This window comes from Oryctolagus cuniculus, chromosome 15, assembly GCF_964237555.1.
Source record: "Oryctolagus cuniculus chromosome 15, mOryCun1.1, whole genome shotgun sequence".
Classification (NCBI taxonomy): Eukaryota; Metazoa; Chordata; class Mammalia; order Lagomorpha; family Leporidae; genus Oryctolagus; species Oryctolagus cuniculus.
The window spans coordinates 3,779,748-4,060,634 of record NC_091446.1 but is presented as its reverse complement, the minus strand read 5'-3'; the positions used below and the strand labels follow the sequence as shown (position 1 = coordinate 4,060,634).

General features: G+C 55.1%; 3 protein-coding genes and 2 long non-coding RNA genes across 14 annotated transcripts; 1 reads left to right on the top strand and 4 right to left on the bottom strand.

Moving 5' to 3' along the window:
- Positions 1-13,422: 13,422 nt before the first annotated feature.
- Positions 13,423-29,782, bottom strand: CLRN3 (clarin 3). 2 transcript variants are annotated; one of them, XM_008274846.4, is made up of 4 exons: positions 29,430-29,782; positions 22,685-22,864; positions 15,515-15,823; positions 13,423-14,393 (listed from the first exon to the last, which is right to left on the bottom strand). In XM_008274846.4, the coding sequence occupies exons 1-3, from the start codon at positions 29,656-29,658 to the stop codon at positions 15,552-15,554; spliced, it is 681 nt and encodes a 226-aa protein (XP_008273068.2). In that variant the 5' UTR covers positions 29,659-29,782; the 3' UTR covers positions 13,423-14,393; positions 15,515-15,551. The 2 variants fall into 2 exon arrangements, with proteins under 2 accessions (XP_008273068.2, XP_002721295.2); XM_002721249.5 differs by having other exon boundaries at positions 13,423-14,957; positions 29,430-29,780.
- An 11,637-nt stretch (positions 29,783-41,419) lies between these two features.
- Positions 41,420-201,316, top strand: PTPRE (protein tyrosine phosphatase receptor type E). Of its 9 annotated transcripts, none has more exons than XM_070058282.1 (22): positions 41,500-41,638; positions 91,627-91,858; positions 101,689-101,711; positions 158,042-158,160; positions 163,703-163,799; positions 164,033-164,106; positions 165,529-165,665; positions 170,970-171,060; positions 175,012-175,088; positions 175,807-175,843; positions 177,319-177,416; positions 179,301-179,420; positions 180,954-181,117; positions 182,256-182,391; positions 182,789-182,938; positions 183,142-183,235; positions 185,924-186,000; positions 187,018-187,152; positions 191,864-191,989; positions 192,652-192,818; positions 194,644-194,779; positions 198,436-201,316. In XM_070058282.1, the coding sequence occupies exons 4-22, from the start codon at positions 158,049-158,051 to the stop codon at positions 198,508-198,510; spliced, it is 2,103 nt and encodes a 700-aa protein (XP_069914383.1). In that variant the 5' UTR covers positions 41,500-41,638; positions 91,627-91,858; positions 101,689-101,711; positions 158,042-158,048; the 3' UTR covers positions 198,511-201,316. The 9 variants fall into 9 exon arrangements, with proteins under 9 accessions (XP_051689477.1, XP_069914383.1, XP_051689474.1 ...); XM_051833514.2 differs by lacking the exon at positions 41,500-41,638 and adding an exon at positions 90,794-90,973 and having other exon boundaries at positions 91,627-91,846; XM_070058280.1 differs by lacking the exon at positions 41,500-41,638 and adding an exon at positions 90,794-90,973.
- LOC138845462 (uncharacterized) lies at positions 42,943-46,381 on the bottom strand. The gene is made up of 2 exons (XR_011382744.1): positions 43,353-46,381; positions 42,943-43,270 (listed from the first exon to the last, which is right to left on the bottom strand). It is a non-coding gene; the product is annotated as an uncharacterized lncRNA (long non-coding RNA).
- LOC127487570 (uncharacterized) lies at positions 158,796-165,018 on the bottom strand. The gene is made up of 2 exons (XR_007914511.2): positions 163,957-165,018; positions 158,796-161,287 (listed from the first exon to the last, which is right to left on the bottom strand). It is a non-coding gene; the product is annotated as an uncharacterized lncRNA (long non-coding RNA).
- A 22,019-nt stretch (positions 201,317-223,335) lies between the features above and the next one.
- On the bottom strand, positions 223,336-241,941 carry MKI67 (marker of proliferation Ki-67). The gene is made up of 13 exons (XM_051833522.2): positions 241,739-241,941; positions 241,466-241,618; positions 238,529-238,607; positions 238,318-238,433; positions 235,887-235,953; positions 231,931-231,976; positions 230,036-231,091; positions 228,601-228,776; positions 227,057-227,363; positions 226,848-226,966; positions 226,571-226,745; positions 223,801-223,957; positions 223,336-223,354 (listed from the first exon to the last, which is right to left on the bottom strand). The coding sequence occupies exons 2-13, from the start codon at positions 241,555-241,557 to the stop codon at positions 223,336-223,338; spliced, it is 2,409 nt and encodes an 802-aa protein (XP_051689482.2). The 5' UTR covers positions 241,558-241,618; positions 241,739-241,941.
- Between the last annotated feature and the right edge of the window lie 38,946 nt (positions 241,942-280,887).

The window sequence follows — 280,887 nt, the reverse complement described above, 5'->3', positions numbered from 1 at the left end:
GTCAGCCGCAGTGCGCCGGCCACGGCAGCCATTGGAGGGTGAACCAATGGCAAAAGGAAGACCTTTCTCTCTCTCTCTCTCTCTCACTGTCCACTCTGCCTGTCAAAAAAATAAAATAAAATAAAATAAAATAAAATAAAATAAAATAAAGGGACCGGCACTGTGGTGTAGCAGGTAAAGCTGCTGCCTGCAGGTCCAGCATCCCATATGGGTGCCGGTTCAAGTCCTGACTGCTCCACTTCCCATCCAACTCTCTGCTATGGCCTGGGAAAGCAGTAGAAGGTGGCCCAAGTGCTTGGGACCCTGCACCCACGTGGGAGACCTGGAAGAAGCTCCTGGCTCCTGGCTTAGGATCAGTGCAGCTCCAGCCGTTGCGGCCATCTGGGGAGTGAACCAGCGGATGGAAGACCTCTCTCTCTCTTTTTTTCTCTGTCTCTCTCTGTCTCTCTGCCTCTCTGTGTAACTCTGATTTTCAAATAAATAAATAATCTTTAAAATAAAATAAAATAAAAATGCCCACAAACTGTCTGACTATCAAGGAGCTCTATGGTTACTCCAGGAAAACCACAGGTTTGTCTGAATTCTCGGGGAAGCTGATTTTCTTTTCTTTTCTTTTTCTTTTCTTTTTTTTTTTTTTTTTGACAGGCAGAGTGGACAGTAAGAGAGAGAGACAGAGAGAAAGGTCTTCCTTTGCCGTTGGTTCACCCTCCAATGGCCGCCACGGCTGGCGCGCTGCGCTGATCTGAAGCCAGGAGCCAGGTACTTATCCTGGTCTCCCATGGGGTGCAGGGCCCAAGCACTTGGGCCATCCTCCACTGCACTCCCTGGCCACAGCAGAGAGCTGGCCTGGAAGAGAGGCAACCGGGACAGAATCCGGCGCCCTGACTGGGACTAGAACCCGGTATGCCGGTGCTGCAGGCAGAGGATTAGCCTAGTGAGCTGCGGTGCCGGCCAGGGGAAGCTAATTTTCTTATGAATCCCGGTCTACCTTTAAATATTAACTGACAAGTTATGATTTTTTTCAATCTTGAGTATCTAGCAACATTTTCTCAAAAATTATTCAAATGAGTCTGATGATTCAAGCAAAACAACTGGTGGTATTTGCTGTCAATGATAAAATTCCAGTTTTTGTGCAAAAAATAGGATTTTGGAAAACCCGTTTTTTGTCATTGGTTACCAGATTTCTAGTAAGTGTGCACGTCTCTGATGGAGGTGATTTGATGTTAGCAAGCGTGAGTTTTCTGTGTCTGTGAAGAACATGCCAGCGTTTGCAAGATCTGCATCAGTCAGTGACCCCACAGTGCAAGATCTGCATCAGTCAGTGACCCCACAGTGGCCAAAGGATCCGGCTGAATGCAGGAAATCGTGAGTGGGTGGAAGCCGTATGTCAGCATGAACGCGACCAACGATTCTACTGTGACAGAGGAGGAAAAGTCAGCAGTACAAGGGAACTTGAAAAGGCTCCCGAAAATGGAGCTGGAAGGTAAGCTTGTCTTAGAAAGTGTTGAAATCCATTCATAATTTTTGCATACATGGGCTTACTCAAGATTCCTTTATTTATTTATTTGACAGATAGACAGTGAGAGAGAGAGACAGAGAGAAAGGTCTTCCGTCCATTGGTCCACCCCTAAATGGCTGCAACAGCCAGAGCTACGCTGATCTGAAGCCAGGAGCCAGGTGCTTCCTCCTGGTCACCCATGCGGGTGCAGGGCCCAAGCACCTGGGCCATCCTCCACTATCCTCCCAGGCTACAGCAAAGAGCTGGAGTGGAAGAGGAGCAACTGGGACTAGAACCCGGTGCCCGTATGGGATGCCGGTGCCGCAGGTGGAGGATTCACCATATAAGCCACAGCACCGGCCCCACCCCAAGATTCCTTTTTTTTTTTTTTTTTTTTTTTTTAAAGATCAATTTAGGCCGGTGCCGCGGCTCACTAGGCTAATCATCCGCCTTGCGGTGACGGCACACCGGGTTCTACTCCCGGTCGGGGCACTGGATTCTGTCCCGGTTGCCCCTCTTCCAGGCCAGCTCTCTGCTGTGGCCAGGGAGTGCAGTGGAGGATGGCCTAAGTACTTGGGCCCTGCACCCCATGGGAGACCAGGATAAGTACCTGGCTCCTGCCTTCGGATCAGTGCAGTGCGCTGGCTGCGGTGGCCATTGGAGGGTGAACCAATGGCAAAAAGAAGACCTTTCTCTCTGTCTCTCTCTCTCACTGTCCACTCTGACTGTCAAAAAAAAAAAAAAAAAGATCAATTTATTCTTTGAAAGACAGAGTTACAGAAAGAAAGAGGTGAGAGAGAGAGAGAGATCATCCATGTGCTGGTGCACTCCCCAAATGGCCACAACAGCTGGGGCTGGCCACAGCTGGAACCAGCAGCTTCTGGTTTTCTTTTGCTGCTTTCCCTGGCCATTAGCAGGGCGCTGGAAGGGAAGAGGAGCAGCCGAGACTTGAGCCAGTGCCCATTTGGGATGCCGGCACTGCAGGCGGCTGCTTAACTCACTGTGCCACAGCACTGGCTCCCCTCAGGAGCTCCTGAGTCCACACGGAAACTGCCCTTCAAGCCACCACTGTGGTGGAATGAGAAGGTGAAAAGGTTGTGCCAAGATGGCCGCTGACAACAGAAACTGCCTGGCAACAGGCCGTGATTGGATGGCTTCGGAAACCACATGAAAACAGAGCCTGACTGACAACAGGCTGTGACTGGATGGCTTTGGAAGCTGCCTGGCAACAGGCTGTGATTGGTTAGGGCATAGACCGCCCCTTGACCAGATTGGCTGCCTTGGCTATATAAGCAGCTGTACCAACTGAAATAAATGAGTCTGCGGGCTGCTTGCCTATGGCCCACTTTCACCTGACTCCCGGGGTCTGTGTGGTCACTCTGTGCCTCTTGCCCCCACCACGCTCCTCCTCTCAGAACAAATCCTCTCAGAAGAAATCCACTTCAACACACCACTGCTTGTCACGTTTGGTGTGATAGCAAAGAAGAGCATCGCAGTCATCCTCAAACCTATGGATATTCTCTTCCCCGCCCTAAGTACATCTCTGTGTGGGGTCAGATTTTCTTGGACCTAAATGACTCAGGACAGATTAAAAACAGGCCAGTGTGAGCACCCACTTGTGTTCTGTTGCCAGGGGTTCACAGAAGAGTCACAAAATGTGAAAGGAAGTATGACACCAGTCTTCTTCTTCTTTTATTTTTTTACTGATTTTTCCCCAAAGAAACCTTTTATTCAATGAGCACAAATTTCATAAGTACAACTTTAGGAATATAGTGATTCTTGCCACTATAACCGCCCTCCCACCCCACCTCCTCTTCCCTCTCCCATTCCCAGTCCCATTCTCCATTAAGATTTATTTTCAATTAACTTTATACACAGAAGACCAACTCTATACTAAATAAATAGATCAACAATTTACACACACACACACACAAACTGTTTGAGAACAAGTTTTACAGTTAATTCTCATAATACAACTCATTGAAGACTGAATGGTAAGACTGCATGGGAAGTAAGTGAACAGTGACTCCTGTTGTTAATTTAACAAGTAACACTCTTACATATGACATCAGTGATCACCCGAGGCTCTTGACATGAGCTACCAAGGCTATGGAAGCCTTTTGAGTCCACAATCTCCGTCAGTGTTTAGACAAAACCATAAGCAAAGTGGAAGTTCTCTCCTCCCTTCAGAGAAAAGTACATCCTTCTTTGATGGCCACTTCTTTCCACTGGGGTATCTTCCACAGAGATCCTTCATGTAGGATTTTTTTTTTTTGCCACAATGTCTTGGCTTTTCATGCCTAAAATGCTCTCATGGGCTTTTCAGCCAAACCAGGGTGCCTTAAGGGCTGATTCTGAGGCCAGACTGCTGTTTAAAGCAATTGTCATTCAATCAGTCTGCTGTGTGAACTACTTCCCATGTTGGAACATTCTCTTCTTTTTAGTTCTGTTATCATTACCAGCATTTGATCTTATTTATATGATCCCTTTAACACTTAATCCTATCTATATGATCACTTTAACAATATGGTCATGTTAACGCTTACGATGGCATTTTTACCACCCAGCTTAATGGGGTTTGGGGTCCCATGGCAAGTTCTTAAACTGTACCCTTAGAAGTAAGTCCATAGGAATGTACACAGAGATATAAAGCTTACGGTTATAAACTTCCTCCTCCCTCTCTTATTCCCACTCTTATTTTTTACTGAGGTCTATTTTCTTTTTTTTTTTTTTTAAGATTTGTTTATTTATTTGAAAGAGTTACACAGAGAGAAGAGAGGCAGAGAGAGAGAGAGAGAGAGAGAGAGAGGACTTCCATCTGATGGTTCATTCCCCAGATGGCTGCAATGGCCAGAGCTGTGCTGATCCGAAGCCAGGAGCCAGGAGCTTCTTCCAGGTCTCCCACGTGGGTGCAGGGGCCCACGATCTTGGACCATCTTCTATTGCTTTTCCTGGGCCATAGCAGAGAGCTGGACAGGAAGTGGAGCAGCTAGGTCTCGAACCGGCACCCATATGGGATGCCAGCACTTCAGGTCAGGGTGTCAACCTGCTGCGCCACAGTGCCGGCCCCCCCAAGATCTATTTTCAATTGACTTTATACACTTATGATTAACTGTCTGTTAAGTAAAGAGTTCAACAAATAGTATGAAGAAGAGAAAAAAATTGTTCCTTGATAGTCAAGTTAGGGGCTGTTCAAGTCTTTGCTTCTCAAAGTGTCAATTTCATTTCTACAGATTTCTTTTTAGATGCTCTATTAGTTATCACAGGTTAGGGAGAACATGATATTTGTCCCTTTGGGACTGGCTTATTTCACTTAGTATGATGTTTTTCAGATTCATCCATTTTGTTGAAAATAACCGGATTTCATTTTTAACTTCTATCTAGTATTCCATACAGTATATATCCCATAATTTCTTTATCCAGTGTTCAGTTGACAGGCATTTAGGCTGATTCCATGTCTTAGCTATTGTGAACTGAGCTGAAATAAACACAGGGGTGCAGATAACTTTTATTTGCTGATTTCATTTTCCTTGAGTAAATTCCCAGGAGTGGGATGGCTGGGTCATATGGTAGGTCTATATTAAGATTTCTAAGGTATCTCCACACTGTCTTCCATAGTGGCTTTACCAGTGTACATTCCCACCAACAGTGGATTAGGGTACTTTTTCCCCCACATCCTCGCCAGCATTTGTTGTTTGTTGATTTCTGTATGAAAATCATTCTAACTGAGGTGAGGTGAAACCTCATTGTGGTTTTGATTTGCATTTCCCTGATGGCTAGTGATCCTGAACATTTTTTAATGTGTCTGTTAGCCAATTAGATTTCCTCTTTTGAAAAATGTGTTTAAGTTCTTTGCCCATCTCTTAAGTGGGTTGTCTATCGCTCCCCCATTCGTGGAGGAACGACACTGAACCCTGCGCTGTTCTTTTGTCTGCTCGGCCCTTCCCGGGTTTGCTGCTGGTCCTTCCCGGGTTGGCTGGCAACCCCTCCACCTCCGTGGAGGGGCGGTTCCCCCTGCCACTTTCCCCACTTCCGCAGGGGAGCAGCACACCGCCGGCCGGCTCTCTCGGGGGCTGCTCAGATGTTATCCAGATGTTCCTGGTGCATGTTGTCTCTCTCCTCCTTTATAGTCCTCTTCCTCCAATCCCAACTCTGCTACCCACACGCCGAGCACGCTGCTCTCCTCCAATCAGGAGCAGCTCCTGCAGCTTGTCAAGTTGATGAGAGGCAGCTGTGTAGAAGCTGTTTCCTCCTCTCCCAGCGCCATATTGTGGGAGAGCAGATGCATAGAATAAGTCTTAATTCCAGTAACAGTCTAGTCCGAGTTGTTCCCCACAGTTGTCTGTTTTCTTGTTGTGGAGTTTCTTGATCTCTTTATATATTCTGGTTATTAATCCTTTATCAGTTACATAGTTTGCAAATAATTTCTCACATTCTGTCAATCGCCTCTTCACTTTCCTGAGTGTTTCTTTTGCAGTACAGAAGTTTCTCAATTTGATATAATCTCATTTGTTAATTTTGGCTTTGATTGCCTGTGCCTGTGGGGTCTTTCCCAAGAACTCTTTGCCTATGCCAATATCTTGCAGGGTGTCCCCAGTGTTCTCTAATAATTTGATGGTATCAGGTCATAGATTTAGGTCTTTGATCCATGTTGAGTGGATATTTCTGTAAGGTGTGAGGTAGGGGTCCTGCTTCATACTTCTACATGTGGAAATCCAGTTTTCCCAGCACCGTTTGTTGAAGAGACTGTCCTTGCTCCAGGGGTTGGTTTTAGCTCCTTCGTCAAATATAAGTTGGTTGTAGATGCTTGGATTGATTTCTGGTGTTTCTATTCCATCCCATTTATCTATCTGTTTTTTTAAAAGACTTTCTTTTTTTAAGATTTATTTATTTATTTGAAAGTCAGAGTTACACAGAGAGAGGAGAAGGAGAGAGAGAGAGAGAGAGTCAGTCTTCCATCTACTGGTTCACTCCCCAAATGACTGCAATGGCCAGAGCTGTGCCCATCCAAAGCCAGGAGCCAGGAGCTTCTTCTGAGTCTCCCACGTGGGTGCAGGACCCGAGGACTTGGGCCATCTTCTACTGCTTTCCCAGGCCACAGCAGGGAGCTTATCCATCTGTTTTTGTACCAGGCTGTTTTGTTTATAACTGCCCGGTAGTATGTCTTGAAATCTGGTATTGTGATGCCTCCAGCTTCGTTTCTGTTGTTGGCCACATGTAAAAGTGCAAAGAATGGAGCAAGCGTTGTGGCACAGTGATCCACCGCCTGTGACACCTGTATCAATTCGAGTCCTGTCTGCAGCACTCAAGATCCAGCTGTACGCTAACACAACTGGGAAGGCAGTGGAGGATGGTGCGAGGACTTGAGTGCCCCTCCACCCCCCACCAATGTGGGAGACTCGGCTGCACTTCCGGGCTCCTGGCTTCAGCCTAGCCCAGCCCTGGCCATCTGGGGAATGAACCCGCAAATGACAGATGTTTCTCCTTCTGTGTGGTGTGCGTATGTGTGTGTGTGTGTGTGTGTGTGAACTCCACCTTTCAAATAAATAAGTAAATCTCTAAAAAGAAGAGAGATCCTGAGACCGTGACATTTGAGAGCTTCTACCCTGCATCTCTGGAGAACCTTAGTGCAATCAGTCCCTTTAAGACCCTCTGAAAAAATGATGCATCAGCCTTAAAGTGACTCCTGGGCTGTAAGAGTGACCATGCGTGACCGAGGTTCATCAGCTGCCACCAGTGCACACGCTGGGGAGGCCGGGCACGCGTGGGAGTCTGTGTGACATTGCTATCTTCTCGACTTCGCTGAGAATCTGAGACTTCACAGAAGTCTTGTTACGCCAACCTGTTTTCTGTTGCTATAACAACATGCCCGAGACTAACGTATGCAGAAAAGAGACTTAGCTCACAGTGTGGGAGGCTGGAAGTTCAAGATCGGAGGCTCTCTCCGCTCAGCTTCCGGCCAGGGCCTCCTTGGCTGTGTCACCTCGTGGAAGATGGCACACAGTGGCAGGGCGTAAGTGGGAGGGAGAAGTCATGTGCCACAGCAGGAAGCCAACAGCTTGCTGTTTTGTGACAATCTGCCCTGGTGGGAACCAACGGGTTCCGTGAGAACTACCTTAATCCCTCCTGAGAGCTTCGTCCCCAGGGCATACCCACCCCCCATTAAGCACCACCTCTTGGAGTTCCCAGCCCTTCTTTGAAGATCCCACCCACTGCCACCTTGGGGACCAAGCGTCCAACACAGGACCCTTGGGAGACAAACCTTAGCGCTTGCCATCAAAATTCTCTGCAAGTGTTGAATTAGGTGAATGAGTTCACGGCTGCAGAATTTTCATGCAGGCCTCCAGCCAGACAATTTCACGGCAGGAGAAAATTCTCTAAGCAGGACCCTGAGGTGGTGATCTGTCGCTTGGCGTGCGCCGACTTGGACGTTTCCAGAGACACCGCGTGCACGGCACAGCCTGAACCATCAGCGTGTGGGGACTCTGGGCACAGAGCCATGAGCTCCCAGATCCTGGAATCGCTGCCAGGTACCCCGGGCACTCTGGTGCCGTGGTGCAGAGCGTTAGTGTACACAGATGGAGGGCCTGAAACAACCATGGTTCATTTTCTCAGAGTTCTGGGGCCTGGGCACTCAAGGTCAAGGCGTTGGCAGAGGGTGGGTTTCAGGTGAGGCCTCTCTGTGTGGCTTGCCCACGGCCGTGTTCTCACCATCTCCCGACGTCGCCTTGCGTGTGGGCACCCACGTCTCTTCCTCTTCCTCTCAGGACCCCAGTCACCCCGAGCCAGTGTCCCCCTCTCTGACCTCCCTGGGTCGTCAGGCACCTCTGACACCCTGCCTGCAGGTGCAGCCACATTGGCCGTGAGGCCCTGGGCGTGAGGGTTGTGGGGAGGCCCAGTTGAGCCCACGGGAGTGAGTGAAAGATTCGAGAGGAGTCTGGAGTCCTAACACTGGGCGTTCAAGCGATCCTCATTCTGGAACACAAAACCACATTTTATGGAGTGTGCCTGGTTCTCAGCGTTGACTTTTGCGGGAGCAAAACCTCCGGAGAACACTCAGCATCACTCACAGCACACTGCTCCCTGGACGCCAGCTCCTGTGTCCCCAGGGAATCAAAGCGGTCACCCAACGAGTTCTCCCCCCAGAAAACACTTCTTCCGTGCAACCTGACTACTTGGGATGCTGATGTTTTCCGCTGGTGCTGACGGAAATGTTTCCTTAAAAAATAAGCTCAATGAAATCAAAAGGAAAGACAACCTTAGAGATTGTTAAATCTTCTACCCTTTGATTCAGTTTTTCAAATGAGGAAGGGGGCCGGAGAAGGCTGGGCCTTCGCTCCCTGTGTCTGGGCCTCCTCTTGTCCGCCACACGGTGAGCACCGCGTCAGAGCAGCTGGAAGGTCCTGTCTGCCTTCCGGGGTCAGAGTTCGTGGGGGGGTGGTCTTCTCCATTGTTTAGGTTCCCCTTGGAGGTGCTCCTGGTCGTTCTGCTCCCTACACTGCCTTGTCACGTGACTTCCACATCCCTGTCCACCTGCTCCGTAAGCTCCATGCCTGTCCTGTGCATCGTGGAACCCAGCTCCTGCCTGTGTCCCACACGCACTAGAAGTGCTCAATAACACTTGACCTTGAGTAGCACCAAACCTAAGTTGTGGCACATGAGCGTGTGCCCTTTGCCCTGTGCCAGCTGCCGTCAGCGTGGCAGTTCCTGACAAGGAAGATGGTGCTGTCGTCAGGTAGGGTTGGTCCAACAGAAGTCATGAGTCAGAGGAAGACGAGGAAGATGGCGTGCAGGGCGGTGTCTGCTGACAATACCTACCTTTTTTAATCAAAAAGCCAAAGTTCATCCATTTGAACAGTGCAGGGATCCTGCACACTCAGTTTCTCAAAACGGCAAGTGCTCTGGACAGCTGGTGGAGGTCAAGGTCCAGCACTCGGACGTGTGCTTTGGACTTTGCAACACTCTTAGGCTCACACCGGCGCCCGTCAGGTTGCTGGCCCAGCCACACGCCTCTCAGGACGCCTTGGCAGGTAGATCTGCATAGGAATCTCTGCGTGGCCTCTCCATGCTGTGGGCGGAGCCTCAGCGGCTTGTCTCCAGAACGGGCTCATTGTAAACCAACATGTGCTCGCTCCGGAGGACTCACAGGGGTCTCAGGAGCGCAGCACTCAGGGCAGGAACACACCGAGGCCTGCACCTGGGAGACGGGAACCTTCTGTGGCTGTCGTCACTGCTGCTGGCAGAACTGGGATTCACGCTCTACCCTGGAAGACCCTTGGTGCCCCCGGGGGTCTCTGCATAGACCGAGGACTGGAGAGGCCCCACCCCCCAGGATCAGTGATTGACATGAGCTGAGCACTTGTTCCTGTGGTGGGCTTGAAGACAACCAGGTGAGTGGATCACTCCGCTAGGGACCAGGTTAACATAAAAATTGACCCTTCTGGTGGGAGGGGCTAGGACTGAAAGGTAGATGAGTTTTTCATTATTAAAACAGTTTGTTTAAAGTGAGTGATCGTAAAACACAATGCATTTCACCTGAAGTTTTCTTTTTTAAAAAATTATTTATTTATTCACTTGAAACTCAGTTACAGAGAGAAGGAGAGACAAGAGCAAGAGAGAGAGAGGTGTCTTCCATTTCCATCACTCCATGATGGCCAGAGCTGGGCCAGGCCAAAGCCCGCAGCCAGAAGCTGCATCCCGGTCTCCCATGGTGCCCATATGGGATGCCAGCAGCTCAGGCAGCAGCTTTGCCTGCTATGCCAACAATGCCAACCCCCAATTTTCTTTTTTGCTAAACATTTAAGCATTTTGAAAACAAAATTTTCATAATTTGAAGCCTGACATGAATATAATTTTTTTCTGCTAAGCTAGGATATTGTCTGGAATTCTAACAGTTATTGTAGCTATGAGAGTGAATTTTAAAATGCATGCATGATTTCTTTTTAAAAAAAAATGTTTACTTACTTAATTTGAAAGGCAGAGTTATGGGGGGCAGGAGGGAGGGAGAGAGAGAAAGAGAGGGAGATGGAGAGGGAGAGAGAGAGAGACAGAGAGACAGAGAGACAGAGAGAGAATTCCATCCACTGGTTCGCTCTCCAGATGGCCGCAATAGCCAGGGCTGGGCCAGACCAAAGCCAGGAGCCAGGAGCTTCATCTGGGTCTCCCAAGCGGGTGAGAGGGGTCCAAACACTTGGACCATATTCTGCCACTTTTCCCAGGCCATTAGCAGAAAGCTGGATCAGAAGAGGAGCAGCTGGGACAGGAACCAGCTTCCATATGGGCTGCTGGCATCACAGGCAGAGGCTTAATCTGCTACACCACTACACCAGCCCCTAAGCATGATTTTCTGATAATCACATTTTTCAGAATCTTTTTGAAGACCCTTCTTATGTATGGGTTGCAAAATTTTCTGCACCAAAATCATCTTTTAATTCCATTTTCCATGAGCTTTCTGAAATGCCCTTGTGTTGGGAGTCATGAGCAGCTTGGTGACACCCAGTAGGAGGTGCATGCAAAGCAGGGTGGGGGCTCTCACACCTGCACCCCAGGGCCTCCCATGCCACCTGCATAGGGTGCTGGCGTTTCATGGAATCTCCTGTGTCTCAATGCACCCTCCAGAGCCAGAGTGAGTCCCGGTCACTAAGGTCCAGAGGCCTCCTCTGTGTGTGCTGTCGAGGGAGGACCCCGGGTGAGGTCCCTGCCCACCTCTGCTTGCACCGTGTTCACTCTCCTGGGGACAGGGGTGCTGGGAAGAACTTGGGCCCCATGCCCAAGCAAGCTGCCCCTTTCCATCCTGGACGAACGAGAGCACAGCAGGCCGAGATGGGCCCGCAGTCCCATGGGACCCACCTGCGAGCCACGCTTCCTTCCTGGGACGAGCCCGGGAGCAGGGCCCCCCTGTCTCCCACCCCGCTCCTGGCGTGTTCCGTCACCTGCTGCTCACAGACCCGTCACTTGGTGCAACTGAGCCAAATGCTGGTCAGAAGCACAGGACCCAGAGGCCCGGTTTCAGTTCCGCTTTGCCACCTGCCCGTTTGGGTGCCTGCGAAAGTCCGTGAACCTCTCTAGGCTTAAGGGTTTTGTTTGTTTGTTTATTTGTTTGTTTGTTTTGCTGCTTGCTTGTAGAACAAAAGGATTGCAGCAGCAAGGGTGTGGCAGCATCGGTCTCACAGGCCCAGTCTCTGCTACACTCCCCAGACCGACCGTTCCGGGAAGAGCGGGGTGGCCGCCAGCCAGCCGTGGCACGAACCTCACACTCCCCACAGCCTGAGGGCTAAGCCTGCTGTTGCTGTCCCATCTCGCAGATGATTCCAATGGGGCTTTGGGATGATGTTACTCCCCTGTGTCGTGAGCCACAGAACCCAGGCAGGCTGATTCCAGAACACTCCTGCTTAACCCTACCAGGGGATCTTTTCTCTGGTTTATTCTTTACTTTCCAGCTCTGAGGAAAGAGGAACCCACCGGTCCTCGCAGCTGCTGGGAGATGCCGGAGCAGCGTAGGCGCGGAGCCTCCCAGCTGTGCCGAGTCCTGGGAGGTGAGGGCACCTTCCGCGTGAGGCCGGGGACAGGGACGAGAGCAGGCACACGCCCGGGTGCCAGGCAGCACCGGCTGGATGAACGTGTCTGTCCAAGCTGCCAGGGGTTCTGCATGCCGGGTCTGAAGAGCCCAGAGGGGCTCAGGAGCCCAATTCTCTCCACGCTGGAATTTAAGTCTCAGCAGGGGCCCTCTCGGAGCCACTCCTGCCCTGCACACCACACCCGTGTCCCTGTCCAGGCTGTAGAGACAAAGGATTAGGCAACTGGAACCTGGCTTCAGGTGCGCCCGATCCTGTCTAAGGGGAGCAGGTGTCACGTGGGCCGGGGGCAGGCGAAGCAGGGCCTTCTGGGACACTGCCTGGAACCTGCCTGCGTCTGCAGAGTCTGCGAGTGCCCAGGGGCTCCAAGAGGCTGAGCAGCCCAAGAAGGCACGAGGCGCTGATGTGGGTACCTGCACCTCTGAGGGTGAGGCCGCCTCAGGCAGGCTGAGAAGTGTCACACGCAGAGAGACAGCAGTCCCTGCCTGTCCGATCCACAGTGGATGACCAACAAAACCCTAGCGGGGGCCTGTGTTGTGCGCAGCTGGTGAAGCTACCGCCTGCGACACCAGCATCCCGAACGAGCTGCGATTTGAGTCCCGGCGGCTCCACTTCTGCTCCGGCTCCCTGCCAATGCACCTGCGAAAGCAGAGGAAGACGGCCCAAGTGTCTGGGACCCTGCCACTCGTGTGAAGATTCAGATCGGGTCCCAGGCTCCTGGTTTTGGTCTGGCACAGCCCGGGCCATTACAGCAATTTGGGGAGTAAACCGCCAATGGAAGAGCTCTCTTGCGGTTTGTAACTCTGCCTTTCAAATAAACAAATAAGAAATTTTAAAAATGCTAATGATGATGGCAAAGTTCACTTGCAGGTTACCTTTGCCTGCCTGGAGGTTAACTTTATTTCCCACTGTGTTTTGCAAATACCCACTTATGGGAGAGCCCAATCATTCTGACATTAATGTAAAGCTCTTTGTTAAAAATGGATTTATTTATTTGAAAGGGAGGGGGGAGAAAGAGAGAATCTTCCATCCCGTGGTTCACTACCCACATGGCCGCAAAGGTGTGGGCTCAGCCAGGCTGAAGCCAGGAGCCAGGAGCTTCTTCCTAGTCTCCCATGTGGGTGCAGGATCCCAAGTATTTGGGCATCTTTCACTGATTTCCCAGGTGCGTGAGCAGGGGATGGATCTGAAGTGGAGCAGCTGGGACTCGAACTGGCGCCCGTAGCAGATGCCAGCACTACAAGCTGAGGCTTAACCTACTACGTCACTGCGTCAGCCCCTAATGTAAAATATTGACTTCTGCAAAACTATCATCATAGACTACTTGCTTTTATAAAATTGAAGAGTGTGTCATTTTATATAATTTATTTATTTTGCAATGAACCTTATAACCCAGCTCATCGTGCTAAGACCACATGCAGTAGCAGGGGGCCATATCACGGGCCCTGAAACATTCTAATCCTGGAGACGGATTCAGATGCATTCCATCGAGTGTGAGAACACATGTCGATCGTGTTGTTTCAGACCAACAGGTCTTCATTCTTGAGCTGAGCCTGCCTTGCTGTGCCGTGAGCAGGCACTGAAAGACCCAGGTCGTAGGCTGGGACGGGGAGCTGTGTCCTGGACAACTTCCGCGCTGCCCACGCCTGCTGGGAGTGTCCAAGCCTGCTTTTGCTTCCTAAGCTTTCTACTGGATACCCACATGTCATTTTAACACCTTCTCGACACATTAGGGAGCCATGGTCTTCATCTCCTGAACTGTACAGCATGGGTCGGTCCATGGACCCGATTCCCAAATTTTAAAGGGCTCCTTTGAGGCCACCTGTGAGTTACGGATGGGGACAAGGTTCCTCCAGGGAGACCCAGCCCTGCTCGAGCGCTCAGTGAGAAGAGCAGGCTCTCATCACTCTGTGATGCTTCCTTGTGCGCGTGTCTGTCTAGCACCCGTTTGTGTGCTTTCTTACCCCTGTCTGTTTCCTCTTCCTTACTTGACCACGCTGTCACAATGAGTTACAAAAGTCAAAACTTCCAGCAACATAAACACTTATGGATTCAAAGAATTTTGAAAATCTGTTGATTAGATTTTTCAGAGAAGTCTAAGTTCCATAGTAAGGTCGTAGACTAGAATAAGTGGGTTAGCGCGGCTTTCGGATGGGAGGTGACAGAACTGACCTTTTGAACGTGAGCAGGATTTTGCACTTACGTCCTGCTTGAAGTGATTGCTTTCCGAAGGTCTGTCTCGACCTCTGACCTCTGACAGTGCGCTCCATTGGGGAGAACTCAGGTCTGGTCCTGTCACGTCATCCCTCTAAGAAAGATTGCTAAAAAAATAAGAACGGGGAAGGGCATTCGTCCATGATGGCTTCATAAACGCTATTTTCTCTGTCTGAAGAGTTGTTGCCTTGCAAATTATGCCCAGGGAGTTCTGCTGCTTCTGGCGCTCGTTCCTTCAAGATGTGCCAGACGACGACTCTTAGCCGCGCTCAGCGTGGTAAGCTGCGGGGTAGCCAAGATCTAGAGATTCTCCGAGTGAATTCCTGGAAACACACACCACTGGCAAAGTAGGTCAGACCCATGCTGATGCCTCTGCGGCCACTTTCCTGGTGTGCACTGTGTTTTCATGAAGCCAGGAGCTTGTCCTTCGAGGGCTACCCCACGCCTCTGTCCCGGCCCTGAGCTGGGGGCGGGGATGAGGGCCTGAGAGTTGTCATTCACCTCTGCCCCAGCCTCTGGCCGGGGCAGGGGCAGGGGCAGGTGTCTGCTGCTGGGGGAAACGCTTGCACCTGACAAACTCCACCCCCAGCCACAGCACAGGAAGCAGGCACTGGGCGGCAGCTGAACTTGAACAACGTTTCACTTCCATTTTGACTGAGTTCACCGCGATGCTACAAAACCGAAAATACAGATTCAGCCTCCTTAGCACTCGGGCCCCAGGGCTATCATTCTTAGCTTTCCCTGATCTTCTCACTCCCAATCTCTTCCCTCCAAAAACCACACCTGGGAACCTCAAAAACAGGTGCGAGGACCACACGTCGGCTCTTTTATCTCCACTGGGTTAGAATGTGTCAGCAACTGGGGACGGAGGACGGAGGTCATTTCCTCTGTGTCTCGAATGCCTGGTCCTGCGAAGCCGTGTTCTGAACCCTGAGTACCTAGGAGTCGCCCCCACAGAGCACGATCAAGCGCGCGGTCCTTCCTGCAGAGCCTGGGTCACCGGCGCTAACGCGCTTGGGGTTGCTCAGAGAAGGGCACAGAGCACAGACCGCGATGACTTCACACGGCGAGGCCGGGTCAGAGAGTCCAGCAGCTTTGTCCATGCCGCTTTGAACGCTGCATGGACCCGAGCGCTTTCCCCTTCATCTCCCCACCTTTGTGGGAAAAGCCCTTTTCAAGGGGACCGCGGCTATAAAGAGCATCGTGGCTGATGGTCCCAGAAACTCACCTGGAGCCGGCACACAGAGAGAGATGAGAGGCCAGCATCAGAACAAAATCCCATCCCGCGGAGCGAACTCCAGCGGCTTTTTCTGCTCCTGCCTCCGCTGGTATCTGGCCTTCTGGTAGAAAATGATGATGACCACAGTGGCGACATTGAGAAGAATGACAAGCAGGATGAGCCAGAACGAGTGGCCGTAACTGTGGGTGGAGCTGGTCGTGGTGACTGTTGGGTAAAGCAGCCGGGACAGCTCTTCCGAGAGATGATGGGACTGCGTGTTTCCCACAAACAGCATCATGGCCACGAAGACGAAGGATGCTGGGAAGAAGGTGGAGTTTCGTAAGTGACACAGCCATCCATGTTTCAACATCACTCACCTTCTGACATTTGCTGGGCATCCACACTGAGGACTGCATTCTTGAAAGCACTAGGGAGGACGTCAAGGTCACACACCCCCTCAATTCCAGGCACAAAATGCTGGCAGCTGTGCAGGGCAACGTGCGACCAAGAGCAAACAGGCAGGCTCCAGCCCTCTGAGAAGCAGCTGGTCTACAGCTCAACCCTAGCTGGTCCACAGCTGGTTGCCTAGCTGGTCCACTTTCCAGGGCAGCACATGTAGCAGGTGTGCTGAGTAGGGGTGGATGTGTGAATGGGAGTCAGTAGGGAAACTGCAGGTGTTGGACGGATGGACAGGACGTGGAACGTGGAAGAGGAACAGCCAGATGGCAGATGGGTGTGCCAGCCTCCACAAGATCCGGTGGGCGGTGGGTGCAGAGCATGGGGGCACAGTGAGAGATGGGGAGACACCACAAGGTTGGAAGCACCAGATACTGAGCCAGGACAGCCCTGCAGAGCTGCGTGTCATTGTCCACGACGCCATGGCACAGAACATCGACCAAGGACGGATCTCCGCGCCCACCTCATTCTAGAAAATATGTGCTTTCTCTTTTTATCTTTCCTTTTTTTGTCTTCACTAGAGAGCATTTCCTAGGCCTCAGAGTGTCACCTTGAGCCTACCAGGTAGGCTGGAGGGAGCAGGGCTCAGGGTGCCCAGCCATACGCTAGTGGACAAGTGGCCTCCCTTCCCTCAGCCTCACTCCTCCGCTTCCCAAGGGGCTCAGATAGACAAGAAAGCAGGTTGCGGGTTCTTAGCGCTGCAGGTGGGATGGGGGTGGAGGCAGGTGCTGGGCGTGGGGCTTTGTTGGCAATGATGAAAATCTTCCAACACTGACTGTGAGGGGCCGGCCTTGTGATACAGCAGGTCGAGGCGACACCTGCGATGCCAGCATCCCACATGGGCAGCGGTTCCAGTCCAGGTTGCTCCATTTCCAGTCCAGCTCTCTGCTAAGTTGCCTGGGAAGGCAGCAGAAAATGACCCAAGAGCTTGGGCCCCTGCACCCACTGGGAACACCGCATAGAGTTCCAGGCTCTTGGCTTTGGCCTGGCTCAGCCCTGGCCACTGTGACCATTTGGAGTGTGAACCAGCAGATGGTAAATCTCTCTATCTCTCCTTCTCTCTCTCTCTCTGTAACTTCGTTTTTCAAATAAATAACTCTTTAATAAGTAAAAAATAAAACTGCCCGCCTCCGAGACCGTGCCAGCAAGTGCTGCCCTGTGCCCTTGAAATGGGAGCAGTGTGTGATGTGTGTGACTCACACCCCATGGACCCTTGGTGGTCAGGGTCTGGCCCTGCGAATGTGGTCTCCAGGGAGTCGAAAGGGCAGAATTCCCTTAGGCCCCACCCCGAGAGCCTCTTCTGCTGACATGCACACAGGATGTGCAGAAGTGCCCGGATGTGTGGGTGTCAGGGGTGCCGGCTGAACCCCACGTCCGGGCAGCGTTTCCCCACGGCGTCCACAGCCCTGATCAGAGGGTGCTGGCCGGGGGAGATGTTTCAACAGCCCTTGGTGCCAGACCTTCGTCTGCAGCCTCGTGGCTTTGAGTCTGAATTCTCCCCGGCGCCTCACACACCTTAATTACACTCATTTTCCTCTTGTGAAGCTCCGTGTAAAAGCTGACTCATCAAAGAGCAGGACAGACAGGGCGAAACGCTGCTTCCGCGTGGGCGGCCCTGCAAGGCCACCCTGAGGCCCCCTTGGGACGAGATTTCCGGGGTCCTGGACTCCAGGCCGCCTCGGGTGACCGGGCTTCTGCAGCTTTCTAGGACAGAGACTTGACCCAGAGCTGAGGGGGCCTGGGGGGTTGATGAGGAGCCCCCAAAGGCTAGGTGCACCTGCTGGGGCCAGGCTTCCTGTAGGTCACGTGCTTTGCTCTCTGGGTTCCTCAGGAACCCAAAGGCACAGGAGGCAGGAAGTCCACGAAGTTCCTTCTGGGCTGACTCCTCACACTAGGGTTTCCGAAGCAAAGGCGTTATGACGTCACCTATTTTAACACCTCCCATCCTCCTGCGGTCCCCAGCGGCCTCCTCTGCGGCCAGTGTCCAGCGGCAGCAGGCCTGTGAGGACAGCAGGCATGCGGCCCAGGGAGGTGGAGCCGCTGTTCTTCTCCAGCAGGGCCCACTCCTGCTGTGTCAGAAAGGAGCCAGGAACCCGCTCCCTCCCCTGCCCCGCTGGGCCCTCCAGCCTCTGCCAGCCCAGGAGAGTTTGTCCAACCCAGAGCTGGTGGGGTCCGCCACACTTGGCCCTGGCCCCAGGACCTTCCGCAGTCGGCCTGACCCTGCCTTCCTGCTGCCAGGAAGGGCGATCTCAGCCCTCACCGCCGTGAAGACAGGGAGGTGCCCCAGGACAAACAGGGGGCAAAGGTCAGAGTTCCGAGCTTTAGGGTCCCAGGGCGGCAGGGCTTGGGAAGGCTCCCCCCACACCAGCTGCTCCCAGTTCATCTGCCTTGCAGTTTCTCACCCACCCCACAGCCTCTCGCGGGGCAGAACTGACCCTGGGCGGAAGGAAGGTCGGGACCCTGCCTGTCCATCACACAATTCTTTGTGGACAGAAGTAGCCATCGGCCGGGGCCAAGGCTTCTGGCGCCCTTCTGCTGGGCTCTCCTTGACAAACGTGCATCTCGCCTCCACGTGCCACGTCAGTCTGCTCCTGACCCCGAAGGGAAAGGGGCGCAGGAGCCACAGCCAGTGGGACCTGATTCCCTTCCGGTCAGCTCTGACCCTGCGGGCTCCACACCCCACCCCTCTGGCCCCACCCCAGCCTCACTCTGGCATTAGCGCCTGTGTCTGTCTCCTCCAGGAAGCCTCTCGTCCTCCCTCACTGCCCCACAGCTGGGGAAGGGCAGACCCCAACCCCAGCTCCAAGGCGGGCAGCAGTCCTTGGTCAGGGAGCGGATTGCTGGTGAATTCAAAGCTGCCGGTCACAGAGACTGGCAGAGGGATAAGGGGGAGATTCTAGTGAGAGCCGGGCCAGGACTCTCTTGACTGCTGGGAAACAAGTACCCCCCCAACCCCGAGCTGCTGCCATTGGCAATGACCCTGGGGGCTGGCCACCACCCGAGCTTTATTGGGGAGCAGCTGCTTAGGGGCCGAGGAAATCAAGAGAGGGAGTAGGACGAGGGGGCAGTTCCGGGGACCCTGGCTGAAACCCTGAACCCAGCCACGCCTGGGGCCGCTGCTTCCCTGACTGCACAAATCAAAATAAAAGCCATCAATTCTGATTCTTTTCCTTGTCAGCCTCAGATTGGTTTGCCTATGGTTTGGTTACCCTGGGGCAAACTGTAGTCACAGGAATCCCTGGGACAGGGAACCCAGCGCCTGGTGAGCCGGTCTGAGCCTGAAACCAAGTCCCTGGGCTGGGAATCAGGGACCCTCGCTCCAGGAACCTCACAAGGTGGGGGCCCCCTCAGGGGCTTGTTTGCTCTCACCAGCAGGGTAGCAAAGACACAGAGGAAAAGGGGCAGCCGCTCAGGCGAGGGGATTCCAAGTAGTGAAAGACAGAATTAAAAGGTCGGTTGTTTCGGGGTAAGGAATTTTTGACGCCCACGTGTAGGGTTTTCACAATATGCGTGTCCTGTGAAGCTTCGGGAAACCCCTCATACGTGAATGTGGCTGGCTCCAAACTCAGAGCCGAAGCGTGAGTGTGTAATGTGACCACAGTCCCAGTTTGCACTGGCAGCCTGGCTTGGGGCTCCTGTCCCCTCCTTGCACTTCCAAATGCTGCCTTCGTCCTCCAGCCAGTGCTAGGCTGCGGCTGCTTGCACATCTCAGCTCCACATTTGGGAACCTTGCACTGGGAACAGGAGAGAGAGTGGTGCAGTGGGCGTGGCTATGCTGGCCAGATCGGCTGAGTCAGTCCGGACTTCTTCCTCTCCTTCCCCCTTCCCCACCCACAGAGAGCCAGTTGTTCACCCGACTCCAGCTCATTGCAGCCGATCACCGTGGCGTGGGGCATAGGTCTCCTCTGGCCACTGCATCAACCTAGCAGAAGCATGGCCTCCCACCAGGGACAGGAGGAGGCTTCCGCCGGTCCTCCTCGAGGCTTCCTGTCACTCTGATATCGAGAGCATCTTTCCTGTGCTTGACCATTTGAAGCTGTGTCAAGATGCGTCGTGGAAACTTCCACAAAGCCCCCTGGAATCCTCCCCAAGGTCAGGTTTCCGTGGTGGAGAGGGAGTGCGAACAGGAGAACCCTGGCTGCCTGGAAGGTGCAGGGGTCATGGCCAACAAGGCAGGAGGGTTGGGGCTGAGAGGCCCTGGCCCCGCCTCTGGGCAGAGGTGGCTGCTACACAGCCAGGGAAAAACCCAGTGAGGGTCAAACACCCCACGAGTCAGAGTGGGGTCACGGTCCTGCACCCCAACACCCTATGAGTCAGAGTGGGGTCACGGTCCTGCACCCCAACACCCTGCCCTTGAAAGAGACAGCCTGAGTACTTGGGAGATTGATGTTTTCACACTGGTGTTGATGGAGCAACACCCTGAGCTCACGGAGAACCCACAAGTAGGGTGCTGACCAGAGAGCCCCCTAAATGACATAAAGTGTGTCCCCTTGGGAGCCCAAGACAACTCTTGTTGTGTGGAGGTGAAAACAAAAATACACAAGCGTGTGCATTGTGTGCCTGTGTGTGTGCTGCGTGTGCCCATGGGTATGTGTGTGCCTGTGTGTGCTGTGTGTGCCCATGTGTGCATGCGTAGTGTGTGCCCCTGTGTGTACTGCATGTGCATGTGTGTGCATGTGTGTCTGTGTGTGCCCGTGTGTGTATATGTGTGCCCAAGTATGTACTGTATGTGTCCATGAGTGTGCTGCATGTGTACTATGTGTGCTGAGTGTGACTGTGTGTATACTGCATGTGCCCTTGTGTGTATGTGTGTGCCCATGTATGTGCTGCATGTGCCCATGTGTTCATGTGTACTGTGTGTGCCCATGTGTGTACTGCATGTGCATGTGTGTCTGTGTGTGCCCGTGTGTGTATATGTGTGCCCATGCATGTACTGTATGTGTCCATGTGTGTACTGCATGTGTACTATGTGTGCTGAGTGTGCCTGTGTGTATACTGCGTGTGCCCTTGTGTGTATGTGTGTGCCCATGTATGTGCTGCGTGTATATGCGTGTGTATGCGTGTGCCTGTGTATCATGTGCCTGTGTGTGTATGCGTGCCTGTGGGTGTACTGTGCATGCCTGTGAGTGTGCTGTGCGTGCCTGTGGGTGCACTGTGCGTGCCTGTGAGTGTACTGTGTGCCTGTGAGTGTACTGTGCGTGCCTGTGGGTGCACTGTGCGTGCCTGTGGGTGCACTGTGTGTGCCTGTGGGTGTACTGTGCATGCTTGTGAGTGTACTGTGTGTGCCTGTGGGTGTACTGTGTGTGCCTGTGAGTGTACTGTGTGTGCCTGTGGGTGTACTGTGTGTGCCTGTGGGTGTACTGTGCGTGCCGGTGAGTGTGCTGTGTGCCTGTGAGTGTACTGTGTGTGCCTGTGGGTACACTGTGTGTGCCTGTGGGTGTACTGTGTGTGCCTGTGAGTGTGCTGTGCGTGCCTGTGGGTGTACTGTGTGTGCCTGTGAGTGTACTGTGCGTGCCTGTGGGTGTACTGTGTGTGCCTGTGAGTGTACTGTGCGTGCCTGTGAGTGTACTGTGCATGCCTGTGAGTGTACTGTGTGTGCCTGTGGGTGTACTGTGCGTGCCTGTGGGTGTACTGTGCATGCCTGTGAGTGTACTGTGTGTGCCTGTGGGTGTACTGTGTGTGCCTGTGGGTGCACTGTGTGTGCCTGTGGGTGTACTGTGCATGCCTGTGAGTGTACTGTGTGTGCCTGTGGGTGTACTGTGTGTGCCTGTGAGTGTACCGTGCATGCCTGTGGGTGCACTGTGTGTGCCTGTGGGTGTACTGTGCATGCCTGTGAGTGTACTGTGCATGCCTGTGGGTGTACTGTGTGTGCCTGTGGGTGTACTGTGCGTGCCTGTGAGTGTACTGTGTGTGCCTGTGAGTGTGCTGTGCGTGCCTGTGAGTGTACTGTGTGTGCCTGTGGGTGTGCTGTGCGTGCCTGTGAGTGTACTGTGTGTGCCTGTGAGTGTGCTGTGCGTGCCTGTGAGTGCGCTGTGTGTGCCTGTGAGTGTACTGTGCGTGCCTGTGAGTGTACTGTGTGTGCCTGTGGGTGTACTGTGCGTGCCTGTGAGTGTACTGTGTGTGCCTGTGAGTGTACTGTGTGTGCCTGTGGGTGTGCTGTGCGTGCCTGTGAGTGTACTGTGTGTGCCTGTGAGTGTACTGTGTGTGCCTGTGGGTGTGCTGTGCATGCCCGTGTGTGTATGCGTTCCTGTGGGTGTACTGTGTGTGCCTGTGGGTGTACTGTGCGTGCCTGTGTGTGTATGTGTGCTTGTGAGTGTACTGTGTGTGCCTGTGAGTGTACTGTGCGTGCCTGTGGGTGTACTGTGCATGCCCGTGTGTGTATGCGTGCCTGTGAGTGCACTGTGTGTGCCAGTGTGTGCCTGCCGTCCCTCCTAGGAGGCCCAGCTACAGCCCAGGAGGAGGCCTGTGCATGTTGTGATGGTTTATGTGTGTTTCATTCAACTCCTCACACGAGGGTTTCAGAAGCGAGGGCATTACGATGTCACCTATTTTAACACCTCCGCCTCCCCCACTCTGCACATTTGAAGCAGATTTTGCTTCCAGAGACACTGACGAAACGCTGTCGACTGACAAGAGCACACCCCAGCAGCCAGCATAAGACCCGGCACGTCATGGGCCCCGGGACACGGAGGCTGGGAGCCAGGGTTCTCGGGACACACTCACCGCTGAGTCCGTTCCAGGTGTACACCCCCACGGGGCCCAGGAAGGTCTGGTAGGGGTTGCTGACGCTGTTGTAGAACGTGAACCCGCAGCTCAGCAGCGAGGCGCACAGGCTGAGGGCCAGGAACAGGATGGTCACCACATGCAGGGCTTTTTGAGAAGAGTTGTTCAAGACTCCTAAGACTAAAACAGTGTGTGGTAAGTGCGGAGCCCCACACGCAAGTCCCAGCTGTAGTCTGGCGTTCCTCCACACCCAGCCTCCACGGGTGCTGGGCTCAGTGCTGTCGCACGCCAGGGAGAGAAGCTGTGAGCCCCTAACCGGCCCAGGAGCAGCACCCGCCCTCCTCACTGCGTCCAGCAGCCGGGCCTGTGGGTCGGTGAGCGCGACCACCTGCTTCCCATAACTGGACACGCACCCCAAGCTGGAGCTCCCGAGGGCGGTGTGCCTCTCAGAGGGCCCTCACCGCTCCCATTGGTAAGTGCAGGCCCGGGTGCTTCACCACAGTTTTGCCGTAGAGAGTATCCCATGAACTCTGCTTCCAGCCGGACACAGGTAGAGGGTGGGCCGCCCTGAGAACCTGTGCACAGGGAGGACCCCATAGCACCACGCTGCCGAGGGAAACCAGGGAGCCTGGGGCAGTGAACAGCAAAGACGGGAGGGAAAGGGCTGACGGAGGGGACCAGGGGGGTTCAGCCCAAGGCTGCAATGCAGTAGGATAATGGCTCCTGCAGGTGCAAACCTGGGTGCCAGGCGCTCCTTCCCTGGGGGCAGAGAGCACCCTGGGCCCAAGGCTCCAACACCGGCGGTGATCTTGGCTGAGCTTTCAGAATTGTTTCCAAGCTAAACTCACCAGAATTCCAACAGCGTTTTACCACATCGGCCTTTTCCGTAAACGCAGAGGAGCTGCGGAGGCGCCTACCTCCATGTAAAATGCAACAGTGGTACCCTGGGTCGCTGGTGAGCCACCAGTTCCTGTTTTTGATCTTCTCCGGCTTCTGGCCGCCTCCTCCATCTTCCCTGTGCACCTGCCTCCTCTGCCTGCTTCCTGGCCACAACCCCTGCGGGTGCCTACCAGCTCCCAGTGAGCTCTGTCATGCTGGCCCGCGTGTGCACAGAGCTGGTCTCCGGAAGCCACAAGGAGGAAGGATCTCAGAGAGGATGACACTGAGACTATCGCTGGGCACCCCGAGGCGCAATGCCCGCAGCCGCTGGCTGCGTAAGAACACGCAGGAAGGAGCTGTTTCTGTCCCTGTTTCTCAGGTCCCCAGTGGGAGCACCATGGAGCCTCTCCCACCCCTATCCCAGAGCAGCTCTCAAAACAGAAACCAGACAGCTCAGGTAAGACTGGGCAGGTAGGACTTCCTGTTTCAGGACAAGGCACGGAGCTCCTTGGATGATTTGCCCAGGAGCCCAGACCTTTCCTCCCGGGCCCCGGAGTCTCACTGCACAGGGCGTGGCAGCTTGGAGACCCGGATGGGGCGCTGTCCTCCCCCTAACACAGGTCCCAGCAGCAAGAGATTCTTGGTGAGGCTCCCGTTTGCTCCCCGGCTCTCCTCCAGTGTTTGGGAGTCCCTCATTGTGTGGAGCCCAACCCTGCAGCTGCATAACTTGTTCCCAGCCCTGGCCCCGCTCTGGAACCCCATAAAACCCACGGCCTGCTCCTGCCAGGCACAGTGCCCCTGGTGCATCACCGGCCACATCCCCGAGCGACCTTTGTCAAGTGGGAACCGGGGCCCCAGCCGGCCTGCACCCGGGTGAGCCCGCTCCACACCTCCCGACCTGAACGGACACAGACCCCGAGGAGATGTGACAACCTCTCGGTGCATTTCTGAGCATGTGCACTCCACTTGTTCACTTTGCTTGTGTTTGCTTTCTAGTCGGCAGTCGTCTAACACAGGGTGGGCGTGAGCCAGACGTGGTCAGCAAGCACGTGGGCCAGGTCCTCACAGGTGGGGGGCAGAAGGGCCTCCTGGTCAGTACCCTCACCCACAGGGAGCGGTGCTTCCTGGCTGAGCCCAGAACTGTAGACACCCCCAGGACAGGCGCGGGGAGAGACCCAGGGAAGCACAAGGCCCACAGGCCACCTGAGAGGGAGGGGGAGGGGAGGGGAGGCCAGAGATCAGGGCAGGGGGAGGGAACGACTCCTTGAAATGCCCAGAAGAATGAGGAGCAGAGCGGAAGCGGGGCCCTTATCAGCCCAGGGACCTGCAGACAATGACATCACGGGCCTGGCTGGAGAGCGTTCTACTCCTCAGGGGAGGCTGGGAGCAAAGTTCAGCTCACAGGGACACAGGGACACAGGGACTGCCGCCTGGTGCCTGCAGGGGCCAGGGCTCTGTCGCAATCCGGTTAAGCAGAGCCCGGTTCTGTCTCGGCAGAGCCCCTCGCAGCTGTGCATGACAGAGAACGCATCATCCTGTGAGCTCTCACTTGCTGCTGGCCGGCTGGGGAGGGTGGGAGCCGATGGACCTGGCCCTCTGCGAGAATGGGCTTGAGACCACCACCGACCAGGACGGCTCCCTCCCTGACCTCAGGCCGGGCCTCCCCTCTCCTTCCCGCTCGCTCGTTGTTGGGGGATTTGTGTGGCTCCGAGTTAGCCCAAGGTGAAAGCAGAGAATGGTAGGAGGAAACCACAGCGGGCCCTGGGACACACCTGGCCAGAGGTGAGGCCAGCATTGCACATGCCTCCCTGCTGAGTCACTGAGGCTGGACCCCTTCCCGCCCCACCCCCAGACTCTCCTGTGCTCAGGGGGACAACGCGCTCACCTGGCCACTAAAGGAACTCTGGCCTTCGCAGGTGTGGCAGTGCCCAGGAAATAGTGGGATGCCTAACTAGAAAATAGAGAGCTCAGAGTGAGAAACGGGGCAGGTGCTCAGCCCAGGAGTTAGGAAGCACCGGGGACACTCGTGTCCTGCAGCGGAGTGCCTGGGTGCAAGTTTGAGCTCAGCTGCCAACTCCAGCTTCCTAGTCACGTGCCCCGCGAGGCACCAGGTGACGGCTCAAGTAGTTGGGTCCCTGCCACATAAGTGCAAGACCCAGCTGAGTTGCTGGCTCCTGGCTTCTGGCAGCCCTGGTTATTGTGGGCATTTGGAGGTGTGGACCAGCTGATGGGACATTGATATCTATCTCTTTTGAATAAATAAAATAAGTAAATGGATTTTTTAAAATGGCCAACATTCTGACTTCCTCACAGTGCAATAGAGTTTCACTGCGGTCCGGCCTTGTCCTGGATATTTGTTAAAGCTGCAGTAGGCATCGTGGTTTCCAAGAGGAGGTCAAGCTCGAATCTGTCCTCGCCTGCTTGGCAGTGCATGAAGGGGACAATTTATCTTACTGCTGCCTCGTAAGAATGAAAGGTCCAGCCTTCCAAATTCCCTGCCACCAGGTATGACAGCTGCCATCTCCCTTCTAGCCCCTGCCGCCGGGTACAGAGAATGAGAGCTGCACATTTGGTCGGAGTTAGCAAGAGTGGAACAATAAACCTCACAGCATCTGACAGCTGCTCTCTGCCCACAAAATTAGCACGCGCATGCTGTCCTTGTTCTTCCTCTCCACGGCCAAGCGTCTGCATCGAGAGCACCTCCCAACGGGAGCTGATTGCCCTGATTCTGGGGGTCCCGGGAAAGAGGAAGGGCAATGTGGCCACAGAGGGGCCCACGGGGCCAGCTGACCTGCAGCTGGGAGGCAGCACTGTGCTTCTGGGTGGGGCAGGATGTGTAGACATGAGCAGCATCCCAACAGCCAGGCTCCCCACATGCAGGGAAACTTGACCTTTCAGACCTGCTGGCCATTGGCCCTGCAAGGTCACGGTCTCGGTAAGTTCTTGGACCCTGAAGGAGAGCCAATGGCTCTGGAGTGCGTGGGAACTGCTTTTGCTCCCTCCCTCATCAGCACCTGGTCACCAGGGAACCTGATTGGGTTCAGTTCATTGGAGGCCACAGGATCCCCCTGAAGAAGCTCGTGATGTCGGCAGACCCCAGAGCGTGAAGTGGGAGCTCTCTCGGGAATCCCAGCTGTGCCCCAGCCTCTGGGAGAGCTGCTAGAGTTCTGACCCCTGGGCGGGGGGCACCTGTTTCCCTCTGTTCTCTCGTCCTCCAGGGGTGGTCACAGGAAAAGCATCTCCGCCTATGCGATGGGGCGGGGTGTGCACAGAAGTCAGTGGGCAGGGGCTCTACGCATTCTGGAACAATGAACTGCATTTGTTCTTCCTTTTGCAATGAACTCCTTTTTTTGCAGCAGGGCTATCCTCCTTGGTACTAGCTTGGGCCCATAGTGCAATGTCAAGTTCATGAGAACAAACAGGATGGGTGCAGAAAAGGGACTGGAGGCAGGAGGAGGAGCCCCTGCCCAGTGACTGGGTCATTGATTCAAGCACTTCGGCTTCTGGGCCTTTCTCTCAGCCTCCGCTGGAACCTTATACAAGGCTCATGTACAAGGCTGCTCCAGAGCTGCCCCCAGCAAGCTAATTTCATTTCAAGATTCCACATGCGAGGAACTTAAAGGTGATGCCCAGCACAGCAACGCCCACCAGTGGACCTGGCGGCTGGCTGGAGTAGAGCCAGCGGTTCTCAAGCCCGAGTCAGCCTCCCCTGTACTGGTGCCGCCTAGAAGATGTTGAATAACAAGGAGTTCAGGGCCTCATCCGCTGTGAGTCTCACCGGGGCAGGCAGGGATTCGGTCGCAGCCTGCGGGTGCCCAGACATCTCCAACAAGGGCATTGTGGTCGTGCACAGTGCCCCATGCTCACAACTCAAGTTGGGTCCTAGAGCCAAGAGACCCCCCTGTCACACGAAGAGGGAGTTTCCTAAGTACTTTTCTTGTCAAAATGACCCTGGACAAGGATCTGCTCTGGCCAGCGTGAAGGTGATTGGAGACAGGGTTCCCAGGAACCCCTTATCCTAAGCATGCGTAATTCCTTTTGTCACTCTTCCCGGTGGGAGGAAATATTACACATTATGCTCCTTTGGACCCCAGTTGTATTTGCAAGAAAATGAAGGTAAGGGAGTGACTTCCTTTTAAGGGTCCCATTTACCTGACGCCCCAGATCCCAAGCCAAGGAGGCAGTGAGCTCTCACAGCTGTGAGCTGACGTCTTCCTGCCCACTCAGTTTTCAGGCTCCCGTCCTCAAGGAGTCTGTGCAGACGCGTGCCCCCTCCTCACCCTTTGCTTCCTGGAGAACTTCACACTGGGTGGGGCGGTTTCTCCCTGGCACCAGGCAGCAGGAGTTTCAGGCGGCTCCTCTCAGGACCCGTGCCCCCCACTCACATAGGTGCTCAGAAAGGTTCTGAACTGAAGCCAGATAGCCACGACTTTTGGAGTTACAAGATGTTCTCATGGTGGGCACGCAGGAACAGGCCCTTGTCACTTGGCCGTGGACAACCAAGACTCCTCTGGGGAGCCTGAACAGCCCCGGCACTGCAGGTCCACCCCCAGAGTTTCCTCACCAGGAAGAAACTGTCGCCTGTTGCCTTCCCCACCACAGAGCTGTTGCTGGCTGCATTGTTTTGGTACTGTGAAATCTGCCATTGCCGTTTCATTCTGCTTGCTCATTTCAGAATCTACGGCCTGAACTGGCCCTTGCTGGGCCTCCCCCAGCCACGGAAGCCATGGATCTCAAATTGGTCTCAAAGCCAACAGGCTCCAGACACGGTATGAAAATCCAAACATTTGTAGGCTCTGTTTCTTAGTTTCAATTTTTAAAGCACATCAGGAACTAGTGCACTTCTCAGTTTTAAAAATTCTGCTCACGTAACCATGTGTATGACTGAGCGTTCGAAAGTCTTAGTTTCCAGTGTCTGTGTGGCAAATGTCCCTGCTCCCGGTGGGAAGCTGAGACGGGGCTGTGTGTCCAGGGGAGGAGTGCCTTTTGCTGACAACTAAATGACCAATTTATAGCTTGGAAGCATAACCATGTTGCTTTGGATTCAAGGGGATCATTTCAGAAACCTGAGCTAAAACCTTGAGTGAGGGTCTCGAGCTTGAGCGCCTAGGTTTATGCATTATTCAAGAACCAAATATTACATTTTTATAGGTAGAAAATAAAGCATGTTTATCAGAAATAATGACTTTATAATACTTGATAATGCCCGTATACAACCTGTGTACGAAACTGTTCAGAACAAAGTTCATTTACATCAAATTTTCAGACATCAAGTTTCAGAAGTCAGGTAATAGCTAGATCAACTTATCCTTCTCAATAGAGTTTTACCTTCCATTCATTTAGAAGAGGGTAGTTTTACAAAAAATCTGAAAAAATTAGGAATTCCTGTAAAGTATACATTAATAAACAAAAATCTAATATCATTTCCAACAATTTGTGATAATTTGATGAGAATGTAAGTTCCAACTGGTTAAAGTAATGAACTTGAGAAATATGAGTAAAACGTTGATCATGTGTTTCATTTTTTTTCTCCTAGATAAATGTTACTTACAAAGCTCTGGACAGAGATTATTGCTCCAATTAAAAATTATAGCATTGCTATTGGCTATTGAGTACTGTGTTACCACTATATGTGTTTACCTTATTATTCACTTGTCAATATCCTTGACAGTTACTGTTTAAACTTAGTCACTCCAGATGATTTAGCCCAGAACCAAGGAAGTTAAAAGAACAAAATGGTGAATTTAGCTCATGTCAGAATTGTGAGTTCAACCTGACTTCTGAGTGTTTACTTGGCCCCCAAACAGAAATGACGTTCGTCTCAACTCAACCCTACCCTAGTCATTCAAATTCGCATATCGTTTACCTTCAAAATATTTTGTTGGTTCTTCAAGTCCGAGGTTCAGTTGCTGAATGCTCTCCCCACGAGACAGCCCATAGGTGATGATAACGTTGCCGTCAGAAACAGAGTCCCTAATGCCCACCGTGCTGGTGACCCACTCCTGTGTCCCAAGGACGGAGCAGATGACGGCAGAGGCCCCGAGGCTGGTGAGGAAGCCCGACAAGAACATCAAGGTTTTCGTCGTCGTGGGCATTTTTCAGGAAAACAAGTTCCTTAGGGTAGAGAAACACAGATGGTCTTGAAGTATTTTTGGACCTTATCATTCGGAGTGCAGTATTTAGAAGTGGAGTTTGACACTTGGCTGTGGAATATAAAACCTTGCTCTTCATGGGAAGGGCTATGCTAATGAACACTGAGCCATGAACGTGGCCATAAAGGTTTACAGCAGCTGAACTTTGGCCTGGAGTAAGAAGTTGCTATGGTTACCACCAACCAGCAGGACCAAGGGACCAAGGGTAGGCACAGTCTTGCGAGGACTTCCTCAATCACATGATTAATTTGTAATCCTCTGTCAGGTGCTGCGGGAGCAGGTGCAGCCTACCATGTCGGGACCAGACTAGAATTCCTCGGTAACAAGGGGGTAGAGGGTCCGCACTCCCGAAGTGTCACAGCTTCTAGCTGCCAGCAACAGAGGAGCAAAGGCCCCTGGCCTTCAAGAGCCACCCCCCTGGATAGTGATCTGACCCTGACCTTGGTCCTAAAAGGAAACCCTCCAGAGGTTGGCCTGGGCCAAAGGCAGCTGCGGAATGGAAAGAGAAAGCTTCACTCCCACTGTGTCTCAGGCCTCCTGTTTCAGACCTTGTCGGAAACGTGTGCCTTTCAAATGTCCTCGTCCACACTGTGTGCATGCGCGTTGTTTGCACTGCGGTGACTGGAGAGGCCACCATCTCTCTCCCTCTTCAGTTGTCTGATTGCTACAGCTCTTTGTGCCTGTATCTTCACTGTGACATGGCTAATAGCTTATAGACGGTCATTTCTTTCTTTTGGAAAAAAGATTTGTTGTAAAAGCAGTGTCGGGGCTGGGCGCTGTGGCGAAGTAGGTTAATCCTCCACCTGTGGCGCTGGCATCCCATATGGACACCGGTTCTTGTCCCGGCTGCTCCTCTTCCAATCCAGCTCTCTACTATGGCCTGGGAAAGCAGTAGAAGATGGCCCAAGTATTTGGGCCTCTGTACCTGTGTGGGAGACTGGAAAAAGCTCCTGGCTCCTGACTTTGGATCGGCACAGCTCTGGCCGTTGCGGCCATTTGGGGAGTGAACCAGCAGATGGAAGACCTTTCTCTCTGTCTCTCCCTCTCACTGTCTGTAACTCTACCTCTTAAATGAATAAATAAAAATCTTTAAAAAATAAAAGTAGTGTGATGGTGAGAGAGGGAGAGAAGGAGAGGGAGAGAGAGAGAGATCCTCCAACCCCTGCTGGTTCACTCCCCAGATGACCATAATGGCCAGGGCTGGGCTATCGTGCAGCCAGGAGCCTGGAACTCCATCCTGGTCACCCATGTAGGTGGCAGGTACTTGGGCCATCTTCCATTGCCTTTCCGGGCCATTAGCAGGGAAGTGGATTGGATGCAGAACAGCTGGGACTGGGACCAGTGCTCTGATACGGGATGCTAACATTGCAGGCAGTGACTTACTTGGCTGCAGTACAACATGGCCTCAAATGGTCATTTCTGCTCTCAGAGAACCTCCCCCACCTGGCTAACACGTCACTTCTCCAGTGATGAGCACAACACGCCTTGTAGTCCTCTTTCTGCTGTGTCCTGTGATTCTGAAGTGATACTGAATCCACATCAGCGTCCTATATTCTCCTTGGTAGCACCTAGCTAAGTTGCAGAATGAATTGAGAAGGTCTTTCCCAATACAGTAACTGGACAGAGGGCTCCAGGAGGTGGGTGTGTATGTTCTGGGTGCTGCCGGGTCCCAATGTCTGTCATAGAGCTCCCACAAAAATTTGTTCAATGAGTTATTGTAGGCAAGTACACGCATACCCCACTGTTATGGGTGTTTGTGTTGTTTCGATCTTTAGATTATGATTGAAAAAGAACAATGCCTGGGTGTGTTTGCGAAGGAAGCTTTGCCCATGTCTGCTCTTTCCCCTCCTTAGGTTTTGAAATGAATTGAAGGCCGTATGTGAACTTTGAACTGCTCCTGTGCACGGCTCAGTTGCTCATTAGGAAAAGTTGTGATATGCGCACCCTACCCTTGGTGCAGTGAGTGTGTTGGCATGGCATATTATTGGGAAGACTGATCTTTCTCCCATTTAGATCTATTTTTAAGGCATGGGACAAACTTTCAGCAATTATTTTCTTCTATCCCCTTTGCAGTATGAAAATGATTTTGTACCATGAGGGGCGAATGCTTAGCCTAGCGGTTCTCATGCCAGTTAAGACTCCTGCATCCCACATTAGAGTATCTGAGTTGACGCTGGCTCCAGCTTCCTGCTACTGCAGACCCCAGAAGACAGTGAAGCATGGCTCATACGGCTGCATTCCTGCGACCCATGTGGGAGACCTCGACTGAGCTCCAAGCTTCCAGCTTCAGCCCCAGCTGGCCTGTCCATGGCTGGCATTTGGGAGTGAACCAGCAATTGAGTGTTTCTCGCTCTCGCTCTCTCTCTCTTTCCTTCTCTCTGTCTCTCAAATTAAAAATAATAAAAATTCTGTGGCAGGCATATGTTGCATAGCAGAGTACCTGGTTTGAATCTAGACTGTTCTGCACTTTCAATTCAGCTCCCTGCTGATGTACCTGGGAGGCAACAGATGATGGTTCAGGTACTTGGTTCCTGTGATGCACATGGGAGACCCAGACGGAATTCCTGACTCCTGACTTCGGCCTGACCTAGCCCTGGTTTTTGCAAGCATTTGGAGATAAACTGCCTCTCTGTGCCACTCGCCTTTCAAATAAATAAATAGATCTTTAAAAAAGTTGTATCATGACACAAACATTACATGTGCTCATTCAGAAAGGTATTCCAGGGGCCGACACTGTGGCGTGACAGGTTAAGGCACTGCCTGAAGCTCCACCATCCCCCACACAAGCTGGTTCAAGTCCCGGCTGCTCCACTTCCAATTCAGCTCGCCACTGATGCACCTGGAAAGGCAGCAGAGAATGGCCAAGTGCTCCAGCCCCTGCACCCACGTGGGAGGCCGGATAAAGCTCTGGCTCCTGGCTCTGGCCTGGTCCAGCCCTGGCTGCCGTGGCCATTTGGGAAGTGACCCAGTGGATGGAAGATTCTCTCTCTCTCTCTTTCTTTCTCTCTCTGTCTCTCTCTCTCTCTGTCTCCCTCTCTGCCTTATAATTTTCCCTAGAAGTAACTCTGTTCACAGTTAGAGAACAGATATATATACACACACACATTTACTCACACTGTTGTTTTAAAATCAAATCTTAGTCTCTGTTCCACTTTGTAAAATGCTGATAAACATCCCAACGGCTTGCCATGGCTCTCTCTTCATGCCAACCACTCGTGCGTAGCCCTGTGCAAAGCACCTGGCTTGTTTACACAAGCCCTGCCTGGAGGACCACAGGGGCGCTCAGTTTTTCTCTGCTGCTCCACGGTGGGGTGATGCTCTTCACTCGTCCAGCTCCTGTACCTTTGCGTTGGGAAGCTTGTCACCGCATGTCAACAACACTTAGAGAGGTCACGTGACGAAGGGATGTGGCTTCCTGCGGCTCACGGTTCAGAGGTTCCCAGTCCAAGACCAAGTGCACCCCATTGGCTTGGCCTCGGGTGATGGTGTTCCTGTTGGCAGAGCCCCAGGGCGGTGCAGGACACGGCAGGGGGCAACAGGAGTCTGTGTGTCTGTCTGTCTGTGGTCTCTCTCTCTCTTTATAGGCCACCTGGATCACTCAGACCACACTATCTTAGCCTAATAAACCTAATCACTCCCCATAGGCCCCGCCTCCAAATGTCATAATTGGATGAATTTCCCACCCTCTCAGTACACTACACAAGGCTTCAAGGACTAAGCTCCTCGGTTTGCAGAAACAAGCGTGCTTTCTCGGTATTTCCTGGGATAATTCTTCCTTCCTAGAAGGAGAACTGCTGAGTCAGCAAATACGTGCCCAGGGTAAACTCCCAGCAGTGGCACCTTGCAACAAGCCCTGACTTTCCACAGGGTCACCGCCACATGGCACTGCTAGTATCCTTGATCTTTAGAGGCTGAGAGATGACAGCTATGCTGTTGGCATTATTGTTCTAAAGCAGAGAGGGAGAACATATCTTAATATGTCTATTTACTCATATAAGGTCATTGTTTATAGTACAGCTTCATTTGTTATATAGAGGTGGTCTTTCTGTGCTGTAAATTGGCAATACTGAACATTGCAGACACACATGTACATGTGTGTGTACTTTGAATGACATGCCAATAATATTTTTCTTTTAAATATTTTTTTAAAAAAATTTAGAGGCATAGTGAGAGAGAAAGAGAGAGAAAGAGAGAGAGAGAGTGAGCAAGCATGCTTCCATCCATGTTTTGCTCCATAAATTCCAACAACGGCTGGGGCTGGGCCAGGCTGAAGCCCGGAGCCAGGAATCTAACCCAGGCGTCCCATGCGGATGACGGGGACCCAACTACTTGAGCCGTCACTACTGCCTCCCAGGGTGAGCATTAGCAGGAAGTTTTCTTACTTACAATTTCTAACTTACAAGTTACTTACAATGCTGAATGAAACATCTGAAAAATGAATTTCTATTGTACTTCAATAACCGCTAAGAGTTTTCCTAGCGTCAAGTGCTGCATTCCATTTAATTATCAGCTTCTCCTCGATTCCTAGAGGTGGCTGAGAATGTACACTGGGTGAGTTGTAAGCCATCCCACAGGGGTGAGGTCCTGTGGTTGTGGCCATGGATGCTCTCATGACAAATGAAGAATTCCTGTTATCCACTCAGATATCTGTCCAAGATCCGGCATTCTTTCAAACAAGCTGGGGGAGGGGCCGGGGCGTGGCTCACTTGGTTAATCCTCCACCTGCAGTGCCGGCATCCCATAGAGGCGCCGGATTCTGTCCTGGCTGCTCCTCTTCCAGGCCAGCTCTCTGCTGTGGCCAGGGAGTGCAGTGGAGGATGGCCCAAGTGCTTGGGCCCTGCACCCCATGGGAGACCAGGAGGAAGCACCTGGCTCCTGGCTTCGGATCAGCACAGTTCCGGCTGTAGTGGCCATTTGGGGGGTGAACCAATGGAAGGAAGACTTTTCTCTCTGTCTCTCTCTCACTGTCTATAACTCTACCTGTTAAAAAAAAAAAAACTGGCCAAACAAGCTGGGGGAAATACGCTTTGCAAAAATGTAAATATTTCTGCCAGACCTTTGATTTCTGAGTTAGGATAGCAGTGTACTCCATGCATTACGAAATCCCCAAGGCAGATCTTGGAAGGTGCCGATGGCTTCATTACTTTGACCTTCCAATGATATCAGCTCCATTTCTAGACATCAGTTTATTTTTTTCTTAATCATCTAAGAAGAAAGGTAATGAATAGAATTTGTCCCTGGGACTAAAATGGTCACCTGCTTTCCTGCTTTCACGTGTGATACTGTGTTGATGGCTCTCAAGGAAGTGCACACCCACATACACACACGTGTACATATACAGATAAACTCATGCACATACACACACATACACATGTACACACATGCACACCCCCCACACACATATACAGATATACACACATACACATGTATGCACACACATGCACACCCACATACACAATACATATACAGATGTACACACATATGTATTACACACATGCACACCCTCATACACACATGCACATATACAGATAAACTCATGCACATACACACACATACACATGTACACACCTGCACACCCACATACACACACATGCACATATACAGATATACTCACACACATATGCACACAGGCACATATACACATGCACACCCACGTATACACATGTGTACACATACAGATATACTCATAGACACAGGCACATAGGCACATGTACACACATCCATATACACACATGTACACATATAGATACACTCACATACATGTGGACATACATACACATACACACATGCATGCGTGTATGCACACATATACAGATATACACATGTACACACACAATCCACACATAAACATGCGTAATTCACCTGCACCAGGTGACCAGGAATTCTGGGTTGCTCTATATTGTGAATTTACACGTGAACTGGGCTGTTCCTCACAGCGCTGCCGTCGGGAAGAGCCCACGTGGCCCCAGCACCAGCAGTTACATACATTCTGGTGCATTCACACATGGACTTCAGTGGCTAACAAGTGAGGTGTCCCTGTCTGGATGAGCATGAAAAACATATGTTACAAGGTAGGCACCGGGGAGTTCATATGTACACATGTCTGAGATGCCTAAGAATCTTCTGGAAATACGGAGAAGAAATCGGTACTGCCTTTGAGGAGAGATCAAACTGGTTGTTTGCAGAACATGGAAGGAATCCAGACTTGAGTTGGTGGTTCCTTTGCTGAACACCTACCGGTGTTCCCTACTTAAGAAAAAAAAGTATAATTTGATTGCCATCCAAATAACACACCACGTGACTTTGCAAGACACATCCATTATAGTCCTGAACACCATGCAACACAGAACTCAGCCAGCCACTTCCTAGTGTAATGAATAATATTCATTCATTCACTCAACAACCAATTTTCCAGGCTCTATTTATTGTGCTGAAGATGCAAAAAATGAACACTCCTGGGGGAAGCGATGCATACGGAAATCACAAAACAAGGAAAATAAATCTTCAAAACAAGCGGGAAATCCAGTGACGACCGTGACTGTTCGCCAGTCACAAAATAATACAGAAAACTGGAAAAGACACAGGAAGTGAAGGTTTCGTTTATCAGCTTTTTCTCACTGGTTTGTTGATTGATTGGTCTTTGCTCTTCCTTTGTCGGTGGAGGGCTGTGACCGCCGGGCACCAGAAGCTCCCTGAACCGCAGCCCGGAGAAGCAGCGTCCGCACAAGGCTGCTTTGTTTCCCAGAAACCCAAGCTGGCTGCTGCTAGCGGTGGGGACAGCGTGTGTCATCCGGATACCAAAGCAGAACAAGGCAGTGCAGGAAAGGAGCCTGCCCAGGTCCCAGGCTAGCACTCGACCACGCGGGCGAGGGACGAGCTCTCTGGGGCCTGAAGCGAAGCATCTGCTGAGGGCCAGGAGCGTCCGAGGCCGTGCTGTGCCGGGAGAGAGGAAATCCCAGCAGCAGGGGTGGAAAGACTGTGGCGAGCGCCGGGCGCCGGAGGCACTCAGTGCAGACTTCAGCGAGCCAGTGCCTGGGGCCTGGGAGCAAGAGTTTCTGCGACAAAACCAAACCCAGCTGACACTGGTCTAGACGCTCAGGAACCTTGCTTGTTCTCAGCGTAGCAAATGACAAGCAGTGCTTAAAAAGACATTCCAAGGACCAAGAAAACAACCAGGGCAAAAAATCAGCTATGGCAGGGAAGTTGGATCAGGCATTTAACCTGGGATTGAGATACCTGAGTTCAATTCCTGAACTCCAGCTTCCTCTCACGCAGACCCTGGGGGGCAGTGGTGGGGCCTCCAGTCGTTGGGTTTGCACTGACCACGTGGGAGACCTGGATGGAGGTCACAGCTCCTCACTCTGGCCCTGGCTCAGCTCAAGCCATTGCATGCATCTGGAGAGTGAACCAGCAGATGGAAGAGAGCTCTCTCTCTCTTTCCTCTCTCTCTCTCTCTCTCCTCTCTTCCCTTCAAATAAATAAATTCATACATTTTAAAGGGATGACATAGAAGTGTAAATCAGTAGATAAAGAATCTAGAGGTGCTATTATAGATATGTTCCAAGATTTAAGGGAAAAGAGGAACACAATGAATAAACATATGAGAAATTTAAATTGTTTTTAAAATAATCAAATGAAAATTCTATGACCCAAAAAATAGTTTCTGAAATGAAAAATTCATTACAGACTTAACAGAAGATTAAGCTGTGCAGGAAAAAAGAGATTAGTACATTTAAATGCATAGCCGTAGAAAGTATCCAGATTGAAACAATGACAAGAAAAAAACACTTTAAAAACCTGAAAGCCTCTGTGACCTGTGAGACAATATTGGAAGACATAATATACATAAAGTTGGAGTCCCAGAAGAGGAGAAGAGGTAAATATTTTTCAAGAAATTATAGCTGAAGATTTTCCAAGTGAAAACTATAAACTTGAAAGCAAGAAGTTCAAATAATCCCGAATAGGACAGATAGAAAGAAAACCACATCTAGAGACATTTTAATCAAACTTTTTTTTAAAAAAAGTGATAAGGGGAAAATTTTACAAAGCAGCTAGGGGAAAAGCATTAAACTATTGATAGAGGTGATAAAGGATGAATCTCAAAAAGATGTTGGTGTAGAACCTAGAAATAACATACTATACGATTCCTCTTGTGTGAAGACCTATGTGTAGTGATCATGGTTTTCTTTCTTTTTTTTTTTTTTTTTTTTGACAGGCAGAGTTAGACAGTGAGAGAGAGACAGAGAGAAAGTTCTTCCTTTTTCCATTGGTTCACCCCCAAAGTGGCCACTACGGCCGGCACGTTGCGCCGATCCGAAGCCAGGAGTCAGGTGCTTCCTCCTGGTCTCCCATGGGGTGCAGGGCCCAAGCACTTGGGCCATCCTCCACTGCACTCCCGGGCCACAGCAGAGAGCTGGACTGGAAGAGGGGCAACAAGGACAGAATCCGGCGCCCCGACCAGGACTAGAACCCGGGGTGCTGGCGCCGCAGGTGGAGGATTAGCCTAGTGAGCCACGGCACTGGCCAGAGCACGGTTTTCTCTGGTGAGAATGGGGTGGTTTCCTGGGAAGGGACGTGAGGGTGTTGGAAATGTCTAGCATTTGAAAGGGGCGTGCATTTCACTAACTCACCCACTTGTCTGTATTCAGTGACCCTTATGACGTGCACAATACATGAACATGGTTCATCAGTGAAAGTCGTTGAGGAAAAACAATTACTAAAACAGTCTGAGGACCTAGAGGAGGGTCCAACCATACCTTTTTCTCTGGGCAAAGAGAGAAATCTTTCAGCAAAGGCCTGGCCTCTTGATTTCAGGGAGTAACAGCTGCGAATACTTGGGCATAATTTGGGAAAAGAGGGAGAGGGGGAAGAAAAGTTGGATAATGTAAATATGGAAAGTTCTAGATCGATCAGCGTTCATTTTCCTGCCAGGTCAGAATCGCCGTCTTGGGTTACCTGTCTATGAGGACAGGTCTTGAACAGAACCAGGAGGGACTCTGGTGCTGTACTTGCCCTTACCCTAACTGGCCAATCACCAAGACCTGGTTTTTCTCCCCACGTTGGGTGGTTTTACACCAATGTTTCTGTGTACCGTTTAAAAGCAAATTCGTATTTGCTTCTCACACATTGATTTTTGCCTTTCTTGCTTCTCCCATTGGGGAGCATTTCTGGCCTCAGCATTTTAATTTTAGTTGACTTCCACTGAGCTGGTTAAGCACAACGACCCGTATGTGAGTTACCATGATGGAATCACAGACCGCAGTCTTCAAGGAAAATGGAAGCCAAGACACAATGACAGCTAACACTCCGATCACGGGCACGCTGCCTCCAGCGTGTGTTAAAGAAAGCAGCTGCACTCCACTGGCTCGGTGCACAGGAGGAGACGTAGAGAGCAGGCAGGCGGGGGCTCCATCAGGAGGCCCCTGGGGGCTTGGACAAGGCAGTGCAATGGAGGGAGGCGGAAGCTGGGGGGCTTTGTCTTGTGGTTCCAAAAGGGGAGGGTGGCTAGGAGCTGGGGGTGGCAAGAGGTGAAAGGGGTCCTTGAAACCTAGGGCAAGGGCAGGGGAGCCGACTCTGATGTCCGCAGAGGCCGTGAGCCCAAGAGTCAGAGTGAGGGAGGATAAGGAGCCGAAGAGGCCTCCACACAGGGGTCAGCACAGCCCTGGCGCAGGTTCCCACGACACCCCACTTCTGCGTGACTAGGATGCGTGTCTGCAGACGTCAGAACTTGAGGGATATTGCTTCACTCCTTCAAGAGTTTGTGGGGTCACCGGGAGAGAGGCACCACGTGCCCCTCCTCCTCGTGTTCCCGGGCTGCTCCCTTTGCAGAGGGATGTCTCCCAGAGCCAGGCAGTCTGTTCTCCCAGCATGTCTCGGCCTCCCCACCCCAGCAGCGTTCGCAAGCAGAGCTGTGCTGACTGGAGATTTAAAATTATTGCCTCCTCGTGCCTAAGTCTGGCTCTACATGTGATGACAGCAGAAAAATCCAGAGCTGCGTGACAACCCTGGGCCACCCGGCCTCACCCCAACCTGATCTGTTCTTTGAGGGAGGCACCTGCTATGCTGGGCTTCTCTGGAGCCCATCCCCCGGTGCTCTGCCAGCCCGCACATCCTCACCGAGCGCCTCCTGGATCCCAGATGCCTTCAGCCTTCAGGACCCACGGTGCAGAGGGGATGGAGACGGGCATGGCTGCCCTGCAGGAGCCCCTAGCCCTGGGGGCAGCAGAAGAGGACATGACAGACCCCAAAGCAGTAAATAAGCCCTTAATCCCATGCCAGGATGGGGACTGAGGAAGTGGCGGAGGCAGGGGTAGAGGGCCCGTGGTCCATCTTCCAGAGGCCAACAGTAAGGTGGAGCCCAGAGCAGCGCCCAGCAGATGCGGCTCAGCTCTGGCACTGGAAGGCATCGTGGCTGAAGCAGGTGCAGGGCGAGTCGGCCAGAGCCTCACAGCAGTTCGAGTTTGTGCTAAACGGACTTAACAGGAGGGCTCGTGTGACCTGGCTTTCAACTTTGCCAGGGTCTCCAGACGATGTGTGAAGGGGTTGTCTGGGAGGGCAGGTCTGAATCTGGGCACTGCAGTCAGTCAGCAGAGAGGTGAAGGCTGTGAGAGGAGAGGAGGCAGGCGGAAGACACCGGGAAGCTAGCCAGCAGCTGGACTTGGAGGAGGACCCGGCCGAGGCATGACTGCGCAGAATCGGAGCAGGAGCCAAGTGAGGTCTGAGAGGCAGGGGTGAGCCGGCAGGAGCTGAGCCAGGAGGAGGGGTCCCGGGAGATAGCTCTCCAGAGCCATTTGCCCATGGCTGGGGTTTGGAGCTCTGGGGTCAGGCAAGGTCCCAGGGACAGGTGGGGGCAGGGAAGGCAGCCAAGCTGCGGTCCCCACTTGTGCCACAGCTCTGAGCACCCTGTGCAAGGGAGCCATGTGCTGGGCATGCCAACTGGGTGGTCTCAGCCAGTGGGTGCCCCTTGTTCCCCAGTCTCTGGGTCTGCAGCTGTGGCCAGAACAAGTGCCACACTTCTGAGAGTGGCCGGGGGCTCCAGGTGCGGCCAGGCTGGCCAACCTAGTACCACTTTACCGCCATTCAGACACTCAGCGACTCACCCATGAGGCTGAAGAGCCAGGTGGCCCCTGGGAAGGAAGTGTCCCTCAGCGGGGCTGGGCCTCCACCCAACCCACGGGGAGGACACAGGGGCTCAGGCCGAGTCTCAGCGGCACCCTAGTCCTTCACCCTGGAATGGACCTGGCTCCGAGCCTCCATAAAGGCTCCGGACCGAGTCTCCAGGACCAGCAGGCCTGGGCTCTCTCCCGGGCTCCTCACCCTGATTCCTTCTTTGGAAGCCACCAGATTTGCACCTCTCTCAGCTTCTCCAGATCACAGGTGGAACCCGGAGCCCCGCGTTCCCCTGGGGCCTCTGCGGGACCCTAGACAGGGTTCCCAGGAGGCGTGGGACAAGGCCGCATTTGTGCTCTCCATGCACCCTCAAACGCACCAGGGCCCAGGTGCCGGCCCCGGGTCTCCCCGGAAGGGACACAGCCCCAGCAAAGTGACGTCCTCCAGCGCCTAGGTGCGCCAGGGCCTCAGGCCCCGCCCCGCCCGGCAGGGCCACCGCCCCAGGAGGGGCGGGCGCGCGGGGTGCGCTCCCCACGCCGGGCACCAGGCGTCGCCGCCGCTCCTCGCAGCGCCAGGCCCCCGCCCCCGCCGCGGAGCCCGGGCCGCGCGCGAGCCCAGGAGGCGGCGGGACGCGGCCGCACAAATTTCCTGCTCGGCTGCGGGCGCCAGGACCCCGCTGGCTCCGCGCGTCCGCACGGGCCTCGCTCGCGCGCGGAGGGGACGGCCGGGCCCGCGGAGGGCTGCGGGCGGCCGCCCGGGAGATGCGGAGGCGCCGCGGCGGCGCGACCGGCGCGACTGGACCGGTGCCCCCGAGGTGAGCGGCGCGCGCGGGTGTGGGCGGGTGGCCGTGCGCCCCCGCGGGTGGACACAGCAGGCCCCGGCCGCGCGGCAGGAGGGAGGAGCCGCCGGGGCGCCGCGTCCCGAGCCGAGCGCCCGCGACTGGGGACCGCGCGACCGCTCCCACAGGGTCCCCGTCCCAGCGTGGCGACCACTGGGAGCTCTCGCTCCGTCTCAGCAAACCGGAGCAGAGCGTGCGAGGCTGCGGGCGACGGTGCGAGGGGGTACGGCGACAGGGGACGGATGTGGACGCCACGGAGCCGAGAGGGGCTGCGCACGCGGGGCTGGGAAGCGACTCCAGTTGCACTGACGCTGGGATGGGCGGGGGCGCCCTTGGGTTCCCTGAGGAGGGTGCTCCTGGGGGCCACGAGGTGAGCCCAGAGACCCCTGCGGGTGGCCCGGGGAATGGGGACGCTGTCTTAGTGTGCTGCGTGGGTAGTCGGGTCACTGGAGCCCAGCGCACTGTGCCAAGTCCCTGCTCCCTGGGGCCATCTGGGGCGAGCCCGCGGGTTCCCCCCTGCCCCGGATGGGGAGCCCGAGCCAGGCCGGGTGGACAAGGCACTGGACCTGACCTGAATCCCTTCCGGGCATGGTGGGCCCTTCCTGAAAGACTGGACAATGACACTTGCAGAATTGTGACCTGGATGGGTCTTGAGTTGCTGTCAGAGTCTCGATCTAGGAACCTCGGGGAAGAGCCTGTGGTTCAGAATCCCTGAGTGAATTCCAAGTTGAAGAAAGGCCAGAGTGTGGTTCTGTGTTCCAGAAACTGCCTTGTCTGTGTCCAGCAGCTCTGCTCTGGATGCGGGGCACCTGGAGGTCTTTGCAAAATAGGGACCTGTTTCCGTTTACACTGTGTGTGTGCGTACATACATGCATGCATATGTGTGTGCATGTGAGTGTGTGCACGTGTGATCGAGTATATGGGGGGCCCACTAAGCCAAAGGGGAGCATGAAATGATGAGGCGCAGGTGGCTGAGGCTACCACTAGGGTCCCTCGGCCTCATGGCTTTGTGTGGACGGTCCAGGGGTCTGAGTTTCCCAGCACAGGCTCTTGGCCTGCAAGGGGCAGAAGGCTACGTTGTGTGTGGAAGGGGCCTGGGAGGTGGGGGGTCTGTCGTCCATCAGAAGGACCTGAAACAGCTCTCAGCCCTGTCCCTGAACTTGACCTCTGGGGACAAGGTCTCTGCTCACTGGTGTGAGTGACGCCTGTGAATCTGCACCTCCCCCCACTCCCACCCAACTGGCCTTCCTGAGCCAGGACTAGCTTTGTCACTGCAGAAGGCTGGTTGTCAGATGAGTCAGATGGTGTCAGGTTTAATAACGCATTTCCCCTCCTCACACCCAGCCAGATCAGTGAGGGGAGTTGACCAGGGAGCCCTGGTTCTGTGTGACCTTCCTGGAGCCCCCGCGGAGGTGCGGAGCCAAGCAGTCAGGCACACGGGACATCCGTGCACTGGAGCCACCTCTCTTGTTCCAGACGGACATCTCCCTGGGCCAGCAGCTCTCCTACCATTGGAGCCTGGAGGCAGTCCCCCGGGAAATCTGCACAACACGGACCGCATGAGGGGCTGCATCACGCAGGGATGAATACGTGCAGGATGATCCGTCCCTGTTAGTTGGCCAAAATGTGTTTCACCTCCAGGCTACGCTTCAGGGTCCACCCTGCCCCCTCCCCACCACCATCTCCCAACCTGAGGCGCCAGCACTTGTCCACATCCAGGTCAGACATACTCATCACGAAGGCCACTCCTCTGTGGTTCTCACGCTCAGATGGCTGCTCCTCCTGGGACTTGAAATGATCCCCACTCAGCATGTCCAAAATCCAACTGTGGTCTCCCACCCCGGTTTCCTGGTGCTTTGCTGATCCACCTTCTTAGACCAGCCTCTGCCCACTCTGGAAAGACATGCCAGGCCGTAGCTCCCAGGAGGGCTATTCTGAATCTGCAGTGTCCAACCAAACAGCTGCCAGCGAGTCTGCGACTGTTGAACGGATGGACGGTGACAAAGTGACATCTTGCAGGAGGGTGTGTGCGGTGTGAATGACTTGTGTTCTGAGTGGATGTCACTTGTGGTTGGGAGGCAGCCACACATTTGTCTTGCTGCAGGTGGAACTTGACTACCAGAGAGATGACAGCGGCCAGTTCTAGAGATGTTGTACCTGCTAAAATGGCTGTGCAGTCGGACACGAGAGGTTTCTTGTGACCACCCGGTGAGGCCGGCACGGAGCAGAGAGGGAACAGGATCAAAGCTGCCCTCCTGCCCTTCCTGGACGCATGCTTGTCATTTGTGGTGTTTGAGAGTCCCACTTTCAGAGGTTCTGCTGCAGCCACAGGAATGAACGTATCCATTCAGATAAAAAACAGCCTGCTCAGTATTTGCTTATCGTTGGGGAGAGAAAAAAAAAAAAAAAAAAAACAAAAAAAAACTCTGTGTTCTAACCTCAGCCAGTGGCCTGCAGGCTCCTGGCAAACCAATGGCTCGGTACTGCCTGAAGGCCACCCGTGCTCAGGTCCTGGGAAGTGGAGCCTGCTCTGTTCCCGGCAGTCAGCATCCTTGCCTTTATCACAGACTTAACAATTCCTACCCCTACTTCCAGCCATTCAAACCTCAGACCTCAGTCTTCCCTCGGATGGGAGCGATCATTTCTACTTCCTATGGCTGCAGGGAGGGACACAGTGACACTTGGAAATGATAAGGCACTCAGCATCTTGTAGTTAGTACTCTCCTAAGTCACCTAATGCTATTCCCTGCGTGCGTTAGCAACAGTGAAGTTTGGGTGAGGAAGGGAACCAAGTCCGGATGCTTAACTAGCAGACAGGTGGCTATCTTCTGCACACCCTAGTGTGGCCTGCTGGGTTGTCTTGTCTTCTGCATGATAATCTGAATGATTATGGAACTTGTGCATGGTCTTCAACTTCGTCTCTTACCTGTGCTCCATGAACGAGTCCATTCTTCAGCTTGCACTGTCGAATCGAGGCAGGGATGCAGTGTGCTGTGCACGGTACCCTGCGCTCAGGGCTTGAATTCAACCAGGCTGGTATCAGTCATTGCACCTGTGAGCCAAACTCAGCACCAACCAGAAGCAGTGAGGTCTAGAGTAAATGTGTATGGAGTCAGGGAATGAGGCTAGCTTCTAGACTAGAAGATAAAGCTAGGAAGCTGTGGCCTGCTCCCCGAATCTCTCAGAACTTCACTTTTCTTGTCTCCAAAGACAGGGACCAACCACACCATCATCAATCAAGCCCCTCCCAGCTCCAGCTCCAAGCAGATTTCACCCTCTGGCAGCAGGTCCAGAAAGGACTGCTGGCTTTGTACGTGGCTGGGTCCCAGGGCTGAGCTGCCCCTCACTGGTGCTCGGCCAGTCTCTCTCAGTCTGGATTCTGGTTCTACATAACTTAGCATGCCGGTCCCTGACACATCAGAAGTTTATTTTGCAGGGTTAGCTTCGCGTTACTTTTTTCACATGGTGCTGGTAAAGCTCTCGGTGTTTGGGATCTTAGATCAGCTGCACCTGAGGCAGAGGGGGTTTCCTGGCCTGACACTAATCCTCTGGCTGCTGGGGGCGCTGCTGTGGCATTCGGGCTGGGAGATCCCTCGTTTGGGGATTACCGAGCCAGCCACCTGTTCTCTCAGTTCCAGCTCCTGTTCCCCAAATCTTGCCTGCCACGGTCTGCCGGCCCAGGTGTTCCCCTGGGGAGTTTTGATGTGGTTTGCCGCCTCTGATGTGCTGCAGGGCCCGCCTCCCCATCAGACAGGGTTCCACCTCTTTCTTTCAACTGTACAGATACTTCAAAGGCGTTGGTGACGCTTACGAAATAAAACTTCTAAGCAACAGATCTCAGGAAAACAAATAAATATAGCCTTTTATATAGGTTCCCAATGAAATAGGGACCAAATGAAGTCTGTCTAAAGCAATCTATTTTAAGATATGGCCCAAATACAATCAGGAATTTTTAATCACATTTATTATGGCATATGGTATCAAATAACAAAGGGCCCCAAGAAATCTTTCTCCCCAAATATAAACTCCATTGTGGCCAGGAAAACCTTTAATTTTTTTAAATTTATTTGACAGGTAGAGTTATAGACAGCGAGAGAGACAGAAAGGTATTTCTTCCGTTGGTTCACTCCCCAAATGGCCGCTACGGCCAGCGCTGTGCCAATCCGAAGCCAGCAGCCAGGTGCTTCTCCTGGTCTCCCATGGGGTGCAGGGCCCAAGCACTTGGGCCATCCTCCACTGCACTCCCGGGCCACAGCAGAGAGCTGGCCTGGAAGAGGAGCAACCGGGACAGAATCTGGTGTCTATATGGGATGCCGGTGCCTCAGGCGGAGGATTAACCTAGTGCGCCACTGCGCCGGCCCCAGAAAAACCTTTAAATAAATAAAAAAAATCCCTGGTTATGTGCTAAAGCCTTAAGTGTTTTGTGCAGGAGGTTTGAATGTTGATGTCTCTTGGGTGAAGAATTGATGGCAAAACTTAGGTGGAGCCCAGGACTGGGTGTGGGCGACACTCAATTCCAGCCTGTGGAAGGGCGAGCACAGGGGCCGCTGTGTGGTTCCGAGCTCTGGGGCAGGTGCGCGGCTCTGCTGTGGGCTCCTGGGGGTGGATGGCCTGTGGCAGGGTGCTGGAGCTCAGAGGAGTGCCGCGCTCTTGTGTGGAGTGGAGCAGTCGGGGGGCGAAGGAGACGGAGCCCCAGTTGGAGCCTGGCCAGGAGGTGCCTTGGCCAGCAGCGAGGCTGCTAGGTGGCGCTCTGATTTCCGTGGGTGGCTGCCCAGCCTGGGCTTCCCAGCACGGTCTTTGGGGCAGAGGGATCGGGCTCAGATGGGGGCCGGTGACCCTGGGGCTGTGGGCAGGGCAGGAGCCGTGCCTCTCCATGTGTGAGTCCACATCTTTGTAACAAGGGATGGAACTTGGTTGTTGCGGAGCGGGTCGAGTAGTTGGTGGTGACAACCAGGGTGTCATGACGCAGGATGGAGGCAGCATGCAGAGGCCTGGGCTGGTGCCTCCCTGTAAGCCCAGGGACCCCAGACCTCAAACCTGAGTCGTGAGATGGTCTGGACCCTGACATCTCCTCCGGCATAGTGACCTTGGCCTCAAGGCGGCTGCTTAATTTCCGTTCTGTCAACGCAGGCCTGATTTTTGGCTGTGAATGTCTCCAAGTCTATTTAGACATTCCCAGCTGGACGCAGTCCCCAGTTTTTGCACCAGGGAAGAAATTAGTTCCGTTTCTCTTCTCAGCTGAGGTCTCGGAGCCTGCTGTCGCATAGCCGCTTGATTGCCATGTTGTATTTTAAGTGACCTTTATACTAAGTCTTGATTTTCTCTCTCACACCAGAAGGACGTGGCGTTCGCAGGCTGTGTCTCCACAGTGGGCCTGCTCTGTGGAGCTGCTTGCTGTCCACTGCGGGGCCCCCACCCCTCAGCCAGCATGCACAGGTGCGCTCCAGGGGCCCGAGGCCCTGGCAGGTGACACTCTGTCCCGGCAGGTTGCTTGTTAAACTCGGGGAGTGCTGGCCTTCCTTTCTTCTCCAGTTCAAAGAGGCTGGCCTCAAAGGTGGACAACTTACAGGATTTGATGTCCCGCCCCGGGGCCTCGTCCCCCCCACCCGGTCCAGCTGTGGTTTGTCTGAAATCCTCAGGGAACAAAGCTTTTGATTCTCTTGTTGGAAGTGCTCCTGTTGCCGCCTAGTGGGGGTGGGGAGGCAGGGAGGGGTGCGAAGTGCAGGGGAAGGCAAGGGCTTGGACAGAACCAAGGACACCAGAGTCCATTGTCCCCACATCACAGCTTTCCCAGCACTGGGCTGCCCTTGGCCTTCCTGAACTTGTCCACTTGCTGCCAAGCCCACTGTCAGGACAGGGCCAGGTGGGCCAGGCGGGCCAGGTGGCTGGGAGTGGGGAGGCCCCCAGCCACCCTGGCACAGACGGCGGATTTACCAAGCACTCAGGCCCACTTTCTGGATTCCAGGGAGACCTGTACGGGGATTCAACTAAGAGGTTAGTTTTTAGCACGGGAGACTTCCTACAGATGCCGCCTTTCTTTTCACAAGTTTCTTCAGTGCATTTTTCCACTGTTGCACAAAAAGGAGGGGCAGTGTGTGAGAGACAGAGAGAGGGAGAAAGGGAGAGAGGGAGAGAGGGGAGAGAGGAGAGAGAGAGGGAGAGGGAGAGTGGGAGACAGAGGGGAGAGAGGGAGAGAGGGAGGGAGAGGGAGAGAGGGAGAGAAAGAGGGAGAGAGGGAGACTGGGAGAGAGGGAGAGTGGGAGAGAGAGAGGGAGAGTGGGAGAGAGAGAGGGAGAGTGGGAGAGAGTGAGGGAGAGAGGGAGAGAGGGGAGAGAGGAGAGAGAGAGGGAGAGGGAGAGTGGGAGACAGAGGGGAGAGAGGGAGAGAGGGAGGGAGAGGGAGAGGGAGAGTGGGAGACAGAGGGGAGAGAGGGAGAGAGGGAGAGAGGGGAGAGAGGGCGAGAAAGAGGGAGAGAGGGAGACTGGGAGAGAGGGAGAGTGGGAGAGTGGGAGAGAGTGAGGGAGAGAGGGGAAGAGAGGGAGAGAGGGAGAGAGAGAGAGAAAGAGGGAGAGAGAGGAAGAGAGAGGGAGAGAGGGAGAGAGAGAGGGGAGAGAGGGAGAGAAAGAGGGAGTATGGGAGAGAGGGAGAGAGAGAGGGAGAGGGAGAGAGGGAGAGAGAGAGGGGAAGAGAGAGAGAGAGGGAGAGAGGGAGAGAGAGAGGGAGAAGGAGGGAGGGAGAGAGGGAGAATGGGAGAGAGTGAGGGAGAGAGGGAGAGTGGGAGAGAGAGGGGGAGAGAGGGAGAGTGGGAGAGAGAGAGGGAGAGAGGGAGAGAGAGAGGGAGAAGGAGAGAGGGAGAGAGGAAGAGAGGGGAGAGAGGGGGAGAGAAGGGGGAGAGGGAGAGAGAGGGAGAAAGAGAGGGAGAGTAGGAGAGAGGGAGAAAGGAAGAGGGAGAGAGAAAGGGAGAGGGAGAGTGGGAGAGAGGGAGAAGGGGAGAGAGAGAGGGAGAGGGAGAGAGGCTCCTAGGTGCTGTTTTGTTTTCCGGTGTTGTCAGCTGGGCTGCTGTGGACAGTCACAGAGGGCACAGGGTGGCACCTGCCTACTTTAAGGCTCAGGATTCAGACCTGGCCAGTTCCTCTGAATCTCAGAAGAGACCTGTCTCGTGGTTCCAGGGGTGGGAGTCAGTATGAATTAATAAAAAGCCAGAAGACATGGGTCCTTTTACCACATTCAGGAATTCACGGAAACTCAATCCAGGCCAGCAACGTGTTGCCTCGGGGTGATTTCTTTAAAGGCAGAGAGCAGGCCATTGCTCTTCCAAGGAGCATGGATGTTTTAGCTTCCTAAAGAGCAGAAAATAACACTCCTCTGTAACTTAGTTGCATGATGAAGTTTGCTGTTCAAAAAGAAACTGGTGCTTCCAGCCACATTGTTTCAGGTCTTGTCAAAACTTGCCTTGTTGCCAGCAGATTCTCCTGCAAGGAGGCCCTTCTCAGCCAGCTTTCCCTTTCTGCCAGGGGCCCGCCTCTCTCCAACAGCTGAATGGTGGGGTCCCAGAGCGAGAATGCCTGCAACAGGAACCCGGTCCTGGCTGTGAGCTGCTGGTGACTCAGCATTCTCTTCGCCTGTGCTGGAGGCAGCACTTTATTAAGTGCATCAGTAATTCAATAAATCACTTCTTGCCAACTTTGCAAGCCTCAGCTAAAGTTCGGTCCTCTACCGGAGATGCTATCAGTCTATCCACTTAAGTGGCTTTATGCAAAAAGTCCTGATTTTGGCCCAACATACTATAAAAATGCAAGAGCCAGAAATTTAATAATTTTGTGTTGTGTTGTGCCAAGCTAGGCCTATTCTTAGCTCGCCAACAGCCTTCTTTCAAGGGATCTTTCTTGGTGTTCGGGTTTGAGTAGTATTTGAGTCTGTAAGACTGTTTGCAAGGGACAAGTGTGTTCCACCTGTGTTGAGTACCTTTCTTGTGCTTAACATGGGAAGGAGAACAAAGCCGTGATTCCTGTCTAGATGCCCCATGTCTACAGGGAGACAGACGGTCTACTCCAGAGAGTGTTAAACGCAACACAGGATGCAGAAATGGGACAGAGTGGGTGGCCTGGGGCTGGGGGAGGGGAGACTCACCAAGCAGTGCAGGCTTGGTTTCCTGGGACATTTTCATGGCAGCTACTAGGGCTAGAACATTCCCGAAAGCATGGCTTCGTATGCTTGTGTAGCAGTGAGAAGTAGCATGCCCTGCCTGGGGCCAGCAGGTGTTTTAGAGGAGCTGGACTCCATGGGCAGAGGGGATAGAAGAAGGTAGAAAAGCTTTGGGATTCTTCAAACACGTGCACACCGTGTAGGAGTCTGAGTTGGGTCTGAGGCACCAGCAGTTCGGAAGCAGTTTAAGCCCCGCCCCCAACTCCCCTGGCTTTGAGACTCGAAGGACGACCACCAGTCACTCTGCAGGGATAGGCATGTCTCTGTGTGTGGATTTTATGCACTCAGGTGCGTCTGGTCCCGGTTGTGAAGCCCATGGACTCCAGGTGTGCCCTGGGTCCTGCGGCTGGGACATCCAGCAGAGCCCAGCAGCAGGCTCGGCAGTGAGCTGAGAAGGGGTCCCTCTGGAGGTGCGTGGGGAGAATCCATGATGGATGGGCTGTGAGTCAGGCTGTGCAGACAAGAGTAGGGTGAGAACCCAGGCCTGTAGCTTCCAGCCAGGGCGTCTGGAAGCACTGGGCCCAGACCCGAGCTTCAGGGATGACGTTGGGCCTGGGTGCAGGCAGCCTGTGAGGTGCTCAGGGCACCTGAGCTGCTAGTGCTGTCCGGCAGCTGCCTCCTGGGCTGGGGGTGGGGCAGCTGCAGCAGGGAGGAGCGTTTGCAGCCTGACGCTCTCGCTGGTCACCAGTGGCGATGGTGCTTGTGCTGTTAACCGTTCATCTTCCTTGTACTGCAGCTCGAGCTCTGATGTGTGCTGGTGGGGATTAGACGATCCCCCTGGTTAGATAACACGGAATGAATCATTTACCCATGGCTGTCGTCAGCAGAGGCGGCTGCGCAGGGGAGCGTGATGTCCCTGCCTTTGCAGACTGGCAGGGTGGAGCTCCTGGCATTCCACGTGGTGGCCTCCACTGGCCTGTGACAGGGACAAACAGGAGTCACCCCGCTCTCTCTCTCTGACCTCTGTGAGGACCTCAGTCTAGCTTGGAGCACCACGTTTTAAGTATCCTTTAAAGGGGAGACGACCTCTGTGGAAGCAGTGAGGACGGTGGAAAGGGTGGACACATACCTGGGGGAAGGCCCTTGTGTGCAAGCAAAGTCAATGGCCAGGGAGCAGCCCCCTCCTGACCACCCTGGCTGTGATCACTGGGGCAGAACGGGAGGAGAGACACAGGGACAGCCACGGAGGAAGCCCTGTAGAAGGGCTTTGGACTGTGTGGCAAGAGGACCTGCATTACTCAAGAAGCCTCTTAATCGAAACTGCACAGAAGTGGAACGACTGGGAAATGCAAGAACTGTCTTCTCTTCCTGCAAGAGGGTTGTTTAAGTGGGTTCTCCTCTGGCTGGCACTGTGGTGCAGTGGGTTAAAGCCCTGGCCTGCAGCATCCGCATCCCATGTGGGCGCTGGTTCTAGTCCCGGCTGCTCCACTTCTGATCCAGCTCTCTGCTGTGGCCTGGGAAAGCAGCGGAAGATAGCCCAAGTCTTTGGGCCCCTGCACCAGCCTGGGAGACCTGGAAGAAGCTCCTGACTCCTGGCTTTGGATCAGCTCAGCTCCGGCCGGTGTGGCCATTTGGGGAGTGAACCAGTGGATGGGAGACCTTTCTCTCTGTCTCTCCCTCTCTCTGTAACTCTTTCTTTCTTTCTTTCTTTTTTTTTTTTTTTTTTTTACAGGCAGAATGGACAGTGAGAGAGAGAGACAGAGAGAAAGGTCTTCCTTTGCCATTGGTTCACCCTCCAATGGCCCCCGCGGCTGGCGTGCTGTGGCCGGCGCACCGCGCTGATCCGATGGCAGGAGCCAGGTGCTTCTCCTGGTCTCCCATGGGGTGCAGGGCCCAAGGACTTGGGCCATCCTCCACTGCACTCCCTGGCCACAGCAGAGAGCTGGCCTGGAAGAGGGGCAACCGGGACAGAATCCGGCGCCCCAACCAGGACTAGAACCCAGTGTGCCGACGCCGTAAGGCGGAGGATTAGCCTCTGTAACTCTTTCAAATAAATAATAATAAAAAATCTTTTAAAAAATGCTCAAAAGTGGTGAAAGTCAGAAACAATAGTGACACCCCTGTTGAAGTACAAGTTCACTTCCCAGGTCATTCTACAAACCAAGGCTTTCCCCGTGCTGGGGGCTGACACATGGGTCTGCCTCAGTCCTTGCGCTGTGGGAACTGAATTTATCCTGCACGGGAAAACCAGCCCTTCGTGGCATTATCATCAAATTTAAAAACAAAAAGCAAGCACTTTTCTTCCTTTCTGGTCACACCCTCCCTCGCCTTCCTCGGGCGTCTATAGAGCTGAAAACACACGGGGTCTTCACAAAGTTCGTGGACAAGCATCACATGAAGAAACTACAAAACCTTTAACATCAAAATAAATCGAGGTTTCCGTTTCATTTCCCCCAGACTTTCTGCAGCACCCTCGTGTTTTCTGTCCAGGTCTCCCAGTGTGCCAAAACCAACGTCAGGTTCTGCCGTTCCACTCGAGGTGCCGTGTGTTCCAGATTGTCGGTGATGTCGGTGAACCGTTCGCTTCCCTAAACCCTACTTGGAATGGACTGAGCGTGTTTTCCTGTTCGTCACTGCCCGTGGACCAAGCCCGCCCTCTCTGCCCTCCTCCCTTCCATGTCCAAAGCACTGTTTATGTTGCTGGGCCTCAGGAAATGGAGGTTCCCCCCCGCCCCCTGCGTCTGCTTCCAGAAGATGAAAGCCCAGGCTGTTTGTCTGTGTAGGCGGAAGTGCATTCCAGCCTGAGCAGCCTGAAGGTGAGAAGCCCATTCCCCCACTGCTGCGCATCCATCTTTTGTCTGTTCACTCTCAGCCTGCCCCCCGGGGCGTGGTTTCCTCCCCACGAATTGCTTCCAGGGGACCTTGGAGAAGGCAGCATCATGTGTCCATGTCTGAGGCCGTTGTTTAACGAGTGATTTATTATTTATTGTACTCACATGTGCATCCTGAATGGAGGGAATGGGCAGGGCAGAAGTCAGTGGCATCAATCCCGGCTGTGACTCAGCCACGTTTCTTTTGGTTGGTTTGTTTCAGGGTCGTGATCGGTAAATGCATTAGCGATTGGTTGTGCTTTTTGGGTGGCGTCTTGGAAACTGGAAGCGTGCTGTGCACAGTTTCAGTGTCAGGCTGAGAGTGTGGCCACGATCCCCCCGGGTCACTGCCCGGGCTCCTGCTGGAGTGACCAGGGCGGGAACTGATGCGCTGTTTGAATGTCACAGGCTCTGTTGATGGTGAGAAAGGCGCCGGACAGGGAGAGGATCACTCTGCTGTATCCCTGGGCCCAACACCCGTCACCAGAGGTCCGAGATGTTTTCAGCTGGCAGGCCTTGGGCAGCCTGGGAAGGGCCAGCCTTCTGGCGGGAGCCTCCTGCGGCCTCTGCTTTGGATCCACGGAAGCTTCTCCCTGCTCCCTGCCCCAAGCCAGGGCTCAGGTTCCCTGAGAGCTGGGGGGTGTGGATGCCTGCTTGGCTCCTGCGCCTGCCCCTGCTCCTCCCGTGCTGGTAGGTGTTGGGGCCAGTGAGGCAGAGGCACCAACCCCGTGGCTCCAGGGTGCTGTTTGTGGGGAAGTCTACTCTAGGGTCAGTACCCGAGTCTGAAGCTAACTTCCTCCTTCAGGAATGCTCCTAGTCTCTCCAGGGAGCCTCAGCTAGTGAAAGTGTGTGTGGTGTCACCACTCACGATGGCAGGGCCTGGGCCTCCATGGGACTCAGGGATGTAAGAGACAGGGCCATGTCGGTGAGTGATCCAGTGGCCCTCAAGTTCTTAAGGGGCATCACTGACTTGTGGAAGTGGGTGTTCAGGAGTAGCTGGATCCAGAGACCAGACATTGTCCCCAAGGCCCTGTGCCGGCAGGCCTGTCCCATGGGGGCTCCAGCAGCCTCACAACCTGTCCTTTCTGCAGAGGGAGGGAGCCTTGTGCTGCAGATTCAACCACAGGGGAGTATGGCTTGACCCAGAGTAAGTCTGCTTTGCTCTGATGCGCCAGGCCTGGGGACCGTCCATCCCCAAAGCGTCCACGGTGGCCAGGGCTGTGTAATCTTATTGTCCAAGCTTGAGCCCCAGGACCTCCCCAGGCGCCAGGGTGGAGCTGCCTGCTTCCAGTGTGTCTGGTCTAAGAGCAGAACCAGATGGTTTCCTCCGGAGAGCCAGGGCCTGGGCTCGCACTCAGGATTGTCTCCATGTTCATCTGTGAGGCTGAAGGAGCCGCATCTTTTACAGAGCTCACCAGGAACTCCAGCCTGTGGTCACGGTGGGGACCGCTGGGGCTTTGGCAGAGGCCCAGGGATGAGGTCAGGACTTCCCCCCGAGGGCGGGCAGGACGCGGTCCAGGAGGGTGGCAGGTGGCAGCTGAGGGGAAGGGCAGCAAAGGTGCTACGTCTGCCATCCTGTGCGGGACCACCAGCAGCACCGATGGCTCTGAGACTGGGGTGGGGCCCTGGGGAGGGGCCAGGGCTTGAGTGTCTGAACAAGCGAGACGTTCATCCTCGGGGAGCCCGAGCCCACTCTGTGTCCTCCGTCCTACTAAAGGAAAGCAGTTGTGTCGAGTAATCCTTGAGCGGCATGAGTGAGATCAGGCGACCGTCACACGGCTGACTTTTGGAAGAAGGCAGCTGGGGCAGGCGAGGCCCAAAGTGGGAAGTCGCTGAGTGGGACATATCGGCAGCTGTGATGCCAGAGCAGCCCCGAGCCCGCAGGACTGGCCACCCAGACTCGATTCCATACAGTCTTCTATTCACTCAACAAACACGTGACTGTCTGTGTGCTGGGCCAGGGGTGAGCAGATCCCAGGGTGCGCTTGCCGCCGAGCCTAGAATCCGGGCCTCGGAGGCTGTGTGTCCCTAGGGATCCCATAGCACCGTCCCTTCCGAGGCTGCGCTCAGCCCTGCTTTGGAGACCGCATGTAGGGAGGGCCCAGGGCAGACACTGGGCTGCCTGGGGTCTTTGTGCCACCTGCATGTGACCGAGAGGGCCTCTCGTGCCCAGAGCTGTGACCTCTCTTCTGGGTGGACCTGGGCCGTGACTGTTCTTCAGGGCCTTATTCCCCACCTAGGTGGGCACCAGGCCCACTCCTCAGAGCACTGGGAAACCGTGTGCAGAGCTGCGCTATGCTCACCGAGCACGTGTGTCCCACCAATCACATCCGCTCTGGAACTGCAGGCCGAGGTGGGCAGCGGCCTGGTGGGGCTGCGCCGGCCCCGGGCTCTTGGCCCTGGCTTCCCTCCCTGCCGCCGTCTCGTGGCCCCTTCTGCCCCTCTTGTTTCCTTCATGCTCAGCCTCACTGCTGAGCTGCTTCTCTGGAACCCCGGGCCCAGCTGAGCTCCTCTCCCCCCCCCCCCCGCCCCGCCCGAGGCTGTCCCCTGAGGTTGGCAAGGGGACACCCTGGCCTGGCCCCAGGGGCAGCTGTGGCCGCCCGCCTCGTGCCTCTGACACTTTTCCCAGTCCCTGCACGGCCCTGGACAGAGGCTTGAAAGCTGGTACTTGACCTGGCTCCGAGGCTGGCATGCCATTCTTTGGAAATGAGTAATGCCAGGCCAGGCCAAAGAACGTCCAGTGTTTTCTCCTTGTTGTTCCCAGTTGCAGAGAGACTATCTGATGGCCTTATCGTGTGAGGAGGACCGGCACGGCCTCCCTGGAAGGACACTGCCTCATTGGGCGGAGCACAGGGGCCCACTCCGGGACACCTTGACTTGGGCCCAGGGATCAAGGCTACACTGAGTGCTGCAATCCTGGGTGCAGCCGCATAATGGAATGATTTGCTCACGTGCTCCTGACTGGAACATCATTTTGAATCAGTTTTAAGAGCTCCATGGAGAAGAATTCTATCGAGGTCCCCAGTGTTGGAGACACAGTCTTTCTCTCTGGTAGTGCCTGAATCACACACATCTCTCCTCCCGGTATCTCTGCACCAGAGTCTCAGAAGGAGCTGGAATCCCAGGTTAGCTTTTGTCCCCCGCATTGCTTTCCTGCTGCTTGATCTCTGCTGCTGGGAGCTGAGCCCCTGGGCCGTCAGTGGACATGTGAGGTTAACACTCGGGATCAGGACCTGGTCCGGCTCCAGGGGGCAGTGTCCTTGTCAAAGGCTTTGGCTGGCAAATATCCATGACTAGTGCGAGGTAAACACATGTCACAAGGCATGCAAATGAAATTAGCCACGCTGGGAGGCAGGAGATGTGTCTGGGAAGCAGGCGCTGAGCAAATTGAAGGGAGAGATGTGAACATAAACTCGGAAATGTTTCCAGAAGGAAAGTTCGTGCTGTAAATGGGCACACGCTGTGGGGCTGCAAGATGGTTGGTTTCATCCCGAAGGGCAGTTGACGTGGGTGGGCCGTTCCTAGGACGCACAGCCAGGTGGGCCTGGGTCACTAACAGGGTTTTCAGCAGCAGGTCCAGTGGGCGTTTTCCCCTCTGCCCGCCTTCCCTGACTGTGCCTGTGGGAGATTGGATGACCCACGTAGCAAAACGCTCTAGGATGAAGCAGCACGGCCTGGCCAAATGTTTGAGCAGGTCCCGCTGGGCTAAGAGCATGGGCCCACGTGACCTAGCACTTCGGCCTTCCGGAAACTTCAGAGGTCAGGAAGAATTAAGCAATTACAGTCGAGCTGGCGAGGCAGTGGCTGTTGTGCAAGTGCCAAGCAGGGAAACCCTGCACCCGGCGCCATCTCTGCTCTGAGAGGTGGTGTTTGGAGGGGCTCTGGGCTACTCGGGAATGCACATTCCCAGTGCAGAAGGGACTGTTTGAGCTTTGCCAGTGCAGTCTTTGGCACAGTCCTCAGCATTCTGAGATCCAGAACCAGGTCTGTCATTCTGACCTTTCTCACCAACTGAAGCCAGCACACCTGGAGGCTTGGGTGGGGCTGATGAGCCTCCTCCGTGGCTGGTGGGCTGGTATGGGCTGTGGCCATGTGGATCCATCCATGGGACACTTGAATGCCCCGACACCCTCACAGATGGCCTCCCCCAGAGAAAGCAGCCCAGGAGACAGCAGGGACCCAGCCTCTGAAGTCACTTGCTGTTGTTTCTGCAGGCCCAGAACAGGGGCATTAGAAGGCAGCAGCCAGGGCCACAGTCACGGCCGGGCTGCAGGGGGCTTTTGGCAAGGATGCGGCCTGGGGCCCGGCCTGCTGCCTGACGTGTCGACGTCCATATAGCAGTGCCTCTGCAGGTGCTCCCAGTGCAGCTCTGGGTCAGTGTGGTGCCCTCAAGAGTTCGAGTGTTGGGTAGGACTGAGAACTGAGGCCTGGGCCCTCCACCTACCAACCTGACTGCAGGGTGCAGGCCGCAGGGCAGACCCTGCACAGGGAGGTGGAGTGCTTCGTTCCTCCAGCGGCACAGCTAAGGGCGTGCTGACAAATAGGAGGAGAGTTTAGGTTGCTGAGGGCAGCCTGCAAAAGACGGAAGTTCACTCAGCTCTGTGCTGAGCGCGAGTGTTATTTCTGGCTACGCTACGCTTGCAGTATTAATATGTTCCTGAAAAGTTATCTTCATCTGAATCACGCCTTATACACACTGGCTAAGCTTAATGCCTTTTAGAAATCCTGATGTAATCCTTTTGTTTAGCAACTAATCCTTTTAGAGAACCAATACTTCTTAACCAGTTTCTAAAGAGCAGGATTCTATATATTGCATCTCAAGGCAGAGTGGCTACTACTCAGGTTTCTTTTTTTTCTTTTGGTGAGGAAATGTGACAACTGTATAGATAACATTGTCTCGTGCTGTGTGAAGAAGACAATGAATCGCTTTCATTTCCCTGCCTCCACTGTGGTTGACTGTCTTCTGGAAGGAAGCACTGGTTGTTGGTGTTTTTAAAGAGCTTGTGTTTATTTTATTCTCACCTGCAAGGCTGTTTGCCTGTGAGCAGATGGAAGAGCTAAGAACTTGAATGAGCAAAGAAGCGGGCATGCAGGCTGCCCCCATGGCATTTGGAGAATTCAGCATTAGCGTTTTTCTTCTGTAAGGAGACTTCAGACCATAAAGAGCATCGTTTGTTGTCTCCCAGCATTGCTTTCTCTTTTCCCAGAGTGCAGGGAGGTGAGGCTGGGATGAGAGTGGTACTTACAGGCTCTGCTCCTTCATGCCTAGCAATGGGTTCCAAGTGTCCCAGATAGTCCCGGGGCCACAGGAGAGAGGAGGGCTAGCAGACAAGAAACCAGACAGGGAGCCCAGCTGGGAAGCTGCTGAGGGCAGGGAGCGGTCTCTTTTCAACCAGAGTGACCGTGACAGCAGGTGCACTGCCTGGCAGCAGGTGCACTGCCCCGGCTCCACCACGGCATCAGCTTCTCACACACCTTTTGGGAGGGAGGGAGACTGGGACGGGACGGTGCTTCTCCGTAAGTCCTAGTCAGCTACTTTGTCCTCCAGCACCTGCACGAACTGGTGTCACTGGCTGACACCAGAAGAGGGACTGGCTTGTATTTTCAGGAGCTCTCTTATTCCAAAATGCATTCCTTAAGCCCTGGAGTCATGTAGACATTGTGTAAGGTGCTTTCCACAGAGGGCCAGGAGAGCCACAGGTCACTGAGTGTGACTGGTTTTTGAGGTTTGAGGTGTGTAAGATGCCAACCCATTTTGTATGGTTAGCAAAACTGATCCTGGGGGAGAGAGAGCGATCTTCCTTCCCCTGGCTCACTCTCCAAGTGACTGCAATGGCCAGGGCTGGGCCAACCTGAAGCCAGGAGCCTGGAGCTCCATCTGGGTCTCCGGCCAAGGACTTGGACCATCTTCCACAGCTTTTCCAGGCTCATTAGCAGGGAGCTGGATTGGCCATGGAGTGGCTGAGACTTGAACTGGTGCCCATATGGGATGCCAGCACCACAGGCAGCAGCTTACCCCGCTGCACCGTATCACTGGCCCCGAGTGGATTGTACTTGTCAGAGAGGATAGTTCTTATTTACCTGGTGCATCTTGATGGATTATTCATTATTATCTATTATTTATCACATTATGGATTTTATTCCTTTTCAATGTCCTTCTTTGTGTTTTATGTCATGTTGAGATATAAAGCCAGAAAGCACCGTTGGTTTTATTTTGACTGAGAAAGCTGATGGGCGCTTTAAAACTGTTAGGAAAAGGTCGATTTGCTAGACAGTGGCCCTGACCCTGTCCTCCCTGAGGGTTCGTGCATGCGGTTGGTGTCTGCCTTCAGAGTTCTCACTAAGCAGAGCGTCAGAGAAGCTCAATCTGGGCGGTTCACAAAGCTTGCAGCAGCCACGCCTGCTGGCCATCATGCACTTGTCCAGCGCCGGGACAAAGCTTACGTACGATTCCTGTACTTCGGCGAGAAAACCACCCTGCGGCAGGCTTGTGTTGCGTTCAGCCTGTCGTCGTCCGTGCCCTCGTTCCTGGCCGAGCCGTCTCAGTACATCTCTTGCTGTCGACAGGCCTGTGTGTGTTTCCTTGCAGCTTGGGGGTCCTGAGTGGAAAGGAAGTTGAGCGCTCAGCGCAGACAGCAGTTCCGGAGCCGCCTCTGATCGCCCGCGTGATCCTTGCTTCGCGTGGATCCCTGCACCTTCCGGTGGCTTCCAGGGCCAGTCCGCTTCCTTTTTTCCCAGTCTTTCGTGGTTTTTCTGTGCCCACCGGGAACCCTTTCTTGTGGCTGCTACATGGCAGACCCGCTGTGCTGGGTGAGATCTGCACACTTCTCTGTGGTCCTGAACCCTTCCGTGCTGGGGCCTGAGCACAGGGCACACCGCTGGTGTGGTCCCCAGGTGGACGTGTGCCCTTGAAATGCACTCCTGCCTTCAGGGTCGTGCACGCTGGTTGGTAGCTTAGGGCTGTCATGATGATTTCAATTTGGGGGGAAAATCGTAGAATTGTGTTCTGTTTTATGTCATCCTTCTCTCACCCTAAATTTTATGGCAGAACAAACACGGAGAGTGTGCCAGAGGTGAAGGCTGTGGCGGCCAGCTGCCCCGGCGGGAAGTCAGCTATGCTGAGTGACGAGTCTGTTAATACAGAGATTGTTCTGAGTGTTGTTCTGAGTCCAGTTTGTTTGTGATGAGCAAAACCTTGTTCACGGTCGCCCCTCAGCTCTGCTTTGCAGCTCCCTATCCCTTTGAAATTACCCAAGTGCTGCTTCCCCTTCAGAGCCCAATTAAACCCTGGGCTGGTCTGCATCCCAGCCTCCAGCATTATGACATTGTATGTGGGAAAGGGAGTTTAATATGCATTATGAAATAAAATCAGGAGGCATTCGTGGTTGCTGGTATAATTAGATTCTGTCAAGTGTAATTTTTCAGGATAATTTCTTCCATGATATGCGTGTATAGATAATAAACATATAAATCCCTTTATACATCTAAATTATCATCTGAATCCTTAATATTAGTGCAACGAGGAACTTTAAGTAAATTACTTGGAAATATGAGTTGCATGACAAGTAGGTTAACTTGATTATTTGATTTTAGAGATCAGTGAAGATAGATGCTTCCTTTAAGATAAAAAAACAAACAAACAAACAAAAAAAAACAGATGGGCCCGATGCTGGGGACACTCAGATCTGAAACCATGACCCTGGCCTTCGGGCTGATGCTAATGTCACGTGACTCCTCCAGGGGATTCTGAGGAACACGCACCCAGGCAGGTGCACGCAGGTGAGCCCAGTGCTGTGGGCTGCGGCAGGTGCACCTTGCGAAGGTGCAGGGAACACCAGCATCTCGGAGCTGCCGGACCACGGGGATTCTCTTCTGCAGAATATTCTGAATGTGTTGGTGTCACAGTTCTTACCTCCGGTCTCTTGAGAGTTTGTGGACAGGGGCCAGAGGGCCATTTCTATGTGGTTGTCTTCTGTAATCCTACGCAGGATTATCCCTCCATGCTCCTAAAAGGTATTTTTTAAAATTTACTTTTTGGTTTGTACAGAGTAAAAGTCACTCCTTTGTGCCTAAATGTTGTGACATCCCTGCCACAATCAAGGCACACAGGCTTTGTGAACCCCCTCCCAAGACACCTGTCTCTTGCTGCACCCTTGTCACCGGACCCCTAACCCAGCAGCCGCTGATCTGTTCCCCATGCCAATTGTTCTGCCTGCTCTAGAATGTTGTAGAAATGGACTCAGATCGCAGGCAGCCTTGTGAGTCTGGCTTGTTCCCCCAAGCACATGGACTTAGAGTTTTTCTTGTGTGCATCAGTCTTTTATTTCATTTTATTGCTGAGTGTCATGTACGGCTGCACCATATAATGTGCTTATCTGCTCCCCCTTGGGTTTGCAGTTTGGGGCGTTCAGCGAACAGCGGGCTGTGACATGTGCATGTCGACTTTTGTGTCAGTGCAGGTTTTCATTAGACCTGGGTAGGTAAGGAGGTGGGATTGCTGGACCACATGTTACAAAGTCTACCTGTAAGAAGCTTCTGGACTCCTCCTGTGGCAGCTGTGCCGTTTGCCTTCCCCTGACAGGGCGTGAGCGTCCCCACCGCTCTGCATCCTTGGTCAACCTGCTGTTGTCACTGGCTTTCCCCCGTTCTTTGTTCTGGCCGATTTTGCAGGTGGAATCGTCTCCCTCGCATTCCCCTCTCGTGCTTGTTGGCCAATGGTTTTAGCCCCTGTAGCAGATCTGCTCTGCCCTTTGGCCCATTTTTAACATTGGGCTATTGATTCTACGTAGCAGTGTTCCGGCTGTAACCTCCCTGGGTGGCCAGAGGGACCGTGTCACCAGAAAGGGAAGGACCTGGCAGGCCACACCTGCTGTACCATTCTGTGCCCCCCTTGCCTCTGCGTTTCCCAGGCCAGGTCTGCCTAGGTCGGGCTGCCACGCCGTAGCTTGCCTGACGGTGGAGGCACCAGCGAGCCTCACGCCTCCTTTCTGCCTGGCGTGTGCAGAAGGCGCTCTCGCAGCGCCCCTCGCTATGGGGCGCCCCCTCCTGCGTGACCGGGAAGGCATTTCTTCTCTGTCAGTTTGTGAAACTCCGCAGCCCCCTTCAGTCCTCGACACAGGCAAGGGATCCATCCAGTTTTGTGGGGAAAACGTGAACCCGGAGATCCAGAAGACCTCTTAGTGAGGGGCTTTTCCTCCGCGGGGAGCGAAGGCAGGAGCAGCAGCGTCACTGCTGGGCGCCGTCTCCATCTCCACCTCGCTGGGGACTCGATCGCTTTCTCTCCTTACGGCTTCCCGGTGTGAACTCATCTCCCAGCAAAGCGCCTGCTACCCGCTTCATATGTTTTCTCAGCATCTTCTCTGTACCCTTCTTAAGTGGGCAGCTACGTTTTGACTTAGTCATGAGGGTTTCCATGAGTCGAATTTCAATGTCATGTTCAAAGGTTAATATTTTTAGGAGGCATACAGATAATCTGAGATCAGCAGGCTGATTTTATTTTGCAGCTCTTCGGTTAAGGAATAGAAGGCACAGAGATTGTGCTGTATCATTTTATTTTAACAAAAATCCTACTTTTCCTTCTCTTCCTCTCCTGCAAAAAGAGAGACATGAAAATGCAAACTAAATGCGGTGAATATATTGAAAGTGACTGTGCACTGTGGCGTCAGAGTGAGCGTCACTGACAAGTGGCCTTCCCGAATCTCATGTGCGGCAGATTGTGGCCAAGCATACAGGAATGTGTGTCGGGTGGTCACGGTCTGGGATGCAGGAGATGAAGAAAGAGGTTCTTACCCTCGAGGGGTGTGTGGTTCCCGGGGAAAGTGGAGATGCACGCAGGTGGTGATGAGGAAGTGCTGTGTCAGCTCATTTCACGTCCTGGATGAGGGCACTTCCAAAATTTTGTTCCTGGAAAATGAAATTAAGAGATGCTTATTTTGTGCAACAAATTTTGAGAGTGCATATAAGAGAGATCTTCCAAAAGTTCCTGCAAAATGAATTATGAAAACAAAAATTATTCATGGATTTTGAAACATTTTTTACAAAAAAAACCTTACCTCTTAAATTTTTTAAAAATTCATTTGAGGCCTGGGAAAGCAGTAGAAGATGGCCCAAGTCCTTGGGCCCCTGCCTCCATGTGGGAGACCCGGAAGAATCTCCTGGCTCCTGGCTTCAGATCGGCACAGCTCCAGCTGTCACAGCCAGTTGGGGAATGAACCAGCGGATGGAAGACCTCTCTCACGCGCACGCGCTCTCTGCCTCTCCTCCTCTCTCTCTGTAACTCTGCCTTTCAAATAAATAAATAAATCTTTAAAAAATCTTTTATTTGAGAAACACACAGCGATTGACAGCTGCTGGGTCAGTCCCCAAATACCTACAATGGCCAGGACCGGACTGAGGCTGGAGCCAGGAGTGCCATCCGGGTCTCCCTCGTGGTGGCAGGAACGCAATTGCTTGAGCCATCGCTGCTGCCTCCAAGGTCTGCACTGGCAGGAAGCTGAAATCAGCAGCTGGAGCTGGGAACCCAGCCGTGGCTTCGTGATGGGGGACGTGGTCACCGTGACCACTGGGCTCACTGCCCACCTCTTAATTCCCTCTTCCTGCGGAGGTTCTGGGGTGCCTTTGTGTGTCTCGTGCAAGCACTGTCGTCCCAGCCTCAGATGTTTGGTGTCCACTTCTCTGTTTTTCCAGGGCAGTGGGAGAACAGGGCTGGCGCAGGGGCGTGTGCTCATTTGCACATGTGTGTGTCCACACTGCCGTCCCACTCACCCTGCTCAGATTCCAGCAGCGGCTGTGACAGGTGTCCACGCGTGGTGGCTGGGAGCAGTGCCGTGTCCCCCATCCCTGTGGGGCAGCCTGGCTCACCTGGTTGTCTGCTGCCGTGGTGTCCCATGGCTGCACTTCCTCCGGGAAGCTCTGGGTGCATCCCCTTCCAGACTCATTCAGACGTCGGCAGAAGTCGGTTCCACGTGGCTGGAGGACTGAGGTCACCCTTGCCCTGCTCGCTGGCAGCTGGGGTCTCTCTCGGGTCTGGAGGCTGTCCCCGTAGCTTGCAGGTGGTCCCCTTCCACGTGGGTGGAGCCCCTCTCCTGCCGCCCTCTCTCTCACCTTCCTCTGCCCCATCTCTTAGGCCCTGCTGTTCCTTGGCTGCTTTCGGGGGCTCCTGGGACTGCCTGAGCCCACCTGGCTAATCCAGTTTTGCAGTCGTCTTATTAGCAAACTTGAGCCCATCTGCAGAGTCCCTTCTCAGCGCTGCCTGCATTAGTGTTTGATGCAGAAGGCCTAGGGCTGCAAATCTTGGGGGACACTCAGCATTCTGCCCCCCCCCAACACACATAAATAGCGACATGACAAAATGCAAGGCTCTCCCGAGGGGCTGTTTGCCGCAAAGAGTTTGTTTCTGTCTCCGGGACAATATGTGCTGTGATAATTCCGTGATATTTACACATTTGGTGTTTAAGCCTCGTGGACGACATCATGCCTATCTTTAGGCATACTCTTTACATAAATTAAGACGATTCTCCTTTCCTGAAAACACTGCAGCCTGCCACACGTTCTGCGTGCAAGGGAGAGGTGTCTGTGCCGGGAGAATCCTGGTGTGTGATACGAATGTGCTCTGGCCATGGCCTTGCCTTGAGGTGCCTAGGACGCCCCTTGTGGATGTCTCGGTGATTTGAAAAAGCTGCTGCATCACAATATCAAGAAATGCACCTGCAGCTTTCGCAGAGGAAGCTGTCCCAGACACACGAGGTTTTCCTGCGTGGGGTCCCTTGGGGCGGCCTCTCTGAGCTGGCGTGGATGAGGCCACTCTGTGTGGCACAGTCCACACACTCAGTGTGGGGGCCTGGAGGGTCTGGATGCCGTCCTCTCTTCCCAGCCCCACCCCACCAGGCGGGGCGACTCTCAGTGCTCCCTAAATGACTAGCATTCAATGACGGCCTAGGAAATGCTTTAGCATGCTGGTTACACGCACATACACACACACACACACACACACACACACATACAAGCACAGATACACACACACACGCACATCCTGCTGGTGATTGTGACTCAGCTCTTTTTCCAGTTGTTCTGGAAACTTCTGGAACCACCAGACAAGGTGCTAAAATGCAGGCTTTTGCAGAGGACGGCCCAGTAAGTGAAAGCCGATGAGATGAGGGTCTGTTGTGCTTAGCCTGGGAGCCAGGTGCCCGAGGGTCCGAGCGCCAGCCATGCCCACAGACGGCTTTGCATCTTGCAGGTGTGCATTTTATTGCTCAGTGGCTGGCGTGAGTGTGGGCATTGTATTCAGATGACGCTGTGGTCGTCTGCTGTGTTAGGATGTTCATGACCTTTGGAGACAGAATCACATTCCCTGCCTTCTGGGACGGCTTTGAAATCCACCCTTCCAGGGACAGGCTGCTGTCCTGAGGACGGCCTCCATCAGCTTGCCCAGTGGACAGACCCAAGGCCCTCGGCTGTGACACACATTTCCCAGGGTGCTGCACTCCTCCCCAGGGTGAATCCCGTCCTCTGGCTGAGGGGGCTCTGTGAGCACTGGCCCTCTGCTCCTGTCACTCATGCGGGCTGGAGAGGGAGCCCAGGGCGGTCGAGAGTCAGGAAGTCGCAGCCCCGCCCTGGCTCTGTGCTCTTTCTTGGGGGGAAGGAGGAAGAAGTCAGCCCATCCCTCCATCCGCTGGGACACTGGACGCTGGAGGGCGTGGGTCCCAGCGCCTGCACGGTGTCTGCCATGTGGCAGGTGCTTGGCGCAGGTGCGTGGGGCTTGCTGAAGGGGCAGAAGGGTCCTCCTGGTCAGGGACGGTGACTGTTCCGTAAGCAGGAACTCGGGAGTGGGTGTAAGGACTTCGGTGCCTGTGGCAGTGCCTCTGGGTCCCCCTTAGCCATGTGAGGAGAGAGCGGCTGGCGTGAGGGCCCCATTCGAGAATCCTGTCTGACCCCTGCCCCGTCACCTTGCCCCTCACCTGCCTGCCCCTGTGATGCTTGCAAGCCCTCTAACCAGCCTGTGGCCCCTCTGTGTCTGCCCTGCTCCCTCTGGTTCCCACCGGGCGGCTGGCTGGGGATGCGGGATGGGTGCAGCCACCTCTGGGTGCTGTGGGGCGGGGGCTCTGCCCTGTTCCTTCCTCAGCCTCCCCTGGCCCCACTGCCCAGGCCTCAAGGCGTCTCTTTAATTTATTTAAATGGCCACAGCACCTGGGGCTGGGTCTTGCACACGGTGGTGGGAACTCAGGCACTTGAGCCTCCTCCACTGTCCCAGGCGCATCAGCAGGGTGCCGGATCAGGACAGAGGGGCCGGGACGTGAGCCTGCAGAGGTGGGTTGCAGCACTGCGCGGCCCTGGCAGCTTCACCACAGCGCCGAGGCGTCCCTGGCTGGTGGACAGGATGCAGCTGGGCCTGAGTGAGGCAGAGCTTTCGTGACAGAAGCCAGCCCTGGGGACGTCTCGGGCTCTGGGGCTGGCGGGCCTGGCGGATCACTTCAAGCCATTTCAGGCCAAGACGCATCCCAGGCTCGCCCTGCGGGAAGCTGTTGGTAACACAGATCCGTCTGGCCTAAGCTGGCCTCTGGGCCCTGGGCCTTGCTCCTTGTTCTGCTCGTGGGCAGCTCCTCGTCTGCCTAGCAGGGCCCCACGTCCACCAAGGGCACCTTCCATGACCTGTTGTGAGCGGAGGCCCCGGGGCCGCTGCCAGCCCCTCTCAGAGTGTGCTAGAGGCCTCGGCCCCAAACGGTGCCTGCCTGGGGGCTGCAGCGCCCAGCACAGGGTCTTGGAGGAGCCACCCACAGAGACGCAGCCAGGGCCCTTGTGTGGGTAGAAGCTCCAGGAAGGGCTGAAGCAAAACCTAGAAACCTCGGGGTTTCGTGCCTGCCGAGGCCTCCCCTGTCGTCGCCTGCCTTTCTCCCTGATGTGCTGGGACTCGGGTTTGCAGCTCTGGGGCGCACTCACCTTTGTGACGTTTAAAACACTCAGGCCGGCGCCGTGGCTCAATAGGCTAATCCTCCGCCTGCGGCACCGGCACACCAGGTTCTAGTCCCGGTCGGGGCGCCGGATTCTGTCCCGGTTGCCCCTCTTCCAGGCCAGCTCTCTGCTGTGGCCAGGGAGTACAGTGGAGCATGGCCCAAGTGCTTGGGCCCTGTACCAGCATGGGAGACCAGGAGGAAGCACCTGGCTCCTGGCTTCAGATCAGCGCAGTACACCAGCCGCAACACACCAGCCATAGCGGCCGCTTAGTGGGGTGAACCAATGGAAAAAGGAAGACCTTTCTCTCTGTCTCTCTCTCTCACTGTCTCACTCTGGCTGTTAAAATAAAATAAAATAATATTTTAAAAAACGAAAGCCCACCCCATGGAAGAGACAGCCCACCCAAGAAGAGACAGCCCACCTGGGGCTCTTCTGGCTTCCTGTGATTCTACCCTTGCAGGATCTCACCAGGCAGGCAATGCCACGGGGCTGAGCTGTGCCGTGAGCTATCCCAGAGCGCCGAGCTGAGTCTGACACCAGGTGTGGTGCCAGCCCCAGAGTGGGCCGTGCTGACTCACAGAACGCTGAGGGCCACCCCTTCGCCAGATGCTTTGGTTGGCAATTAGCTGAGGGTCTCTAACTCCAGTTTGGTTTCAAGATGACCAAGCCTCGGTTGCTGTTGAAAGAGCATAATTAATGGCTGTTGGTGCACTGGGGACGCCTGCCTAAACACCGGTCTGAGACTGGCGGTGACCACAGCCCTACCTTTCTCACTATACGCAGGCTGAGCTCTGAGGCTTGCGTTTCTGAAAGTGCCTCGACAATTAAAAAAAAAAATTGCAGCTATGAAGGTGCTGCTGTCAGTGACCTGGACGTGTCATTTTTATGAGCGGGATCAGAGTTTGAAACAGGTGCTCACTCACATGCCCTCTTCAAAGTGTGCCTCCCCACCAAGGGGGAGAACGCACCTTCTCCTGCATCGTTTATTAGAATTCCTGGGCAGGGCCGGGGCCGTTCGCTGGCGCTGCAGTTGCTGGAAGCTGGTTCATTCTGCTCCCCACGCCTGCCCACACAGAACCGTGAGTGGCATCGAGAAGCCCTGGGTTCTCAGCTGCAGGGAGATTCTCTCGTGCCAGGCCGGTGAGGAAGCAGGGGCCCAGGGTTCGTCCAGATCCAGTAGCATCAGAAGCTCGGCAAGGCAGAAAGGGGCCCCCACGTGTGCCTTTCACCTGCCCGTACGGCTGCGTGTGCACCTGCGTGGCCTCGACACAGGTGCACTCGTGGAGTAGAGAGTGCTCACAGGGAATGCGTTCCCCCCGATTCTGAAATGAAGAGGAAGGAGGCTTGGCTCCTGTGTATTTTAAGAGGGCACCTGTTCAGGGCAGGAGAGCATGGGGCGGGCATCCGGCACAGGGTTAAGCTCTCACTCGGACACTCACGTCCGTATCAGAGTGCCTGGGTTCGGGTCCCGGCTGCTTCTGCCCCACTTCCGCAGATGCACACCTTGGAGGCAGCAGGTGGTGTTTCAAGCAGCTGAGCCACGGCCACGGTGCAGGAAACGGACAGTTGAGTTCTGGGGTCCGGCTTTGGGGGATGCACTTCCGGATGGGGCGGTGCTCTGCCCGCCTTTCAAAGATACACAATAATTACAAGTTAACCACCACAGAGGGGTCAGGAGAGCTCAAGGACCCGGGAGTCCGCCACAACTGGTGATGTGGAAAATTTCTTTTGTGTTGGGGACCCAGTTTCTTCATGCAAAGGGAGTGGAAAGAAATAAAGGTCAGCAGATGCGGCCGCGATGGGGACCAGGCCAGCACGGCGGCCTCCCAAATAGGGGACGTGGGTCACTGAGGCGCTGAGTGTCCCGCGGCGGAGCGCTCACCAGGCCTGGCTCTCGTGGTTAATTAGACGTGTAAGAAGTACGTTTATAGGTTATTCGATTCAAACCATGGAAGTTTTTATACATTTCCATTTTATTTGAAATGCAGAAACAGAAATAGACGAGAGAGGTCTTCTACCTGCTAGGTCACTCCCCCAAATACTCACAACAGCTGGAGCAGGGCAGGCTGAAGCCAGGAGCCCCGAACTCGATCTTCAACACGGAGTGACGAGGCAGCTGGGAAACTGAGCCATCACTGCTGCCTCCCAGGGAGCACCTGGTAGGAAGCTGGGAACAGAAGTGGAGCTGGGTTCAGACACCTGCACCCCAAACCCGGATGCAGGCCGTCCTCACTACTGTGCCCAGCGTCTCCCAATTCAAAATATTTGTTGATTCCTTATTACTTTTTTAAAAAATAGCTTTAAGACACATTTCCCTTTAATGTTATTTCTGTTTTTAAAATATATGTATATTTATTTACTTATTTGAAAGAGTTATACAAAGTATGTGTGTGGGAGAGAGAGAGACAGGGAGAGAGACAGAGAGAGGGATGGATCTTCCATCCTCTGGTTCACTCTTCAGACAGCCTCCAAAAGCCAGGAACTCCATCCGTGTCTTCCACGCAGGGGTGGCAGGGGCCCAGGTGCTGGGGCCCCCACTCACTGCTTTTGCGGGCACATCAGCAGGGAGCTGGGTCAGAAGAGAAGCAGCGGGGACGTCCACCAATGCGCTAATACGGGCTGTCGGCGCCCCAGGCTGAGGTCTCACCGGCTGCTGCACAGCCCCAGCCCCCCGTGTTAGTGCCTGATATTCTTCTGTGCTGTGGGTGGGGAGAGTGCAGACACAACCAGCATCAGGGCGGCTGTAACTGTTGGGAACGATGGATGCAGAGTCCCAGCCAGGATTTCCGGGCTGGGACCGCTGCATCCCCAGGCTCCACGTCTCTCCTGCCGGCACCCCCGTACCCTGAAGCCGCCGGGATGCTCTGCGTTGGAGTGAAGCGGGCTCTGTGCTCTCGGGTCTTCCCTGAAGAACCGGAGGAGCCCAGCATGTGAAAAATCCCCCCCTAGGCCGGCGCCGCGGCTCACTAGGCTAATCCTCCCCCTGCGGCACCGGCACACCGGGTTCTAGTCCCGGTCAGGGTGCCGGATTCTGTCCCGGTTGCCCCTCTTCCAGGCCAGCTCTCTGCTGTGGCCAGGGAGTGCAGTGGAGGATGGCCCAAGTGCTTGGGCCCTGCACCCCATGGGAGACCAGAAGAGGCACCTGGCTCCTGGCTTCAGATCAGCGCAGTGTGCCGGCCACAGCACGCCGGCCGCGGCGGCCATTGGAGGGTGAACCAACGGCAAAGGAAGACCTTTCTCTCTGTCTCTCTCTCTCACTGTCCACTCTGCCTGTCAAAAAAAAAAAAAAAAAAAAGAAAAGAAAAATCCCCCCCAACCAAATCTCATGACGGCCTTTGAACAGAGGCCGAAAACTGGTGCCCATCATCCGTTCTGTTCAAGTAGCGAAATGATTTGCTGGGGCCTGCAGCCACTGGCGTCACTCCTTTGTGGCTCACATTATAGCTTTTTCCGTACAATATGACTTTAGAATGTTTTCCCTTAGTGATAAAGGAGAAGCAGTCTGTCCGTGGAAGAATTCATCTTGGAATTCTTTATTTTTTTGTCATTCTTCCTTTCAAAAATTTCCTATTCTAGAGCAAACAGCCAGTGCATGCTGGGTTTCCTCTTTGGAAGATGCATGCAGTGTGGTTTTTCAAATGAAGATCTCGATTTTAGGTGCAGGTATTCTGGGAAGAACTAGCCAAAACTAGCATGGGGTCCTTGGCCGGCCTTAGGCACACGGCAAGCATCTCAGAGAGGTCAGGTAGGTGCAGGCCACTTAGATCCCCACGTGCAGGACATCAGAATTCTGTGCCTGGTGTCTGCTGGGATTCCAGTCGTGCTGGAGAAGCGGTTCTGATGCACCAGGGCTGCACCAGCCTCCCGGGAGAATGTTCCGGTAGGGGCCAGGTGGTTCAAGGCTGCTGGGTAGGGCTCCCCAGGCCAGTGAGCCCAAGCTGAGCCAGGCCGGGGGCAGGGCCCAGGTGCACAGAGGGAGGAGTGCCGGTGGAGGCAAGAGAGGAAGGTGGGCCTGAGCCTAGAGCAGCAGCACCCGCCCTGGCCGGGGGCGCCCTCTCGGGTTCAGCTCCCCACAGGTGTGTCGGAACGCAGCCCCAGGGTCACATCTGATTTCTTAAGAGAAGCTGGGCATCTGGACTTTTATGTGAAATGCTACAGTTGGAAACATGGACAGTTGAATTTAGATATTTTCCTATCAGATCAGCTGATGCATTTCCTGGCTCCGTTTGGTTTCCGTCCAGTTGTCTACCCCACTGATGCGACGTGATGATCACTTTACCTTCAGCTTGTGACCCCTGCCCTTCCTTCTTGCTCAGGCCACACCGGTCAAGACCCCATCCAGGCTCTTGCAGGCTCTGTCTTCATGTCCAGGCTCCCTCGGTTTGCAGGCACGTGCCTGGAGCCCTTCCCTGCACCCCTTGGCCCTCCCCCTGGGCCAAGAGCAGAGCCACAGAGGAGACGAGGACACACACTGGCCTCACAGTGTGGCTCAGACTACATCGCTAGTGGGAAAAAAAGGCACCAACACCAGGCAAAATGCTGATGCTTACTTGCAAAGCTGACAGTCTTTTTATAACATGTCAGGGGAGAAAATAGGTTAGCATCACCGGAAATGCAGGTCACAGCAGAGCGTGTGGGGCGCCCCTGGCCATGCCCGGAAGCCGGAGATCAGGTGTCCGAAGCAATGAGAAGGAGGCCAAAGGAAAAGAGCCGTGAAGTCCAGGGAGATATTTTAAGCAAAGGGAACTGCGGGCTCTTGCTCCATCTGCTAGCAGTCGGAAGCTGCAGACCTCAGGCATGCAACTCCAGTGCGTAAACGAGCAGGCCAGGTGTGGGCTCCGGGTGGCAACCTGTCTGCTACGGTATGTTTGAAAAGAAGTGGTGCTTCAAATCGGGTGACATCCTTGGTTTAAAAAGCAATCAGATCTGTTCCTCTGGGGCACTCCGTTTGATCCTTTGTCTTTGGAGCTGAAACCCAAATTGTACAAAGCGGCCCTGGCTGGACGAGTGGGTAAAGGGTGTGTTGTGCACAGCGGGTGGACTGTTACTCAGAAGACCGAAGGGAACGCTGGCACAGTTGCAGCGTGGATGCGCCTGGGAGACGCACTGAGGGAGGTAAGCTGTGCGCGCCACTCATCTGAGGTTCCTAGAATGTCAAATCCAGAGAGAACGAGAGAGGTGCCTGCCAGAGTCGGGGGAGTTAGTGTTGGGAGGGGACCGAGTTTCAGTTTGGGAAGATGAGACAGTGCCCGGGACGGACGGTGGCCATGGCGGCATACCGCGGTGCTCAGGGGCCCTCACTCCACAGGGCTAAGATGGAAGGTCCCGTACTATGTGTGCTGGGGTGGCCGTTGTGGGCAGCTGGTTAAGCTGCATCCAGTATCACAGTGTCCAGTTCAGTCCCAGCCACTCTGCACTCTGTCCAGCTTCCTGCTAATGTGATTGGGAGGCAGGGAGTGATGGCCCAAGTACTTGGGTTCCTGACGTCCACTGCGGGAGACCTGAATGGAGTTCTTGGCTCCTGGCTTAGCCTCGCCTGTGTGGGCATTTGGGGAATGAACCAGTGGGATATAAGATCTCTTTCTCTCTCTCTGTCTCTCTCTCTCTCTGTCATTCTGCCTTTCAAATCAATCAATCTTCAAAAAATAAAATAAATAAAACTCCTACAACATCAGGAGCGTGTGAACTGCATCTGGCTTGTCTTTGCATAAACTTGTTTTTCTGTGTGCCACGAGGATGTGTGTTCATTGCTAAAAATCTGGAAAATAGCAAGGCGATTTTCACCCTTTCCCTTCCTGTCTTTAAGGAGCCCCACGCTTGCGCGCCCGCCTGGCTCTTGCTCACTGCAACCTCTGTGTCGAGGCGTAAGTTGCCTGGCCTCTCTCTCAGCCCGCTCTCCCACTGCCCTGCAGCCGCAGGGATACTTCGTGGTTCCTGGATTCCTGGGGCACCTGTGTCTGCCTGCTGGGACCTTCCTGTCTTCCCTACAGGGCAGGGAGCAGGCTGCTCAGATCTCCTGGCCGGCCTCGCCGTCCCCTGGACAGGAAGCTCAGTGAAGTCGCCTCCCAGAGTGAGACAATGGCACAGTCACCGTGAGGTCCCACCCACCGAGGCCCCAGGCCCCAGGAAGTCCTGCTCCTGGCATGGGTCTGCAGTCTTCCGGATGCTCAGCACCTCTGACTCCATCGTCTCGCGCCAAGGGAGCTGGAGGGGCCCGGGGCCACTTTGTTCTGTGGCGGGGCAGCCCTTGCTGGGGGATTCCGTCTAATTCCAGTCCCCCAGGCCCCAGGCTCACCAGGGTCAAAACAGCTGGGGAGACCCACTCCTCAGGAGCTGCCTGGGCAGGCAGAGCTGGGCCCAGGGCCGGAGTGAGGGATGTGGGGTGGCATGGGATGCCTGTGTATGTGTGTGGGGGTGGGGGAGATGCTGACTTCGGGGTGGAAAGAGGAGGAAGGAGTTCCCATGGGCACCGGGTCTAGGGCATCTAATGGGAAGAACCAAGGCTATGCCAACAAGCTGGGATCTGGGCAGCAGACCCTCACGTCAGCCAGCGGCCGAGCCAGGATGCCCGGCACCAGCAGAAGGGGGCTCTGTCGCTGGAGGGGCCAGGCTTTAGGACAGTTTCCTGCACAGAGGCCCCATGAGGATCCGGGGCCCAGGCTGGGGTGCAGAGCAGGGTTATGGTTGGACAGAACCCCTAGCTGCAGTGTCCCAAGGCAGCGTGATGCTCAGGGCTGCGTGAGCAGCTCTCAGATGTAGCTCGCTGGTAAGTGTTGCTTGGTTGGGTGAATTGAGAGTGGGTGGGTGATGTGGGTGGTTGGTTGGATGGGTGGGTGGGTGGATGGATGGGTAGGTAGATGGGTGGTCCACTCAGGCATGGGAAATAGGTATCAAGTCTAGCAAAGGAGGCAGAGACCAGAGAAGCAAAGCCCTCAGGGAATCTGAATGAAGTGTGGGAAGCCAGTTAAGGAGTTGCAGCTGGAGAGGGAGAAGTGGAGGTGGGTATTTGAAAGCTCCTCTGGCTGCATGTGGCCTGTAGACCCGTGGGGACACAGGACGGAGCAGTAGACTCGTGGGGCTATTCCCGTGAGAGAGAACAGTGACCCGAGAGCAGAGAAAAGGGCGCAGACTCCACTGGTTTGCAGAGAGCACGATTCTCAGAGATCAGCCTGTTTCCCTGACTGTAAGGTGAGAGAAGGGGGCACCAGTGTGACCCGTGGGGGAGCAGGCAGCTGAGGGCAGGTCACCATGACTGCGTGGCCTGTGGCCCTTGGTGGTGCTGACCTGTCTGTGAGCTGCAGTCCTGCCCTGCACCCCAGAATGTGCCCAGGGTCGGGTGCGCAGTGTGGAAGTCATTGGATGAGTGAGCGACTCTGCAGCTGGGACTGCACAGTCTCTTAGAGCCCCCCGCCCCACCCAGGCTGTGCTGCCCTGGCCACAGCACACATGGGGCTGGAAGTGGGAGGAACTGGCAAGGCCACATGGAGAAGCCCAGGGCCCCACGCTGGGCAGGCCGTGGGCCGCTTGCCCGTGGGCACCTTGTCTCGCCCTCTGCCCCAGGCCCTTGTCTGGGGAGGTCCCTGTTACAGGATGTCAGAAGCGATGAAAGCCGAGCTTCAAGGAAGCTGACGTGGGCAGAATGCACGCTGCCTTCCTCCCCAGGAACCGCTCGCAGCGAGGCAGACATGCACTGTTGCGACATGTCCCTGGGGAGTGGCCTGTGTCCCTGAGACGCTGGGGCGGAGCAGGGCTTCCTGCTTCCCAGGCTCAAAAGGGTAGGGCCAGGAGCCGCTGGGTTTTGCTGCGAATGATGCATTTCCTTCCCCAGGAGTCGTCACCTCTCCCCCCGGCCGCCGGCAGTGCACGGGCACGGAAGGGGACTCTGGTTTATCTTTCTTCCTTCTGACCCCTGGGGCACGGTGACTGCTTCTCTCCTCGTCTCCGTATTAGAGTAACAAGAAGGGTCATCTGTCCACCTTTCAGAATGTTCCACTTGCAACCTAGGGTGACACTGTGGGTGTCCTCATAGAGCTAGGGTGACACTGTGGGTGTGCCTGTCGAGCTAGGGGTGACACTGTGTGCTGTGTCCTGCTCACCTAAGGTGACACTGTGGGTGTTCCCATAGAGCTAGGGCGACACTGTGGGTGTTCCCATAGAGCTAGGGTGACACTGTGGGGTGTGCCCTGTTGAGCTAGGGTGACACTGTGTGGTGTGTCCTGCTCACCTAAGGTGACACTGTGGGTGTTCCCATAGAGCTAGGGTGACACTGTGGGGTGTGCCCTGCAGAGCTAGGGTGACACTGTGGGTGTGCCTGTCGAGCTAGGGTGACACTGTGTGGTGTGTCCTGCTCACCTAAGGTGACACTGTGGGTGTTCCCATAGAGCTAGGGCGACACTGGGGTGTGCCCTGCAGAGCTAGGGTGACACTGTGGGGTGTGCCCTGCTGAGCTAGGGTGACACTGTGGGGTGTGCCCTGCTGAGCTAGGGTGACACTGCATGGTATGTCCTGGTCACCTAGGGTGACATTGTGGGTGTGCCCTGCTGACCTAAGGTGACACTGTGGGTGTTCCCATAGAGCTAGGGCGACACTGGGGTGTGCCCTGCAGAGCTAGGGTGACACTGTGGGGTGTGCCCTGCTGGGCTAGGGTGACACTGCATGGTATGTCCTGGTCACCTAGGGTGACACTGTGGGTGTGCCTCTCAAGTTAGGGTGACACTGTGGGTGTGCCCTGCTGAGCTAGGGTGACACTGTGGGTATTCCCTGTTCACCTAGGGTGACACTGTGGGTGTTCCCATAGAGCTAGGGTGACACTGGGGTGTGCCCTGCTGAGCTAGGGTGACACTGTGGGTGTTCCCTGCTCACCTAGGGTGACACTGTGGGTGTCCCTTGCACAGCTGTCCATGGGTTTGTGGAGAGGCAACACCCAGCACCTGAGGTGAAGGTGACCCACGGCTGGATCAGGGAGGATCGCAGGGGAGTTCAGGGAAGAGGCTGGAGAAGCAGCAGCAGGTGCAGTGGGGTCAACAGGTGCCTGCCAGGGACGGCCCTGCAGAGGCAGACAAGGGCTGGAGACGGCGTGGCCTCCCTCTGCTGTGTCTTCCTTCCCTTCTGAGTCAGGCAGGGGATGGGACTGAGGCCAGGGGACAGTGCAGCGCTGTGCCAGGAGACAGAGGGGCCCACTCATGTCCCCCTTCCTATCACCATTCTGAGACAGACACCTTGTGGGGCTCCAGCTGTCCCTCTGTGAGGCCGAGGGGCTGCTCTGTGGGTTGTGCTGTCTGAGCGTCCACAGACTCGGCACACTGCGAGCAGCCCACGGCCCTTCATCTCTGGGCCCCGCCCTAAGGACATGTGCACACAAATGTTAATTTAATACAACATGGAGGACCCTTCGATGGGGAGCGAGGGAAGAAAAGCCAGCTCTGAGCCTGCATGTCGGAGCGGTACGCAGCCTCCTGGGGGCGGTTCCTGCCAGGTGTGCACAGGTGTGACGAGCAAGGTGCGTGTGCACGGCATCTCCTTCCCCAAGCCTAGCCCTGGACACACCTGTGTGTGTCTGTACTTGTGCACACAGGGCCAAAGGTGTGCAGACGCACACAGCAGCTTTTCATGTGTTGTCTCCAGTTGCTTTTACAGTAAGCATTGATTACAATAACAGTGATTGCATTCATATATGATCAGAAAAGTTTTATTTTAATTTATTTAAAAGTTCCAGTTAGGGGCAGGTGTTGTGGCTCAGTGAAGTTAAGCCACTGCCTGCAGTGCTGGCATCCCGCGTGGGCAGTGGTTTTGAGTCCTGGCTGCTCCACTTCCGCCCCAGCTCCCTGCTGAGGGCCTGGGAAGGCAGTGGAAGATGGCCGAAGTTCCTGAGCCCCTGCACCTGTGTGGGAGACCTGGATGGAGTTCCATGCTCCTGGCTTTGGCCTGGCCCAGCTCTGGCCATGAACCAGCAGGTGGAAGATTATCTGTCTCTTTCTTGCTCTTGCGCTCTCTCTCTCTCTCTCTCTCTGTCTCTGTCTTCCTTTTTTCTCTGTAACTTTGCCTTTCAAATAAATAACCTTTTATTTAAAAAAAAGTTCAGTAAGCATAAATTTTAAAGTACATGAAAGTTCTTAAAAATGTCTGTTTCTAAGGTAGAGCAGACTCACCTGCATTCTATTTTTTAAGATTTTATTATTGATTCTAGAGGTAGAGTTAGAGAGAGAGAGAGAGAGAGAGAGAGAGAGGAGAGAGAGGTCTTCCATCCACTGGTTCACTCCCCAGTTGGCCGCAATGGCTGGAGCAGTGCTGATCCAAAGCCAGGAGCCAGGAAGCTTCTTCCAGGTCTCCCACGTGGGTGCAGGGGTCCAGCACTTGGGCCATCTTCCACTGCTTTCCCAGGCCACAGCAGAGAGCTGGATTGGAAGAGGAGCAGCCAGGACACAAACTGGCACCCATATGGGATGCCGGTGCCACAGACGGAGGCTTTACCCGCTATGCCACCGCGCCGGCCCCATCGCCTGTGTTCTAAAGCTCATCTCCTGGAAGCCTTCCCGTGAGTTGTCTCCTTCAGCTGTTAGGAAACATGCTGAGGTCTTGCGCTACCTTCAGGCCCCGCCTCCCTGGTGTTTAGGCTGGAAGTCCGTCTCTGTTTAAGGAGTCCGGGCAATCCTTAGGGCTCACATTTTGCTTACGTATCTACTGATGCCTCTTCTTTCTCCTTGCCTTGGAACGAGTTTCCACAGCACTTAGCATGCTGTTTCTGTGGCTGTCCCACGGGTGACACTGGAGAGCTCCCCTCCCAGCTCTCAGTGCCCACCAGGGGATCCACGGGCCGCCAGAGTATCATTCAGATGCCACGCGTGGGCACAGGAAAGAAGGCTGAATTGTACATTGCAGTGGACATGTGAACGTGGCATCATCTTGGGCCTGCAGGGGCTGATGCGCAGTGTCCCTCAAGTGCAGGGGGAGGCGCAGGTGCTGGTGGGGGACGAGACGCCATAGTGAGCATGGGGGTGGGAGGCTCATCAAGGAAGGGTGCTGTGTGCTGCACCCGAGGGTTTGGATTTTATCCTGGGGGGCAGTGGAGGGTGGCTGAAGATTTTGAACCCTGGGGACAAACAAGGTGCCCCGGGCCCCTCTGTTGTCCCCTCGGGAGATGAGCCCAAACACAGAAGACTGGTACAGTGCCCCAAGTTGGAGGATGGGCTCCCCCACCGCCCCTTTGGAAGCTGAGTTTAGTTGTCAGGGAAGTTCCAAGTTCATGGCAAAGTTGAACAGAGGGCAGAGACTTCCTGCATACCTCCCCTCCCTCTCTGTACCCTGCACCACCGTGGTGTTTTGTTGTGACTGATGAACCCACGCTGACATGGTTCTGCCCCCCCCAGAGTCCTCGCTCTTGGGTTGCACATTTCATGGGTTCCGGCAAGCATGTGGCTTGCATCCACTGTTGTGAGGTCATACAGAATAGTCCCACCGCCCTGAACCTCCTCCGAAACTGCCCTGCCCACTCAGCCCTCACTGCCCCCACCCCCTGGTGCTGTCCCTGTCTCCATAGTTTTGCCTTTTCCAGAATGTTCTAGAGTTGGAATTGCACAGCACGTGGCCTTTTCATGTTGGCCTCTTCCACTTAGCAGTACACACTTAGCTTTCCTCCACGTCTTTTCCGGACTTGTTGGTGCACCAAATCATAGTCCCTGGCCCGAGCTTCCACAGCGTATTCGCCCACTTATCTGCCTGGGGTATCGTGGTCGCTTCCAGGTTTTGGAAGTCTGCAGGATTTTGTGGACGTAGGTTTTTACTTCTTTTGGGTCAGCACCGAGCAGTGTGATTTCATGCCTGAGATGGGAGCAGTTTGGTTTTTGAAGAAGCTGCCAGTTTGTCTTGCAGAGTGGCTGTGCTGTCCCGTGTGCAGCACCAGATCTGACGTCCGTGTATTGGATTCTGGCCGTCGTAATGGGTGTGCAGTGCTGTCTGCCTGTCACTCCGCAGTCCCCTGGTGTCGGGTTATGATGCGCCTCTGCGCGTGTGCTTCCTTGCCACACATACATCGCCCTTGTGTCTGCTCAGGTCTTTGCCAGTGTTTAAATCAGGTTGTCCATTTTCTTATTACTGAGTTTTAAGATTCTTTGCACATTGTTAAGAGCAGTCCTTTCATAGACATGTTTCTTGCAAGTATTTTCTCTCCCACGTGTAGCTTGTCTTCTAATGATCTTGCCAATGTCGTTTGCAGAGCAGAGGTTCTTAATTCTCATGAAGACTGTCTTATCACTCATTTCTGTTATGGATCATGCCTTTGGTGTCATATCTAAAAGGCACTGTTATATTTAAGGTCATCAAGATCTTCCATATTATCTTCTCTCTCTCTCTCTCTCTCTTTTTTTTTTTTTTTTTTTTGACAGGCAGAGTGGACAGTGAGAGAGAGAGACAGAGAAAAAGGTCTTCCTTTTGCCATTGGTTCACCCTCCAATGGCCGCCGCGGCCGGCGCGCTGCGGCCTGCGCACCGCGCTGATCTGATGGCAAGAGCCAGGTGCTTCTCCTGGTCTCCCATGGGGTGCAGGGCCCAAGTACTTGGGCCATCCTCCACTGCACTCCCTGGCCACAGCAGAGAGCTGGCCTGGAAGAGGGGCAACCAGGACAGAATCCGGTGCCCCGACCGGGACTAGAACCTGGTGTGCCGGCGCTGCAAGGTGGAGGATTAGCCGCGGTGCTGGCCTCATATTATTTTCTAAGGTGTTACAGTTTTTCAGTCTACATTTAGCTCTGCAGTCCATGTCGAGTTCGGTTTGGCCAAAGGTATGAGGTCTAGATTCTTTCTTTGACGTGAGGATGTTCAGTGGTCCAAGTACCGTGTTGGAAAGACTGCCCTTCTGCCAGTGTGTTGCCTCGGCTCCTTGGTCAAGATCAGTTGGTCGTATTTACGTGGATTTCTTGGCTGTCTGCTGTTCTGCTCCATTGGTCTGTCTGTTCTTCCACCAAAGCCCCACTGTCTTGATCACAGTGACTTTGCCGTGAGCCTTGAAACAGCGTTTGCTCTTCTCCTTTAGTAATGTGTTGAGGGGCCGACACTGTGGCGTAGTGGGTACTGCTGTTGCCTGCAGTGCCAGCATCCCATCTGGGCACTGGTTTGAGACCTGGCTGCTCCACTTCCAATCTTTGCTATGGCCTGGGAAAGCAGTAGAAGATGACTCAAGCCCTTGGGCCCCTGCACCCGTGTGGGAGACCCAGAAGAAGCTCCTGGCTCCTGGCTTTGGATTGGCCCTGCTCCGGCCATTGCAGCCATTTTGGGAGTGAACCAGCAAATAGAAGACCGCTCATTCTATCTGCCTCTGCATCTCTGTGACTTTGCCTTTCAAATAAATAAATAAATCTTTGAAAAAATAGTGTGTTGATTATTCTGGGTCTTTTGTCCTCTCCATATAAACTCTGGGATCAGTTTGTTGATTGCTGAAAAATAACTTGCTGGAGATTTTTGTTGGGATTGCTTTGAATGCATAGATCAAGTTGCAAGAACTGACATCCTGACACTACAAAGTCTCCCTGTTGGCTGGCGCCGCGGCTCACTTGGCTGGTCCTCTGCCTCCAGCGCTGGCGCCCTGGGTTCTGGTCCCTGTTGGGGTGCCGGTTCTGTCCTGGTTGCTCCTCTTCCAGTCCAGCTCTCTACTGTGGCCCGGGAGTGCAATGGAGGATGGCCCAGGTACTTGGGCCCTTCACCTGCATGGGAGACCAGGAGGAGGCACCTGGCTCCTGGCTTCGGATTGGTGCAGTGCGCCGGCCGTGGTGGCCATTTTGGGGAGTGAACTGATGGAGAAGGGAAGACCTTTCTCTCTGTCTCTCTCTCTCACTAACTCTGCCTGTCGAAACAAACAAACAAACAAACAAAAAAACAAGGTCTCCCTGTCTATGAACATGGACTACCTCTCCATTATTGAGTTCCTGCTTGATTTCTGTCATCAGGTTTTGTAGTTTTCATACAGATACTGTACGTATTTTATTTGGTTTGTTCACAGATATTTCATTTTAGGGATGCTAATGTAAAAAGTATTATGTGGGCTTTTCTTTATTTTTAAGATTTGTTAAATTATTTGATAGGTAGAGCAACAGAGAGAAACAGAGATAGATATAGAGAGATACCCACAGTCTGCTGATTGACTTCTCAACTGGCCACAACAGCCAGGGCTGGGCCAGGCTGACACAGTAGCCTGGAACTGCATCTGGGTCTCCCACATGGATGGCAGGAGCCCAAGAAATTGGGTCAACTCTGCTACCTTCCCAGGCACATTCCTAGGGAACTGAATTGGAAGCAGAGCAGCCGGGACTTGAACCTGCATCCAGTCTGGGCTGCTGGTGTCACAAGTGACAGCTTAGCCTGCCATGCCACAATGCCAGCTCCAGTATTGTGTTTCTGATTCAGATTCCACTTGTTAATTTCTGGAATATATAGAAAAATGATGGGCTTTTTATGGTAACCTCCTATCCTGCAGCCTTTATTAGTTCCAAGAGAGTTTTTGGTCACTTCTTTGAGATTCCACGTAGATGACTGCATCACCTGTGACTCAGAGCAGGTTCGTTCCTCACTTTCTGACCTGTGTGCCTTTTATTCCTTTCTCTGTTTGGGGCTTCCATGTGCTCTTGTCAGCTAGGACTTCCAGCCTGACGTTGAAGGAGTGGTGAGGGGGACGGACACTCTTGCCTTGTTCCTGGTCTAAAGAATCCCGTTGCTCGGCTGTTAAGTACGATGTTGGCTGGAGGGTTTTTGCAGATCTGGTTAACCCGTCTTTCACCAGACAATCGTGTGGTTTTCTGCTTTAGCCTGTTGATGTGATGGAGCGTATCAGTTGATCTCCAAACCCTGTGCCAGCCTCTGCAGCCTGCGATACATTCCACTCGGCTGTGGTGTGTAATCTTGATACACTTTGCTCCATTTGTTTGCTAGTATTTTTTCAAAGGTTTTACATCATGTTCCTGAGGGAGATTGGTCCATAGTATTTTCCCACGGTGGGCTTTGGGGTTGGGGTCTGGTGATTTCACTGAGCGGGTGATGAAGTCCTCCTGCTGCTTTTCCTGGCTTTACTTTCGGCATTGTGCTTAGACTCTGAGTGCGCATCCCCAAGAATTTAGTCTCCCTGGTTTATTTTTTTTGGAAACTGCTGAAATAAACTTCGAGAAGACAGTTGCCAAGCAGGCGGGAGCACGGGTGTGTTGTGGGAAGATGCTGCATTCGCCATGATGCACACTTCAGGCAGTCTCGCACTTTCCCTCACTGGCTGGTCCCAGTGTGGTCCCCCCAGCGGTGGGGGGACAGTGGCCTCCCCGAGACCCTGGCTCAGCCGCTTGCCAGGGGGGTGACCAGCCTGGTCTCCCTGTCGCCTTACTCGTAATCCTCCTTTCCCTCCCTTGTGAAATGCAAGGAAGAAGACGACCTAGCAGAAGCTCCGAGAGCATTGTGAAACCGTGAAACTCCTAGCACTGGGCTTGGCAAGCTGCCCACAGCAGCCCTCGTACTTACTACGATTTCGTTCAAGGGGAGGTTTGTTGAAATTCCCTGGTACTGTAGGGGTGGAAGATGTGAAATTTAGTGCCTGTCCTTGTAGAGAATTTGAGCCCCTGGGGACGCCAGTGAAGGTGCAAGAGGCAGGGGTTCGGGGAAGCGAATGAGTGGCAGAAGCAAGTCAGAAAGCGGACCCACCCATCACGTGGGCGTGGCGCCAGTCCCTGGGGCACTCGAGGGAACGGTGCACTTCGCAGAATGGTCAGATGGTGGCACCGGGAGCGGCCACTGCAGGGTGAGGTGGCAGACGTGCCGGGTGGCAGACGCCGTTCCTGCCATCAGCTGCGGCTGCAGGGCACGCCCACACTGTGGACGGCCAGGGAGCGGAGGCTGCGTCCACGGGGGCGGCCCAAGAAGGTGCCAGCCCCGGGAGAGCCTCCTGTGCTTGCCTGTAGCCAGCACTTCTGTTTGCTTGTGGGAAGGCCCTTTCTCAACTGCTTCCGGCCCGGGGCCCCTTTCGTAACTTCTCGGCCTTGGGCACCTGGGCCTCGTGAGATCTCTGTTGCAGCTCAGCTCTCAGCTCTGACAGGTGTGCTCCCCTTCAGCTGGGCCCCTGTGTGGCCCTGGGGCCCTAGACAGCACCTTCCCATCTTTGAAAACTGCAGGAGCCAGTCCACGTCAACTCTGGATCCCTGTGCTCGTGAACCGCCGACATAGGCCATCACCAGGGTCTTGCTGTACTTTATGACGGCTTAGCTCCATGCATCCAAAAAATGCAAAGCTTTTCCTGATAGAGCCAGGTGGCTCCCACTGGCCCTGCTGCCCGCGGTCACAGCGTTCAGATGTCCAGGACCCACTCCCCAGGCAGAGCTGTGGATTTCCGAAGGGGCTGGCTGGTCCCGCACGTGGCCAGTGTGTGTGTGTGGGGGGGGCTTGTTTCAGCCCATGTAAGTGAAGACCAGACCATCAGACAGCCGGCCGAGGGTCCCAGCTGCAGTCTGACGCCTTCCATCATTGCTGGTGACAGCGGCTCCTCCTGGGCGTGGGGTTGGTGGGAGGCGAGAGGACAGCACCTGGCTTGTCGCAAGCTGTCTGTGAGCGCCGGGCATGGAGAATTGAAACCGCGCCTTCTGAGGCTTCCCTGTGCAGGTGGGAGATGGGTGGGAAGGGCAGGATTGGCGAAGGCTGGGACTGGACTTCCTCCGCAAGATGTTGCACCTTCTGCCAGGTCCCAGTGTCTGCCCAACAACGCAGCCATCAGAGGAGGGTCCCTCAGAGGCTATGGGTGACCCTGAACCTGACCAGGAGCCGATGCTGCAGGGGCAGGGCAGAGACAGCCTGTGGAGATGGGCATCTCCTCTGACTGCCCTGGGGGGCCTGTGTCTGCAGGGTTCCAGGCACGGTGGCCCCGGCACTGGCATCCTCTGCAGTGTGTGACTGCCTACCTGGCCGTATGCCTGACCCTCCCAGCTGTCACCTACACGCATTTACTTCCATGTCACCTACACGCATTTACTTCCATGTCACCTACACGCATTTACTTCCATGTCGCCTACACGCATTTACTTCCATGTCACTTACACGCATTTACTTCCATGTCGCCTACATGGGTTTATTTCCATCTCTCCCTCCAGACAGCAGGCAGCACCAAGAAGAGCGGAGGCTGCTGGCTCAGTGCTCCGGGACTGAGCAGGGCCAGGCACCGGTGGGTACTTGGCAGGTGCCTGTTGACGGCATGAATGGGTGAGTGAAGGCACACACGAAACCTGCTTTGCAGGATGCCTAATTAAGAAAGTTCCTGGGATGAGCTTTTTCTGATGCAAAACACTGAAATCCAGGCACAGTTTTCTCATAACCTGCATTTCCTCGACCATTTCAGTCTTTTGCACCGGAATGAACTCATCTTTTAATTCCATTTCCTGTGGACATTTGCAAATCTTCGTCCCTACTGAGGTGTGCGAGAGAGACTTTGGCTCCGCGTTATTACGAGGTTGCTTTAACTGCCTTGAGCAGTAACCATGGATGACCTGTTTTTTAAGCTCTAGGCAGCAGCAGGGGCGCAGTCAATCACTGGCTCTTCCTGGTTTCTGGGGCGCAGGGGTTGGGAGAAGAGCCGCTCCTTGATGCTGAAGGCCCTGCGGGCGGCTGGGGAAGGGGCCACGGAGGCGTGTCCGTGGGGTCCACGGGCCCGGCCCCTCGAGGTCGGCCAGCCCCAGACGCTCTCCCCTGCACCTGTGGGAAGCTGATGCAGGGGAAATGGCAGCAGGGGGCCTGGGCCCCTGCTCCTGGCTCTCCTGCGTGGTGCGGAGACCTCACGAGTTCCCAGCAGCTCAGAGGCAGGGCAGCGCTCTGTCCACCAGCCTGCAGCTCGGCTGAGCAGATGCACGCCCTGGTGAGGAGAAGCCACCTTCCGCTGGCTGTGCCAGGGGCTGAGGGCACAGGTGTGCAGGGCAGGGGATGGGCACCCAGCCAGTTCTGCCCCCACACTTCTACCTCGCAGCCCCTGCACGCAGCCCGGGAGGCCGTCCGTGTACAGGTGAGGGGAGTGAGGGGCCACCCCAGAGGCTCAGAGCTGGGACCAGGTCTGCCCTGCCCGAGGGCAGTGGCAGGGTCTGGGGCACGTCTGAGTGTCCCCATGTGGGAGTGGGATGCAGGCAGCTGCAGTGAGGCTGGGTTGTAGCTCTGTGTCCCGCGTGGCCCAGCACAGCACGCCCCCCCCCCACCACCAGCGGGCAGAAGTGAAGAAACCGTGGCTCAGGCCGCGCCCAGGTGTGCAGGAAGGTGTGCAGGGCCTGGAGAGGCAGGAGCCAGGGCGTGCGCTGTGCAGGTAGAGCTGTGGGTGTCCTGAGGCAGAGTGGACAGTGAGAGAGAGAGAGAGACAGAGAGAGAGAGAAAGGTCTTCCTTCTTGCCATTGGTTCACCCTCCAATGGCCGCTGCGGCCAGCGCACCGCGCTGATCCGATGGCAGGAGCCAGGTACTTCTCCTGGTCTCCCATGGGGTGCAGGGCCCGAGCACTTGGGCCATCCTCCACTGCACTCCCTGGCCACAGCAGAGAGCTGGCCTGGAAGAGGGGCAACCGGGACAGAATCCGGCGCCCTGACCGGGACTAGAACCCGGGGTGCCGGCGCTGCTAGGTGGAGGATTAGCCTAGTGAGCTGCGGCGCCGGCCAAGTCCTAAGATTCTTAGGTTGAGTCGATACCTGGGCCCTGGGGGCCTTGACTGAGGGTTCTGGGCTGAGAAACCATGGCCGGGGCTGGGGAAAGATGTGTTTGGAGACGAGGTCCGTGTACTCCCAGAGAGGTGCCAGCATGTGAACATGCTGATGCCCTATGACACCCTAGGGTCCTTCCCCACCCAGCAGAGGAGCTGGGGCAAGCAGACGCCGCCGCTGGACAGCTGTGCTGGACTCCCATTCTCCATACACACAAGTGGCCAGCAGCCCTGTCTACAGGATCCTCCCATTCCTCCTGGTCTCAACAAGGCACTTCCTACAGGAAGCCTTCCCTGACTGCTGGTGTGGGAGGGGCTGCATCTTCTCAAAGAACCGTGTGTAGAAGTCCATGGAAAAATGGAATTAAAACTTAGTAAGTTTATTGTGGTACAACAAAGTTTGAAATCGATGTGGATTTTTCATAGTACAGATTTCAGTGGTCTTTTTGAAGACTCTCTGTATGCATGGATTTCAAAAAAAAATTTAAACCAAAATAAACTTTTAATTCCATTTTCCATCGTGTTTTTGAAGGACTCTGTCATGTCACTTGTTGACATGAACACATAATTAACCCAGTCTTGGTGCTTGGAAAACGTGTGTGAGTGGACAGGCTTCGTCCTTGGTGGGTAGCAGAGGCCACGGTGCGTGTACTGTGGCACAGGCGAGTTGAGAAACCAAAGTGGGCAGGGAAGGGGTATGCAGTGACTACAGGGGCATCTGTGCCCCCAACCTGGAATAGCAGAGCATGTGTGTGTGTGTGTGTGTGTGGGCGTGTGCATGTATGTGTGCATGTGTGTGTGTGTGTGCGCACGCACAGGTGTGGAAGCCACCGGGCTGGGCAAGCACTGCTCCTTCCTGCTGTCCGGGAAGTCAGCAGCCAGGGCCCAGCGCTCTGCCCCGGGGAGCCTGCTCTGGCCCAGGCTGCAGCCCCAGCGCCGTCTTCAGAGCTGTCCTGCTCCCGTCTGCCTGTGGGGACCAGGCTTTGTCACCTGTTGCCAGGCACCGCCCCTCAAGCTCTCTCAGCCCCTGGAGAAAACCTTCAGGACCAGTGCTGCCCTGGGCTTTAAAATCCTTCCCCTGCTGGTGCTGAGCCCAGGGGTCACCTCGGAAGGTGAAGCTGGTGCCGCGGCAGCCCCGCCCCAGGCTTGAAGATGCCCTGGAGGCGTCTTCTCCCTTGGAGAGATCTGAATGTGTAAACTGTAATCCATAAAAGCCGCTCTTGTACATTTTCTCGACCTAGAACGTACTTACAGGAGAGTATGCAGGAGTCGGAAGTGCACAGTGGTCCAGCCGTGTGACCAGGAATATAGCACGTCCGACACCCCCAGCACCCCTCCCTTCCAGGGGTAACCACGCCCCCACTTCCAGCACCGTAGGCCAGTTTTGCCTGCTTTTGCCTGCTTTTGAACTTTGCATGAATGGGATGGCAGGCGAAGTCAACATGTTGTTATGTTTATGGAGCACCTGCTGTGTGCCAGGCATCGCAGAGCTTGCTAAGGAGCCTGGATGACTTGGTTCTGAACTCCAGGGCCGCACACTCAGTCAAGTCCTCTCTCCAGGGCAAGCAGCATCCACCGCCAGGCGCTGCCACAGCGCTTTCTGTTCTAGTGCTCACCCCCCCCCCCCCCCAGTTATTACTGTTCTGGCTTCGTGGAGTAGATCCTCCTGTGGATGTGTGTGGACGTGCCCGTGGGGAGACCTGAGACATCCTGGCCGCCAGTCCTCGGAGGACGTGGGCGGCACTGCCCTGCCCCTCCCTCCCCTCGCATGTGGACACGTGTGAATTCTGCAGGGCACCGTGGGCTCTGTGTGACCACAGAGCTCTCTGCACCCTGGGCTTGAGTAAGCGAGTTATGACACTGAAGACAGGAAGGAGCTACTGGGTTTGGGGGAGGGCACGCAGCACTCAGAAGTCCTCTCCGTGGTGGCCACCGGTGAGCCTGACATCCAGCGAGCATCGGCAGTGAGCAGAGGCCACTGCCTCCCAGTCCCAGGTGCCACGGCCACATCGAGACCATCGGTGAGGCCTGCGTCAGAGCCCAAGGCAGGACGCTGCACCACCTCCATCCTGCAGGCTGGTGTTTCGTGGCCAGTGGTGTCCTCTCCCTCCGGGCAGGGTTGAGACCACCGCCAGTGGGAGCGTGCATTGTATATGGGTGGCTCCTGACTCTGGTGGGTTTGGCTTCGGCTGCTGTCCTCCCCGTATGCAGCCCAGTGATGAGGTTCCTACCGGCTGTGAACCCTGGCTTCTACTCTGGGGAGCCAGGGTTATACCGAGTTTTGTGAAGCCTTGCACGGCAGCATTCGGCGAGGCGGCTTCCTCCCGCCGGGGATGAGAGGTGATGGCCCGTGTGCCTGAGCTGGGCCTGAACATCTCGGTCCAGGAGGCAAAAGCAAAGCACAGTGGCTCCCGCTGTTCCAGTCTGGTGAGAAGGCTGTTGCCAGGTTTTCAGGAAATGTCAATGCTTTTCGGAGTTGGGGAAAGCTGCTCCTGTCGCTGCTGACCACAGGTGGCCGACACCAGCCTGAGCACGTCCTGCGTGACTGCAGCCGGCTTCGCTCTGTGTCTCCATCTCTTTCAGGCTTCTTTTTCCCAGACACTCTTGGGAAGTCCACGGAGGGCCGGGCGTTGTGGCCCAGGGGGTTCAGCCGCCACTCAGGAAGCCTGCTTCCCTATTGGGTTTAAGCGCTGGCTCCTCCACTGCTGAGCCAGTTTCCTGCTGATTCCTCAGGGAACTTAGCAAATGATGTCCCAAGTACTAAGGCCCCCTGCTACCCACGTGGGAGACCTGGAGGGAGTTCCAGGCCCCAGGCTTCAGCCTGGTGCGGCCCAGCTCGTGTGGCCACTTGGGTAGTGAACCAGCAGATGGAAGATTCTCTCCCTCTTTCTCTCTCATTCTGTGTGTGTGTATGTGTGCCTGTGTGTGTCTTCCCCAACCCTTGTCACTCTGCCTTTCAAATAAAGCAGAAAAATAAATCTTTTAAAAGTTCATGGAAAATGGAATTACAAGATAAGTGTATTATGGTGCAGCAAAGTTTGAAATCTGTGCACGTGAGTGTTCAGCTGTTCACGGGAAAGCTGCAGCGTGGATAGCGCTCACTGCACCAGGACGCTGTGGTGGGAGGGGCCAGAGAGTGCAGCGGCCGTGGGGATCGGGGAGATCACACGCGTGTGAGGCGGCCGTGGGGATCGGGGAGATCACACATGTATGCAGTGGACATGGGGATCGGGGAGATCACACGCATGTGCAGCGGCCGTGGGGATCGGGGAGATCACACGCGTGTGCGGCAGACGTGGGGATTGGGGAGATCACACGCATGTGCAGTGGACGTGGGAATGGGGAGATCACACACGTGTGTGGCGGCCGTGGGGATCGGGGAGATCACACGCAAGTGCGGCGGCCGTGGGGATCGGGGAGATCACACGTGTGTGCAGTGGACATGGGGATCGGGGAGATCACACATGTATGCAGTGGACATGGGGATCGGGGAGATCACACGCGAGTGCAGCGGCCATGGGGATGGGGAGATCACACGCGTGTGCTGTCCTCTCCTGTCCTCGGCACCTATGGGGAGTGGCTCTGTGAGGCCTGGCTGCTGCAGACGTCCCCATCTGTAGTGTGGACTCTGAGTGTGGACTTGGCTGGGTCAGGAACCAGCGCGCTTGGTGACCCTGTTCTCCATGTCACTGACTTTGCCCTCGGGGCTGTGGCCTGGGGGGTCCATCCTGAGCCAGGCACCTTGCAGGAAGGCCAGCGTTAGGGAGGTGAGAAGTCCCCTTCCCCACCTCTGTGGGGCGGTGATGGGGTCTGTATTCATTTGCAGCCTCAGCCAAATGTCCAGCGTATCCAGGGTGAAGTCTTTGTTTTTTCCTTGAAGGGGATTGGGTGCTTAGCCTAGTGGTTTGGATACCCCCATCCCACATCCCAGCGTGCCTGGGTTCAATTCCTGGCTCTGGCTCCTAACTCCAGCTTCCTGCCGATGCAGACTCTGGGAGGCAGCCGTGACGGCTCCGTAATAGGGTCCCTGCCACCACGTGGGAGACCTGAGTGAGTGCTCAGTTTCTGCCTCTGGCCCTGGCTGAGTCCTGGCCATTGTGGGAGTTTGGGGAGTGAGCCAGCAGAAGGGGGCTCTGTCTGTCTGTCTTAAAGATCTCTCTGTTTGTCTTTCTCTCTCCCCTTCCTCTCAAATGAATTTTAAACAATTAAGAATAGTCGTAACCCAGGGGTTTTCTGTGGTCCCCAGGCTCGGCTGTGTTTTAGCCTAGACACATGCGGACTGCAGCTGTCAGAGCAGAGGAGAGAGTGCCGGGAGGGTGACCTCACAGTGCTGGGGCCCGTGCCTGACGCTGTCTTCCAGCGACCTGGCACGGAGCTGCTGGCTGGCAGCAAGAACATCCGGGGGCTCAGAAGGCAGCCGTCGCCACGCAAGGGCAGAAAGGGCTCTTACTGCTGTCCTCACGGCTTTGCAGGTGGACGGTCTGTACTTGCAGACACTGCTGGGGTCAGAGCTCCGAGCCTCAAATCTCCTCCTCCTGCTGTCCACCTGCCCGGGCCTGGGTTCCTGTCCTTTGAGGCCAGCTGTGTCTCCTCCCTCGTGTCCTGTCCCCAATGGCATCAAATGCCATTGATGCCATTTCTTGCACTTTCTTGTGCAGTCTGAAGGACCTAATCAGACGCCCCAGACATCCTAGGCGCTGGATAAACACCTGCTGCTCAGCCGACTACCTGTTCTAGCCACAGGTGCCACGATGCCTATCCACTGTCTACACCAGCCTTTTATTCCAACCTCTGGAAGTGGCAGCTTCGACACTTCTCTTGTTCATCCTACAGGCAGCTGCATTTACTGATGGACACTGAAGTTTTCATCATGGCTGCGCTCCCAAGACGATGACCTGATACTGTTTTCCAGATAGTGTTTCTATTTGTGTCATAGGAATTATTTGTGGAAGAAGGATCATCGCCTTTGGATCATGAATGTTTCAAATGATTAGTCATTCCCAAAAATATACCGAAGGTGAAACCTCTCTGGGGCTACTGTTGGGTAGTGTCGACCTCACTAGAATCATTTGCTGTAGCAAAATCCACCGGAGGCATTGGCCTGCTGCACATCTGTGGTCGGATCCACAGGTGCTCAGTGGCCACTCACGGCGGCAGAGGCCTCTGTCGTGTCACAGGCACAGGGGCTGCCTCTGAGTCGTACTGAACAGAGCGTCTCCATGCGCATGAGTGTGTCTGTTGGCAGTGTAGACACAAGGCGGATGAGGCACTCACAGACGGGTGGGCACGTTTGCACAGAGGGCCCACTCCCCACTCGCAGCCCACAGAAGTACCCCTGGAGCCACAGGAAGTCCAGCCCGAGACGCAGTGGCCAGGAGCTGTTGGGAACGTGGACCAATAGTAAGAGACTTGAGTTGGGGTGAGGTCGGGCTCACACCGAGTGGGGACAGGTTGTCACCTGTGTTCTCTGTTCTAGTTTCTTTCCCCTGTGAGTCTGGGAGTGCCCTCCCGTGCCCCCTGCCCTGGGGTCAGGCGTCAGTGAGATGATCCCTTCCTGCTGTTGGACGCACGGTGGTGCCACAAGGAACAAGGTTCCTCTGTGTGGCCTTGCTGTCATCATGCTGCTCTGTGTTTCCGCTCCTCAATCAAAGGACCACGTGGGTAAGGAGCCACCTGTTGTGGCCCCGTCCTGTCTGGCAGTGAATTTCTGTGAAACAAGACCCCTTTACCCCCAGGACCCCCAGGGGTACCTGAGACCATGGAAAGTGCAAAACACCATGTACACTCTGCATTTTCCTATGCACTCGTATTTACGGTGAAGTTTAATTTATAAATCAAGCACAGTAACCAGTAATAGAGCAATCATAGCAACATGCTGTAATGAAGCTCTTGTTAAGTAAAATCAGGGCCACTTGAACGCAAGCACAGTTATACGCTGACAGTTGATCTGCTAACGATACGGCTGCTTTGTGACTGGCGGGGGGTGGTGTGTACAGCGTGGAGACGCTGGAGAAACAGGGTTCGTGTCCTGGACAGGGTGGAGCTAGGCTCTTGGGGAGCTCACCACGCTACCCAGAGGTTGTACAATGAGAATCTTATGAATTATTTTAAAATTTTTTATTTATTTACTTGAAAGGCAGAGTTACAGAGAGAGGGAAAGACAGAGAGATCTTGCCTCTGCTGGTTCACTCCCCAAATGGTTGTAATGGCCAGGACTGGGCCAGGCCAAAGCCAGGAGGCAGGAACTCCATCCATGTCTCTCCTGTGGGTGGCAGGGGTCCACACACTCAGGCCGCCTTCTGCTGCTTTCCCAGGCACGTTAGCAGATCAGCGGTGGAGCAGCCAGAACTCAAAGTCGCTCTCATGTGGGATTCCGGAGTCGCAGGCTGCAGCTTAGCCCACTGTGCCACAACACCAGTCCCAAGAATTACCTTCGTTTCTGCAATTTCCCGCTTAATATTTTGACCACGGAAGACAGAGTCACAGTGGAGGAGGGGGTGAGCTTGGGGAGAGCGGACTACTGGACTTCTCAAGGTGATTATTGAGGTATGCGTGTGTCTCAAAGTTGAGTTTGATGGAGAGGGCTGGTTGGACTCTCGGCAGCTGTAGAATGAGACTCCCAACGCGCCGTTGGCCAAAGATCCTAACCAGGAGGGCAGGCTGCTTGCCCTGCCAGTCAGGGGTTCCTGCCGATGGCCGGGGGCCCGAGGGGTTTCCCTCACCCTCTGAGACCACTGGCAGTATCAGGTGCAGCAGTGAGTCTCATGTGGTCTTCCCAGAGCTCTGGCAACCAGCCCGACAGAGACTTTTATTTGAAGTTGCCTGTGGAGTTCAGATGCATTTGGGGCTGGCCATATTGCAGTGTGCTTGGCCGGGACACACCCCGTGTCTGGGGGCTGCTCACAGGAAGGACTGGGGTTTTCCTAACGCGGGAGACATTCTGGCCCCGTGGCACAGAGCCTGGGCTCTGGAGTCTGACCGAGCCGCCTTTGGATCCTGCCTCACCCTCTTGCTGGCCCGTGTGGCCTCCTGCGTGTGGCTGCAGGGTCATCGGGAGGATGAAACAGGACCCTGTGTGCGTGGTGACTGGCACGGTGCCCAGCGGGTCGCTTGTCCTGAGGGAGGTGATTGATGGCAGCAAGTCAGTGCCATTCTACCCTGGGCTGGGGTTGTCTTTCTCTCTCTCCAGGGCTCACCCTCAGTCTCCAGACTCTGGGCAGTGTGGTCTCATCCGATCACCACGACACATCCACGTGGGGGGTAGGCATCAGTGACCTCCAGTGCAGAGGCCCCCGAAGCTCAGAGGGCTCAGAGGACGTGCCCAAGCTGCCCGGCCTCGCTCTGTGTCGGGCAGGGTGCTGGCTCGAGAGCTCACGCTGCTTCCTCCTCCCTCCCCGGAACCGTGGGTTTCAGGGAAGACCACTGCCAGTGCAGGGGGCAGGGGAGGCCCCGGGGTCCCCGCTGGTGTGTGTGTGCACCCCGCTCGGCCCCCAGCCTGCAGCATCTGTGCACTTATGCCAAGGCCTGGGACCCCCCAGCCTGCAGAGCACGGCAGGTTGATACAGCCGTTTTGAGTGATTCCTTGAGTTGGAAAGAGACTGGTTTCCCCTGAGATTTGAGGCTGTGCCGCCTTGCCCAGCAGGAGAGGAGCACTGACCTTCACAGGTAGACAGACAACGCCCGCCAAACATTGCACTCTTGTTGCAGAAGATTGTTCCAGAATGCGCGTAGCATATTTTGGTTATAAGGCTGTTTTTGTTTCCAAATGAATACTGCAGTGTTCTGTGAGGAGGAGGGACTCATTGCAAGTTCACAGACCTCTGCGGTGGGGGAAGTAGGAGCCTGTCCTTGGCGATGCTTTGTCGCCAGCCGGGAGACGGCTGTGAGGCTTGCTCCGCGCTCCGCGAGTCCCCCGAGCCCACCTGTGATTGTGGACTCTGCGCCACGTGGGGACGCCTGGCTCTTCCCTGGCAACACTGCCCAGTTCCTGCTCATGGCTTCCTCCACTCTCTGCCCTGATCGACCACTGGCCTCTTCTCTATGCATTTGAAAGGAGTCTCCTTCATGAACTGGCTTAAGTGGGCCGGGTCAGCCAGCTCGGTGAGGAAGGAGGGATTCACAAGCCAAAATTTTGAGGGTGCTTGGGCAAGTAACTAGCTGATGGCAGATCTTTCATTTACCTGGTTTCCTGGTGGCTAAAATCTCTGCCCTGAGTCCCATGTTCCCGAAAAGGAGTTTGCGATTGCGGGATGGTTTTGCCTTCTCCTAGGGTGTTGCTGCGTCGTCTGAGTCTCAGAAGCATCTCCGGCGTGTGCGTGAGGGGTGCCTCCCGCATCACTTCCGTTGGCACCCGCCCTCGTGAGCAGCAAACCTTCCCAGGCCAGGAGCCGGGTTCAGGGACCCCGGGAGTTCTTTCCCATTTCTCCAGGGCTGTGGCTCTGCTTCCTCCATCTTTAGCCTCCCCTCAATTCCCTCCCTCCTGTCCCAAGTGCACCTCTCTCCCTCACCCAGGCTGCTTCTGGGGCTTCCGTGTTGGTCAGGGGCCCACGGACCATGCCCAGCCTGCCCCTGGCCTGCTCTGCAGCCTCCATGGTGACCTCACTGCCCAGAGCAGAAGCTTTTAGACTTCTGCACCCCTCAGGGCTTCACCCCAAAGACCTTTGCAGAGCCCCCGCCCTGTGCACCCCCATTCCAGATCCCCATCAGTGGTGTGCTGAGTGTTCACCCAATGCCGAGCTCAGCTCTGGGTCTTCATCTCCTTTGTCAACCAGCAAAGGAAATGTCACTCCTGCTTTGCAGATGAAGAAGTCCAGGCTCAGAAGTGTAAGTGACGGGGCCAGCGCTGTAGTGCAGTGGCTAAGCCTCCACCTGCGGTGCCAGCATCCTATAGGGGCACCAGTTCTAGTCCCGGCTGCTCCTCTTCTGGTCCAGCTCTCTGCTATGGCCTGGGAGAGCAGTAGAGGATGGCCCAAGTGCTTGGGCCCCTGCACCCACGTGGGAGACCAGAAGAAGCTCCTGGCTTCAGATCAGCCCAGCTCCAGGGGTCGCAGCCATTTAGGGGGTGAACCAGAGGATGGAAGACCTTTCTCCCTGTCTCTCCCTCTGTAATTCTACCTCTCAAATAAATAAATAAATAAAATCTTTAAAAAAAGGAGTGTAAGTGATGACTCCAGGTCAGGATTCAAGTTGCCACGGTCCCCCCTTATCCGTGGGGCGTGTACCGCTCTGTATGAGCATGCGTGCATCTTTTCCTGAACACACGTGTTGTACTCATGAGAATGTTCGGTTTATAAATCAAGCACAATGAGAGGAACAGTAACAATAGTGCAGATAGACCAGCCGCCGCGATAGTCTGTAGTAGAGAGTGCTTTAAACTCACGAGTTGCTTGCTGAGAGCATCGTCCATTGACTGTCGTTAGGCTGTGGTTGAGAGTGGGCTCCTGGAGCCACAGAGCGCTCTGCGGCAGGTCAGCGGGGCCGGCAGCGTCTGCACCTTCCTCAGCGCCCGCGAGCTCGCTGGCCGCCTGGCCTGTCCCTGAGTTCTGCCTGGAGTGACTCCCAGCCAGGTCCCCTGCTGCTGCTTCCTCCCCCTGGGCCCTGGGTCCCCTGCTGCTGCTTCCTCCTCCTGGGCCCTGGGCTCGCCCCTGGCGTTTCAGTGATCTGCTCACAGGCCTTCCTCTTGGAAGTCTTTCAGGGTGAAGATCTCGAGGTTCTGTCCAGGTACTTTTGTAAATTCTAAATTCCCGGCACTCGGTGTAGCCCTTACACAGGGTGGGTGCCCAGTGAATGGTAAATGCTGGTTTAGCATATCTGTTCCTTCTCCAACTTGTGGCTCCTGAGGTGTTGGGTTGCATGCGAGACCTTTTAGACGATAAAGAAGTTCAAGGGGAGATCACGGCTTCCATTCAGAAAGTACAGAGCGGGTGGTGGACGTGTTTGGGTGACCGTTTGGTACCTGTGCACCATGGGTTCGGCCAGCCTGGGACTTGCCTCTGTCCGTTATCCTCCCACCCAGTGTTGCTATGAAGGAGAAGTTGGAGAAAGAGGACACAGACATATAGAGGACACAGACACACAGAGAACGCAGGCACACAGAGAACGCAGGCACACAGAGAACGCAGGCACACAGAGGACACAGGCACACAGAGAACACAGACACACAGAGGACACAGGCACACAGAGGACACAGGCACACAGAGGACACAGAAACACAGAGGACACAGACGCACAGAGAACGCAGACACACAGAGGACACAGACACACAGAGGACACAGGCACACAGAGGACACAGGCACACAGAGGACACAGGCACACAGAACGCAGACACACAGAGGACACAGACACACAGAGAACGCAGACACACAGAGAACGCAGGCACACAGAGGACACAGACACACAGCGGACACAGGCACACAGAGGACACAGAAACACAGAGAACGCAGACACACAGAGGACACAGACACACAGAGAATGCAGACACACAGAGAACGCAGACACACAGAGGACACAGGCACACAGAGGACACAGACACACAGAGGACACAGACACACACAGGACACAGGCACACAGAGAATGCAGACATACAGCGGACACAGGCACACAGAGGACACAGACACACACAGGACACAGGCACACAGAGGACACAGACACACAGAGAACGCAGACACACAGAGGACACAGACACACAGAGGAGGTGGCCAGGAGCAGCAGGGGTCAGAGGAGCCTGGGGGCAGGGCAAGATGCTTGAGTGGGGTCTGCAGCTTTGGGTGGTGGGAGGCAGCAGGGGCGCAGGGGGCCGCTGTGGCACGTTTGGGGGATGACGAGATGCAGTTCTGAGTGAGGGAGGGCCCTCCGGGACACGGCCCACGGTGGGTTCTGTGGGTCCTGCGGCCCTTCCCGGGGACCGTCCAGCTCTGTGACAGCACCAGAGGCTGTGAACCCACAGGGCTCTCCTTACCCACGTCGGTCTGATCGGCAGAGATGCCATTTCCATTATTCCTTAGTGATAGCTACTATTTCAGGGTAAAACTGCGTGTACTGGTACTCGTGACGCAGCACATTTTGTGTGTCCCTCTGCCATTCACACAGGATTGATGGTGACCAGCACTCTGAAGTATAGCCGCAATCACCAGTTTAAATGGACGGGCTTCCTGCGTGTCTCCTCTCGAGTGTTGCGTTACCATTGGTGTCGCAGCCCCCACCTGAGCACCTGTCATGGCCCCAGAGAGAGGGGGAGGGGGAGGGAGGAGGGACCAGGCCCTGTCCCTGAGGAATGCTTGCTGGCCAGCTCCATGCACCCAAGACAGAGACAGTGTCAGGTACAGTGTGATCCGGGCTCTGACACAGGCGATCATGGAGGCCTTTGGGGCCGGGTCTTCACTGCCCCCCACCCCCCGGCTGGGTCTTCACGGCCTTCTCCGATCGTCCCCATCGGTGGAGACATCTGGGTTGTTCAGGGGTGGTTTGGGCCCCTTCAGTCTCCACTGGTGCTCATTAAGTCCATCTGGGGTGCCAACCTTGGGGATTTTAGAAAAGCACCAGGAAAGTAAGGGAGGCCGGTGCGCTCCTCTGGGCAACAGCAGGCTTGGAGTCACGGTGCTCCCTGATGCTCCCTGGTGCTCCTTCCCGACACCGAGAAATTCACCTGCAGACAGTCGTGGATGCCTGCCCTGAGCCAAGAGCTGCGGAGAGACGCGTGCGTGCCCAGCACCAGGAAGTGGGCACGGCTGTCACTCTCACCTCTGGGGCCGGGACAGGGCCCTGTGACTGCGGGGGCAGCGCCGATGCACACGGCCGAGCTCCCAGAGTCCATGCTGATGGTCACGGACATCACAGGCAGCAGCGAGGAAGGCGGCAGGCACCTGCCCCTGCAGGAGGGGGCCCTCGGCTTGCGGGCCTGCCTGGTCTGCACCTGCAGCCGAGGAGTCGCTGGAGAAGTGCCTCCGTGCTCATGCTGGGCACGCCCTGGTGCACCCCCAAAGGCTGCCCGTGCTGTGGATGGAGCCCTGCTGTCTGTCACAGGCTGACAGAGTGGCTGATGAGAAGATGGAAGCTTTTTCTAGCCTTCACAGGACTGTTTGGGGATTTCTCTCTTTTTCCGAGGTGGCCTGAGGCTGCGGAGTTCAGGTTCTCCCAGACTCACTCATTTCAGGGAGGGGCTGCTCCTCTCTGCCTGACCCAGCACTCAGAACTCTCATGCGTTAGAAGATGCAGAATTAGCAGCTTTGCCTGTGCCTGGCAGGTGAGCAGGGTGCTGGGAGACGAACCCCCGCAAGCAGAGTGGGTCGCCGGGCAGAGGGCAGGGCCAGCCCCAGGGCCAGTGTGGGCTCCCGTCCTGACTCCACGCCCTGGGCTCTGGCCAGTCCAACTAAGGGAATGGCCATGGCCAGGGTGCTGAGTGCCGCCCGTTCTGAGGACGAACGACCGTTCTTGCCACGCGGGGCTGTGAGCAAGGACCAGGTCTGCCCGGTGTCTCAGAGGAGCAAGGCTGCTGGGTGTGGCCACAGCGTGTGGCACTTAGTGGCATGAAGCGGACTTTTGTGCGCCCTTGCTTCTTAATTCATGAAAGTTGACATTTTAGATACATTTACATGTAGAAATGTGTGTGCAAACAATTTCCAAATAAAATGTCAGCGAGCAGCCAAGCGTTTCTTAGAAATGGCCGCCCGTTCAAAAGAGAAGCCACAGATGCAGAAAGCACTGGGGCCCAGAATGCCGCCCACTCGGATGTTTCTGATGCTTTAGGCCAAGGGTGTGAATAAAAGATATTTTATTCCTGGGTTTGGAAAGACTGGCCGGTTCTGTCCATCTCAGACATATTTTTAATTTTTGCCTTGCATGGAGCAGTTTCAGCAGACTGCTTCTAAACGCTGCAGCTTTGTTTCCTTCCGCACGAAGTTTGGATGCACGGGAGCTTTGCTCGGACTTTCCGTATCTTGTGAGCGGTCAGGACCAGCCCAGCAGCAAGGCCACTTCCGGCAGGAGCACTCACAGCTGACCTCGCCCGCCCTCCCCGTGCCTGGGTGGATTTCCCCCGTTCCGATGTGGTCACCCGGCCTCTCTCCCCGGGCCCTGCTGGGCTTCCTCCCTGGAAGCTGGGAGCCCAAGCTGCAACCCTGTGGCCAGGCTCATCCAGGCCTCTGCCATCCCGGCCACTTTCAGAGACCCACCTCTCCCCCCCGGGAGGCTGTGGCCAGCCTGGACCTTTCTAGATCTTTCTGCAGCATGAGAACGCCGGCGCTGCAAGAGATTTGAAGGCTTTGTTGGGTTCGCTACTGCCCTTGACAGAGTGTCGTTGCCAGGCTCCCCCTGCCTGTAGACGAGCCCAGACACTAAGAACATAAAGAAAGGAGGCAGTGCCTGCTCGAAGGACTCACGGCCTCACCACCCGCACAAGCAATAGCACCGGCGCGGGCGGCTCTCCCGAGGACGGGGTTGGTGTTACAGGGGCTCCGCCAGCTCGCCCTGCCCTGTGACACTGGTGAGGGGTCCCCACACCTCGGCGTCCCCACCCTTGGTGTGGCTTCCTTTTGGATCCCAGGAGAGTGGTGAGATGCGGGGCAGACCTCGCCACAGCAGGCCCGAGGAGCCGCCGGCATTTCTGCTTCCCGTTGCGGGAGGCTGGGGCCCTCCCCGATAAGGCCAGGAACCTCCCCAGCTTGTGGAAGGATGCTGTGCAAGAGCCGCCATGGCCCTGCTTCCCGGATCTGCCGTCCTGAGCCAGCCTCCCCCCCCCCCCCCATCTGCCGTCCTGAGCCAGCCTCCCCCCCCCCAACTCCTCACGAGCTTCTTGAATTCCCATTTTCAGAGGTTTTGCTCAGCGCTGCTTCGGCCACCTGCGCGGGCCCTTGGCCTGAAGGAAGTGTTCTCCTGGCAGGGGCCTATCTTGGGGGGAATATTTTGGTTTTGCTCTAATTCTGTAAAGTTGTGGTTTTGTGCTGTGATGTGCGAACCACAAACCAGTACCAGGCATCATCTGTTTGCTGGGCTCACTGTTCAGAGCATTCTTGCTTTGTTCTCAAAAGCAAGTTCAGAGTTTAATTCCGAAGTGTTATTGGTGCTTGAGTGAGGTTTGGCCAGCCATGGTTGGCGTCCCCGCCCGGCTCCACACCACACCGAGGTCCTCCTCACCTGTGGGCTGGCTGGACCCCAGCCGCAGCCCGGCTCTCGAAGCTTCTGCACTGCACTGGGCGTTGTCTCACTAAGCGAGCAGCGCTGCACCGGGGACGGCCTTGAGTGTTCTGTCAATGCCTGCCACTCCCAGCTCTCCCCTCGCTTGGTCCCGGGTGAACACCACACGTCACTGTGTCTAGGTGGGTTCTTCCCTGCCTCTTCTTGGGAATAGGAATGAAAGTTATGTGTAAAAATCGACAGTCTCCAGGGATACCCGGTGACCACCTGCCGCCCAACCCACCAGGGCCCTGCTGTTGGGGACCCTCCCCACCCCGACTTCATGGGACTCGGCAGGTTGTCTCCCAGCTGCTTGCCGTAGCTGCCCAGGTGGACGCAACGGCCTGGCGTAGAGTGGCTTTCGCGTTGTTTTTCCAGTTGTTCATTGTTAGTGAATATAAGTGCTGTTCATTTTTATACATGAACACTGTATCCTGTCCCCTAAACTCATAGCTTAGGTTTAGGAGCTTTCTTGTAGACTCTTTTTTTAAAAAAAAATATTTATTTATTTATTTGAAAGTCAGAGTTACAGAGAGAGAAGGAAAGGCAGAGAGAGAGAGAACCATCAGATGGTTCATTCCCCAATTGGCCACAATGGCCGGAGCTGCACCAATCTGAAGCCAGGAACCAGGAGCTTCTTCCAGGTCTCCCATGTGAGCTCTGAGGCCCAGGGACTTTGGCCAACTTCTACTGCTTTCCCAGGCCATAGCAGAGAGCCAGATCGGAAGTGGAGCAGCCGGGAGTCAAACCCGCACCCATATGGGATGCGGCACTGCAGGCAGTGGCTTTACTGGCTAGGCCGCAGAACCTCTTGTGGACTCTTCAGTATTTTCTATGTAGTCTGCTCTGTCATCTGAGAATGAAACTTTGTTATCTTTTGTTCCAATTCTTATGTCATTGATTTCTTTTTCTTGCCTTATTGCACTGGTTAAGGTTTCTAGTACAACGTAAATATGAATGTTAAGAGAAAATACTCCTGCTTTGTTCCTAGTCTTAAAGGGAAACATAAAGAATGTTGTCAGTGATGGATTTGTTCGTGTAGATCTAAAATTCCTTAGGAACCAAATCATTTCTTCTGCTCTTTGGCTGCAGACATACTTTACAGTTCAACTTCTAACGAATGCAAAAATAAAAATTCACAGCCATTTGTTATAATTAGGTATGTAGCATCTTCTTTGTATTTGCTTTAAAATATCTAGCCTATTTGGTAGACAAACACCATGTACTGCATTAGCTGTTTAAAAACAGTGACCCTGGAAGCGTGGTTGTATTCCTAGCTGTGCGGGTGTTCAGGAGCCACCGAGCTGGGTCTCCACCTGCAGCAGACCGTGGCCTGACAGCCCAGGGATGAGGCAGCTGGGTTGACCCCATACAAGAACATGGCAGCTGCGGCTGGATGAATGCAGACGAATGGGTGCGCAATATGCAGTCCATCCACACAATAGAATATTAGCCAACCATACGAGGGAATGAAGTGTTAGCACATGCCACCACGTGCACGGGCCTCAAAAATATGGCAGGCGGGAGAAGGCACAAGGCCACAGAGTCAAAGGCCATTTGCATGAAATGCCTGGGACAGGCAGATGTGCAGAGGCAGAAGGTGGATGAGTGGTTGCCACAGGACGGGGGAGACGGGCTGGGAGCTAATGGGGTGATGGGCATGGCCTTCTTTTTGGATGATGACAATGTGTTCAGACTACAAGGATGCTGCAAATGTTGTGAATATGCTAAAAATCATTGAACTTCATGGTGAATAGAAAGAACTTGATGGTATATAGATGGTGTATAGAAAGAACACAGGGGCTAAATGAGTGGGAATGAGCAAGCTGCATAAGGATTGATGGAGATCGGGGAGGTGTTCCCCAAGCTAGCCAGGTTCTTAGGGGTTTCTCCATGAATAACGATGGAGGGGACCGTTTGGGGGAGAACGTGGTGGCCTGTGATGGACGGAGACTCTTGGGAGGGGCAGGCACTGGGGGTCTGAGTGACAGCACTCCCCACCACTGATGGTAGAGCCCACAGGAGAAGGACAAACTGCTGAAAGCCAAAGGAACTTATCATCTCGCTAGCAGGGGCTCGAGACGACCCGAACCACAGAGCAGAGAGGGGCAGCTCCAGCCTGGGCTGTGGAGGTCGAAGTGGCCTGAATTAACAGCTGCCTCCTGTAAACCCAAACTAACTCCTCTCTCTCTCGTCTTCTCTTTCAGATTATAGCCTTCGCTTTCCCTTGGTGAGTACAAAACTTTTTAAAAGTTATCTCGGATGGGTGGCTAGCTGTAAGAAATGGGTGGGCTTTTACTGCTAGAGAAGCGATGTTTTCTGGAGACCGAAGGCACGTGGTCAGCGTGTTGCGTTTGGATGTTATGCCTTAACGTGCGCGAACGGGCTCACGCCATGTTCCTGGTTGCCTCACCTGGAGAGGGCGCGGCCTGGCTCAGTGCTGGGTGCCTGAGATGTCCAGCGTCCCCACGCACCCCCGTTGCCGACTCCTCACTCCATTCCAAGGGCCTCGTGTCCGCACGCACGTTCAGCACTGCACATGATCGTGTTGGCGGTCATTGCTTCTGAAGTTGACCTGCTGTGACAGGCGCTTGTCTGTGTTGTGCTCCGGTAAACAGAGTGTCGGTGTCACATAATTCTATGCCTCTTGGAGTCTAGGTAACGGCACAATTCCTTGGCTTTGATGTCCTTAGAAAAAGAAAACTTCAAACAGCATAGGTGCTTTGTGATCTCTGCTTCGTCAGCTCGGTGCTGTTAGGTTTCTTGAAGAGAGCAGGGGCAGGGGGAGGCTGGGAGGGGTCTGAGGGTCTTCAGAGGCTGCCGTGAGCGAGCAGGGAGCACCAGGTGTCCCTGGCCTGTGCCCTTGTCGAAGCCCGGGGTGCTGGCAGTTGGGAGGCTCTGTTTCTGGAGTGACAGGTTTATCTTTGTTCTGGAGTTCACTTAAGGTCAGTGGGTCTGGTCTCCCCCGGCTGGCTCCTCTTTTAGACCGTGCACCCTTCGTGGCATGATTCCTTCCGGGCGTCACCACCTGTGGCTGCCCCTGGTCTGGGCAGATGCGTGTTGGTGCCGAGACACCTCCCCTCTCTGGGGAAGGAGCACTGAAGACAACCAAGAAGTCAGCACGCCCCAGAGGAAGGCAGACTCTGCACCCCACCAGCTAGCCGTGCTGTCTTTGTCCTCCATGGCCAGGCTGGCCATTGTTGATGCTGAATGTCGCCGTGTCATCAAAGAGGAGGATCGGGGTGGGCGTTGTGCTACTGTGGGGTAAGCCATTGAGCACCTCCCATACTGGGCACCGGTTTGCACCCTGGTTGCTCCACTTCCGATCCAGCCAGCTCCCTGCTATTGCACCTGGGAAAGCAGCAGCAGATGGCTCAGGTGCTCGGGCCCCTGCACCCATGCGGCAGATCAGGATGGAGTTCCAGATCTCTCCCTCTCTCTCTCCTCTCACCCTGCCCCCCTCTCAAATAAAGAAAGAAATCTTAGCAAAGAGGCAGATCGTTGCTATAAAGGAGTTTATGGGAGAGACTTAATCACCAGAAGCCTGTACTCCCTTCACTGCCTGGGAACCCTGAGAGCGGTAGTGGCTCCTTCCCAGCGTTTTGAATGCAGACTGAACATCAAAAAGCATCAAAACAGATCAAACACTGCACCTGCTTTCTGTGCGCCTGCTGTGCTGGAGTGAGGGTCAGACCCCACAGACTCATTGCTTCAGAAGGACAGGGTACAGACTGTGATCGGTTGTAAGCACGTGACCTTTGCCCCCTTGGCTCCGTGCTCGGTCCTGGCCCCTGCACACCAGGCTTGCTTCCATCTGGACCAGGATTTCCTCCCTTCCTGGCGGGTCTGCCCTCCACATGTCAGCAAGTCAGCGGCTCTCCACAGAGTGACCTGGCTCAGGTGTTTCCCGGATGCTCCCACCCCCAGCATGGCGTCCAAGCCAGGGAGCGAGGTGGCTAAGCCCTGACTGGGGATGCCTGCCCCCCGTCCCAGAGTACTGGTTGGCAAGCAGACACCTCTACTTCCCATCTTTGGAGGCAGCAGATGATGGCCCACGCACTTGGGTGCCTGCCACCCATGTGGGAGACTCAAATGCAGTTCGGGTCTCCTGGTCTAGCCTGGCCTAGTCTTGGCTGTTGCAGGCATTAGAAGAATGAACCAGCAGATGGACAGATGGAGGATCTCAGCCTCTCTCTCTCTCTCTGTCTCTCTCTCTGCCTTTTCAGTGGGTGAAAATCAGTCAGTCAGTGTTCTTTAGAAAACAGTGAGAGATGGAGAAATTCGTATCCTGCCCAGAGGTGATGCGCGCTGGTTCAGGAGTGGATTTTTGCCTCCCTGCTTCCACGGGGAGCACCTGGAGGTGGAAGCAGCTTTGGGCAGCTCCAGGCCGCACCTGCCGGCTCTTCCTTTAGGAGGAGGGACGGCTCCGCTGAGTTCCTGCGTGGGATCCCTGTGGTCTCAGGCATCTCTCCCCTGGGTGTGCGGCCCTCCGCCTCCCGCTGCCTGACCTGCTGCTGTCACTCGGGTCTGCCGCAGCATAGAACATCCAGCTGGTCTCAGCCTGCGGCAGAGTCCCTGCTGAGTCTTTACGGCTTGTCCCAGAGCCTCAGTGTCTCAGTAAGAGAAGGGACCTTAACTTCCCCCTTGCAGGTCTAGGAATGGGGCAGATAGGCCATGCTGCACAGAGCAGGGACGCTCCTGCTGCTGGGGGCTGCTGCAGAGGGCCCCAGGAGACGCTGCTGGCACCTGCCGGCCTGCGCGAGCCGCCCGCCCTCTGGCCTCTCCGAGCGTCCTGGGATTACTGTGACACTTACCTACAGGGACCCAAGGCGAGCCGCGCTGCCTGCCGCCTGTGCCAGCGCTGCCGCTGCTGTTGTCAGCACTGTCGTTTAACCGGGTTGCAATGTGTATGCCAGTGGGTGAGGAATTTCAGAACGAGTTCCTTTTACTAACAGTAATCCCTGATTTTACATTTAATAAAAACTCTGCATTAATATTTGATTTTCAAGAAAATGACTTTTTTCCCTATTGAACGGGATTAGGAAGCGTCTTTGCAGCAAAGCCACTCATTCTCATACTTTCTTTGTTGTGTGTGTGTGTGTGTGTGTGTCTGTTTGCATTTAACACTACAGCTGGGGGTGACACTGCAGATCGTATTCATGTCAAATAGGGACAGAGTTCCTGCAATTGTGGGGGTCTCCGTTGTATAATATTGAATGCAATGGGTTTTCGGTAGTAAAAACTTATGGAAGACATAAATTAAATTTAAGAATTTTCTCCAGGCTTTGTGAGGTTTTACATTGTTATACCTGGGGGTGTTACTGGTCAGTAAAATGAAACAGTGCTGTAACTTGAATGTTTCACTTTAGTTATTGGAAGTACCAAAGGAGGCAAAGAAAGCGAAAATAAACTGCTAATATTAGGCAGCAGTGAAATTTTATTTTTGGCAGGCAGAGTTAGAGACAGAGAGAAAGGTCTTCCTTCCGTTGGTTCACCCCCCAAATGGCTGCTACAGCTTGCGCTGCGCTGATCCGAAGCCAGGAGCCAGGTGCTTCTTCCTGGTCTCCATGCGGGTGCAGGGCCCAAGTACTTGGGCCATCCTCCACTGCCTTCCCGGGCCACAGCAGAGAGCTGGACTGGAAGAGGAGCAACCGGGACAGAACCGGCACCCCAACCGGGACTAGAACCCGGAGTGCCAGCACTGCAGGCGGAGGATTAGCCTAGTGAGCCGCGGCGCCGGCCGTCAGCGGTAAATTTTAACCTTCACCTCACTGGGCTGTTCCTTCACTAGCTGGATCTTCCTTACTCCCGTGCGCGTCTTCCTCTTGCATCTTTAACACGTGATTTTTTTCTTCCAATCAAGTTTCTTTCTTCACGCTGTTTGTGCAAGCACCGTACGTGTGAAATGGAAATCAGGGTGGGGTCTGAGGGCCTGGTCCGCGTGCCTTCGGGCCACGGCGGCGGGCGGCGTGGTTTCTGCTGGTGGCGCAGGGCCCTGAGCTCGGCGCTGGCTCTCTGTCACAGAAGGAAGCCAGCAGCCTGCAGTGCGCAGCCCAGAAAAGTTAAAACCTGCCAGGCCACGGGGCTGCGGCTGCCCTCCGAGGCCCAGCGCTCAGGTCTTCAGCAACACTGGGAACATCCTGGATTTCCTGTCTGGTTTTCCCGTCGGCTGCAGCGAGTGAGCGGCCGGGGTGGGCAGAGCTCTGGGTCGGAGAGTGACGGGCAGAGAATCCGTGTTTATTTCCATTGCGAGGTTCCTCCCCAGGAAACTTTCGACATTCTTCCAAGAAGTCCCTCTGCAGGAGTGCTGGTCACGGAGCGAAGGCAGGCCCGGCTCTCAGAGTTTCCGCTCCCAGGAAACCCTTATAAGCCCTGACTCCGGGCGCAGCGCAGACCCAGTGCTGCCGGACCTTCTGCTTCTGGCCGCTCGCTCTCAGCTGATAGGAAACATGGCTGCCCCGGGGCCGGGATGCCTCCCCAGCGTCACCCCTGGGGGACAAGAGGTAACGGGGAGCTCAGTGGGGCCCTTCGTGGCTCTGGATTTACGTCATGGGTGCTGTCGCATACGCTCTAAGGCATCAAACTCTGACGTATCCTGGGCTCCTGCAGGCAGGTTGCTGCTAGATAACTATTTCTGGAGCAGTTTTCTAATCGCCTGAGTTGATCCTGGCCAGGGTCCCCAACTGTTTCCCCGTGTTATCTGCCGACCTCTTTGAAGTATTTAAAGAAGGTTAGAGGGTATCCATCGGAAGGCTGCCTCAGCCACAGTGCCCGGCCCTGTGCAGGAGACCTGGGGCTCTGTCTCAGGAAACCACGGCGGGTCCAGCACAGCGCGGCAGTAGCACATGGGGCGTGGTGGGGGAGTTGTCTGTCTGGGGCTGGGGGCCTGCTAGACTGTGAGGAAGCAAAGGCGCGGTTCATGGCTTTTCATGGTTTTAGAACAATTCTAACTCCTACCTGGGCGCTGGGCTGGCTGGGTGGCACCTAAGATTCCACCCGTGGCAGCGGGATGGCTCCTGTTTTTATCATAAAAACTTCCCTTTTAGTTTCCCTTAACAAGCAGCTTGACGAAGTGGCACTGTGGTTCAGGTAGCACACTGAGGGGTGGGGGTGGGGTCCCCGGCAGCTGGGCAGTGGCTGGCCTGCAGGCGGCTTGCCTGCAGCTCAGGGGCCCGGCCCCCGTCTGTGGGGAGGTTTTCCTGGCTGCGCCGTCCACACTGGAGACACAGATGTCGTCGTCAGCTACAGGGGTGGCCTCGCTCACATTGATGAGTCTTTTGGGGTCTGAGGGATTCAGAGAGATTCCTCCGATCTGCTGGCCGCAGGGAGATCCGTCCCACTTGGGGGTTCTCACCGTGGGCTGCAGGGCGTGAGGTGGCCGAGTGCTCGCAGCTGGCCGGTGTGAAGGAGCTTGTTCAAGCCGCGTGTTGTGATGGCGCACGGTTTGGTGTAAAGTATTTAGCATCTTAGAGAAAGAAGGATCCCTGTGGGAGCACGGAGCAAAACTGCATCGCGTCGTGGATTCTGAGTAGCTTTTCTCCTTGCTTTGCACCAAAATAAACATGAGCAAAACAGCAAAAATAGAGTTTGTGTTGTTTGATGGTGGGGGCTGGTTGAATTCTAACACCTTTTAAAAAAGTGTTGATGATGTTTAACTAATTCAAACAGCCCTGTCCCGATTGACCTGCTCTCGGAAATGGTGTGGATTCCACATTCAAGTGCAGTGTGTGTGTGTGTGTGTGTGCGCGCACCATGGTACCATGCTGAGAAATGAGTTATTTTTAAACATCTTATTGGTGGAAATTATTATTTGGAAAAACAGGACTTGCTGTATTTCCTGTTTTGCCAGATAAATGCCTTGCACTTAAAACGCATACATATAGAGCGTGTGTGATTTTTCTCGCTGGGGATTCATAGCAGTCTGGAGGTGGGCTGGGGGTGCACCCTCACCCCTACCTGGAGGGGGGAAAGCAGAGACCCAGGCGGGCTGCAGACGCGGCAAGGAGGCCTGTGTCTCCAGTTCTTCCTCCCACTAGAGGCCAGACGGAGCTCACTTCCAACACCAAGGGCGAGGGCGGGCCCTGCCAACAGGAAGCGTTTTCTACAAGGAGAGTTTCATTTTCCAGTTGGACCAGGGACAGAGACTTTGACAAATAGGAATGCATCCTGGGGGTTCTGCGAATCATTTGCTGCGAGGTAATTATGTGTTGGAACAACTTTACGATCGCCTGAGTTGCCCTTGGCCGCGGTTCCCAGCGATTTCCCGCGTTATCTGCTGACCACATCCAGCTTTCTAATCTCTCTCAGCACACTCGCCAGGTTTCCTTCCAGCAAGACGGGGGCTTTTTTTTTAATTTTTTTTTTTTATTTTTTGACAGGCAGAGTGGACAGTGAGAGAGAGAGAGACAGAGAGAAAGGTCTTCCTTTTGCCGTTGGTTCACCCTCCAATGGCCGCCACGGCCGGCGCGCTGCGGCCGGTGCACCGCTCTGATCTGATGGCAGGAGCCAGGAGCCAGGTGCTTCTCCTGGTCTCCCATGGGGTGAGGGCCCAAGCACCTGGGCCATCCTCCACTGCACTCCCTGGCCACAGCAGAGAGCTGGCCTGGAAGAGGGGCAACCGGGACAGAATCCGGCTCCCCGACCGGGACTAGAACCCGGTGTGCCGGCGCCGCTAGGCGGAGTACTAGCCTAGTGAGCCACGGCGCCGGCCAAGGACAGGGGCTTTGTCCGTCCGCTTACTGGGCCTTTATCAGGTCCGTGCTGCAACCTCCTTATTGCACAAGGCCTTGCGGTGTGAAGCAGTAGATGAGGTGGATGCGAGCTGTGGTTTCAGGAAACACCGCTAGCCGGCCTGATGCTTGAGGCCGTTCTCCGGTTGGTTAGAAACACTGTGTTTGCACAGGAGCCTGGACGAGGACGGGCTGGGTGTCGTTTCTTTCCGGAACACTGAATGGCTTGGATTCTGCGTCACACACTCTTTGACAACTAGAGTGGAGTGGAGTGTCACAGAGGTGTCTCGCAGACGTCAAGCTCTGTAATCCAGGGCGATGCTGGCTTTGAGCTAAGAGCGGCAGTCCCCAGAAAGCAGCTGCAGCCGCTGTCTCTGGCCAGTCGCCTTGGTGCCCTCCCTCCGGTGTGAGGTCTGCACACCATGTGCAGCGTTCACAGCTCCAGGGTCTCGGCCTTGAAGAGCCGGTTGTGGGCTGGTGGTGCAGGCTCTCCCCTCTTTGTTTGCATTTGCTGTCTCGCGGCCTCCCAAAGAAGTGGGAACACAGAAAGGCAGGCTTTGTGAATGGAAAAATTCTGTTTGAAAAAGCAGTCAGTTTCTTTCCATATCATTGCTTGTATACAGGAAGTCGAAGCCGGGACTGTGTGGGCTTGGACTTTGAAACGCAGCTAGTGGATAAAGCAAATGTCTTTCCCTGCTCTTGCGAGATCCATTCTGACAAGTGGTTCTGGGGCCATGTGGCGGTTTACTCGACCTGAGTGTGTGGCGTACTGGGAGGGCCAACCCGAGACTCACGGGAAACCATGGAAACCCCAGTGCCACCGCTCCCTTCCGGGGGAGCTCTGTGCTGAAGCCAGGCTGCACCGTGTGTGCCGCTGAGATGCCGCGCGAGATTGGAGCGAGATCCAATCCAGGGCATCACTATTTTCAAAACTAGTTTTGGCTTCCCTCCAATCTGAAGCCAACACCAACATTCTGTTATGCTGTTTCCCGTTGTGGGCGGACTGATTTAATTTTTAATGAGTGATTCACTACCCATAGCTGTATGTTTTCCTCCTGTTGAGCTGCGAATTAAGTCATGTTTCCTTTAAAAAATTATTTTTGATCTCAGCTGAGGAACACGGCCCTGCGGTGCTGAGACAAAGCCGTGTAACGGCGCTGGAGGGAAGGCGTGCACCTGCCCTGGGCGCAGGGGGAGCAGCAGTGCTACCTTTTCCTGCGACTGTGACGCTCTGATATTCTCCAAAAGAAGGAGACGAGCTCCCCGAGTGGTCAAGAACAGTTTTCTAAAACATTGTGTGGTTTTAGAAAACATTTCTTGAGGGGCTTAACGCATACCCCATCTGTGTGGGAAGCAGTGTTGGGAGGTTTCCTGCTTGGAGAGCTTGGGATGTCATCGGATTCCCGCGGTGTGGCCACTCCGTGGGCTCCAGCAGCCACAGTCTGCCCAGCTGGGCTCGGTGCACACCCCTAGCGGCAGTGGTGCCTGAGGGACCCTGAGCCCCGGAGAGGCTCGGCTCCTGGCTTCGGCCCCACTCCCGCCACGCAGTTTCTTCTCATTGGGCCTCATCCCTGCTCCCTCAGGATGGACCAAGGATCATGTGGGTCACCCCAGCTTTTCAGTGACACCCCCACCTGGCGAGAGCCCGCAGGACAAGCTGTCAAAATTCATCCCCATCCTGACTCCCATCCCGGGGCCAGCGCTGTTGTGTGGCGAGCGGGTTAAGCCACTGCCTGCAATGCCAGCACCACATATGGGTGCTTGAGTCCCAGCTGCTCCACTTCTGATCCAGCTCCCTGCTAATGTGCCTGGGAAAGCAGCGGAGGATGGTACGAGTGCTTGGGCCCCTACAGCCATTTTGGTAGTGAGCCAGCAGATGAAAGATCTCTCTCTCTCTCTCTCTCTCTCTAACTCTTTCAAATAAATAAAATAAATCTCAAAAAAACACCTCATCCCCGGCACCCAGAACCTCGGGTCCGCAGCGCTGGGTTTTACCAGATGGTGAAGCATGGGAGAGGCAAACACTGCTGCTACTATGTATCGCAGAGGCGGCTGCGTGGGTGCAGGCTGCGTGGGTGCAGGCTGCGTGGAGATGGGGGCAGGTGGGGCATGCAGTGGCTTCACTCAGTCAGACAGGAGCAGGGGCCAGGCCTGGCAGGGGCAGGAGCCACGTCTCTGCTGACCTGCCGTGTGGCCACCATCAAGCCAGCACCGGTCTCCTTAGCTCCCTAGGAGGCCAGAAGCCCCCTGTGCAAGGCTCTGGAACTCTATTTTTTTTTAAGATTTTATTTATTTGAGAGGTAGAGTTACAGACAGAGAGAGGGAGAGACAGAGAGAGAGAGGTCTTCCATCCGCTGGTTCACTCCCCAGATGGCCACAACAGACGGAGCTGCACCTATCCGAAGCCAGGAGCCAGGAGCTTCCTCTGGGTCTTCCACACGGGTGCTGGGGCCCAAGGACTTGGGCCATCTTCTACTGCTTTCCCAGGCCACAGCAGAGAGCTGGATCGGAAATGGAGCAGCTGAGACTCGAACCGGCGCCCATATGGGATGCCGGCACTGCAGGCAGAGGATTAACCTACTATGCCACGGGGCCTGCCCCAAGGCTCTGGAATTCTGCCCATCCAACGAGGGGCCCAAGAAGAAACAGAACAGGCCTCGCACATAACCAGCAGGTCTGTGCTACAGGATGCTGACAGCTACACAGGGCAGCAGCCAGTGGAGGATCTGTGCTCCCCACAGCAGGAGGCCCCTCCGGCCAAGCATCCCTGGGAAGACAGCCTGCATCAGGGAGGCTGCTTGGCCACACTCACAGAGCCCCTGGAGCGTGGGCAACACTGGGCTTTTCCAGGACCAGGCCAGGTGTGGCTCCAGTAGTAGCGCCCCTGCCAGCAACCTGGGAGACCCGGACTGAGTTCCGAACTCCTGGTCTGGCCCAAGCCTGGCTGTTGCAGGCGTTTAGGGAGTGAACCGATGAATAGAACAGCTCTCTCTGTCTCTCTATCTGTCTTTCCACCTTTCAAATAAAAAATAAATAAATGAAAATGACTTTTAAAAAAGAAATGACAATACTTCCCTAGCCAGCTGGGTACCAGTCTGAAATCCGAGGACTTAGGTAGAAACCCAGGTGTCTGATGGGAAAAGCTAGCCCCTCGGAACAAGTGCAGCTGCGGGTCAGGAAGCCGAGTGCCACGCCCGGGCGTTTGTGATGCTGTTGATTCCTCGCTGGAGCGGACCGTCCCCTTAGAGGTGAAAACGTTAAGTAGTTGTACTCCAGCTGGCTCTGACATTTTGCAAAGCACGTCTGTTGTCCATCTCGCTGGGTCCCTGGGATACTGGGAGACACCGGAAGTTGCCACAGTCACACAAGGCAGGGCTCCAACTGGAAGTCCTTGGAGGATTGAAGAAAACAGTCCCTCACATGCTAACCCGGATTCCGTGAAGGGTGGAGCACCCAGTGGCAGGCCCGGAGCGTCCCTGTGGCTGGGACCCACAGCAGAGGGCTAAAGACAAATACTGCTGAGTCATGGGTGGTCAGGTTCAGAGTATGGCCATCAGGTCAGCTGCAGAAAATGCGCATTTTCTGTTTTCTGCCTTAGCAGACTGGGTTGGCTGCTCAGGGGACAAAGGAGAACAATAGGTCTGGCTCCCAGGCCTGCTGTGAGGCGGGGGTGGGGCGCCTGGCCGGCTCCTGGTGGACAAGCAAACAACTCCTTGCCTGTGAGTCCCCGGGGCTTGCCCCACACCTAGCAGATGTCAGGAATGAGTGAGTGAGGAGCTGGGAGGGGCGGGGTACAGAGTCCCCTTTGCGTCTCCGCAGCGCCTGGAACAGCAGGGGTCAGCTGTGTGAGATACAGGGTCACTTGTTCAAAAGCGGGGTCGGGTGGGGACGCCTTTTCCTTTGCTCTGTGTCCTCTCTGGCGCGGTCGGTGTTGTCCTTTACCTTCTGTAAAACGCTGTGCTCCCTCCGGCACTGGGGCACTCTGAGGCCTTGAGCTCGGCTGGTGCAGGCTACACATCCAACTCCAGCCCTCCCTAGGCCTGGTCCAAGCCTCTGCAGAGGTGGGGGTGGGGGCTGCCCCCGGGGGACAGGAAGTAACCAGCAAGGGCACATCCGGGGGAAAGGATGAGGCAGAGGCGAACCAGGTGTGTCGGGACCCGAGCCCTGGCATTGGTGCCACTGGCCCATCCAGCTTGGCTCGCAAAATTCAAAGATCGAACCATTCTGTCACCTGTCAGGGCAGTGACTGCAGACAAGCATGGGGCCCTTCCAAGTGTCTAAGCGGCCACTGTGCTCTCACACCAAAGCCAGCGCTGGACTGGGAGGCCGTGACCAAGTGTGGGGTGCTCTCCCCCGGGCAGTGGGCACTGGGGACCTTCTTTCCCACAAGGCCGGGGGCATTTGCAGCTGGTGCTGGGATGCTGCCTCCCTCTGTCAGCAGTGTCTGGAAGGGCCTCCCTGCCCACCCCACCTCTGCTCCTGGCCCAGGTCCCAGTCCCAGTCACTGTGGGCCACCTGCTTTAGTTTCCTTTGTATTGTCACGAAGACTCTTGCCACTCTGCTTGTCCATCCTGCCCCTGCCAGAGGGGTTTTGTCCCTCTGTCCTCACCCGTGGGAGCTGGGACAACAGGCACAGCCACAGTGTGGGACTCAGTGCACTCCACGTGGTCTTACTTCCTCTTTGGGGCCTGGATGCGCATACCTCAGTGGAGTTGCTCCCACCCGCGTGTGTCCCAGCCAAGCCTCCAGGTTTCCTCCGTCCAGCCCCGAGCTGGCTACAGCGCCCTCTCGCCGCCATGGCTACCTCTGCTTCTCTTCGCTCCATGGTCTTGCAGGCAGATGTCAAGTGGACACCGTGGTACTTGTGTGTCCCTGTCTGCCTCGACACTGGGCAGTGCCTCATTCACTCAGGCTCTGCACCGGGACTGCACATCCCAGCTCAGCTCTGCGGTCTGGTGACAGTGTCTTTCCAGTCCTCCCACATGTTCCCAGGATTCCTAGGAGCTGGGAACCCGGCCATGCCACATAGCTGCCAGCAGTGAATGCCCACATCTTGAGAAGGGGTGTTTTCACATCGGTCCCTTAAGATCAGCTCCCCGTTGCCCACTGGAGGTTTTAGCCTCGCGGCCGTGGTGCCTCCTCCTGGCAGGGTAAGGAACAGCGCCTCCCAGGAGAGGAATGAGCCTCACAGAGGGCAAGATGGCCCAGCATTGGCCCTCGGGCACACGGGTCTGCACATCCCACTTCTCAGAGAAGAACCCTCGCGTGTGTCTCCTAGTGGGAGGAGTCGTGCGAGGCTCCGAGCATCCCTGGGAGTTGAGGTGGACACCGGTGAGCGGTGGTGGAGACGGCTCGAGGGTGGGCTGCTGCCCGGCTTTCTTACTGTTCCTGCCTTGTCCTGGAGCCCACGGGGCTGCTCTGCTTCTCACTAAACTTACCCAGAAGCCAAGGCCAGCCGGGAGGAGGCTTGGGATATGCCCCATGGAGGAGCAGCCTCTGCGAGCAGACGCTTTGGGGTTGTGAGCAGATACAGAGCACAGACATGCAAACTGCAGGGCAAGCGCATGTCTGGGGGTTGCCAGAGGTGAGGTGCATCCGAAATGGTCGGAAGAGCAGGGAGGGGGTGGCACTCAGCTCGGAACCCAGCCCTTTCCGTGGCGGGAGGCTGCACAGATGTCCAAAGCAACTCCTGGAAGCTCGGCGGGCGGGGGGGGGGGGGGGGGTTGCTCCAACTCGAAGATGACAGAAAGCCAGCGTGTTAATTCCCAGTTCCTGCACCACACCCTGGGCCAGCTTACGCTGGCTTCTCTAGTATTTCCGTCAATCATCCAAGCCACCCACGCTCCCCAGGTCAATCCTGGGAGGAGGAGACTAGCAGGGCTGCAGCTTCATCCAGGAGGGAACAGGGGCTCTGGGCTCGAGAGCGCCCTGGAGCCAGGGGCATCTGCTCACCTTCTCTGCTTTGCCCTGAGAGCCGGGGCGGGCCCCTGGCGCCGTACAGTCCTGTGTCGTGCCTGAGGGCCCTCCATCAGTGTGCACGGTGGTGCACTGGACTTGAACCTGGCCCATTGGCCCTCTTAAGTTCCTCTGCTAACACCCAAATCACGTGGAGTCAGCTTTCCCCCTTCGAAAGCCGAGGAGGTGACGGCCTGTCAGCTCACGCCCAGAAAAGGAAGACGGCAGGGACTCCCCAGGACTCGGGTGTGGAGCCAAGAGTGAGTTTGGCGCCAGCTCTGCCTTGGCCAGCCTGCCCAACACGGATGGAGTCATGTGCCTCTCGGGGCCTCCCCTGAAAGGTTTTAGCCTGGCCCCCAGGGCTCAGCACGCTCAGGGTCTGTGGGTCAGAGTGGAATTACAAGGGCTCAGCTGCTGGTCCAGGCCCACACCACTCATTTTCAAGGGGGCAGGATCCAGGGCTGTCTGATTTCGTTAATAGCATCACGCAGTAGACAGCTGGAAACACCTCCGTGGAAATGTTTCCCAAGGATGCTGCGATATTTGATTGATTCCTCTGGATGGGATAACAGGAAGGCTAAAGTAAGCATTGCCCGGAGCTGCGGAAAATTTGCTGAGTGTCGAAGGAAGATTGTCAGGTCACGAGCCTGGCCATCACTGCATGCCCCATTTAGCATGCTGTGCAAGATTGGAGTGGCCGTGCACAGGCACACACGCTGGAAGAACACCACAAACCACCTTGAACGGAGTGGACTTGACCTTTGTTTACAGGATCTGTGTTAGCTTGGGAGAGGGAACCATCTGCCTGCCTCCTGCTCTCTGGGCTGCCGGCGTTGGTGTCAGAGCTGAACTTCTCTGGGAAAATTCGCACCTTGGACATCTTGTTGCCAGCAGCCAGTGTGATGTCGAGTCTCCTGGGTTAGTCCCTGTGAGGTTGCAGGGCAGCGAGTGATGAGTAATTGGGAGGGAGACTGCTCCTTTGAGTACGTGCGGAGTTGGCAGATTCTGTTGCTTGGCAACCGGTAACTTCACCTGTTTCACCGAAGGCAGGTGAGGGAGCTACAGATAAGCATCAGACAAAAGCACAAGAAGGGGAAATTCTCAAAATGCATCCTGTGAAAATCTTGGCTTCCACAGCGGCAGGCAGACACCTGAGAGGGTTTGGGACCAGGACCCTACGTGCCGCACCTGGGCAGTAGGCTGGGAGAGCAGGCACAGGGTATCATAGTTCCTGCGTGGTCTTAGCTGTTGAGTGAAACTGTTTCAAGTTGCTTGGTTCTTTTATTTTTAAGAGTTACTTATTTATTTAAAGGCAAAGTGATGGAGCGAGAAGGGGGAGAGAGAGAGAAATCTTACCCCTGATGGTTCACTCGCTGGATTCCTGAGACAGACAGGGCTGGGCCAGGCAGAAGCCAGGAGCATGGAATGCCATCCATGTCTCCCACGTGGGTGGCAGGGACCCAGCACTTCAGCCAGCATCCGGCTGCCTCCCGGGGTGCACATTAGCAGGAAGCCACAGTGCCAGGACTTCAGCGGGCTCTCCAGCAGGGATGCACACGGCCACGCAGTGGCCCAACTACCTGCCCCACAATGCCCGCACCTCAAGTGGCTCATTTCTGACTGTGGCACTCCCAAGAGAAGAATCCCCTTTCGAATGGGTACAGCCAAGGCTACTCAGCATTTTTACTCACAACACGTCCACCATGTGGACCCCACGTCAGAACTTCCCGACAGCTGGTAAACCTCCTAACTCGGCTTCTGCCCTCTACCACAGGTCATGTCAGCAGCTGAGCTCACGCGGACTCTCCCTGCTGGTAGTGGAGGAGGCAGTGAGATGTGTGAGTGGCTCAAGCCAGGGACACGGGCACTCCACGCTCAGACAGGGCTGGCGTGTCCCGACTGTGGCCAGTCACTGCCGTTGTCCACACCCGCATTGATCCTCCCAGTGAGGGTGGGGAGGCACAACCAGTTCCTGTGGCAGCCTCAGCTTCTGCGGCTCCCAACGCACTCTTTCCCGTGCAGAGTTTCCTCTCTAAAACAGAGAACTGTCAGCTGGAAGCCAGGCCAATCTTAAGAGTGACACCGCAGCTCATCCCGCTGCCCGGCTCTCTGGTCTAGGGTGGACTTGTCCCCCTCTCACTTGGAGGTCCTGATTCTTGGGACGTTGTCCCTGGGCTGTGGCCCCTGGGGCAGGATGAACACAGGCCAGCAGCACACAGCTGCCATTCTGACCGTGGTACCCGGGGAGCTCTCGCACGGGGTCTGACTTTCTGCCTGCACCTGGCTCGGACCCATTCTCCTCAGGACCCCGTGAATCCTTGTGACTCGTGGGTTGACTATGATAATTCTCTAAAGTCACTTTCTGTGCACCTCCGAGGGGTGCTCCAATATGATGCCTGCTCAGCTGGCGCACGCGCAGCCGCAGCTCTGTACCGGGAGGGTACAGGACAGCGAGAGCTGGGATCTGTCTTGGGGAGCACTTGTTGTACCGTCTGATTTGGGAGCAACGGTCGTTCCTTAAGAATCCCCTCCCATGTGCGGGAAACGTGGAAGAGAAGATGGTGAGGGCGGGGCCACCTCCGAGCTTCCCCAGGTGGGCCCAGGGTGCCCTCTGCTCACCAGGCAGCCCCCAGCCTCGCTCGTCCTCTTCACAGGCGTCTGTGGAAGGTCAGGGCGCCGCCAGGGGCCACACTGACCCGAACACCTCCCCAGAATCCCCTGAGGCTGCCACAGGAACTGGTTGTGCCTCCCCACCCTCACTGGGAGGATCAATGCGGGTGTGGACAACGGCAGTGACTGGCCACAGTCAGACACGCCAGCCCTGTCTGAGCGTGGAGTGCCCGTGTCCCTGCTTGAGCCACTCACACATCTCACTGCCTCCTCCACTACCAGCAGGGAGAGTCCACGTGAGCTCAGCTGCTGACATGACCTGTGGTAGAGGGCAGAAGCCGAGTTAGGAGGTTTACCAGCTGTCGGGAAGTTCTGACGTGGGGTCCACATGGTGGACGTGTTGTGAGTAAAAATGCTGAGTAGCCTTGGCTGTACCCATTCGAAAGGGGATTCTTCTCTTGGGGTGCCACAGTCAGAAATGAGCCACTTGAGGTGCGGGCATTGTGGGGCAGGTAGTTGGGCCACTGCGTGGCCGTGTGCATCCCTGCTGGAGAGCCCGCTGAAGTCCTGGCACTGTGGCTTCCTGCTAATGTGCACCCCGGGAGGCAGCCGGATGCTGGCTGAAGGGCTGGGTCCCTGCCACCCACGTGGGAGACACGTCCCTTATCCAGTACAGGAGAATGGAGTCGTCATGGCTTCACAACTCTTAATACCGTGGCCTTGAACTTGAAGTTTGGAGGGACACAGACGCTTGTCACCGCTACACCTGCCCTGCATGAAGGGAGTCTTTCAGGCTGCGTGAAAGACACTGGACAGGAAGCCAAAGCTGTCAAGGAACCCGATGTCTGGGAAGGGATCTGTGCGGTGTGCCCACGTCACGCTGGTGTCTGCTGTTACGCTGCACGCGGCCCTCAGGTCCACAGGTGCCTCCTGCTGAGCCCTCGGCAGTGCCTTCCATCAGGGATTTATGGTTTTCATCGTCGAGATCTTTCACCCCGTGTGGTTAAGCCAGAGTTCACAGAGACCTCAGGAGTGAATCTAAGTGTGTGTGTGTGTGTGTGTGTGTGCAGGCACGCCAGCTGCAGACTGCATGTGGCAAGCATGCATCTCATGTGAACTCCCAGCAAGAAAAACCCAGAGTCCTCCTTCCCAGTCATAGTCCGTCTGCCTTCTGCAAGCTATTTCTCAAGTTTATGGTCATAGGAAGGACTTGCTGCTGGCTTAGCAAAGGGGACACACGGGAGCTTCTTAGGATGTTTCTTCTCTTTGTCAGTCTTGCTGCCCCCGTGGCACTCCCATCCGCCCCCCTCATCACCACTGTGAGACAAAACTAGGAGTTCCAGTAAGTACGTCTTGTAGAGATAGTGTTTGTTTTCCAAAAACCCTGCACCTCGTGAAACAAATGGTGAAGCGAGCGTGCCGTGTGCCTGCGACGGCAGCACGCAGCCATCCTGCAGCATCGCCATGGCAACCTTGGAAATAATGGCCCCCTCCGGGAATAGAAGAGCCAGATCCTGCTCTCGTCCGTCCGTAGCGCGGGCTGTCTGCGGTCGAGGTGGTTTTCTATGATTGTTTCAGAAATTCCTCATCAGCAGAAACTGAATGGTTGGGGGGCGTCTCCAGAAAATAAATGGATTTACAGACAAGGAGTGCGATCGTCCGAGTCTCCAAGGAAAGAGGAGCCGGACTTGGGAAGTCAGCCACCCCCGCTGCCGCCCCAGGTCCCTGACCCTGCACGCGGACGCGTCGTAGGACTGCAGTCCGTCTGGGCTGCCGTTCTTAGACCCTGGCCATTTCTGTCGGGATTTGTTTTCTCTAGTAGAGGTGAAAATCAGAGCAGATGAAGCACTGGGATGCGTAAATGTCTAGCTTGGTCACGGGCATGTGGAGGGCACTCGGAGAGCAGCACTTCCCAGCAGATTCTTGAGACAAAATTAAAGCAATCGCCTGGGGCTGCTCACAGGAAACGAGATCCTGTTTTGTTGAAGAAAAAAGAAGGGAAAGTGAGCTGGAGGCACCTGCACCGCCCCCAGTCACCAGCCAGGGCACTCTGCTTATGAACTTGCCATATTCCCAGGGAACGCCTGTACCCACAGGGTCTGCCGGAACATTCCACTTCGTCCCGAGAGGAGGAGAACTTCTGTCCGGCAGCAGCCCGAGCTTCGGGTAACAGAATCAAGGGTGTGGCTTGAGAGTTGCGTCTCCGTTTTCATTCGAGGAACTGCTGTAGGAAAAGACGTTCTTGATAGGCGAAGTTCACCTCTCGCCTGCAAGGGAACAGCTCCTGGAGCCGCGGGAGAGGGCACGGGGAGCCACGGGAGAGGGCATGGGGAGCCACGGGAGAGGGCACAGGGTGCCACAGGAGAGGGCACAGGGTGCCACAGGAGAGGGCATGGGGAGCCATGGGAGAGGGCACGGGGAGCCGCGGGAGAGGGCACGGGGAGCCGCGGGAGAGGGCACGGGGAGCCACGGGAGAGGGCACGGGGTGCCACAGGAGAGGGCATGGGGTGCCACGGGAGAGGGCACAGGGTGCCACAGGAGAGGGCACGGGGAGCCACGGGAGAGGGCACGGGGAGCCACGGGAGAGGGCACGGGGTGCCACGGGAGAGGGCACGGGGAGCCGCGGGAGAGGGCACGGGGAGCCACGGGAGAGGGCACAGGGTGCCACAGGAGAGGGCACGGGGTGCCACAGGAGAGGGCACGGGGTGCCACGGGAGAGGGCACAGGGTGCCACAGGAGAGGGCACGGGGAGCCACGGGAGAGGGCACGGGGAGCCGCGGGAGAGGGCATGGGGAGCCACGGGAGAGGGCACGGGGAGCCGCGGGAGAGGGCACGGGGAGCCACGGGAGAGGGCACGGGGAGCCGCGGGAGAGGGCACGGGGAGCCACGGGAGAGGGCACAGGGTGCCACAGGAGAGGGCATGGGGAGCCGCCATTCCCAAGGACACAGCGGTTCAGGGATGGGAGGTGAGCGAGGTGGGGAGAGGCTGTGAGGGTCTCGCCCGCAGTCTCCTGTCACCTGCCCAGCACAGGGGCCAGCGGGCTTGTGCGCCACAGCCTCTCTCTGCGCATCTGCTGTGCTTTATAAGAACCCTTTAAAAGGGGTCAGCAGCAGTGGCTTTCCCTTGAGAGGGGAAACCCTGGTGGGAGCTGCTGCCCATCCGTTCATGCCCACCGTGGGCTGGGAGCCCCGCGTGTCCGGGAGCAGAGCACCTTGCCTCTCTGTTCCTGTCCACGCTTAGTCCACGGAAGGATCTGAGTATGCAGGTGACAGCAGCCGTGAGCAGCCGGCCTGCCCTGCTGCGACAGCTGGCCTGGACTTCCTGCCACTTTTCTTACCGATTTATTCTCGACTAAAAAATAAAAAGATCACTGTGCTGGCGTGAATGATATGTTTGTGTGTAAGCAGCTGTTTTTCAACTGGAGGTGAGCGTCTTTCCCTGCTGGATTTTTTCTCTGGCATCTGATGCCAAGTGTGAGACCAGCAGCCGCCAGATGAGGAATTACGGCGGGGATGCCCACGTAAATAATGCATGGCCTTCCGTGCCGCAGCCTGCCTGGAAGTGTTCCATTAGCAGCCGGCAAGGCTGCAGCGCCAGGGACGTGGGCTTGAACAAGTTGATCACCCTGGGGCTGCTCAGGAGACAGAGCCCTGTAAGTACCCGTGGATGCACAAAACAGACTCGGAACAGGATTTCCAGAAGGTTCCCTCTGCTGCTGGGTTAGGTTATGGGAAAAAAGCATTTTCTGAGTTTTTCATCTCCTTTCCATGTGATTTAAGAAAGGAACGGCAAGTCTGTTCATTGTCCAGTTTGCACTCTCCTACGCTAGCAGTTTGTAAGCTGGCCCGACCGCGGACGCTGGCCTAGAGGTTTTATCTTTCGTCTGCCTACTTCATTAGCTTTCTGTTCCATGCACAAGCGATTTCTCTTTCTTTTGAAGAATATCAACTCAGTGTTCTTCAAACCAAGAGAAATACTCAAAACATGGAACGTGCTTATTTCTTCTTTTTTAAGATTTATTTTACTTATTTGAAAGAGTTACAGAGAGAGGTAGAGACAGAGAGAAAGGTCTTCCATCCGATGGTTCACTCCCCAGATGGCCGCAAAGGGCAGAGCTGAGCCAATCTGAAGCCAGGAGCCAGGAGCTTCCTCTGAGTCTCCCATGTGGGTGCAAGGGCCCAAGGACTTGGGCCATCTTCTACTGCTTTCCCAGGCTACAGCAGAGAGCTGGATCAGAAGAGGAGCAGCTGGGACTAGAACCGGTGCCCATATGGGATGCTGGCGCTTCAGGCCAGGGCTTTAACCCACTGCGCCACAGCCAGCCCCAGGAATATGCGTATTTCAGCTCACAAAACGTTAGCTGGACAGTAGGGCATCCTTGCCAGGAAGCGGAGCCACCCGTGATTCACAGTCTGGTCCCGGGATTGGAGGAAGAGATTGTCCCTCCTGCTTCAGTCTCTCTCTTTCTCCCCCTCTCCCCTCCCTCCTCTGTCTCTCCTCGCTCTTTTTCTGTCTCTCTCCTTTCTCAATGCACTGCTTCTAGCTTTAGACCAAATCGAGTTGAATGAATGGCATACGTCCTCACAGGGACTGTCTATGTCGTAAAGACGCATATTGTGTTTCAGTCGCTAAGGCTGCTGCGGGGGAAACGGCTACAGCTCACCTGTGGGCTGTTTTGATAAGAACAGGCTTCTTGCTGAGAATAAATATCAGCTTTCATTTTCTGTGGTGCTTCCTGTAAATCAGCTTCTCCCCAAACAGTCTCTCATGCCAAGTGCAGGAGGCCCCACAAGCTCCGGGACTGTACCCAAAGAACAGCCGTCCCAGGCCCACCTGGTTGCTGCCCTGAAATGCACAGCAGTGCTCAGATGCCTCCTGTGTCCCTCGCTGACCGTGTCCTGTGGTCGGACACTGCTGGCCCAGGGCCCGAGGCTTCCCCAGAGCCATGGATGGCGGCAGAGTCCCTGTGTCTCTGAGCTTCTGCCTACAACCTCACGAGCGGCACCCACAGTTTCCTGTGAGGGTGCTCAGGTTTGTTTCATTCTGTCCATGCTGAGAGGGACTTCCTGTGGGAGAGGCAGGCACAAACAGCTCCCCCCTCGTCACCTGCGTGTGAGGGGCTCTGGTTGCCCCCATCCCTGAAGCTTCCATCCATCCCAGGTCTCTGTGTTCGGGGAAGTCAGCTTGTATGCATGTGTCTCTGTATGTGTGTGTGTCTCTGTCTGTATGTGTGTATTGTGTGTTCATGTGTCTCTGTACGTGTGTATTGTGTGTGCATGTGTCTCTGTGTGCATGTGTCTGTATGTGTGTATTGTGTGTGCATGTGTCTCTGTGTGTGTGTCTGTACGTGTGTATTGTATGTGCATGTTTCTCTGTGTGTGTCTCTGTGTATGTGTGTATTGTGTGTGCATGTGTCTCTGTACGTGTGTATTGTGTGTGCATGTGTCTCTGTGTGTCTGTGTCTATATGTGTGTATTGTATGTGCATGTGTCTGTATGTGTGTGTGTCTCTGTGTCTATATGTGTGTATTGTGTGTGCATGTGTCTCTGTGTGTCTGTGTCTGTACGTGTGTATTGTGTGTGCATGTGTCTCTGTGTCTGTGTCTGTACATGTGTATTGTATGTGCATGTGTCTCTGTATGTGTATGTGTCTCTGTGTCTGTACATGTGTATTGTGTGTGCATGTGTGTCTGTGTCTGTATGTGTGTATTATGTGTGCGTGTGTACGTGTGTATTGTATGTGCATGTGTCTCTGTGTCTGTACGTGTGTATTGTGTGTGCACCAATCTGGTGCCCAGGGCAGGAACTGGCACCTGCAAATGAGGGGCTTTGCCGTGGGGTTCATGGCGCAGGGGCTTCCCTGGGAGCGCTGAGAAGGGGGGAGAACACGCAGGGACGGTCTCAGTACTGAGCGGAGACCTGACATTCACCTGGACCAGGGCTCTGAGGTTTGCAGAACACAGGGCCTCACGCTGGCTTCTCTCTCCAGCCCCTTCTGCAGAAGCGGGCGTGATGACGGCATCTGCAGCGGTCTGCAGGCTGGAGGGCAGCTCTGTCCATGGCCATCCCTGCCAGAGCCCAGCCGCCGCCTCCAGCTCCACCCCAGGCTGTGCTGAGGGAGACGGGGCCCCTGGGGGCCGCAGCCTCAGCCTCCACCCCCGCCCCCGTCCAGAGCCACATGTCCATCCAGGAGAGATGGGGCCCCTGGGGGCCACAGCCTCGACCTCCCCCCTGCCCCTGTCCAGAGCCACATGTCTGTCCGGAGCCACGTGTCCGTCCGGAGCCATGTGTCCGACCCAGGGGAACAGGATTTTAAGTCAGTTCTTGTTACACGGTGACAAAGTGTGACTGCATGGATGAGAGCCGGCAAAGAAGGGGAGGTTACATGGAGACGCTGACTTTGTATGGAATTAGAGTTCAGGAATAGGGCTCCTGCCACCCTGGAGGGGTCCCCCAGGGAGGGGTCCGTCAGGGTCTGAGTACTGGGAGCTCATATAGGAAGTGCGGATCGATTGATCGATTCTTCTACACGGTTTCGGTAATGTCAGGGTCTGCTTTGTTTGCCTCTGTGTCTCCCGGGAAGTGGTCACTGATCAGTAAACAAACGTTCCCTTGCCCACCACTGGAGGAGTGTGACGGCAGAGTGCGTGCTGCTTTGTGGTGGGCTCAGGTTTGGTGGCAGAGCCTAGTTCCCTATTGGCACCTGCGGGCGAGGGACCCGCGTGAGAGCTGCAGCCAGCGTGTGCGGTAAACCGCACTTTTCTGTTCTCCCACTACTCCAGGTTGTCTTCCCTGGGATACTGCCCACGGACATCATCAGCCGCTTTCGTCATTCTTTCTCCTGCTTGTACGCGGTTATAAGCATGGATGGACCAGCGCACACTTTTAAAACCAGAGTCGCACAGTATATTCTAGAATCCACAGTGCTGATACTTTGTAACGTCTGAGAAAACAGTTTTTCATGTTTGTTTTCCTGATGTACAGCCGACTTGAAAATACTTTTTTTTTTTAACCAAAGAATGAAAAGGTGACTGCTATTTTGGTGGCTACAACAAGCACGCACACTCCCGTTTCTGGGGTCTGCTGGTGTGCCTGGGGCGCCAAGCGCCTTACAAGAATCGCTCAGGCCCCCAGCAAGGAAGGGCCACTCACAGAGCTCAAATCAGCTCCAGGGTCTCTCAGCCGGAAGTGAGAAGCCAAGGAGCGAACTCAGCTCCAAAGCTCACTGCATTTCTCAAAGGAAGCAGCCACGCAGGCACGTACAGAGCCTGTCACACAGGAGACCCCTCCCTCCCCAGGACTGCATGGGAACGGGAGCTGCATCTGTCGCCGATTCACATTTACACATTCAGAAATGAGGGTGAGGCCGTGCCTTGTGCCACGTGGGGGTCTAGGGGGCTGGGCAGCCATGGGCAGTGCAGGCACTGCCCTCCCCGTGTGCTTGGGGACTTTTCCTGGCAACCCATGCGCTGTTGCGTTTCCCTCCCTGGCACCCGCTCCAGCCACCGAGCACCATAACACTGCAGAGTGACTCCCAGCTGCAGCTTCCGGCTGAGGGGCACCGTCTCACGGACCGCAGGCTCAGCCGCGCTCCTGTAGGCTCCCTGGAATGAGCTGTCCTCACCCGTTCCCCCTGATGGACTCTCTCCCCCCAGGTCCCCACGGCAGCTGGGAGCAGCCAGGGTTGGGGGAACATTCCCACTCCTGGTCTGAGGAGTCAGAAGGGTTAACAGGCTGTTGGAAAAGGCCCCCGTGGGAATGAGGAACCAGGTATTTTTATGAAGCCTGCTGTCTGCTGATTAGATAACAGACTTTGCACAAAGAAAATGAAAAGACTGGGGCTTGCATTGTGGCGTAGAAGGTAAAGCCGCTGCCTGCAGTGCCAGCACCCACTATGGGCGCCGGTTCTTGTCCTGGCTGTTCCACTTCCCACCCAGCTCCCTGCTAATGGCCTGGGGAAGCAGCAGAAGATGCCTGGGCCCCTGCTATCCACGTTGGAGATTCGAATGAAGCTCCCGGCTTCAGCCTGGCCCAGCACAGGCAGTCGTGGCCATCTGGACAGATGATCTCTCTCTCTGTTCCTCCCTCTCTCTAACTCTGACTTTCAAATAAACAAATAAATCTTTAAAAAAAAAAAAAAAAAAAAAAAAACATGAGCAAGGGAACTGCCCATGGCTGCCCAGCCCTCTAGACCCCCACGTGGCACAAGGCACGGGCCTCACCCTCATTTCTGAATGTGTAAATGTGAATCGGCGACAGATGCAGCTCCCGTTCCCATGCAGTCCTGGGGAGGGAGGGGTCTCCTGTGTGACAGGCTCTGTACATGCCTGCGTAGCTGCTTCCTTTGAGAAATGCAGTGAGCTTTGGAGCTGAGCTCGCTCCTTGGCTTCTCACTTCCGGCTGAGAGACCCTGGGGCTGATCTGAGCTCTGTGAGTGGCCCTTCCTTGCTGGGGGCCTGAGCGATTCTTGTAAGGCGCTTGGCGCCCCAGGCACACCAGCAGACCCCAGAAACGGGAGTGTGCGTGCTTGTTGTAGCCACCAAAATAGCAGTCACCTTTTCATTCTTTGGTTTAAAAAAAAGTATTTTCAAGTCAGCTGTACGTCAGGAAAACAAACATGAAAAACTGTTTTCTCAGACGTTACAAAGTATCAGCACTGTAGATTCTAGAATATACTGTGCGACTCTGGTTTTAAAAGTGTGCTCTGGTCCATCCATGCTTATAACCCTGTACAAGCAGGAGAAAGAATGACGAAAGCGGCTGATGATGTCCGTGGGCAGTTTCCCAGGGAAGACAACCTGGAGTAGCGGGAGAACGGAAAGTGCGGTTTACCGCACACGCCGGCTGAAGCTCCCACGCGGGCGCGAGTTCTGGGGCTGCAGCCGTGTTTAAAGCTTGAGCGAACCGCAGGTTCAGACATTTGGTGTACGTGCTTGGCTGAGGAGCCAATGGGGCGAAGCTACCATCTGTGGGATTATGACTGAACGCCTCTAAGTCAGAATCCCGCCCAGGAGGAAAAATAAATAAATAAATAAATACAGCTTGAGCGAAAGGGGTGAGGCCCAACCTAACCAGGATAAACGTCGCCACGTAGCCTCTCATTGTGAACGTCATTTGCAGTGCGTGCTCACCACCTAAGGTAGCACGAGGAGTGACTGACACAGGAGGGAGAAGGTGCGGGCAGTGGCAGCTCTGTGACATCCCCGTCCGTGTCATCGTGCCAGCCGCCCACCAGCCCCCACGCCCAGGGCCTGCCCGGACCTAGAGGACCCCGTGCCGTCCACTCAGCTGTTGACTGCGGCAAGCCGCGGTCTGTGTCTCAGTCTCCTTGTCTGTGGTGTGAGCGTAACCGTGGCCCCCGTCCGTGGCTGTGGGGATGAAGAGAGCGGACGACGTGGAGCTTGTAGGCTATGGCAGCGGGTGCAGTGCCCAGCAGCTGTGCCTCAGGGTGATGTTCTAAGCCTGAGTGGCACGGGGACCTTGGATGCCAGGCCCAGGAGGGGACCTCAGCCCGGAGCCGAGCACACGCTGGTCCTGGGAGCAGTCCCGAGGCACCGATGCCACTTGGAAGGCACAGTCCGGGGGTGGCTGGTCCAGTGCTGTGCAGCCGCCCCCCCAGCGCCTCCCACTTTGTCACTGCAGACGGCACCCGGACGCACCGAGCAGTCTCCACTGCCCCTGCAGCCCCCACGGCCACAGGGGTCTCTGACTGCTGAGTCAGCTGTTCTGGTTATTTAGAGCAATTCAGTCACGCAACGCGGGCCTTCCGTGTCTGCCTCGTTTCACTTAACGTGCTTTTTGAATTTTTTATGACTTTTATGTATTTGAAGGACAGAGACCTCCCGCATTCTGGTTCATTCCCCAGATACCCGCAGGCACTGAGGCTGGGCCAGGTCAAAGCCAGGAAACTGGCGCTCAGTTGAGATCTCTCACGCGGGTGGCAGGGACCCAGGTGCAGGAAGCCGGGATCAGAAGCCTGAACCCCGGCTCCGCGTCCGGCCTGGGCCGCGTGCCCACCCCAGCAGCAGGCTTTCGAGGTTGACCCGAGCTGCAGCGTCCTGGCCCCCGACGCCCCGCTCCTCCGCTCAGCACCTGCATGGGCCACGTGTCCTTGTGCTGTCAGCTGGGACATGGGGTCATCTCTGCCTTCTGCTCACTCTGAGTGCTGCTTGCCCGATGCACAGGTGTTTGAGCGTTCGTGTTCAGTCCTTCTGGGTGTCGACCTGGGAGAGGACTGAAGCGTGAGTGGGTGTTCAGATCTTGAGGCGCCGCCACACTCTTCCCCGATGGCCGCACCATTTAGTTCCCAAGCAAGGGTGCCAGTTCTCCTGCACCCTCCCCTCCCCTGAAGTACAGCTGTCCTCGTAGGTGGGAAGGGAGGCCGAACATCACCCGTCATGGGCTGGCTATGCCTGCTGGTGTGTCCTTAGGAGACGAGTCCTTTCAAGTCCTTCGCCCGTTTAACTATGTCATTGTCTTTCTGTTGTTGTAGAAGTATATAGACATGTACAAGCGCACATACATACATACATACATGTACATATACATGCATACACGTACGCACACACATGTACACATAAATATATGCACTGCATGTACACATCACACATGCATGTATTTATGCACATGTATGTGTGCAGCTACATATATACATTCATGTGTGTATATATTTGCTGTAAACTATATCCTTACAAATATGAGGGATCCTCAAAATGTTTATGGAAAATGCATACTATGAAAAACCAAGTATGACTCAAAAAATTTTTGCACCAGAATAGTATGTCGTACACCCTGGTACATACACCCTTGCATGCACACCCTTGTGGGATTTTTCACATTTTCCTTTTTCTGGGGTCTTTTTGCTTCCTGGAGAGTGTGCTCTGGTGCGTTGAAGTCCAGAGATGGTTTTGGGCGGGGACTGAGCACGGCGGTGAAAGCCGGAATCCTTAATTAGAGGGTCCTGCCTGGCTCCAGGCTCTGCCAGGCTCGGTTACTCTCGAAGAGAGAGGCTCCGCTGGGTGCAGGGGTGTGCTCAGCGCCCATCTAACGCCTGCTGATCCCCCTTCTCGGAGCCAGCGGCCGAGGGCCTTCAGGGCAGTGTGTGGTGGGCGTGTCCTCACGGAGCTGACTGCTAAGCTGTCCGCCACACTGTGGCTTTCCTGTTCGCACCAGAATTTCCCTTCAACACAAACAGAAGTGCATACTGTGCACTTGGTATTCGAAATGAGAGGCGGCACGTGGCCTCGTGGTTACGCTGCGCTTGGTACAGCTTCACCCCGTGTCAGAGCGCCTGGGTTTGAGGCCTGCTTCTGCCCCCAAGCCAGGCCTCCCGCTAATGTGCACCCTGGCTCGAGTGGTTGGGTTCCTACCACCTGTGTGAGGGACCCAGATCCCAGCTTCTGCCTGGCCTTGGCAGTTTTGGTGAACTCTCTCTCTTTCAAATAAATTAAATAATTTTTTACGAATGAACAAGTGACTTGACAAACTTGTGGTGAGAGAGAACTGGAGGGTGAGACTGTGGCCAGGCACCTGGGGCCGTCCCTGAGCAGGGCACAGGTGATGCACACCCCAGGGCTGCCCGGCCGAGGGGCGCCACGGGGCGGCCGGCTGTGGGAGTGCGGCCACGAGTGACCTGGGTGCCACTCTCGTTCCTCGCTGAGCCTTTCCGACTGCCTGGGGAGGTGAGGAGGCCTTGAGCTCCAGGCTGAACACAAACAAGAACGGAAAGGTTTGAGGTCTATGGGAAGAAGAACGTGCAGGACTTGGTGACCGAGGGGTGGGGGAGATGCGGAGGAGGGAGGGCCTGGGAGGGCCTGGGAGGGCCTGTCACCGATGAAGGGGAAGATGAACGGACCAGAACCGGGGTGTTTTCAAAGCTGCCTCTTGGTTTTCACGGCTCAGCATCGCATGGTTGCATGGTTTCCTGGGGCTGTCGTCACCAGTTGCCGGGAACGTAATGCATAAAGCGGTAGGCAGAGGTTTATCCTCTCCCAGTTCTGCAAGTCTCCCGCAGGCCAGCGCTCACGGAAAGCTCCAGAAGGCTCTGTCCCTGTCTCGTCCAGCTCCTCCTGTCTCAGGCAGTCCTTGGCCTTGTTACGCTCGCGGCTGCCTCGCTCTCGTCCACCTGTGTCTCCAGGCGGCTCTCCTCGGAGCGTGGGAGACACCTCCCCTTCTTCCAAAGACATCAGTCGCTGGGCCTGGCTGGGGCCCACTGGAGTTCCCTGCGGCCATGTCTGCACTAATGACACCCGCAGAGACCTGGCGTGCACACAGAGTCACCGCGCAGCCTCCAGGTGGGGCCCAGGTCCCCCTGCCCAGGGCAGCGCCCAGGGCATCATCAGTGGCTGTCGGCAGCCTGCGCTTTTGCATTCCTGGTCCCACTGCGATGGGGACACCGCCCAGCAGAGTCGGCACTGCCAGAGGCCAGGGGAGCTGGGTCTGCCCAGGTGAGGTCGCGTTAGCACAAGTTTATGCGTATTCAACTTCTGGGTGCTTCTCAGGCACTTAACTTTAACTTAGACTTGAAAATTGTGGCTTCATTGAAGTCTGCGGCTTCTTGCCTGAGTGAGGAGGAATTCAGGTTTCTGGTGTTCCAAGCTTGCTAACGCTAAGTGAGAGGCCAGGTGAGATCGTGGCGCTGCCCTCACACCGCCATGGGGGCAAGGGACAGCTGCGGACGGGGCCCCCGGCGTTAGCTACCTCATTTTCCCAGACCTCTGGGATATGGCACAAAGGGGGTCTTAAATTTTTTTATTTGTCTTCATTTTATTTGAAAGGCAGCGAGACAGAGATAGAGGTAAAGAGATAGAAATAGCAACAGCTAGAGACAGAGACAGCTCTCGTATGTGCTGATTCATTCCCCCCAGATGCCCACAAAAGCCAGGGCTGGGCCAGGCCAAAGTCAGGATCCCAGAACTCTGTGTCTCCCAGGTGGGCAGTAGGGACCCATGCACTTGAGCCATCACCTGCTGCGCCCCAGGGAGCCCCGCAGGGGGAAGCTGGGGTCAGGAAAGAACCCTGGCATTCTGCTAGGGTGCAGGTGCCCCAGGCAGCATCTTGACCACTGCACCAGACGCCCAGCCCACAAAGGACATCAGAGAACAGTGGGCGGGGAAAGATGAGAAAGTGAGGCCGGCGCTGCGGCTCACTAGGCTAATCCTCCACCTTGCGGCGCCGGCACACCGGGTTCTAGTCCCGGTCGGGGAGCCGGATTCTGTCTCGGTTGCCCCTCTTCCAGGCCAGCTCTCTGCTGTGGCCAGGGAGTGCAGTGGAGGATGGCCCAAGTGCTTGGGCCCTGCACCCCATGGGAGACCAGGAGAAGCACCTGGCTCCTGCCTTCAGATCAGCACGGTGCACCGGCCGCAGCACGCCGGCTGCGGCAGCCATTGGAGGGTGAACCAACGGCAAAGGAAGACCTTTCTCTCTGTCTCTCTCTCTCACTGTCCACTCTGCCTGTCAAAAAAAAAAAAAAAAAAAAAGAAAGAAAGAAAAGAAAGAAAGATGAGAGAGTGCACGTTGGGGAGGGCGACAGAGGAGGGTGCTTCTGAACCCCGAGGCCCCAAAGGACCCTTCTTCATCCGGGAGACGTCTGAGGGCCCTGGTGTTGTCATCAAGGGCCCTTTCGCTGCAGCCTCCTCGTGTGCATTGCATTTCAGAGACGCGCACGCAGCCAGCCCCGGAGAGCCCCTGTCCCCCGACACTGCTTCAGGAGCTCACCCCGCGTTTGACCTGCGCGCTGCTAAACACGGTTGAATAAACTCAGCGAAGCTTCGCCGCCTGTCTCCTCTTTTCCCATTACCTGGCTTCCTGGAGATGGTGGCATCCATTCCCTTTGAGGGCTCTTCTCTTCCTTTTTTTTTTTTTTTTTTTGTAACACAGCAAAGAATTCTCTCTCGGAAGGCCTGAGATTCTGCAACTTGGCCTTGATAAATATTTGAGGACTTGCAGCCGGCTGTTTATAGAGACATCGGTCAGGGGAATAGAGAGCCCAATTCAGGCTTTTTTTGGTGAACTTTGTAGCTATTTCATTCACTCACTGAACAAATATTTATTAAGCACCTATTTTAATGATCCAAGGGCTTTTTTCAGGTAGACCGGAATTGAGATGAAGTTCTGAGTGGAGATGTTTAGAACCCGAAACCCATGAAATGCTAACACCTCTTAACACCAAAGAATTCATGGGGTTTTGTAGGATGGAAGGAGGAATTAAAGTAAATATTTTCGGTGCATTTCTGGAATTTGCAAAATGAGTGTCCGCTTGTCCTGAGAGGAAATGTGTGTGTGTTTAAACAGAGCCCCGCGTGCCCCACCGATGTCCTGGTGAGTGTTGCGGGCTGTGGCATCGTCCCCCTGAGCCCCGCGTGCCCCACCACTGTCCTGGTGAGTGTCGCAGGGCTGTGGGATAGTCCCCCAGAGCCCCGCGTGCCCCACCGCTGTCCTGGTGAGTGTCGCGGGCTGTGGCATCGTCCCCCGAACCCCGCGTGCCCCACCGATGTCCTGGTGAGTGTCGCAGGCTGTGTGGCATTGTCCCCCGAACCCCGCGTGCCCCACCACTGTCCTGGTGAGTGTCGCGGGCTGTGTCATCATCCCCCAAACCCCGCGTGCCCCACCACTGTCCTGGTGAGTGTCGCGGGCTGTGTCATCATCCCCCAAACCCCGTGTGCCCCACTGCTGTCCTGGTGAGTGTCGCGGGCTGTGGGATAGTCCCCAGCCTAATGAGATGCGGGATTCTGAAGCCGGGCTGCTTTCAGCCTGCCTGGGTTTGAATCCTGCCCCTGCCGTTTGGCCAGCGGCCCTGGGCAGGTCACTTAAGCTCTCTGGTCCTTGGCGTCCTGGGCTGTAGAGCCGAGAGCTGCTGCGAGGTCGCCTGCATTTCTGCGTTGAAGAGCAAGGGCCGGGTCGGCATCACCGCCCACTCAGCCCCCGTCTCCACGTCTGCTGGTCAGCACCGCCGCTGCACCTCCTGTGCGTTCATCTCTGGAACAGGGGCCTCACCCTGCCGCCAGCGCCCGGCTCCTCCAGCACGGATGCCCCCTGACGCCCAGGGCTGGCTTGGGCACAGAACCCACAGCCCGGCCCACGCACAGGACTCGCACCTGGTGCAGGGAGGAGTAAGGATGAGAAGCAGCTTCCCCCGACCCTGGAAGAGGCAGGATGCTCCGTGTCCGTCCCTCGTGCACATGCCCAGGGAAAACTGCTCAGGGACAGGGAGTGGGGGCTGCAGCTCGGCCTCCTCTGCCTGCCCCTCCCTCCAGCTGCCTTTGCTCCCACGGGTGCTCACCTCCTCACCTGCAGCTCCTGAGAGCCTTGTGAAGGTGGGGCGAGGTCGCTGGGACACAGGCGTCCAGTGCTGAGATGGCCTCGCCGCGTCACTCCATAAACCTGTGTGAGTTGGGTTCCCAGTGCTGACACTGGTGACACTGGAGGTGACAGGGAAGCAGAGGGTGGGCTCTGGTGTGGCTGGGCCGGGGCACCCTGTGTGCGCTCTGCAGGTGCCCCAGTGCCTTCCCAGGCCGGGCTGCTTAGGGGCTCCTGGTGCCTGCTGCTGTCCATCACCATGCCTGGCAGAAGCGCCCCTCTCCCAGCACCCAGGCGTTCAGTATCCCTGCAGGCCTCGCGGTCCAGCCTGCCGGGCCCTGGGGTTTATTCCCCAGGTCGTCTGCCTGAAAACTGAGGCCTGTTGTGGCCTCTGTCTCTGGGCTCAGGATGCCCGTGCATAATGAGAGGTAAAGTGGGTCCCATGCCTGGGAGCAGAGCAGGTTGCAAAGTGTTTATTTACATTCTAGAAAGCTCCGGGCTCCAGGGCCCACCTTGAGCTGGTGGATGGGGCATGGGGCGGGGGCGGGGGAGGGGACAGGTTGCTGCTTGGGCCTGGGGCCCCTGGTCAGCGCACTGCTGCAGCCCTCGCCTTTGGTTACCTCGGGGGCTTTCCCCAGAGCCACAAGGGGGCCTGCTTTACAGAGCCAGAGAGGGAAGGAGCAGGCCCAAGGCCACACAGCAAATGGGCTGGGGCCCGGGCCACCCCGAATTTGGGGAAGGGGGGAAATGCAGATGCCACGTGTGGGCAGTGGCCCTGGATCCCAGGGCTGTGCTACAGGGACAGCAGCTGGAGTTGGGCAGACGCTGTAAAGAACTCAGTCATTTGCATTTTTAAGACCCACGAGTGAAGGGGGAGGGGTTACCTAGCAGGCCACTGTTCGGGTGAGTTTCCCCCTAAAAGGACAAGCGTTCTCCCCAGCCTCGGGGTCGTGGCTCACCACGTCCCTGGCTCACAGGCAGGTGCACACGTAGACTCCATGGTCCAAGCCGCTTTGGAGAGGGAAGCGGGTGCAGCCGCCGATCGCACTGAGCAAACAGCCTTGAACTGATCGGTCCCCGGCAGACGGGGGCTCACGGTCCCTGACCCTAGAGCCTGCCAGGATGCCGAGGGCCCTTCACCCCGAGCCCCTCAGGGCAGCCCTCAGCCCCTGGTGCACCAGGCCAGCCCCTCTTGCCAGTCTCAGCCGGCCGGTTTGCAGTACTGATGCACATTGGCCTGCTGGTTCCTGGCCCCATGTGTCTGCACCCCAGAAGGGGACTCCCCCTTTTACAGGTGCTGAGCCCCTGCACACTGAGCGTGGCACCGCTGGGGGTGTGCAGCCGGTTCCCAGTTCTGCTATCAGGAGCAGAGAACGGCTTGGCCTGGGCCACTGACGCTTTCCCCTGGAGAATGAAAAGGCTGTTCTCCTCCCTGGGCACAGGAACCCTCCCCTCCTCAGGGAAGGGGCCCTGCTGTCCCCAGCTCAGGCACTGGCCAGCCTGCTCTGCCTCCAAGGACCCCCCCTTCCTTCCTCGCTGCCTCTTTGCCTCTCTCTTTCCCCTCTCCCCACGCCTCCTCCCTGCAGTGGCTCCCAGCTCATCAGCCGGTTTGTTCAGCAGCGAAACTGACCCCTTAGGCCACAGACAGGCGGCAGGCAGGTGTCCCGGAGACAGCTCTGCCCCCAGCACAGTGCCTGCCTTAAGTTGCCGTCCTGTGAGCTGTCTTCAGAATAATTGATTTTGCTGTGCGTGGAGGGATGGATGCCGTGGGGAGAAAGCCAGTCTCCTGGCTCGCAGCGTCCGTGTGGGGGTGAGTCCTTGCCCTCCTTGCAGGCCAGGAGATGCCATTCAGCGGTGCAGCTTGCTGACCGAGGCAGAGGTCACGGAGGTGAATGGGTGTGAGGGTTGCTAATTAATCACTCTCAACATAGCAAGGGAATGGAGAAAAAAACATGGTTGGAAAATAAATGATCTGGCACGAGTGACGTCCTTATGTGGGGAAGGGAGGAAATGCAGATGCCACGTGTGGGCAGTGACCCTGGAAAGATGCCCCCCTCTGGAGTGTGACCTTGAGACATGCAGTTACGAAGGTTCTAGGCCGGGGCCTGGGAGCGCCAGCCAGAGCAGTGGACCTCTCTATGGCTTCCCCAATGGCGCCACCTGCTGGTCATCTCCGACATGGTCAAGCGTGGCGCATGCGCCGAAGCAGCACACACAGGGAACATACCCCAGACAGTCCCGTGGCTTGTACCCAGCCTCAGCAGGTGCTTAGCAACTGTGGATGCTTGAACATGCAGGTGCAGAGGTGGCGCCCTGAGCTTGCAGGGTGCAGCGTTGCTGTCCCTCTCCTGCCAGGTCAGAGCATAGCATGGGCCAGTATGGTCCAGCATGGTCTGCTCCTCAACCACCTGAATGGCGGGCCTGTGCTTCCGGCCATGGAGGAGAGAGGCTCTGGGAGGCAGGGGGACGAGGCCCAGCACCCAGACATGCGCCCCAGCCTGCCTCTCTCCCGTGGTGGGGATCTGTCCAGGCTCCTGGCTGCTCCTGGAGCCTCCCGGCCAGGTGCTGGGCTGAGTTCTGGAGAGCAGGAACCCCAAGGCCTTGTGGTCACTGGGAGAGCAGCAGCTCCCTGCCGATCATCCTAACTCCTCTGCCTGGGAGGCCTGACCTGGCCTCTTGGTGAGCCTGGACAGGGACAGATCCAGCATTACCCTTGCACTGCTGAAAAGCTCCGGTGAGAAATCTCCCCAGGACCCGGATCAGGAAGACCTGACCCAGCTCAGAGAACCTCTACCAGGACCCAGTCCGGAAGGAAGCCATGCCGCAACCTCCTCCCACAACGGCTGTCTGCTGGCTGGGATCCTTCTCGGCTCAGGAGTCAGCAGGGTGCACCTGCTGCCTGTGGCGTGGGAGGAGGCGTCACTGTGTGGGCATCACCACCTGTGGTGTGGGAGGAGGCATCACTGTGTGTGTGGGCATCACCACCTGTGCCATGGGAGGAGGCGTCACTGTGTGTGTGGGCATCACCACCTGTGGTGTGGGAGGAGGCGTCACTGTGTGGGCATCACCCCCTGTGACGTGGGAGGAGGCGTCACTGTGTGTGTGGGCATCACCACCTGTGACGTGGGAGGAGGCGTCACTGTGTGTGGGGGCATCACCACCTGTGGCGTGGGAGGAGGAGTCACTGTGTGTGGCATCACCACCTGTGACGTGGGAGGAGGCGTCACTGTGTGTGTGTGGGCATCACCACCTGTGACGTGGGAGGAGGCGTCACTGTGTGGGCATCACCCCCTGTGACGTGGGAGGAGGCGTCACTGTGTGTGTGGGCATCACCACCTGTGACGTGGGAGGAGGAGTCACTGTGTGTGGCATCACCACCTGTGACGTGGGAGGAGGCGTCACTGTGTGTGTGTGGGCATCACCACCTGTGACGTGGGAGGAGGCGTCACTGTGTGGGCATCACCACCTGTGACGTGGGAGGAGGCGTCACTGTGTGTGTGTGGGCATCACCACCTGTGACGTGGGAGGAGGCGTCACTGTGTGTGGCATCACCACCTGTGGCGTGGGAGGAGGCGTCACTGTGTGTGTGTGGGCATCACCACCTGTGGCGTGGGAGGAGGCGTCACTGTGTGTGTGTGGGCATCACCACCTGTGGTGTGGGAGGAGGCGTCACTGTGTGTGTGTGGGCATCACCACCTGTGGTGTGGGAGGAGGCGTCACTGTGTGGGCATCACCAGGACATCCCCCTGCTGGAGTGGAGCAGACTTGGACCTGGCTTGGCTGCCATTCCCTGCAGCCCCACCTCGAACCCACTGGTGTCCTTTTCGGGGGGGGCGTCTCCCAGACAGGGTGGAGATCCCGAGAAGGCGGCGAGACGGCCGTATCTCGTTCCCTGAGCAAGGCCCTCCGTGCTCTGTGCCCAGCAGCCTCCCAGTAAACACTTGTTGAACAAAAAAGCAAATAAACAAATCTCCATTACTGGCTCCTGGACTTGCTGAAATCAGTGTTTCTTTAAAAATTCATGAGCACCATCATGTTTCCCAGTGTGAGAGTGAACTATTTTATGTAACTGACATGAGTTTTACTATTAAAGAGAGAGTATCTATTTATTAATATTCCCAGTGGGTAGCTATTTGGTTGACTGCTGGGATGCTGTTAATAATTTTCCATAATTATATGGTGTTGGTTGTAGTCTACCTCCAGAGTATCAATAAGGAGAAGCAAAGCCCTGCATCTACTGTGTGATACTGGGAGCATGACGCCTCACCGGATGGAAACCGATCGGTGGGCTGGTGAGGGTGGCAGAGTCTCTGCCTGACGTCAGCTTTGAGGCCAAAGCAGAGGGCAGCGGGGCTCCCCGTTAGGAAGCCTGGGGGAACACCTGTTTTGGGGAGCCGGTGGTGGACTTTGGCAGAAGTCGAGGTTGCGGGCCAGAGCCTGCTGGGGAGAGCTGCCCAACACGAGTCACAGAGCAGACAGGGGGGGCGTGCGCCATGACGGAGAAATGCGTGCGCCGTGACGGAGAAATGCGTGCATTTGGTCTTGGCTCTGTTTCCCGGCACACAGCTCCTGAAATCCTTGGCACTTTCAGAGTGACAAGTGTCTCTGTTGCTGATGGGCTGACCGATAGCTGACAGCCCCTCCTTGTCTTCAGGTTGGGGGAGGACCAACCCTGGGGGGAGGAGAGGAACTGAAAGCCGAGTTGATCCCCAGTGACCAGTGACTCAATCCCATCTGTGCAATGAAACCTCCTTGGAAAACCAGAGGACAGGGTCCGGAAGCTTCTGCGGACCCAAACACTCGGGAACCCCGAGGGGGATGCGCCTGGAGCAGGCAGGCAGACTCGGTGTGCCGCCCGTGTGAGTCGCCTCCTCTGTACTCTTCCTGATAGCCTTTGTAAGTAGCCGGGACTCACACACCCTTCCCCGAGTCCGAGAGCTGGTCTAGCAAATTAAACTGAGCCACCGAGGGGACCACAGGACGTGTGCCTGGCGTTGCAGGTGCACTGGAGGGTGTGGAAGGGAAGGCAGAGCTGTAGCCTGTGTGCCTGTGACGCCCAGCCCTCACCACGCTGGGCTAGGAGGTGGCGCCCTCGGCTTTATTAGACGCGGAGGACAGAGCCCTCGTAGGTGGGATTATGAAGCCCCGGAGAGCCTCAGCCCCACCCACCACGGCAGCCCCAGCCGGAAGGCGCAGCAGGAGCCAGGCCCTCCACAGAAGCCAACTCTGCCAGGCCCTACCCTGGGACTCGAGCCTCCCCCTGGGAGAAACATCGGTGGTGTTTAGGCCTCCCATCGCAGGTGTGCTGTTACAGCAGCTGGAACAGAGCCAGTGTTTAGGAGGAGATTCCTGGGGCCGGGCTGAGTGAGCTCATTCACTTTTAAACACAGCAGAGTGGATGGGTGGATGGGTGGGTTCGTGGGTGGACGCACGCGTGGATAACGGGTGGATGAGCGGGTGGATGCATGCGTGCGCGGACGCCAGGGTGGATGCAATGGAGCTGCCACGGACTTTGTCTGACCCAGGCGTGATCTGCTCACTCTACCCTGCCCCGGAGCGTGCCTGGGCCAGACAGCCTTTGTTTCTGTGTGGTGTCATCTCGGCCTGGTTGCTCCTCCCCAGGTTGGCCGAGCGCAGGACGAGGGCGGTGGCACGGCTCAGCGCACGACCTCCCGGTGGCCCCTGGTACCCACCTGTGTTGTTAGCAAGGGGCTTTCAGGCTGGAGGCCGGGGGGAGCTTCCCTGTTGCCTGCACATCAGCAGCAAAGCCTGGGACGACGGCCCTGGTCAGGCAGGAAGGAGCTGGAGCTCCGTGGGGCCCCCGGCTGCCGTGGTCCCCCCAGCACCAGGAGGGTGGCACAGCCCCCGAGAGCTGGGGCATCGGGGAGGTTCAGATACAGCTCCCCTGAGCTCCACAGTGTGGAGAACGCTTCTCTCAGTTGCATCTTGGGCGCAGATTCCCTCCCAAATAAGCAGACAGCAGCAATGAGTAACTCATCGCGCTTTTGGCCCAATTAGCATTCTTCAGAGGTGGGGCCAACCTTTGAAGTCCTTAACTTCTTGAGGGACGTCGCTCACTCCTGTGGGGTGAGGCCAGGCTCCTGCCCTAATTAGATGCTTACCGGGGAGACCCAGGCAGGGAGTGAGGATTTAGGTTTCGTAAGAGAAGATTAGGACCTGTGTTACCTGCGGCACACAGAGGAGGGGAGGGGGGCCGAGCGGGATGAGACCCTTCCCACCGCTCTGAATACCAAGGCCTGGAAAGGAAGCGTTTCACAGGGAAAGGCCGGAACCCGTTGCCTGCAGCCGGGAATGAGAAAGGCAGCCCCCCAACCCCCGTCCCATGCTGAAATTCAGGCTGGTTTGGGGGAGTTTGTGGGAGGCTGAGGGTCGTTCGCGGGTACTCTGTGTGTGGGAGAGTGACTTTGCACCTGGACTCTGTGGCTGGGTGTCCACTTGGCAGAAGGTATGGGCTGTCAGAGGAAGGAGGCAGGTGGGGACAGTGTGACCAGGGGCAGGGCAGGTGGGGACAGTGTGAGCAGGGGACAGTGTGACCAGGGGCAGGGCAGGTGTGGACAGTGTGAGCAGGGGACAGTGTGACCAGGGGCAGGGCAGGTGGGGACAGTGTGACCAGGGGACAGTGTGACCAGGGGCAGGGCGGGTGTGGACAGTGTGACCAGGGGGCAGTGTGACCAGGGGGCAGGGCAGGTGGGGACAGTGTGACCAGGGGGCAGTGTGACCAGGGGGCAGGGCAGGTGGGGACAGTGTGACCAGGACACAGTGTGACCAGGGGGCAGGGCAGGTGTGGACAGTGTGAGCAGGGGACAGTGTGACCAGAGGGCAGGGCGGGTGTGGACAGTGTGACCAGGGGCAGGGCGGGTGGCAGGCAGCTTGAAAGCCAGCCGGCTCTGAGAGAAGCCCGTGGGAGCCCACAGGAATGCAGGCCACACCTGGGCTTCCCCTAAACAGCCAGGCCTCCAGACTGCATGCAGGCCCTGCCCCTTGAAGGACTTCAGAGGATGTGAAACCTTTCAACACCTAGCTGGGTACCTGCCCCTCCAACCAAGCCTTTCCTCTTACGGGCATTAACCCAAATATAGGAGAAACTGTCCACCAAAGAGCTGTTACCCAAGGATTCGTAGCAGCGTTGGTCGTAAGAACAACAGGATTGGGCCACCCAAATGTGTATAGAGCAGAGACCAGGTGTGCAGACGGCCGTGCGACTGTGCATGGCGGGGTGGGGGCAGGGGTTGGCAGTGAGCGGAGTGGGCTGCAATGGCCGCAGGGCGGGGGTCCCGGCGTGCTGAGCTGAAGAGCTGTGCTGGGTGGCTGCACACACAGGGAGCTCAAGGGCAGAACAGGACCCCCCGGGGGCAGAGGCAGGGGACTGCGGGTGGACGGGGCTGGGTGATGGGCGAGGGCCTGGTGGGGCGCACGCCGTACCCATCAGAAGTCATCAGCCACCTGAGCACAGTCGTGCTCTGCGATTGTGCCTCTGAGAAACGGAGAACCACGTGGTTCAGGTCAGCTCCAGGGCACCCGGGTCCCTCCTGGCAGCAGGCTCTGGTCTGTGCGGTCAGCTGGTGCTCTGTGTATTGTAAGGCAGAGAACACATTGTTCCCCCCAAGCCAAGTCTAGTTGGCACCACACGGGCAGCAAGGTCCCCTGTCACCGAGCTGCCACCACCCACGGCCCTGCAGTGACACTGATTTGAATGTATTGCTGTGGCCTTGTATTTTTTTTTAAATGTATTTATTTGAAAGAGAGAGAGAGAAATATCTTCCAAGTCTTCATCCCCGAAGTGGCTACAACAGCCAAGTATAGGCCAGTACTAGGAGTCGGGGACTCCATCCCGGTCTCCCACACGGGCGGCAGGGTCTGAGCACTTGGGCCGTCTTCCGCGGCTTTCCCAGTGCATCGGCGGGAGCTGGGCTGCAAGTGGAGCAGCCGGGACTTGAACCGGTGCTCTGCTGCAGGATGCCGGTGTAACTGCAGCCCAGCGTCAGCCTGTGACCTTTGTTTTTTCTGTGTGCACAGGTTAGAGGTCCGTGTCCCTTGGTTCAGACCATGGTGGCAGTACCAGCTCACCTGGCTTCCTGATGGCGACACCTGGTGCTGCTGAGTCTGGTCCCAGCCTTGCCCTGGAGCGGTCTGGGGGTTTGCAGTATCCTTCCTGGGCCTCCTTTACTCCAGAAAGGCTCAGGAAACATGGGATGGCAGATGATGCATCTCCAGGAAAATGCAAAGCAAGCCCAGCCGTGCACAAGCACTGACCACTGCTGTCTGCTGTCAGACGGCAGAGCTGGGGCTCAGAGCCGGGAGAGGGGACGGAGAAGTCGCTCAAGCCTCAGAGGCCAGGTCACGCTGTGCAGGTGACCCCTGAACCCTCCTGGAGTCAACAAGGCCAGGAAAGACACCCCAGACCCACCAGGTAGTCCAGTGGCCCAGGACCAGAGTGCTCCGGTCACCGCAGATCCTGGAATGGCCAGCACAGATCAGGGGTACAGGGCCGAGAGGAATATGCCAGACAGAGCGAGGAGGGATGGCCCCGCAACAGCAAGGACAGGGACAACAGGACAGCCGGGGGCAAGGAGCCTGGCCCTCTGTGGTCTGGGCCGGGAAGCTGGGTGGTACTGCAGCCCACACCGGGCGCACTGAGGGTCCTGGTTCAACCCTGAAGGCAGAGTGTCTGCAATGGGATTTTCTTTCTTCTTTTTAATTGACTGTGTTTTCCAGCAGTGTTAGGTTCACAGCAGAACTGAGCCAGAGAGAGAGAGAGATTTCTCCTACTCCCCCACACCACAAGACAGAGGGACCTGTGTTAGCACTGTCGCGCCCGCCTCTCTGCAGCCCACAGCTCATGCCAAGGTCCCTTGGCTGTGCCGGCTGCAACCCTGGGGCCTCGACAATGTGGGATGACAGAGCCGCACCACGGCAGCCCACCCAGGATGGCTTCACTGCTGAAAACCTGGGCACAAAGCGTGTTTAGAGATCTCCATTTTGTAAAGTCCACTCTGAAAGCTGCAGCAGAGTGTTGTGGGAGGGCAGGGGGTGGCAGGTGGGAGCCTGCCGTGGGAGCCTGGGGTGTCCGGAGTGCTTTTCCTTGCAGGACCTGCGCTGTGGGCAGGGGCAGGTGACGGCTAAATTACCTGTCGCACAGTGCCTGCTGCAAGCCCCATCAGCCTCTCCTGGCTGCAACAGGCAGAGCCGGCTTTGCCTCCCCCAGCTCAGTGCCCCAAACGAGGCTGGCACTGTCCGGAGAACCAAGGATGGGAGAGAACTCTGGAGGGGGTAGGGCCTTGAGGTGGAGATGGGGGAGCTTCCTCAGACCTCTCTGGAAGCAGACGCACAATGCAGGGGTTTGGTCCTTCCGGCTTCAGCTGGGCGGACAGATCCAGGCCAGCTCCCCAGGGTGGTGTCCTGAGGCTCCTGGCTGCACAGGCCAGCCTCCGGGGACTCTGAGGGAGACAGGTGGCTTCCAATGGCAGGTCAGACATGTCACCGTCATCTTTCCTATCCATAGAATAAGCCTCTTCCGGCGCCGCGGCTCACTAGGCTAATCCTCCGCCTTGCGGCGCCGGCACACCAGGTTCTAAACCCGGTTGGGGCGCCAGATTCTGTCCCGGTTGCCCCTCTTCCAGGCCAGCTCTCTGCTGTGGCCAGGGAGGGCAGTGGAGGATGGCCCAAGGGCTTGGGCCCTGCACCCCATGGGAGACCAGGAGAAGCACCTGGCTCCTGCCATCGGATCAGCGCGGTGCGCAGGCCGCAGCGCGCTGGCCACAGCGGCCATTGGAGGGTGAACCAACGGCAAAAGGAAGACCTTTCTCTCTGTCTCTCTCTCTCAATGTCCACTCTGCCTGTCAAAAAAAAAAAAAAAAAAAAAAAAAAGAATAAGCCTCTTAAGTTTCCTGCTGCACGATTCAACCCAAACCCAAGTCTCACGGGCCTGCCAGAGTCCTGCCTGTGTGCCCTTGTCACGCACTGGCTTCTGCTGCTCCCACAATTCCCACGGGATGGGAAAGGGTGTGAGGTAGGGGACTTGGGGGGCTCGGGAGAGCAGCTGCTCGCACAGCCTCCATCTCTTCTGCAGCCGGGCCTGCTCTCGTCTCTGGTTCAGTCTAAAGCTGCCCAGGACGCCCAGAACAGCTCCCTTGGGAGATGGAGCAAGCCGAAAACTAAGCTGGTTGGAGATGGGCTTCCCAGCCCAGCGAGGGTGCTGAGCTCTGGGCCCCAGACTCCACTTCAGTTCTCTCTCTCTCTCTGTGTCTCTCTCTCTGTCTCTCTCTCTCTTTCATGCACGGTGTTCTTGGTAGGTTTCTGGAGAAATGACTGGTTTACCATGTGCACCACACTATGTGAAGTCTGGGACTCTCAGAGGTCACAAGCTGAGGGTGCGCTCCCCTGAGGCCCTGGGGGTCGTACGCTTGTGCCTCCCCCGCCAGCCCCAGGCAGGCTTGCTCTCGGGTCAAGCAGAACCTTTGGACTCCGTGGGTCCGGCCGGCTTGCTGCATGCATCGGGCCGCCTTGGCCTGTCTGAGCTTCAGTCTCCCCAGCCGAGCACGCAGATGGCAATGCCTGTCTCCCAGGGTTGTCGTGAGAGTAAAACGAGAAGCCGCATGTGGATGGAGCCAGGTCTCCGCATGGCGCGGTGGGAGACCGTGGCCCCCTCCATCTCAGCCCTGCTTGGCCTCAGCCTCCGGGGAGAAGGCGGCCCTGGACGTGGCTCACAGGACCCCTGCGGGATTCTCTGCTACAAAGACAGAGTGAGCCCAGAAGGCAGATGTCCCTGCTGCGGCTCTCTGATGGTGCGTCCTGCTGCAGCTCCGTGTGTTCCTTCATCCATCTAATCACCTGTTCACCTAGCACTGCGCGTGAGCCGTGGGGTTGTCCCCAAGGTGACGGGTGAATGGTGTGCGAGGAAGGGACAGGGTGGGCTGTGAGGATGGTTGGGAGGGCCGGTCTGGCCTTGCTTGAGCCCAGGACCTTGGTCCCTGAGCAGTGGCACCTGTCACTCTCCGGGAGGCAGTGGAGCCACTGTGAGGACAGGTGCTGTTCAGTCCTCGGACTCCCTGAAGGCTTTGCTGGGGTTAGGGGCTGTGTGTGCGCATGTGCACGTGTGTCCATGTGAGTGTCCGTGTGTGCGCACACTTGCTGGGTGTGGGGCCCTTTGCTCGCTGGCCCTCCGGAAGGCACGGGCTCCGAGCAGCCGGGCCGTGTAGCCCGCGGTGCTCCAGCCTCTGTCAGAAGGGTCTGTCCCGGGTTCGAGTGGCGCTTCTCGTGCACGCACAGACCCACTGCTTGTTTGATTTTGATTTGCAGAAGGATCTCAGGCCAATAATCAGATCAGAGCTGGAGGCGTTTCTTCACCCAGTTTCTGCTGTTTGGTTTCCAACAACAGAAGCCTGCGTGAAGCGAGTCGTCCCGTGGTTGGGTGTGTGGCAGTCAGAGCAGTAGCTGGGTCAGCCTGGATCTATCCCTTTTGAGGTTTGTGTTTCTTAAAAGAGAAAATCAGCTTGGCTCATGGAACCACAAAGCGTCCCGAGGCCTGTGTGGGTCCAGTGGCCCAACCCTGCTCCCATGAGGCCCCTGTGCTACCCCCAGACAAGCTCAGGGCGCCACCAGCCTGAAGGGGCGTGAGTCTGCCATGTGGGGCCTGGCTGAGAGTGGTGGGTTTGGGGGAAGCTGTGTGATCTCCCCGAGGTGGCTGAAGCGTGTCTCAGCCCTGCGAGTCATGTCTTCTCATCTGACGGAACTGGAAACTCGGTGAGCGTGTGTTTAGGCGTGTCCGTGCCGTGACCGCGGGCCCCAGATTCTGCCGCTCAAGCTGTAGGCGGCGCTCACTTCCCGGACAGGCACTGGGCTGGGACCTGAACAGACCGTGACCCTCTCGGGGGCAGGAGAGGCCCCCGACACCCTGTGAGCCTCGGGCCCTGGCCATTCGGATGTGCACGGACGAGTCAGCGGCGACTTAACAGCCGGCACCCTGCTGCAGGCCGGCTTGGCTCAGCAGCAACGCACAGCCGTGGGACAGCTCTGCACTCGGCACTCCCGGGCCACTGCTGTCCCAGGCACGGGGGCCCAGGAAGCACGCGCACCCTTGGAGCAACCATGAAAAGTCCACCTACTGCCTGCAGCCCAGAGACGGGTAGGGCCCTGCAGAGCCAAGTCACTGGTGTTACGTCATTCACCTGCTGTCCGTTCCCCAGCCAGTGTCACACACAGGTACCCTCCTGTTAGACTGTGCCCAAGAGTGTCGCCACAGCCTGCTGTGGGACCCAGGGTGCCCACTACAGGGACAAAACAAAGGCTGAAGGGCGCCCACACGGATCCCCTTGCAGTCCTGGGCTTCGTGCTGCAGGCTCTGCCTCGTGCTCCCTGCCAAAGCCACTTGGAGGTGAAGGTTCGCGAGTCGGCTCGGTTCCTTTCCCAGGCTCTGATCTGTGATCAGCCGCAGCGCCCAGGAGCAGTCCTAGGATTTGAGTTCCGTTGATCACGATCGTGCCCAGAGCCCAGACTGTCGTCAGCATTCGGCGACGCACATCACTCGTGTCACTTTACCATCCCGGCGTCTCCCCCTGGAAGTGGTGATGGAAGTACCGGTTCATTCTTGCATCCTGTTTGAAGACTGATTGATTTGCCGACTCAGCCCAGATAAAGCCGAATGAAAGTCACACAGTAGAGGAAGTGGTCTCCCACATTCTGAAGCCCCAGAGAGCTGGAGCAAAGCCCCCCTCAAGCCCAGGCCGCTCCTGCATCGGCGCACCTGCTGCCCAAGGTGCGCTTCTCAGCCAGGGCCACGGTGATTAAGGGCAGGGCCAGGGCTGCCTCCAGGATCCAGGAAAATGGGGGCTGTGACTCGCACGACCTTTCTGCACCTGCAGGGGGAGCACACAGCCCTGCTGAGTGTCCTCGGGGGTTTTGGTGAAATGCAGCTCCCTCCATACCAGGAGGCACCAGCGGTTTCAGGGCCGATGACCGGAGAAGCACAGGGGCCCTCCTGCCCCTGCCCTGGGATGTCTGCCCCCATCAGAGGCATGAGCTCCCCGCTCGTCTCCTGGCAGCACCCCTACAATTTCCCTGAGGGGAGAGGGCACTGTGGCAGCTCTGCCCCGTCCCCATGGTTCCTCTAGGAGACACACAACCTGAGTGGCCCTGACGCTGGGACTTCCTGTTCCAGTTCAGACAGGAACAGAGAACCCCGACAGCAGCAGGCTGCCAGCTGCCACCTCCAGCCGGGACATGATGTCCTGAGCCCAAGGCTGGTGGGGCGGCAGCAGAGTTCCCAGGGGTGGTGGTTGGCAAGGGGCTTGGGAGGCTGGGGAGACTTCGAAGCGAAGGAGGCCAGGACGCCTGCCCTGGAGAGCCGCACAGACAGAGCCCACCCCAGGGAGACAGCGGTGGAGTCCGAAAGAAACCACCAAGCTCTCGAGTCAGCATCGAGCCTGTGGTCACCTAGACAGGCGGTAGCACCTGAGCACATCACTGATGTGCGGTTACCACAGTGAGGAGCGTGGAAGAGCCTCGGGGAGTAGCCCACCGCTGTGCACACGGACCGTGCCCTGATGGCAAAGGTCAGCGAGACTGAGCCGGGATGGGGCCGCTGCTGACCGGCTCACTTTCATCCAGGCAACCTTTTCCCTAACCGTGGATTCCCTCCTCGGTAGGAATCATTTGGTTCTGGTCGGATCCAACGTCTGAGAGCAGAATCTTCATCCCACCACGACGGGATTCAGCGCTGCCTTGTTCTGGAGATGACGGTCAGCTGTTACAAGGGCGGGAAGGGCTCAGTAGGGGTCACTCTCGGAGATCCGGGGAAACCGGGGACCTTGGCATTGTCCACTGTGTTTGCGACCTCTTTAAAAGAGAAAATCAGGTTGGCTCATGGAACCACAAAGCGCCCCGAGGCCTGTGTGGGTCCAGCGGCCCAACCCCAACCAAGCTCCTGCCTCTCGCCTGTGGCTCTGTGTCGCTCCGTGCACAGAGCAAAGACTGGCCCCTTGGAGGGGTTCAGGGGGTCCTTGTCTTGTTTCTTCAAGGTAAGAAGGGTGCTTTTCTTCCACAAGGCGCTAGAAGTCCAGCCGCCCGAGGCTCCTGCCCCTCACTTTGCCCCCAGCTTCTCGCTCTCGGGACGGTCACTGGTGAGAGGCGCGGTGGCGGGGAGCCGGTGAGGTCGGGCGTGGCTTCGGGGTCTGGGGCGGCCTTGTTCTCTCGTCTGTGGTTCTGCCTTCGTCGCTGGCTCGGAGAACACTCGGCTCCTGCAGGCGGGTCCTCTCCTGCCCGCTCCCCTGCGAGAGCACAGGGTGCGCACCCTGGAGTGGGTGCACGGAGGTTGAAATCATCCCTCCGCCGGGCACCGCCGCGTGCCTGCCCTTCCTGCGGCCTCGGGAGACCCCTGGCCCATGCTGACCTCGGCGCCTGCAGGGGTTTCCTTGATGCCACCCACAGGGGTGCACGGGGCCCTCAGGAGTGGGGGTGTAGGAAACCCCCCCAAGCTCCCCCCACCCACGGATGCGAGATTCCTGAATTCTGTGACGATGCACTGCTGCTCCCTGTTACTGTGTTAGCATCAGGGGCCAGGGCCAGGGTCGCAAGCCCCTAGTGGGGACACAGCGCTGGGCCTCCCTGCCCTGACCTCTGACGCTTTCTCCTCCCCCCAGAGGTTGGCGTCTCCATGCTGAGGCGGCAGGGGCAGCGCGTGGTCAGCTGAGTGAAGAAAGAACAATGGGTCTACTGCCCCACTTGACAGATGAGTAAACTGAGGGTGGCCTCTGCACAGTGTGGAGCAAGCCTGAGTGGGGAGCCAGACCTCTGCCCCCCGTCCTGAGTGGCCCCTCTGGCCCCTGCAGCCCCGACCTGCTCCACGAGGCCTCCTGGGTCGCCAGGTCTCCCACACATCTCTGAATCAGTCAGTCAATCATCAATCCCCCCACCAGGGCCAGCACCCAGCCTTCACCTGCCTTCTTCCCCAGCAAAGAACACAGGACAGCATCCGCTAAAGTCCGACCCCTTGCCCAGACCCTGGAGGTCATCTGGGCCAGTTCAGGTCCCTGCCAGGCCTGGGACAGCACGGAGCCTCTCGTCCTGGCTCCTGTCAGTCACGTTTCAGGGCCTCTGCGCTGCAGTGTGTGCGGTTCCCCTCGTGCCGCGGCCCAGCCTTAGCCGAGATGAAGAGCGTGCCCCGTGCCCCGTCTCCGGGGACGGGAGCGCCGTGGCTGCTTCCGGCCACGCTGGGTCTGCAGGTTTTGCTGTTAAGGTTTTTCTTCTGATTCTCATTTAAATCCTGTGTCATCCGTGTAAGTGCGTCCATACCTGAAGCCTGGGGATGCCTGGATTTGGTTTCTCCCTTACCCTGAAAACATCTTTATTTGAATATTTTTCCCCAGTGCACTGAAAGTAAGAATCTTGCTCAAGGCACGGAGCAGGGCGGCGTCTGGGTGCCCGCAGGCCCTGGGCACTCCTCCCCGCGTCTGTCCCGGGCTCCGGAGGCTGCTGCCCCTCCAGGGGGCCGTTAGGGGTGGGCCACGCAGGGGACCCTGCCCGATCCCGCTCTCCCCCTTCTTCCCACCCTTCCTCCACTCCCACAGGCACCTCCTCACCCGTCCCTGTTCGCGAGGGAAGGCACAGGGCGTGTCCCCGTCCCAAGCCTGCCCCGTGGGTGCCCCACGCCTGACCCTCAGCACCTCCCAGACAGGCGAGCCCGGAGTCGAGTCGTCCTCCCGGCTCCGGCTAAGTGAAGCCGCGGGGCGCCGGCACGCAGCCCGGTGGTCACGCCCCTGGCATCCTGCTTCGGGTACCTGGGTTTGATGCCAGGCTGTGGCCTCTGTGCAGCCTTGGGCTAATGCGAAGCCTGGGAAGCAGTGGTGGTGCCAGGTAGCTGGGTTCCTGCCACCCGCATGGGAGACCCAGATGGACCCCGCCGGCCTCTGTGGAATGAACTGGAGGACTGGAGCTCACCTGGCCGGCTGACTCTAAGCCTCACACATACAAAAAAAAAAAAAAATTGATGAAAAGTAATGGTCCTGGACGTGCCTGCATCTGCTCCTGGCCTGGCCCCTCCTGTGACGTCAGGGGCCCTGCTGTCTTCCAGAAGGGTCACACTCAGCCACGCTCAGGGATTAGCACACAAAGGTGGCCTTGACCCTGCTGCCTGCTCCCAGGTGGGCATTTCCTGACCACTTCTCTTTGTCTTTGCTTCCTCTGGCTGGCTTTCACCGTCACATAACCTGCGCTGCCCAGGAGAGGTGGGCGGGGACACCGCTGCCTGGTCCTGGCTCTGCAGTCCCGGGCGGGCAGGTGTCGCGAGCCACAGCCCTAGCCAAAGGACAGTGAGACGCGGAAGGGGCTGGCCAGGGGGAGGAGCGAGGGCGCTTTGGTGGAGAAGGAAGAGACGGCGCACGGTGCGGCACTGGCTCAGGGCCCCTCCCTTCTCCGTGTCCTCTCGAGGGGCCACGGGGCCCTGTGGCGGCACGGGCTCCCCTTCGGCCCCTTGTCCCCTTTCACTTTCCGTCCATGTAAAGGTTAAACTGCAGGGGATGACCCGAGATGCACGTGGCGTGGAATCCGGGGAGCACCGGGCGGCGCTGCCGTGCTGGGGGCGGTGGACCGGGAGGAGGTCCCTGAGGTCTCGCGCGCCCTGGGAGGACGCGGGCGGCTGGAGGAGGCCTTTGTACAGCAGTGGGCGGGACGCCAACCGCTTCTGGCTGCCACCGCTGGGGCCACTGGAGCTGTGGCCTGAGACGCGGGCAGCGGCACGCTGGGTGTGTTCGCAGGAACTCGGGGTTTCGCCATAGCTCTGAACTTCTGTGCGTGGGCGTGTTTCGGACAGTGTGAATCTACAGCTCTTCATCCGAATTACGCTCCAGGAGCATTTCAGATTAACTTTGTTTTTTAAAAGATTTATTTATCTATTGGAAAGGCAGAGTTACAGAGAGAGAGAGAGCAAGCGAGAGAGAGAGAGAGAGAGAGAGAGAGAGAGGTCTTCCATCTGCTGGCTCACTCGCCAGGTGGCTGCAATGACTGGAGCTGGGCTGACCTGAAGCCAGGAGCCAGGAGCTTCCTCCAGGTCTCCTGTAGGTGCAGGGCCCCAGCACTTGGGCCATCTTCTACTGCCCTCCCAGGCCACAGCAGGGAGCTGGATGGGAAGTGGAGCAGCCGGGACTTGAACCGGTGCCCACACGGGATGCCGGCACTACAGGTGGCAGCTTTACCCGCTACGCCACAGCGCCAGCCCCTCGAGTTAACATTAAAAACTTTATTGAGCTTGAGTATCTGTTTTCAAGAACGCGGACGTCGGGTTGTGATATTCTGTGATTTGCACGACGCAGCCACAGTGAACACCTGCCGTCCGCCCGGGGGCTGTCGTGGTGCGGCTGCCCACCAGGGCCAGCAAGGGCAGGCCGCGTGTCAGCCGGAGAACCTCACGCTCGCTCGTCAGCCTGCACCTGCGGCTGGGCCAAGCGCGCGCCCCGCCTCGCCTGCCTCCCGCTGGCATCGCACGGCCATGTGCCTCCTGCTCAGGTCCCGGGGCGCTGCGCTCGGAAGGGAAGCCGCCGTCCAGGCCCGGAGGCGGGGCTCCGCGAGCCCTCGGCCGACCGCCGTCCAGGCCCGGAGGCGGGGCTCCGCGAGCCCTCAGCCGACCGCCGTCCAGGCCCGGAGGCGGGGCTCCGCGAGTCCTCAGCCGAGGCCATCCAGGCCCGGAGGCAGGGCTCCACGAGGCCTCAGCTGAGGCCGTCCAGGCCCGGAGGCGGGGCTCCGCGAGCCCTCGGCCGACAGCCGTCCAGGCCCGGAGGTGGGGCTCCGCGAGCCCTCAGCTGACCGCCGTCCAGGCCCGGAGGCGGGGCTCCGCGAGTCCTCAGCCGAGGCCATCCAGGCCCGGAGGCAGGGCTCCACGAGGCCTCAGCTGAGGCCGTCCAGGCCCGGAGGCGGGGCTCCGCGAGCCCTCGGCCGACAGCCGTCCAGGCCCGGAGGTGGGGCTCCGCGAGCCCTCAGCTGACCGCCGTCCAGGCCCGGAGGCGGGGCTCCGCGAGTCCTCAGCCGAGGCCGGTGCAGCCGGCGTCCTTCGAACAGAAAATCGGATTCCAGGGCCGGGTCCTTCCGTCTCCCTCATCCGTTCCGTGGACTTGGAAGCGCTTTCTGCAGAGGGTAACCTCCGACCTCATGGTCAAGGTCACGGGAATGCAAGGAGAGGGCTCAGCATGGGCGCCGCTGGCCGCAGGCAGACTGTTGGAGTCAGCGTGGAGCTGTGGGCAGGGCCGGGCCCGCGCCGGGAGGCTGGAGTGTGCGCGTCGTCTGTGGTTGCGTCCACACAACTCGGGAATAGTGCATCTCTAGAACAGAAGCGTGGACGTCCATGTCCACACATAGGCGTGCCAGCAGCGGCTGATCCCGGTGATCGGTGTGCACCAGCAGTGGCTGATCCTGTGATAGGTGTGCACCAGCAGTGGCTGATCCTGTGATAGGTGCGCATCAGCAGTGTCTGATCCTGAGATAGGTGCGCATCAGCAGTGGCAGATCCCTGTGATCGGTGCGCGTCAGCAGTGGCTGATCCTGAGATCGGTGCGCGTCAGCAGTGGCTGATCCCTGTAATAGGCGCGCGTCAGCAGTGGCTGATCCTGTGATAGGCGCGCGTCAGCAGTGGCTGATCCTGAGATCGGTGCGCGTCAGCAGTGGCTGATCCCTGTGATAGGCGCGCGTCAGCAGTGGCTGATCCTGTGATAGGCGCGCGTCAGCAGTGGCTGATCCTGAGATCGGTGCGCGTCAGCAGTGGCTGATCCTGTGATCGGTGCGCGTCAGCCGTGGCTGATCCTGTGATAGGTGTGCACCAGCAGTGGCTGATCCTGAGATAGGTGTGCACCAGCAGTGGCTGATCCTGAGATCGGCGCACGGCAGCAGTGGCTGATCCTGAGATCAGCGCGCGGCAGCAATGGCTGATCCCTGTGATCGGCGCGCATCAGAAGTGGCTGATCCTGTGATCGGTGCTCGTCAGCCGTGGCTGATCCTGAGATTGGCGCGCGGCAGCAGTGGCTGATCCTGTGATAGGTGTGTCAGCAGCGGCTGATCCTGAGATCGGCGCGCGGCAGCAGTGGCTGATCCCTATGATAGGCGCGCGGCAGCAGTGGCTGAGCTGCAGACCCCGGTGCGGTGCGGGGTCAGGGCCTCGCCGGAGACGCCGTCCCCCGCTCTCGGCAGTCCCAGCACAGCGTGAGCCGCTGAGGGAGGCTGGCGGTCAGCTCCGTGTGGGTGAGCTGTCTGCGCGCACCGCTGCTGCAGATGCAGCCACCGCCTGCAGGGCCGCCATCCCACGTGGGCGCCGGTTCGAGTCCCGGCTGCCCCACTTCGACCCAGCCCTGTGCTGTGGCCCGGGAAGTGGAAGGTGGCCCAGTGCTTGGCCCTGCCCCCGCGTGGGAGACCCGGACAAAGCTCCTGGCTTCGGGTCGGTGCAGCTCCGGCCGTTGTGACCACCTGGGGAGTGACTCTCTCTCTCTCGCTCTCTCTCTCTCTCTCTCTGCCTCTCTGTAACTCTGCCTTTCAGATAAATAAATCTTTTAGAAAAAGCAAAGAGCTCTCCCGGCCTCCGAAACCTCTAGAGACTGTCCAGGGGCGGGCGCAGCGCGGGCCGCGAGGACGAGGCCGCAGTGAGGCGGAGGACGGCGCACCGAGCCTGACGTGGGAAACTGCAGCCGCGTCCGCGGAAAACTAAGCCCGCAAACACTGGGAGATGCGTCAGACGGGAACGGACGGGGCTGAGAGCCTGCACGGACCAGCGTTCTGCTCGTGGTCTGGTGCTGACTTTTGACTGTTTTATCGAGAGAGGAGAGCGCCTGCACGCGCTGGTTCACTCGGAAACTCCAGCAGGGCCAGGCTGAGCCGGAGCCTGCAGCCCAGTGGGCCCCGCCGGTCCCCCACCGCTGGCCGGGCTGAGCCGTCCCCGCTGCCCGGGTGGGCGCTGGCAGGAGGCAGGGCCGGGCTGAGCCGTCCCCGCTGCCCGGGTGGGCGCTGGCAGGAGGCAGGGCCGGGCTGAGCCGTCCCCGCTGCCCGGGTGGGCGCTGGCAGGAGGCAGGGCCGGGCCTGAGCCGTCCCCGCTGCCCGGGTGGGCGCTGGCAGGAGGCAGGGCCGGGCTGAGCCGTCCCCGCTGCCCCGGTGGGCGCTGGCAGGAGGCAGGGCCGGGCTGAGCCAGGCCCTCGCCGGCTGTGGGCGGCCGCGCTGCGCCCCCGCCGCGGGGCGGACTCCTGCCCCGAGGGGCTTGTAGACTTCCTGAGCTCAGATGTGTTACTTTTGATTCTGAGAAAGAATCGGAGCTACGCAGCGGGCTCCCCGTCTGACACCAGAAGCCGGCAGGCAGGCATGTTAGGGACGCGCGGAATTCCTGTCGTCCGCGCTCCGCGTCCACCCCGGGAGTGCGGGTGAGTTTCCTGGTTGGATGAAGCCACATGGCACCTGCTCCTGGGCTCCACCTTCAGCGACTCTGAGTCCTGATCACGACTCCCTGATGGCCGCCTCCTGCCTCCCCGCGAAGGAGCCGCTCTGTCCAGCGTTGAGCGTGGAAGGCGCACCTGTGTGGCCCCGCGGCCGGGTTTGGGCGGCAGAGAGAGGACACTACCCTTTTGGAGCTGCAGGGGGCAGTGTGCTGTGGGGAGCAACCCGGACTAGACTGAGTTACTGGAATTAAGACTTATTCTATGCATCTGCTCTCCCACAATATGGCGCTGGGAGAGGAGGAAACAGCTTCTACACAGCTGCCTCCAGTTCAACCAATAAACAGCAGGACCTGCTCCTGATTGGAGGAGAGCAGCGTACTCAGCGTGTGGGTAGCAGAGTTGGGATTGGCGGAAGAGGACTATAAAGGAGGAGAGAGACAACATGCACCAGGAACATCTATCTGAAGGAACACCTGTGCAGCCCCCGAGAGAGCCGGCCGGCGGTGTGCCGCTCCCCTGCGGAAGTGGGGAATGTGGCCAGGGGGAACTGCCCTTCCACGGAGGTGGAAGGGACGGCAGCCAACCCGGGAAGAACCAGCAGCAAACCCGGGGAGGGCCGAGCAGACGAAAGAACAGCGCAGGGTCCTGTGTCGTTCCTCCACGAAGAGGGGGAGCGACATGGTGGTGCCGTGACTCGGATAGGAAACCTAGGACGGATAGGAAAATTAGGAGGGAAGAAACGGGAAGAAGTGGAAAATGCCGGAGAGAGAGACTAGCAAAGAGCCTAGGGAAGAGCCGGACGAAAAAGGTGCCGGAAGAAGCTATTGAAAGCCTAGGCATAGACTCAAATACAGGCTACGGGGGGAAGCTGGGAGAAATCTCTAAGGTCGAAAGCGAAAGTGAAAGCTAGAACAAACAGACTCAGATGCGGACTGTGCGGAGAGGCCAGGAGAAATGAGGGAGGAACATTGTTGGAAGAAAGCTTGGGGAAACATACCGGGTAGAGAAAAATGTTAGGGAAATTGAAGCTGCGGGGGCAGGCCGAGGCGGAGACGAAAGCCACTTTGGGATTCTCAAGTTAGCCCGGGAATAGGGGGCGAAAAGTTAAAACCAGAAGCGGAAACGTAAGCCAGGATGGAATCCGTCTGATTAGCCCGGGGAGCAAAGGACGGGAAGCCAAATCGTGGGGCGGAGACGTATGCTGGGTTGAATTCGCCAGGCTAGCCCGGGGAACTTAGATTGAATACTAGTGGCGGAGACGTGAGCTGGGGCTGTGTGACTCGCGGAGGCTGCCGCGCGCAGAGAGAGCGTGCGGGGCACAAGTAGATAGGGAACGCTGGGCTAGTGCGAGACCGCGGAGTGTGCGCGCGAAGCCGAGCCGCGCAGAGCCGCGAAGCCGCGCAGATAAGAGAAGCGGGCTGAAGCGGCTCAGAGCCGGGAAGCCGCCGAGAAGCAGCCTCGGGGCAGGCGCCGGGAAGCCGCGGGGATAAGAGAAACAGAAGTTTAGAAATAAAATGAGAGAAATAGGAATGCTGGTAGATAGAAGTAAAATAGGAGAAATAGGAATGCCCGGAGATAGAGAAATAGAGAAATAGAAAGGCCTCCCCACAACATGGCAATGAGAGAGCTTGGATTCGGTCTGCCTGATTAGTGAGGCGGTAAGCACCAGCAGGCAGCTCGACCACGGTATGAGCTGCAGGTCACCGAAGATAGGCACGAATCAACACCAATAAGCCTCCCCACAATATGGCGCTGAGAAGGCTTGGATTCGGTTTGCCTGATTGGTAGGGCTTGTAAGCCCCTGCAGGCAGAGCAGAGCATGCGCTGCAGGGCACCGAACACAGGCACGCATCAGTGCCTAAAAACCTCCTCACAACATGGCGAAGAGAGGACCCGGATTCGGTTTGCCTGATTGATAGGACTTGTAAGCACCTGTGGGCAACTCTAGCAAGCAGAGCAGAGTGTGTGCCGCGGGGCACCGAAGACAGGCGCGTATCAACGCCAAAAAATAAAAAGAAAGGGGGATCTGTGGGGAGCAACTTGGACTAGACTAAGTTACTGGAATTAAGACTTATTCTATGCATCTGCTCTCCCACAATATGGCGCTGGGAGAGGAGGAAACAGCTTCTACACAGCTGCCTCCAGTTCAACCAATAAACAGCAGGACCTGCTCCTGATTGGAGGAGAGCAGCGTACTCGGCGTGTGGGCAGCAGAGTTGGGATTGGCGGAAGAGGACTATAAAGGAGGAGAGAGACAACATGCACCAGGAACATCTGAGGGGAACATCTATCTGAAGGAACACCTGTGCAGCCCCCGAGAGAGCCGGCCGGCGGTGTGCCGCTCCCCCGCGGAACTGGGGAATGTGGCAGGGGGAACTGCCCTTCCACGGAGGTGGAAGGATCGGCAGCAAACCCGGGAAGAACCAGCAGCAAACCCGGGGAGGGCCGAGCAGACGAAAGAACAGCGCAGGGTCCTGTGTCGTTCCTCCACGAAGAGGGGGAGCGACAGTGTGCCCCAGTCCTGTTCTTGCCAGACGCCCAGAGCCAGCTGGGAAGACCACGGCGGGGTCCCTCGGGGCAGGGGGTCAGCGGGTGGCTCCTGCTCCAAGGCACTGGCCTAGGGATGGCTCCTTGACCCCAGAAGGCCTGGAGCCTGTCACCAGGGTGGCCAGTGGGGAGAAGCGAGGGCTGGGTCAGGCGGCAGCCCTGCCCTCCAGGGGTTCCCAGGCTGGCTGAGAGGCCCAGCACCCAGGTCACCGCACACAGCACCAGCAGCGGCTCCCTGGAGGGACGGCCTCCGTCGTGAGCCTTAGTGTCCGGGGCAGGGAGAGGGGAGGAAGCACGCGGAGAGGGTGGGGCCGCCCCCAGCCCCTCCTGGCCCCAGGCCTCCACTCCTGCCTTCCTGGCCTGCTCCTTTCTCCCCCAGGGGGACAAAGGCCGGCCGTGTCCGCAGCTGACAACCAGCTCGGGCTCCCTTCGGAGCTGGTCCGCGGCGTCTCACTTCCGCTCGATCGCTGCCCAGACGGGTCTGTGTCCTACAGCTGGAGACGGCGCGGGTGGGCGGCTCCGCAGTGCCCCAAGGTGCTTCTAGTAGGGGGTCCTTGATGGAAACGAGCCCCCCACACCACACGTGGAGGGCTTCTCCGTCCAGCCCCGCACTTCCCTCCTCTGCTCCCCGCGGCCGAGAAAGGCGATTTCTCCCCAGAGTGATAACTGGTTGGCTTTTTAGGGAGTGAAAACAGAGGCTGGGGAGTGGACATTTAGCCTCGCTGGTAAGACGCCTGCTTCCCGCATCACAGTGCCTGGGTTCAGTCCCCTGCTCTGGCTGCGGCTTTCCTGCTAATGGACACCCCGGGAGGCAGCGGTGAGGGCTCAGATATCTGGGTCCCTGCCACCCACAGGGGGACCTGGCTTGAATTCCTGCTCCCAGCTTCGGCTTGGCTCTGTGCTGGCCATCGTGGGTGTTTGGAGAGTGAAACAGCAGATAGGTGCTCGCTCTCTCTCTCTCTCTGTCTCTCCATCTCCAATAGTTTTAAAAAAAAAAAAAAAGCAATAAAGTCCCCTTTGTTAGTAACCCACTATTTTAAATATCTCGGTTCTCGAGGTGGTGTGTGCAACACACGATTAGCTTCCGGTAGGCACCCAGGGAAACACCAAGCACAAATCCTGGGCGTGCGGCAGGGGTGTTTTGTTGTTTCAAGTATTATTTGCATAAGATTTGTGTCCGTGCTCCCCAGGTAGCCTGTGCGAGCACTTTAGTGGCCCCTGGCCTTGGAATATAAGTGGGACAAAGAGGGAAGTCCCCATGGGGCAGTGGGTTAGTAGTTTGCTGGGTTTTCCGCCCTCTGCTGGTCGTCCGAGGAGAATCACCCGCCACTGTGTGGCCGCTCGCAGACCCCTGAGTACAGCCCCTTCTCGGGGTGTTGCCTTCTGGTAGACGTTTGAGCATCTGGAGAGGAGGGTGATCAGTGCACGCGTGAGGTGAGAAGAATCTCCCACGAGGAAGTCGGCACCTCTGAGCTGCACTCAGTCCCACCACCAGGTCACTCCGGATTGCTCACGTGTATCGACAGCACGGTGGCAGGTGCAGCAGCAGATTTTTAAAAACAGCAGCCTGTGCCAGTGTGAGCAGAGCTGCGGGTTGTGGAAGGCCCGGGGGGCAGGAGCAGGGGTGAGGGCGGTTGTCTCCAGTGGTCCAGGGTTCAAATCACGGCTCCTCCATCTCTTTCTGCCTGGCTTTGGCCAAGTCTTTATCCCCGGTTTCCAGTCCTTGGGCTGTTACTGTATGGCTGATACGCAGGTAAGGGCCCACTTGGGATCTCAGAGTAGAGTGATGGCGTGTGTGCACCGCCCACTTGATAAATCTAAGACGAGCACTTACAGATGAGAGGCAGGAGAGAAGCGGAATCCTGGTGTCACCGCCTGGGTGGCCCAGGCTACCGAGGTGCTCAGTGGTCTCCTCTAACAGCATCAGGACTGCCAGGCGTGTTCACGTCCTTTCTCGTCACATGCATTCCCGCGCCGCCAGCCAGCAGCCCAAGGAAGCAGTGTTTCCTGGCCTCCGTTCTGAAGCCGGGTCCAGTGGCGCCCCAGGTTGTGCAGGAAGGTGCTGACAGTGGGGAGCGGGCGCCCCCAGCTGACTGCAGACGGGGCTCAGTGGAAGGGAAACAGGAGAAGGCTCTTCACACGCCGACTGCACACCTGCCTTGTGAGCACCGGCCCTCACTGGCAGGAACCACTGCCCACTACCCCCTGCCCGGCCACCTGCCGTTGAACTGTCACTGTCACCTTTAGTGACACCTAAGGTGTTTGGTACAGTGGGGCACCAGATGGGGCTCTGATGTCACCGCTGGCCTGGGCCCTGCATGGAGGAGGCTTTGTCCATGTTGGGTCACTTTGCCCCCGGGGGTCCACTCACCACCCAGTGAGTACTCAGTATTCCCAAGCAGCCAGAAGGCTCGTCAGGACAAGCCCCCGTCTCCTCGTGGAGGGAGCTCGCCTCTGCTTCCCCCAGTTAGATAGCAGCAGGAGCAGGTGCAAGGGCAGTGGCAGCTGCTGGGGGTCATCGGTGGAGGAGGGGCCTGCAGCCCGGCCAGGACCTCTAGAAGACCCGGGGGGCTCTGAGCTGGGCCTTGGGGGCCATGACTCCTGACACAGTGCACAGGGCGCTGAGAAATGACAGGAAGGCACTGGCCGTGCTGGCTTGGAAGGGCCAGCTTGACCGAGGAGCTGGGTCTGGGGGCGGGGCACGTGGATGTGAGGGGCTCCGGTCTGCCCAGCAGGGTCAGCGGAAGTGGTTTCTTCCAGAGGGGCCTGGGATAGCCAGGAGCACCCTGGGCTCGAGGGCCCACTCGCCCTCGCTGCCGCCCGGGAAGGCTGCGCCCCGAGCCGGGGCTCTCCTGGGCGTGAATCTAAGTAGAGGCAATGACCACGCGTAGCTGAGCCGACCCTGAAGCCGCAGGCAGAGTGCTGGGCTCAGCGTGAGCCCTGACGGCCCATGAGCTCTGCTGCCGCTCCCCGCCCCTGCTGAGCCTGTCCCTGCTTCTCCGCAGGTCCGCCATGGAGCCCCTCTGCCCCCTGCTGCTGGCGGGGTTTAGCCTGCCGCTCACCAGGGCTCTCCAGGGCAACGAGAGCACCGCAGCGGACGGCAACTGGACCGCGGCGACCTCAGGTAGGGATGCACCACCTGGCTCCCCTGTGCTGGCCATGCCCGCCCCAGGGCTCCCCTGTGCTGGCCGTCCCCGCCCCAGGGCTCCCCTGTGCTGGCCATGCCCGCCCCAGCCCGCCCCAGGGCTCCCCTGTGCTGGCCATGCCTGCCCCAGGGCTCCCCTGTGCTGGCCGTGCCCGCCCCAGCCCGACCCAGGGCTCCCCTGTGCTTGGCCACGGGGTGCGGCCACAGGGTGGCAGGAAGGGCGGGCCGGTCCCTCTGCAGCAGTGCTTCCTCTCAGCTGCGCCCCGCAGTGGGGACAGAGGGAGGAAGGATAAGCGGCTCATCTTAGGTGAGATGGTGGCACACGGTTCCGTTTGAAGCCTCAGAATGTTCTGGAGAGGGGCCAGCACTTGGTGGAGCTGATGTTGAGATGCACCTGCGCCGCACATAGCTTCCTGAAAAGGCCGACCCTGGGCGGCAGGCATGGCTCAGGTGCCTGGGCTCCCGCCGCCGTGTGCAGTTCCTGGCTTTTCAGCCTTCCTCCGAGGCTGTGGCAGGCACTTGGGAGAGTGACCAGCACACGGACATTCTCTCTCTCCCTCTCGCTGCCTCTCTCTTCCTCTCAAATCTGGGGGAAAAAAAAGTCTGTGGAAAAGTGCAGTTAAAAGGTACATTTATTTTAAAGAAAAAAACTGAAATCTATGCTTTCCTTTTCATAACACACATTTTGCATGAACTCTGTGGAAGGCTGCCCTTGGGGCGTTCAGGAACACGTGATGCCTGGAGGCAACTCAGGAACGAGCACGTGGGGACACGTGGGGACAGGAGGTGGGCGGGGCAACAGCCCCCCCACCACGAGAGCAAGGAGGGGCAGACACATGGAGCTTGTTCCACTTCTCCCCTTCTTTGAAAAGTTACAACAGAGAATGAAGAAGACACCACTGGCCTCTGACACATGTGGCCCCTGTGACACACGTGGCCCCTGTGACGTGGAGGCACCCAGGGCCGCGCTCAGTGAAAGCAGGCGGACACAGAGCACCCCGTGTGATCTGATGCCAGGAAGTTGCTGAGTGGGCGGAGGTGTGGAGGGAGGAAGTGATCAGAGCTGCTGGGGCTGGGGTAGCAACAGGTGGTAAACAAAGACAGGCAGCCTCAAGGGGGGATGGCAGTGTTACGTTTTCCTTTTAATATTATTTATTTGAAAGAGTTACATAGGAAGAGGAAGGAGACAGAGACAGAGACAGAGAGAGAATCTTCCGTCCTCTGGCTTCCTCCCCAAATGGCCACAACAGCCAGGGATGGGCCAGGCTAAAGCCAGAAGTCAGGAGCTTCCTCCAGGTCTCCCATGTGGGTACAGGCCCAAGCATGGGCCATCTTCCTCTGCCTTCCCAGGCACGTTAGCAGGGAGCTGGGTCAGAAGTGGAGCAGCCGGGACAGCTGGGTGCTGGCGTCACAGGCAGCGGCTTCACCCGCTGTGCCACAACGCCGGCCCCGATGGCAAGGTTCTAAGAGTGGATTATGGTGAGGACTGCACAACCATGTGAATTTACTAAAAACCGTTGAAGTGAATGCTTAACACGGGTGATCTGATGGCCTGTGAATCTTACCACTGGAACGTAAACACTGTGCACAAAGGAGGAGGCGGGAGAGGAAGAAACAGACTAGAGACATGGTCAGGTTCAGATTCCGTCCCTGCCACTGCTGCCTGGGCGGCCTTGACTGGCTTCCTGAGCCCCCAAGACCTCAGTGTCCCCACTTGCGGTGGGAGATGGCAGTGGTGCCGTGCAGGCGCCGGTCACCGGGCACAGCCAGGAGCTGCAGGCTCAGCAGCGCCTGTGGCAGATGGGGCAGGCCCGCGGGAGCGCAGCACAGACTCCTGCAGGGGGCGCTGTGGGCACGCGGGGCCCTACGCACCATGCCCTGAGCACCAGCTGGCATCATGGCCGAGGGCAGAGCCGGGCTCCTGTGACCTCAGCACCAGAGCAGAGGCAAAGCCAGTCTCCCCCCGGGTGCAGCCTCCTCCGGGGCCCGCACAAGCACCCGTGGAGCAGGCCTGGGTGCCAAGGTGCAGACGGCACCTCTGGCCGGTGGAGGGGCGCTGGCAAGGATAACACATGGCCGCACTGTGCCAGAGTAACCGGCAAGCATGCCATGCGCTCAGCGGACAGAACGTATTCATGGAGACTCATTGCTGCACTCACGGAGTCACAGGTAACTTTGCCAGTCGCGTAGCAGGGTGTTTCCTCCTGTCGCAGGAGCACCTAGAAGTTAACATGTGGAAGATACAGGAGGAAAACAGCTACAGAATATCACCAGGCAAACTGCAAATATCTGGTGAACTTCACTTATGGAAAGATGTTACTTTACTTACCAGACTGGCGAACTTAAAAAGGATTCCTGGAACAGGTTCTTTGACTTAGTGTTTAAGATGCTGATTAAGACACTGGCATCCCCTGTGTGGGTGCCTGGGTTCGAGTCCCACCCGCTCTCCTGATTCCAACTGCCCACTACTGCAGAGCCTGGAGGCAGGAGACAGTGGCCAGGTGGCTGGGTCCCTGCCACCCCCCTGGGAGACCTGGACTGAGGTCCCGGGTCCTGGCTTCAGCCTGGCCCCTGCGCAGCCTTTGCAAGCATTTGGATGGGAACCAGCAGATGGGAGATTCTCTCTCTCTCTGTGAAGAAATTTTGAAGTAAACAAATAAAAGCGAGCTGATATCCAGGGGAAAGTGGCTCCCAGGAGCGCGGAGGCTGTGTGCCAGCGCTGGTGCAGTGTGTGAGCTGGCACAGGGACGGGCTCCGGGAGCTTCCGCCAGAGGCCCTGTGAGAGCCACAGAGCAGGTGTGCAAGCTGCAGAATGAGAGGCAACAGCAAACGTGTTGAAACAACCCGAATCCTTCCAGACTTGATCTGTCCAAAAATCGGAATTCCAAGCAGCCGCTCAGACAGAATGGGGAAGGCCTGCCAGGCGCTGCGTGGGAGAGGCGGGCTGCGGGCCGCCCAGGGCTGCTGGGACTGTGCTGCTCCCGGTCGGCAGCGCCGTGTCGGCAAACGTCTCAAGAGCAGGACCTCTTCAGCTGGAATCAGTCTCATCCTCGTGCGTCTTCAGTAAGGGTACCTGGGATCCATGGAACCCTGGAGGAGCGGAGACCTGCACGTGGATGAGTGGGAATTCATGGGAGAAAGTCCCGGGAGAGACACACCCGAAATTCTAGCTGTGTAACTCGGGCGGAGAGATGTACCCAGCCGAGGGCAGGAGGTGACAAGGACAAGGACAGCCGACTGCTGGCCCTGAGCTCCGCCAGCAGGGGCTGCCCCAGGGCACAGTGGCGTACAAGGGTCCCCTCTTCCCTGCTCTGCCTCCCTGCCCCCTACCCCGCCTGGACGCCGACCCTTCCTTCCCCAGAGACCCAGAGACAAGCGTGTCACCCACGGCCCTTACTCCTTAGATCCTGAGGCCAGGCCGCCCCCAGCGCTCGCCCCAAGCCTGCTGCCTGCCCCGCTGGCCGGGCCTCGGCCACAGCAGATGCTACCCAGGAGGAGAGCTGTGGGGATGAGTGGAGTGAGGTCTCGGGGTTCTCAGGACCCGTCTGTACACGCATGTGCAAGCACACGTGTGCGTCCACGAGTTGCAGTGGGCAGACCGGTAACACCTGCGTGGGCTCTGCCCCGTGGGGCTTCGCGCATCTGCCGAGGGGAGGCCGTCCTCACTGACTGCCTCGGGTGCTCGCCACCAGGACAGGCTCCCTTCTCCCCCCAATCCCACCCGGCTGTGCTCTCTCCCTGGAAGTGAACTTGGTGACCCTGGAATTCCGTTCAGAGCACAGGAGCGTCCAGGGCACACAGCTCAGCCTGCAGAGGTGTCGAGGTTTTTGTTCTTGTGTTTGTTTTCCTCTGGGCCGCACTCTTTCTTAAGAAATGTATTCAAATCGAATGACTTGCAGATTCTTAAAAATTTGGAAGCTGTTACATAAAACCATGGACTTCACCTTTTTGGAAATTGAGACGCCCAGGTGCTCCGGGCTCCCCTTCCCGAGACCCCACTATGCTGGGCCCGACAGGGTGGGGAGAACCCAGTTCCCAGAGCTCCCCTCCCATGCCTGGTTTGGGACGGGGTCTTTGGGGCGTGTCATCTGTAGGCTCTCCTTGTCTGACACTGCAGCCTGCATGTCAGGAGGGCATGTGGAGGCTGGGCCCGTGGACCCTCCAGCCACCTGACCCGGCCCCCGAAGTGGGCTGCAGTAGGCGGGGCCTCCCCACTTCCTCCCGTCCAGCGGATCCACCCGCAGCAGATCCCGGAGGCTGACCCTGTGCCATGCACAGTGGGCAGTTTCACCCGGCGACGCCCCACAAGGCGAAAGGAGAGTGGGTGCTGGCCCCGAGGGAGGAGGGCAGTAGCCTGCAGCTGGGGCTGACGGGGCTGACTCGGGCGTGTGCACAGCTACCGCCATCCTCGAGCTGGGTCCCGGGCAGCCTGGGCTGGGGTCGGCTCCGAGAGCAGGGGTCGGGGATGCTCTCTGGAGCAGGTGTGGAGGTCTGAGGCTGTGTCACACCCCCGGGGCGCTATGCCATGGCAGGTGCCGGGGCAGAAGGGGGTAGCTGTGGGCTGCAGAGCCCTCCCGGGGCCACTCACTCCAGAGGGTCTGGGTTGCCCTCCAGAGGACGTACGCCGAGCCCCCTGTGTTCCGGAATGGTGCCCGGTGCTTCGTGGTGGAGCTCAGCGAGTGTCTTCAAGGGGCTTCCACAGAAATGGGGCAGGCTGGGGGTGGGGGTGGGGGGCGAGGCAGTCCCCAGCGAGCCTGCTCACTGCTGGAAGTGTGGGGTGTGCACTCCGAGGTGTCCAGAGCCCCTCTGGATCCACAGGAGAGGAGCCAGGTGGGCTTCCTGGAGGAGGGGGCATTCGGGATAGTCCTTGGGGAACGGGAATGTTCTGAGGGGGCGCGTGGCCCACTGGGGAGGAGCAGGAAGAGCCAGGCAGTGTAAGAAGAGGTGGCGTAGGAGGTGGTGGCCATGAGGCCACCAGGGCCCTCTGGAATTGGGGTTCGGGGCGGCAGCATGCGCTGGGCGGTCACAAGACTGCTGCACTATGTCTGGAGGTGTGCACCTGCCGCTGGCCGAGGGGAGCACCTGCAAGTGTGAAGATGGCCGAGAGCAAAGGTGGCGCCTTGGGCCCAGCTCCTCATGTGGCCCTGGCACAGGCTGTGGTGGGGGCACCGGCCAAGTCCCAGCACCAGGCCTGCAGGGCCCCCACCCAGTCCCAGGGCCAGGCTGCTAGCTTGACGATTGACGTCCTGCCCCAGCGGACAGCCTGAGAGCTGAGGCGCCCCTCCCTCCTCTGCCCCCGGAGTGGACAGGGCAGGCACTGGGGGACCTGGGCAAAGCCACGTCACCCACCCCCGGCCCCAGTTTCGTGGTCGATGTCCACGGCCACAGCAGAGCTGCCCGTTGGTCACCTCATGGGCCTTGGCGGACGCCAGGGCCAGGCCCGTGGTGAGGTTCTGGCGCCCAGGAGGGCAGGCTGAAGTGGCGACACTGCTGGGCCCTGACAGGCCTCTCCCCGCTGCAGGCCCCCCGGACGCCGGCGCCTCCCAGCCGCTGCTTGTCTGGCTGCTGCTGCCCCTGCTGCTGGGCCTGCTGCTGCTGCCCGCCGCCTACTTCTTTAGGTAGGAGTGTCCTGGGCTCTGACTCCCCCGGCCGGCTCGGATGAGGAAATGCGCTTCCTCGGGGCGTGGGGCGTGGGCTGCGTGGCTGAGAGCCGCAGTCGGCCAGGCCTGCGCTGGGCTCAGCCATGAGCAGCAGGAAGAGCTTCTCCCGGCTCACCTGGTGGGTATCCCTCGGCGGGGGGCTCCTGGCAGGCCTGGTGTGTGGACCCCTAATGAGTCTGTGCCTCTCAAAGGTTCAAGAAGCAGAGGAAAGCCGTGGTCAGCAGCGGTGACAAGAAGATGCCCAACGGGCTCCTGGAAGAGCAAGGTCAGCGGGCCCCGCCTGGCCGGGCTCCCCGGGAAACGCGCCTTTCGGTTGCTTGCTTGCTTTGATCTTTGGGGGGCACCTCCAATTCTTCCCGCTCTGCCGCTGTCATGGGCGCTGCCTGGATTCTCCTGCGGTCGTTACGCTTCTGAGCGTGCGATCTCTGGGGGATCTCAGCGCTCCTCTGCAAGGATGGGCTCCCCCTCCGGTGGGAAGCCACGTTGGAGACGTTTGCCTGCGGCTTTTGCGCACATCCTGTCGTTTCTGCAAGGTTTTGACTCAGAATATTTTTCCAAAAGGCCCTTGAACTTCAAAGATGAGACTGTGGGCCTCACGGTCGCACGGGTTCAGCTGAAACGGCCCCGTGGCAGGCTCCAGCTGGGAGGGGTGGGGGGGCTGCCCCCCAGGGCAGGCTCCAGCTGGGGGGGGCTGCCCCCCAGAGCGTCTCGTGCCGTCGGGGAGGGCGGCGCGCTGTCTCTAACTCCAGGTTCAGTTTCTCAGTTGTAAATGCCGCCTTCAATGCTGCACTGTTTTCCTGTCCCCGTGCTGAGGTGGCCGAGACAGGCACAGCAGACAGACCAATAAGTAGTGGTTCACGCCTGTGGCTGTAGCTTCCTGTGGCTGGCTTCCTACCTCACTGGGGCCTGGGGCGCATCCGTGCCGTCAGAATGCAGAAGAGGGGTTGGAAGCCACCAGGCCGCCGAGCTGCAGGCCGGCAGCTTGGCAGTGCTCCGGGACCTGCGGCCCCCAGAGCCCCCTCTGCGGGCCATGGGCGGGAAGAGGGTGCGGCCGGCGGGGAGCAGGGCCCTGCTACCGCAGGCCCATCTGTCTCCGGCAGCTCTTGGCTGGGCGCCAGCCACCTCTGCAGGTGGGGACAGGCCCTCTGCGAGTGTGGCAGCCGAGTTCTCACGTAGACTCTGTCAACAGCGCTCACGTCCCAGAAAGAGAGGCACAGGCCCGGGGCGTCTTCCTGCCTCTCTCTCCGACCATCTGGGCTTGGCTTCTCCTTTTGCACCCGCTCCCCGCGGTTTCTGGGCTGGGGGGTGTGAGGAGCCGTCTGTGCAAAGGAGGGGAGGCTGAGGGAGACCCTCACCCTGCATGTCCAGTCTCGTCTGCACTTCTACCTGGACGTCTGTGATTGGCGTGCCCTGGTTCCAAACCCAGGACGTGCGCTGGGCCGTCCTCCCTGCCGGGAGCCGAGCTGGAGGGGAGGCTGGTGGGTGAGGGAGCCAGAAGGGTCTTGGTGTCTCTGAGGGGGTGGGGGTGGGGCTCTGAGCAGAGGACAGAGGGGGGGATGAGGATGGTCTCCGATCCAGCTGCTCCCACCCCACGTAGCCCCGGGGAACATTGCAGAAATGCTGTCAGCCCGTCCAGCGATGAGTGTGGCAGGCTGTGGCTGAAGGCGCCCTCTCCTTTGACCCACAGAGCAGCAGAGGGTGATGCTGCTGAGCCGGTCTCCCTCGGGGCCCAAGAAGCACTTTCCCATCCCCGTGGAGCAGCTGGAGGAGGAGGTGCGCCTGCGCTCCGCCGACGACGGCAAGCGCTTCCGCGAGGAGTTCAACGTGAGTCCGGGGGGAGGGGGGCCGTGGCACTGTCCAGTGCAGGTGGCCCGCGACTCCAGCCCCCGTCCCCAGCAGCGGCTCCCGTGGGGCTGGCTTCCAGTGCGGTGCCCTCGTTTGAGACAAGACGGTGTGTGTGCCGTCCGGAAGGTTCCTGCCGGCTGAGGCACCCTGAGAACTGTGTCTGGTCAGCAGGGGCAGAGACGCTGTGAGCTCGGGGGACCAGGAGCCCAGCACAGGCTGACGGCCTCATGCTGAGAGCCGTGGATTTCAAGTGGTATCCCTCATGCGGGTCCCTCGTGGGGACCGCCTTGCGGGGACGGCAGCTGCGCCTCGGGCAGCCATACGTGTGCGTGCAAGCGTGGGCCCCGTCTCTGCTGGCCGGGGAGGGCTGACTCAGCCCAGGATTTGGCCAGCTGGGGCCTTCCCATGCGAGCAAATTGATTCCCTTTACTCCTACTTAGTACCTCCCCCTGTGCCACAGCGCCCGCCCCGTTAATTCTTAATTTAATGTCCCATTAACTTTGAATCAGCCGAATGTGTGGCCTGATGGAGACACAGACAGACAGACAGACACCAGGAAGTGCTTTCTCGGGTTCTATCTCCCACGCTCATCCCGTCACGCTCTGGGTTTTGTCGGAGGCATCGTCAGCTTTTGTGCCCGGCTGTGTGCTGAGTGCTGGGCCCCACAGCGGGCAGTGTCCACCACCCCAGCCGGCTCTGAGCCGGCTTCAGTCTCGCAGAGGCATGGGGGTGGGGCTGCCTTAATGACCCCCGGCTCAGGGGTGGGCTCCCAACCAGCCAGGTGTCAAGCAGGGGCTCTGTACACGCGCAGCTGACAAGTGACGTGTCACCGGCGGCAGCTGCAGCGCCCGGGAAGGTGGGGATGCGGTTAAACTTACTGTGCTTGTTTTTTAGCACAAGTTTCGTCTGCCTTTGTCTTGCTTCCTTTTTATTGTTTCCAAATGTGTCCTCTATAATTATTTTTTTGAGGAATTAGGTCAGATTGAAAGACAGCTCCTAGCACTATTGTCTTGCAATCTCAGCTTGACAAGAAAAGTTAATTCTGCGTTTCCAAACTAACTGCCCAAGTCTGCAGCCAGAGGCTCTGCCCCTCCTCCTCCCCACTTCCCCTCACGCTCGTCTCTCTCTGGGTGGAGGGAGGCTGGCGGTGGGGCTGCTGGCAGCGAGCCCCCCCCTGTCTCAAAAGTGAGGGCAGCCTCTTGGGGTGGGGCGGGGAGCAGGGGGTGGGGGGAGGCACCTGCCCCTGGCTCAGTATTTTTTTTCTTTTTTCTTTTTCTTTTTATTTTTTTGACAGGCAGAGTGGACAGTGAGAGAGAGACAGAAAGGTCTTCCTTTGCCGTTGGTTCACCCTCCAATGGCCGCCGCGGCCCGCGCACTGTGGCCGGCGCACTGCGCTGATCTGATGGCAGGAGCCAGGTGCTTCTCCTGGTCTCCCATGGGGTGCAGGGCCCAAGCACTTGGGCCATCCTCCACTGCACTCCCGGGCCACAGCAGAGGGCTGGCCTGGAAGAGGGGCAACCGGGCCTGGCTCAGTATTTAAGGAAGCTTAATGCTCAGGATAAGCCATATCCTCAATTTGTTTTTTAATTTGAAAGAGAGTTGGAGGGAGAGAGAGAAATCCCATCTGCTGGTTCACTCTCCAAATGCCCACAGCAGCCTAGGGGTGGAGTCAGAAACTCCGTCCTGGTCTCCCTCGTGGGGGCAGGAGCCCAGTCACTTAGCCAGTACCACTGCCTCAGAGAGCACTGGTGGGAAGCTGGAGACAGCAGCCGGAGCCAGGAATCAGACACAGCAGTCCTAACAGGCGGCTTCTCCGCCAGGCTAAATGCCTATCGCTGTCTTCTAACGCAATGATTAAAAATGCCAAAAGCAACACAAGCCTTCTTCGAGCACAGACAGCACAGTGTTCAATGAGGACAGCATGAGCTGGACTTCTCCTGTTCCTGGCACCAGTAACCGATTGTGTCAGTATTCAGAAGTTGAGCATTTGGGGCATCATGGATTTGAGGCATTCATTTGGAATCTTTTTTTAAATATACAACATGATGGGGCCAGCACCGTGGTGCAACTGCCACTGATACGGGTGCCAGTTTGAGTCCCAGCTACTCCACTTTCAATCTGTCACCCTGCTAATGCGCCTGGGAAGGCAGTGGAGGACAAGCCAAGTGCTTGGGCCCCTGCATCCACGTGGAGACCTGGAAGAAGCTCCTGGCTCCTGGCTTCAGATTGGCCCAGCTCCAGCCATTGAGGCCATTTAGGGAGTTAAGCAATAGATGGAAGACTCTCTCTCTCTCTCTCTCTCTCTCTCTCTCTCTCTCTCTCTCTCTCTCTCTCCCCCCTCCCTCCCTCCCTCCCTCCCTCCCTCCCTCCCTCTTGCTTCTGTGTCTCTCTGTAACTAAGACTTTCAAATAAATAAATAAGTCTTTAAAAAGATTATACAACATAAGAAGATTGTTCCTCCCACTTCCTGAGGGTTTGGGTGCCCTGAGCCAAAGCCCACGCTCTCCCTGCCTCTGCACAGCCTCAGCTGATTCCAGACTCCCGCTGCTGGGTCACGGACGGAGCCGAGATCTGGTGTAGGGAGGAGCACTGGACTCAGAGCCAGCCGCTGAGACCTGGCACACGCTGCTTGGCGCTGCGTGACCAGCGGGCTCTCGGATGCCCTGAGCAGCAGCCTGAGTTTGGCTCTCCTCCTGCCCCACCCCGCCCCGCTCTTTCCCTGCCTGAGTTTGGCTCTCCTCCTGCCCCACCCCGCCCCGCTCTTTCCCTGCCTGAGTTTGGCTCTCCTCCTGCCCCACCCCGCCCCGCTCTTTCCCTGCCTGAGTTTGGCTCTCCTCCTGCCCCACCCCGCCCGGCTCTTTCCCTGCCTGCTGGCCGGAGTTCCTCTCCCAGAAGCCGCAGGAGCGGCAGAGAGGAGCCTCAAGTACTCCATCGGGCCGAGTCGGGACAGGCAATGCTGGTACTCCTGAGGAGGATAACACGTGCTTGGTTTTGGGGTCGGTGCGGTGGGGTGAATGCTGGAGCCAGCCTGGAGGGCTTGGGAAAGGTACTTACCCGGTCTGCCTCAGTCTCCTCATCCGTGAAATGGGGGCACCCTGCACCCCTGTAGGGCTTGAGTGACATGTAAGTGAGAGAAAGCAGCAGGCAGTTGGAGCCGGCACTGTAGCGTAGTGGGTAAAGCTGCCACTTGCAGTGCTGGCATCCCGTATGGGTGCTGGTTCGAGACCCGGCTGCTCCACTTCTGATCCAGCTCTCTGCTGTGGCCTGGGAAAGCAGTAGAAGATGGCCCAAGTCCTTGGGCCCCTGCACCCACTTGGGAGACCTGGAGGAAGCTCCTGTCTCCTGGCTTCGGATCTGCACAGCTCTGCCCGTTGCAGCCAATTGGGGAGTGAACCAGCCGATGACCTCCCTTCCTCCCTTCCTTCCTCTCTCTCTCTTTCTCTGCCTCTCCTTCTCTCTGTGTGTAACTGTGGTTTTCAAGTAAAATAATAAATCTTTAAAAAAAGAAAAAGAAAAAAAAAGAAAGCAGCAGGCAGCACGCGAGTCCCTCTCAGGGCAACGTCGGCACGTCCACCACTGAGTCCCTTCACAGGCCCTGGAGAGACCCCACAAGGATGGATCACGGGCCCCGGGGAGGGTGGGGAGGGGGAGCCCCATCTCCAGACAGGCTCTTCCCACCCCTGTCCCAGCAAGGTATTGCTAGCCCGCTCCTGGGACCAACCCAGTGATACACAAAGCAGAACCGGCCTGATGCCTGCTGGGACAACGGGGGCCTCTTGCTACACAGCTGGGGGGGTGTCAGAGCCTGGCCCCTCCTTGCCATTCAGGCCCCTGTGGCCACGCCTCCACCCACCACACTGAGCCCCTTGCCCACCTGGGAGGAAGGAAGTTGCTCAATTTCTCACACGATTGTTGTCAATAGGCTACTTTTTAAAAAAACTTATTTATTTGAAAGGCAGAGTTACAAAGAGGCAGAGGCGCGGGGGGGGGGGGGCTGTCTTGATCCGCTGGTTCACTCCCCAGATGGCTGCAACAGCCAGGGCTGGGCTGATCTGAAGCCAGGAGCCAGGAGCTTCTTCTGGGTCTCCCACGTGGGTGCAGGGACCCAAGCACTTGGGCCATTGTCTACCGCTCTCCCAGGCCACAGCAGAGAGCTGGATTGGAAGTGGAGCAGCCGAGACTTGAACCGGCACCTGTAAGGGATGCTGGCACTGCAGGCGACGGCTTTATGTGCTACACCACAGTGCTGGCCCCATAGGCTTTGTTTTTGGAGCAGTGTTAACTATCCAGAAAAACTGTACAGAGATTAGGCCTTGTCCACTGTCACCACGCAACAGAAGCGCTGTGGAGGCTGAGGGCAGGCGGCCTGGCCCGGCCACTGTCCCTGGCACAGTAAATGTTGCCGCTTCTTGAGTCCCAGGGGACCCTGGGTCTGGCCAGTGGAAATGTTAAATGGGGTGCCGTGGGGTTCCGAAGATTCTCACTGTGCCCTGAGAGGAGCTCCCGTGAGCATGGAGCAGGTGCCAGCCCTGAGCAAACACAAGGTAGCTGGGGCCTGGCAAGGATCAGAGGTGGGCAGCTCCAGGGGTAGAAAGTTCTAGAAGACAGGGCACTGCGGTTGCACCCAGCTGGGTAGCTCATTGGTTCTAGCCTCTAAGCAAAGTGTTGGTTTCACACCTCAACCTCCTCATCTGAGCTAGGGGGTCCGTGAGGGCGGGGCTTCATGCTGGTGACATGGACTCCCTGGGGTCCTGGTGACATGGGTGCCAGTTCAGTGTCCTCTCCTCACCAGCTCCCAATCCAGCCAATGCCGCTGGGTCACGGGCACACCCGGGTCCTGAGCAAGAACAGAACTGTGTCTCGGTCACTCCCTTTCCTGCCCCTCTGCGTCCCGGGATCACAGCTCACTCTCCGCCCCCACCCCAAAGTCACAGCTTCCTGTTCTCAACTCCCTCGCACACCGCCTCTGCTCCTGTGTCCCGGGGTCAGAGCTCCGCCCTGGCCGGTCCATCTGTCCCGCAGACGATGTGTTCTGTGGGTGGAGAGGCGGGAGCCAGCGCTGCCTCCCCACAGCTTCGGGTCCCCAGCTGTCCCTAGCCCGGGGACCCTCGCCGTGGGCCTCACTTATCTGTGTGTCACTCGTTCTCTGCCCAAAGCCTGGTGCAGGATCTGCGGTCAGGACAGACGATGGGCAGGGGCGGGGTCCCTGGGCTGGGCAGGGGGCCGTGCTGAGCTCGGCCCTGGGTTTTAACAGTTTGGTGCTAACTCTGCCTTGTTTTCCAGTCGCTGCCGTCTGGACACGTGCAGGGAACGTTTGAACTGGCAAACAAAGAAGAAAACAGAGACAAAAACAGATATCCCAACATCCTTCCCAGTAAGATTTTTCTGTTTTTTTTTTTTTGTTTTGCGTGATCAGTGGTGTTTGAACTAAACTGCGTGTTGCCTTGCTGTCCGCCTGGTGACCAGGTCTGTCCAGCAAACATGGCTTCCCCGGGCTCCAGAGACTTCTTCCCCAGCGCCCGTCTCCCTGCACAGGGCACAGGGCACAGGGTGCAGGCTCTTGTCTCTGGCTGATAGGCCTGGGCCACGAGGGTGAGGGCTGCGGCAGGGCCACAGGACCCAGAGGGCAGCGCTCAGGCTGGCCCGCTGCTGGCCTCGGGCTGTGCTCCCCCCCGACTCCACTCTTGGCCACAGCAGGAAATCCCCAGTTTCTTGTGAAGCCCTGGACCAAGGGCAGAGACGACAGAATCATAAACCTACGGGGGTTTGCAAGGGGAGGACTTAGATCAGCGGGGGCGGAGGCACGGGGTTGGTGACAGGGCTGGGGAGAGACAGATGCGCATCGGGGCATCCCGTGACCTGTGTCTGGGTGGGCCCCGCGTGGGGGTGGCGTTCACCGTCTGTCTCGGTGCCAGGACAAGCCCTGCAGGTTCCCAGCAGCCGGGGCAGAGCTGACCTAGGAATGCTGTGACCGCGTGGAGCCCTCCCCTCTGGGCCCACGCGCCTAACGGAGCCCCAGGGCTCCACTGTGCTCAGGGTTGGAGGTCCTGACGCCCCGAACCGCCTCTCCCGGGCCATGTGCTGGGGATTGAGGGTGCTGGCTCTTAGCAGCTTCAGCGTGTCTCACCCAACTGCAAGTGTGCGGCAGAATCGAGTCCCCCTCTCTGTGGTCTCTGGGGCTCCAGAATTTGATAGAAACAGTACTTCCCACTTGATGTGCACAGTTTCTGCAAAGCCGTGTTGAAGGTGTGCGTCGGGGACCGAGGGCGGGTCAGCAGGCCACGGGGTGGGTGGGGGTGGGGGTCACACGGCTGAACTGTGCGGGTCTCAGCTCGGTCTTGAAGTCTGGGCACGTCAGGAAGGCCGAGGCCAGAGGGTCTGCTGTGGGAAGGCAGAGCCCGACGGGGCCGCGCACACAGCTCCAAGGGCCGGAAGCCCACGGCAGGAGGGGCAGAGCCCTCCGGAATGATTGGCGCCAGGACACGAATCAGGGATTTGGGAAATGCACGTCGGTTTCACCAGAACGGAGCGCCTCGGCAGCTCAGCTGAGAGTGCCCTGTGCCACGCCTGTTCCCTGGCTTCCTGCTGCGTTTCTGTCTTAGCCACTAAAGCCACGCTGAGGCTGTGGGGTTCAGAGGGGCCTGGCGCAGGAACCACCTGCTCGCAGCCCAGGCTGCCGCGTCCGCCTCCCCTGGGGAGCCCCTTCCCCAGAGCTCCCCCACCCCCGGCCGAGCAGTCTCCTGCCCGGGCCGCGGAGTAAGGTGGCCCCTCCAGGGTGAGTCCCTGCCCCACGTTCCCCGGCAGCGCCACCCTGCGCCGGGGTGTGGTGTGTGCCGCACGGGGACACGGATTCCTGGAACGGTGGGTGTGGCGTCCCGCTGAGGCCCAGCGGGGTGGCCCGGGACAGCAGGAGAGCTGCGTCCAATTCCGGTGAGCAGCTTGGCGGACGTGGCGGGGCAGATGGCCTGGACCATGGGGCCAGCAGGCGGGGGCCCCCAGGGCCGCTCCGCACACCGCTGCGGGAGAGCCCTGCCTTCGCTCGGGGTCAGCAGCCCTCGTGGACTTGGCCACATTCCTGAATGCCCCTCGGGCCTGGCGCACAGTCAGCGCTGGGGCCGGGGCAAGCCGGGCGCTTGCGGCCTCCGGGGCCGGACTTTGGCCCTTAGGATAGCGCCTTGGCTGAGAGCAAGCAAGCGAGTCGTCTTTTCGGGACAAACGCCAGAGCTGATAATTTTAGGAAATGATGTTTCGAAAGTGAAGTGTGAATTTTTACAATCAAAACACAGGAAGCTGTCAGAAGCCGTGAGCTTCTAAATCTAACCCAGGGCTATTTTTGCCGCCCGCTCTGCCATGGCTGTCCTCAAAGCGTAAGTCGTCCCCAGTTCTCCGCGCGCGTCACACCGTGCTCAGCAGGAGCTATTTCTGCCACGGAGCTGTCAGCCCCCCGGGCAGGGGTCTCGTGGCGGAGGGGCTGCACGAGGCCTGAGGGCTGGTGCCGACAGTGCCGTGTGTCCCGTGTGTCGTGTGTCCAGTCGCCAGCCACGGCTGCCCCGACACCTGCACGGGCCCTCCAGCAGCAGCGTGGACACGGGGCTCAGCCACCAGTGCGCGGCCACCCAGCGCCTGGCGAGGGAGGCTGAGGTGGGGGCGCGGCCTGGGCTCTGCCTCCCCGGCTGCTTGCAGTCCTGAGGGGACCGTGAGGTTGGGGTGGGGGGCGAGGACACAGAAGCGCCCGCATAGCTTGCATACACAGGCACCAGGTGGCCACCCCGCCAGCCCGCTCCGGTTATCAGCAGCCTCAGAAACAGCGTGACCCGAGCCGGGACCGGCCTGGGCCCAGGCGTCCCTGGGAAGGGCCGCGCGCACACGCAGGTGCAGGGTCTCGGGAAAGCGCAGGCAGAGCGGCCGCGCTCCAGGGGCTCTGCTGCCCGCACATCACCAAGCAGAGGGCAAGTCACGGCCCACGGGGCCCAGTGCAGCCCCGACGGACACCCCCCCACGCAGCGTGCACAGCACATGCCACACACACGCGGGTACACGCAGACACACAGGACACACGACACTGAGCACCTGCCACACAGCACACACACGGGACACACGACACTAAACACAGACCACACAGCACACACACAGGACACACGACACTAAACACAGACCACACGGCACACACACAGGACACACGAAACTAAACACAGACCACACGGCACACACACAGGACACACGACACTAAACACAGACCACACGGCGCACACACAGGACACATGACACTAAACACAGACCACACGGCACACACACATGACATATGACACTAAACACAGACCACACGGCGCACACACAGGACACATGACACTAAACACAGACCACACGGCGCACACACAGGACACATGACACTAAACACAGACCACACAGCACACACACATGACACTGAGAACACACCACACAGCGCACACACACATGACATATGATACTGAACACATACCACACAGCATGGGCACAACACAAACAGGTATACACACGGACACACACATGTACACAGACGCAGGGCACCCAGGGTACACACACCACAGACACGTGACACTGAACACATGCCACACAGCACACACCACACACATGCCTGTGTACACAGACACACAGGACACACAACACTGAACACATACCACACAGGACACACGCAGGACACATGACACTGAGCACATACCACACAGCATGCGCACAACACACACACAGGTGTACACACAGACACACACAGAGACACACACACACATGCAGTTATACGCACATTGCACCAGGGACACCACACACCACCATGCATCACATAACACAGACACACACACGCACCAGTAAATGTGCACATCCGGCACACACAGACATGCATGCGGTAGAGGACACATGCGTACAACACAGCACACGCCACGGCACCCAGGGTGGGCTCCCGCTCTGGAACCTGTGTGTGCCGCAGGCTGGGGCTGCCGGGCAGGCCCCCATGCCTGGTCCAGGGCTGCGTGAGCCCCTCCGTGCGGCGGGACTGTGGAGGGTGGGGCGGGGGTCCTGAGTCCCCACATCCCCCTGCCCCGGAAAGCCTGGGAGAGAGGACCCCACTCTGACCCGAGGACTCCCGAGTGTACCTGATGGGGCCCAGCGTGGGGTTCAAATGCACACTCGCTGCCGGGGGCCCTGCCGTGGACACGGGTGCCTTTGCTGTCGCTCCACGGCCAGGATCCCCCAGTGCTGGGGCAGGCCCCCTCCTCGGCCCCGGCGCACCGGGGAGGACCTGGCCGCAGCTGGCTGGCCGTGCTAACGCCCCGGGCTTGTCTGGCTCCTGCAGGTGACCAGTCCAGGGTGACACTGAGCCAGCTGGACGGCCTGCCCTGTTCCGACTACATCAACGCCTCCTACATAGACGTGAGTGGCCGGGCCTTCCCGAGGGGCCTGTGGGAGTCGGGACCCTGGCGCGCTCTCCCCGCCGTGGGGTTTCGTGGTCTCGGGCTGCCTCTGCACGGGGCTGGCTGTTCCACAGAGAAGAGTCCCCTGCATCACCCACGAAACAGAGCAGGAAGGGTTGCGGGCGGGCTGGGCGGAACCGTCGGGGCTGGAGACGCGGGGACCTGAGGGACGGGCGTTTAGCCTGGCGCTAGAGGAGCTGGAGACCAAGTCCGATCCCCGGCTTCCTGCCAGGGCGCACCCGGGGAGGCCGAGCAGGTGGCCTGTGCGCGCGGGAGGCTGACGCTGAGGTCCTGGCTCCGGGCTTCGGCCACGGCCCAGATCCAGCCCCTGCGGTCTCCAGGGGCCGAGCCAGCAGGTGGAAGCCCTGTCCCGTCCTCCGCCTGTGTTTCTCTGTTTCCACTCAGAATATCTTCTTAGAGTCCGTTTAACTGACCTGGAAAGGCCACTTGGTGTGTTGTAAAGTCCTCGTTAGCGCACGTCAGCCGGGTTAAACGCACGAGCGTCCGTGTCTGCGCGTGTGGGGGACGCTTGTAGATAAGGGCCAGGGCCGGGGAGGCAGTGCCCGGGCCCTCCGGGGTCGCCGGCGTCCGCTCTGTCTCCGCACCCCCGTGGGGGCACGCGTGGTCTCCCCGCCAGGGCCGTCCTGACAAGTTGTCCGTCTGCCTTTGCCTTCCAGGGTTACAAAGAGAAGAACAAATTCATAGCGGCTCAAGGTAAGCGCCTGGAGCCCCGCCCGGAGCCCCGCCCCGAGTGCCGGCCCAGGGTGCTCGCCGGCTGGGGGGGGGGGGGGTGCTCTAACACTCGGCTTCCGTGTGCGTGTCACTGTGGCTGTGTGCACACACGTGTTTCACACTCACCTTCCGTGCGCGTGTCACCATGGCTGTGTGCAGACACACGCGTGTGCTTCACACTCGCCTTCCGTGCGCGTGTCACTGTGGCTGTGTGCACACACATGTTTCACACTCACCTTCTGTGTGCGTGTCACCGTGGCTGTGTGCACACACACCCGTGTGCTTCACACTCGCCTTCTGTGTGTATCCCACAGTGGCTGAGAGCAGACACATGCGTGTGCTTCACACTTACCTTCTGTGAGCGTGTCACCGTGGCTGTGTGCACACACGTGTTTCACACTCACCTTCCGTGTGCATGTCACTGTGGCTGTGTGCACACACGTATTTCACACTCGCCTTCCGTGCGCGTGTCACTGTGGCTGTGTGCACATACGTGTTTCACACTCACCTTCCGTGTGTGTGTCACCGTGGCTGTGTGCAGGCACACGCGTGTGCTTCACACACGCTCCACACGCTCCCCAGTTTGTGGGGGGGTGGGGAGTGGCTTTCCCAGCCTTGGCCCCCCCCCAGTGCTGCGCACCCTCAGTGCAGTCTGGGGCTCCGTCTGACGGGGGGTTGGAGGAAACAGGAATGTGTAGATCCAGAACCACATCTAGTGTATAATATTAATGTATAACCTAATATGTGAGCATGCAGAAACAGGGACATATCATGCATTTAATCTGCACACTTATCTGGTCTATGCACATCCACAGGAAAGCAGCTTGTAAGCAGATATCCAGGGAGCAGCCGGGGCAGGGGGAGGGGCTTCTTCATCTTCCTGCCCACCCTCATTAGCAAATTGTCCTTCGCCTCGGGGTCACAAAGTGGCTGCAGCAGCTCCAGGCACTGTGTCTGTATTTGGGCAGGAGATGTGGAGGGAGAGCAGAGGATTTTCCTCTAGTGAGACTTGACGTCTTCCGTTCAGGTCACTCCCCAGGGTCGTCAGGTCACCTCCCACTGGAGAGCTCCATGTGAGAGGTTGAGATTCCGTCAGAGGGATTTAGACACGAAGGGTGGGTCAGCAGCCTGCAGCCTGCCGCTCTCCACACACGTGTCCACTCCGGAGGGGTCAGCTGTCCCTCGCGAGACTTCACAAGCGCCGGGGCGGCCCCAGCTCTGGTGACAGCTCTAGCCCCCACCCCCACCTGAACACCTGTGTGTCCCACGCATCATCACCCGGGCGGGCCCCCTTTGCTGGCTGCCCAGAGCTGTGCCGGCTGGAGCAGGGGGCGTGCAGACCTGCGGGCCCCTCCCGGCTCCGAGTCGGGAGTGAGCGAGCAGACACACCGCCCGCCGGGGCCCTGGCTGGGTGCCGGGTGGAGCCCACGGCCACCTGCCTTCTCCTGTCCCCTCAGGCCCCAAGCAGGAGACGGTGGACGACTTCTGGAGAATGATCTGGGAGCAGAAGTCGGCCACCATCGTCATGTTGACCAACCTCAAGGAGAGGAAGGAGGTGGGTGGGCTGCAGGCCGGGCCCCGCTGCCTCCCCTGCCCTCCCGGGGCTGCAGCACCCGAGCCACGCCCCCTGGGCCCCCCCCCGAGCCGCGCTCCCTGGGCCCCCCGAGCCGTGCTCCCTGGGCCCCCCCCAGCCGCGCCCCCTGGGCCCCCCAGCCGCGCTCCCTGGGTCCCCCCAAGCCGCGCCCCCTGTCGGGATGCATGTGACACCGGCGGCCCTCGGGGGAGGGAGCAGCGCGGGTGAGCTCAGCTCCTAGGCCGTGGGGCTCGCGATGGGCTGGGCCTCAGACCACAGATGAGAAAGACCCCGGTGTATGCCCGGCCCGGAGAGGCGTGCGAGGCACGGGGGAGCCCACGGGAGGCGTGCACATACCCCCCCCCCAAACACCTGCCAGGAGGATAAACTGCAGGCGCTGGGGCCTGAGGGCGGGGACGGCCCTGCGAGCAGGGATCCTGCCTGTAGGAGGCGGCCTCACGCGCTCCCCGAAGCAAAAGGAGTTGGCAGCGGAGGCCACGTGGCTTCGGGCAGGGCACCAGCCGGGAGACGGCACTGCCAGCCCGGCCCCTGCCCAGCCCCTCTGCCCTCAGGCCCCGCTGGGGGACCTGCAGGGTGCTGACCGGCCCCCCGAGGCCCCCGGGAAGGGCTGCCGCCTTGTGGGCAGGGGCCGGGCCCCCAGAGGGGCCTGCAGGGAGGGCGGCCGCACCACGCGGGCCTGCAGGGAGGGCGGCCGCACCACGCCCGCCTGCCTACAGCGTCCACGCCGGAGAGCACAGGAAGCTGCCTGCGGCGCAGGTCCTGGTTTCCGGCCAGAGAGGAGATGGGGCTCTGGGCGTCCTTTGGTTTCCCAGGGAGCTGGGCCGGGGCCCCCTCCCCACCGTGCAAACCCGCCGGGGCCATCCTGAGTCACCGCGACAGAGCGTGCTGGGGGCCCCCGGGGCAGGACCCGTGACCCTGCTTCCCCCTACACTGTGGAACGGGAAGTCGGCCCCTCACTGGGACCTCAAGGTCCCCACCACCAGGCACCCACGGGCTTCCTGGGGGCTCATGACGCATGGTGGCGCCGGTGCAGAGGCCGAGGGGCTGGGAGAGCCCCACCCCCACCCCGTGGCACTGTTGCCAGGCTACCGGGCATCTCGGCTCCGCTCCTCCCCCGGAGCCTGCGCCTGGATTTTTCCACTGCTCTGACTCAGGGCTGCCTGCCGGTGCATCTGGGCCCGCACCCCCTCACATGAGATCATTGCTCAACGCGGTTCCCGTTTTCGCTCTTGCTTGCATTTCTCTTGTGGTCTCGCCCGCCACATCCTGGGCTGCGCATTGCAACACGCAGCTGCCCTGGCACCCCGTGGCCGGACTGCAGAGGGGGCAGGCCAGGGCGCAGGGGCAGCGCAGACACGAAGGCCGGGGCAGAACCCTCGGGAGGGCCTGCAGGGCCCCAGTGGCCGAGGCCCGCCCAGGCCAGCCCGGCTGGGTGTTGGCAGGGAGGATTCTCCCCATCCGTGCCACAACACGGGGTGCAAGCCAGCGGTGACAGCACTGCCCTTTGTTCTGTGAGTGCCGATCCTGGCGGCCGACGTCACGCGGGGCCGTGGCCCTCGGGGGCCACTGCCAGACACCTGCAGGACTTGTCAAAGCCCAGAGCCCCCAGGGTGCCTCGGGCAGACCTACGCCCCCCGCAGGCGGACGCCATCCCTTCCGTATTGTGTGTCCAAACAGAGCCCAGGCCTGCTCGTTGGAGGCTCAGGGCTGCCTTTCACCAGTGTGCAGCCTCGGTTTCCCCACTGGGAAGGAAGACACCCTGCAGGGCTCCTGCCAGCTCTGGGGAGGGTGGGGGCGGCCGTGAGCCCCCCTCAGCCCTGCTGTCTCTGCACTTGTCCTGTGCAGGAGAAATGCTACCAGTACTGGCCCGACCAGGGCTGCTGGACCTACGGGAACATCCGGGTGTGCGTGGAAGACTGCGTGGTCTTGGTGGACTACACCATCCGCAAGTTCTGCATCCAGCCAGTGAGCTCTGCGCCGCGCGGCCCTGGGAGGCTCACGTGGGAGAGCCGTGTCACAGCGCAGGCTCCCTGTGTGTCGTGTGCATGCATGTGTACACACGTCACAGCACACAGGCTTCCATGTGTGTTGTGTGCACATGTCACAGTGCAAAGGCTCCCGTGTGTGTCGTGTGTGCATGTGGACACACTTGTCACAGTGCAAGGCTCCCGTGTGTGTGTGTATATGCATGTGGGCACACATGTCACAGCACACAGGCTTCCATGTGTGTCGTGTGTATGCATGTGGACACACATGTCACAGCACGAGGCTTCCATGTGTGATGTGTGTGTACACACATGTCACAGTGCACAGGCTTCCATGTGTGTCGTGTGTGGTGTGTGTACATGTGTCACAGTACTCAGGCTCCCATGTATGTAGGGTGTTGTGTGCACATGTGACAGTGCAAAGACTTCCATGTATGTAGTATGTATGCATGTGTCTGTACAAGGCTTCCATGTATGCAGGATGTATGTGTGTGTGCATGTGTCACAGTATTCAGGCTTCTATGTATGTAGTGTTTTGCACGCACATGTCACAGTGCATAGGCTTCCACGTATGTAGTGTGTTGTGCGCACATGTCACAGCACTCAGGCTTCTATGTAGCATGTATGTATGTGTACACACATGTCACCGTACTCAGGCTTCCATGTATGTAGCGTGTATGCATGTGTATACACATGTCACAGTGCTCAGGCTTCTATGTGTGTAGCGTGTATGCATGTGCACACACATGTCACAGTGCTTGGGCTTCCGTGTGTGTAGTGTGTTGTGTGTACACACATGTCACAGTGCACAGGCTTCCATGTATGTAGTATGTATGCGTGTGTAGGGGCTTTGCCTGTCCCGCACTGCAGTGGCTCCGAGGGAGGGCTGTGGCTGGAGGGGCTGCGGCATGTGGCCAGGCTGGGCTGGACAGGTCAGGGTCTGGGGCCTGGGTGTGCTGAGCGCTGGCCGCCCCTCCCGCAGGGCCCCCGCCAGCCCCCCGGGGAGGGCGCCCGCGACGCCGGTTCCCAGGCTGCAGTGAGGCGCCTCACGGTGCTGCTCGTCACGTGTCCCACATTGTGTCCCCGATTCCACCCTGCGAGTGCACGGGGGACTTAGTAGAAATAGATGGGGGAGCAGCTGCCCGCGTCGCACTTCCCATCCCCCATACCTGAGACGTTCGGAGCGCGTGGCTGAGCCGTCAGTCACCCGGGACCTGGCCGAGCCATGGGGCCTCCAGGCCAAGCAGGAGAGGCCCTGCCTCCAGGCGGGCTCCCGGGGCACGGCCAGGTGCCTGTGGGCCTTTCTCTGTGTCCAGCACAGAGCCATGGCCTTGACCAGAGCAGGCAGCACAGGGCATCCGGGGGGGGTGGGCCCATCCCCCCCCAGATAGCACCCCCCCCCGCACCACAGTCTGGACGGCCAGGGGCTGGGGGGCGGGGCCCGTGTGATGGGAGCTGCTGGGGCGGGTGGGGGCTGTCCCCACACTCACGTCGCGGTGCTCCCTCCCCGCAGCAGCTGCCCGACGGCTGCAGAGCCCCGCGGCTGGTCTCCCAGCTGCACTTCACCAGCTGGCCGGACTTCGGGGTGCCTTTCACCCCCATCGGGATGCTCAAGTTCCTGAAGAAAGTGAAGACCCTCAACCCCGCGCACGCCGGGCCCATCGTGGTCCACTGCAGGTAGGTCCACGCCCGGCCCCCGGGACACAGGGGCAGGCGGGGCGCTGTGCGCACACTGCCGATCGCAGCCGAAGCCGAGACGCGCACGGGCGGAGCGAGAGGGATGTCGGCCCATGGCGTGTCCCACGTGAGCAGAACCCGGCCTCGGTGGCCTCTGGTGGGGAGGCCAGTGTGGAAGGCCGGCGGCTGAGTGGCCCTGGTTGCTGGCGTGGGCTGTGGACTGTCCACGTGTCCTCCCCTGCAGCGCCACCGACGACCCGGGTCACCCTGGGAGCAGAGCTGGAAACCAGGCTTCTACACACACACACACACACGCACACACACACACACGTGTTCACAGGAGAACTCAGAGTCTCCTGGGGCGGGGGACCCCCAAGGCACCACCGAGAGCAGGCTGTCTCGGAGGCCCGGGTCCCTCGCTGCCCGCCACTTCCCCCACCGTCTGCCTCGGTTTCCATCTGTGGTGGAAAAGACCCCCCGGGGCTCTGCCTGCAGTGGGCTCCACACGGCACCCAGGTGGAGCTGGGGCCCCTGCACAGCCTCGCCTGGCGTCCCTGTGACCACAGCCCAAATTTCCAGCTGTTACAGACAGCATTGCCAGGGACAGAAGCCACCTCCACGCAGGAAGGCAGGGGCTGTCACCTGTCACAGCCGTGTCACAGCCGTGTCTTGTCCGCGAGCCCCTGTGGGCGGAATTTGCCCGGTCGGGTAACAGATGTCCCCTCGTGGCTTAGTGCCCCAGGACTGGTGACCCCGGGCTCGGCTGCGTAGAGCCCGATGCTGAGCCCCTGAGATGTTACTCAGCAATGCCGGGTCCTGCGGACGCCGCCCCTGGCCAGGAAGCAGTGACACGGTGGCAGCAAGACCCAGTCTGGTAACAGAGAGGAAAATGATGCGTCCAGCTGCAGGCAGAGCTCCCTGCGACAGCTCTGTATAAAACGCCTTTTAGCCCCCACGCTGTAGGAGCAGGTGGGAATCAGTTCGCTGAGGTTGCAGCGCCCTCTGGTGGCCGCACTGTAGGCCCGCCTCTCATTCCCCTAGGAAAGTTGTCCTGAGTCTAGGGCAGGCAATGTTGGGGGTCCTGTGGCTCCTTTCAGGGCACGGGGCTCACAGGGTGGCCTCTCTCCTCCTCCCCAAGCGCGGGCGTGGGCCGGACGGGCACCTTCATCGTCATCGACGCCATGATGGCCATGATGCACGCTGAGCAGAAGGTCGACGTCTTTGAGTTTGTGTCCCGCATCCGCAACCAGCGGCCACAGATGGTGCAGACAGACGTGAGTGACAGCCCTGGCACCTTTGCCGCGAGAGCCCACCACAGTCCCCACACGGAGGACCCTGCCTTTGCTTGGCAGGTGGCAAGCAGCCCTGAGCTCCCCTCGTTAGACCTGGCTTCACTCCCTGTCCTGCCTCTGTCCACTTCCTGCCCTCACCCTTCGTGGCCTCGTGGGACCTGGGGTGGTCATGCTGTCCCCCAGATGATGCTGGAGGGACAGGGACTGGCGGCCTTGGTGGATGCCGGCTGTGGCGCACCCCCCCCCCAAGCCATGCACGGCCATCACACATGGCCACTGCGCCTCCTGAGGGTACAAAGTGAATGAGCAGAGAGCGGCCGCTTCGGGCTGCCGGGCCCCGCGTGGCAGGGTCGAGGGTGTGGCCGCCTGGTCCCCACAGATGCAGTACACGTTCATCTACCAAGCCCTGCTGGAGTACTACCTCTACGGCGACACCGAGCTGGACGTGTCCTCGCTGGAGAAGCACCTGCAGACCCTGCACGGGAGTGCCACGCACTTCCACAAGATGGGCCTGGAGGAGGAGTTCAGGGTGAGTGCTCCCCCTGCCGGCTGAGCCCAGACACGGCCGGGCAGACCGAAGGAGGCGGTGGATTTCTCTCCCAGGACTGAGGAGCCCCCTCCCCCAGCCCGAGGTGGCAGCAGGTGCCCGTGCCAGTGGCGCTGTCACCCCGGGGAGCGGCGGCTCGCTAGAGTCTGGGCTTCAGCGGTGGCCTTGTGTCTTCTCGGCTGCAGAAGCTGACAAACGTGCGGATCATGAAGGAGAACATGCGGACGGGCAACCTGCCGGCCAACATGAAGAAGGCCAGGGTCATCCAGATCATCCCGTGTAAGCTGCCCCGAGGCTCAGAGCAAGAGCCCTGTGGGCTGGTGCGGGTGCTGGGCCAGGTGTCGGGAGCAGAGAGCCACCTGGGGGGCCCCGGGTGCCCCAGGCGGCCCCGTGTGCGCAGCTTGGGACAGGGATTAGAGGTGGGGGATGGTTGGCCGAGACCAGGGACCAGCCCACAGGGAGTGCCCCACAGAAGCCCGGAGGCTTGCCGTGGGCAGGACTGGTTCCCGAGGCCTGGGTGGATGTGTCCCCAACACAGAGGGACAGTGAGAATGCGCACACACCTGGGGCGAGGCGCCACGTCAGGGGCAAACAGCTGGGACTGTCCAGAAGACTCCAGCCTTGCAGAGGGCAAGAAACGGGCCCAGGGTGGGAAGGGACCCTGGCCTGCCACCGGCATGGTCGGGGAGGGAGAGCGACCGAGCGGCTGCGGGAGGCAGGGCCACGCGCGGTGGGCAGGTGTGGAGCCCATCGAGGGTCTCACCCCGGGAAAGAGAAACCCACGCAATACAGCCCCAAGGCGGACTCCAGAGGCCGCGCCAGACACCTGGCTGAGAGGGGAAGCCTTCACCTGGCTTACTGCTGCGCATGATACTCACACCCGCTCCACGGCCCCCACACCTGCTCCACGGCCCCCACACCTGCTCCACGGCCCCACACCAGCCCCACGGCCCCCACACCTGCTCCATGGCCCCACACCTGCTCCACGGACCCCACTCCTGCTCCACGGACCCCACACCTGCTCCATGGCCCCACACCTGCTCCACGGACCCCACACCTGCTCCATGGCCCCACACCTGCTCCACGGCCCCCACACCTGCTCCATGGCCCCACACCTGCTCCACGGCCCCCACACCTGCTCCATGGCCCCACACCTGCTCCACGGACCCCACACCTGCTCCACGGACCCCACACCTGCTCCATGGCCCCACACCTGCTCCACGGACCCCACACCTGCTCCATGGCCCCACACCTGCTCCACGGACCCCACTCCTGCTCCACGGACCCCACACCTGCTCCACGGACCCCACTCCTGCTCCACGGACCCCACTCCTGCTCCACGGACCCCACACCTGCTCCATGGCCCCACACCTGCTCCACGGACCCCACACCTGCTCCATGGCCCCACACCTGCTCCACGGCCCCCACACCTGCTCCATGGCCCCACACCTGCTCCACGGCCCCCACACCTGCTCCATGGCCCCACACCTGCTCCACGGACCCCACACCTGCTCCACGGACCCCACACCTGCTCCATGGCCCCACACCTGCTCCACGGACCCCACACCTGCTCCATGGCCCCACACCTGCTCCACGGACCCCACACCTGCTCCACGGCCCCACACCCGCTCCACGGCCCCCACACCAGCCCCACGGCCCCCACACCCGCTCCACGGCCCCCGCACCCGCTCCACGGCCCCGCACCTGCTCCACGGCCCCCGCACCCGCTCCACGGCCCCACACCTGCTCCATGGCCCCCACACCTGCTCCACGGCCCCCACACCTGCTCCATGGCCCCACACCTGCTCCACGGCCCCCACACCTGCTCCATGGCCCCACACCTGCTCCACGGACCCCACACCTGCTCCACGGCCCCACACCCGCTCCACGGCCCCCACACCAGCCCCACGGACCCCACACCTGCTCCACGGCCCCCGCACCCGCTCCACGGCCCCGCACCTGCTCCACGGCCCCCGCACCCGCTCCACGGCCCCACACCTGCTCCATGGCCCCCACACCTGCTCCACGGCCCCCACACCAGCCCCACGGCCCCCACACCTGCTCCATGGCCCCCACACCTGCTCCACGGCCCCCACACCCGCTCCACGGCCCCCACACCTGCTCCATGGCCCCGCACCTGCTCCACGGCCCCCGCACCTGCTCCACGGCCCCACACCTGCTCCATGGCCCCCACACCTGCTCCACGGCCCCCACACCTGCTCCACGGCCCCACACCTGCTCCACGGCCCCCACACCTGCTCCACGGCCCCCACACCTGCTCCACGGCCCCACACCTGCTCCACGGCCCCACACCTGCTCCACGGCCCCACACCCGCTCCACGGCCCCCACACCCGCTCCACGGCCCCTCACCCGCTCCATGGCCCCCTCACCCGCCCCACGGCCCCCTCACCCGCCCCACGGCCCCCACACCCGCCCCACGGCCCCCACACCTGCTCCACGGCCCCCCACCCGCTCCACGGCCCCCACACCTGCTCCACGGCCCCCACACCCGCTCCACGGCCCCACACCCGCTCCACGGCCCCCTCACCCGCCCCACGGCCCCCTCACCCGCCCCACGGCCCCCACACCTGCTCCACAGCCCCACACCCGCTCCACGGCCCCACACCCGCTCCACGGCCCCCACACCCACTCCACGGCCCCTCACCCGCTCCACGGTCCCCACACCCGCCCCACGGCCCCACACCTGCCCCACGGCCACCACTCCTGCTCTTCGGCCCTCACATCTGAACCACGGCCCTCACACCCGCTCCACGGCCCCACGCCTGCTCCACCATCCCAAGGCCGCCTCTGTCCCCATGGTGCTACGGAACAGAACCTGCCCCGAGCTGGCTTTCCCCAGGGATTGCGTTAGCAGCTCTGCTGTGCGTGTGGGAAGCCGTTCGCCACAGATGAACGCGTGCCAGGCAGGGCCGTTTTCCGCTAACTAGGGGCGTGTCGCTTTGCAGACGACTTCAACCGAGTGATCCTTTCCATGAAAAGGGGCCAGGAGCACACAGACTACATCAACGCGTCCTTCATTGACGTACGTACGCGGGCCCCCCGCCCCCTCCGGGTGTGGCCACCAGGCTCTCGTATACCTCGTTTCCCCAGTCAGAAAGAGGTGGCGGGTTTTCCAGACACTCGGCCCTGTGGTTAGGACAGTGAGTCGCTTTGGGAAGAATGAGTGAGTAGTGGGGGTCGTGGTGCAGCAGGCTGAGCTGCCCCCGGGATGCCCACACCCGCACTGGAGTGCTTGGGACGGAGTCCTCCCTCTGCCTCCCATGGGGCTTCCCGCTGATGCCCGTGGGAGGCAGCAGGTGATGACCTGAGTGCCTGCATCCCTGACACCCATGCAGAAGACCGGGTGGAGCTCCTGGCTCTGGCTGCAGCCTGGCCCAGCTCTGGCGTTGCAGGCGTTCGCGGACTGAACCAGCAGATGGAAGAGCTGTCCCTCTCCCTCCTCCTTTGTCCCTTTGTTGCTCTGCCTCTTAAATAAAACTGCGTAAGTGAGGTGTGGACACTGGGGGTAAGGTCACAGAGCCCCTGCTGAGTGCAGGCTTTCATCTCACCCGTCATGCACAGCTGTTTCTCTCTTACACACGCATTGCACGCGTGCAGTTCTGCACCCAGTGCTCATGTGGACAGTGTGACTGGTTGGGAGTGCAGGGCACGCAGCGGGGGCAGCAAAGGGCGTCTGAGCACACCCCTGCCATCTCCACTTGCAGATGAGGTCGGTGGGTCCTGGTAGAGAGCCCCTTCCTCCAGCCCCCTCCCCCAGGGCCCTCTCACCACCACGATGCTGATTGGCTGTCACACACAGGAGCCGCCAGGGGCTGTGGACGTGGACCTGCCAGTTCCTCCCCCTCACTGACGGATGCTCCCGGGGCTGATGGCGGGGGCGTCCCACCTGCCCCGTGGGTGGAGCTCATGCAGACTGGGGTGTGGCTCAGGCAGTGGCAGCTGCGAGGGTTTCCCTTGGCCCGCTCTGAAGACCCCCGGCAGGGAGTGGAGCTGGGAGGGAGGGCAGTCAGCCCCTAACCTCTGCACCCCACCACCGCAGGGCTACCGGCAGAAGGACCACTTCATCGCCACGCAGGGGCCGCTGGCTCACACGGTGGAGGACTTCTGGAGGATGGTGTGGGAGTGGAAGTGCCACACGATCGTGATGCTCACGGAGGTGCAGGAGAGGGAGCAGGTGAGGGCCGAAGCCCGAGACCCCGTAGCAGTGCGGGTCAGAGGCCCCACCTGTCTCAGTGCTGCACACACGTGGGCGAGGCCCCGTAGCAGTGCGGGTCAGAGGCCCCACCTGTCTCGGTGCTGCACACACGCGGGCGAGGCCCCGTAGCAGTGCGGGTCAGAGGCCCCACCTGTCTTGGTGCTGCACACACACAGGCGAGGCCGTAGCAGTGCGGGTCAGAGGCCCCACCTGTCTCAGTGCTGCACACACGCGGGCGAGGCCCCGTAGCAGTGCGGGTCAGAGGCCCCACCTGTCTCGGGGCTGCACACATGCAGGCGAGGCCCCGTAGCAGTGCGGGTCAGAGGCCCCACCTGTCTCGGTGCTGCACACACACGGGCGAGGCCCCGTAGCAGTGCGGGTCAGAGGCCCCACCTGTCTCGGTGCTGCACACACACGGGCGAGGCCCCGTAGCAGTGCGGGTCAGAGGCCCCACCTGTCTCGGTGCTGCACACACGCGGGCGAGGCCCCGTAGCAGTGCGGGTCAGAGGCCCCACCTGTCTCGGTGCTGCACACACGTAGGCGAGGCCCCGTAGCAGTGCGGGTCAGAGGCCCCACCTGTCTCGGTGCTGCACACACACGGGCGAGGCCCCGTAGCAGTGCGGGTCAGAGGCCCCACCTGTCTCGGTGCTGCACACACGCGGGCGAGGCCCCGTAGCAGTGCGGGTCAGAGGCCCCACCTGTCTCGGTGCTGCACACACGCGGGCGAGGCCCCGTAGCAGTGCGGGTCAGAGGCCCCACCTGTCTCGGTGCTGCACACACGCGGGCGAGGCCCCGTAGCAGTGCGGGTCAGAGGCCCCACCTGTCTCGGTGCTGCACACACGCAGGCGAGGCCCCGTAGCAGTGCGGGTCAGAGGCCCCACCTGTCTCGGTGCTGCACACACGCGGGTGAGGCCCCGTAGCAGTGCGGGTCAGAGGCCCCACCTGTCTCGGTGCTGCACACACGCGGGCGAGGCCGTAGCAGTGCGGGTCAGAGGCCCCACCTGTCTCGGTGCTGCACACACGCGGGCGAGGCCCCGTAGCAGTGCGGGTCAGAGGCCCCACCTGTCTCGGTGCTGCACACACGCGGGCGAGGCCCCGTAGCAGTGCGGGTCAGAGGCCCCACCTGTCTCGGTGCTGCACACACGCAGGCGAGGCCCCGTAGCAGTGCGGGTCAGAGGCCCCACCTGTCTCGGTGCTGCACACACGCGGGCGAGGCCCCGTAGCAGTGCGGGTCAGAGGCCCCACCTGTCTCGGTGCTGCACACACGCGGGTGAGGCCCCGTAGCAGTGCGGGTCAGAGGCCCCACCTGTCTCGGTGCTGCACACACGCGGGCGAGGCCGTAGCAGTGCGGGTCAGAGGCCCCACCTGTCTCGGTGCTGCACACACGCGGGCGAGGCCGGGGCAGACGTGGAGGAGGGAGAGAGCCTGGAGGTGCAGACCACGCCCTGTACCCTTGCCTTTCGCTCCCCAGAGCTCCCAGCTGCCCCTTGTTGGACCTCCGTGAAGTGCTGCCATTTTGTACTGGGCAAGGTCACAACCTGCTAAAGACAAAGACGTCTATTCCCTTTTTTTTTTTTTTTTCTTTAAAGACTCAGGCACTGGTCTGTGTGCCTAACTGATGCTGCCCTGGCGCTGAATGAGTGACCTGGTTCCCAGAGAGCTGCCTTCTTTTCTTTTTTTTTTTTTTTTTTGACAGGCAGAGTGGACAGTGAGAGAGAGAGAGACAGAGAGAAAGGTCTTCCTTTGCCGTTGGTTCACCCTCCAATGGCCGCCACGGCCAGCGCGCTGCGGCCGGCGCACCACGTTGATCCGATGGCAGGAGCCAGGAGCCAGGTGCTTTTCCTGGTCTCCCATGGGGTGCAGGGCCCAAGCACTTGGGCCATCCTCCACTGCACTCCCTGGCCACAGCAGAGAGCTGGCCTGGAAGAGGGGCAACCGGGACAGAATCCAGCGCCCCAACCGGGACTAGAACCCGGTGTGCCGGCCCCGCTAGGCGGAGGATTAGCCTAGTGAGCCGTGGCGCCGGCCGAGAGCTGCCTTCTTGTATTGTGTTTGCTCGCGTAACAGACACTCAGGAGCCCAGCACCCAACAGAAAAACCCGACTTCCGCCAACAACATGTGTCTTGGCGCTCTCCTAAGACGTAACCACGACTCTCGATTTGTGCTTAGATTTCTTTGCTTAAAAAAAAAATGCTTAATTGAGATATAAGTCACTACCGTACAACTTAGTTTTTAAAAGGTGTGAGCCAAGGGTTTAGTGTGTTCACAGATCCGTGCAATCCTAGCTTCTGTCTAATTCTAGAACATTCTAGAATTCCTCAAAAGGAAAGCCCATGCCAGCAGCGGTCACCCCTCTTTCCTCCTTGCCTCGGGCCCTGGCAGCCCCAATCCACTTTCTGACTCTGCGGGTTTCTCTGTCCTGGACGCCATCATGGCAGTGACGTCACACAAGCTGTCACCTTGGGGACTGAGTTCTTGCAGGGTTTAGCCTGAGTCAGGATTTCACTCCCGTGTGTGACACGCGGTACTCCACCCCACAGATCGCTACGTTTTATTTGTCCACTCATCCGCTGACAGGCGTCCGGGTTATTTCCCTACGCGTTAGGAGCAGTGCTGCTGTGAACATCCACGCACAGGTCTTTGTGTGGGAATCTTTCTTTTATTTCTCTCGGGCGTACACTCCGGCCTGGAGCTGCTGGGTCGTGGGTTGATTCGGTGTCGTACGTTTTGTTGTTGGCCACCTCTGCAGAACTGTCAGACTTGTAGCCGCTCCAGCATGGTCAAGGCTTCCGGTCACCACATCCTCACCAACACGTGTTGTTTGTCTTTTTGATTCAGGACATTCTAGTGGATGCATTCTTTGCTTTTTAACAATTTCTTTACAATCATATACTGGTATGTCTAAAGAAACGTGTTTGGCTTATGTCTGGGTTTAAACAATACCACCACGGTACGTAGTCTTTTAGGATTTGCTTTTTCCACTCAGAATTGAGCTTTTGATGTTTGTCTGTGTTGACGTCTACACCAGTGCATTCTCTGTCATCATCCCGCTCTGTTCCACTACACAAACCACACAGCCTGTGCCCGCTCATTAAGCCCTTTTCCTGCATGGGCACTGGGCCCATTCTGTGTCGTTGCTGTCCGCACATTTCTGTGCATATCTTACGCTGCCCAAGGACTAGCAGGTGCCCGAGAGACTAGAGTTTACGCTGGAGAGCGTGAGACAGTTGGAGTTCACGAGACAACTGGTAAAGGCTTTCCAGAGCAGCCATGGCTTTCCAAGTGGGCAGTGGCCGCGTGCTAGATCTCTCCTTCACCTGCCTCGCAGTCTCGGTGTCCCAGTCTCGTTCCTGAGTAGGTGTAAGTCTCGTCTCCTCGCTGTGGCTTTGATTCCCGCAAGCTCCAGCATCGCTTTGTGTGCAAGGGCATTGCAAGAAGTTTGGGGTTGTACAGTGGGGGAAGCCACCACCTGGGGTGCCCACATCTTTTATCCGAGTGTCTGGGGTCAAGTCCTGCCTCCGCTGCCAATTCTGCTTCCTGCTAACACACATCCAGGGAGGGAGCTGCGGAGGGCTTCTGCCATGCACATGGGAGACCTGCGTGGAGTTCTTGGCTCTGGCTTCAGCCTGACCCAGCCTCAGCTGCTGTGGGTCTTGGGGAACCAGTAGATGAAAGATTCTCTCTCCCCCTCCCCTGCCATCCTGCCCTCTCTGTCACTCTACCTTTCAAATAAATAAATACACCTGTTTTTAAAAGGTTTATGGGAAAAGAGAATTAAAAGCTTATTTGGATGCAAAAAATTTGATCTTATACATATATTTCATAATATACATTTCCAAGAACTTTTTAAAGATCCCTCACATTCATGGATTTCAAAAGTTTTTGCACCAAAGTTAACTTAGTTTTGATTCCATTTTCTGAGAACTTTTTAAACACCCCCACATTTGTGGATGGAGTATTTCCCCTTGTGCAAAGTGCCTGTTCCTGCCTTGCGCCCATTTCTCTGTCGGGTTGTCTGCCCTCTCCTTGTTGGGTTTCTTTCTGTTCCCTCGCCGCTCACCCTCTGCCGGTTCTAGGAATCGCCAGCTTCTTAAGTGCAGTCTCTCCGCTCTCTGGATGATGCTTGTTGATGAGGGGAAGTGACCCTGACGCAGTCTGATGTTTCTGTCTCCGGCCCCCCCTGCCTTAGCTCTTGGATCTTGTGTGGTAAACGCTCTTTTGCCTCCAACTCAGAAGATACTCTCTTCGTCGTGTCTCCCAGTTTGGGCTTTGACCTTACGTCTCACGCTGTCTGGGCTCATGTTTTAGGAAGGGTCAAGACGGCCACAGGGGGCGGTGCAGCCCCACATTACCCAACTCTGGAAGAGCTGGGCGTCCCGCTCAGCCTCTGTACGGCGTGAGTCAGGGGTGCAGTGTGCTTTCCCCACCTGCAAAGCCGGTTTTCCCAGCTCTGCTTGTTGAGCACACTCTCCTTTCTGCTGCGGATCGAAGCTCCGGACACGCACGGTCCATCTGTGGGCTCTGTGTTCCCCCGGTCAGCAGGCGTTCCTGGGCGTTCACATTCGTGTGTGAATGTCTTGGTCCAAGATGTGTTAGGAGGTGTGAGGGTGACTCCACATCGCGAGGCCAGAGCTTCCAGCAGCGGATTTTGATTCTGGGACTCATGGCTCTCTCTCACCCTCCCCCAAGGATAAGTGCTACCAGTACTGGCCCACAGAGGGCTCAGTTATCCATGGAGAAATCACGATCGAAATCAAGAGCGATTCCCTGTCGGAAGGCATCAGTGTGCGGGACTTCCTGGTCACCTGCAGTCAGGTATTGTTGCCACAGATCCCAAAACCCGTGTGCTCCTGACGGGCGGCAGCCATCGCTCAGGGCTCTGCGTGTCCTGCGCCCGCCTCTCCGGGACCCAGCTTACTGGGACTGGCCAGCGCTCCCTTGTCCAGGGGCAGGTCTCCTGTAGAGTCGCCCCCTTGTGGCCACCTGCATCCTCGCTGGCAAGGAGCGTGGTGGGGCAGAGGTTGTGCTCTCCATTTCACGCCTCTCAGTCCCCTCTCGGGAGAAGGGCAGACAGCAGCCGGGACAGGAGGAACCAAGGGACCAGAGGGGCCCTCCCCCAGGGCCTTCTCGGGGCCCCCACAGCCCCTGGTGCACTGCTCACTCTGTTTTCTGGCAAAGAGTGGATCTCTGGACCAGCCGTGGGTGAGCTGACTCACCGTGGGCTGGAGACGACTCCATTCTCTCAAGCAGAGCTGCCCAGGACCCTGGGAAGGGTTAGACAGGGCCTCTCCGGGGCTCCAGGGGCTGTTCTCTGGGTGTACTGCACAGCCACCCCCTTGCCTTCTCCTCCTGGGTAAGCAGGGCTACTGCAGAGGCCCCGGGAGAGTTGTGGGTGCTCCCACCTGCCCCGGAGGGCGAGCGGGCCCGGGGCCGGCAGTGTGGGAGCGGGCAGCACTGAGACCCCTTTCCTGCCGCAGCCCCTGGCCCGCCAGGAGGAGCAGATCCGCGTGGTGCGCCAGTTCCACTTCCACGGCTGGCCCGAGATCGGGATTCCCGCCGAGGGCAAAGGCATGATCGACCTCATCGCGGCCGTGCAGAAGCAGCAGCAGCAGACGGGTAACCACCCCATCACTGTGCACTGCAGGTGAGCGGCGCCGTGGCGCCCCTAGGTGGGGTGCTGTGGTGGGGGCGGTGCCATCCCCAGGACCCTCTGTGTCCTGTGCCTCCTGCCACTGATCACGCCCAGCCCCACCCAAGTGCTAGACGCACGATGCACTGGACGCAGGAGTTGGAGGAAGAGCATGTGAAGTCGCCGCAAGTGGCCCGGCGAAGCTCTGGCAAACGCACGCCTGTCCTTGGTTGCCGGACTTCTGGTTCCGGCTGCCGGGCCACGTGCTGCCCCGTCCTCCCCCCTCCGTCCTCTCCCCTCGGCTTGACGAGATGGGTGTGGCTGACTGTGAAGCCCAGGCTGCAGTGACCCAAGGAGGCCCGTAGCCTCCTGACCTTTGTCCCAGAGTCAGGCGAGTGACCGAGGGGCACACGGGGCCATACCCTGAGACAGCTGTGCAGTCAGGGAGCCCTTGGATCCCCAGCACACGGAGGGTGGGAGGGGCCGTCCAGCCAACGGGAGGACCCGCCCACTCATCTTCCTCCCTGCCCCTCTGCTGGCGGGCCTTGGTCACTGGCGCAGAGCTCGTTCAAGCAGGAGTTTGGGCTGCTTTATTCCTTTATTCTTAAAAAAAAATTATTTATTCTAAATTCAGAGTTACAAAGAGGAAGAGATGGAGGTCTTCCATCTGCTGGTTCACTCCCCAGATGGGCCAGGCCAAAGCCAGAAACCCGGAGCTTCCTTGGGGTCTCCCACGAGGGTGCAGGGCCCAAGCACTTGGGCCATCCTCTGCTGCTTTCCCAGGCCATTAGCAGGGCGCTGGGTCAGACGTGGAGCAGCCAGGACAGGAACCAGCACCCATGTGGGATGCCGGCGCTGAGCCACTGAGCCAGCCTCTGCCTCCATTCTTGGGTGGTGCCGTTTGGCCTCTAATAACTGCACTTCTGTCCCTGTTTCCATGTATGTGGCTCCCACTTTTTAGGACAACCTCTTGCCCCTGCCCTTTGTAGCCAAAGGAGCAGGAGGTTAGCAGCCTGGACCCCCCTTGGGTGCACTCCTGGCCTGGCCAGCAGGGGGAGCACACACCTTGGTTTTCAGTCCCTGGGACTTGGTAGAGGTCTCAGCTCTGCCTCTGCGAGCCCAGGCTGTGAGTTTCCCCTGTGCAGGGCGCTGGGGCTGCGAGGTGAACCGGGTCCCGCAAGGAGGCCCTCCCCGGGGGAAGGCTTCTGCGGGGACAGTCCCTGCAGCAGGACGGGATCATCAGCTAGGCCTCCTGGTGAGACCCCGGACCCCCAGCACCCTGCATCCCCAGAGGGCACTGGGCGAGGCAGCCGACCCCACTTCCTTTCTGCCTGCCTTCCTGGGCCACCCTGGGGGGCTGGGCTCTGCTCGCGAGGGTTTTGTCCAGAGAAGCAGGCAGACTGCAGGGCCCTGAGTCTGTCTGTGTGTTCCTGGCAGTGGGTGCCCTTCTTCTTAGCATCCCTCCCTCCTGCCTGTCGGCACTGCCCACTTCAGAAGCCGGCACCTGGCGCAGGGAAGGAGCCTGGGCCACCTGCTCCTTAGACCTGAACCAGGAGGATCTGGCCAGGCCCCCAGCGCCAGCTCAGCCACACGTGGAGACCCCTGTGTGTGCAGGGGAGGGGGAGGTGGCCGCACCAGCGTCAGGACCGACGACTGGGCCTGACCTGGTACACAGGCTCCTGGGCGCTGTGCCTGGGCAGCCACCTTAGGGATTTTCTTGTGCAAAATCCAATCAAGGCTGACCTTGCCGGTGAGCGCCGCTTCAGCCCCGGCCGCAGGGGCCGTGGGCAGGCTGGCGGTGTTCACGAGGCCCTCGCCCTCCGCTCTCCGCTCTCCGCAGCGCTGGCGCCGGGCGGACGGGCACGTTCATCGCCCTCAGCAACATTCTGGAGCGCGTCAAAGCCGAGGGACTCTTGGACGTGTTTCAGGCTGTGAAGAGTTTGCGACTTCAGAGGCCACATATGGTGCAAACCCTGGTAAGAACCCCAGTCGGAGCGGTGTCGGGCATTTAGTGAATGTCTTGCTTGAGTAAGCAGGGAGGTGGGAGGGGAATATCCCAAGGAGAGTCAGCTGCAGCTTGCACAGGGCAGCATCCCAGGACCCCTTCCCTGCTGGGGACTTGAGGGGGGTCCGGCCCCCGGGCAAGACTGCAAAAGAATCGTTAAGTCAAAACCACAGTCATTAATAAAAATGTAACGAACCTCCTCGGAATGGAATCCGGTTTTTAATGAGCCAGCCCCCTTCAGTCGCTTTCTTGTTTGTCCTGCTGCTGCTGGCTTCCCCAGGACTTAGTCCTGCCTGGCCATCACGTCGCACCCCATCGATACACCTCATTCCTAGGTGTCCATTAGAAACGGATTTTAGATTATGTCGCGTTTACAAAGATAAGTGGCAGTTCCTCTGAGCTTGGTTTGGGGCTGTCTTCCCGGGCTCACGGCTGGGCTCCCTCGGGGCTCCAAGAACTTGGCCGTGAGCCTTCCACGTTCCAGGCTTCGATTCCTTTCCATGAAAACGGGGGTGATGGCACTGCCTTTAGGGTCACTGTGCAAAACTTGCCGTAAGTGCATCAGAACGCCCAGAGTGTCAGGCCGGGGCAGGCACCCAGCCGAAGGCGGCCAATGGCCTCGGGGCAGTGGGGGGGGGGGCGCACAGTTGTGTGGGCTGCCTGGGGCTCCCGGAGCTCGTGCACCTGTCTGCCTGGCCAGGGTGCTCCTTTGCAACAGTACCTGGCGTCCAAGGGCCTTCCCGGCTCGGTTCTGCTCCCCTGCTCCTGCCTTCTCTCCGCTGCCTTCCTGGGATGCTGCCCTCAGATATGTCCCGGCCCCTCTCTGGTAACCGCACAATAGAACATTCCAGAACCTGACTTTCAAAGTCGGCATTTGGGAGTGGGCGTTTGGACACCTGTTATCTGAGTACCTGGATTTTAATTCCGGTCTCCAGCCGGGATTCCTGACCCCCGTTTCCTGCTAATGGAGACCCTGGGAGGCAGCAGTAACAAGCGATTGGCCCCTGCCACTGTGTGGGAGATCGGGACTCAGTCCCCAGCTCCTGGCTTTAGCCCAGCCCAGCCTGGCTGTTTTGGACGTTTGGGAAGTGAAGCAGAAGATGGAAGGTGGATCTCCCAGCCCCCCACTCCGGATCTCAAATAAATTTAAAAAAATAAAACTTTAAAAGATAAATACATGAACTTGGCAGCTAGTCCCCTGTCGGGCACACAGTAAGTGCTCCTTGGCAAGTGGTGAGGCAGGAAGTGGGGGCTACGACCCTGGGGGTGGGAGCTCGCCAAACAGCTTCATCACCTCGCTTCGCCAGCCTGGACCCTCAGGTGCTGTGAGGAGGTAAAGCCCTACCTGGCTGACTCCAGTCTGGACGGCTTCGCCACCCTAACTGCTGGCGGGCTGTCTAGGCAGAGGCCACAGTGGCTCAGTGTTGGCTCGGCAGCCCTTGTCTAGTGGTTGGCTGCGCGGGAAGACCTGTCTCCCAAGTCCCCGCCGGCCTGCTCTCCAGAACTGGTTGTCCAAAGGCCACTGCGTGTTTGCTTGCCTCCATCGGAAATGGCCACCGGTGTGACTGGCGGCATGGCCTGTGTCATGCCAGCGTCCTGCCGAGGGCTGACCCCTGGCCCCCAGTCCTTGTGCTCAAGAAGCAGATGGGGCGGTGAGCAGTTGGCATGCACGTCTGCTGTGGAGGCCGAGAGATGGTGACCGCCGCCACCGCCCTCCCGGATCAGAGCCAGCCAGTGGGGGTGTCGGAGAGGTCGGGCCAGAAGCCGGTGTGTGGGGGGCACGCAGCACTGGCCTGGTTGTTCAGCATTGCTTTGGAAAATCCCCCTCCTGTGTCCTCCGGGAGCTTTGTGCTCCCGCGGGAATCTTGGCAGCTGAAGGCGAGTGTACAGTCAGCCTGTTTTTGCTCCCCAGAGCCTTCGTGTTCTCTTAACAGGGGTGGGGAACCCTTTTCCTGCCAAGGACTCCATGGGTATTTACAGCGTCACTCATGGGCCCTACAAAACTACCGCTTTAAGAGTTCGCTTGCTATAGACATGGTGAACTTGGAGTACTGCCTGTGATTGCCTGGGCAGGGCCAGATCAAATGATCTTGCGGGTCTTACAGCGTCCATGGGCCAGACGTTCCTTCCCCAGTGTAAGACCAATGATCATTTTTTTAAATATTTATTTATTTATTTGAAAGGCAAAGTTAGAAGACAAAGAGATCTTCCGTCTGCTGCTTCACTCCCCAGATGGCTGTTAACAGCTGGGGCTGGGCCAGGCTGAAGCCAGGAGCCAGCCGTTTCATCCAGGTCTCCCATGTAGGTGCAGCGGCCCAAGCACTCGGGATACCTTCTGCTGCTTTCCCAGGTGCATTAGCAGGGAGCTGGGTCAGAGGTAGAGCAGCCGGAACGTGAACCAGCACCCACGTGGAATGCTGGTGCCGCAGGGGGCAGCTTTGCCTGCTCTGTCACAACACCAGAAGTTTTCATTTTTTAAAAATATTTATTTGAAAGGTAGAGTTGAAGGAAGAGAGACAGAGAGATAGACAGAGGGAGGGAGAGGAAGGGAGGGAAGGAAGGAAGGAGGGAGAGGCAGAGAGAGAGGTCTTCCACCCACTTGTTCACTCCCCAAATGGCTGCAAGGGCCAGAGCTGGGCCAGTCTGAAGCCAGGAGACAGGAGCTTCTTCCGGGTCTCCCTCGTGGGTGCAGGGATCCAAGCACTTGTCCATCTTCTACTGCTTTCCCAGGCGCATTAGCAGGCAACTGGATAGGAAGTGGAGCAGCCAGGACTCGAACCAGCACCCATGTAAGATTGGGATGCAGGTGCCGCTGGTGGCAGCTTCACCCGCTGTGTCACAGCGCTGGCCCCAAGACAGAAGTTCTTGACCCAACTTTTCTATCTCTAGAACACCAACTCCACCCATTCCTGGCCAGACTAACTGGGGGGAGGGCTTAGCTGGCCCAAGTTCTAAAGCCCAGAGTCTCCGGACCCTTGTGGACCACGCGTGGGAAGAGGCTGACCCCAAGGTGCTGGGAAGGAGAGGGGGCTGCTGTAGCCCTTCTCACAGGCCCACGTGCCGTGTCCCACGCAGGGTGTGCCGGGAGCCAGACCCTGGAGCCCAGGCAGGTTGGAAGCTGCCTGTCACTACCGAGCCTTCGAGGCCCCCTCCTCTGCCAGTTTCTCTGTACGCCAAGGTGTTCTAAAAGCAATGACCTTCCACAAAAGTAGTGCTTCTTCTCTAGAGTTCTAGGAACCTTCACATAAAACCGCATCCCCTTTGTAGCGTGAATGTAGGCCTAGAACCATCCAGACTTCCACCTGGGCCTTTATGGATGAACTTTTGTCACGTTATGTAGTCTGTGTGACAATGTTTGCTATACATAAAGGAGTTGTTTTCCGAGTTAATGTGAGAACCAAAGACGTTGTACTCAGACTATGCTGAATACACTCTGTGTGGGAGATAGCTTGCCTTGAAGTTTTCCTGTGCCTGAAATCCGAATTACGTAACAGAACTGCTGTGCGTAAGGGGTGGCACATTCCTCTAAACACTCAGATGACAGCTTGTTTGTGAATGTTTCTCCTGTTTAAGTTAATCAAGCACTTTTTGGGAAACATGTTAATGCCCTCTTGTTTTTCTTTTTAGGAACAGTATGAATTCTGCTACAAAGTGGTACAAGATTTTATTGATATATTTTCTGATTATGCTAATTTCAAATGAAGATTCCTGCCTTAAACTATTTTTTAATTTAATGGTCAGTATATTTTGTAAAAACACATTAATTTATTTCGTAGTTCACATTAAGATCCTTCCTCGTTTCTCTCTGTGTATATTTTGTTATGCTTCCAAGACTACCTGTGATAAAGTCATTAAATCTTAAATACCCTTTTCTAAACTTGGAGTAATGTATTAAGGTCAAATACTATGCCACAAAATATATATTTCTGCTAATATCAGTAAACATGTTGCTGTTTCATTAGATTATGCCACTTGGTTTCCCCACGTCTGGCACCTGTGCGTGTCGTCAGTCTCAGACGCTCGGTGTGCTTACGCGAGACGCTGGACACAAGGTCCCCGGTAAGAACCCAGGGGAGGACTCAGAGTTCAGGTGAAAGTTCAGGTTCACCCTCCTAGCTCTCAGCTTCCCTCCCTGGGCAGCAGCATTTCTGAAGGCAAACTGTGAGGGTAACGTTGTGAACAGAGGCTCTGGGCAAGTCGCCCTCCCAGCCCATGGGGCTTACCTACACATTTTTGAGATCAAAGAAGACTTTTCAGCCGAAATTCAGGTCTGAAACACAGTACAGTAGCTGGAGGCTGCGCTGTCGTGTTTGCAAAGGCATTCGTTCAAGGCCACGTCTACCCCGCCTTGTCTGGGTGAGATGCAGACACTGGGCCGATCCCGTTCCTCTCGTCCACGGCCTGGGGTACAGCAAAACCAGCCGCTGGCACCGTGCTCCCAGTGCTTGCTGTCCGTCTGTCCATCCGTTCGACTCAGAGAATCCAGCCAACTGCATTTCTGCCTCTCCTCCCGGTCCGCCCCAGCTGCCTGTGCAGGTCTTGAGGCCCGCCTGCAGGCTCACCAGCAAAGCACTTCCTGTCCAGACGTTCAGGTGAAGCCGAGAGACCAGGACACACAGAATCCAGGAGCAAACTTCCGGGTAGAAACAGTGGGAGAACCCAAACAAGCAGACTTTACATTTTCTGGAAAGCACTTTGGTGTTTAACTATTTCTTGTAAAAGCCAAGGGTTTGTAAGAAGAGAAACCTTAAAGTTTAGATTTATACAGTTTTTTAAAGTCTCACTTCCTGTTTAATAAAAGAAAGAGGGTGAAATGCGTACTCTAAAGGCTAGCTTATTTTGCAACAGAAAAACTGCTGAGACCTTCGACCTTTGACACTGGATAATGTAAAGATCCCATTCACAGGACTGGCTTAGGGACAGAAAAAGGTGGGGAGGTGTGAGTGTGGGAACATCAGTTCAGTAGCAGTCCTCTTTCTGTGGCCGCTAGATACCCAGCAAATGAGCACAACACAAAAGGAGAGACAGCTGGTCTGGCTTACTGAAAGCGTTTGCTACGTGCGGCTTTGGTGCCTCTTTTGCTTTTCAAAAGATAAAGCTACGTGACGTTTTCATTCATAACTGATCAGCCCTGCTGCCACACGGTCATGCCTTCTCGTGTGTCACGCGTGCAGGTGCACCTGCAGGGTAAGTCATGGCTGTGACAGTGGGCTCACAGGTGCCCACGCTGCTAACTGTCCACTGCCTGAGCCCCACCTGAGGGCAGCGCTGGACGGAGGAGGGCACACTGTGCGTCACCACGGACACCAGCAGCTCCAGCCCTGGCTTCCGCACTGCTGCCGGAGGCGCCCCTCCCCTCTGCACTGTGACGGCGTGTAGAAGGAAGAGGAAAACGGGGTGGCCCTGGGTGTTGCCACTGTGAAAACCCCAAGCCCCAATGCCTTTCTTCGATGGAAGGAGGGAGAAGGAAGTGGGGTCCTTCAGCCCCTGAGCCCTGGACACAGAGCCTGCTTGTTAGGGTGGCCGTGACTCCGGCTGGTCACTGCCCCCACAGTCCCAGGTCACGGTCGGGGGACATGGACTTGGCCCCAGTGCAGCAGCTCTTAGTCGGGTCTTTGATGCCTTTGATGGTCTCACCGGTGTCTCTTGTATCAAGAATCCTTTAAGGTGGACCTTTTTAGGGTGTCCTCAGGAGAGAGCCCTCCTCTGTGTGTCCCTGGCCCCTGGGCCATCCCCAGGTGTCTGCCTCTTCCCAGTCGCTTCCCATTCCAGAAGCGACGCAGAAGCCTCACTCCCTGGGCCAGGATTGGGCTCCCCAGGTAGGGGCAGCCCTTCCCTTCCGAGGGGGGCTGCAGCCTCCTGGCCCCGGGCCATTTCCTGGCCTTGCAGCAGCTGTGCGGGGAGAGGAGAAGCGACTGGGGACTTGTGCGTCTCCACTGTGTGGCCTGGAACGTCCAGGCTCACCCCCTTCAGTGAGAGCAAGTCAAGTGGACAGAACAGGATGGCCCCCAGTGGACGCCGCCACGCCCCCTCTCGCGTCTCTCTCCGTGGTGTGCAGTTGCATTCTGACGCTAGAAGCGATCAGAAGACTGACTCTGGTCTGCAGCCTGCCGGTCACCGTGTGACCACTTGGCCATTCTCCCCCTGTGCCAGATGAAGGAGGAGCGCCTACCGGTGTCTTCAAAGATATTTTTATGTGCTTTTAGAGACTTGTAAAAATGAGTCCGAGAGCTGTGTTTCTTCATGGGAACATGCCTGTGTCATTTTTTAAAACATGTATGATTAATTACTGATACTCTTTGCTTTCACTAAGTCGTGTCTAATTTATGTGCAATCTTTGTATGTGTGCACTACAGTTCCGGTTCCAACGCTCCTGTTTCCTTTTAGTCCGTTTATAATTTGATCTTGCTCTCACTGTAATGCCAGTGAATGTTGCTGAATTCTTTGTATGTGCGAATTGCAAGATCTGAAAGCATTGTGATGCAAGGATAAACTTCTACTTTGATTACTTGCCTGTGTCTCATTCTTCTGGTTTCTCCGTTTCACTCGTGTGCCTTAAGTCGTTATGCCACGACTTTCCTTAGGAGGTGAGACTTGGTTTCCAAAGATCATTCATTTCAGGACTTAGCAAATGTAGCCCCGACCTGCACAGAAGCAGCTGCAGAGGTGGGAGTGGGCGCATGGCTGCCGGGCGGGGTGGGGGTGGGGGCCAGCTCTCAGTGGATCTGCAGACAGAGTCCCAGAGCGCGCTCCAGGGAGCCTGCTCCTCCCCGGTCCCAGCAGCACCTGAGCCCTGGGCAGTGCTGTCTCCAGTTTGCGGAGGGAGACGACAGCTGCCTTAAAGTCCACGGTCAGTCCTCACGATGCTTTCTCCGTAACCCACAGCCCGCTGGGCCTCCCTCCAGCCCCTCTCCTGGCACATCCGTGCGTCCCTGATGGGCCCCAGCCCTCTCGCTCCTGGTGCTCCCCTCCTGTCCTCCCTCCACAACCTCCCCACACCCATTATTTTCCTTTCTGTTGCTCTGGAATTAATGTGGAATTTAGACCTGTTCCTTTTGCTATTTGGTGCATTTGACATGTTTTATGAGCCCTGTTATGTAAATGGATGATTGAAGCAAGTGGTTGGTGTGGTGGTTAGGATGATACTTGAGGAGGCCACCATTGTGGTGTAGCAGGTAAAACCACTGCCTGCAGCACCAGCATCCCATATGGGCATTGGTTCGAGTCCCACCTGCTCCACTTCCCATCCCGCTCCCTGCTAATGGCCTAGGAAAAGCAGAAGAGGATGGCCCAAATGCTTGGGCCCCTGCCATGAACGTGGGAGACCTGAATGAAGCTCTTGGCTCCTGGCCCAGCCCTTAACGTTACAGCCATCTGGGGAGTAAACCAGCAGGCGGAAGATCTGTCTCTTTCTCTGAAACTGACTTTCAAATGAACAAACAAATCCTAAAAAAAAAAAAAAAAAAAAAAAAAATACCACTAGAGAATACCAGCACCATATTGGATCCTGGGCTCAAGTACCAGCTGTACTTTTTTTTTTTAAATTTAATTTATTTGACAGGCAGAGTTACAGAGAGGCAGAGAGAGAGAAAGGTCTTCCATCCACTGGTTCACTCCCCACATAGCCGCTCAACAGCCAGAGCTGTGCTGATCCGAAGCCAGGAGCCAGGAGCTTCTTCCAGGTCTCCCAATGCGGGTGCAGGGGCCCAAGGACTTGGGCCATCCTCCACTGCTTTCCCAGGCCACAGCAGAGAGCTGGATTGGAAGTGGAGCAGCCAGGACTTGAACCGGCGCTCATATGAAATGATGCCCGCCTGGCAGGGGGTGGCTTTAACCATTACGCCACAGCGCCAGCCCCCCCAGCTGTACTCTCAGTTCCAGGTTGCTGTAATGTGCACCCCAGGAGGCGGCAGATGAGAGATGCGGATGGAATTTGGGGCTCCTGCACTGGACCTGGCCTGGCCCAGCCCTGCTGTTGCAGGCATCTGGGGAGTGGCCCAGTGGATGAAGGTATTTCTCTCTCTCTCTCTCTCTCTCTGCTCTTCTCTCTGCATCTCTCTTTCAAATAAATGAAAATTAATATAAATTAAAAAAAAATAGTAACATAAATGGATGATTTAAAAACCTTTTATTTCAGGCCAGCGCCGCAGCTCAATAGGCTAATCCTCCTCCTGTGGCCTGTGTCCCAGTTGCCCCTCTTCCAGTCCAGCTCTCTGCTGTGGCCCGGGAGTGCAGTGGAGGATGGCCCAAGTGCTTGGGCCCTGCACCCCATGGGAGACCAGGAGAAGCACCTGGCTCCTGGCTTCAGATCAGCGCGGTGCGCCGGCCGCAGCGGCCATTGAAGGGTGAACCAACGGAAAAAGGAAGACCTTTCTCTCTCTCTCTCTCTCCCTCTCACTGTCCACTCTGCCTGTCAAAAAAAACAAAAACAAAAAAAAAAAAAAAAACAAAAACAAAAACAAAAAACAAACAAACAAAAACACTTTTATTTCTCTCTCCAACAAAAGTCACCTGCTATGAGATCCACTTGCCGCTGCAGCTCTTCAGTTGCTGGCTTCTCTGCGTCTCGGAGGCCTTATCAGACAAGCAGCACCTCACTGCGCTCCGTGTGCGGTCAGGGCCCTCCCTTGGGGGCAGCAGAACTGGACATGTGACGGGCAGGCACATCCTGAGACCGTGGACAGGGCAAGAGCGATGGAAGGCAGAGGCGGTTTGCATCAGCCAGGGGCCAACAGACCGAACCAGCTCTGCCTGCGCCCACTGCCTCGAAAGGACTGAGCGTCCACAGTGGGACAAGGCCTCGGCCAACCTCAAAGGAAGCCCCCGTGAGGCAGAAGCACCCAGCTTGCCACTGTGTGCCCAGGGTCCCAGGAAAGATGGTGGCTCAGCACTTCTCGCATTCCCAACCGCTGGAGGGCTCAGCAGAGGCGACAAGGCCTTCACCCCAAACCCAAGCTAGCCATCCAGGGGACTTGTGTACCTCAGATTCAGGGGCTGAACTCCCAACCTCCCCACCTCCCCGTGGGGCCCGACCGGGAGGCAGGCTGGTGAGGGATGGGACAGCTGAGACCATGCTGGCCTTGGGGGCCCTGCTCCTCGTGACTGTGTCCTAGGAAGAGGAGACTAGGCCACAGAGACAGACCACATGAGGACGCTGGAAACGGAGTGATGCGTCCACCAACTGGGGAGCACCTGGTGCGGCCTCCACTGTGGGGAGGCACAGAACCCCTTCTCTCCAGGGCTCTCGAGGGTGTCACCTTGACTCTGGACTCCAGCCTCCGGCACTGCGAGAGTGTGAGCCCCTGTGCACAGCACCCCTGCAAAGCAACTCCCCACCTCCCCCCATGTGGGCCCCAGGCCAAGGCCTCTGTCTTAGTTTGGGTCTATCCAAAAGAGGAGCCTGGAACCAGAACTTGGGTCCAGATGGTTGAATTGGGAGGCAGCCCCAAGACTAGGAGGGAGGGAACAGGGTCACTCAGGGGACGTGAGGACGTGACTGAGACCACAGCTGGGGACTCAGCTCTGCCAAGACGTCCTCAAGGGGTGTCACCCATCATCTGCATGAGGTGTAGGAAGACAAGACAGAGCGTTGGCTTGTAGCTCCTGTGCCCAGGGCGAAGGCTGGCTCCCAGGGGTGCCAGCTCCCTGGGACCTCCCCATCACACTCACTCCTGGGCCTACAGCCGGGGAAATGACCCGGAACACTGTGTGTCAGCGTGGGGCAGTGCGGACCCCAGGGGCACAGGCCATCTGTCAGGTGCTGGACAGCCAGGCCCCAGGCAGGGCCGGGCCTGCTGGTCACTCCCACAGCCTCTTCTCCCTGTACCACCATCGGTGTTGTGTCCCACTCAGCCAGCCGCCCCTGGCATCCAAACATGGGGCAACCCCAGCAACACAGGGAGACGTGTCTGTCACAAAAATCCAGACACACGGAGAGTGTGTGGACTCAGCTCTCCCCTCTGCTTCCCCACCTTAGTGCGCTGCCGCCTTGGGAGACTGCCTCCCAACAGTGGCCTGCAGGCTAGTCTTGTTCAGTTCTATAGACCCTTGCACAGCAAAGGCAAACCCCTGGCCTGTAGCAAACCCAGGATTAGCATTTCCAGGTCTGCTCCACGTTCAGCTACAAAAGTCTCAACACGGCCACGGGTTCCTTGTGAGCTGCAGCCTGGTGACAGAGGTCTGTATTCGCAGACTTTGCAAGCCCAGCGTGACTGCAGCTGCCATGTGTGCACACTTCTGCGAAGTGCTCTCCTTGTTCAGCGTTCTGTCTTAAAGTCTGGCCCTGTCCCAGTGCTGTGGCGTCACAGGTAAAGCTGCCGCCTGCAGTGCCGGCATCCCACATGGGTGCTTATTCGGGTCCCAGCTGCTCCTCTTCCAATCCAGCTCCCTGCTGTGGCCTGGGAAAGCAGTAGATGATGGCCCAAGTGCTTGGGCCCCTGTACCCACGTGGGAGACCTGGAAGAAGCTCCTGGCTCCTGGCTTCAGATTGGTGCAGCTCCAGCCATTGCAGTCAACTGGGGAGTGAACCAGTGGATAGAAGACCTCTCTCTCTCTCTCTCTCTGCCTCTCTTTCTCTCTCTGTTTAACTCTGACTTTCAAATAAATGTTAAAAAAAAAAAGAGGGTACAAACCCTTTGTTGTTGGTGTGAACGTGTTCCTTCGGTTCCTTACAGAGACAGCCTTTGGTGACTACCTACATGCCTTCTCCCAGAGGCAGCCACGGACACCACGCGCTGTCGTAACTGGATGTCGTGCACACAAGCAGCTGTCAGATAAGACCTTGGACTTCTTTCAGGGATCAGAGAAGTTTCAAACACCTCTTCCAAGGCTGGGCTCCCTCCAGAGCTCCAGGGGAGAGCTGGGTCTGCATCTGCCACCTGTGCGTGTGGGACTAGTGTGGGGGGGCCCTGGAGAGGCTGCGTCACGCCTGGCTAAACACCCGCGTGTTAATAGCACCGGGCACAGAAAACGCTCTCCTGTCCCAGGATGGGACGGCTGGTCGTATGGAGTCTATTTGCAGATTTCTGAGGAATCTCCATACTGTCTTCCGTGATGGTTGCAGTAGTTTACATTCACAAATGAAGGATGACTCCTACCTGGCTATGGACAGCAGAGGGCACTGTCCTGTCGCTCCGCACCTAGAACACAGCCAGACTTGACACAGCCTCCTCCAGGGCCCCCCACTGTCCATCAACTGATGACTGGATAAAGAAAAAGTGGTCTGCATACATGATGGAATGCTACTTAGTCGTAAATAAGAATGAAATCCTGTCTTTCATAACAATATGGATGCCATTGGAGACCACTATGCTCAGTGAAGTCAGCTGATCCAAAAAAGACAAATATTGTGTTTTTCCTGTTTTGTGGTAATTAATATACAGAGGACAAAAATGTGATGTGTATGAGTAAAATTGACATTTTGGGATTTGATTGTTTACAGCTCTTTTCTATGCCCTTGAGAAACCGTGGTTTTCTACTGACTACTTGTGGGATTCTTGGTTTAGTGGAGGGTTAAGCTTGTGATTATAAAGTAAATTGAAACTATGTCATTGTACTAATTAAAAGAAAAATAGGAAGAAGGAAAGAGGGCAAAAGCAAGGGATAGGGCTGGGTGGAAGGTATCACTATGCTCATAAAACTGTATAAATGAAATGTGTTCGTTCCCTTATATAATTTTTAAAAAAAATTTTAAGATTTTATTTATTTATTTGAGAGAGTTAGAGAGAGAGAGAGGGAGAGACAAAGGTCTTTCATCCTCTGGTCACTCCCTAAATGGCCGCAACAGCAGGAGCTGGGCTGATCCAAAGCCAGGAGCTCCTTGTGGGTCTCCCGCTTGGTTGCTTTCCCAGGCCATAGCATATGGGATGCCGGCGCTGCAGGTGGAGGCTTAGCCCACTGTGCCACAGGTGTTAGCCCACTGTGCCACAGGTGTTAGCCCACTATGCCACAGCTGTTAGCCCACTGTGCCACAGCTCTTAGCCCACTATGCCACAGCTGTTAGTCCACTGTGCCACAGCTCTTAGCCCACTATGCCACAGCTGTTAGCCCACTGTGCCACGGCTCTTAGCCCACTATGCCACAGCTGTTAGTCCACTGTGCCACAGCTCTTAGCCCACTATGCCACAGCTGTTAGCCCACTATGCCACAGCTGTTAGCCTACTATGCCACAGCGCTGGCCCCCAAGTTTTTTTAACGGAAACAAAAGCCTCAGGCCGGCTGAGATGGTCCTGGCAGTACCCAGGGCACCACTTGCAGGAGTGTGCAGAGTTCCCACACAGGTTTCCGGTCTCTTCAAAGGCCAGGTTGAGTCAGAGATCCGCTCCTCTCTGCCCTGCACAGAGGAGTATGTCCTCAGGGCAGGTCTGGAATGTCTCCACTGTGGCACCCCGACATCGACTAAACTAGTCCCATCGAAAGGGGCTCCTACAGGGAATGGTGTGGGCTCTGCGCACCTAAGCACATCACCCACAGCTCCTTCTGTTACCATCCATCGTGCCAGCCGTCCCCTGGCCCGAGTGAGGAGGAGGCAGCACCCACATGCCAGGACCTGTCAGGTCCACTGCACGGCAGGTGGAGTGAAGAGTGAGGAAGCAGCACCCAACCAGCAGGTGTCCCCTCTGCTTCCACGGAGCTTGTGAGAAGAGGCAGACCTGCTGCAGATACATGGGCACAGAATGTGCACAAGGGCCAAAGGAGCCCCGGGAAACGGAGCCATTCCTGGGGGCTGAGGAAGCCTCTGGAAGTATCACGTGGCTCTAGATGAGCCTTGAAGGCGTCTGGGAGGGGACAGTGGGGCAACGGGCAAGTGGAGCCAGGGTTGGGTCCCGGAGGATCTTGGAGCCACCTCAGAGGTGGGGCCGCCTTCCCAGAGCACACTGGCCTCCTGGGTCTGTTTTCCTGTTCTTCAAATGAGTGTGCCAGGACCTAGGGGCCAAGGAGCTCTGCCTTTCCAGCCCGTGGACCGCAGCAAGTCACTGCTGGACTGGAACATCTGGACCCGAAACAGCACTGCCTTCTGTGGGCTGGGGGCTTCCCTCTGCGGGGCCTGCGATGTCCCGAGTGTGCATGTCCAGTGCGCTAGCAGCACTTAGTTGGGGGGCAGTCAGGCCCCAGACAGCAGGCAGGGCACTTGCGACAGGGTCATGGCTGGGCACCCTCCTTAACTTCATCCCAACCCCCGGCCAACCCTTCTCTGTGTCCAGCTTAACCTGACCTCAACCTCCCCTTGTCTCTATGGAGACCACTATTTTTCCTCCAAGGGCTTCATTGGCCAGGAGTCCGACGTGGGGCAACCCATACTCCTTTTCTCCATTTCTCTGTTTTCAATAGAGACAGAGCACCTCTCCTCTGGTTCACTCCCTAAATGCCTACAACAGTTGTGGTTGGGTTGGGCCAGACCAAAACCAGGAGCCCAGAACTCAATCCAGATCTCCCACCCCTCACTGGCAGCCTCCCTTGTCAGCTCACTGGCACAGAGCGAGGCCCCACATGGTGTCCTGCCAGGACCAATGCCCGCCCTCCACGTGCAGGCACTGTTGAATGAACAGGTGGGTGGGCAGAATTGCTCCTGTCCTCTGCAACCCGCTTCCTAGCCTGGGAGTCACAGCCCCAGACCAGAGGCTCTGTTGCTAGCCAGGACTTTTCAGAGGGAAAGTTCCAAGCAGTGAGCCCTCACTTCCTGCCAAGTGGTGTCAGGCCCCTGCTGGGATGGTGGGGGTGGGGCATGGAAGCAAAGGAGAGGGGTGGGTGGTGGCTGTACCTTTAAAGATGACCACACTTTAACCATCAGCTCCCAGCCCACCCTCGCCCAGCACAAAGTTTCAGTTACGCAAGATAACTGCTCTAGAGGGCCCTGGCTCCCGATGCTATTTACACTAAAGTCTGCTGAGAGGATAGACTGATGTCAAGTGTTCCTACCTAAATAGTAGAGCAATAACAGTGAGAGCAGTAGGGAGGGAGAAATGGATATGTGTTTCATGGGTAGCTACTGAATATGCATAGCTTTTTACACGTCAATCATGATTGAAAATAAAGAGGGTCACACTGTTAAGCCTTTTGTAAACACCCAATCCCATTTAATTAATACAAATGTATGGAGCCAAGTTAAACAAATAAGTCATTTAAAGTCTCTTTAACATCCATAAAATACTAGAGAACATTTTATTTTTATCTCAGTTAAAAAGACTGCCTTAGAACAGGAAGCTAACAGTCTGTATACAACTGTTCATAAATTTACAAAGAGAACTGCTTCCTTAAAATGCCTTTCTCTTTATGAGAAATAAAATATTAAAAATGACTGCCAGTCATTTGGGGGAATTAAAAATCTGTTAGAACAGACTATCTATAATTTTGATTTTATAATATTTTATAGGAAGATGCCTGTCACACAAATAACAGCTTTTGTTTCCTGAGCTTTTAAATGACAGACGTCCAAACATGTAAACAACTATATAACAAAGTTTTCCAGTCTTCCTGTAAAGAATCAGGCAAATTTGAGACGCAATCAATCATTGCAATCACTCAAAAGCTTATGTTGCCCCACCAGGACAATAATAAGCACTTTCTAAATAAAAACAACTTTTCTGTTCACAATTTAAATTTTATAACATAGGGCCAAAAAAAAAAAAAAAAAAAAAAAAAAAGAGAGAGTAGAAATGTGTTAGAGTCATAGCAATTGATATAATTTAAAGGAAAAGTAGACCATAATAAAATCTATGTGATTAATGCTTTAAAAAAGTAGAGCTGTTACTTAGTTTGGTTCTTTGGAAATGTACAATTTAACAAAACAAATGCATGTTATAAAATCTTGCAATCCATGAGTCAGTAATATGTTTAAAATACTACTGGCAGGGCACCGGATTTCAGCGGCCACCTCACTTGTTTTCTTTCCTCCTGTTGAGACCAGACTGAGTCTGGCAACCCTGAACCTGGCTGCTCAGCTCTTCAATGCTTCTTTGCATCGTTCACGGTCTGGGTAGTTTTCCTCAATTTGCTCAGTAGTGTGAGGGCTCACGAAAACAGACACATTTCTCAGGGCTTATGCTCCAGGTTCTCTCTCCTCCACAGAAAAATCCTAACGATACAGAATTTATGAGCCAAGGGAAAAGTCTAGGAGCTGTAGACATCTGGTAAACACATTCATCTTCTGATGATGATGCTAATTAGCATGTCTTGATGTTTACCAAGCTGCAGGCAGAATGCTAAGTACTCTACACACATTGTCTCACTTAATCCTCTCAGCCGCCCTGTGAGCTCAGGCATTAATAGCCTCATTTCACAGAAGGGAGAACTATCTAGCAAAGTGAAAGACTTGCCCAAGGTCACACAGCAGCAATAGGCTGAAACTTGAACCCCTACCATCTAACTCCAAAGCCTAAGCTCTGAAGGCATTTGAATCCTGCAAGGGTACAGAGCAAACCAGAAATGGGATAAATTTTTGCAAATGATAAAGGAGCACCTGCCATTATCTGGGGCAGGCAGCATTAATCAGGACAGATTTTAAGATGCGTGGACCTGAGGGAAGGTGGACGGGACTGTACCAGCTACATTTCCCTGATGACAGTTACCACATCACTCTGGGGACAGTGTGTTCTCAAGGTGACATCAAAAACTCCAGTGGGAGCACACATTGGGCATGGTGGTTAAGCTGCTGGATTTGACGCTCATATCCCCTATCAGAGGCTCGGGTTCAAGTCCTGGCTCTGCTCCTGATTCCAGCTTCCTGCTAATTCACACCTGGGAGGCAGCAGACGGCTCAAGTGGTTGGGTCCCTGCCCCTCACATGAGATACCGTGACTGAGTTCCAGGCGCCTATCTTCTGCCTGGTTACTGCAGGCATCTGGAGAGTTAACCAGCAACTGTGGGGTGTCTCTCTCTCTTCCCTCTCAAATAAATAAGAATTTTTAAAGAGCTCCATATGGAGGGTTTAGTTGGGTGCCCCTTAGCATCCCCTGCAGAGGCCATGTCCAGAGAGTATCTGACTCCCTGCCTGGCATCAGGGCTTGAAGTCACAAATTCAGCACTTGACCTGAGATGGGCTATGTGAGCACAAGGCTGATTCTGACTCATGCAATACAGGACACATCAAATGACACTTTCATTCCTGTGAAACATTACATATAGAGCAAGACAGGTTTCTTAGAAATACCTACCTCATGGGCAACTTTTGTTCCTCTGTGAAGAACAATACAATGGAATGCTGGTCTACAGACCACTGAGTGCTCGGGGCGGGGGGTGGGGGGAACAGCCCTGGCTGCTCAGCCACCAGGAAAGGAGATGTCAACTACGTCCTGGAGACGCTCAGGATCTGGGCGGCTCTGCACAACTCTGCATTGGGGGGGTCCCTGCAGTGCCAGATCCCAGCAACTCATCTACAAGGCTTCTACAAAGTCCAGCAAATGGTAGCATCCCAGTCACACTATCTTAATTACCTTTAGTCGAAGAGCCCAAAGTCTTCAAGGAATTCCCATTTGCAACGGAGACTCCCATTTTTAAAAAAAGATTTATTTATTTGAAAGGCAGAGTAAGCGAGAGGATCCCCCATCTGCTGGCTCATTCCTCAAATGGCTGCAATGGCTGGGGATGGGCCAGGCCAAAGCCACAAGTCTAGAACTACCTTCAGGTCTCCTGCACAGGTAGCAGAGGATCAGGCACTTGGGCCATCTGCTGCTGCTTTCCCAGGTGCATTAGCATGGAGCTGGCTTGGAAGTGCAGCAGCTGGGACTTGGAGTGGCACTCCAAGGTGGATGCTGGTGCTGCAGGCAGTGGCTTATGAAGGTTCTGAATTGGGCCAACCTAAAAAGCAATTTGTGCCCGCCTGCAGTGCCAGCATCCCATATAGATGCGGGTTTGTGTCCTGGCTGCTCCACTTCCGATCCAGCTCTCTGCTGTGGCCTGGGAAAGCAGTAGAAGATGGCCCAAGTCCTTGGGCCCCTGCACCTGCGTAGGATACCTGGAAGAAGCTTCTGGCTCCTGACTTCAGATCAGCAGAGCCCTGGCAAAACTTAAGCCCTAGTTGTGGCCATCTGAGGAGTGAACCAGTGGATGGAAGACCTCTCTCTCTATGCCTCTTCCTTGCTGTAACTCTGCCTTTCAAATAAATAAATACAACTTTTTTTTTTTTCCCAAAGAAAAATTTGTGTCTCACACCTTCTAAGTACCTGCCCACTCTTCCTTGAAGGCCCCTCCCCCTCCTCCTTTAGCACAGCCCTACTCTGCACTCTTCACAGTGCATTCTGGGATGTCTACCCTGTTTGCCGTCTTCACCTCAGTGTGGCAAGGCGTATGCGTGGGAAAGATTGCCAAGAAGCACCTGCAAGGGAGGGAATGCTGTTTTCTGATTTGGGGAACACAGAAAGAGTGGGCGAAAGTGGGAAATAAAATTTGAGATGCGCAGCAGTTAAATCTGTATGGGTTTGACACTGAAGAAAGAAATCTGGGCTCATAATGAGATTAGGAGACATTAACTTACAACTGTGTCAGTAAGCTGGAGGTTGTGGGTGAGGGGCCTCCTGCCAGGTCTCTGTGAGATGGAGATTCTTTGCAAAGTGGGCTTTTACTGCCGCCTGTCCCATGTGATGGCAGAAAAAGTATATGGCATGAAAGCAGCTCATATGGGAAATGATAGCTTGGAATCAAGGGGCTTGCCAACCATGCTAGACTGAGTGGATGGAGGCTATCAGATGAACAGTCCTAGTTTAGACACACTCTCAATGAAAAAAGGCAAGACAGCAGTCATCCCACAATGCAGTCATCCTTTGTCCTTGAAGATATGTTTGCATGCCATCCTTCAAATCAGTTTTATTCTCTGAAGGGACAGGACACCAAAGATTAGTTTTTTACAGATGGCCAATGGCCTATAGTGGGGAACAAATGCCCATCCCTATCATATCATTTGTAACATTGTAAATTGCATTACTCTTGTCATTTATCCACTATTAATATTTGCTGAGACTGTTCAGTGTTACGGTTACAAGGATGGAAGATCTGCCTCTCACACTCGGATAAAGGACATGAACAAACAGAAGCGACTTCAGTGTGGCAACAATGACAGTTCAGGACCCTACAGATTCACAGTGAGAAACGAGGATATCCAGGGCTTTATTTTGTAATGCAGAGGCCACATCGTGGCCCCAACCCCTCTTCCCACCCTGCACTTCTTAAATGTTTATCACTCTAGGAGACCCAGCAATCCCCTTCATGATCTTTTGAAGATCATTGAACTGGAAAATTACACCCTTATTTCTCTTAAACAGATCAATAGCATTACTTACAGAATTCATTTTACATAGATAGCAAAAGTTATACTAACATTTTCACTAAACTAACTTTATATTTTCCTTGCTTCAGTTTCATTGCTAAACATCGTCACAATGCCTTCTGGTTCTCATTTTCTTGGTGCTCACAATGTCCTTATCCTGTTTGGGAAGAAAAACACAACTCTTCAGTAATTTTAAAGAACATTTTTTTTAAACCAACTCTACTCTGCAAAATCCCAAAAATTAGATATGATATGGGTCTTCAATTCTAAAAAGTTAATTTTGTGGTTGGGAATTAGTTTTAAATATATCATGGTAAAGTTTTTTTTAATTAAACTATACTTTACTAGGTTTTTAAACTTAAATATTGTAATTTTCATAAAAGTTCCTAATATACTTTTAAACTAAACATAATCAGAAGGATAAAATTTCAACATGTATACATATTCACTAATCTAAAAATGTAAGAGAAGGTAATTCAGCCAGAATGAAAACTTTTCAGTGTCTTAAGTCAAACTACCCGCAATCAGTGTGACCTAAAAATCTGAAACATGGCCTCCAAAATAGTGCAGTGCCTCCCTTTGAGGGAGTGGGAGACACCAGCTCTTCCATCTGTAAATTTAGATCAAGTCTAAAGGAAACAAAATAAGACCTTGCCTGTTCAAAACAGAAGCCCCAGGTCCTGGGGACCTGCGCTCCAATTTAACAGCTACCAAGCAAACAGCATTCCAGACAGAGCTAAGGGGATTGTGAGGCATAACTTAGTGTCAACTTTATAAGGTAATCATTGACTGTAGGGGGAAGGAAAGAGATAGAAGACGGGATTTCAAAAAGCCTGACTTTCCTTTTATGTGAATGGCCTACGTAAGTGGATCACCACGCTAGAATGCTGCACACATTCATGTTAACAACTGAAACATCGGGGCAAGGTACAAGTTACTGTCTACACTTTCAGGTGGTAGAAATGTATGAAATCTGCAGTACATGGTAACTGAGAGGTAAACACAGAAGCCACTAAAGGGAAGACAATCCCACCTTGTGACTGGCTGTGCTGGGATCCACATACCATCTCTGCTGACCAGAGGCCCGTGGCTGGACACCAAACCAAGATCAGCCTGACAAGAAAACACGTTAATGTGTGCCCCAGAATTTCCTGGGTACTGGGCAGTGACAAGGAAGTCTGCTTCCAGTCGGCCCAAGCACAATGACATACATCTGTCTAGGCACTGATGTGATTCTTCGAGCTCTACTCTTCCATCTCTCTAGAATATTCTATCAGTATCTCTCCTTAGGATTCCTGCCCGAGTCCAGCAACACAGGCTCACCTGTACAGCTCACAGTCTGTGTCCTGGGCACATGGTGGAGCTTCTTGACTCTTTCTGGCAATCCCAGTAGAAGTTTTCTAGGTTATTTCACCAAGTGCTGGTCTGGACTACTGGACTCACCAGCATTCTATATCTTATATTTTTGCCAAATTAGCATCATTGGCTGAACTCAAAATATGGTATTTTAGATCCAACTTTTGTGTGCTGAAAGCAATTTTACACCTCTCACAAAAGGCTACTATTCACTCTATGGCCCTCCCAACCTTTATTAATTCTGTCTTTCCAAAGAAATGCTAATAGGGCCAGATTTCTGATTTCATAAATTGGTTGTACTAAGGAGGAGTTGAAGATAATTTACACATAATCATTGCATGAAGTACGAAGTATGCCACAAGCAGTCATAAATTAGTAACTAGATAAATCTACTTCCTGAATGAAGTTTTCATAATGCAAATGAACTATTTGGAGAATTCCCAAGAGACAAAATAAATTAGCTGTAACAAAATATATACTGAAATGAATATACTACATTAATGTTAAGTGTGAACTGGCAGCACGCAGGTGAAAATATATCAAAATATCTTGTTTTCGAAACAAAAGAAAAAACACAGTAAATACTTACTTTCTCTGGATCTTCTGCCTGTCTCTTGATCCCTCGTGTTACTCTCTGCTCAGATTTATGCTCCGCAGAGTCTGCACCAGACTTGAGGTTGGTCTTTCTGGATCTCAGACTCATCACCTCTGTATTTCCAGTTACTCCTTTCTGATTCTTCACGGAGACTTCCACACTTCTCCCCTCCACTTTCACTTCTGTTGTGTTCTGCGTGGGGGACGCATTCTCTCCTCCAGATCTCAAGCACATTCTATTTTTACTGACTTTGCCCCTGGATGTAAGTTTCTTGGCTTCATCATCTGGTTTTTGTAGCTCCTGGCTTTCAGAGACCTCATTTTTCTTTATTTTAATAATTTCTTCTGGTATTAGAAATGCAGGTCTTTGCCCTTCTTCCACATTTGTTTTATTTTGGCATCTGCGACGCACGGACATTCCCTAAACAAATGGCAGGACATTCACAAAAATGTCAGTAAGTAGGACAAATCTCACAGTTCAACAGGGAGAACAATCTAAAGTAAACTAGAAAGGGCCAGAATTGTGGTGTAGCAGGTACAGCACTGCCTGTGAAGCTGGCCTCTCACATGGGCTCCAGCTTGTGTTCCAGCTACTCCACTTCCAACCCAGCTCCCCAGTGGACTAAGAGCAACTGGAGATGGCCCAAGTACTGGGACACTGTCACCCACATGGAGACCTGGAAGGAAGCTCCTGGCTCCTGGCTCAGCCTGGCTCAGCGTTCGCTGCTGTGGCCACTTGGAGAGTGAACCAGCAAATGGAAGACCTCTCTCTCTAATTCTGACTTTCAAATAAATAAATAAATATTTTTTAAAAATAAAAAGAAAAATCATTCAAAAATTCTACATCCATTAATTTTCTAAGACACCAGTCATCTAAGATATTCAAGGTAATGCCTTGCTACTTATCCATGTAGGAAAATGATCACCTCTACTTATAAATCATAAATAAGAACTCAGGATTTAGTTTAAATTTCAATTTCAATCACAACACCTACATTGACATGTCAAATCTAATCACTGCAGTTCACATGATAGAAAAATGTCCCATTAAACAGGCAGTAAATGAATTCCTGGTTCTCAAACAATCACTATTAAAGCAGAAGCCAATCTTCCTGTTATTTTGCCAGACCCCGCTGGCTGTAGCAGGAGCCTCTGAACAGCTCACCCCCTGCTGACCCTGCTCTCTTGCTGACTTCCTAACTTGTATGCCATGTGTGCCCATTTCTAGGATTAGTGGTAGCAATGACCAGAGAACCGAACTGCCCATCTTTTCTGTGATTAATTTATCAAACACTTGAAGATGAGCAGAACTCTTCCACTTCCTGATACTGCCTAGTTCTTTTTCTAAATTAGTCTATTCCCTGAGTAGAGCCCAAAAGAATTTTTTACCATTGCTTGTAGTTATTTACTGCCAAATGGAAACCTATCTGGAAAACGACATCCATTTATAAATTCAGGTTATATTTAATCATTAAACCACGTGTATGACATTCACCAAGTTGGCACTTAATAATTAATATAACATCTTTCACCTTGTTTGGAGCGATCGAGTCTTCTTCATGTTCCTTTTTTGTAGCTTTCATGTTTTTGCTGTTCAGATTTTCCACGGGTTCAACCTTTTTTGCAGAAACTCTCAGACGTTTCACTACCGTCACAGGTTCTGGTGACTGGCATCTCTCCCTGGGAACAGTTCTCTGCCTCTTGGTGACTGGCTTCTGCTCCACAAGTTCCTGTGGGCTAACCACGGAGCACAACTTCTTGTTTCCTGTGAGACTTTCATCTTCTCTGGACTCCCTCATGTGGGCCAGGGAAGGGTTACTTCTGCCTTGCAATTTTACAGGTTCTCTGCCACCCACTAAGTCTTCTATGGGCTTTGTCTTAGGAGCCCTAAGAACTCTTTTGAACATTTCAGGTTTTTCTCCATCAGATGTTTGCTTTGATATGTCCTTAAGTGTATCAACATCAATTTTCAGCTCTCCAGCATGACCTGGAGTTTGTGATAGTTCCTTGAAGCCACCCTGCTCTTCTAGGGGTTGGGCCTTTTCCTTAGCTGCTCTTGGCCGCCTCCTGCTACCGGTTATATTCACTGCTGAGTCCAGTTTCTGCTCTGCAGATTCCTTAAAGACTCTGACACCTTCATCTGGTACTTCAGGTGCCTGTGTGGTTTCCCCTGTTTGTGTGCACTTCCTGCGTGTCCGTACTGAGACCTCTTCTCTCACGTTGGCTTTCCTGAGACTTGTCTTGAGCTGTCTCCTTGTGCCAGTGTGGGTGTCCACTGGTTCTGGTTCTTGAGCTTTCCAGGATATTTCAGTGTTTTTTTCATTACTTGTTGATCCCTGAGTGTGATCTGGCATGTGTAGTTCTTTCAAGTCACCTTGTTCTAGGATTTGGGCTTTTTCCTTAGCTGCTCTTGGCCGCCTCCTGCTGCCAGATACACTCACTGCTGAGTCCAGTTTCTGCTCTGCAGATTCCTTAAAGACTCTGACACCTTCATCTGGTACTTCAGGTGCCTGTGTGGTTTCCCCTGTTTGTGTGCACTTCCTGCGTGTCCGTACTGAGACCTCTTCTCTCACGTTGGCTTTCCTGAGACTTGTCTTGAGCTGTCTCCTTGTGCCAGTGTGGGTGTCCACTGGTTCTGGGTGTTGAACTGTGCAGGATACTTCAGGAGCTTTTTCATCACTCATTGATTCCTGTATATGGTGGAGCTCTTTCAAGCTACCCTGTTCTTTTAGGATTTGTGCCTTCTCCTTAGCTGCTCTTGGCCGCCTCCTGCTGCCAGATACACTCACTGCTGAGTCTTGTTTCTGCTCTGCAGATTCCTTAAAGACTCTGACACCTTCATCTGGTACTTCAGGTGCCTGTGTGGTTTCCCCTGTTTGTGTGCACTTCCTGCGTGTCCGTACTGAGACCTCTTCTTTCACGTTGGCTTTCCTGAGACTTGTCTTGAGCTGTCTCCTTGTGCCAGTGTGGGTGTCCACTGGTTCTGGTTCTTGAGCTTTCCAGGATATTTCAGTGTTTTTTTCATTACTTATTGATCCCTGAGTGTGATCTGGAGTGTGTAGTTCTTTCAAGTCACCTTGTTCTAGGATTTGGGCCTTTTCCTTAGCTGCTCTTGGCCGCCTCCTGCTGCCAGATACACTCACTGCTGAGTCCAGTTTCTGCTCTGCAGATTCCTTAAAGACTCTGACACCTTCATCTGGTACTTCAGGTGCCTGTGTGGTTTCCCCTGTTTGTGTCAGCTTCCTGCGTGTCCGTACTGAGACCTCTTCTCTCACATTGGCTTTCCTTGTCTTGAGCTGTCTCCTTGTGCTGGTGTCAATTTCCGCTGGTACTGGTTCTTGAGCTGTCCAGGATATTTCAGTAGTTTTTCCATCACCTGTTGATCCCTGTGTGTGACCTGGTGTTTGTGATAGTTCCTTGAAGCCACCCTGCTCTTCTAGGGGTTGGGCCTTCTCCTTAGCTGCTCTTGGCCGCCTCCTGCTGCCAGATACACTCACTGCTGAATCCAGTTTCTGCTCTGCAGATTCCTTAAAGACTCTGACACCTTCATCTGGTACTTCAGGTGCCTGTGTGGTTTCCCCTGATTGTGTGAGCTTCCTGCGTGTCCGTACTGAGACCTCTTCTTTCATGTTGGCTTTCCTTGTCTTGAGCTGTCTCCTTGTGCTGGTGTTGGTTTCCACTGGTTCTGGGTGTTGAACTTGGCAGGATATTTCAGTGGCTTTTTCATCATCAACTGGCTTGTGTGTGTGAACTGGTGTTTGGAAGAGCTCTTTGAAACCAGCCAGGTCTTCTAAGGGTTGGGCTTTTTCCTTGGGTGCCCCTCGCCACCTCTTGCTTCCAGTCACACTTGTTGCTGGATCGAGTTTGCGCTTTGCAGATCCCTTATAGTCATTGACATATTTTTCACCACCTTCTGGAACTTCTAATATTGTGGTGGTACGTGTGGTTTCCCCTGACGTTTGTGTGAGCTCTCTCTGTGCAGAGAGCTCTTCTGGCACATTTACTTTCCTGACATTTATCTTGAGCTGTCTCCTGGTTGCTGGAGTGCCCACCGGTTTGGGTTGCTGAGGTTTGCAGGTTATTTCAGTGGCTTTCTCAACAGTCACTGATTCCTCAGAGTGGCCTGGCGTTTGGAAGAGCTCTTTGAAGCCAGTCAGGTCTTCTAGGGGCTGGGCCTTTTCCTTAGGTGTCCTTGGCCATCTCTTGTTGTCAGCTACATTTTGTGCTGTGAACAGTTTCTGCTTTGCAGATTTCCTAAAAGCATGTGTGTCCTTATCACCACCTTCTGATGTTTTTAGTGTGTCCATGATTTCCTCTGACGTTTGTGTGAGCTTCTGCAGTGCTGAGAGTTCTAAACCGACTTTCCCCAGCAGTGTCTTGGGACATGTTCTCATGCTTATTGGGGTGTTCTCCAGATCCGGTTGTGGAGATTTGCCGGTTGTTTTAGTGATTTTTCCATCATTCATTGATTCCTCAGTGTGACCTGGTGTTTGAAAGAGCTCTTTGAAGCCAGTCAGGTCCTCTAGGGGCTGGGCCTTTTCCTTGGCTGCGTTTAGCCGTCTCCTACAGCCAGTCACTCTTGCTGATGGGTCTAGCTTTTGCTTTGCAGACTCTTTAAAACTTTTGATGGTTTTGTCATCCCCTTCTACTGCTTTTGGTGAGTGTGTTGTTTCCCCTGATGTTTGGGTGAGCTTCTGTGCTGAGAGCTCTTCTTCCAAATCTACTTTCCCCAGAGGTGTCTTGGGTTGTGTTTTTATGATCACTGAGGTGTTCTCCAGACTTGGTTGTGGAGATTTGCACGATTTTTTACTGCTTTTTCCACCATTCATTGATTCCTCAGTGTGACCTGGTGTTTGAAAGAGCTCTTTGAAGCCAGTCAGGTCTTCCAGGACTTGACCCTTTTCCTTAGATCTCTGTGACCGCCTCCTACGCCCACTTAAATTTTCTATTGGTTCCAGTTTCTGCTGTGGAGTTTCCATAAATTCTTTGATGTCTTTCCTATTCTGCACCAGCAGGGGTGTATGTGTGACCCCGCCTGATGCCTGTATTTCCTGGGGTGCTAAGAGCTCCTCCTGTGAGTCCACTTTCCCCAGGCTCTTCAAGTTTGCTGGGGTCTGGACAAATTCTGTTGATTTCCAGGGAATTTCTGTGATTTTGTCAATAGTCATTGGACCCAGTGCATGCTCTGGTGTTTGGAAGAGCTCTTTGAAGCCAGCCAGGTCTTCTAGGGGTTGGGAATTTCCCTTAGGTGTGCCTCGATGCCTTCTGCTGCCAGTTACACTTCCTGCTGGCTCCAGTTTCTGTTTTGCAAGTGTCTTAGAAACTTTGAAACCTTTCTCATCACCTACTGGTCCTTCAGGTGGACGTGTGGTTTCCTCCAACATTTGTGTGAGCGTCCTCGGTGCTGAGACCTCTTCTAAGTCTTCTTCCAGAGATCTCTTGAGCTGTTTCTTTGTGCTTTTTGGGGTGTCCACTGGCTCTGGTGGCTGAGATTTGCAGGTTATTTCAGTGGTCTTTCTAAGACTCGCTGATTCCTCAGTGTGACCTGGTGTGTGGAAGAGCTCTTGGAAGCCAGTCAGGTCTTCTAAGGGCTGGGCCTTTTCCTTCACTGCTCTTGGCCATCTATTGCTGTCAGCTAGATTTTTGGCTGGATCCAGTTTTTGGTTTGCTGATTTCTTAAGAGTTTTGGTGACTTTACAATTACCTGTTTTCAGCAGGGGTGTAGTTTCCCTTGATGCTTCTGTGAGCTCCTTCTGTGATGAAAGCCCTTCTAAATCCACTTTCCCCAAAGGCGTCTTTGGCCATGTTTTCATGTGCACTGGGGTATTCTCTGGTTCTAGTTGTCGAGATTTGCGAGGTATTTTAGGGCTTTTTCCACCATTCATTGGTTCCTCACTGTGACCTGGTGTATGGAAGAGCTCTTTGAAGCCAGTCAAGTCTTCCAGAGCTAGGCCTTTTTCCTTAGGTGTCTGTGACCACCTCCTACGTCCACTTAAATTTTCTGTTGGTTCCAGTCTCTGCTTAGGAGTTCCCATAGACCGTCTGATGTTTTTCACATTACTCGTTGGTACTTGTGGTGTGTGCCTACCTTTATCTAATGATTTTGTTATTTCCCTGAGGGTTAAGAGCTCCTCCTGTATCTCCCCTTTCTCCAGACTCATCATGTGCTGATTCTTCATATTTTTGGGCGTTTGGACAGTTTCTGGTTGTAGTGATTTACCAGATATGTTCGTGGTTTTGTCAAAAGTCATTGGGTCTTTAGCACGACCTGGTGTTTCAAAGAGCTCTTTGAAGCCAGCCAGGTCTTCTAGAGATTGGCCCTTCTCCTTAAGTGTCTGTGACCGTCTCTTACATCCACTTAAATTTTCTATTAAGTCTGGGTTTTGCTTTGGAGTTTCAGTAAATGCTTTAACGCATTTCTCATCATGTACTGGTTCTTGAGGTAGGAACATGCCTTTGCCTGATGACTCTGTCAGTTTCCTGGGTGCGAAGAATTCTCCCTGTTCGTCTACTTTCCCAAGGCTTGTCTTGAGTCGTCTTTTCAAACTTGCTGGGGTTTTGGTATGTTCTGGTTGTGGTGAATCCCATGGAATTGTGATTTTACCAACAGTCACTGGGATTTTGGCAGGCTCAGGTGTCTGGAAGAGTTCTTTGAAGCCAGACAGGTCTTCTAAGAGTGGGGCCTTTTCCTTAGGTACTTTTGGCCTTTTCTTGCTGCCAGTCACAGTTGTTGCTGGGTCCAATTTCTGCTTTGCAAATTCCCTAAAAGCTTCAAAACCCTTGCCATCACCTTCTGGTGCTTTGGGTGTGTGCACAGTTCCCCTGGTTATTTGTGATGGCTTTCCTGAAGCTGAGAGCTTTTTTTCTACATCCACTTTCCTCAAAGGCGTCTTAGGGTGTGTTTTTGGGCTTGCTGACTCTGGTTGAGTAGACCTGCATGGCATATTAGTCATTTGGCCAACAGTCACGGGCTCATCAGAGCATTTTGGAGTATGGAACAGTTCCTCTAAGCCAGTGAGATCTTCCAGGGATTGAGTCTTTTTCCTCGGAGTTCTTGGCAACTTCTTTGTTCCAGTTGCAGGAGCTGCTACATCAAGAGTCTGCTTTGGAGTATCCTTGGCTGTGCTGACACTTTTATCATCACTTACTGGTTCTGTTTGCTTCAGCTTTTCCAGTGCTGAGAGCTTCTCTTTCACGTTCCCTTTCTCTGGAGGCGTCTTCAGCCACTTCTTCCCACTTCTTGGGGTTTTGATTAGTTCTGACTGTGGAGACTCACAGGGTGTGTTAGCTCTTCTGCCCTCCTTACTCACTGGTTCCTTGGTGCAGTCCAGTGTTTGATAAAGCACATGGCTATCCCATAGATCTTTAGTGGGTTCTGGTTTGTGTAACTCCTCATGGCTTATCTGCTCATCTGTGGGTTCACATTTCTGACCCCAAGTTCTGCTTGATCTCCTCAGAGGAGTCATCCTTTCACAGTTTTCATTGGACTTGATAATTTCCTTACAAGTTTCCAAAGGTCTCTCGCCATCCTTCTTCTCTTCCTCTGCTTTCTTTTCTCGTTGTGGTGTCTTCCTCAGAGGTCTCCCTAAGATGTTCTCCACAATGTCAGCCTCTGTTATTTCATTTTTACTTTCTAAAGGTGTTATTTGTGTATTTCGGAGCTCTGTAGACTTTCTCAACTTCTTTACAGTGGACACTGTCTTCAGAGGCTCTGCCTCAGAACGTGGAGTTTTTGTCTTGACATGAGTCATTTTACAGCTGTTCCTAGGTGTCTTCACAACATTTTCATTTTCTTGTATGCACTGCTGTCTTATTGTAGGGCTTGCAAAACATTTATCAGATGGCTGTTTTGTTGCATTCTGAGTACAAGAGGTCACATTTTCTCCTGTAAGAAATAAAAGTAAATACAATATGTGCACCATCAACTGTCTATTAGCCTTCTTAGTACTTGATTTTTATAAAACATACAAATAATTTTTGTGTCTCCATGACTGAGAATATGAGGCTACACATGTTGCTAGACAGCAGTCATACCAATAACACATGCACACATAAGAATTTAATGTTACTTGCTGGGGTGTAACTTAATACTTGTAAGGGTATAACTTAGGTGGAAATTAGAATCTGCCATTACATTCAGGGGAAAAATTCCTTAAGGTTTTCTGTAGGCTGCTGTGCCACGCATCATTGATCTCAATAGAGCCATTTCCTTTTCTTCATACAGAAACAACTTACACTTGTACTGAACCGCCAATGGGATGACATGGCATCTCTGCTGTGTGCTGAGGGCCCATGTTACAAAGAAACATCTACTTTCCTCAGGGGATCACAGACTCCCTGACAGGAACAGTGACCAGGACCCATTGAGAGTAAGACAGAATTACATCTACCATTTCACACTCACTCTGCAACCTGATCCCATCTGAAAAGTTTGTGGATACAGAAATAGCTATCTCTTTTTTTATAATTTGTAATAATCTTAAATTTGAATAATTTATATAGAGGTATGATGAAAGAATAATGTACTTCTCTGCTATGGTATCCTCTTATAAATTAAGAAGTTAAAAGTATACACAGAGTATTTAATCTTACTGACTGAGACTTTCTTTGTAGGTTAAATGGATGTCAGTGTGAGCCCAACAGCTGATAGGAATCTCTGCTTAATACAAGAGAACAGAAAAGGAATATCTGCTGTAGAAGTTATACAATATTCTTTATAAGAAAATAATACTATCTTTAAGTTCCTAGCCAAAAACATCACAGTACTAGGAAAAAAATGAAACCAACCAAAATTCTCCAATGTGGGAGGCAGAGGTTTTTCTCCAGAAATAGTTACTTCCAACTTTTTCCCAAGCAAATTCTCTGAGTTTGAAAGAGTGATGGGACAGGTGTTTATCTCTGGTTTCTCCTTCACCGGAGTCTTGAACATTTCAGTCAGCCCTGGTAAATGAATAATTACAAACACAATGTTTAGAACCATCACAACCCTCAAATAGGATGAACCACACAATGGCAAGTAAATAGATAGACACCTCTTTAGAATTTCTGGTCCACAGAAAACTCATAAAACGGGTAATTTCATTTATAGTGAGAAAAAAGAAAAGATATATGTTCTTCACTTTGTTTAAGGGCTTTCACCCACTGTACCGCCCCTCCCCCCAATGTTATCTTTTAACAGTCCTAGACTTCTAGCCTTTATGTACAAATACTATTTGTACATTAAGTACATTTCACATTTTACAAAATGACAGTGCTTCCCATTTTTGTACTGTCAAGAAATGAGCTTTAAAAAAAAACCAATATTATCAATAATTAGTACTGACATAACCTTAGGGAGAAAAATATAATACTTTATGTGGAAGATAAAAACATAAAACCCCCTGTGTTCTCTTTATTTTTCTTGTTCTGTATTGATGGATGAAAACACTACTACAACTAGCAGCTGTCTGCAAAATGTGTTAGGAAAACCTGTTCCAAAGGCTCCCATTCAAACCAGTCCATCCACTAACAATCATCCCCCTCTGCATTCATTCCAGGCCTTACTTAAAATACTACAAACTAGTCCTCAGTAGATATGGACCTTGAAATAGAAGTTATGCCACAGTGAGTTTTATTAGACTTTAGGAAAGTGCTTAAAGAAGGAATGCTTGAGATAAGCCACTGTCCTGGGTGTTAGGTATTTGAAGTCTTACGTGGAGTCAGCACTGTGGCATAGCAGGGAAAGCTGCCACCTGCAATGCCAGCTTCCCATATGGGCACAAGTTCGAGTCCTAGCTGCTCCATTTCTGATCCAGCTCTCTGCTATGGCCTGGAAAGTAGAAGATGGCCCAAGTGCTTGGGCCCCTGGATCAGTGTGGGAGACCTGTAAGAAGCTCCTGGCTCCTGGCTTCGGATAGGCCCAGCTCCTACTGTTGTGGCCACTGGGGGCTTGAACTAGTGGATGGAAGATCTCTCTCTCTCTCTCTCTGCCTCTCCTTCTCTGTGTAACTCTTTCAAATAAATAAATATAAATAAATAAATCTTAAAAAAAAAATAAAGTCTTACATATTGGGGCTGGCATTGTGTCACAGTAAGTTAAGCTGCCACCTGTGACACAGTCTTTCCATAAGGGCACTTTCCTATTAATGCACCTGGGGAAGCAGTGGAAGATGGCCCAAGTGCTTGAGCCCCTGCACCCGCAGGAAAGACTGCAAGAAGCTCCTTGTTCCTGGCTTTGGCCTGGACCAGCACTGGCCATTGCGGCCACCTGGGGAGTAAACCAGTAGATAGAACATCTCTCAGTCTCTCTCTCTTTCTCTGTAACTCTGACTTTCAAAATAATCTTAAAAAATAAAATTAAGGGAGCCAGCGCTGTGGCTCCACGGGTTAAAGCCCTGGCCTGGGACGCCAGCATTGCGTATGGGCACCGGTTCGAGGGCCGGCTGCTCCACTTCCGATCCAGCTCTCTGCTGTGACCTGGAAAAGCGGTGGAAGATGGCCCGGGTCCTTGGGCCCCTGCACCCCCGTGGGAGACCCGGAGGAGGCTCCTGGCTTCGGATCGGCGCAGCTCCAGCTGTTGCGGCCAGTTGGGGAGTGAACCATTGGATGGAAGAACTCTTTCTATCTGACTCTCCTATTCTCTCGGTGTAACTCTTTCAAATAAATAAATCTTTAAAAAATTAAAAAGTCTTATTTTATCTTAAAATTAATTTTAAGGCATTGGTTTTGTAATATTTGGAGGCATGCACACATGTATATATGCATACATACATACATATTGGTTTATAATCTATAAGTGTATAAGTTTATGCCAATGCACTCTCTGCTGTTGTTTAGTAGATAAGTGGGTTGATCCAACAGCTGCTACTAGAGGTGATTCGCATGCACTACCCTGAGGAGTGCAATGCTTCCAGCTCGTAACTGCTGCGAGAGAGAAAGAAGATCCCCCATCCAGTTCAAACCTCACCTCCCTCCGAAAACACATACAGTGGAAACCATCAGTTATATTCCATGAAACCTAAAATCTGCTTTCTTGCCATGGTTCTTACCTACTACAAGATTAATCAAATTAAGTCACACTTCTACAGAGAGTGGGCATCAAGTAAAACATTCACTTCCTTATTAATGGTTTAAAAGAAACTTCCCATAGGGTTTTCTTTCAAGGAACAGTTAACGAGAAAAAAAGTAAATCTTGAAGAAAAATAGTGCTTCAAAACAACGAATCCATTCCTGGGACAAATCATTAATATATTTCAAGGAGAAGGCAATTATAAGTAACAGCCAGTTGTCTTCTTCATTATAAAGCATTTTCCACTTTCTATTTATAGGCTAGATGCTGTTCTCTAAGGAAAAAATATGCATTTAACATTTCCAAATATACTTCATGTAGTACACATGATCCCCAAAATTATCAAAACTGCCCTTGTACTCCAAACCAACTTCATGTTCCTCAAATACTTTGACCCCAGAAAGTTGATTCCATTGTTTATTTTATAATCCCATTTACAGCAAATAAATATAGGTAGAAAGCACCAACATCACATAGCAGGCCTAAAAGAGCCAGTTATTTTTTACCTGAAAGATCCTCATTAAAGTCCATTTTTCTGTTGTTGAAAACAAAGTTGTTCAGCATTCTGTAGGGCCGAGCAGGTGCGCTTACTTTTTCAACATGAGCCCTCCCTATGACAATGGTACAAGGAGAATTGGCATGGCCTGTGCTGAATTGATTGTGAAGACTCTCTGCAGTCTTCTAGGGAAAAAAGGAAATGAACACATCAAAGCACACACTTACTCCCCATGCAGGCTTAGCAGCAGCATGTGTGAAACAGCAATACATACGGGAGCACCATACCTTTGGAGTATTAGGTCTTCTTGGTCTTTTGTTCACCTGCCTTTGAGGGACTTGTTTTACAACTTTAGTTTGTGCTTGTTTTGCACCAAGTTTTACCACATCTGCCCAAGATTTTGCAACTGTTAAAGAGAAAAGATGGTAAACCTACAAAAACTGGTATTGGTGAGAAACCATTCACCTTAATATATATTTGCCAATACAATACTAACCAATTAAATTGGCTTCTGAAGCACCACTCCTTCTTTTAGAACAAATCATCTGTAAAATATCATGTTGACTTCGACTGATGGACGTTCTCTTTGAGGGTAAGCTGCCACTCTTCCTTCCTCCTTTCTTAGGAAAGTCTGTCTGCTGGGGAGATCTGCTGCCACCAGAGGCAGAGGATGCTCTGCACGACCTACGTCTTTGATCATTCGCAACTGGAGGACTCGGAGCCGGAGAACTCAAAAACCTGCCTCGCGTGGTCAGTTCCAAAGAGATTTCTGAAGACTCTTTTCCTGATGGTTGAGGATTTTCCTGTAAAGACAGAAATGTTCACAGGAAACCTTACCAAGACAGGTAACATTTGTCCTATTAGAAACCCACCTGATTGAGAATTTCAGCTGCTTAAATCCTCAAGCAACAAACATTCAAACCACTGTTCCTCAAAGCTAAGGTAAAGATGAGCCTGTCCTAACATTTAAGAAAAGGCTATAAAAGTAGCAGTCAATTCTGAACTGAGGTATTTAAGACAGAGGAACCTTCTGATCATAGTGAGACAAAGGAGCGCTAATCTCAGTCCCAGCAAACCACAGTCCCCTGTGGTCTGCCTTGGAAGGAGGCTGTTTGCTTCAGTAAGACAGGATAAAACAGCAAAGAACTAGGCATACGTATTCACCCCTTTTTAGTACCAAGGGAAAATAAAGACCACACAGACTCTGTTATGAAGGTGAACTCTGGAGATCTAGAAACAAGGGTGTGGCCAAGTAGCACAGTGACTTAAGACACCACTTGAGGGCACCTGCATTCCTGCCTCTATTTATAATTTAGTTTCCTGTTAATACACCTGGGAGGCAGCAGATGAGGACCAAACTACTTTGGTTCCTGTCACCCACGTGGGAGATCCAGATGGAGTTCCTGACTCTTGCCTGCCACCCGGCCCAGTTCTAGCTATGGCAAGGATTTGAGGAGTGAACCAGTAAATGGAAGGTCTGTATTCCCTGCTCCCATCTTTCCCTCCACGACTTTGCCTTTGAAATAAATAGAAATTTAATAATAGTTGATGAAAAGATATTTCTCATATGTTTAAAAATATATTAGAAAGGACAGTACAACAAAAGAACAGGCCTAAAATTTCTAAAAAGCTGATTGTGTATTAGATTTTACCAAAGATTTTCCTTTTCACAAATTAAATGCCTTAGCTATCACCTTATACTTCTAAAATAAAACAATCTTTATGGCCACATATTGTGATATAGCCAGAATCTTTTTAGTTTTTACAGAACCCATGGTGATTATGTGGCTCTTGCAGGTGGGAGAGTAAGATGTCTGTCTTAAAGAGAAAAGTGCTAAGGAATCCCCGACTCCCTGAACCCCCAGCTGTCAGCCATCTTGCAGCAGTTAGGAATCCAGATGTTCACTTTCTAGATCCAAATAAATGAGCTTTCATTTAGTTTTTAAAAACTACACTAATTGTACTTGTGTCAGGATTTTGGAAGTACTACATACCAGGTTTGAGTGCCTTTGGGTTGAAAAAGAATACTGTCAAACCCACCTTTATGATCTTCTTCAGGACAGTTGGAGTTTGAGTTGCAAGAGATTTCCTTTTCATTGGTGTTTCTCCTCTTTTGAGCGGTGTATTTGGAGGCAAGTTTTCATCAAATAATTCAGGCTTCAGACGACCGCCGAAAGACACACGCCTTCTTTTCAAGGACATTCCCTCACTCTTATCTAAAGTAAGGAATATAAATGTGAGAAGGGAAATGAAAAAGCCACACTAAAACTAAGGATTTATTTCAAATTAGTGTCAAAAGCCAATGAGTCAAATATTTATTGAAAGTTGACACCCACAGCACACCTTCATTCTCATAATATTGACAAGGATAAAGCTGTTTCAAGACTTCTTGAAAAGGTATCAGGTTCCAATGTGGCACACTGCACACAGCGTAGCTCTAAAAAGTGATCTGTCTGCAGCAATGGTTTCACTTTGGAGCATAGGAATGATGGAGACAGAATTTTAGTAGTGTTCTTAAGATTATGCTAAAAAGCCATGGACTTGGGCATGGCCCAGATCTACCTAGTGAAGCAGACAAACGAGCTGTGAAATTTGTCCAGGTGATGCTCACCATCAATCAATCAATGCAACTCAGCCCCCATCCACGGACAGGCATCTCCTGTCCAAGTGAGGCATCCTCTAGGAGACTCAGGAAACATCGTAACTTAAGGGTAGGGGTCTAGTTTTACAGGTGCCCATGTACCAAAGGCCATCTGCAGAAACAGCTCTGGTGTTAGGATTGTGGCATCACAATGCCAGAGACACTTTTTTTCTCTGAGGCATCTCTGAAATTCATAGGAAGAGGCCAAGGAACTACCACGCCCGCTCCAAACTTCCTATCCCTGCCACTGACTGTATTGTCACCTTCACCATTTGCAAAACACAATAGGAAGAAAACCTACTCATGGGCATTCCTGTTTTGGGGATCAAAAGTTAATGTCTGTGAAGCATGCCCATGAGTCTGGTCTAGGACTCATAACCGACTGCTTGCAGAACAGAAAATAAATACCTGAGGACTACCACTATGTTCAATGGTTTCCAAGGGACCTCCTGACTTAAACAACTAAACTCAGATGATTCAGTTGATTCTAGTTCTGAATTAAACCCCACGGGAAAAGCAGCTGCAATTATTCCCTTTTCTATTTTGTGATACATGGAAAAAGAGAATCAGGTATGTCCGTGGACTACCCCACGTAAGGTCCTGCACTGTGCTTCCTCAAGATCCTGCGCTTCCCTCGGTCACTCCTTGTTCTGATTTTCTAGGTCTTCAGTACTCATATGTCATCTAATACTATGTCTCTTACCACTGTGCTTGGTAGCTTCTCTACCACAAAGCTAATCATTACTGATCAAATGAAGATCTCATTAATTCATATCTACACATAAGGGAGGTGTGAATCTTTTAGGGAAAAAATTTACAGTTAAATAAACTTACTAATGGAATCACCAAAGTTGTTGATATCAACTGAACTGAGACCAGGTAACCCAGAGGAAATCGGTCCAGCTGTAGGGCCCAGTTGTTCAGGCTTGTGGGGAGAACCCTTCTCAACCTTCTTTTCAGCTGGAGTGAGCCACTGAGCTGCAGGCTGGTTCTGGATTTCGGTGTCCGTGGGCAGAATGCGCACATTTGCAGGAGCACGTCTGTTTCTGGAAGAGAGATCTTCCGCTTTGTCAGAGTGCGAGGCCTCCTCAGCTTTTATTGGTGTTCGCTTTCTAGTTAAGGGCCTCCCAGGGCTGACTGTTTTATCATCGGCTTTGAAGCCTTCACTCGTATCTAAATTCTCAGGCTCTCTTCCATCAACAGCACACGGGTCTTCATGCGTACGCTGTTGTGAGTTTTGTTGGGAATATCGCGCTGGGGTCTTCACTTGAGTCCTCTCAGACAGAGGAGTGCAGGGGCTCTTGGCCGCTCCATGAGACTGGGCAGAGTCCACTCCACGCCGCCGCTCTTGGCTGCTCTCCAGTGCAGGTGAAGCTGTTCTCACAAGCGAGCGTCTGCCACATTTCAGTCCGGATTTCCCTGAGCCCAGCTGCTGGTTCCCTCTGTGAAAATCATCAGTACTTGCCTTTTCTGTCATGAAATCCACCTGCGATCCTGATTTTTTACGATACTGCAGAGCGTTTCCTGTGTGTGAGTTTACACCTAACTCCTCCTTCATGGACTGATAAAGCTTCTGAAAGGGAGATTCTTCTTTCCGGCTGCTGTCAAGACACTGCGTAGAGGGAAGAGGCTTCAGTTCCCCACCACAGCTCACTACTGCCAGCCTGCAGCTTTCTTTAAACTCCTCAGAAGGGAAAGCTCCTGCATTTCTGTCACGATGTCCAGGATGGGCTGAGGAGTGACCACGGGGCATTTCCTGGGCAACGCTGTCTTCTGAGCCCGCCGAGGCACAACCGTCTCCTGTGACATTCTCGACGCGCGCCAGAGGCCTTCCTGAACCATTGCCCTCAGGGATTTTTGAATGGGCTTTGGAATCTTGATCTCTCGAATCTTGGCAATAGATTATGAAATAAGAAACAGAAGTTCAGCATTTTCTTAGTGATAAGCATTTGAGGAACTCAAGACTGTGCTTCAAACTCCCTTATAATCTAGTTTTTTACTTATTCTACCAATTACTTAATGCCTAAAGTTAGTAAGCCTTAAGATACAAGTGTTTGCCGGCGCCGTGGCTCAATAGGCTAATCCTCCACCTTGCGGCGCCGGCACACCGGGTTCTAGTCCCGGTTGGGGCGCCGGATTCTGTCCCGGTTGCCCCTCTTCCAGGCCAGCTCTCTGCTATGGCCAGGGAGTGCAGTGGAGGATGGCCCAGGTGCTTGGGCCCTGCACCCCATGGGAGACCAGGAAAAGCACCTGGCTCCTGGCTCCTGCCAGGATCAGCGCGGTGCGCCGGCTGCAGCGGCGGCCATTGGAGGGTGAACCAACGGCAAAGGAAGACCTTTCTCTCTCTGTCTCTCTCTCTCACTGTCCACTCTGCCTGTCAAAAAAAAAAAAAAAAAAAAAAAAAAAAAAAAAGATACAAGTGTGACAATCCAAATGACATTAGACTCTAACAATAAATGCCAGGTGTCATATGCTATCAAACTACTCAGAATTAAGTTGATAACTGAAAAATCAATTTATTTATACTTAGACTCTCCTTTAAGCACAGCATCCTATCAATTATTAGGGAAAAAGTGAACTCAGGTATTTGCCTGTTTATCACAGGCACCCTTAGAAGTTTGACAGCCCAGATATTCAACATTTGAACCCTTGCTATGCGGTCCCTGATGTTAGGCTACACACAGATCCACTCCTACAGGAGCCCAGAACAAAGCCAAACCACTACAAACCAGGTTCAGAAGAGATGCCAGATCTTGAGACACGACGTGATGGCTCCTGCAAATTAGGAAAATAAGAACATAGATTTAAATGCCTTCCTCCATACTGATGTTCTTAACAATAAAACAGTATTTTTTCTTTTTTTTTTTCTTTTTAAGATTTATTTATTTTATTTGAAAGTCAGAGTTACACAGAGAGAGAAGAAGAGACAGAGAGAGAGAGAGAGAGAGAGAGGTCTTCGATCTGATGGTTCACTACCCAGTTGGCCACAATGGCCGGAGCTGCGCCAATCTGAAGCCAGGAGCCAGGAGCTTCTTCCGGGTCTCCCACGTGGGTGCAGGGGCCGAAGGACTTGGGCCATCTTCTACTGCTTTCCCAGGCCATAGCAGAGAGCTGGATCAGAAATGGAGCAGCTGGGTCTTGAACCAGCGCCCATATAGGATGCTGGCGCTTCAGGCCAAGGTGTTAACCCACTGCGCCACAGCGCCGGCCCCGAAAACAGTATTTTTCAAACTGTTCCTAAGTGACATTTAGAGACTTTGAGAAATGGGCCCAAGTCACTAGGGAGCTTGTGGTCATGTTACAAATATTTGGCTGACTTTGAAACACTAGACTACTCATAAGTGATAAGACAGGAAACAGACTGCAGTCTTAGAATCATTTAAATCAAACCTCAGCAAGTTTTTCTAACTTCTGAGAAACACATGAAGAAGAGGCAGCTAAAATTAAACTTCATCTGATGGGCGCTGGTTCAAGTCCTGGCTGCTCCACTTCCAATCCAGCTCTCTGCTATGGCCTGGGAAAGCAGTAAAAGAGGGCCCAAGTCCTTGAGCTCCTGCACCTACACGGGAGACCTGGAAGAAGCTCCGGGCTGTTGGCTTCAGATCAGTGAAGCTCCGGCCGTTGTGGCCAATTGGGGAGTGAACCAGTGGATGGAAGACCTCTCTCTCTCTGCCTCCTTCTCTCTCTGTGTAATTCTTTCAAATAAATAAACAAATCTTTTAAAAAAAAATCATTGTACTGTTAACCCATCATAGGCACAAAATTACTGATTTTATTAGTTTTATCAGAAATGGGCCACTGACCCTATTGGTGCATTTAGGCTCTTTTGCAAGTGTGCCCTCTTGGCAGCAAGAGACTTGGGGTGTATCTAACAGCCTACAAGTTAAGGCACAAGTGCAGAGTACATGCTCAGGCACTGTAGCCAAGAGAATCAGGCCAGGGTTCCTATTTTGTCTCCCTATGAACAGCTCGCTCTCTCTCTCTCTCTTTCTCACTTTCTTTCTTTCTTTTTGACAGGCAGAGTGGACAGTGAGAGAGAGAGACAGAGAGAAAGGTCTTCCTTTTTTGCCGTTGGTTCACCCTCCAATGGCCGCCGCGGCCGGTGAGCCGCACTGATCTGATGGCAGGAGCCAGGTGCTTCCTCCTGGTCTCCCATGGGGTGCAGGGCCCAAGCACTTGGGCCATCCTCCACTGCACTCCCGGGCCACAGCAGAGGGCTGGCCTGGAAGAGGGGCAACCGGGACAGAATCCGGTGCCCCGACAGGGACTAGAACCCGGTGTGCCGGCGCCGCAAGGCGGAGGATTAGCCTAGTGAGCCGCAGCGCCAGCCAGTGCCTTCTTTCTTATGCAGTTGTGTGGGAGCACTGGTGGAACAACTAAAGCACAGCATATATCTAAGAAACAAAATTCCCATGTTCTTCTAAATGAAGAAAAACATGTCACCTGATATGAGGGGGGGACCTACAAAATACTATAAAAGGCAAAGAATATCAGTTCATTTAAGCAGATCCAGATTTCTTTATATCTAACCCACAGTTTTTCAAACTATATATGTGAGCAAATGGTTTCATATTCCAGTCTGAAGTAATCTTCTTCTTTTTTTTTGACAGGCAGAGTTAGACAGTGAGAGAGACAGAGAGCAGAGAGGAAGGTCTTCCTTTTCCATTGGTTCACCCCCCAAATGGCTGATACGGCCGGTGCGCTCTGCCGATACGAAGCCAGGAGCCAGGTGCTTCCTCCTGGTCTCCCATGCGGGTACAGGGCCCAAGGACCTGGCCATCCTCCACTGCACTCCCGGGCCACAGCAGAGAAAGCGTTACTGGAAGAGGAGCAACTGGGACAGAATCCAGTGCCCCTACCGGGACTAGAACCCGGGGTGCCAGCACCACAGGCAGAGGATTATCCAAGTGAGCCGCGGCACTGGCCATGAAGTAATCTTCTAACAATAAAAATCAACTACTCCAAAAAGTTTTAAAATACACAGTACATCTCATATTGCTTGTATCATTATATTTGATAGCCATAAAATTCCTACCAAATTGCTGTAAATCTTTAAGAAAAGGCGGGGGGGGGGGGGGGCAGCGCTGTGGCAGAGTGGGTAAAGCCACCGCCCACAGTGCCAGCATCCCATATGGGCACCAGTTCAAGACCCAGCTGCTCCACTTCTGATCCATCTCTCTGCTATGGCCTGGGGAAAGCAATAGAAGATGGCCCACGTCCTTGGTCCCCTGCACCTGCATAAGAGACCTGGAAGAAGCTCCTGGCTCCTGGTTTCAGATCGGTGCAGCTCCAGGTCGTTATGGCCATCTGGGGTGTGAACCATTGGATGTTAAGACCTCTCTCTCCCTCTCTCCCTCTCCTTCTCTGTGTAACTGTGACTTTCAAGTAAAATAAATAAATCTTTAAAAAAAAATGCTGTTAACACTTTCTAATTACTTGATCTTAATACTTACTTTTTAAAAAGATCTATTTATTTATTTGAAAGGCAGTTACAGAGAGAGAGAGAAAGAGTTTGCATCTGCTGGGTCACTCCCCAAATGACCTCAACAGCTGGGGCTGGGCCAAGTCTAAGCCAGGAACCAGGAACTCCATCTGGATTTCCCACGTGAGTTGCAGGACCCCAAGCACTATGGACATTTTCCACTGCTTTCCCAGGCACATTAGCAGGGAGCTGGCATTCTTGTGGGATGACAGTGTTGCAGACAGCGGCTTAACCCACTGTGCCACAATGCCAGCCCATGTTCATTTTATCACAGACAAGTGACAGAATGAAAAGTTTTTAGATTGCTGAGTGGCATATATCTAACCCATGGTGCAAGAAATACAGAAAAACCAGCTTTTTGGCTTATTTACTTAAGATGAATGGTTCCTAGTATATGGGAGATCTAAAAAAATAGCTTTTACCACAGAAGCCAATGAGCACCAGAATCAAAATGAGTTCAGGTCTCTTCTCTAGGGAAGAATATTTAACATCGCAGAGACCTTGCACTGGAACTTCAGGTGCACTCAGATAAGTCTTTGAAGCCAGAGAACTCTAACTAAGTAGCTCATGGTGTCGTTCCAAAAAGTAGGAAAGAGAGGAATTCTTAGCACTTGCCCTAAAGCTACTAAATTCCATCAAATCTCCAAGCATGTGCCCAGAATTGTGTTTTGATAAGGTATACTCTATAATACTTGTTTTACCGAGATACTCAAGTTATCAGGGTCTCTCACACAGCAAAGCCCAATAACTCTTTTAGTTCCACAGGTCATCTGTCTTTCAAAATTTTGAAGAATTGTTGCCATTCAGAATTTTCATCATGTAATTACTTCAGGTGCATAGACAGATGGTACAATGAAGACAAAATGAGCCACCAGATCATGCAGTTTCTCATTGTTATTTCTATTCGTTATGGTTATCCTATCCATAGGCTTACAAAAAGAAGATCATGACATGGCCAGAGAGTTTTCAGTAAAAAATTAGCACTTCCATTTTTGAACAAAAAGGAAATATAATAATAGATTATTTTAATAGGTCTAAATTTTTTGTTTTAATACCTTAGTTACATTTTTTCTACAACCAATATGCTACCCTACTTTACCACTGATTTAAAGTGAGAAAACATTCATCAATCAACATACCCACAAATGACTTCATATCATTAAAACAAAATTAGAGTTCAAACTTGGATAATGTTGCCCTCACCTGTTCATGATTTTTTCCTGAAAATTTAGGTGACTTATTTCCATTCTGATGACTTTCATTTTCATACCTGCAGTGTACAGGATGACAGATTCAGATTAAAGATTCATAACCCATGGCCAAGGTGACCATAACAGGTTATATGCAAGGATCAAGAAACAAATGTCAAGTTTTGTTCAATATATTACCTTATACATAGATGCATATTTAGTTAGTAAAGTGTTTCTATAACAAAGCCTTACATAAGTTACCATAAGTTTCTTTTGAAACACCACCGTTGAAGGCTGGAAAGCCAGATTAACTTCTATCACTGACTAACCTGAGGAGGATTCCACCTTCTATATGGGAACCTATTGCACCCAAGAGCAAAATCAGATTTCCTCTTATGTTCCTGGAAGTCACCTAGTGGCATAGGTCAACCAGAAACCTGCAGGCAATGAGCTCTCTAATCACACAGTGAAGTCACACCTTCAGAGAAAGCACAAGGCTACGCTGTCACTACAAGGCAAATGCAAAGTGAAATTGCAGTGAGCAATCATCACTCCAGTTTTCCACTTACTTAACCTGCATTCGACAAAACAGGTACATCTTGGGAAGGCACATTTATCAAGATATGGATTTGTTCTGACAAACCTCAGGGGCCAATTCATAGAAGTAATCCTTTATCTAGCATAAGGAAAACTCTGGTACCTCAGTGAAATGACCAAGTTTGAATTCAGATGCCACCTGAGTAAGATCTGAAGCTGTCAAGCATCTGAACTGATTCTCATGGCAGCAGAGTTCTAAACCGCATCTTTCTTCCTCAAATCCATTTTTGAATCTTTGTTGGGTGTCTTTAATGATCTCAATCAATCTCAATTTGAACAGTATCTAATTTGGGAGAAACAGATCTTGTATCCATTATACATCGGATATTTCCTACATACAAATCTAATTGAGTAAAAATAAACCCTAAAAATGAAGGTAAAATCACAGGAAGTACAATAAAAGAAACAAACATGCAATGTAAGCATGCATTAGGAAACATCTATTTAGCAGAATGGATTTCAGAAATGACCTAGCTATTTTCTGTCTACAACAGACATAATTTAGATTCAAGATAAATTTTCAACGTAAAAAAAAAAAGGGCAGAAAAAGATATTTTATGCAAACAGCAAACAGAGAACTGCAATGGATATACTAAATACTAGATAAAATAGCCATTAAGACAAAACTTTTCACACAAGGGACATTGCAGAATGATAAAAGGTCAGTTCATCCAAAATTTCCAATTCCAATTAAAAACAAAAATTCACCTGACAACAAGTTCTGAGACAACTTTAACCATGAAGTTTATGAAAAGTTAAAGTTGTAGAAAGTTATTCTATGCAAGCACAAATTAGAAGGAAACTAACTTAGCTTTGCTTATCATTCAAAGGAAACATCAAAGCAGAATATACTATTATAAGGCAAAGGACATTTCTAAAGGACAGAGTTCTATACATCAGAAAGACATAATTCTTAACTTGTATGTCACAGTAGAACTGCCAAATGTATAAGAAAAAACTGACAGAGCAATAAGAAAGAAAAATAAACAAATCCTCAACAAGTGACTTAAACATACCTGCTAGAGTAGCTAACAAGCACGTGAAAATTCATTGAGAATATAGATCAAAATCTAAGACACAGAGGGAGAACACTGCCTGTAGCAGCCATGCCATACACATTGTTTTGCAATACATATGACAGGGTAACGGTTTGGCCTGGTAATTAAAACCCCATTTGGAACACTTGCTTCTCCTACGCCTGGGTTCGAGTCCTGGTTCCACTCCCAATTCCAACTTTCTGCCAGAGCACTCTTGGAGGCAGCAGGTCATTGTTCAAGACTTGGGTCTCTGCCACCACAGAGGACAACTGAAATGAGCTCCCGTCCCCCACTCCCACCCGAGGCCACGTCTTCTGTGGGCATTTGGGGGAATTTACCAGTGGATGAGAACTCTGTCTCTAAAACAATTTTTTTTTTTTTTTTTTTGGACAGGCAGAGTGGACAGTGAGAGAGAGGCAGAGAGAAAGATCTTCCTTTTGCCGTTGGTTCACCCTCCAATGGCCGCCGCACCGCGCTGATCCAAAGGCAGGAGCCAGGTGCTTCTCCTGGTCTCCCACGGGGTACAGGGCCCAAGCACCTGGGCCATTCTCCACTGCACTCCCTGGCCACAGCAGAGAGCTGTACTGGAAGAGGGGCAACCGGGACAGAATCCGGCGCCCTGACCGGGACTAGAACCCAGTGTGCCAGTGCCACAAGGTGGAAGATTAGCCTAGTGAGCTGCGGCACCGGCCTAAAACAAATTTTTAAAAACACACACACACACATGCATAAGATTTGTAAAACAGTCAACCATATCTAATCATAAAGCAAGCCTGGACACATTTGTCAACCCAATTAGTTCTTACCCACCTGAAAGATCGATCAACAATAGTTATTAGATCTCCATGTTTTAGTTGTATAGGTCCATCAATAATAGACCCATTTACTTTTGTCGGATTTGTAGAACTGAAATTATACAACACTGCCTACAAGTAGAAAGAAGGGAATAATATGTAAATATATTGGAAGATAAAAAGTGAATTAAACATTTTTAACATTGACTTCCAAAAAACCAGCTTACCTCCTGCTCATTGATTTCAATTTTGCAATGTTGTTTTGACACCACCGGAAGCTGGATACGAATGTCACATTCAATATCCCTTCATATGAAAGAATGAAGATTTTTTTTTTTTGGTTGGCTGTAACTTTTTAAAAATTACCTCAGTTTTTCAAGATAAAATAGAATCTGACTAGTAAGCTGGTCTGTAAATATAACGACATAAAGGAATAGCAACAAAATGGACAATGTAAACAATCTTTTCATTTTGTAAATAGTTTTTACAAGCATCCCACAGCAGCTATTTTAGATCTTTAAAACTTAAAATCTGCAAGCAAAGGAAAAAATTATCTAGATTGCACCTGTCTTTCTACAGAAGGTTAGCATCAGTAGGGAGCAGCAGAAGGGACCACTTCTCTACCCAGACATAAACTACGGAGAAGAGCTTATTAGTAGCTATCTGGAGTCTGGTGCTCCAGTTCTATCACATGGTTTTCTAACTGTGTAATCTGAATAAACTGTGTAAGCTGTTCCCCATTTGATCCTTTGGAGTCTAAGACCCTCTCTCCTTACTTATGTCATATGACCAGAACTTGTGAATTGGGTTCGAGATTATGAAATCTTTCATAAAAGTATACTCAAGTACTACTGTGTAATAGCCAGCATACCACTGAGACTGGAATATTGCTTCCTTTCCTTCTGAAGAAAAAGGAAGCTATTAAATAATTTAAAAAAAAAGAAGCTATGAAAAAACCATTTAACTCCCAAAAGAGGATTTGATTTGTAGATATCAGAACTCCCCAGAAGAGACATCACTAGAACCCAGCTTTGTTTGGCTCTGACATTTTAGACCAGATGACCATTCGCTGGAGTGTGGGGCGTCTGTCCTGTGTCTTGGTGGATGATGAGCAGCAGCCCTGGCCTCCACTCACTGACACCAGTGGCAAGCCCCTCCCCGCTTTGACAGGAGAAAAAAATCTCCCCGACTTCCCCAAATGTCCCCTAGGGGGAAAAGTGGTTCTTCCCTCAGAACCACCGCTATGCACTAACTGCAAAGCCACACATCCATGCCATTATTTCCACCGAACACGCACCTACCACAGTGTCACACATTAGTCACCTCTTCTACACAGACACCAGACCCGGCCCTGAACCCACGATTCTTAACCAGACAGCCCTGTCCTTGCCGAGCTTAGTCTCGCAGAAGACACAACCCAGAAACTCGACATCCAAAATGTGCTAGCAAAGACACGCTTTCCTTAAAGCCCTGTTCTCAAGTCACATTTAAACAGACCTCTGAACAATGAGCAGAAATCAGTTAAGAGACAGCAGGGAGGGCGTTCATTCCGACAGCCAAGTCCCAACTCTGCAAAAGCACCAGGAGGAGCAGGAGCGTGGCAGGCCTGGGGTAGGAGGACCAGGGTAGGGGGTGTGGCTGGGAGGACGGTGTGCAGGGGGACCAAGGGTGGAGGACGGGATGCAGGGGGGACCAAGGGTGGAGGACGGGGTGCAGGGGGACCAAGGGTGGAGGACGGGATGCAGGGGGGGGACCGAGGGTGGAAAGTGGGGCTGGGAGGACGGGGTGCAGGGGGGACCAAGGTGGAGGGTGGGGGTGGAGGACGGGGTGCAGGGGGACCAAGGGTGGAGGGTGGGGCTGGGAGGACGGGGTGCAGGGGGACCAAGGGTGGAGGACGGGGTGCAGGGGGGACCAAGGGTGGAGGACGGGGTGCAGGGGGGACCAAGGGTGGAGGGTGGGATGCAGGGGGACCAAGGGTGGAGGACGGGGTGCAGGGGGGACCAAGGGTGGAGGGTGGGGCTGGGAGGACGGGGTGCAGGGGGACCAAGGGTGGAGGGTGGGGCTGGGAGGACGGGGTGCAGGGGGACCAAGGGTGGAGGGTGGGATGCAGGGGGACCAAGGGTGGAGGACGGGGTGCAGGGGGACCAAGGGTGGAGGGTGGGGCTGGGAGGACGGGGTGCAGGGGGACCAAGGGTGGAGGGTGGGATGCAGGGGGACCAAGGGTGGAGGACGGGGTGCAGGGGGACCAAGGGTGGAGGGTGGGGTGCAGGGGGACCAAGGGTGGAGGGTGGGGTGCAGGGGGACCAAGGGTGGAGGGTGGGGGTGGGAGGATGGGGTGCAGGGGGACCAAGGGTGGAGGGTGGGGGTGGAGGACGGGGTACAGGGGGGACCAAGGGTGGAGGTGGGAGGACGTGGTGCAGGGGGACCAAGGGTGGAGGGTGGGCTGGGAGGACGGGGTGCAGGGGGACCAAGGGTGGAGGGTGGGATGCAGGGGGACCAAGGGTGGAGGACGGGGTGCAGGGGGACCAAGGGTGGAGGGTGGGGGTGGAGGACGGGGTACAGGGGGGACCAAGGTGGAGGGTGGGGCTGGGAGGACGTGGTGCAGGGGGACCAAGGTGGAGGGTGGGGCTGGGAGGACGGGGTGCAGGGGGACCAAGGGTGGAGGACGGGGTGCAGGGGGACCAAGGGTGGAGGACGGGGTGCAGGGGGACCAAGGGTGGAGGTGGGAGGACGTGGTGCAGGGGGACCAAGGGTGGAGGGTGGGGTGCAGGGGGACCAGAACGTGCACAGGGCGAGGCCGACCAGACACCGCGCGTCTGCATTATGGGATACACTTCAGACAGGGCGGGGAGCTGCTTGTTCCCCGTGCCCTTCACCCGGGGGCCGCGGTTATCACCCCCAGCAGAGGAACAGGTCTCAAAACTCCTCCACTTTCCCAGAAAGAGCCAGCAGCCCGGCGTCCCGCCCTCCTCCCTGCCGCCGTCCCAGAGCGAGGGCACCAGGCGGTCAGGCACGCGGACCACCTGCACACTCCCCCTTAGCAACTCTGAAATCCTTGTCGGGCTGGAAAAGCCAGAAACCCGCCCACTTCCACGCGTGACTCGGCCGCCGGCCTGCGGCGGAGGCGCGTGCGGGGGCCGGCCGGGCGCGGCGCGCGGGCTCACCTTCCGAACGAGCAGGCGCTCCGGCTCAGCGGGAAGTGGGCCCCGTCCGCCCCGCTCCTCTTGATCGTGACGAGGCGCGCGCTGGGCCCCATGGCCGCCCCGCGCCGCGGGCTGAGACCGGGACCGGCGGCGGCGGGCGGACCAGCTCCGCGCCTGCAAGGGAGGTGGGGGTTATCCCGGCCGGGAGCCGCGGGGGCTCCCGGGGCCAGGAAGGGCGGCCCTCCCCACGGTCCCACCGGGACCCCCGCGCCCAGCCGAGCCGCCGCCGCTCACCTCAGACGAGGCGCCCGCGCCGGGCTCGCTGGTCGCCGTACCCACCGCGTCCGCCGCAGGGAGTTGGCACCGCGTCCACGGCGTCTCCCCTCGTCCGCCCCGCGCGGCCGCACAGCCCACGCCCGTGACCCGGGGGTCGCGGCCGCCGCGCGCAGGTCCCGACTCCGCGGCTCCGCCACAGGCCGCCCGCCGCGTCTGCCGGATTCAAACGAAAACGGCGGTTCAAATTCTGGCGCTAAGCGCTGCGATTGGACAGGAGGCCTCAGCGGGAGGGCCAATGGGAAGGGAGAAGGCGGGCGTGGGCGGGGCGGGAGGCGGGGCCCGCGGGGCTGGCCGGCGGCGGGCGCGCGGCTGGCCGGCGTGGGCGCGAGTGTGGCGGCGCCGCGCTGAGCTCCCCGGCGGGACGGACGAAGGCCCGCTGTCGGGGCGAGCTCTCGCCGGCCTTCTCTTCAACCCCCGGGTGTTACTCGCCGCTGCGGATTTAAGATTTAAAAAAAATTAAGAACGTACAGGCTCCCCTCAGCCTCACACCCGGCCGCGGGCGCCGTGCGGCTGTCCTGCCCCACAGCCCCCAGCGCGGCGCCCTGTCCACTGCGGCGCCCTGTCCACTGCGGCGCCCTGTCCACTGCGCGGGGAGGGGCGGCGGCGCTCGGCGTTAGCCCGGCGTCGCGGTCGGAGCCGGCCGCGGCCGGGCGGCAGGGCGGGGCTGTCACTCAGCCCGTCGGGGCCGGACCCCCGCGCTGACCACCGGAGGAATCCGCCGCCCTCGGCCCGGGCCCGAGCTCCCCTGAGGCGCCGGGGGACCCCGGGACCGTGGGGTCAGCGGCGCGGAGTCCGCGGGCGGCCGGCGCGTGTGCGCGAGAGCGGCGGGCTGTCCACTGCGGCCAGCCCGGGATGCCCACGGACACGAGGCGCTCTTCACTATTCTTGCTGGGGAAAAGAGAGAGAGCGTCCTCATAAAAGGAAGTCACTGTTAGCGCGAAAGGGGCTCGTGGTTACTTGAAAATGAACTTTTTTCAACTCTAGGAAACGCACTTCGGAGGTAGCCCAGGCCAGTTTTGGAAAGGGTGGAGGGACCACGAGCCCCAGAGCAGCCGGATTCACGCGAGGAAAATCCGCTGTGGGACTCTAAAGCCACGCAGCTCCGCGGGGCTGGGCCGAGGTCGGGCTGCAGGAAACCTTGGGGCGGTAGCTCCCACTTCCTCCTCCGAGCTCACTCCGAAACCTCGCAGGGCCCCTTTGTCGTGCTAATGGCCGCTGGCTTTCCGGGGACAGCTGCTCTCCGGCCGGGAGCCGCTAGGTGTGAGTTAACAACCTCACCCGCGAGTCCTGCCCACAGGTCCCCGGGGAGCGCGGGCCAGCGAGGCAGAGACCCGGGGCAACCCGGAGAGAGTGGTCAGCCTTGGTCTGGAGGAGAGCCCGGCCGGGTCCTGTTTCATTTGAGGGTTTCGCAGCGGCTTTGCTGAACGGAAGCTTGGCCCCCAGCCAGATTCTGCTATGAACACCGAACTCGAGCCTGGGAAGAGACACCCCCTCCCCGCCCCGCCAGGGCTGTGATCTCTAACAGGGTGTGGAGTAGAGACCCCGGGGTTAGAGCTCCGGGGCCCCGGGTGGACAGTAGAGCCTTCCAGGGGTGCACACCCAGCAGCCTCAGAAATCAGCGTCCAAATTCTCACAGTTTTCAGGCCGCTGAGCGCTCAAGGTCAGTCAGCCAGAGAACCAACCCGTCTTCAGGGGATCCCTGTTCATGTCTCTCCCCTTCCTTCTGGCTGCCAGTCCTGCCTGCCCGCACTGCCGGTGGGCACTGTCCACCATTCCTGACCTTGGGCTGTCCATCTGATTGGAGGGTGTATTTCCAATACACTTTGATTTTGTGCTTTACAAATTAGTATTAAAATTTGAAACGTTCACTTTGACGAACCGTGTCATCCGTGTGTAACTATGTGAGATATATGTATGGGCAGAGAGAGGGGGAGAGACAGGTGGGGGTGAGGGTGGGGGTTGGGGGTGGTGTTTGCACAGGTTGATTGGGAGCTAACAAGAGGCTTAGGCACCCAAATCTGTGAGGCATAATGGGATAAAATTCAGTGGAAAAGTGGAGTAAAAATACAACTTTAAGGGGAAAATTAGGGACTGGCGCTGTGGCGCAGCGGGTTAACGCCCTGGCCTGAGGGGCCGGCATCCCACATGGGCACCAGTTCTAGTCCCGGCTGCTCCACTTTCGATCCAGCTCTCTGCTATGACCTGGGATAGCAGTGGAAGATGGCCCAGGTCCTTGGGCTCCCGCACCCGCGTGGGAGACCCGGAGGAAGCTCCTGGCTCCTGGCTTCGGATCAGCACAGCTCTGGTCATTGCGGCCATCTGGGGAGTGAACCAGCGGATGGAAGACCTCTCTTTCTCTGTCTCTACCTCTTCGTAACTCTTTCAAATAAATAAAATAAATCTTTAAAGAAAAAAAGGGGGAGGAATTATAAATTCTTAGCTGTTAAAATAAAGTTTGTGTTTTTAAGTACATGGTAATAAGTACCAAATTATCACTCCATTTCATTCTCTAGAATACACTCAAGAGAATGAGGTACAGGTTTGTTTCAACGGGTCAGTATTTGCAACTACAAATTCACATCCTTTGCTGTAACTGAAATTTACCATGGAAAAATAAATGTCTACTTAAAATGTGTGTGAGGATACACAAAGTTTCTTTCAGAGGGCTCCTAACTTAGGAGAAAGAGTAGCAGAAGCAAGTCTAAGCGTTTGTCAGCCCTGATTTTCTACTGGAGGTATCTGGGGACTCGAAGCCCCTTAGGACCTTGGGGAGCTGACACCCCGGTTCAGAAAGGAGGCGCTGTGTAAGGCAGCTTTGTTTCCACTGTACGGATTCTATAGCAGTTGTCTGAACGCACAGATCTGCTTTTAAGCAGGGACCAGATGGCCAGGCTTCTCTGGGATGTGGCTGTGGATGTTTGCAGGAAGGCAGCCTTCCGGCAGGACAGATGTCTCCACAGTGCAGTTTGGGAGTCCACTTCTTAGCCCCAGGCACCTCCCTATTTGGTGTGGGAGAGAGCGTTACAGAGCAGGGACATTTACGGTGGCCAGGGAGCCCTTGGGGAGCCTGGACTCCTGGCAGGGCCTGCCCCTCTTTCATGAAAACAGTCAGTCCAGGCAGTCTCCCACAGCACCCTTGGGACAGGGGGAGGAGTCTTCGGGGGTCCTGGGCTCTGGCCAGTCTCTGGCTCCCTATCCTAGCCTAGAACCCTCCTGTGGGCCTTGAACCCTCCTGAGGCTGTGGGCGTGGCTCACAGGGCCCATCAAAGGAACCACTCTTTTTTTTCTTTTTCTTTGACAAGGCAGAGTAGACAGTGAGAGAGAGAGAGACAGAGAGAAAGGTCTTCCTTTGCCGTTGGTTCACCCTCCAATGGCTGCCGCGGCCAGCGCACTGTGGCCGGCGCACCGCGCTGATCCGATGGCAGAAGCCAGGTGCTTATCCTGGTCTTCCATGGGGTGCAGGGCCCAAGCACTTGGGCCATCCTCCACTGCACTCCCGGGCAACAGCAGAGAGCTGGCCTGGAAGAGGGGCCACCGGGGCCACCGGGACAGAATCCGGCGCCCCGACCGGGACTAGAACCCGGTGTGCCGGCGCCGCAAGGTGGAGGATTAGCCTAGAGAGCGGCGGCGCCAGCCAGGAGCCATTCTTTCCTCCCCAACATCTCCTTCCCCATCCCATAGCCCGAATCCCCACCCTCACATAAAGCTCCAGTCAGTAGAGATATTGACCTTACCTCAGGGGGAGAGGGAGGGCAAAGTGGCTTCCGGCAGGCAGGGAGGGGAAGGTGGCAGACACCAGGGCCTCTGAGACGCCTTGGTCCAAACTCGCTCTTTTCATGTGACAGAGACTTGGAGATTCCTACATGTGCCATGGTGGCAGCCCTAATGCCTGAGCCCCTGCCTGGCTTCCATCTCCTGTCCTAAAATGAGCCCTGGTTCTGGGGGCTCTTTGAGGTTTGACTTCCTGTCTGGGCTTCGCGCTGAGCAGGGCCCACCTGCCCACATCCAGGTCAGAAGCTGAGTTCCTCCCGCCCTCCCCTCTCACCTGCATCCCACAGCTGAGGTGACCTGGGTCTGCGGGGCACCCCTCCCTGACAGCAGTGTCCTCTGGGCTTTGTACCTGGTCTGTCTGGGAGGTGGCCTCTATCAGGACAACTTGTCTGGAGCTCAGACAGGACCACACCTCTCCCCCACCTCAAATTCTGTTAGCAATTCCCTGTTCCAGTGTCCCAGGTCTGAAATGAGGTGATTGACCTCTGCTGGCCTCTGGGACCTCAACTTGGGCCCCTCGTTAAGGCCACGGCCATAGCACAGTGAGCATGTTCTCACCAGATCATGACCCTTCCTGGCTTACAGCCTACAGAGGCTTCTAATCATGTTTAGAATGAACCCCTACCCTGCAGGCCCTCTGAGGCCCTCTGTGCCCTGGGGCCTCCCACCTCGGGCCCCCTCACCTCTCCCAGCTCCTGTACCCAGGCCCCTGTGGTTCCTCCCACCTGGTGGTGCCAAGCTCCCCCGGCTCAGGGCTGTGAACTCTGCCTGGGGAAGGGAAGGAGGGGAGCACTCCTGGAGCAGGAGGAGTAGGCAGCCTGGAGCCGAGTCACCTGGACAGGCCTGACGGGTGAAGAGGCTCCAGCCACGGGGCCGCCTGGGTGCCCACACAGGACTCACCTGCCTGGGGAAACAGGAACCAGGGCACTGAGCTTGAAGAGTCTAGAAAAAGAAACTCCAGCAAAACATGGCATTGCAAACATGCCCGGGCTTCTGCAAATATTTTCCTTGGTTGTAACTCAGAACATTGATGCTGTAGGTTTTCTTTTTCTTTCTTTCTTTTTTTTTTTTTTTTTTTTTTTACAGGCAGAGTGGACAGTGCAAGAGAGACAGAGAGAAAGGTCTTACTTTGCTGTTGGTTCACCCTCCAATGGCTGCTGCGACCGGTGCACCGCACTGATCCGAAGCCAGGAGCCAGGTGCTTCTCCTGGTCTCCCATGGGGTGCAGGGCCCAAGCACTTGGGCCATCCTCCACTGCACTCCCTGGCCACAGCAGAGAGCTGGCCTGGAAGAGGGGAACCAGGACTAGAACCTGGTGTGCTGGTGCCGCAAGGCGGAGGATTAGCCTATTGAACCACAGTGCCGGCCGATGCTGTAGGTTTTCATTGTAGAATACTGGGAAAACACAGAAGTGTGGAAGGGGGAAAAGATTACCCAGAAATTCCCGAAAGGTAGAATTATGGTTTTTCTGTACAATCTTTACTTCTCAAGAGAAGGGTTATATATGGACATAAGCAGTTTTTAATTTATGTTTTAATTGCTGTTTTAAACAATTTCTCACCCATCTTTAGTGAAGAACACTTGTATAAGTGCATTCCTTCTGGAACATTTATGATTTTACCTAACATTCTGAGGCTCCACCTTGCTTTGATATTCCAGGTATTTGAAGTACGGCTCTCCCAAAATGGAATTGGCTTCAAAAGCACTGCAACAATTTATCCTTCCTGTTCAAAGTTTAAGAAGGCTGCTTTATACCAAATTCTTCTCATTAGCATTTTAAAGTCTCTGCTAATTGGATACACCAAAGATAGAACACAATTTCAATTTGAATTTTAAAATTACTGATACATTTGAACACTTTTCCTTACATAGTTAAACTTTAAATCTTTTAGACCTTTCTTGACCAATAGTCTTTTTTGTTTCTTTTGCCTAAGACATGGATATCTTAAAGATCTCATCAATTCATTTAATAAATATATAGACCTTTGCTCTGCAGAGATGCTAACATTTTATAAAATATTTATTTTCATTTACATGGAAGGTAGAGCGATGGGAGGGGAGGATGAGAGAGAGAGAGATGTTGCATCTGCTGACTCAGTTCACAGATGCCTGCAACAGTCAGGGCTGGGCCCAAAGCAGAAGCTTAATATTCCATCCGGGTCTCTCCCACGGGTGGCAGGGGCCCAAGGACTTGAGCCATCACCTGCTGCTTCCCAGGATGCAGTGCAGGGAGCTGGACCAAGAAAGCAGCTGAAATTTGAACCGGCTTTCTGGGGACTTAACTCATTGTGCCACAACTCCTGGCTCCCAAATAATGTTTTAAAATTTAGAAACAAAATTTTAAACTAAGTTGTGAGACCGAAGATTATTGGCAGATGCTTTATTGGGTTCCTTGGAAAAATCTGTATAAGAAATAAAAACTCTGCAGTTCTTTAAGCAAATTCTATGTGTGACTCACACCCATAATGGGCACTCAAAAGGGGGAGGGGAATGAGACCCAAACTCCCTCTCTAAATATGCCCGGAAAGGCAGTAACAGCTCCATCAGAATAGGGACACTTCAGCGTAACAAGGAAATCCAAAGGAAAATAGAGCTAGAAGGCACACTGGGTGCACACAGGTTCCTGTTCAGTTCAAGCGAGGGACAGCACAGGGCTGTGTGCGCTCAGCAGGGGCTGAGTGATCTCACTGCTTCACTGGGCAACGGAAAGGGCACGAAACAGATGGAGGTCACTGCTGCCCAGTGCGCGTGGCCCCTGAGGAACTGATTACACCTGTAATCAGGAGTCCACAGAAAAGGTCATTCTCCCCACGGCAAAACGTGAGCAACTAGGAACTGAAGTTCCCAAGACTAAATGCCCTGTGATTCTTGGACTCACAGGCAGAGGGTGCCTTTGGAGAGCCCTTGTGGACCTCTCGCCGTGGGGTGAAGGTGTCATTGTCAAAGCTCTTCTGGAAAGAAGTTATCACAAACCCTTTTGAGTAGCTGGGTCTTACAACACAAAGGGAAAGATCTTTGGGACTGAATTTGGACATCTGTATTGCTTGAGGACAGTCATGATCGACACTCTAATAGTAAATTCAGACTCGTTTCCATATTGTAATCTTTTATGAACTTGTACAAAATCTTTAACTATGACCAAAGATTGATTTAATGCAGTTATAAGAATATTTTACAATTCTGAGTCCATTACTGTCATTGGTAAACCCCCTCATTATGATCCCGATACATCGCTTTTGAAACTTTACAAACATTGTGGTAGCTTCCTCTGCTATGTACTAGGTACTATGCACTATATACCATTTGCCACATACTGTATACTATATACTATACGCTAAAGGAAACGCCCCTCACCTAAGTAAGGCAGAAAAGAATTGCACTAGAATGTTCCACACATTTATTTTGACAACAGAAAGAATGACAAAATAACTTTTCTAGGGAACAGCAAAAACACAGCAGATAACAGATCTCCACAAGGAGACTCTCAAGTAGCAAGGCTGCAGAAGAGCGGTTTTGAACTTGAAAGAACTCAGCGGCTGTGTCTCCTCATCCTACTTGCTGAAACGCCTAGAGGTCAAGCTTCAAACAACCCAAATGACTGAAGACACATTTAACAAGCAGCAGTGCTGGCGTTCAGTGTATACGGAAATGCAGAAGCAAGTCAGCCTTTTAAGGAAAGCGGTGCATCAGGTACTGACAACAGCATTGCCTGGAAGTGCAGACAACACAGTAACCGGAGGTGTGGGTCAGGGAGAGGAATGTATGGAAAATAAACTAAGCCCGATAGCCTTTCAGGCATGACCAGGAAGGAAGTGAATATTACTTCAAATGAAATGTTGTGAGTGAGAAGGTTTTTATAATGATCAGATGCAGGAACACATGAACTCAAAAACAAGCAACCAATGTAGTAAATAAAGACGTGGGGCAGTGTGGCCGTTAAACCACAAATTCAAAACTCAAACAGTAGACTGCAAAAAGCAGTGAACAAAAGCAGAGACAATGTGGTGAAGGGCCACACCTCTGCATCCGTGTGTCTCCACACAACAGAATTGGTACCAGACTGACCATCTGCTGCAACAGGTGTAAGTGCCCTTGGTCAACCTACTGCTACAGAAACACTGGAACGTGTCCATGCACGGCTGCTGTGATCCAGCGCGGGTTGTTCTCCCTGGGCTCCTGTGGTCTTGGTCCCCAGTGTGGTGTTGTTGGGGTAATGTGCCTTTAAGAGGCGGGGCCTCAGGGGAGGTGTTTGGGTCCCTGGGACCCGGCCCACAGCGGGATTAGTGCGGATCTCCCCAGAGCTGGGTCTGGAGAGTCTCTCTGGCTCCAGTCTCCCGGTGTGATCTCCCTCGGGCACAGGATCTCGCCGTGAAGCAGTCACCTGTCATATTGTGATGTGGCCACACTTGATGCCTCCAGAACGCTGAGCAGAATAAACCCGTTTGCATTAATACCCGTTAGGTAGTTATGCAGCTACAGGTACTTGTTACAGGGTCGGAAAATGTGCCAGCCCAGCGCTGTGGAGTGCCTGCCCGCAGATATTATACAATGTAAAAGGCGGAGTAGGAAAACTCGCATCTGGCGTGTCGATCTATAAGAATGGGCTTAGGGGCATCCACGCATAATTTCCTTTGCTAAAAAGAAACAAGGAAAGATACACCACGCACGTGTGAAAATGCAGGGTGCAGCAGACAGGGCCAGGAGCTAGACTTCTCAGAATCTTCTTTGATACCACATGAATATTTATAAAGCCAATTAAGTCAGAAAAGAAAAAAACCCTAAAAAAGGCATTAAAATAAAACTGCATATCGGGCAACTGCATAGCAAGCCAAGAATAACAAAGTCGCTTAAAACTCAGTACTTACATAGACATTCCCTACGGATAAGATGCGTTGTAACACGGATCAGGCAGCTTTCAATAATCGCATTGATCGTTATTCTGAACCTGTGTGTTATTATAGGAAAAGGGCGTGCATGATTAGGTGAGCATCAGTAGGAACGGAGTTTTTCAGCCTGAGAAAAGGGGACGACAAACAGCACACGGAGAAGCGACGTGTTCTGGGGTCGCGAAGGCAGGAGCGACGCCCACCCACACGCCCTCGGCGAGCTGAGGCTGGCGGCGCCCCACCCCCACCCCCACCCCCAGGGCGTGCAGGGTGTCCGCAGCGCTGCTGGCCGCCGGGCGCGAGCGCCGCCCACGCGGGGCTGCGGGCGGGGGCGGGCCCACAGGCGCCCCTGTCCCGGTTTGAATCTCCCGCCGGCGCCAAAGCTGGCGGCCCGGTTTGCTTATCAGCGTGCCCAGGTGTGGAGCGTTTCAGCCGTCAGCAGGCGGCTTCTAAGAACGGAGTGCGACTCCTGGTGTAGACGGAACGCCAGTATGAGCGCAGGGCGTGCTATCCCTAAAATAAAATACATTTAAAAACCCACGTTTCCTTACTTTCCACTGACGAATCTCGAGTTTACCCCACGGTTAGGCGAGTCCTTACCTCCTGCAGCGCAGTCTGGAAACCATTTCCCACCGCAAGGAAACGGGCTTCCCTGTGGGAGTGGGGACAGGAAAGGGGCATTTGTTACATCAGAACCAAGGCTGTTCTTTCAGCAGCTGCCGGATCCCGTCCCAGGGGCTAGGGGCCAGCCTGAAGCCTGGAACTGATCTTCCCTAACAGCGACGCCGCCTGTGGATTGAAACGCATCCAGTGTTCAAGGCCAGCGGGAAGGCAGGGAAGGAGGGAAGGGAGGGAAGAGAGGTAGACAGAGAGTGAGAGAGAAGGAGGGGAGTGGGGAGGGGAGGGGAGGGGCTGGGAGTGAAGGGGAGAGGAGACGGGAAGGGGAGGGGAGAGGAGAGGAGAGGGGGAAGGGAGGGAAAGGGAGTGGAGGAGGGAGGGGAGTGGAGGGGAGAGGAAAGGGAGAGAGAGGAATGGAGAGGAGGGGGGAGGGGAGGGAAAAGGAGGGGAGGGGAAGCCAGAAAGAAGGAAAGGGAGGGGCCGGCGCCGCGGCTCAATAGGCTAATCCTCTGCCTACAGCCGGATTCTATCCCGGTTGCCCCCCTCTTCAAGGCCAGCTCTCTGCTGTGGCCCGGGAGTGCAGTGGAGGATGGCCCAAGTGCTTGGGCCCTGCACCCCATGGGAGACCAGAAGCACCTGGCTCCTGGCTTCAGATCAGCGCACGGTGCGCTACGCAGCGCACCGGCCGCGTCAGCCATTGGAGGGTGAACCAACGGTAACAAAAGGAAGATCTTTCTCCCACTGTCCACTCTGCCTGTCAAAAAAAAAAAAAAAAAAAGGAAGGAAAGGGAGGTAGCTGTGGGGCCTTTGGCTGCACTGGGAAACCAGTGAATCCTGGCAAAGACAAGGGAGCCCCAGCTGCCACCAGCCTTTCCTGCGGCAAACACACCCTGGTGAAAGCACAGGGTCACACTGCTTTATAGACCTAGAACAGACACAGAGTATGCCAGCTCTGCAATCCTTGATGACAAAACACAGGCGGGCCGGCTGCTCAGGCAGCAGGCAGAGTGCACGTTATGTGGGCAGTGTGGAAGGAGAGCAGCCTGAACCAGATCCAGGAACAGGCAGGAATCCTGGTGGGGCAGGGGAACCTGTTCAGCAACACCGCTGGGCTACAGTAAGAAAAATTCTGATTGTGTGATACTCTGCGGGACGAAGACCATGATTTCTACAAAATACCGCAAGGAAATTGAGGGTAAGGGGACAAGGGGACCTGCACGCCAAACACAGATCAGACGGACTTGGGCTTCCGCATGACAGGGTACCTGGCTTCAGATGTCATCTCCCACTGCAGACAAAACGTCCAAGACCGGACTTGCCAGGGGTTCTAGGCCAGCAGGCCCCTCTGATGGGGGAGGGGGAGCATGCGACCTGAGCGCCCAGCCTCTCTCTCTGGTTCCGGTTTGGGTGCTGGGAGGTGAGGTCAGGTGTAGAGTGTGCGCTCACTGCAGCCTGGAGGCAGAGCCTGGAGGTTGGGGCTCTGAGGAAGAAGGCTCAGTGGCCATGACCCTGCCAGGGAGGGGACTGCACAGAGAAGGGGCCAAGCAGAGCTCGGGAGGAGGCTGTGTGGGTGCTTAGCCGAGGGCTGGACTTCTAACGTTCACAGGAGGCCTTTGCAGGGAGACCTTTTGGAAACAGCCTCTGAAATTTCTACATCCACTGAGATTTCTCTGAAAATGTGCTTGAAAGGCAGAGTGATGGAGAGAAAGGCGAGGCAGAAGGATTCTCCATCTACTGGTTCACCCCCTGAATACCCACAACAGCCAGTGCCATACCAGGCTGAAGCCAGGAACCCGGAACTCTGTCCAGGCCTCCCAGGACACCTTGGCAGGAAGCTGGACTGAATGAGCAGTGGCCGGACTCACACCAGCACTCTGATGTGGGATGTGACATCCCAAGCAAGCGGCCTCACCTGCTGCACCACGACGCCGGCCCCATCCAAGGAAACACATCTTGTTAAAATGAAGGTGAAATAAAGACATTTCCAGATACATAAAACAGAGACTCATTCCCAGATACATAAAACAGAGACTCATACCCAACACATCAGGGCAATGCAATTTCAGCCCACAATGAGATGCAGTTACTCATGTGAATGGCTCAAGTTAAAAAAAGCAAGATAAATCCTGGGGAGGATGTGGCAGGTGCCACACTCCTCATCTGCTGTTGGGGACAGAAGTGGCACGACACATTGCCAGCCTCGCAGTTTCTTACCAAGTTGGATATCCCCCATCTCCTACGACCCAGAAATCCCACTACGAGGCCCTGGCCAGAGGGAAATGCAAGCACAGTGCCACAAAGAGACAGCTCACTCAGCTTAAGTCATTACCGCTGAAGCCCAGGGCCCATCCACGAGGCATTCTCCAACAGGACACGCCTGTGTCAGTCATGTGGTGGACATGCAGGAAACACAAGGGAGCAAGAAACAATGATATCCTATTGGGTGAATCTCAGAAACACCACACTGGGTGAAATCAGTGCATTCCGGTACCGCCCAATTCCGTTTGTGAGAACTTCTGGGACGAGGACTCTGACAACAGAAATCAGCGCAGCTTCTCCTGCGGGCTGGTTGGTGGGAAGATGGATAAGTGGGGAAGCAGGAATTTGGGTGGGGGAGACAGAAACCTTTTATATGTTGATTGACATGTGTGGTTCACACAAAGTATCTACATCTGCCAAAATGCTAGAGCTGTACACTCAGTGTCTGTCCACTTCATCATGTGTAAACTTTTTGCCCTGATTTAAAAAAAAAAAAATTAACCAACCAAAGGCATCGTCTAGGGCCCTGCGGCCCTGATCTGGATAAAACGCTTCTGGGAGGCAGTTGGAGAACCTGGACACTGAACATCCGATGACGCTCAGGAAGGAGCGGCGGCCCGAGCAGTCCCTAAGGGAGCCAGTGGTGAGCTTCTATTAAAAGGGACCTCGTCCGTTTGCCATACACACTGGGATGTTTGTGGGGAAGGGACAGGGTTTGCTTTAAAATCCCCGGCGGGGGTGGGTAAGGTGCCTCAGTGTCCCGGGGGTGCGGAGGACGCCCTGCAGCCGCGAATGTCGGTTGGTAATAATACGGCTGCGCGTCACAGGTACGCGGGGCTTAAGCTTTTCCACGAACCGGGTTGTAAGTCACGTGTCGCAAACAGTAAGAACTCGAGGTACGCGCAGCAGGAGCGGGGCTCTCCGGCGCGGGGTGCAGTAGGCAGGTAAGGGTGCCTTCGGTCTGCAGGCGCAAGTGGAGCCCGCCTCCTGCCTCGCCACGTGGCCCCCGAGGCTGAGGCTGGAAGCCCGCCCGGCCTAACTCCAGGCCGTGCGCAGGGGCACGGCCGCGCCCCCAGCTTGCCCCCCTCACAGCCAGGCGGACCCGGCGCCGCCCCTAGAAAGGGAGTCTCCCTCGACGGTTAGGCACGGGAGCTGCTGACATTCCAAGCAAAAAGAAGCCAGCTACCGGCTTCTTTTAAAAGCGCAACAAGGCCACCTGCTGAGCCGAGGGGCCCTCAGCAGAGGCCGAGGCGCCGGCGTCCCCAGCGCCCACCCGGCCCGAGCTCCCGCAGCGACCCCTCCCCTGCGCCGCGCGCCGGGTCCGCCGCCAGCGCCCAGCGCGCAGGGCAAACTGCAGCCCACGCGGGCCCCGGAGCGCGATGGCTGGGGCCGCGGCGCCATCTGGCGACCGACTGGGGCAAGGCCACCTCGCGTTCGGGTGGAAACGCCGGCGCCGTGGTGCGGCCCGCGCGCGGTGGGTGCGCAGCCCGAGCGTCGCGCTGCAGGCGTCGGAGCGGAGCTGGCGTCGACTTCCGTTCTAGCAGGGCCGCGCTCGTGCAGCCCCACGCGGAAGACCGGGCCCTCTTTCCACCTGGCGGTTACGCCCCAAGCTGCGCACTTCCCCGGGATGTGCAGACCCGGGCAACCTGTGCCCTTGCTGGCAGCCTGCACAGGGTACAGAGTGGGCACCGGGGACTCTGCTCGGACTCCTGGAGCCGAGTCTTCCTCAAACACCATCACATGAAGGCGCTGAAAGAACTAAAGAGCGATTCTGTTCCAAGTATCGTGGGCGGATGTCTCTCACTTGTCTCGTGAAACACCAGGTCATTACAATGCTGCTATTTAGATGACGCTACTGCTGTTACTACTATTATTCTTTGGAAACTCCAGCCTGTAACTACAAACTTACTGATTTGGAAACTTGGGGCAAAGGGGTCCAATTAGCAATTCTATGTTTTAGGCATCTTGTGTATTACATGTCAGGCATTGTGTTAAAAAGATAAATAAGAAGGTTTGTGTGGTCCACAGGCACACAGCCTGCAGCGGAGAGAATTCCAGGAGGCGGCTTAGTACTCCAGTAGGTTTCCCCTGGCTATTTAGAGTAATAGAATACTCCACCATCAAAATTACCATCGTAGCAACCACAGTTCCCAGTGACCATGTGAGGATGGGATATGGAAAGGAATGAACCCCATTTTGGCCAAGTTCTAGCTGGATGCTGGTGGAGATGTTTTTTAGGTTAACGCTGAGTAAAGATCACACCGGGAGAAGGATGCACAGCGCGAGGCTGGCTGTTTGCACGCTTGCTCTGAGTGCCTGGTCTGTGTTTGGCACGAGGCACTGCGGGTCTCTCTCAGTCTAGCCGATCACCTTGCAGCCGGGGCATGCAGTGACCCCCATGCTGGCCAGGGCCGAGGTGAGCCGGCAAGGCACCTGGTGTGTGTAACCCAGGGCAGTGCCCCTCTCAGGGCCTGGCTCTGCACTTGAACAGCCCTGCAGTGGATGGCTGCCTCACCCAGCCCTGGTCCCCATTTCACAAAGTGGCAGATGCAGTGAGGTTAGGAGATGCCTCCACAAGCACATGGCTGGGATGTTTCGGACCTGAGGTGTGGACCCCACAGTCTTGTCTGACGCTGGAGTCTCACTCCTGACGCATTTTGTGGTCTGTCCTGTCTCTAGGAGTCCCTGGCCCAGGTGCTGACTTTTGTTTTATGGGTAGCCTGCGTGTGTGTGTGTGTGTGTGTGTGTATGCAGTGCCTCCATTCTTGGCAGATTATTTCATTACAAAGCAGTGGAGGGAAGTCGGGGTCACCTGTTTGAGGTGCTTTGCGCTAAGAAGAACAATAACAACACAGTTGTCCCTTCCTATCTGTTGATTCCACAGCCACAGACTCAACCAAGCATGGGTCAGAGATAATTGGGAAACAGCTGCATCTGTGCTGAGCAACCACAATTTAATATGACAATTCAATATGACAACGACTTACATCGTATTAGGCCTTGTAAGCAGTCTAGGGATGATAGGAGGTACGCAGGAGGAGGTGCCTGGGCTGTTCGCTAGCACTACGTCATTTATGTAAGGGACTCGAGTGTCCGAGGATTTGGGTGTCCAAGAGGGTGCTGGAACACTGACTTGGGATTCTTCTGAGTCTTACATGAGACCAAATGAACCGAGCACCCTGGAATTCGTCCATTGGCTTTGCGCCACCCAGTACCCACACTGTGGCTGTGCTTTGCCGGGAGGGCCTTTGAAGAGATAATTCAGGAAAAATGAGGTCACCATGGGGGCCCTAACAGGGCATCACTGGGTCCTCGGAGGAAAAGGCTGGAGCCCTGACAGGCAGAGAGGAAAGGCCATGTAGACACAGGGAGAAGACGCCATCTGCGAGCCAGGGAGGCGGGGCTACACCTGCGCTGCAATGTCCAGGCTCCAAAGCTGCAGGAAGTACGTGTCTCGTGAGTAAGCCACGCGGCCTGGAGTTTCATGGCTGCCTCACCCCAAGACAGTGGCTAGCTGAGGCCTGGAGTGTGAGTAGAAGTGTGGAGAGAACTGGGAAGCCCTAACCGCGTTTTCTCTTTCTTTTCTTTTTTAAAGGTTTATTTATTTGAAAGAGTGACAGAGACAAAAGGAGACTGAGAGGAGAGAGAGAGAGAGAGAGAGAGAGAGAAGGAGGGAGAGGGAGAGACCCACCTTACAAATGGCTGCAACAGCGAGCTGTGGATCAGGCCGAAGCCAGGAGCCGGGAACTCCATCTGGGTCTCCCACAGGGGTGGCAGGGGCCCTAGCACTTGGGCCATCTTCCATTCCATTCTCAGAAGCATTAGCAGGAGTGGCTGGGGCTTGAACCAGTACTGCAATGTGGGGTGCTGGTGTTGCAAGCAGCGGCTTACCTGCTGTACCCCAATTCTGACCTGTCCAGACTTCCTGCCCCTGCGGAGACCTGCTCAGCAGAGCATTCTCTCTCAGAGGCAGCCGGTACTCCTGGGAGCACACGTCTTCCCGGGGCTGTGCACGTGCAGGGAGAAGCCCCTGGTCTTTTGGGGTAAGACCTTGAGGAACTTCTTGGTGGTGGTCTCCTCTAGAGGTAAGCTGGGGAGGGGCTTGCATGAGGCTCCTGTGCCCTTCCCCCAACCATCCTCACACTGCCCCCTGGAGTTCACCTGAGCAGAGACCTCCCAGCCCTGGCCGTACTTGGACAGTATACCACCCCCCTAAAAAAAAAATAAGACGGGTGTTCTTTGAGTGCAAACTACATCATGTGTCTGCTAAACTCCAGGGACCACCTCATTTCCCCTCAAAAACTCTGGACTTTTCTTAGAAGCTCGTGCCCAGCTAAGTTGATGGAGGAACAATTTCACCATATTTTTTAAAATCAAAGCTTAGCATACTCTCGGTTTAAAAAAACAGAGTTTAAAGGTTTGTTACACACACGCACGCGCACACAACTCGGAGCACCCAGTCCATGCTTCCTGCCGTTACCCCTTCCCCAGAGGTAATCATTGTTGGATTCCGTGTTGGTGCCATCACATCCCATATCTTGGTTGTTGTTAAATTCAATATTACATTTCCATACTTCGAACTCCATGCTTGTTCTCATGCCTACATTTTTTTCATTAGTAGAGTTTATTTTTATGAGTAGTTGTGGGTTTACAGAAAACTTACGCAGAAAGTACAGAGAAGTCACACATTCCCTCAAATCCTCCCTTTCCCAGTCTCCCCTATTGTGTTTTTTTAATTTTATTTATTTATTTATTTATTTATTTATTTATTGACAGGCAGAGTGGACAGTGAGAGAGAGAGAGACAGAGAGAAAGGTCTTCCTTTTGCCATTGGTTCACCCTCCAACGGCCGCCACGGCCGGAGCTCTGCGGCTGGCGCACTGTACTGATCCAATGGCAGGAGCCAGATACTTACCCTGGTCTCCCATGGGGTGCAGGGCCCAAGCACTTGGGCCATCCTCCACTGCACTCCCGGGCCACAGCAGAGAGCTGTCCTGGAAGAGGGGCAACCGGGACAGAATCCGGTGCCCCGACCGGGACTAGAACCCGGTGTGCCGGCACCGCAAGGCGGAGGATTAGCCTAGTGAGCCGTGGCGCCGGCCCCAGTCTCCCCTATTGTTGGCATCTTGCATTGATGTGCATTTGTTACAAATGACAGGTTGCTCTTAATATTAGCTAAAGTCCACAGTTTATGTAATATTATTGTATTATTTTTGTGCTGTGTGTTCTGTGGTCATTGATAAATCTATAACATCTCGTGTCCACCATCACAGCGCCATCCAGAGTAGTGGCACTGCCCCACGTCCTCCGTGCTCACCCTTCTCCCATCCCAACACTGAATCTCATCGCTCTCTTCACTGTCTCCACAGTTTTACCTTTTCTGGAATATCTTCTATTTGGAATTGTACAGCATATAACATTTTCAAACTGGCTTCTTTCACTTAGCGATATCCGTCTGGGATTTCTCATGTCTTTTTTTTTTTTTTTTTTTTTTTTTTTTTTTGACAGGCAGAGTGGACAGTGAGAGAGAGATACAGAGAGAAAGGTCTTCCTTTGCCGCTGGTTTACCCTCCAATGGCCGCCGCAGCCGGCACACTGCGGCCAGCACACTGCGCTGATCCGATGGCAGGAGCCAGGTGCTTCTCCTGGTCTCCCATGGGGTGCAGGGCCCAAGCACTTGGGCCATCTTCCACTGCCCTCCTGGGCCACAGCAGAGAGCTGGCCTGGAAGAGGGGCAACTGGGACAGAATCCAGTGTGCCGGTGCCGCAAGGTGGAGGATTAGCCTAGTGAGCCGCGGCGCCGGCCTATCTCATTTATTCTTACCACTGACTAATGTCTCATTGTGTGGATACAGCACTGTTTGTTTATCCATTCACCTGCTGAATGACATCTTGTTGCTTTCTAGTTTTTTCATTTATGGATAAAGCTGCAAGAAACCTTGGTGTGTAGATTTTTACATAGAGCTAGGTTTTCACTTCATTCGAAGAAGCACCAAGGATCATTACTGCTGGAATGTATGCTGCAAGTATGTTTTGTAACAGGTTGCCAAGCTGTCTTCCAAGTGGTTGTCCCATTCTGCATTCTCATCAGTGAGAATGAGAGGTCCTATTGCTCCATGTCCTTGTCAACTTCTCGTGCTGTCCGTGGTTGAGATTTTAGCCATCTGATATGTGTGTAGGGGCATCTCCTTGGGTTTTCATTTCCAGCTTCCTACTTGCAGATATAATTAGGCATTTTTTTTTTTTGACAGGCAGAGTGGACAGTGAGAGAGAGAGACAGAGAGAAAGGTCTTCCTTTGCTGCTGGTTCACCCTCCAATGGCCGCCGCGGCCGGCGCGCTGCGGCCGGCACACCGCGCTGATCCGGTGGCAGGAGCCAGGAGCCAGGTGCTTTTCCTGGTCTCCCATGGGGTGCAGGGCCCAAGCACCTGGGCCATCCTCCATTGCACTCCCTGGCCACAGCAGAGAGCTGGCCTGGAAGAGGGCAACCGGGACAGAATCCGGCGCCCTGACCGGGGCTAGAACCCGGTGTGCTGGCGCCGCTAGGCGGAAGATTAGCCTAGTGAGCCGCGGCGCTGGCCTAATTAGGCATTTTTTCATTCACTTTTTTCCCCTGTGTAAATCTTGTTTGGTGAGGTGGTCTGTTCAGACCTTCTCCCTGCTTTTTAAATGGATTGTTCATTTGCTTATGGTTGAGCTTTGAGAGTTCGGTGTTATCAACAGCAGCCGTTTATCGGATATGTGCTTTGCAAATTCACCCCCCTCCCCCAATCTGTGGCTTGCCTTCTCGTTCTTGTGACAAGGTCTTGCAGAGCAGAGATTTTAATTTTAATAAAGTCTAGCTGCTCAGTTCTTTCTATAATGAATCTTATTTTCATACTCACCCATTTTTCCCCCGAGCTTGCAAACATGCACCTCTTTTGCTAGGCAAAACCAGCATGTGGGCTACAGAAGACTCCTTTGGTCAGGTCAGAAAAGCAGAATTCAACTCATCATAGACAATGAGCAAAACCATGCCTGTGAACCTGAAGCCACACTGGGGAAGTGGCTCTAACAGACCACGGGGCTGGTGTGCCCAGGGGCTGGGGGACAGCACCAGGGAGAATGGCTGAGCACCGTTCTATGGGTCATTAGCGGTGGTCATTAGCAGTATATGCCAACCTTAAACTAGAAGGTGTTTGAGAAGCACAGGAAACACGAAATGCTTCCCTGGGGCTGGGTTCCACGTGGCTATGACGGCCCACTGGACAGAGGTCCTGGGGCTGGGTTCCACGTGGCCATGACGGCCCACTGGACAGAGGTCCCTGGGGCTGGGTTTCATGTGGCCATGATGGCCCACTGGACAGAGGTCCCTGCATTGGCTTTGAGGTTCAGGTGAGCTGAGATGTTAGTTCTCTCAGCCCTCACGCCCATCCACCACTGTCTGGGGTGTGTGTTAGCGGCTCCCAGACAATGTTTCCTTGGGAACCCGATGTGTCCATTAGTCCCATGGTGGCATACCAACTTCTTTGTCATATCCGTGTGCCATGACATGATGGCACATCGTGGTTAAGAAGTGTCCCAGCTAAGATCTGTTCTTAACATTTTAGGAAGGACTAAGAGAAGCGTTTAAAAGGCACATAAAGTGTTTCTAAGTGGCAAACGGTGGGTAAAGCCTAGCATATTGGAGCTGAAATCTTAGACACAGCAGGAAAGCAGAACTAGGACAGCGGGCACCATTGATTGATGCCTGAGGGCCCCCCTTGTTACACACAGGCCACCACTTTCTGCTGCTGTGACAGACATGAGCAATAGATCACAGCACCCTTTCCTGATGAGATCACTCCGTCTGAGCCCCCTCCTGATGCAGGTGCCCCGACCACCAGTGCAGTCGGCTGTGGTAGCTGCAGGAGGTGAGCTCTTTCACCTCTAACCCTGTTTCTCACACTTGCCCGGGTACAGTGATCTCGGAGCGGGCTGTTTCTCACACTTGCCCGGGTACAGTGATCTCCGAGCGGGCTGTTTCTCACACTTGCCCGGGTACAGTGATCTCCGAGCGGGCTGTTTCTCACACTTGCCCGGGTACAGTGATCTCGGAGCGGGCTGTTTCTCACACTTGCCCGGGTACAGTGATCTCGGAGCGGGCTGTTTCTCACACTTGCCCGGGTACAGTGATCTCCGAGCCGGCTGTTTCTCACACTTGCCCGGGTACAGTGATCTCAGAGTGGGCTGTTTCTCACACTTGACTGGTTACAGTGATCTCGGAGCGGGCTGTTTCTCACACTTGCCCGGGTACAGTGATCTCGGAGCGGGCTGTTTCTCACACTTGCCCGGGTACAGTGATCTCGGAGCGAGCTCAGCCACAGCTGAGTTCTCCGAGCGGGCTGTTCCACCACGAATCTGCAGCTCATTCCCTGGATTCTGCGTCAGTCACCCCAGTGGGGTCTCGCCCATTTAAAGCATTGATCTAAGGGAGGTGGGGAAATAATAGAAGAAACACATAACCCGTAAGAACTTTGTCTGTGTCTGCCCATTAAATATATATTGTGATAAAATATTTTAGAAAATGACATTTTTAGCTTAATGCTTTGAAAATAAGGACAGGGCAAAAAGGAATAAGGGCAGGCCAGTGAAACTTCTAACTGTGGCATGTAAAAAGTAATAGCAAATGGACAGTGCTCAGTTCCACATGGTTGGAATTTAACCCGAGGTGACTGACATTTGGGGGTTCTCTCCCACTCTGAGTTTTTGACACAGGAAGGAAAAGATCATTATCGACTTCCTTCCATCCTAGCCTGTCTGAGTCATCTTGGCGGGTGTCTCAACCTGAGATTCCTCGTCGTGAAAGGGGATAAAATAGTGCTGAGTCCTTCAGGACTTGATGAGGGTTGATTGCATTAATCCATGCAGCCATGTAGAAGAGAGACACGCTTGTGGAAAGAGGCCAGTGAATAGTGTGACCACTGATATACTTGCGAGCTCTGATGCCTACCTCTGTGCAGATCCAAACTCTCCCAGTTCCTGGACAAATCGTTTGATTGACCTGATGCCTGTGTATATAAGAGGTGTGATGGATGCTATAAGTCCATGGTTTCAGTCTTGAGGAATTCAACATGTAATTTGGGAGGCAGTAATTGCATTTGACACAAAAAGAGTAGCACAGGCTTCATAAAGTTCGGCAGTGGAGTGGGCGGCCCTTTCTCCATGTTCTGGAAAGCTCTGTGGAGGTAGATGGGGTTTGGAGAGGAGCAGGGACAAGTGGGAAATGGAGGGCCAGGATGGGGAGGGGGAGGGGGAGGGGGAGGGGGAGGGGGAGGGGGAGGAAGGGGTGTGAACACTGCTTGTTTTTAGTGTCTTCATAACAAAGACCACAGGCCTACGCTTGAACAACCCACGTTTACTCTCTCACGGTTCCGGAGGCTGGACGTGCAAGGCTGGCGAGTCGACCCCTCCCCTCGGCTTGTGGACGGGGTCTTACCGCTGTATCCTCACACGGCTTTCTTCTGTGTGTGCTCATCCCCACTGCGTCTTCCTGTTCTTACAGGGACGCTGGTCTTAGCGGATTCTTTTTTACTCAGTTACCTCTTCAAAGAGCCTCTATTCAAATACGGTCACATTGTAGGGGGCTAGGACTCCCACGTGTGCATTTTATGGGGAAACAATTTGTCCCTTAACAGACCCAGTGTCTGGCAGAGGTCCTGGGACAGACCCTTGGGCTCTGGTCCTGCGGCTCTGGTCATTTCCTTTGCTTTGCTTCAAAGCCAGAAGCAGGAAAATACTCACAGGAGTGCGTTTGGAAGCACCACTGCCCCAGCTTCTTGTCCCCTCTGTGTGCCCCCATCTGTGGCCTAGTACAGGCTCCATTTTGGCCTGGACTCTGAAATGAAGCATCAGAAGCAGACACCACTGACCATCCTCAGAGCAGAGCCAGGGCCTAGCAGGATTATCACCTATTGTGGAAATGACCTTCCATTTCAGAAGCCATGCGACCTCCCACTTGTGGGTAAAATCTACCTCTCTCCCCGTGGCCTGCTCAGACTCGTTCCTAACTGCCTGGCTAGCAGGTGTAATAACAAGATGAGAGGCGAGGAGGCAGGAACCGCTGCCCAGTGGAAGCCCCACTTTGTTTTGCAACAGGAAGCCTCCTGTATCCTGCAAGCAGCCTTGGTTTCCACTGCTGCTAACAGGCAGTTGGGGGGGGGGGGGCAGCTGAAGTTGAATGAGGGCGTGGAAGTCCCGCCTTCATCATCGTGACTCTTCCACCAGGGCAACTTCCTTTGTAAACACACAGAGTGACTATAAATCGCTCTCAGGCGACTGATGGAGGGCTGTTGGCTTGTGCGCTTTCATAGCAGCTAAATCGCAGCCAGGGCTTTCCAGAGTCGGCAAACCATCATTACTAAAAACCAAAGTCGTTAGTCTCAATGCCAAACAGTCAATCAACGCGAACACCTTGCTGGCTTTGTAAAGAAAGGCTGGGAGACCTGGATCCTGGAGAAGCACGGATGGCCTCTCGGAGCGGTCCGTGGCGGCCAGGGAGGGGGCCACACTCAGGTTTCAAGGGTGGCCTCTGCTGGCGTTGCCCACCTGTTACAGCCACAGGCTCTGAAAGTCAGAGTCAGGCCGAGTGGGCTCCTTGGGTGGCAGCCGTCATGCTCTGAGCCCTGAAAAAGAACATCCTGCAAGTCACATGCAGCTGAGATGGAGAAGGAAGCGAGGCCAGAACAGGCGTCTAAAGCCCCCGTGCGCCCCCTTGTCCCTCCTCTGCTTGCATGACCCGGTTCCTATGTCTCGCGAGCCCAGTCTCGTTCAGCGTCTTCACCTTTCTGCGACTGCTGATTTTCACCGATCGTGCCTGCTTTGCGATCTGCACAGGGAACCTACACCCCTGCTTTCTCTGAGGTCTACAGCCTGCACCTGCTGCAGGAATGAGTGAGATTAGTGGCCCTGCATTTCCAGCTAAAGGCTGGATGCTCCCGCTGTGTGTTCTAGAATCAGTCAACCGAGGCACTTGGAGACAGGAGGAGGGCCCTGGATCCGTGCTGCACTGGGCAATTAGTGTGCTCTCTGGGCTTTGAGCTCTCATCTTTGACTCTTGATGGGGTTTCCCAAATGGTTCTTTGTCTGGGAAGCCCTTTATTCAAATGAGTGAAAGCAAGGGTGGTAGAGTAGAGTGGAGTGAGCTGGGGCCAAGAAGCCAACCCCGGTCAGCTCACCACTTTCCTTACAGAGGTGGCCACAGCTGAGTTCTCTGGAGATCCCAGGAGTGGGCAAAAGCCAGTTGTCTAGATGGTTTGTAAGATATGGTGCAGGGGCCGGCACTGTGCCATAGAAGGTTATGTTTCCACCTGCAGTCTGGCATCCCATATGGGTGCTGGTTCGAGTCTTGGCTGCTCTACTTCTGATCCAGCTCCCTGCTAATGCACGTGGGAAAGCAGTGGAAGATGGCCTAAGTGCTTGGGCCCCTGCACTAATGTTGGAGACTCAGAAGAGGCTCCCGGCTCCTGGCTTTGGCCTGGCCCAGCCCTGGCCATTGTGGCCATTTGGGGAGTGAACCAGCAGATGGAAGATGGATCTCTCCCCCCACCCCTTCTCTCCTCTCTCTTTATCTCAGCCTTTCAAATAAATTAATTTAAACAAAGATGCAGTGCAGTTTTGTACTCATTAGACCTGGGGTTTATGTATACAGTCAAACCCATCAACTTCAGCCTCAGGCTGGTGGCTTCCTTGGGCTTCCCTGTGGCTGTTCAAGACGCCAGCCGTCGCCCAGGCACCAGGACTCTACAGGAGCAGCCTCCCCTTGGGGAGGAGCTTCTGACCTCTGGTCACTTGGCCCGTCCTGCCATGTCTGCACCTCAGGCTTCTCCCTCTTGGCACTGCTGTTTCTCCAGCAGCTCTCGCCCACTCACGCAAGTCTGCACAGCTCTAGCTACCTCCCTGCCGCTGTTTGCCGGATGCATCGCAGAAGTGCGGGCGGGAAGAAGTGAAGAAAGGAAGCCAGGCGTGCCAGGAAGAGGCGGGGAAGGGCTGGGGTCTCCAGCTCCCCTCTCGGGCTGGCTGCCGGGTCCCGGAAGCTTTCCCACAGCCCCTGCCCCGGAGGACAGGAGCCCCAGCCATGCCACTCACTGCTTCCACTGTGGAGGCCCCGGATTCAAGGTGGGCGTTTGGTGCAGTCATGACGACACCATCTTGGAACGCCTGTCTCGCACCGCATCGCCCGGGTTTGGGTCCCGACTCCATTCTCAATTCCCACTTCCTGCCAGTGCCCACCTGGGAGGCAGGAAGATGATGCCTACAGCACTCGGGTCCCTGCCACACGTGTAGGAGACTGGCTGCTGGCTTTGGTCTGCTGCAGCCCCAGGTGTTCAGGTATTTGGGGAGCAAATCACTGGATGGGACATCTCTCACTGTGTCTCTGCCTTTCCAACCCTCCCCCCCTTTTTTATAAGGGATTTTACTGAAAAAAAAGGAACAAGTTCATCATAATGACAGAATGGTGATGTTCTGAGTTTATAGGGCTTTAGTTACAATTTATTAAAAATCTCCAAATACATCTTCATTCTGTAGAAAATAGCACACGGATGTAGATGTGAATAAGTCCACTCACCTGGCCAGAAAATTGAAATATTGTGCATCAGCTGAGTAGTGCCTTATTAATATTAGTGAGGCCGTCAGCTCTCTCAGGGCAGGCATTTCAGTGGGTGTTTACTACTCACCTTCTTTTAAAAAAGGCTTTCATTAACTTTTTTTTTTTTTTTTTTTTGACAGGCAGAGTGGACAGTGAGAGAGAGAGACAGAGAGAAAGGTCTTCCTTTGCCGTTGGTTCACCCTCCAATGGCCGCCGCGGCCAGCGCGCTGCGGTCAGCGCACCGTGCTGATCCGATGGCAGGAGCCAGGAGCCAGGTGCTTTTCCTGGTCTCCCATCATTAACTGTTTTTAAAATAAAGATTTATTTATTTGAAAGTCAGAATTACAGAGAGAGAGAGAGAGAGAGAGAGAGAATCTTCCATCCACTGGTTCACCCCCAGATGGCTGCAACAGTCAGGGCTGGGCCAGCCGGAAGCCAGGAGCTTCATCTGGTCTCCCACATGGGTCAGGGGCCCAAGCTCTTAGACCATTTTCCACTGCTTTCCCAGGCGCATTCACAGGGAGCTGGACTGGAAGTGGAGCAGCCGGGACTCAAATGGGCACCCGTATGGGCTGCCTGGGATGCTGGCACTGCAGACAGCAGCTTAACCCACTGTGCTCCAGCACCAGCCCCTACTACTCACCTTTTAGTCCCCCAATCACCATGCTAGGACGCAGGGAACACTCTGAGGACTGCGCGAGAGCTGTGCCTGCACTTCTGAGCCTCACCCCAGCCTGTTGGAGGACCTCCATTAGGGTGTTTCAGGCAGGGCGGGATGGGCGGGGGGGAACCTGTGGGGCGCACAGAGGAGCAAGTTTCGCACTAGTTGTCTGAGGACTACAGGGTCCTTTAAAGGCAGCTGTCTGTCTGGCTCAAGTCCTCTGAGTGAGGCCCTGGCTCTCCATCCCTGGGGGGGAAGAGAGCTGCGTGCCTGGTGGGGGTAATGGAGACTCTGCCGGGCTGTAGTGGTAGGGGACTGAATGGTTTCATAGCAACGTGTCCAACACAGGTGGTGGCTGAGCGTCTACCCGAAACTGGCCCTGAGATGGCCGATTGCAAAGACCCCACAATGGGCTGGCCCTTTGGCTTCTCGGTCCCAGACCCGCTCTGATCTCTGCTGGGGGTCTACCCCTGTAGGGCTCTTGGTGACCCTCCAATGCCTGGGCTCTGAGACTGAGTGTGGAGGACGTGCCTTAGGGAAGGAAACCGTGGCGCTAGAGAATCCAGCAGGAAAGGGCAGAATGAGAGCTGACAGGCATCTCCCGGTGCCACCCGGGCTGTGCGGACTCTCAGGGAGGGGCTCCATAGCCACCCACGGCTGGAGGCTCCAGGGAGCTCTGGTTGCAGCGTTAGGACCTCAAGTAAGCAGAAAATGTTCATCTTAGACCACTGTTTCCCTACAACTTGTAAGAAAACGTCATTTCCACCCAAAAGGAATGATTATTTTTATGAACTTAAAAGCTAGGATGAGGAATAGGCAAATTACAGAATTATTATTATTTTATTTTTTTAAAGATTTATTTATTTATTTGAAAGTCAGAGTTACACAGAGAGAGAAGAAGAGGCAGAGAGAGAGAGAGAGAGAGAGAGAGAGATCTTCCATCTGCTGGTTCACTCTCTAATTGGCTACAACGGCCAGAGCTGGGCCAATCCGAAGCCAGGAGCCAGGATCTTCCTCCAGGTCTCCCACATGGGTGCAGGGGCCCAAGGACTTGGGCCATCTTCTCCCGCTTTCCCAGGCCATAGCAGAGAGCTGGATGGAAAGTGGAGCAGCCGGGTCTCAAACCAGCGCCCATATGGGATGCTGGCACCGCAGGCAGCAGCTTTACCTGCTACAGCATAGTGCCAGCCCTCCAGAATTATTTTTCAAAATGCGTACAAAGTGTTCAGTCTGGCACAGAAGTCTGCCCAGCTCCCGACTATTCTGGGGAACTGCCCCAATAAAATGAAGAACTAGGAAGACACTCATAACGGCTCATGGAGAGTCATTGACTTTACAAACAGCTCATACAGCCTCTGTCAGGCAGGAGAAAAACGCAATTTCAGAGATAAGAATAGTGGTATAATTGTATTTTAGGAAAAATAAATAAATAAAAAAATGCAAAATATAGACAGTAAAGTAGCTGGAAGGATGTATGGTATTACCTTTTTGTCTCTTTTGAATTATATTTAGCGTTTGAATATTCATTTGGAAATAAGAAATAGAAAAGTTCCTACTCTTAGGTACCCCCTGGTGGAAAGAAGCACTCCACCTGTGATGTAATCTTGCCCCCAGAGTCAAGCCTGAATCTGATGAATGCTCTAGATTCAACGCCCAGGAAGCAGGAGAAAGAGAGGGAGAGGGAGAGGGAGAGGGAGAGGGAGAGGGAGAGGGAGAGGGAGAGAGAGAGAGGAGAGGTATTTAGTGTCCCATCAGGTACAGTCAGCAAAATCCAGGCAGAGGGAAATTCTGAAGAACAAGTGGCCTGCCTAAGAGATGAGGGGGTGGAAGATAAAGAGGCAGGGAGAGACAGAGATCACGACATCAAGACAGAGGTGAGGAGGGGAAGGAGAGGTGGAAGCTGGAAATTACAAGGGACATAAACATATCCGTCAATCACAGTAAAGCGCATTTGCATCTTGATCCAAACTGTAAAAAGTCACCCAGGATGTTCATGGGACACATGGGGAGTTGCACTCGCATTGGCCGTCTGGTGACACTAAGGACTTCCCTTTTCAGTTTTTTTTAGACCTGATAATATTTAAAATATCTCCAAAGACTTTTCGAGATGTGTGCTGGATTTCTGCAGTTGGGACGCAACTCTCAGACCCTGCGGGAGGGAGGGAGGTGGAAGCAGTCCCGGCCCTGAATTGTGGGCCCCCGATGCTGCTGGGGGGCCGGGGGCTCCTGTCACCCTCTCGCTGTTTGTGCAGGTTGACGTTTTCCTTGAGGGCAAAGTTTGCTTTTGTTCTTCTAGAATTACTCGGGCCAGCCCCTCCGACTAGAGGTCTCCTCCCACCTTCCCCAGGGGACCCTCCTGCGCCCCCCAAGGCTGCTCCTTCTCCTTCCCGCTTACTTTTAATTATCTGCAGAACACCGCCTCCTTGGCAAGGCACAGGGAGGTCCTCCCATTTGAAAAGCCTTCTCCCTAGGGTACAGAGGGCCGGGGCTCCCGTGGCAGGAGGTCTCCCCCGCCGTGGCCTTGCCCCCGCAGCCACTGCCACTGGCCTTGGCCAGCAGGGCAGGGGTGACACCTTGGCAGTGCAGGTACATTACCAGCCAGACCCAAATTACTAGCCTTAATACAATTTTAAAACACTTATTGAGCTAACCGGATGCAAATTAAACAAAATGAACCTATAAATATATGTGTTTTTCAAATTAGTAATTGGATTTTTTGATGATCTTTGGCGTGACATTGATAAGCTGCCTCTCATAACAGTCTAATTAGGCAATATGTAAACTTTGGCATTCGGTTCTGTCCTAGTGGCTTTTTCAAATGATGTTTGTAAAATTTGCAATTTCATATTACAGATTAAAAATTAAAAACTGCAGGAGGCTAACATTAAAATGAGAATTCATTTCAGGGAAAGCCCTGTAGACAAAATTCACCCTAATAGAATTGTGCATAAGGGGCTGCAAATCACGATGTATAGTTACACAGGGGAAAGCTTGTCAAAACCAGTATTGTTGGTCTGTAGTTCTATTCACAGTATTAAACCCATCAGCAGAGCCACTTTGGGGAAAATGTGAACATTATCAAAGAACAGTAAATTAGCAAGAAATTAAAGCATATACCCTTGCATTTCCAAAACAAAAGATCCCTTCATTAAAAACCTTTCATCAGCGGTTTAATATTCATAGCAGTAATTTGCATAACTAAATCAGTTTTCACTGATGAGAGACGACCAAAGTTTTTTCACTAATTTCTTTTTTGAATGAGCTCTCTAGTTTTTTGATTAAAATTTCACACCAGTAGTTGAGCAGAAGTGAATACATGGCTTAGCCATATTTGCAAGTATCATCTTTTAGAACACCAGATTAAATGCTACTTCTTTGGAAGGCAGGTATTGTTCAAACAGCTTCGTTTACCTTAACTGCAAGCATTTTTCTCTGCTGGAAATTTGGTCCTTGTGTAAGAAGACGCTGTAAGAAGCAGAATCAAGGTGGTGGTGGTTTTGCACTTTTTCTTTCTGCTCTTTGAACCCGTCCCTGGGCACTGCGCCCTCCCAGCTGAGGCAAAGCCATGCCCGTGTGCCTTCGCCGTTCCCTGTCTTAGTGAAAGCGCAGCCAGCCATCTTCTGGGGTGACTTTTAAGGAAAAGTGGTTTCCCTGGTGAAAAGGAAGAGGAGCAGGCGGCTGCTCAGACCCTGGGCCGGCCGCCAGCGGAGACCCAACGGTGGCTCCTGGGGAGTCCTGATCCTGTGCCTGTGGTGCATCCTTTCCTGAGAGCCGCAGACGGAACAGTGACAGGGACCTGCGGTGCCTGGGTGCCTCTTGAGTGACACGTTTGTCTGTTAGCCTCAAACTGCCGTCAGGTTCTGGACAAGCGTGCGGCCTGTGTTCTGAAGGAGGTAGCACACGATCGGTTTTTTTCTCTCACGTCCAGCAAGAGGAGCCCAGAAGCACATTTTTTGGGAGGTGCAAGGCGGTCACATGACTTTGACGAGGTGTGAGTGATTTTCAGGTTGTAAGGAAGTGCGTTCCTGGAGACGGCAGTGGCTCACACGAGGGGACGTGCTACATGCAAGGATGTTGCCACTCCTGCCGGGAGAACGCCAGCCGGCTCCGCCATCCTAGGCAAGTCTCAGGCTTTTCTGGGGATTCTTAAGTTTTTTGGCCACTGCCTCTCCTGATTCCCAAACCAAGGAACTGAAGCATAGACAAGAAAAACGAGAGCTAGTAGTCACTTTCAAGTGCCTTTGCGATGGCGCCCCTTACAGCCCTTGCATTCATTTGGTGTGTTTATGAGGGAGTGCTGGGTGCTTCAGACTCTGCCTGTATTTGTAGAGGTCCTGAAACAAGAGCTCTTCTGAGCCGCAGCTTGAATACAAGACCCCATGGCCCAGTGCGTGCCCAGTGGCTGATTGGACGCATCGGGTGGCTGGTGGTGGCTCTTAGAAAGATAGGATTAAAAAGGTCAGGCAAAAGCCAAGTAGGATTTTTCTTTTCCTCACCAAATGAAGTGTGGCAAACTGTTAGCCTGATGTAGCCCCAACATCACCAGGGGCTTATTCAGAATTCCTTGGGAACGAGGGGGGAAAGACCCTATTTCACGGAAACTTGACTCCTGAAACAGCCTTGGGACAGCCGCAGAATGCCAAGGGCAGGCTCAGCACACCTGGGCAGTCTGGGCCGATGTGGACAAGGGATGAGGCCACACCCAGGAGGATTTTCTTGGAAACCACAAACTATGTCTACAAAGCAGGATTGCCAGTAGGCCTTCCTTCCTGCCCCACTTGCTGTCCGGGTCCTGATCCCCAAACTTTGGCAAAGTTTCTGTGATAATCTGCCTCTTCCACAGAAGAAGCGAGAGCACCTCCAAGTTGAACAAATTTTATTTTAAAAAAAGATTTATTTATTTATTTATTTGAAAATCAGAGTTACAGAAAGAGAGAGAGAGAGAGGAGAGCGAGCTTCCATCTGCTGGTTCACTCCCCAAATAGCTTCGTCGGCTGGAGCTGGGCTGGTCCAAAGCCAGGAGCTAGGAGCTTCTTCCCAGTCTCCCACGTGGGTGCAGGGGCCTAAGCACTTGGTCCATCTTCTGCTGCTTTTCCAGGTTCATTAGCAGGGAGCTGGATCGGAAGTGGAGCAGCTGGGACTCGAACCTGTGCCCATTTGGGTTGCCAGTGTTGCAGGCGCAGCTTTACCTGCTACAGCACAGCTCCGGCCCCTGAACAGAATTTTTAAACAGGCTGTGAGGGAAAGAAAGAGTGGAGCTGAGGAGGAAGGATCTGCAGCGCGACTCTACAGGCACGGTGGGTGTTTGAAGGTGAGCCGCCTCGAGCCGGCTCTGACTGGTCCGCTCAGCCCTCCACGCACCCCAGTGCTGCCACCTCCATAGGAAAGTCTTGTTTGCAGAATCAAAGACGTAGAGCAAAGTTGGTGCCAAACACAACCCCGCCAGGTCCCGATTTGGAGAGCTGACCTTCAGGTCCAGTTTAGATGAGGTGTAGACACGGCCGGTGGCCTGGCATCACACCTGCACTGCCTGCTCTCCCAGGTTTTGGGGAACCCTCAGATCTCTGCGGCATTGATGCTGGTTGCTTCTGATCTCCGACACCCCGCCAGCTCAGGAAAGATTTCATAATTAAAAATGTAAAAACGTTAATTACCTGAAGATACTTCCTGATGGGTAACACTGATCAGGGGGGAAATTGATGGTATTAAAACAGGGAAAATTATTAGATTAAGCAATGTTCATGGGAAACAGAGCTCACAAGAGCTCCATGTGTGGCCACACGTGTTTGGTGCGGATTTTGGTGTCGAGTTTGGTGGGTGGAAAGGAAGGCACTGGACCAGGAGAGTCTGGGCAAATGAGTTGGTCAGCAGGCAGGGTGAAGTACGTGGAGATGCAGGGGTGAGGCGGGGCGGGGGGAGGCGGAGAAGGAAGGGACTATGTAGCGTCCTCTCTCTCATGGCCATGGGAGAGAGGCGGCCGCTGCGCCTGCTTGGAAAAGGGTTTTTGCCCGGGGTCTGGCTGGGACCATGTCAGGGTGGACGGGAGGTGGCTTCTCCCGCTGGCATGGATCCAGCCCCGTGAAGTGATATTGTCTGCCCTGGCAGGTGCAGGCCTGCCTGGCCCTCTTCTGCAGAGGGCCCAGGGAGCAAACATTCCAGGTTTTGCAGGGCTTTGCCTGCTTCACGACTACTCAGCCCTGCCTTTCTGGTTCAAAAGCGGCCACACACAATTCACGAACAACAGGAATCACTGTGTTCATCACGCTTTCTTTCTTTCTTTTTTTCTTTTTTTTTTTTTTTTTTTTTTTGACAGGCAGAGTGGACAGTGAGAGAGAGAGAGACAGAGAGAAAGGTCTTCCTTTGCCTTTGGTTCACCCTCCAATGGCTGATCCGAAGGCAGGAGCCAGATGCTTCTCCTTGTCTCCCATGGGGTGCAGGGCCCAAGCACTTGGGCCATCCTCCACTGCACTCCTGGGCCACAGCAGAGAGCTGGCCTGGAAGAGGGGCAACCAGGACAGAATCCGGCACCCCAACCGGGACTAGAACCCGGTGTGCCGGCGCCGCAGGCGGAGGATTAGCCTATTGAGCCACGGCGCCGGCCATCACGCTTTCTTTCTTTCTTTCTTTTTTTATTTTATTTATTTATTATTATTATTTTATTTTATTTATTTGAAAGACAGAGGTACAGAGAGAGGTAGAGATAGAGAGAGAGAGGTCTTCCATCTGCTGGTTTATTCCCCAGATGGCCACAATGACCAGAGCTGTGCCGATCCAAAGCCAGGAGACAGGAGCTTCTTTCAGTTCTCCCATGTGGGTACAGGGTCCCAAGCACTTGGGCCATCCTCCACTGCACTCCCTGGCCACAGCAGAAAGCTGGCCTGGAAGAGGGGCAACTGGGACAGAATCTGGTGCCCTGACTGGGACTAGAACCCGGGGTGCCAGCGCCACAAGGCGGAGGATTAGCCTAGTGAGCCGCGGCGCTGCCCTGAATGTAATACACTTTTTATGTGTGATGGAATCTTATTCTTTTCAACCATTTAAAAGTGTAGCATCCACTTTAGCTCGTGCTGATGGGTTGATGTTTAGTTTGCAAACCACAGATCTCCAGCCCCTGCAGTGTAGGAATACCCCATAGTCTTCATTAGCAAATATTTTACTTGAACAGTTAATTCGTCTCAAATTCTAGAACTGGACCTGGTGTATCATCTGGACCAAACTGTTCCCTTAGTGAGAAGGGAAGAACTGAGAGGTCTTAGGTGATCATTTAAGTTGAATAATCCAAAATAACAACTCAAATGAAAGTCGGGTTGAGTTGAAGCCTTTTCTGAAATCCTGCGCCTTACCTGACTGGTATCCTGCATTGCTTAGACGAGAGCGCGGCAGGACACCCACACATCCATCGGCTCCACGTTCTCTCACTGGCAGGCACTAGCTGGCTGCCTCACTTGCTGTCAGAAGCCATGCTAGGCACTAGGGGTTCGGCTGTAAGACGGCTGGGCCAGGATCCTGGCCTCATGGAGTTCACAGCACAGCAAGGCAGCCTGACGTCAAACAAACACAAATGCCCAAGTCACCTCACATTTGTGTCTCACCCACGTCCCTTGGAGTGTGCAGGCTGCCCAACTTCCAGCGCCCGCACCTGCCCCGCTGTGGCCTCTGTGCCTCCTGCTGTCCCTGCGGGAGGTCCCACCAGCTGCAGCGGGTGCGGCAGATCAAGTGCCCAGAAATGAGCATCGCCACCCCTCTCACCTCAGCACTTCCAGCGCTGATGTACGAATACGCCAGCCCTTCTGACGCAGGAGAAGAAAAATGTCTCGCTGTCTCCTTTGTACCCCTTCCCCACGGAGCTAATCTCCCACCACCTTTATTGGTCTCTGGCTTGGAAATACAGATGGAGAGGCAAGGTGATTTATGATTAGAGGGTTAGGCCAGGAGGCAATATTTGAACTGACAGCTGGTGAATAGAGTGGGGTCTAGCTAGGGGAGAAGGGAGCAGCTGTGTGCATGTGTGTGCGGTGTCCTAGGTAGGAGTGACAACAGGGGTGGGGTGGCAAAGAGCTGGGTGCCTGACCTACCCACAGCTATCAGGAAGCTGCAGGTCCACTGTGGTCAGACTCCTGGAGGAATAATCTTCGGAACGTGTCTAGACTTCTTTCCTTTTCTTTCTTTCTGTTTTTAAAATATCTATTGATTTACTTGAAAGAGTTACAGATAGAGGGACACACACACACACACAAACTTCCATCTACTGGTTCACTCCCCAAATGGCCAAAATGGCGTGGATCTCCTAGGAGGTATTAATGGGTTCTCACGGTTATGACCAGGCCTGCAAAGAATGTCCGTGGGTGCCACGTTGGGCCCACGGCACAGCTCCTGCAGGCTCAGCTCATGCCTCCAGAGCAAGCTCTGAAGCTGTGTCTACACTGCTCTATGCTGATCACCCGCTAGTGTATCCTCCACCAGACACGTTTTAATTTTTCTTTAAAAACTTCAACTGTTGTTTTTTGAGAGAGAGCTCCCATTTGCTAGCTCACTCTTCAGATGCCTGTGGGACTAGGCTACAGCCGGGAGCTGGGGGCCCATAGTCTCCCACAAGGGAGGGATCTGACAACCTGAGCCGTCACTGCTGCCTCCCAGGGTGTGGATTTGTAGGAAGCTGGAGTCAGGAGCCAGAGACGGAGCCCCAGCCTGGCAGCGAACCCAAGTGCTCTGGTGGGGAGCAAACCCCTTCCCACCCCTCTGTTAGGTTCTGCTTGCTTCTTTCCACTTCGTTGCCAGCCCCGGATATTCTACATTTCCTTGATCATTAACAGTGATCATTAGTGCTAATGACATGGAGCACCGTCTGAGTGTGTTGTAGCTCAGCTCTGGGCGTGGTGCTCTGTGTGCACTGACCAGGCTGGTACACTGTGACAGGCGGAATGATGCCTCCCAAAGACGCCCGACCTGCGCAGGAGCTGCCTTCTAGGCAAGGGGACGCTGCATGAGGGGTTATCCAGAGGGTCTCGAGGAAGGAAGTCTGCCTGGATCACCTGGGTGGGCCCAACCTCACCACACGGGCCCTCAAAGGGTGGGAGAGGGGAGCCAGGAGCCCGGGGGGGGGTGCAGGCGAGGCCGGGGCCGTGATGTCCCGGGACTGGGCAGGGCGAGGAAGCAGAGCTCTCCCAGAGCCTCCAGTGGGGACAAGGCCCTGCTGACACCCGGAGTTGAGCTCTGGACTTCTGCCTTGACTCGCAGAACTATCCGGTGATAAGCCGATGTGCTCGTGCTAAGCCGTCGGCCCCCTGCTCCCGCAGCTGTGGGAACAAGGGGCATTCCCGCAGGAGCTTCGGGAGTCGCCTCCGTCTTGATTCCATGTGCAGAGGAAACAGCACTAGCAGGCCAACAAGAGACAGAGCTGGAGGGAACCCGGGGCGTTCCCCTGAAGTCAGCTGTGTTTCCTGTTACCTGCTCGCTGGGGGAAAAGTTGCCAACGCGTCATGCGCATTTGCATTCCTTCAATCTTGTCTTTCCATATATTTATGCTTTTTCTTGGTTCATTTTTTACTCACACCAATTCTTATTGATTTAAATGAACTTTTTATATTTTGAGGATAAAACCGTCATTTGTCAGGCATGTAATAAATATGTAGTTTACTCTTTTGCATTTTGAAAAGCATGCTATTTTATATGAAATATTTTTATGATTTCTTAATATTTTATAGAAAAATCTCTCCACCTTTCCCTTTTTGGTTCTGTCTCAGCAGTATGATTAAAAAGACCTTCTCTATTCCAAGATTATGAAAATATTTACCCATGTTTTCTTTTAATAACTTAAGGATTTATTTCTTATATATTTAACTCCTGTGGAATTTATTTGGGTGTAGAGTAATAGCTAGGGATCTAAATTAATTTTTTCTTTTCCTTTTCTGAATTCCCACAAGTTCTTGGATCTGTGTCTGTGTTCCCTGCACTCCTTCCCTGCACAAACGCACGCGGCCCTGGTTCCTGTCGCCTGACAACGTCCTCTGACACCCAGCAAGCCAGGGCTGGGGGTGGGTGGTCTGATGCTGTTCCTATCCGCTGTTTCACACCTGCACTTCACGAACAGCTTACATTTTCGTGTTACATATTGTGTGCTGTTTGTTTATTTTAATGTATACAAAGGTCCAGTATCGAATCCTGGCTGCTCTCCTTCCAATCCAGCTCCCTTCTAATGCACCTGGGAAAGCAGAGGATGACGGCCCAAGTACTCAGTCCCCTACCGAGTGCGTGGGAGACCTGGGTGGACTTCTGCACTCCTGACTTTGGCCCAGCCATAGTCACTGAGGCCATCTGGGGAGTGAAGCTGGAAGATCTCTCTCTCTCTCTCTCTGTCCCTCTCTCTGTGTTACTCTGCTTTTCAAATAAATCAATAAATCTTTAACAAAAATAAATAAAAAGGAAGGAAATGATATTATTTAAAAATATATATACACACGTGGTATTTCATAATGTTCATGGGAAAATCAGATTAAAAGATAAGTTTATTTTAGTGTAAAAAATTTGAAATCCAAGCAGCTTTTTCACCACACACATTTTCCATAAACTTCTTGAAGACCTCTTGCATTTTATTCCATATTTTCTTTTCCTGTTTTCATGTTTGCCATAGTGATAAACCTTCCTTTGTTAATTTTTTAAAAAACATTTCTGGTAATTTAGAGGCACACTTTCTTTTTTTAGATAGCTGGTGGCTACCCTCTCATATTTTATTTTTTACAAAGTTACAATAGCTTCATTTTCGATTTTTTGACAATTATGAAATTAGTACAAGATTATTGAAATTATTGATGAACCTGAAAATATAAAGAAGCAAAAGTCACCGGTCATCTCATCACCAGAGATGGTACAGGTAACAGTGTGTGGTGTGATTTACAGATCGTCTAGATGGCCACCAAGATAACTCCCTCATGCTGTTTAACAGTTTTTTTCTTATTTAATAAATATTCCAGATGTCTCCCCAGGAAAATAAATAGAACTATGCCTCTTCTTCCTTAATGATGCCATAATATTGCACCATATTTATTTATCTTTACTTTTTATCTTACCCTGCTTACTCATATTTATTTATCTTGTTCCCACCCTTTACTTCCATAAACGATACCGCCGTGAATGTCTCAGTTCCACTCTTCCCTTCTGTGTGTTTCCAATCGTTTGTCCAAAGGCATGGACATTGTAATGACTCGTGTTGCCAAATAACCACCTCAAAAGGTTGTGCTATGTTGTATTACAGCCAGATAGCGGCTTCTGCTTTTTCCTACACCTTCATCAATACTGGCCTTTATCTATCTTTTTGGTCTTTGACAATTTGGTAGGTGGAAAGAGATCTCTTTATTTTAATAGATCTTCAAATGATTATTACTGAACATCTTTTGGCGTATCTATCACCCACTTCTACTTCTTCTACACTTGAACCTGTTTTTCAGTCAGGTAAAGGATGAGGTGAAGTCAGTTAATGTCTCTTGAATGGGCTAAGGACACAGCACTTTGATATCCAGCCTCCTGCTGTGCTGGTATAGGAGGTGGGAGGGGTGGCTGCTCCCCCGCCCCTGATCTGCTGAGCCTTCTTCCAAATGGCGACTTCAGTCTGGGAGGTCCACGTGGTTGTGATGTAGCACTCACTGGAGATACTATATTTAGTGACATTTGCTCACTCACCTCCACCTGGACACCTTAGAGTGGTTCCACAGGACTTGGCTGAAATCTAGGACCTGTGCCATGGCTAGGATCACCCAAAGTGAGGCTCAATTCCTGCAGGAAGGATCGGGCAGCACCGACTGGTGCAAGATCGTGTGACTGGCTTGGCAAACCCATGGCTGGATCCAGGTGTTCCGTTCTCTTTCTCCTACGTCACGGCGTCTGTCACTGGCTTGCCTCTCACTCTCACCGAGATAATGGCCATTGTCTTGGAGAATGAGTTTCCAGGCTCATTCTCAGCCATATTGCAATCATTCATCTGCGCACTTGCAAATATTTATGGCGTACTTACCATCTACAAGGCAGTTCTCTAAGCATTGGCTTGAACCTAAGCTTCTCAGTGATCTTTCTTAAGATACTTACCCCGGGGTCTCAGTTTCTCCGGCTGCACGGGAGAAGTCCGTGTAAGATTACCTCACCTCTGCACAGAGCTTTGTGAAAATCAAATGAGAGGATGCAGTTGAGGGGCATACAGGATGAAAGCTGAATCTTGTTATCAGAAAGTAATTATTTTGGCTTCTGTGCAGAAGGTCCTACTATGCCTTGCACTCTCCCTTGGCCTCCAGCCTGTGTCTGCCTCCTCCTGCAGGGACTGGACTCGTGGGAATGCAGTGGAAGGCAGTTATGCCTCCCGAGGAGCAGGTGCAGCACCCTCCCGCTGGAACAGTCCTCAGGTCTTGCTCTCTGGCCGAGGTTGGGATCTACGGGAGCTCGCAGGTTTCAGTTCTGGTATGTGAGACTTGGAAGCCTCTTTTGGATAAACAGGGACCCAGCTTGTTACTTCCCTTTGTGTTTCTCTTACAAAAGTAGTCAGAGGAGCTGAGCAGCTGTGTGTGATTTTTAAAGAAGTTGTCGGACTTTTCTCTCCTTCTGTTGTTCTCAGGCTCAATTCTTACGCCTGTGTCCCAGGTGCCCACCCACCTGGAAATCAAAAGATGAGCTCCCTGCCATTCTGGGAGAGCTGCCCTGATTGAAGACCTGCAGAAAAGCCAGGGCGTCTGGGGTTTTGGAAGAAAATTCCTTCTTCTGCCTACAACAGATCCGTGTCTAATCAAAACCCTTAATTAAAAAAAATCTCAGGTACTTAATTTGATTTGCCTATTTGCATAATATTGGAGGACAAAAGAAATCTGCTCACCAGCGCACATTTCTGCTGCAGGCCAAGGGATGGCCCCTTGCGATCTGCCCTTGTAGCCGACATTGGCTTTTGGGGAGACAGCACCTGGCTCCCATCCGCGCTGTTCAGCTACTCTCCGGGCTGGAGCGGTTGCTGTAGGTGTGGGAAGATTCTGGAAGTGGCTTTGTAGGGAAAAACCCTTTGTTCCGTGTCTGAACTGCTGGTTAAAAACGCCTGTGTCTCGGAAGGGGGACTTCTTTTGCTTCTAAAGTGCATATTATGAAAGACCTCTACAAGGATTTCAAAACACTCTTTTGCGCCAAAATAAACTTATGTTTTAATTCTGTTTCCCATGAACTTTTAGATGTGCCCTTGTACAGTGTCGACAGTACAAGCAGAATTCTGTGTTGCAGGTTTAGGCACAGTCTTGGTAACGGTGAAGGAGAAAACACCTTCTCTGGCTTGAGCCAGCTTGGATGACTTGCTTCTCAGTAGGGCCATTTAGCTACCTGCCCGCAGGTTTCTTGTAAGTATCTAAGGACAAGCGTTCACATCAAATTTGTCTTAAGTACCAACTGCCAAAACCAGAAGGGATGAAAAGCCCCACTTAAAAGTACTGACATGGGGGTACCCAGCCGCTGGGAGCCACTGGCCCCTGGTCGGTGCCGTCGGGCAATGTCCTTGCAGGCCAGCAGGGGGAGATCCTAAGACTCTGGGAGAGCCAGGCCGGCTGCGGGAGGTCAGCCAAGATCAGAGGAAGGGAGCTCTGGCAAGCTCATCTCAGAAAAGACAGCGCCAGGAACCTGAAAAGCTATCACGTCACAGGCTAAGTGCTGTTCAGGAAAGGAGGCAAAATCGGCTGTCAGAACTTGAACAAGTGTTTGTGTCCATTTTATTATTAAAAAATCCTGTCTGATAAGAGTATTTATCCCCTCAAATGGCCTAAGTGATAGCTTAGAAGAGCTTCATTTCACGTCTTTTAATTTTGAATTATTCTCTTATCTGTAATAAAGCACCAGTCAGGCACAGAATTAGTATTCTGGAAGAAGGGGCTTAATGAGCTACAACATTTCTATCTGGGGCAGGAAGAACATCTTATCTTGCTTAACTGTTTCGGAAGAAATTTGTAGGGAACGAGGCAGAGTGTTTGGTATCACTGAATGGGAAAAATGTGTTGGTCTCTGCTCTTGTCCCGCGTGCATTGTAAACCAGCACCCACTGCGACGGCTCCCTGTGTGTGAGCTCAGCATACAGCCCTTCATGCTAGACTCCTGCTCTCCATTTCAGATTCGGGATTCCTTTATTAGCCAGAGTTAGGCAAAAGCACAGCTTTTTCCAGTGACAGTTCTGGCGTTGGTTGCTCCACAATATATCATCCTCTTGCAGCAGGCGACTTTGCAAATAGCTGACTATTAGCAACTTAATTGCCCTTGAATATACAACTCACGCTTGTGTAGACGGTTCCTGTAGAGGG

Bases quoted from the DNA above. Each gene is read 5' to 3' on its own strand.
- CLRN3 (XM_008274846.4), bottom strand. From the start codon at position 29,658: ATGCCCACGACGACGAAAACCTTGATGTTCTTGTCGGGCTTCCTCACC. The intron at 22,865-29,429 runs GTAAACGATATG...ACACTGTTTTAG, and splicing joins ACCAACAAAATATTTTGAAG to TCTTAGGAGTCTTGAACAAC. The intron at 15,824-22,684 runs GTGAGTGTGTCC...CCTTCTTCCCAG, and splicing joins CACCTGGAACGGACTCAGCG to CATCCTTCGTCTTCGTGGCC.
- PTPRE (XM_051833517.2), top strand. From the start codon at position 158,049: ATGGAGCCCCTCTGCCCCCTGCTGCTGGCGGGGTTTAGCCTGCCGCTC. The intron at 164,107-165,528 runs GTCAGCGGGCCC...TTTGACCCACAG, and splicing joins CGGGCTCCTGGAAGAGCAAG to AGCAGCAGAGGGTGATGCTG. The intron at 171,061-175,011 runs GTAAGATTTTTC...TGGCTCCTGCAG, and splicing joins ATATCCCAACATCCTTCCCA to GTGACCAGTCCAGGGTGACA.
- MKI67 (XM_051833522.2), bottom strand. From the start codon at position 241,557: ATGGGGCCCAGCGCGCGCCTCGTCACGATCAAGAGGAGCGGGGCGGAC. The intron at 231,977-235,886 runs GTGAGGGCAACA...CCTAATTTGCAG, and splicing joins CAGGAAAAAATCATGAACAG to GAGCCATCACGTCGTGTCTC. The intron at 223,958-226,570 runs GTAAAAAATAAC...TTCATTTACCAG, and splicing joins CTTTAATGAGGATCTTTCAG to GGCTGACTGAAATGTTCAAG.